The sequence below is a fragment of the Protomyctophum bolini genome (assembly GCF_963924005.1).
Source record: "Protomyctophum bolini genome assembly, chromosome: 3".
Lineage (NCBI taxonomy): Eukaryota > Metazoa > Chordata > Actinopteri > Myctophiformes > Myctophidae > Protomyctophum > Protomyctophum bolini.
Window position 1 is genome coordinate 47561338 of NC_137864.1, and position 288358 is coordinate 47849695.

General features: G+C 43.0%; 5 protein-coding genes across 11 annotated transcripts; 3 read left to right on the top strand and 2 right to left on the bottom strand.

Annotated features, from left to right (window-relative positions):
• Positions 1-1329: 1329 nt before the first annotated feature.
• On the bottom strand, positions 1330-32029 carry mxi1 (max interactor 1, dimerization protein). 2 transcript variants are annotated; one of them, XM_080759403.1, is made up of 6 exons: positions 31673-32029; positions 28563-28671; positions 24859-24888; positions 6203-6317; positions 3845-4028; positions 1330-3082 (listed from the first exon to the last, which is right to left on the bottom strand). In XM_080759403.1, the coding sequence occupies exons 1-6, from the start codon at positions 31902-31904 to the stop codon at positions 2919-2921; spliced, it is 834 nt and encodes a 277-aa protein (XP_080615529.1). In that variant the 5' UTR covers positions 31905-32029; the 3' UTR covers positions 1330-2918. The 2 variants fall into 2 exon arrangements, with proteins under 2 accessions (XP_080615529.1, XP_080615530.1); XM_080759404.1 differs by lacking the exon at positions 31673-32029 and adding an exon at positions 28873-29339.
• A 36000-nt stretch (positions 32030-68029) lies between these two features.
• Positions 68030-205359, bottom strand: add3a (adducin 3 (gamma) a). 6 transcript variants are annotated; one of them, XM_080760198.1, is made up of 18 exons: positions 205260-205359; positions 190819-190865; positions 177619-177671; positions 118236-118480; positions 106856-106994; positions 103460-103611; positions 102651-102731; positions 94468-94617; positions 93479-93622; positions 92618-92716; positions 88413-88589; positions 84970-85227; positions 82888-82992; positions 82111-82197; positions 78987-79086; positions 74308-74400; positions 72144-72415; positions 68030-72083 (listed from the first exon to the last, which is right to left on the bottom strand). In XM_080760198.1, exons 4-17 carry the CDS (start codon positions 118428-118430, stop codon positions 72162-72164), a joined length of 2034 nt encoding a protein of 677 aa, XP_080616324.1. In that variant the 5' UTR covers positions 118431-118480; positions 177619-177671; positions 190819-190865; positions 205260-205359; the 3' UTR covers positions 68030-72083; positions 72144-72161. The 6 variants fall into 6 exon arrangements, with proteins under 6 accessions (XP_080616324.1, XP_080616323.1, XP_080616321.1 ...); XM_080760197.1 differs by having other exon boundaries at positions 190811-190865; XM_080760195.1 differs by lacking the exons at positions 177619-177671; positions 190819-190865; positions 205260-205359 and adding an exon at positions 157580-157865.
• A 4992-nt stretch (positions 205360-210351) lies between these two features.
• On the top strand, positions 210352-213803 carry LOC308312482 (uncharacterized protein; the record flags this gene model as incomplete). Its single annotated transcript, XM_080759089.1, has 2 exons — positions 210352-210595; positions 211717-213803. Exons 1-2 carry the CDS (start codon positions 210556-210558, stop codon positions 213801-213803), a joined length of 2127 nt encoding a protein of 708 aa, XP_080615215.1. The 5' UTR covers positions 210352-210555.
• Positions 213804-215239: 1436 nt separating this feature from the next.
• On the top strand, positions 215240-229269 carry LOC308312667 (uncharacterized protein). Its single transcript, XM_080759334.1, has 8 exons — positions 215240-215333; positions 217051-217128; positions 217430-217522; positions 217726-217858; positions 218377-218494; positions 219987-220111; positions 226644-226724; positions 227553-229269. Exons 1-8 carry the CDS (start codon positions 215280-215282, stop codon positions 227675-227677), a joined length of 807 nt encoding a protein of 268 aa, XP_080615460.1. The 5' UTR covers positions 215240-215279; the 3' UTR covers positions 227678-229269.
• A 913-nt stretch (positions 229270-230182) lies between these two features.
• Positions 230183-248565, top strand: xpnpep1 (X-prolyl aminopeptidase (aminopeptidase P) 1, soluble). The gene is made up of 20 exons (XM_080759463.1): positions 230183-230287; positions 233875-233999; positions 234676-234739; positions 237065-237169; positions 239140-239232; positions 239467-239610; positions 241110-241205; positions 242146-242227; positions 242791-243001; positions 243368-243457; positions 243611-243661; positions 243762-243820; positions 244307-244384; positions 244469-244540; positions 244790-244850; positions 244945-245014; positions 245725-245898; positions 246411-246487; positions 246948-247046; positions 248259-248565. The coding sequence occupies exons 2-20, from the start codon at positions 233883-233885 to the stop codon at positions 248376-248378; spliced, it is 1863 nt and encodes a 620-aa protein (XP_080615589.1). The 5' UTR covers positions 230183-230287; positions 233875-233882; the 3' UTR covers positions 248379-248565.
• The last annotated feature ends 39793 nt before the right edge of the window (positions 248566-288358 follow it).

Genomic DNA, 288358 nt, shown 5'->3' on the forward strand with positions numbered 1-288358 from the left:
GGACAGATACACATGTGAGCACAACTCCGAAAGATGGGGGTCCGGCCATTTTGATTAAACCGATTATTGTCAAGTGGGCATCTGGACAAGGCTGTTAATTCCAAACAGTCGAGGCTCACCACTAGGAGCAGCTTAGGGGCCCATTACATTTCAAGTGTCTATCAAATAAAACATCAGAAAAACGAAATAAAAAAAACATAACATGGCTACATAACTTTTTTTTTTACCCCCCCCCAAAAAAATGAAAAGAAAAATAATCAAGAAAAAAAAGGAAATCCATCACATATACAATTCTTAAAATTAGGAATGAGGAGATAGAATCAAGGAGAGAAGACGACAAAAATAATATAACTTATCTTTTTTTTTTTTTCATGCTTTACTTTTTCTGAATAGGAATAAATATTTAAAATTAAAATCAATTCAGGGCGGTGTTTATTTTTCATGTGGTGGGGGGGGGGGGTACTCGGGTCGAAGTGCAATTTGAGGGTGACCTCAGTAACGATTGCGGGGAAGGGAGGGGGGGGGGGGGGGGTAGTCAGTGACCTCTTTAACACAGGCAATAATATGCCCTTTTTTTCTCTTTCTTTTTTCAAACCTTAACCACCTGCAGTCTTAATTTTGGACGTTTTTTTATAATTTTCCAAAAAGGTTCGAATATTTTCAAAGATTCTACGATGTGACGCCATGTGAGTTGGTATAGATCGTCTTTTTTCAATATACTTTTAAAATAGGGAATAAGTGGTTAACTCCACAGATCACCAGAGGAATGCCATACAGCGTTTTCATTCATGTAAAATAAAAAAGGAAATCCACAAAAATAAAATAAAGAAACATGTCTAATAAATAATAAAGTGTGCCACGCAGACTCAGCATTCATGAACAAGAAGTCTTTGAGCGTGGCCTGGATACAAAGTTGTTCTGATTTAGTTATCTCTTTTTGTCTTGAAAAGTAACTGTTGTTTTTTTTAGGGCAGCTACAGAGTTATAGTAACTTTTGAACGTTTCAACCAGCAAAATGAACAAAGTAATACTGTTCATGCCACATCCACTGCCACTCTGGAGAAGATAAAATCTGTCCAAAAATATAATTTAAAATGCACAATAAACACAGGTCAAAACAGCAACAGAGGCAAATAGTTCTATCCATGAGCTCTACCATGTTTTCCTCCTTTTCAATTTCCTTTTTTTGTCTTGAATTTCTTAAGCTATTTGTATATATGTACAAAAACAAGCAAGTCGAATTTGCTTTTTGGACGGTTACACACACACACACACACACACACACACACACACACACACACACACACACACACACACACACACACACACACACACACACACACACACACACACACACACACACACACACACACACACACACACACACACACGCACAGCTATGTGTCTTTTGAGAGAGAAAGAAAAAAATAAGTTCAAACTGCGGAGACAAAAACAATGATGAAGAGTTATTGCTTGTTACTGCTGGAAAGAGGATGGACATCTATTCCAAAGTCTATTGAACACATTTGCTTTTTTACTTCTTGGTTTTTGTGCCGTTTGTCTATGGACAGCTCTAAAGTAGGCGAGTGCACGATAGCTTGTTTGTAGCTGCTTGTTGAGAAAGAAAAACAAAACACATTGCAATCTCCACTCTTTCAAAATGCACCGAGCATCCACAGATGATGGGAATGTATGTGGTTAAACCCCCCCCCCCCCCCCACTCCGATCGGATGGAAAGGGAAAGGGTCATGGCAGATTCGGTTGATTGCTCATTGTTTAGTTATTGATCTGCTTTCCCATTGGTTTGTTTCACAATAGCACCAATTCAAGTGTCCAAGTTGCCGCGGTGTCGAGCAGAGGTAACGAAAGACATAAGACAAGGTTTACGATATATTTAAAATAAAATAGGACACGTAAAAAGGGGCCAAACTATTTTGATATGGCAAGTTAACCCACAGTTCGCCATTGTCCAAATTACACTTGTTCTTATTTCTTCAACCACTTAAACCCTATACTTAGTTGACCATATTACCAAGGGCTCTACCCTAGGCCCCCTCTTGTTTTCACTATACACCAAATATCTTCGCAGAAAACAGTCCATCTGCGAGTTCACAACGCGAGTTGTTGTGCGCTTGTAGATCTGCTATTTTCTCAAAAGGTCACATTACGGATGCTAGGGTTCAAGTGGTGAATCCAATTCCAGCAGAAGACAGAGCTGACACGGGATCAGTTCAACACCCTCACACACAAACAGGGACCACAAATTATTACTGCATTATGGGAATCTAAGTATATTTTGGATCAAATCCAGGGGTAGCATGTCAAAGAAATGGTGGATGATTGTGTTGAAGGAAATGTCTGAAGGTAACATTACGTCACCCTACAGAAAAAATATACTACCGTGTGTGTGTGTGTGTGTGTGTGTGTGTGTGTGTGTGTGTAATTCATACCCTTCAATAAAAGATGGGTTTAAAATCGAGATGATGATGATGCTGATCAGAGATTTTCATATCAACCCAGTCTATGATCTGATCTCTCTGTAAAATAAATATCGACTCTAAAAGCACTTTGCCGTCTCGAGTCATGATGTCAGGATCATCAACTGCAATTTTGTTGTCTCTGTCTGGGTGGAGTGCTGGGTCCCTGGAGACAGGGCTGGCCCAGGGCTTCTGCTTGGAGAGGAGGTGGTGGAGATCTGTGGGTGGAGCAGCGTATGGGGGAAAGGCGGAGCAAGGAGTTGGAGATGGGACGGGAAGTTTCCAACGACAGGCTAGAACGACATGGGAAAGCGACAACACCCCAGCTTGGGGCCATCATGGGTGTCATCAGAGGTAACTGGATGGATAGGCGGGGCGGGCGGGCGGGCGTGATCTGGAGTGTGTGCGGTGTGGATGGAGGGGTGGGGACTAGGCGGGCCTCTAGGAGGAGAAGGCAAGTTTGACGCTGCAGGAGGAGTAGCCCTCGTCGCTGGCTACACTCTGCAGGCTGCTGTGGTCGTCTAGGTCGCTGGTGCTGGCCGTGCTCACGCTGTCCATCTCTCCATGGGAGAACTCTGTGCTTTCCACGTCCACCTCGATCTCCTCTGCAGACAACAGGGGAAGGGGGATACACAATTTACCAACGTACAATAAACAAACATTTTACTTTCTTATTGACCTTCTGCGGAGAGAGGTGAAAATGCCGTTCCCTAAGCGGCTACCATTAAGGATAACATTGCTGTTACGCAGAACCCTTACGTCCCCATAGTTCTGTTTATGGTGGGGTGTTTTTTTGTTGTTGTAATGCACAACTTCATCACACAAATAGCCGATCTACAAGCACAAAACACTTTGTTGTGAGTTTGTAGATCTGTTATCTTTGCAAAATCTTTTATATAATTTTATTTGAAATGTAATTCCGTCTGTTGATTTTAAATATAAAAAAGTAAGAAAAGCATTAACAATAGCTTGTGACTAAATAATACTCAAATAACATTGGATCCATTGGAGTACATTTCCTGAAAAGTAATGGGTTTGACATTGGGGGGGGAAAAAAGCTTCCCACCAGTTCCCACCTTTCCAAAAAAAAGACTATTAACCCATTCTGAACGGGAACCCATTTTGGTGTTAGCATCATGTTATGCTTTAGCTATTGAAAAATAGCAGATCTACAAGCTCATAGCGCGCCACCGAGTGGCGCGCTACGAGCTTGTAGGTCTGCTATTTTTGAAAAATCGAAGAACGACTGACATTTTTTTTTAAATCTGATCTCAGGTCAGAATGGGTTCATCAGACCAGTGTGTGTCCAGTGGAAACCTCGTATGAATCTGATCTCAGGTCAGAATGGGTTAACTAGAGCTGCTCACCTTGGTCAGAGTCAGAGGGCTCGGAGCAGAGGGTGGAGCCCACGCTGTCCATGCGTATCCTCTCCCCCTCCACTGGGGCCCCGGGGCCGCCCTTCAGCAGGTCCAGCTGACGCTGGAGGTGACGCTGCTCGCGCTCCAGGGAGTCCAGCTGGTACTGGCTCTTCCTGTCCGCGTCTTCAAGTTTCTGTCCAGAGGAAAGCGTTTGGGCGGGGGGGCAGAAAGCAACACTGTTAGGCCGGGCGGCTGTTAGGCTTTTCAATGTTGATGATATCATGACAAAATGCGCCATGAATCAGGCTCACAAACGCAATTAAGAGGCAGGTGTACTTGGTTGCATAACAGAAAATGAAAATCTACAAGTTTACAACATGCAAGCTTGTTGTAGATCTGCTATATTTGTTTTTGACCATCTTCTTCACCTATAATGACATGCCCAAAATACGGACGGCCGGTTGATAGAGGTTAAAGAGACAGCAGAGAGTCCTATCCATTTCAAAGGCCTGAAACCCCAGCATCAGCATTCAGTCACCAATCCCCCATTGTGTCCTTTCAATCTTTCCAGCAAAAACAATGGCAACTTTCTTTACCTGCATTGTTAACAGCGTGGTAACTTCTATGCCAGACCCCCTTTGTTTACTACTAGTGTCTCTACACAACGGGTAGCAGCTAGAGCGCTGAATGACACAGCCACATGTCAGACCCCTCCTCGCACCGTGTCACGGCCGCCGCCAACAGCGATGAACGCGACTCCCGGCGACCAGATGAAGAAGTCGTCCATAGCTGTTGAGTCATGACTCAAGTTGCAGCAGCAGCAGAAGGGGGAGACACGCGGTAACAATTCAGGCTTTGTGCCTCTCCTGATTCTGTGATGTCAACACAGTCACACACTTGGCTTTCCACGTGCAAGCTGCTCCATCTCACGCAGTCACATGCTTGTGTTTTTGTTTTTTAAATGGATGGGGAGAAGCATGAGGTACTGTAGACATCAGGCTGTCACACAGTGGTGTGTGTGTGCGCCTCAGCATTAGGCTATACCAAGGCAGTCAGTTAACAGTAACTAAGTGCTGTTGACTTTTGTCAATTTCACAGCTACTCCAGAGGTGGAAGGTGTATTCCACTCAATTTGGAGGGTGAAAATGTTTGCCACTCGCCATTCTGGAGGTTTAACCACTTAAAGCCCTATATACCTCATTGCATGACAAATAGGAAAAAAAGGCAGATTTAGGCTAGAGAGATTGTTATGATTCACTTGACACTCTGGCAGCTAGGCCAGACAATACATTTTCCGTTTCTGTTAAACTGAACACAATGTGCTGAACCATTTACTTCCGGTATTAGCACCCAATACCCAAATACCCAAACTATCAATCAAATGTACATAGCTATCTTCTATTTTCAAAACCAAAACAACTGGGCTAGTTAGCTAGCTGAAACTATCAGGGAAGCTAAGCAAATATTCAATTAAAGTTGAATTCCGGATTAACCATTTTCTTACCATGTTATCAATACCCAAAAACGAGTGGTAGAAGTGAAAAATGTATTACATAATTCCATGTAGCATGCACGCTACGGTAGGTCATAGTCTCATTTGCCTTTCTTACAGAAACCCCTTTTGGACAAAACACTGTGCATCGTATTTTGTCATTATGAAAGACGGATGTGTAGGGGGGGGGGAAAGCGCTTTCAAGCGATTAAAATAAGAAATGTAGCGCATGACCCAGCGTGCACGCTCACAGCTCCGGTGGGCTCCGTTTGGAATTATGTAATCAAAGTTTCACCTCTATCACTCGTTATTGGATATAATAACATCAGATTAACCCATTCTGACCTGAGATCAGATTCATACGAGGTTTCCACTGGGACACACACTGGTCTGATTAACCCATTCTGACCTGAGATCAGATTCTAAAAATGTCAGTCGTTCTTCGAGTTTTCAAAAAATAGCAGACCTACAAGCTCGTAGCGCGCCACTCGGTGGCGCGCTATGAGCTTGTAGATCTGCTATTTTTCAATAGCTAAAGCATAACATGATGCTAACACCAAAATGGGTTAAGGTAAGAAGATGGTTAATCCAGAATTGTCCTTTTTTTTTAATGTTTTTTTTGTGTGGCTTTCGCCTTTATTTTATATATTTTTATGGAGGGATAAGACAGTAGGCTGACAGGAAATGGGGAGAGAGATGGTGGGGAGTGACGCAGTAAAGGCCGTCGGGATCGGGAGTCGAACCCGCGGCACACTGCCAGACTGGATTACCAGCCTAGGTGCCTGGACCGCTGAGCCACGGCCCAGGCCCGGAATTGTCCTTTAAGTGTTTACTTTGGTCAGACTTTGATATCATATTTTTGTGCCCCCCGTTACCTTTATGTGATTTTTGGCCTTGTTGAGCAGGCCCAGCGTGGTATGACGGTTGCAGTCTGGTCCCAGTGGTATGAGTGACTTCAATCGCTCCAAACACAGCCTCAGATGAGCTCGTCTGCAAAGAACAGGGGAGACCAAAGATCAGATGATGCAGTCACAACATGAATCAGCTTGCAACGCGTTTTGTGCATTTGGTGTAGACAGGAAAAAAAAGAAGCAGGCCTAGTATAGAGCTGAACTCAATTAAGTATATTACACATTGTGATTTTACTAGGGGGTTCATCATGAAGACATTAGCCCAAAACCTATGCCTTGCTCAAGGGTCAGATTTCACCTTTCAGTCACAAATGTTGTGCTCTAAACTTCAGGATGAGCCTTTTGATTGCACGACCCTAATGGGACACACACAGTTCAAGAGACGTCTGCGGAGACATCACACATTAGTCATGTCATGTTAAACCTTCCACAGATCCATTACCCTTCTAGTCAGTGGTACACATTCCACTCTGTCTACTTATAGTAGCCCGTCTCGTCTACGCTACAAAAATGAAGCCGTTTCAGCTGAGAGAGGGACAGGATAGGTTGCACCGGCATTTCCTGTACCCCCGCCCACCCGGGCTCCCACCCTCCATCATCTTGACAGTCCCCGTTATGTCCGTGACTGCAGACAGGAGCCCGAGTACTATCTTCCCAGCTAATGGCCCAGAGTTGAGAGGTAAAGGGAGATAATTGAGGCCATAACACAATCAGCAGACCATTAGCAGGGCCTACTCTTTCAGCCCGGCCAACACGGCACCCGCAGTCAGGAAGACAGTAGGACTCAAAGCAGTGGCCTGAGACCCAAGGACACTCCCCCATTAACCCATTCTGAACGGGAACCCATTTTGGTGTTAAGCATCATGTTATGCTTTAGCTATTGAAAAATAGCAGATCTACAAGCTCATAGCTTAGAGCTTGTAGGTCTGCTATTTTTAGAAAAATCGAAGAACGACTGACATTTTTTAGAATCTGATCTCAGGTCAGAATGGTGTTCATCAGACCAGTGTGTGTCCCAGTGGAAACCTTGTATGAATCTGATCTCAGGTCAGAATGGGTTAAGGAGGGGGGGGGGGCTCAATGACGGGGTAACAAGAACACTCGGCGGATTTACCCTTTTTGCCGACTTCTCAAGACAAGTCGGCAAACCGTGGAGAATATTCGGCAGACTCTTAAGAAGATTCGCCGCGCGACGACTCTTCTTCAGATTCTGCCGAATATTCTCCACGTTTCGGGGCACTTTCAGCAGCTGCAGCTGCAAGTTTCTGAATGTTAGCTACTGCTAGCTACTGTGCTAACGATGCTAAAGCAACACAACCAATTTTTTTTATTAATCCCGTGATCGGGACGGGACGGGGGGGAGCTGGGTGGACCGCAGTGTTTGTTTACAATAAAGTTTCAATAGTTGTCACTGTACAATACTTTAAAACAGTTGTCATGTTGCACACAATCAATTTGGTCATAGCAGCCGCTGAGCCGCCTGTAGCCTCTCCTCTCCAAGCAGCAGCCCACAGTGCCTGCACCGTGAGACCGCAGTGAGAACGCTATAGCATTGCAAGAAGCTAAGGCTTAGCTGCTAAGCTAACACAACACCAGCCATGGTGGTGGTGATGTTAGCTTAGCGTAGCGTAGCTTGCTGCTGCTTGGCTGTTCAACTTCACTTCATCTCTGCACAGCGCAGCAATAGCTTTGCTTTGCGCTTGCGTTAGTCAAAACTAAAAGCGAGTGACAGTGAGACGAGCATGTCGACCGTAGCAATGAATGGAGACCTATTTGGAATGATTAAATCCATTATTGGCCTGGAGAAAGTTACAGCCGCTCCGCCTCCTCCTCCCTGGCACGGTACAATTAGCCATGTGCTATATGACGTTTTGTTTACCCTGCGACAGGGACTGAGAGACACTTGTGAAAGCTGAATGCTTTTGCATGCTTTTATTGATCTGCTGTCTGATCAGCGTGCATGATCATCATGCAGTAGCTAGATGCGCGCTCCAGTGCCGAGATTTCTTCCCGTTTCGGCGACTCTTCGTCACTTTCCGTCCGAGTTCTCAGACAGAACTCGGACCGGAAAGTGACGAAGAGTCGGCGAAAGGGGAAGAAATCTCGGCAAAGATGAAGAAGAGTCGGCGACCCGAGTTCTCCAGTATTCAATGACGGGCCCCTCCGAGGAACCCACTAGACTAGACTCTCTGCTATGCTCTGCTCCTTTGACTACAGGCTGTCTAGATGTGTATTGGAGACATGTGAGTGCTGGCTGAGCAGGAGTGTGTGTGTGTGTGTGTGTGTGTGTGTGTGTGTGTGTGTGTGTGTGTGTGTGTGTGTGTGTGTGTGTGTGTGTGTGTGTGTGTGTGGAGGAGGGGAGGTTAAAGTTATGCATGGCTAGTCCTGATAAGCACATGAGAGCAAGCTATTACCATCGTGCGTGTGCGTGCGTGTGTGTGTGTGTGTGTGTGTGTGCGTGTGTGTGTGTGTGTGTGTGTGAGTGTGTGTGTGTGTGTGTGTCCTGTTAAACTATGTGGAAAAACAAGTGCCCTATGGGGAGGGTGTGTGTGCATGTACAGTACAGTTTTTTTGTGCCACCAGAAGTATTAAGGGGACAGTCAGGAGATGTGTGTGAGTGTGAGTGTGAGTGTGTGTGTGTGTGTGAGTGTGTGTGTGTGAGTGTGAGTGTGTGTGTGTGTGTGTGTGTGGGGGGGGGGGGTTAACGGTGATAACTATCAGTCTGTCTCTGGTCGTCTGAGTGTGTAATCACTTCTATTCATGGGGCCGAATGGAGCCCACATTCAGTCTTTATCAGCGAGCAGTCCATCTATCTCTCCGCCTCTCTTATCCTAACCCTGCCACCAGCTCCTTATTACTGTGGCCCCGATCGACACGCACGTACGCAGATGACATGCCGCGATTAATCACACACATTGCCTGTTGCATGGACGCAGGCTAGGACGGGGTGAGGTTCAGGACACACAGTAGCAGCAGAGCGGTGAGGCGACAGAACAGCTGACGCAGAACGCACACGTCGTACCCAGGGCTCATAATTGTACAACACACACCTTACTTAACCCATTCTGACCTGAGATCAGATTTAAAAAATGTCTTCTACATCCTGACAGTTTTCTGAAAAAGCTATGTTTCTATGTCAGTCGTTCTTCGACTTTTCAAAAATAGCAGACCTACAAGCTCGTAGCGCGCCACCTGAGCTTGTAGATCTGCTATTTTTCAATAGCTAAAGCATAACATAATGCTAACACCAAAAGGGGTTCCCGCCCAGAATGGATTAAACCTCTTTAAATCTGGTGTCTAGGGCATCTTGAAATTGGATTTAACCACTTAAACCCTCCGGAATTAGTCAACTAGGACTTCACCTGAGTTGGCCCTATACAATCTTTTTTTTTCAGACGATTTTGTAACTCTTTTTTCACCCGGTGCCAATTGCCTAATCCTCAGAGCCCCGAACTGAGCTCATCCTTCAATGCCTGAGGAGTGATCAGGCTGCTTCTTATCATCTGACGGCCACGCTACACCAGGCTTTTCTCGTGCGTTTACTCTAAACGCGCGGACCGTGCGTGAGTAAGCCAAATGCCCTGCATGGCTACATCGATCTGTCAGACGCGCGGCAGGTTTGTGCGGGACCTTCCGGGAGGATATATAGATACGTGCGCATGGGGGCATACGCACGTAATTTTTTTTAACCGATCCTATTTTTAGAGAACGCGTAGGATGGCCCGCGGTATCCGTGCGTCTGGTGTAGCTGGTATCATTGACATATATTGGTCCTATCCAAACGCACTGTATGCGCGCAGTAAAGGCATACGCACGCGCGCAAAATTGCCTGGTGTAGCTTGGCCGTGATAGGGGGGAGTTTCCCCGGTAGGACGTGGCCGTCGTGGCGCGTGGAAGAACAACCAGTTCCTTTCCCCTCCATTAGGCGCCCTGGCTGACTAGTACTTTATCTGACGTCACATCTGCAATTCTGGGCCAATGTTCCTCCAAGCATATGGATGCTGCGGTTAAAGTTGTTAACACAAGCTCAAACCGCGTACAACACACAAACTATCATAACGCCAATCTATCTGAGATACACACACGACGTACACTTTTGACTGACGAGGCAGCTGACTAGGAGGAGGGCACAGCAGGACAGAGAGTCTGCAGACACGTCTGAACATGTCAGTCTGCCTACATTACATGCCTGGGCGTTGAGTGAACAAACTCCAGACCTACTACTCCTCACACACACCACGCCACCACACATACACAACCAACCACCGCCTTCTTCACTCACTACTACTGCTGCTGCTTCACTCCCATGCAGATTAAAACTCTACAACCAGACCTCAGATAACCTCCACCAGGGCTGCAACTATTGATTGTTTCCTTAGTGATTTTCTATTAATTGAGTCTTAGACGCATACGTATATTTTACATATCAACAAATCAATGCAATAATAATTGACTGAATTGATTAGATACATTTTTAGGAGAGTACCGTCCAGTTGATGAGAGAACCCATAACAGTGCTTAGGGTAGACTCAGGCCTTCATTAGTCCATGTGGTGCGGGCCATGAATCATGTCTTTTTCAGCTGAGTAAGCGCGAAAACCACCAACACCCTTCCACGCCCTTGGTGACGACGATGGCAGACAGTGTCGCTACGGTTTCTCCAGTCTGCCGCGTTCTGTTGCCTCCGAGACACAATGTCTGTCCTCCTCCCGTACAAATGCTATAGTTTACTGCGGGATGGTAGCCTTCAAAACTGCCACACACACACACACACACACACACACACACTGTGCTTCTGGCGTGGGCACGGTCGATAGGCAGGCCTAATCTCTTGTCTGCATTACAAGTGGTTCTGCGGAATGTTATGATTTGAGGTAGCGAGGGCACAGCCCAATGGTTGGAGTCAGGCAGGGCTGGAGTGAGAGAGGGAGAATGAATAAGACAGGATGGTACTGTATGTACTGTATGTACTGTGTGTACTGTATGTCCATTACCAAGAACATCAGTCCAACATGGGAGTCTGTGCGAACATCATGACCCACAACAGGTCACGTTGACCAGTTAAATGTCACTGACAACTAAGGCCCTTTTCCAGCTGGTGTTGTTCGCCAGAGAGGTCAAATGTCCCAATGCCTGAACATGCTTATCATTTAGACCACGGGCCAAAGACTTTAAGCTTTTTGCAGCTTACAGTACAAATGGCTTGAGCCTAAATATGCTTAAATATCTGCATTCTGCAGCCAGAACCTCCTTCAGCCAGAACCTCCCTCACAGCAGAGGAGGTACCATCCATGGCCACAGATTCAGGACGGAGGAGGGGTTACCCTTCAAGACTGGAACCCCTTCCTGTCTAGTCTGTTAGAAGCCGCAGGTTAACTCATTCATTGCCTGCCAGAGGTTAGGGACGCTATCTAAGGTACAGACTAAAGACGTGACATCACAGGCCATGGCTACGTCAGAGAGAGGAAGTTAGCATGGCTAGCCTAGCATTTCATTCAGCAAGCTGGGATAAAACAAAGTGTTCCAGCCAGTCACAGCTCATTGTCATTAATAAGGCTTATTGATCAGCCACAAATAGAACGCAGGCTACTGTTAGTCAGCATTAGTCAATTCCCGTTGCTTCTCACTTACCGTGTCCAGAACCAATGAATGGCGTTTAATTAGCATTACTTTAGCGTGAATGGGAGACTCTCTGTGTGTTTGCGAGATTACATAACACATGGCCAGTTGCTACCAGGCAGACCTATGCTCTGAATTGTCACGCACAACAGGGGACCTCAAATCCCCTGCTGCAATAAAGCAACAGAGCAACAAACAGGCCTAAATTTAACTCTTATTTACTAGGGAAGGATCCAGAGATAGAGAGAGAGAGAGAAGGGAAAAATAATACCATACTGTTTTCACAGCCGAACGGGGAGAGCATCTGGCAATGAGTGTGTTTATTTTGATGGTCACTGTTGTATTTACAAATGTCGTCACATTCATGGCAAAAAACATGGTGACCGGAACTACGTCATTTTGGGCAAGTCTCCGCCCTTCGCTCGTTCCCTATGCCGCTAGAACAAGATAGCTTAACCGCTTTAACCCTCTATATTTAGAATTAACATGGCGCTATACGTGCTTCACTCTTTTTTCTCCTCTACACCACATCTCTTTGCTGTGTAGATTTTTGCCTAATGCTCCCCTAGAATAGGGATTGCTAGGGTTTTTTTTATAAGTGAATTTATGGAATCTGTTCAACTTTGCAAACATTGTTATTAATTTGCACCTGAACTAGCACGTATTTCACATGTAATAATAGGCTGTGTGTAAACAGCTATGTGATTGCGCTAGAAAATGTTGGACGGAACAGACCGACAAGAGTGGATTATACAAGCAGCGTGGTCACAGCAATGGCTGGCAGGCTCTCCTCACTCACAGCCAGCCTTCCTTTTCCTCCTGAGACAATGTGACGCTTCCACTCCTCGTGTGTGTGTGTGTGTGTGTGTGTGTGTGTGTGTGTGTGTGTGTGTGTACGCATGCGTGTGTTCCTGTGGCCTCTGTGTTCCCGACAGGCCCAGATGGGTACACAGGCGGGCAGCTCTGCTGTGTGAGCAAGCAGCCAGCTATAACCCTGGGTCACTGCGCCAAACCTTTTCTTCCCCACTCCCGATATCCATCTACCCCCCACCGCCATCACATCCACCCCGGATAACCACAGGTGTCTCTCTCTCTCCGTCATACACCAGCTATGCCATGCTAGGATCCGTTCACCCTGCCTGCCATAATATGAAAGTAAAATGGAGCTCTTTTCAAAGCCGCATTTTGAAGCCCACCCCCTTTTTTTTTGTAAGGCAGGCCTGCCTCACCCCAGCTCTTGCGTATATATGCATGCACTTACTCTCTATTCAGTTTATGTGGAGGAGGACACAATCCTGCTCGCCCACCCACTCCCCCTCTCTGCTTTCCATTTGGACGCCCTGTACAGTTTGGAGGTTTAGAGCACTAGAGAGGGAGAGAGATGAATACTGCTGACAATATCCTAAAAGGAAAGCCCAGCTGTATACGTAGCTCAGACAGGTGACAGGTGTACTTGTTCTGATGCGGCCATGGACATGCTTGCCCTGCTACGATACTACGCTGCTGTAGCTGAATGTTTATTTTGTTATAATAGCAGTCTATTGTGTGATGATACTAAAGTGATCCTCACTCACTCACGCATAGTGTGGCCTTTAGTACACTGTAGGCATAAAACCACCCTGTGATTGCTTATGTGCGATAACGACGTTTTAGAATCTTATGACTAAAATCTCATGACTTCCAACTTAACATTGATTTGTGCCTAAAGAGAAATAGGAAGTTAATAGATGAAATACTGCACTGCTCTCAAAAGCCTTGCGTGGATAAAACCTTGCATGGTTTAAGGCAGTGTGCTGAAAAATCTCCACTAGTTTCCGCACAATTTTATTTTATTCAAATTCCCTCGGAACTGACACGGTTAGTCAGTGTGAAAACTGGAAGGAAAAGCTATGGCTTGCCCTAGATACCCAACTTGTGGATAAAGTAAATAATGAATGACTTCTCAGGCCATCCAAGATGTCTGACATAATTACTGGATGGGCTCTTAAAGGTCAGATTTAACTGACCAATACACTTACTCTTCAGCAAAAACCCTGCTTTCTCAAATGCCTTTAACACATGTACACTCGCACAAGCACGCACACGCAATCCCACCCCCCGTTTGACCTACTTTTAATCCACATGAGAGAGAGAGAGAGGGGAAATATGACCCTTCACCCACTTATCACACTAATTACATATCACCAACCACTGTTCCAACCACTGTAAATCTACTAAACTGACATGTAGAAGGAAATTAAGATAGCGTTGCATTAGCAAATTTACCGACCAAGGAAGAAATCACACAGGACTTCTTCTCGGACTTGGCTGAAGGATGAAGCCTCAATTTATGCTCCACCGTATGGCGGCGAAAGTAGCCGATCTATAAGCTTACGGCGCATCACGGAAGAAATGACTTGTGGGCTTATAGATCGGCTATTTTCGTCGGCACGCGACACCATTGTATGACGGAATATATATCAGTGCTTATGAGAGGGTATTACTTTTCTCTTCCCTTCTCCCTACTTTGCAGTGTCAAGGCTCATTTGAGGCAACCGCAAATCATAATTCACAGCAATAACTGGAGCTATTACAGTGTGCCCCATGTAATACAAAGCTCCATTTAAACGAGTCCAAGGCCCCTTCCATCGAGCACGGCGTCCAATCAGCAGTGAATTATCTCACTAAGGAAGAGGAGAGCAGTCCAATCACACAAAAGGTAAATAAACAGAAGGGACGGTTTCCTTTTCCGTGATTTTTGAGTGTATTTGTTTTCAAAAGAGGCTAAGTCCATAATTCTGAAGCTAAAAATAATAGAAGCAAAGCAGTGTTGCCTTAGCTCAGGGGCCTGCGGGGACATCACATGTAGCCACACCCCGAGATCAGAGGGAAGGGAAGTGCACGTGAGCCGCCGTGCCGTGGCGTGGCACACTGATCTATACTAACTCTGCAGATGGTCACATACAATATACATGTAGAGAGAGCCGGGCCCAGCCCACTACTCGCCATACAACTTGTCTTTCATATCAACTACTCAGTGTTGTCATGTACGTGTGCCTTCAATGCATTCATACATACATACTGTACATACATACATACATACATACATACATAGGTGCACTGTACTCCACGCACGCACGCACGCAGCTTGGGAGTATTACACATGCATGCACAGACACATGCACAACATGGACAAGCAACATGCCAAACAACGGTTCTCTGTATTTGCTCACCATCTTTGTTTACTGGTTGGCTAAGTTAACACAAAGGCAAGGGTTGTTTTTTTTTTCCTCGCAAGGATGGACCATGATTCCCTGCTTTTCTCTTTTCTTTCTGTCCCTCTTTTACGCAGGGGCCCTTCTGGCTCCCTCTCGCGCTCTTTCTCTCTCTCACATGACTGCTATGCGTTTGTAGCCTTGGTCACATGGATTTTCATACAGACAGTACAGTGGCACCTGACTGAATAGTGAATAAGGGGTTGTTGTTGTTTGTTTATTTGGATGAGAAGAAAAATGAAAAGAAAACTACCACACTCTCTAGGCTGACTGCTGGAATCGTCGTCAAACAGCTAAAAAATAGCCTGGTTGCAAAGCTGGACTTTACCATATTATGTGCCTCAAAAACAACCATAAATAGGTTACAATTGTATAGGAAAGGACTGCAGTTAGAAACCTATCTAAGAAGATGTCAGAAGAATGGTCCAGCTATGGCTAGCAAAAACAAAATTGGAGAAAGCAACAATCAAACAGTCCTTGAAAAACCACATTGTACGCTGTCCTCTGAAGTGAGTATACATGCACTCATAAACATGCGTCTATGGTTTGACACATGATGACATGCTAGCATAATGTCATCAACAGCCACTGGACAACATGTCCAAGATGTTCTCATTGCTCATGGAAAAATTAAATTCATGCACTGGGCGATGAATTCAAATGACAGTCTGTGTTATCGGGACAAAGGTAAACAAATGAGGACTTGAGAGGCTGTCTTTACAGTGAAGAAAATTGGTCAGAGTCATATGTTGCCCGATGGTGACGTGCTAGCTAATCCGTCACGTTTCTCGGCTCCCAAACATTCTCTTTCTCACACACACACACACACACACACACACACACACACACACACACACACACACACCTCAACTGCTGCTGTGGACTGACTTCTCTCCAATGAAAGACCAATGCATTTCTCTTCTCTTTTATGAAACATGGACAGATGGGATAGACGGAGAGGGAGGACTTCTGTCTGTTCGTAATCTGCCCAGAAACTAGCCTTGGGAGCCGACACAGATGAGTGATCTGGGCTGGGTTACAGTAGGCCAGCCAATGGCCGATGTCCTAGTGATCCTTTTCACCAGCTGATCTCTACAGAAGATTTTCTATTCAAATGAAGGACAAAAAAACTGGACTAACTGAACTAAGCCTGTTTCTCTGCCAGTTTGATGAGTAAAGTCTCTTCAAGCAAATTCAACCACTAAGCGGTGGAACTTTGGGACTGTCACCCCCGGTTGTGTCACCCTTACCGATCAGCCAGGTGGACAAAACACCAAAGGGAGACCTGCAGGAAATGGGAAAGACACCAACAGCCCGCCAGGAGAAACTGAATCTAAACAACCCCACGTGAACGCTGCCTTGGCTTGTGTTTGTATAGCATGGTGCCCCACACCTGCTGCCCCACCAGTACAATCAACCATTGAGCGTACTGATGGCTAATTGGTACATTTGACAAACACAGTTGTGGAATGTGAAGAATGCTCACTTTCTCCTGCCCCCCCCCCCCCAAAGAGAGAGAGTGTGTGTGTGTGTGTGTGTGTGTGTGTGTGTGTGTGTGTGTGTGTGTGTGTGTGTGTGTGTGTGTGTGTGTGTGTGTGTGAGAGAGTGATTCTGAATCTAAACCTTATATACACTTCATTGCAAGTTGAAAAGTAGTCTATGAATCTACAAGTTTGTTAAAAAAAGAAAAAAAACTTTTCAACTATAATGCCATGCCAATGGGGACTAGGTTGGTGGAGGGTGTGTAGAGCCCAGGATCACATTAGAATTAGATGATTGACACAGGGGTGAAAAATGGGTTACAAAATCGTGGGATAAAAAATATATTTAAAAGAATAATGCCATGCCAAAAATAGGTGTGCCAGAATTGTGGTTAATTATTCTCAAAAGCTGCATTTCCTTTTTAGATTCACAATTCACTTGAATTGTTGTGTTCTCAATCTTTTCCAAAGACTCACATGCTGCTAAGAGAGTCCCACCTTCCTGTGACTGGCTATGCGGACGGATGGGAACGCCGCCGGCGGGATTGTTTAGTCTAGGATCGCCACTGGAACTCAGCTTGGAAAAACATCAGCGAGATGCGGGATTTGGAAACCACACTGAAAGTGTAGGAGCTACTATAATAACAGACTAATGGGAGGCTGTAAACCCCCCCAAAAAAGGGAGGAAAAAAATCAAATGTGTGATCATAGGGGAACCCCTCTTGCAGCCAATCCCCATGCGGAAAGGCTGGTAAATAACCCATTCTGAACGGGAACCCATATTGGTGTTAGCATCATGTTATGCTTTATGCTATTGAAAAATAGCAGATCTACAAGCTCATAGCGCGCCACCGAGTGGCGCGCTACGAGCTTGTAGGTCTGCTATTTTTGAAAAATCGAAGAGCGACTGACATTTTTTTTAAATCTGATCTCAGGTCAGAATGGGGTTAATCAGACCAGTGTGTGTCCTAGTGGAAACCTCGTATGAATCTGATCTCAGGTCAGAATGGGATAAAGTGCAGCACGGACGGACGGCAGTCATTACTGGGCAGACCGACACCGCCCGCCGTCACGCCAACACACTGACGCCATGCCAAGCCACCGAGAGGCATCTGCAACGACGCATAGCAACAGTGAAGAAGAGGGAGAGGGATGGGGGGATGCATAGGAAACCAGAAGATCATCAGACAGAGAAGAAGAAAGATGACTGGTTAGCTTGAGAGAGAGAAAAAAAAAGCTGAAAAACCAAGCCACACACCCCCCCACACACACACCAGGCTGACTAGGAGGGGGTGGGGTGGGGGGTCCTGCCAGCTGTGCGGTATGTGTAGCAGAGCCAAGGGAGAATGGGGATGAAACCCATCACTGACACATGGATTAGTTCACACGTGCACACTGCCTTTTAATCTGCTCCACTGACAAAGGCTTCACTCTCGGAGGGAGAAGGGAAGGGGAGCGAGAGAGAGAGAGAGAGAGAAGTGAAAGAGGTAGAGATCACATGCCTTTAGTTGGGTTGTCCAAGACATTGTTTTTCTTTTTCAACGGCGCACGCACGCAGGCACGCAGGCACGCACGCAGGCACGCACGCAGGCACGCACGCACGCAGGCACGCAGGCACGCAGGCAGGCACGCACGCAGGCACGCACGCAGGCACGTACGCACGCAGGCACGTACGCACGCAGGCACGCACGCACGCACGCACGCACGCACGCACGCACGCACGCAGGCACGCAGGCACACGATTCCAATGCCCTTCTATGCTCAAAATCAAGTGTCTCCACTTCCATTCATTCATCCATCCATCCATCCGACCAGCTGCTGACCTGCACCACCCACTTCTCCCCTTTGCTTGGTCCTGGCGACCTGTCCTATAGGTCAGGACGAGAGAAGCTTTGGATTAAACTGCAATATGGCTTCTAAAACAGGCCTGGTGCAAACCGAGGGCCATTCAGCCAGATGTTAGCTGCTCTGTGCGAGGTGTGTGTGGGATGAGGGTGGGGAGGGGGGGGGGGTTCAGTGCCCCTTCAGACCACATCCTCTCCACAGCCATGTAGCTGTGCAGAGAGGCTTTGGTACGTCCAATGGGGATAGTAATCCAAACATAGCCCACACTACATCCTTTTCCCACAAACACACAAATGCAGAGACACTGAGACACTGAGACACACAGTCACACTGAGACACACACACACACACACACACACACACACACACACACACACACACACACACACACACACAGTATGCGTGCAAACTCAACAAGGTTAGGTTAAGTTGATTTACACAATTTTAACAAAAGTTATTCCATGTACTATTCCTCCAAATACATGATACACAGTATACTGTATGTTATGCTTCTACAATATTTTTGTTCGTCGTCCACAGCCTGCATTCAGGGAGAGAAAGACATGAGATAGTCGGGAAGATCTGCACTCTCATTGGTGAGTTGCTAACATCATGGGGCACCAGGATTGGTCAAAAGCGTGTGGTGTTTTCCCCCTTTTCCCCTGGCTGTGAGGCTAAAAATAGACAGTTAGATTTAGCCTAAATGAATATGCCGTGTGTTGTTTTCCACCCAATAAGCATTTTTCTTTTTTTCTTTCTTTCTTTCCTCACTTCTTCTGCCTTTATTTAGGTGTGGATATAGTTCAACGTGGCCACTAAATGACTAAGCAGCATGACTAACTACCAAGCGAAGGAACATAGGAGCATTCCATCCTGGAACGCAATGTAACAACAGCATGTCAGTACACTTATGCTAGCGTGGGCTTATCAACAAGTCTGCCCCGCCACCGCTACCGTTAATGGCAAAAAGGTAGCGTAGGAGGACGGTCCGAAGGGTTGTTATTGCAGGGTGAGAGACCAGAAAGAACACAGGAGGAGTCTTGATATACTTTTCCTCCTCGTGCCTAAACTTCACGGCCTCTCTCTCTCTCATTCAAAACAACACACCGTTGCTATTTTCGGTCCTTCAAATTAAACAAGCCCGTTGAGGCTATAACACCTTGGGCTCCGACCTGCTGACTAAGCCTGTATGCCCGCCGCCCGGCCCTGTTAGTTTGCCAACACGCTGTCCTTTCACGGAATGCGGTGAGGATGCAGTTTACTGTATAAGGGCACAACAAGGAGGTGGCAAGATAACCAGAGTCAAAGGGTCAGAGGATCCGGGGGCAGAGAGACCCATCAGTAAACTCCTCAGTGTTGATTAAAGTCTGAGAGAGTACAAATGAACTCAATGAACTCTGGGGGCTTCGCTGCGTAGTCAGGGGGTTATGGGTGAGCCTGTGTGGGCACCGAAAAAAGGTAAACTAGGATCCTCTGAAGTGTTCCTAAAGCCGTTTTTGGAAGTCGTTTAACCCTGAAATGTGTGCGAGTTGCTGTAAATCAGTTGTTGGAAGAAATGTATCTTGGGTATAAAAGCCAGTGACCTACTTTCACTAACAGCAGCAATTATTACCACAATCACCAGCATTTGAGCGGGGCTCTGGTGTTAATTATATACCACCCTGGTACTGGTTTACCCAATGTAGATCACTGTGTTAATTACAGGTTAGATTGTCCCCTGTGCACCACAAACTGACACACAGGGAGAGCGTATTATTAGGTTTGTGTGCCACTCAAGGCTCTCTTGAGTCTGGTGTGTTCGACCTATCCCTCCTCTCATCCCATCAGCCTGTCAATGACTTCCTCCTGCTCCGTCACCGTCAAAATGAAACACTGGGCAGGCTAGCAGGGGCGTGGGCCGACTGGCACTGGACAACACCATGCAGGGGAGCAGGCTAGCAGGGGCGTGGGCGGACTGGCACTGGACAACACGATGCAGGGCAGGGGCGTGGGTGGACTGGCACTGGACAACACCATGCAGGGGAAACGTGCCCCGAGTAGCACGTGTGTGTATGCTCCATCAGAGCTCTGGCTGGGCTCGCCAGACCAGAGATCAAGTCCCCTAAGCCGCTTTCCCGAGCCAAGAAAAGCTTACAAGTCGTCACGTTGGAGGAGAACAAATGGTGCCGGTTTTAGGCCCTGCAGCGAAGCCTCAGAATAGGCCACACTCACTGGGCAGACAACGGAGAGGCTGCATCAGCAGCAGCACATCCAGAACACATGGAGCTGGGGCTTTATAAAAGTGTGGCTACTCATCCCTGAAGGCCTAAAACAAACGGTGTTAAGTTTATAGGAAGAATGAGGCGAGGTTTACTCTAAAGCAACATACCACTTAAAACTATTGGGACACCTTACTCTTATGAATCGATTACAAAACCTTTTTTTTCCTCCTCAGGGTTTTATTTACTGATAATTAATTAATTTCTTCACTTCCTTTCAGACCCATTACCAAACAGCTGGATATATTGAGCAAAGGAGGATGTAAAAATGTTCATTGTATCATGGATATCAAACTATCTGGTTAACTCATTCATCGCTTTTAAGAAGTGCCAAAAAGTCCCTAAGCGCCAGTCTCTATACATTTTTTTATTTAATTTAAATTTTCATTTTTTTGTTTAAAAAAAAAAAAAAAAAAAAGATTTTTTTTTTTTTTTTTTTTTGGTCCAATGTTATACCCGTCTGAAAAAGACGACAAAGACGTCGTTGGCGCTGTGGGAGTTGCTAAAAAAGAGGTCAATTAGGTCGTTGGCAGACATTGAGTTAACTGAAGGTCATTACAATTGTTGTGAATAACACCTCCAGTTACTCATCTTAAAAACACTCATGACTCTATTGGTCAAGATGGGTCCCCCTGTCCCCCACCACATTTGACAGCACACTTAACAGCTCACGTAATGACAAAGTAGGCTGCATCTATAAGTGGAACGGGTTGCGTGTGTTTTGCACTTTTTGTAAGGGGAAAGAGTTTTTGGAAAGAAAAACAAAAAACTGGCAGGCGAGAACACCCACACACCGATCCAATGTCGAATGTAAATGAGGCGTGACCATCTTCCTTTATCCCAGGCCACCGACACAGAACAAAACAATACTAAGTGGGGCCTCAAGGTTGCTCTTCGCGTGTCACCTTAACCACATAACATAACATAATGCTTTAGTTAAAACACCAAAAGGGGTTCCCGTTCAGAATGGGTTAACTCAGGTGAAACCCTCAGGAGGAAAAAAAGACATTGTAGATTGGCTATTTCGTAAATATGACTTGGAGGTATCCGTGTTAATATTCCACAGAGAGCCCACACTGAAAGGTGTTTGGCACAGTTTACACAAACTCAGCTTTTTAAAGGACAGAGTGGAAAAACTAATATTGCATATGTGACCCTGCCATGGGCAGCTAAATCTGTCACTGTCTTTATTATGGATGATTGATTGACAAACAATATGAAAATGAATAGGTTGATGACCGTTGACTCCTTTGGATTTTATTGTAGGGAGTAAAAAGCCTGTCATATCGATTAACCCTAAATAGACTTTTTTATTATTATTATTATTGTCTCTCCTTTATCTACACCCGTGGTTTCCTGTCTTTCTGCACTGACATACCGGTATCTAAAATAAGACCTAAGAAAAATGGAAAAAGTTATCGGCGCACCAGCGTGTAATTCCCTCATCCTGTGTTATACAACTCAGCCTCAACATGACTAAACCACGACTGGCCTTAGCTGGGGCATAATGTGAGCAAATCCACCATTTGACACGTTTCAAACAACAATGACTTAGTGAGAGGACAAGGTGATGAAAGGGGTTGTTTAGAATAGCAACATTATATATAGTGGCGGCATACAATTCTGTTATATCTGTTCCCACAGTCCAGATTTACGCTCAGAGAGTTAAACTAACAATGAGGACTTTACCGTGTACTGTTAAACCTAACAGTGTAATTTAGTGGTGACATGTGGCAGTAAAATAGTTTGTTATGCGGAGCGTTGATCAAAGTGGCAGGGCCTCGGCGTTATCTTTGGTGGGCTGCATGCACTATGCGAGCATCTGGAATGTGAATTTTTGCAACCAAAAAAAAACCCTTTCATCCGAGTCCTGTGGTCTTGCCCCGTCACGACTCCAGCTCTTTGCAGAGAGGTTATCTGGTCCTGCGGTAGCTGCGGAAGGCGAGGCCTTCACAGCCGCAGCGAGATGTGAGGGTCTGATAAAAGTGTTGCAGTCAGAGGCCCCTGCCAGACTGGGCCGTAAAGGGGCCGCCGCCTCCAATTTACAGCACTAGAGGAGTCTGCTGCGATGGAAAGAAAGACGGGGCTGCCCCACTCCACAATTACACAGCAACATCCTATGGGTTCATTTGGACTCTTAAAGAGTGTACATTTGTACACTCTCAAGAGTTACAAATGGATAAATTAACACTGTGGATTTTACCGTGTATGGCGTAAGCCTCACACACTTGACTGCACAACTATGCCTGACACATATAGCTTACGGTGGGACATGTGCTTAACCCATTTTGACCTGAGATCAGATTCTAAAAACGTCTTCTTCATCCTGACAGTTTTCTGAAAAAGCTATGTTTCTATGTCAGTGGTTCTTCGATTTTTCAAAAATATCAGACTATGAGCTCGTAGATCTGCTATTTTTCAATAGCTAAAGCATAACATAATGCTAACACCAAAAGGGGTTCCCGCCCAAAATGGGTTAAAGGGGAATTGGATTAACTGCTGGCAAGAAAAGAAAAAGTGGGGATTATAAGTGATTTCGACCTAAAGTGTGCCTTTCATTTTTTTATTTTTTTATAAATACAAATAAAAGATGGATTTTCTATTTCTTTCTTTCTTTTGTGATTGGGCTGGAACTGAAATCCCAACAACTAGCGACGAACAGAGCAACCGACAGCAGAACTCTCGACAATTTGGCTGGATAGTCAGCGTCGATACACATAATATACATAACAACACATTTGACAATATAAAGACGGAAGTATGGAAAAATCAGCAAAGCAAGATTAATCAATGCATCCCTACAAACAGCAACTCCAGGCTCAAGGTGTTCAGCTGAACAAACTAAAGGACAAGGACTTGTACCGTACTGTAGGTGCCTCATCATGACTTGTGCAGTGTTGCACAGAACAGCATGTTCCAGGCCAGCGCCTCCGTGAGCACACCAAGCACGGATCACTTTATCTCTGCCACATCCCACACATGGTGGTGTCACATGGGGTGGCATGGAGGAACACTGACGAAGCAACCTGTGTGGGTGATGCTGCACTGTTGCTATCTGTATGGACCAGTTGGGCTTCTGGCTGGCCTCATGGGGGGGGGGGCAAGGCAACGTATACTAGCATCAATCATGACGCATGAACTCTGTGTTGGACTATATTTAACCACAGTAACGCTAGCATCCATATTCTGGGCATGTCACAATAGGCAAACCTTCACAGAGAGCTTGTAGACCTTTTTTTGTGTAGAGGAGAAAAAGGAGAGAACCAAGTATAGACCCCTGCCCTAGGGTACACGGGTCAACAAAGTATATTGATTTTAAGCGATAGTTAACACACTGTACCCACATGCCTGGAGTGGAGATAATGAAATGGAAGGCGGTTGTTGTTTTTTTAATTTACCATAAATCCTGAAAGTCTAGCCGTTCTTATTTATGGTCTGGAAGTGAACCCTCTCACAGCACGATTGTCTTGTGAAACTACAAAGCCAAAACACAGACGACTAGTGCCCAATGTGGGCGGTGGAATCACAATCTGATAAGGGCTTCTACTTAAGAAACCACTATCTTTTGTCTCCACCGAATAAGCAGTGGCTGGCAAACCATCACACGCCATGGCCTACACTTATTTCAATACGGCACATTCCTAATGGTGCACAGATGCTATCTTGTGAAGACTGAAAGAATGAAAAATCCAAGTACTTTGACGAAACCCATGAAAAGCAAGCATCTAGTTGGGGCAGAACCCCCCCCCCCCACACACACACACACACACACACACACACTCACTCCAAAGACATCTTTACATTTCAACAAGCACTGAACTTTGGTCTTCAGTTTCAGCCCTGCCTGTATGCACCCTTGCCTTGTCCATGTAACTCAAAGCCCATAGCAACCACACTGTTGCATAAACCCATGCAGAGCTGTGACTCAGGAGTGTTAGAGAGACAGAAAGAGAAATGCCCTTAGCTGACTGAAACTAGGTCGCCCTTTACTTTTGTTTTTAATGACCTGTTGAAGAGGCAATGCTTGCTTGTGGACACTGGCTAAAACCTAGCAAAGTAAGAGTACGATTTGAGGAAGGAGGTGTGTGTGTGTGTGTGTGTGTGTGTGTGCCGTGCATACAGTGTACTCAAATGAAGTAACGTAAAAGTGGAAGGCCAACTCACCTATTCTTCTCCAGCTCATTATGTGTGGACCTGCAACAATAGAAAGTAGAGAACATGTAAACACTTTTCAGCCTGGCAGTGTAAATGTATCCCAAGTTTTCAAAATGTAGCAACATTTTTCAAAAATAACCGACCTACAAGCCCACACACACATCCCATCGAGATGCATTGTAGATCGACTATTTTCGAATGGACGTGTAAAATAGGGCATAAGTGGTTAATAACCACTAGCCTAGGCTAGACTTGCATTGCATGTTCAGGTCTATTCACTCTTGGAGCCTCATTCTGCACAGTCTGGCTAATATACATATAAGCTGTACAAACAAAGCCCAATAGAGACGCACTGAATTGGCTTTGCCTCGTTTCAATGGATTTATTAATTAATCCCAAATGAGACAAAGTCAGGGCCAAGTGCAGTGCAGCCTTCGCACAAATGCTAACAAACTCCCCAGTCCCACCTTCCCCACATGACTGTCAGGCCTGCAAAGTTGCACTACAAAGCCTTGACTACAACAGATCTGTGTGTGTGTGTGTGTGTGTGTGTGTGTGTGTGTGTGTGTGTGTGTGTGTGTGTGTGTGTGTGTGTGTCAGTCACACGCACACGTGGTGCACTGACATAGTACATACACTGGTGGGTAAGTGTGAGTGCACACACGGTAGCCAGGGTTCAGTGCTCTGTTAATAATGTAAAGTGAATCAGCTGGCCCCTAAGAGCTTCTTTGTGTGGAAACACACTGAAGGGGCACAGGCCCTCCTCCTGATACATAAACGGCTGGGTTCCTTCCTCGCCACATAAAGTGCACTGCACCACGGGGACAGGCTTAGGGGGAGGAACCCATTTCTCCTGGGTCATGTGATCATCAATTCTCCTTATTGGGGATTTATGTCCCTCTCTCACTCTCTCTTTTCTCATCTTGTATTAACATGACAGCCTGTTGTGCTGTTAGCAGGGGCACAGGAAATATAGTGACGGTAGTGGTGCTAGTGGTGGAAGGGGCGTAGGTAGCCCCAAAACAAAAGTAAACTAATTTAAACATTTCTTTGGTTCCTTACAAAATAATAAAAAAAAAAAAAAGCTTGTGAGATTAGTCTACATGGGAGTTGTCACCACATAAGAAAAGGAGGCTTTTTGTGTTCAATTATTTATACCAATAAAAACACCACATGTCTCGGTTAGAATACATTACAGTACTTGTAGTAGGGTATGCAAGACTGGGTATCAACTCAACTGTGACAGTACATTTAATTGAACATGACAAGATCTATGGCCTAAGAGAACTAGCAGCTATCACAAGGAAATCATGTACCTAACTAATAAGCTGGCCTGCGCCATTACCAGAAAACCCACAACTGCCGTTAGCGTTCACGACACGTGCATGTGTTTGACAGGTCGCGACTCACATATTCTACAACTGTGTGGCAGCTCCCCCTGTAATACTTATGCTCTGAATAGGCCAACCACACAAAAGAATCAATGTATCTTATATTAATCTAAATGTGTCACTGTCACACAACCATTTGTCCTTGGAGCCCAACTTCAACACGCCATGTTAAGAGCGTGTAGATAAAAAAGAAACAAGGTCTTTCACTAGTCAGGTTTTCACCTGACACATTTTGTGCAATGTAGGACTACCTCCAAATAGACAGGGCCTCAAGGGGGTCCCGGGCATCAGGTTGGGAACCACTGATCTAAGCTACTTCATCTGTATGACAGCCCCCCCCCCCCCCCCCCACACCTTGCATGCTCTCTCTCTCTCTCGTGAAGCTACCATTACTCTGAATCAGTGGCATCTCTTAGCCCAGCCCCCACTACAGCCAACAGTGAAGCACCACACACAATGTCTTTATACGCTCCAGCAGAACCCACTCCGAAAATTCAATCTAAGTCGCCTTGATTTTATATGCTCTTTTATCATTGTAAATGTAAACCCGTTACCCACCTCCCATATCATCTATCAACACGTCAGAATCTCAATGACAATATAAACAACACTGAGTTGTTCCGCACGCATGCTTGTGTATGGGCATGCGCGCACCAACACTCACACACGCGTGCAACACACAGGCAGCAGGTCAATGAGATAAAGGCGACCCCGCTGTAAACAGTAGGTGAAAGGACAGACTGAGATAAGCCCATCACTTTAAGCCTCGCATGTCACAAAGGAGGTGGCCTCACCTGGAGCAAGCCTGGACCTATATCTGATCGTGACTGTTGCCATGCAGAACTAGGCAACGTGAGTGAGTGAGCGTGCGTGCGTGCTGCGCTGATGAGTAATGCACGGTTCCTGTTTGTGGCTTGCCTGTTCCTCTACATTAATATTAAAAAGCTCTGAGAGACAGAGGAGGCAAGGCTTCCATTTGATACATACTAGTTGTCAATGGGAAGATTCATGTAAGCACCATAGTGTGGCAAGTGAAATCACAATGCATCGCATCAGCTGATTTATGCATGGTCAAGTCGAGAGACGAAAATAGCCAATCTCCCAGATCAGAACGTGTCACACGCCCTCGCATACGAGCTTGTAGATCGGCTATTTCAGCACACAACTCTGGCTTTATCAGAGGAGATTCTTGGCTGCTGTCCCTGTTCCCCGATGCACATGATGTGGCAACATCTGATTTGTTATCACACATGATTACTACATGATTACTTACACACTCAAGCTACATGATAATTAAAGACATATTAAAGCCAATTTATTTTATGTTGACCATGCACCTTATGTATATTTGACACCGTGTCTTCTTGTTATCCAACTTTGTTATTTCAGATATTACACAGTAAAAGACATGCTGGATGCACAATGCAAGAATAATTCAACTACACTTTTTTCAATGTTTCAGAATAATGAAACTGCAAAAAGACCCTATATAGCAAATATATAACCGATTGATTAATAACGTATAATTCCTCAAAGATCTCCAGGTATTTGTGTTGGAGGATTGCAAGCCGAACTTGCCATAAATAGCAGCTTTTCCTTTTTAGGGATGGTGATAAAACTGTCACACGCTCCCACACTGTAGACAACAATGATGTCATGTGAAAATGTGGAAATTCCTCACGTCAAAAATAGACTAACAAAACGCATTATGTACAACAATAAAAAATAAACGCGTTTCAGTCGCTTGTGGAGCAAATGCGGCACATTGTAAAGGATTGTTCGTTCCGTTCTGTGGGTGTAACTTCTACCCTTGTCCCTAGCAGCTGCAGGCAGCTTGACAATCAGCTGATGAATGCTAGCGAGCTGTTGATGCTGCCTGCTACCAGTACCTACCCCCACTAACACACACGTTCACTAAACCTACGATTGGATTTTATTATTATTTTAAAGACAAATATTCCCAATAACGTCGTTTTATGACTGCATACAAACTTAGCTTCGGCTACTAGAAAAATATATTTTCCAAAACATGCTACTAGTACTAAGGAAAAGCATTGATGCTTTATACTGAAACCTAATAAAAAACAGACAGACCTTCAAGCAAACAACACGTCGCTTCAACACGTCGCTTAGCGACGTGTTGTTTGCTTGAAGATCTGCTATTTTTGGTTAAGCGTTACCCTAGCACGAAATTATACATTTTGCGCAGAATTGTTTTATTAAGCATTTAAGACGAATGACTTTGATTGAATATCAAGGGCTGTCACAAACAGGCATATGCTCAAATAGCAGGAAAAGGGAAACTTAATTTAAAAGTCTTACCTGTTGTGGGTATTGTTGAACTTCTTGTTTCGGAATTTCCTTTGCCGCTGGTAATTATTATTTGTGTTTTCATTTGAAGGTAACGTTGAAGCGTATCCGTGTTCACATTCTGTTGGGATGAAAAAAAAAGCAGAACGGTGGTGGTGAGCTTCACGTCTCATCGCAGCAACATGCAACCATGCAGCCAGGGCTGCCACGTAAACACAGACACAGTCGCACACTCGTTTACATGTACAGAAATAAAATAAATGCAGTGTATTTTTTTAACCATTCTTAAGTTCTTATCAGACCATGGGGATTCCACCATTACCTCTATCTCTCCTTTCTAGATATTCCGCAGCTTCCAATAATAGCTGGATGTTTATCACCTGAACAGCCGTCATAGTACTTTGCCTATGGATTAGTGTTGGTTTGTTTTAACGTGATTGTATAGCGTGATCTTTCCAAAACAACTGGTACAACTGATCAATGTTGAAATGTTCGATCAGTTTTTACACACACGATGTTGCTTTGGAAAAAAAATCTTGTTCAATATATTCGCTGGCCCACGAACAGCCTTTGTCGAGAGAGAAAAACAAGCCAGTGTTTTCCACCAGCTTACAAAGCTGCAGCCAAAGCTTCACAGGGCCTATCATTAAAAACGATAAAACCAGTGTATCAAAGTACTAAAAGTGTCTTAGAAACACGATAACAAATTTTACAAAAAAAAAGGTATAAAAACAATATAAAATATCCTAACAGCCCAGAGCCAGCAAAGTCCCTGCTGCTGTTGCTCGTTGCCTTTCCTCCCAGTTTGTTTACCTAGGTTTCTACAGCTGGGGGGCGGGGACCTCCAGAGAGAGGGGGCTTGTCAAACCGCGAGGTACCCTGGGAAACCGAGTCATTGAATGGCCTGGTCCATTTAACACAGGCATACAGGCCAACTCGACACCCTGCAGTTGTGTGTGTGTGCGTGTGCGTGTGCGTGTGCGTGTGCGTGTGTGTGTGTGTGTGTGTGTGTGTGTGTGTGTGTGTGTGTGACTGTGTGTGACTGTGTGTGTGTGTGTGTGTGTGTGTGTGTGTGTGTGTGTGTCACTGTGTACTAACTGTACTTATGTTGTATGTCAGTTTTATTTGTTGCTATTCGGTTAGCAAAATCATATGGGTCAATAGTCAACTATTTTACCTTTGTTTATACAAGTAAAATCCCATCTACAACAGTATGTATGTGGTTCTGAAAGTGGGTTCAGGGGACCTCCCGGGGCATTTGATGGGGTTCCAGGGGTCGACACCTTTATACAGGTCTGTATAATGGAACCATTCTACAATCTCAGTGTTATGATGGGGGTCTGTGGCCTAATGGACGACAAACTGGGGGTCCTTAATATTAAAAAGATTGAGAACCAGTGCCACACCATGTCATACATTACAAGATACAGTAAGCCTAAAGATAAGCCTAAAGCGTATCAATCAATGGAAGCTTATGTTTTGATTAATACTGTGGGTAATGATGATGATGATGGGAGAGTTTTGAAACCGGATGCTACATGTGCAAAAATAAAACATTGTTGGACCCAGGGCCGGTTCTGGGGGGTCCTGCACAGCCAATCAACAGTTATAGGGAATATATATTTTTATCGTTTCTGATTGAGTGGGCAGTATTTTTAAGGGTGCTGATGGAAAAAGGGTGACCTACTGATGGTCAAAGAAGAAGAAGATGGATGGATGGATAGATAAAAAGATATGATGAATTGATGATGCATTTCGGGAGGTTTGGAGATTTTACCCTGCAATTATTATTATTTTGCTATGCAGTGCATGCAGGATTGCCCCCCCCCCCCCCCCTATATTTTTGTGCCGCCCACCCTAGTGGGGCAGTCTAGAACCGGCCCTGATTGGACCTCAGTTTAGCATGGCAAGTGTCCCTGTCACGGTTTCTCTCTCCACAATAATCCCACAAATCCTACAAATCCCATAATTCACCAGTGTGGTAGGGTGCATGTGTCGGCCGAAGCCAGGCCCAGCAACACATGACGTCACTGTCAAGAAGGCACTCGATTGGTAGCAGGCATTGACAGGCGTGAGAAGCGAACTTGCTTTCGGCCAATCATGAAGGCGTTTTGCGCCATGTGGAAGCCATGCGAAAACACCCACAAATATAAAACCAGGAAGCAAACAATCGGTGAAGAGGGGGGTAAAGTACCCAGTATCTGGTGCAACATATGCATGTTACAGTATAACATTTAGCTAAACGGCCACAACGTTAGTGCAATATGCATTAGAGATTAGACAGTATTCAATTATTCATAACAAATATCTTTATAAAGATCATCAACGATGACAAGCAAATCTATTTCACATTACTTGCAACTGATTAGCAGAACCACAATACTAATAAAGTAGACTATAATAATAAATAATAATAATAATAATAATGATGATTATTATTATTATTATTATGATGATGATTTTACAGAGAAGTAATCTGCTACGACATAAAGGCAAGGGCGGTTCAAGCTGCCCAAATGTCAAAATATAAAACCACACAAACTAATTAAAAATGCCGTTTTACAACGAGGTGTCTTCATCTAATTTCATACACTGCCTCACTCAACATTCACTAGTAAGAATGGCTGTATAACTCTATCGATTAAAGTTGTTTTAACCAAAGCCTACGAGGACACAATGACATCATCCTCAACTGGGTTGGAGGGCGCTGCAATGTGGTCAGAATTTATCTCACAACGGAGTGGCTGCCAGCATGCACACCCACACACACCCAATCATTATTATCACTACTCTACTGCAGGGAAATATGATAGATAATTGGTTTGCTTTAGAGTGCAGTTGCAAAGTGCTGCAATGTCCCACATGCATGATGCATCTAACGAAACATAGTTTAAATATAATTACACTAGACCACAAATAGGTTATTTACCCCTCCAAAATGTAATGTTGCAGATGCACTAGTTAAGTGCGCACGGCATAGACATTATAACAGCCTAGGCTATGGTGCTTAGTTGAATGAACTCAGCCCTTTGTTGTCTGAGACTGTGTAGACAATGCAAGTCTTGTTTTCGTAAAATTCAGAAGCAAACGAAAAGGCCAAAATGCAACACAATTAAACTCACTTCCATCCTTCCTTTCGGCGCTCTCAATAAAGCTAGCAGCCTCCAGCAAAACTTGCACATTTTTCAGAAAAGTGTTGATCTGATCCATGGGGGAGTCTTCGGAATTGAAGACGTCATTAAAAGGGCAACTAGACATGTCGAAATCTTGCTGATCCATGGACGTTTCGGAATCAAAAAACACTTCTTCGGTCTTCAGAGACAGACCTCTTCTTTGCCTCTCACTTTTGGCCATTTTCGTCCTGGTTTATGTGAAATCAGACTACTTTCTTAGCGGAATAAACTCTTGAGGCAGCAGCTGCCAGCCAGACCAGTACTGTAGGTAGGTATGGGTTAGTGTGAATGCGGGCTGTAATGTGGAACAGCGGCCAATGCCTGTCTGTTGCGGTGCGTGGGGATTCTGAGCGCCCGGCCTCCCTCTGCCTCAGGAGCTCCGCATGGTCCTTGCGCCTGTAGGCTCATGCCAAGCCTTTTATTTGAGCAGCGTGAGTGATGGAATAAATTATGTACAGTATATATGTACTATTTAGCTTAAAGTTATAATCTCAGACTCTCGCATTCACACTTGGTTTGCCTTTCTCTTGGTTTAGTGTAGTCGTCTTCTTAATATTTGTCTTATAATTCACATTACCGGTATGTTTAGTACTATTTTAAGTAGGCTAAGAAGTATGTCTTTGATAGGCTCAGCTGCCATGATAACCAAATTAATTGTCCTCTTATATTTACATTTTTTAATAGAGAGGAGAACAAGTAATAATTGCTAATAAGTATAGCGACGTCTTTCTCATATGAGTGACAGGACTGGTATAGGACAGGACTGAGCGACTGTGCTAGACCTTAGCCTTGATCTCAGCAGACCTTTGGCTTTTCCACAGTGTCTGTACATTTTGAAAAGCAACATGTAGAGACAGCGGCTGCGGTACCCCCTCCATCACTTCAAAGAGCCACCGGCGGGCCATGATCTGTTTGATGTAAAGTTCACTGACAGAAACTTTCAAGTCCAACGCACACAGAGGGAACCTATGAAGGTCCGTCCCTCTCTCCCCTGCCCCACCTCTCCTCCCTCTGTGAGCAGTAGCAGCAGAGGAAGGAAAGGAAACCTGTCTGAGTGCTGCCCTGTTTGGAGGTTGAAAGGTGCCATTGCTGGTGTATTTACGAGTGGATTTCTAAAAGCACCTGGCTACATCCTCTTTAGAATATTGGGCCCACTTCCTATTTGAGGTTACTGGGTGCTTAAAAATGGCCCTTTGCTACTGTACCGTCCGTCCGTAGCTCTGGAGCGACGGAGCCTGTGCCAAAAAGATGATTAGTGATAGCTTTTTCCACTTCAATAACGGCCACAGTAGGTCACAATCCCTCGTCTGACCAGTACGGCCTTGTTTTCAAAGGTTGCGCAGTGGAATGCTGCAAAGTCGGGGGAGTCACACAGTGGTCACAGTTTGAAAAACTATAGGTCCAGGCTATGTGTCCTGTAGCCACACAGGCACTGTTGGAAGCCCTTAATCAGGTCAAACTCGTCCCTCTCGCCTCTTGGGCTTTGATTCCAATTCAAGGCAGTGCTGTGTTCCTTTAATTAAAAGGTAACTCCCGTGTCAAATCAAGGGTCTAGCCTATTCATAATGGCTCATGACAGCCCAAAGCAGGGAGAAAGGGACAAAGGTCAAATATTCAATAACAGGAGCTCATTCTTCTAACTCCAAGTGGCAACCATAACAACAGGATTGCAATGAGGATAGTCTAATTGACTAAATCTGCCTTCAGTAAACAGTGGAACTGCACTTATTGTGGCACTGAAGAATAGTAATGATGATGATGATGATGATGATGATGATGATGATGTGGTGGTGGTGGTGGTAGTGATGATGCAATGATAATATGATTTGACTATGCTGATAATGATGGCGATGACAATGATGTGAGACAATAATTACCATATTAACAACGTATTCTTTCCAGAATGTGACAAGAGGTAATGTTTTCATCCCTGAGCAAATCACTTTCTTTGCTGGGAGCAACCCGCTGGGTGTTTTTTCAGAACCATTCTGTATTACTCTTGAGTCGTCATCATCATTTATGCACACACAGCCACAGTGGATTGAGGGCATAATAGAAAATCCAGCAACATTGAACTCTGAAATCTTCTGTCTGCTTACGGTGAGGAAGAAGATACGATGACAGAATATAAACAGACAATCATCAAGGGTCGTTACTGCTTCCTGTGAAACTCAGTGACATTATCATAAATGTCACTGATTTACATCATTCCCAGGGAAACACTTTGGTGTGTGTGTGTGTGTGTGTGTGTGTGTGTGTTCATGGGTAATTAGAAAACTTCCACAGGGTGTGGGTGAACTTGGTGAAGGCGAAATACACAGGAAGAGAAACCAGTTGAACACAAAAGTCTTGAAATAGAGCAATAGTAGAGATTGTATGTATCGTCAATAAGTGTCTTTTAGCATTTAGCAGACGCTCTTAATCCAGAGCGATTTACATTAAGCAAGAACAAAAAAGCATGGCAATACATCACATACATAAAAAAGTAGCATTCATGAAACATGTGTAAGCTAAGAACGGTGGAACAGTGGAATCTCTATATAATGAAACTATACACTATATACTATTAAGTGCTATGACTACATAAAATGCAATTCTAGTGCTGTCTACGTAACATGCTATAAGTCTGTATAAAATGCTATCTAAGTCTACGTTAGTGCTTATCTAAGGGGCTAGGGCAAGTGCTACGGACCATGATGGAGTCTGAAAAGATGCGTTTTCAGACAACGGCGGAAGATTGGGAGTGAGGCTGCAGTTCTGATTGTAATGGGAAGTGCATTCCATAGTTTTGGGGCCAGAAGGGAGAAGAGTTTGGGACGTGTGGAGCGTTGTCCCTGCGTTTTTAGTTAAGGTACTTCCAGCTTCCCTGGGTTTGTAGGATTCTATCATACTTGCAAGGTATGGGGGAGCCATACCTTTGGTTGCTTTGAATGCCAGCATCAGAGTTTTGTATTCTGTGTGGGCAGCGACTGGGAGCCAATGGAGGGAGCGGAGAAGGGGGGAGACGTGTGAGAATTTTGGCTGGTTGAAGACCATGTGAGCTGCGGCATTTTGGATATCTGTATAAAATGCTATCGAAGTCTACAAAAGTGCTATCTAAGGGGCTAGGGTATGTGCTACGGGCCAAGATGGAGTCTGAAAAGGTGGGTTTTCAGAGTTCAGACTACGGCGGAAGATTGGGAGTGAGGCAGCGGTTCTGATTGTAATGCATTCCATAGTTTTGGAGCCAGAACATGCAGGCAAGCTCTGTGGAATGACCATTTGTTCTGATTTGAGGCGGCGGAGAATACAATTAACACAGCTGACCTTTTTTATGGCATCCTTCTCCACAAAACGGCGGATCACCTACCTTTCTTCTTAGGATTCACCTACATGACCTTTTGACCAGATACTATTAAGATTATAACCTCTTTGACCTCAGTCCAGTCGAGCAATCTTATGCCAGGTGCAGGCTACTCATCAGAGGTTCAAGTTTGTTTCGGAGAAAAGCATCACTACGGTGCCTAAACATGTCACTGTGAATATGGATATAAACTCAACAGAATATTCTTTTTATATATTTGTTAACCACTTATTCCTTTAAAAGGATCCCTGGCTCATAAGACAAATATGGCTTAAAACATTATATTTTATTTCTTTCATAAATAGAGAATCTTTCACTCAATAGGAACTGCTCCTGTTGAAAGTTGATGATGGCATATGACATCCATACATTCCATATGGTCTAGCCCCTATGGAATGTATGGAATGCTTATGCTAATAAAAAACAACGTAATACTTCCTAAGGTTAATATGAGCATCAAAGCAATATTTTAAATAATTTGTATTAGCACGTGCATTCCATACATTCCATAGGCACACATGGACATATGACATCATCAACTTGCGATGGGAGCAGTTCCTATTGAGTGAAAGAATCTCTTTTTATGAAAGAAATAAAATATTGAAGGTGTTTTTATTATTTTAATTTTAGTTGTAGAGGGCAAGTATACTGTTTTAAAGCATGTTTGTCGTATTAGCCAGGGATCCTTTTAAGTGGTTAACAGATATATAAAACCAATCTTTTCAACAACATCTGCATAATGGATATGGGTGTATATCTCACTATGGAGCGGAAGGTCTACACGCTTGGTTTCTCATTGCCGGGAGGTGGAAGGTTTGAAGATATGCTGTCGTTTCTATTATCTTGTAATCCCCCCCAGATGGTGTCATTGATAGGCAGGTTACTGAACTGTCCACTCCACAGCCCACATCTGAGACGTGAGATGAGAGATTTGAGTATATAAGGTGCCATCTTAAAATGAGCATTAGAGAGGACCAATTATAGGAACACAAGGTTGAAAAGGGGTGTCCCTTAAGTGTCCCATGAAGCCCGATGAAGGGGGATGCCAGGTTTGAAAGTGGTCAAAATGGGCTGTGTTGTATGAGAAGAAGGAAGCTTAATTGGGTGTTTGCACGTGGCGGTGGCTGTGTGCACGTCAGCTGCAGAACTTCCCTGCCGTAAATCAACCTGTAGTGCCTCTCTTTTGTTTGAGTGGTTGTCCACTGGTGTGGTCGACAAGGCTCCTGAAAGGGACCCTCGTCCTGACCTAATACCCCCACTAGCAACCCACCCACCCCCATCATTTGTTCTCCCTGGGGGGTTAAGCTTAAGCACATGACCACTGTAAATGTCTCCCCTCTGCTGTTGTTTGTCTCTGGGGATCAATTACATGATTACTATAATTCCATGGCTTACATGTGAACCAGTCATGGTGGCTCGTTGAACACACACACACACACACACACACACACACACACACACACACCTGGCCTGCAAATCCCATCTTTATTTGTCACAGCCACACAACAAATAGCTGCCACTGTGTTATGCTTATATTTCCTTTGTGCTTTGGAAACTGAGGGCAGGCTTGCACAGGTGTGTGCATGTGCACTCTGTGTTTGTGTGTGTGTGTGTGTGTGTGTGTGTGCGCGTGCGTGTGTGCGTGCGTGCGTGCGCGGGTGCGTGTGTGTGTGCGCGCGTGTGTACGTATGTGTGTGTGTAGCCTACTGTATATATATAATTGCTATCTACAAGGCCTTTACAGACATTTATTGTAAACCCCATCCATCTTGAGGAGTGAATGCTGGCTGTGTGAACAGCGGCGGTGTGATGTGAGAGTGACAAAGTGTTTTTCTGTGGGACCCCTTCGTTCCACTGACCTTGCATTGACACCACTAGCTATACAGTATGCTAGCGTCAGTGTGCTTATTTTCCCAAGGGCCTAAAGAACAGTGTGGGTCTCTGCTTTGGCAGTGTTTTCTATAGTTACACCTGTTGGTGCCTTATATGTCACGTCACACTGAACACTCTTTCTTTCCCACTTACGCAGGTGTTCCGGCTGGGTATATTATGGTCTGACTGAGCCAAGCCTACTTTAGGAGGCCAGGAGCACTCAATTCTCTCAAATCCCAATGTACCTCTGTAAGGCCTAAGCCCTGAACCTTCACAGATGTGATTGATGTCACCTGGCTGGAAGTTGTTCCTTCCATATTATTGCCACTAACCCGGGGGATCCCAGAAGGTTAGTGGCAATAATATGTGTGTGTGTGTGTGTGTGTGTGTGTGTGTGTGTGTGTGTGTGTGTGTGTGTGTGTGTGTGTGTGTGTGTGTGTGCGTGCATGTGTGCGTGCGTGTGTTCCATGTTTTGCTTCGGCAATGTAAACGTATGTTTTCTCAAGCCAATAAAGCCCTTTGAATTGAAAATTGAAAATTGTGTGAGGTGTCACTGTTTTACTGTGTGTTTTGTTTCTCTGTATGTGATCTGGACCGAGAGTCTGTAATAAAGATTGAATATCTGTCCTGGAGTCAAGCACAGTTGTTAAGCACGAGGGTTGTAATGGCCCCTCGTGCGACACCAACCAGCATGCTGCAGCGGTCAATATGTCGTACTCGGACATGAGGACCTAATACATACAGACCTACACACATAGCTGTTCATTGGAGATGGTGTGCGCCGCTCAAAAAGGAGCAGGCCAAGTATATAAACCCCTGGGGGACACTTGTCAACAATGTATAGGCCCGGTTTAAGTGGTTAACAACGAGCCGTTTCAGCGGGGTTCTAACACTGGTCAAGATGCTAATCTGTCTTCCATCAAGATAACAGTCAGGCTTTTTTGCTTTTGTTATAGGCTGGAGCTGCGTGGCCCCTGGGAAAGGCTTCCTGGGTATTATCTGTGCTCCAGGATATTCTCAGCCCTTCCTTGTGATACAGTATCAAAACAACACATTATATGGCAAGACCGCACCCAGTTCCTCAAATCAGCGCCGCCGCCGTGTTGTGTGTGTACTATAGGACTCATTCTCAAATTCTGAGAATTCTCATTCTCAAATTCTCCCACGATCTCTCTAGGGATTTAGGCCTACATTTTTGAGGGGCGCTATATAGCCCCTGTACAGGTTTAATGTTTGTCTTTAGTTCAATGTTTGTTTTGTAAATGCCATTGATGACAATGAAGGGAAACTTTACGTCATAATGTGCCTTATTATGTCATATTGTCTCTTTATTGTTAATGGCGTTCAATTTTTGTGTTGGCACCGTTTGTTTTACATCACCATTACATCACCTAATCAACATGAGGTAGACTTTATATTAGCGCCCCTCACTTCACACGGGTGTGATTTTCCAAGCCCATATGGAGCAATAAATTATAGACAGATTATTGTTTCTTCACATTTATCCCTGGAAATGTATATGCAGGTTGACACTGTTTATGTGACGAAGAAGGGCTACAAATCAGGCATCAGAGACCTTAGAGGACCTCAAACATGCACAGCACACATTCTGTTGTAGTTGGACAGAAACCTGTTAGATGAGAGAGTGACATTGCCCCTCCCTTGGCGATTGCCCTTTGGCTCATGGTGACCATTGTTCCAGTCTGTTCCCAGGCACTGACATCTGGTGACAATGGCCACGGCGGGAAAGAGGAAGGGGAACGTACAAGTGTGCGCACATGTCACGCACACACACACATACACACAGACACGCACGCACGCACTCCAGCCCCCCCCCCCCCCCCCCCCACACACACACACACACGCACGCTGGCGCGCTAGGGCTTTCACTTTTAGTGATTTTTACTAGTTGACTAGTTGACTAGTTGCCTAGTTTACTAGTCGACTAGTTGTTTAACTACCTATTATGTAAAAACCAAAGAATAAAATAAATAAAATATATATTAAAAAAAATATATATTTGTACATTTAAAGCTGATAATATAATAATATAATATTAATATAATAGTAAGCAATAATATCTAAAAATTGTAATGACCCTTTTATTTTTTTGGTATTCAGACAGCCAGCAATGGGTAGAACGATCCCCCCCAAAAATGTGTCTCTGTGACACATCTAGGAGACGCAATCTGCATTCAAAGATGTTCCCAGAAGCTTTGTCATTGGTCGACAAAAACCCGGTTGCAATGACTAACCAATCAGGAAGCAGACAGGCAAATCGACCAATGACAAAGCTTCTAGGAAAATATTTGAATGCACGCACACGCACGCACACACACACACACACACACACACACACACACACACACACACACACACACACACACACACACACACACACACACACACACACACACACACACACACACACACACACACACACACACACACACACACACACACACACACACACACACACACACACACACACACACACACACACACACACACACACACACACACACACACACACACACGCCAATATACAACCAATCAATCATGAACACAGAAATAAACAAACCCTATGCACTCAACAACAATGTAAGTGAAAACACACTAAAACAATCTCTCACACTCTTGGAACCAGATGAAAGGCATGAGAGGTCGACGTACGCATGCGCAGCCGGGTTGTGTCCCCCGATTTGTCTGTGGGGTGCCGTGGTACGTGTGTGTGTGTGTGTGTCTCTGTGAAGAATATTACAATATTGGTGTCCCAAAAAACAAGTGCAGAGCTTGTTGTGAACTTGTGACATCACAGACATGTGTAACCACTTGTATATGTTACGTTACGGGGACATCTCACAGGCCTCTCCTTCCTATTGTATAGTCTCTAGAGGGAGGGACAGTATAGAGGTCTGAGGTAATGCATTCACACAAACAAATATTCAATAACAACTTTGTTGTTGCCAGACTGGGAAAATATTCGGGGAGTGTCCATCATGGCCTACTGGCAGCGTACACCGTACACAAAAAAGTTTGGCGCAATGGTTTGCAAAAAAATTACCCCGAACACGCAGACACAAACAAGACACAGACAAGCACACAAGGGAGAAAACCTAATCCCTCGCCCCGCCTTTGGCTGGCAGAGATGGTAAACAGCACTGTACGTTAAAGGTGTTATTTAGTAGGAGTAATTAGTAAGGCGTAATTAAGTAATCCTCTGTTGTGGTCCTGTAAGAGTTTCCTCTAGTAAGGGTGGCGTTACAGTTGAATCGCTTCACTGTAAAATACATTTTCAGGCCGCGACCCCCTAAAATAATCATATTTAAATGGGGTTTTTTTTTGTGTGTGGCTTTCGCCTTTATTTTATATTTTTTATAGAGGGATAGACAGTAGGCTGACAGGAAACGGGGAGAGAGATGAGGGGGGGGGGGGGTGACATGCAGTAAAGGCAGTCGGGATCGGGAGTCAAACCCCTGGCACACTGCAAGACTGGACCGCTGAGCCACAGCCCAGGCCTAAAATAATCATATTTGAACTGGGGAGCCCCACCCTGACAAGCACATGGAGTTGAGGTGAGGCATTACATTATAGGACTCGGTTCCACATATTGCGAAAATAGCCGATCTACAAGCTCGCAGCGCCTCGCTTTCTTTCCAAATCATGTGGGGATGTCTGTCCCTGGAGGTCCCGACCCACAGGTTGAGAACCACTGACATAAGCAGCTGTCCCAGAGAACAGGGCACCATGCAGTATCACACGCCATGTTCTGGAGTTTTGTAAACACACAGATAGAGAATAACAAGTGACATTATGTGACCAGAAGATCTGTGAGTCATAACAGATAAAGAAAGAAGCAGAGTGGAATATTCAATAAGTATACACACAAGACAACATAATGTTCTAAAAGGCACATTACAACAGCCCAACAGCGAGGACATCTTAATGAGAGCCAATCAGTACAGATATTGGGAGTGCCTCATGCCAAGTCTACAATATAATGGGATTCCGGTCATCTTCAATCAAAACAAACAATCAAAACAAGCACATGCACACACACACACACACACACACACACACACACACACACACACACACACACACACACACACACACACACACGCACAGTTTCTCAAAAACTGGCATTAACCAGGAACAGCGCGACAGAGAACACGAGTGGGGGAGACACACGCTCAGCACGCCTCCACTTAGTTGTCCATGTAACTATGGAAGGCACACATACCAGTCTGGGTGTTGTTTGCTGCTGGTCCCAGTCTAACCTGTCATTTACCCACGGGGGCCCGCAGACTGTTGTCTCTGGGGCTCCACTGGAGGAGTGGCACCACACTCCCCCTAAGGCGTCGTACACACATAAAGAACAACTGTGCTGTGCTCTGCCTGTGTTTCATGGCCTGTGTTTCTTTCCAATGGAAGTCACGTGGTTTGACCAAACAGTTGTGTGTGATGGGGGCAATCAAAGTTGTTCTTTATGTGTGTACGAAGCCTCAAACAACACACACACAGCACACACACACACACACACACACACACACCTACCTCCTAACCTACTCCTCTGATGTGGGATGGTGCCCGGAGGGCCCTGGGCAATGTGTCTCCCCTGCAAATTAGAGAGGAGGAGAAGATGATGATGAGAGAGACAGAAAGCGACTGAGACTGAAAGGCAGAGAAGAAAGAAAGAGACAGACAGACAGACAGACAGACAGACAGACAGACAGACAGAGAGCAGGTTGAGAGAGCTAATGATGTGACATGGGAGAGATGCTGTGGGAGGAAGGTGATATGACATCATTCAGTTTACTTGGTTACGGCTCAATCTCACTGCCTTTGATTTTCACACAGTCTGTTGATCTCTCGCACACACACACACACACACACACACACACACGCACACATGGTGTCGCGTCCTTCTTTGCCACTCTGGAATGGTGGCCTGTGAGCCCTGGGGAGACAGCAGGGCTATAGCTGTAAAGTGCACACTGGAGAAGAGCTGGAGGAGAGAGAGGAGAGGAGAGGAGAGGAGAGGAGAGAATGAAGGAGAAAATGAAGGTAGAGAATAGACTGCTGTGGGAATCGTGCTGCTGTCATTTCCTGTTGTCACCGCTCCCATTTCCTGTCCCCAAGGATCTCCCTGGCTCCTCCAGGCACACAGTACCACAATACCCCCCTTTGTTTTGTGTTTATGTCCCCCGTTGGGTTTGTTAAATAATTCATTTTCGTCATTATAAGCGCTTCCTTCAATGCTCTGGTGCTTTGCGAAAAAAAACCCGTTATATTTTCAGTTGCAGGCATAAACAACTGTAAAAGGATTGTGGCCTAACTCCAAGGAGCCATGGCACGCTTGTTGATGAATGGATGTCCGACCTTTACACGGATGAAATGCATTGGGCCAATGGTGGTTTAACACAGTGGTTCCCAAACCTTTTCATGTCAAGGACCCCCAAAAGGATACTCATTAGCCCGCGGACCCCATTTTAAAATATATGCCAAGGACCCCCATAAGAGAAGGTTCTTACGGCAGTGATTTTCAACCATTTTCATTTCAAGAGCCCCCGGTTTGACATGAAATACGCTACGGTCCCCTATTTAATGGCATTTCTATCTCTGGGACCCCAATGTATATTGTAAAATCAAGTAATCAAGTAAAATCTGAGTTTAACAATCACTGAGTTACAGACCCATAAGGGTCCATTTGGTTCCTAATTATCATTTAGCTGGGGACTCCCTGGAACTCTCTCCCCGGACCCCACTTTGGGAACCACTGGTTTAACAGTTAACACATACTGCATGCATGTTCCCCATTCCTCCATCATCTTTCCCTATTCTGTGTCTGTTTATCTCTCATGTGCTGTTTTATCTCGTCCTCGTCCACCTCTATTCCTTCTTTCTCGCCTACATGTGTTTTTTCTCCCCGTTATCCGAGGCAGGAGGAACACTTGTGTACTATAGGTTGTACGACAGAGTATACAACGACTGGAGATACAGCTTGCATGACGAGCAGCAACCTTTCGTTGGGGGCTCTCTGATTTCATTATTTCCATTATGGGGAGACTTCCACCGTGGCAATCCCATTAGGATAAGACGGGGCCCAGCGGGAGAGGGCGTGCTGCCTAGGGGTGAAGTGTGTGTGTGTGTGTGTGTGTGTGTGTGTGTGTGTGTTCGTGCGTGCGTGTGACAGAGGATAACGTAAACAAATTAAAAAGTGGCTTCACTTTACCGGGATTTGTTGAGAAAGGTTGAATTGCAAATGTTTGGGTTGATACTTTGCTGAAGGCTGTTCAGCTTCTGTTCCACCGCCCGGAAAAGAAAGACAACATTATTCATTAGTCATCAAAACATGCAGGAAAACATTTGACGAACATGTGATGCCTGTGAGGGTGCAGGAGGTACACTGGTGTCTTTTGTACACTGCTATCTTTTCATTTATAAATCCATCCTTGGACTGCTGCCCAGATCCACTTACATGTTACATAAACAGTGCAGCTGTAGCCGACGCTCCCAGGCTTCAGCGTTCTCTCCTGTCTTCTCCTCCATACTGAACATGCCTTTTATCAGGAGGTCCCTATAACAGAATTAGTTATAGCAATCGCCAACATTTTGACCACTTTATCCGTATTTTATATTTGGGCTATTTTTTTTATTTTTTTTAATGTTTTTAATCTTGAAAATGTTTTGAAGATTTTGAATTTGCCATAGATTTTCTTTTACACAAATCTTCTCTTCCGGGGGTCCCTCCCTGGCACAAAACACTTTCAGATGGGAGTCTGCAGCCAAATACAGTACAATTCGTCCTACTCTACATCAACCTGGAAAAACCTGGCAGGAACTGAAGCTGAAGCTGGACCCTCATGATAAACATTTTTCTTATTTTATAAAAGCAGGAGGTGTGCACTTGCACATTTGTTATAATTTTTCTAGTACTTTTTGTCTGTCTGTGTGTCTGTCTGTGTGTCTGTGTGTCTGTGTGTCTGTCTGTCTGTCTGTCTGTCTGTCTTTGCATGGATTACGGCTGCTGTCTGACCAGGTCTCTCTTGATAATGACGGAGACACAATGAGATTGCCTTTTAAGAGATAAAGGAAAATAAGAGTTGTATCGCAATTTTAGAATGTAAGCAAATTATGCTGATACAACACCAACTTTGATGAGGCTGTATGCTTTGTTTGACATTTCCTGGAAAATATATACAGTATAATAAGCATCATAGCTCCGTATCAACAACATCAACTGAGCTGATCTAGAAACTGTTTTATGATGATGCAAAGGTCATGTTTGAGCGAGTCAAACACATGATCACTTGCACAAATAAAGATGACGTGATAAGAGCGTTTTGATGATGGAAGGTAGAAAGGTGTTTCTCGTTAACACCAGAGATACCATATTATTCATTTATCCACATGGCTATCGTCTTTTTTTGCGTTAAACAAATTACAGAATGCACAGTAATAATCGCTTGGTGAGCTTGTGGCGATGGAGATTCCGCCTCCTACAAAAACCAATGTGTCGATCAACTAAACTAAACTACACTTATAGGCTCTCTAAACATATACAGTCAAATCCTCAGCATTAATTACTATACATTAACTCAGAGAGTAACCAAATGGTTACATTTGTACACTCTCATAGTTAAATGAACTGTATTTAGCATACCGTTTAATGCCGGCACCCCCGTTCATGTAATGGTGTTTCTCTGCTAACTTCTGTGTGGGAGGGAGAGAGAGCTGGGTTAGAGTGATAGATAGCCCATGAATCATTGTTTACGACATCATCATCTGGAGGCTGGGCTGGCTCCCACCCCAGTACTCATCACACTGACAGTTTAAACATCCCATTTAGCGCCCCCTTTTTAATGTATATATGTATGCCAATGCAAAGGGGGGGGGGGGGGGGGTAGGTCAGAGGGGCCCCCATTTGGTCTGAGAACACAGCAGACAAAATGTACTGACCTAGACACTGTGATGACCGCTTCTGTTCTGCTCGTACGTGGTCCTCTGTGTTTGTGTTTGGAGGACGAGGTGGTCAGCCCTGGCAGTATGTATGGGGATTGGGGAATGAAGCACACCTGCCTCCAATCATCCCGTGTTTGGCCGGCCTCAAGGAGGCCTACGTGTCATATTGTGGTGTGGTGTGTACCGTTTGTTGTGAGTTAAATCAATGTATTTGATTATTTTAAGTACTGGCGTGGCCTCCCATGCTTGTTAATCGTAGTCGGGTTAATGACAAAATGGAATCTCGTCCGCTTTGGAAAAAAATGGGGTCATGGAAGGGGTCATTGCAACAACAGTATATGTCTACACACACAACACACACACACACACACACACACACACACACACACACACACACACACACACACACACACACACACACACACACACACACACACACGCGCACACACCAGCGTGCCCAGATTTGCTGCGGTTATTCTGCTGATGCTGTTGATCCGCATGTTCAGGTTTTGGTGGCCAGCCAGCATACTGAAGGCCGGCCGGGTTATCGGGTTGTGGGTGAAGTGGGCTCTCTCTCACAATCTTCTCACCTAAATCCTCATAAGTCTAATGTGTCCGTCAGCTAAATAGATGTCCTTCCTGCCTGACATGATACATATGTGACAGCATGTATGGCATATACAAACTATACAACATGACAAACATGAAAACAATAAAGAAATCACAGTCACGCTGTCAATTCCACACTGCGCGTCATCGTCTATCTTCTTAAGTTTCACATTGCAGGCACACAGCATGTGCACACAAACACACGCACGCACGCACGCGGGTCGCACGCACACACGCACACACACACACTTTTCTTAGGGCCGCGTCAAATGTTATTTGAGCGCAATGTTTATCATTTGTGTTTACAGCACCAAGGTCAATCATCTAATGTTATGTTACGTAATGAAAGCAGTAAATCAGTGTGCTCACTGGGTTAGAGTGCTTCAGTCTGCTTAGGAAGAGGATCCTCTCTTTTGGCAGAAAGACAGTAGAAAGAGGATGCCCTTATAGAGCTCTGATGTTTGTGGATAAGTAGGTCTCCGATGGGCCCTCAGGCTGAGGCCCCGGCAGAGACAATAGGGACCACAGCGAGGTGGAGGAGAGGGATCTCAAACAGCTAGGACCAAAACTAGGTCTTCCATTCACTGAAACTTAGGGACGCCCTTCTTACACACAGACAAAGAGGTAGGGTGGGGGTGGGTGACTGACTGACTGACTGAGTGTGAATGAGTTTATATGGACGCGGAGAGAGTGTGTCTGTGTGCATTAATGCTTAATGTATGTGCACACGCATTGGGGACTGCACAGATTTAACACGCGTGCGCACATACACGTGTACACACTCACGCACGCACACACACACACGCACATCGAGTGAAAGAGTCGTTAGATAGTATACGCTTCACAAGTGAACTATGGGTGCCCCTCTTTCTAAATATGTCTCCCCATTGAACATCTGTGCTTTATCAAAAGCAAATTCGTTCTCTTCTATTCATCTGGCACTCGCATAGCCCCTGAATGGAGATTCCATGTGCATTGTTAGGCTGATCTTTAGCCCTCTGGTCATGAACCCTGCTCGTGATATTTTACTCCTGGGGAGCTTCTAAAATAAAAAAGTGGAATGGGCTTTAGTGTCTCGTTTCCATGGATGATTACGCTTCAGATGTGGCTGAGGTTTTTCTTTCTTTTCATTTAATTTCATCCATTTTATTCTCTGTGGGGGGCGTCTGGCAAGCAAGAAGCATTTCTCTTTCTTTTTATCCCCAATATCACAATTGATATTCATAAATCTGTATTAAACATGTATACGCTTGTTGTATGAATAGCAAAAACAGCTAAGTTTTGTCTTTTTTTCCCACCTATAATCACCGAAAATATAGGGGTGTGAGGATTACTGTAATGTGGCTAATGTGCGTTAGTTGAAAACACCTTTGCCAAAGTGTTATTGATGCCTTGAACAATATTCAAACATTTTCTTTTGAGAGGGCAGGACAATGAGCTATGTGAACAATCTCACTGAGTCAATTGACAAGTCAGACACACACAGAGACCTCATTGTACACGATGTGATGAGAGAAACTGAGGACAAGAAAGCAGAAGAGAGAAATGTTGATATTTCATACTGAGAGATGAACACCAGCTGCACAAAAAACACAAAGGACTGCTTCAAACTGAACCCACATTCTCCTTCCTTCCTTCCTTCCTTCCTTCCTTCCTTCCTTCCTTCCTTCCTTCCTTCCTTCCTTCCTTCCTTCCTTCCTTCCTTCCTTCCTTCCTTCCTTCCTTCCTTCCTTCCTTCCTTCCTTCCTTCCTTCCTTCCTTCCTTCCTTCCTTCCTTCCTTCCTTCCTTCCTTCCTTCCTTCCTTCCTTCCTTCCTTCCTTCCTTCCTTCCTTCCTTCCTTCAGAACGGAAAGTGAAATAGATGCAATGATTGAGCGAAAATGAAAGAGAGAGCAAGACAGAGAGGTGGGGGGGGGGGCAGCTAGACCTCTCCTTTATTTCCCACAAAAACCTTTCCTCACTTTTAGACTCAGTCATGCTGGTGTGTGTGTGTGTGTGTGTGTGTGTGTGTGTGTGTTGGAGAGAGCATACGTGCGTGGCAGACGTCTGTGTTGTATGCCTGTCTGCGGACGGGTGTGCGGAGGAGAAGAAAAGGGGGTAGCTCTCCCCGCAGACAAAGGGCGCAGATGGTTGACCCCTCCTCAGCTTTGGGGCGGGGCCGCGGGGTGCGAGGGCGACGCCTGCAACAGAGCCTGCCCTCCCATGGAGTTCATTTCAGCTCCCCACAGAAAGACACGGCAGAGAGGAGAGGAGAGGGGGGGGCCCTGCTTATAACAAGAAGGGCTTAGAGACGCTCTCCACCACCACCCCCACAACGCCCCCTCACCCACTGGCCCGCGACCCTGCGCGCCGACTAGCCAGATCACATGGGCACCAATGAAGGTGGGAGCAATGAAGTACAGGGGGGGAGAGAGAGAGAGAGAGAGAGAGAGAGAGAGAGAGAGAGAGAGAAGGGAGGGAGGGAGGGAGGGAGATCAAGGGAGAGAATGTGTGCGTGCGTGCGTGCGTGCGTGCGTGCACGGGTGTGATAACACTTTATTTGTCGTGCATGTGCCACATGCACATCAGTACGTGGTACCGTAAGACATTAAAGCTAATAGGATGACACCCTGGAGACTTGTTTCCATTCTAGTCCTATATGTATTAAATTCATCAACATAGCATACAAAATGTACACAATAATACATGTCCTCAACAAATACAAACACTATGTACAGTTTGCATTAATTTTTTTGTATTTATATTAATGTTTGTATTCATACAGTAATACCTTTGGGTATCAGATCAAGGTTGCTCCCTAGTGTTGTGACTGTGGGTGCCACTGACTTTGGAGAAGCAGTTATAGCTATGAGGGTATTGAGGTCAATGTCCCTTTGACCATTTATCTCCTACCCCGAGCCATCCCAAACTATCAAATTGTGTTGGAATTAGGTGGGGGGGCTTAAGGCAGAGAAGTAGTCGGATCCGTTTGTTTTGGGAGGTCCGAAGCTTCGTTTTGAAATGACATGGAGATGTTGGAGAACCAAGAGGTGCAAGCATCATCAAAATGGCATTGAATGAGGGATTCAGCCAAACTCAACACTGAGAGCACCTTGGTTTACAAAAGAGGACATATCCTGCAAACACATTTTGTTCTTTGATTGCCATTCTTTCGCCCGTCAGTTTGTTGTCATGAATATACAGCCCAAATAGGTAGTCTCTACTTTGCCTGAGATGATTGTAATGACTGCAATGATGATGGAATGGAAGGAATGGTGAGAAGAAAGAGAAAGAGAGAATAGAGTGACAATCAGTCTAGCCTTCATTCTCCCACCGTCTCCAGAGAGAAATGGAGAGAGAGAGAGAGAGAGAGAGAGAGAGAGAGAGAGATCAGGGAGACAGAGAGAGAGAGATAGAGAGGTCAATCAAAGCTTTATCTCAAAGATTGTTTTCGCCCTTGACAAAGACTGTTTTATTGAGCCATTGGCACCAGCAGCCAGTGATGTCAGCATCCCTCCCCCTTGACCTGCTATAGAATGCAGCCACATGGTTTTGTTATATTAACTTGACCTCCTGCGAGGAAAGAAGAAACTAATCAGATGGTTAGATACCAGTTTCATGACCACAGCCGCGACAACAGAGGACGTACCATTTCTCTGATAAGTGATAGCAACGCGTTAGCCGTTAATCGCCGTTCACCCACCGCGACGTTTACTCACCCAACCCGGCATGTCTACAACCAAGGTCGACGTTGGCCTGAGTGGACATGGATTTGATTGAGGGCACCATTCGATAAGGGATAATCTGAGGGTGATAATCTGTGGTACATATGGAGAGATATACTTGTGGCGGGGGTTTGGGGAGGGGGGTGAGCCGGGCATACACACACACATTACACAAATACTGTACAGTAATTCCTATGTAGTACACAGCAGTTAGTCGCCTATAACCCATTGACCCATATTCAATCTTGTAGAAGAGGGAGCCTATATTGTGACACTGAAAGGCTTACAATGGCTTATCTCAAGGGACCCCGGGCACAGTGAACCGCCTGTCAGGCCATTCTGTATCCCGAGGATTTGGCCACAATGTGCGTATTATGAACGGGCAGTGGGATGGACGCAGGCTCTTTGGCAGCTGCACCACGCAGCGTGCACAATGTAAAGAGTTTTGTTTTGTGTATATTAGCATTAGATTTACGACGGTGTCGCGGACCGAAAATGTAAACTCACCACGCGTCGCAAGACGAAGCATAAAGTAGGCATCAGAGAAAAAACAAGGGAGGGGGGGGGGGATTGTTTGCATTTTTAAGCGTGCACTGTTATGTGTGTATCATGTGCATGCGTGTTTTGCGAGCGTGGGAGACCACTGTACAATGTAAAATAATAGTTTTGAAACAGCATTTATTTTACAACTAAAATCTTATTATTATTCAGCAAAGCGTTTCGAGTACAGGAACTCTTCCTCAGGCAGCAATGGTTAGCGTGCAAAATCATGTCAACATGTCTAATGCCTATGGGAAGGGGCAAGGGAGGGAGGTCACGTCATAATCACTTCAATACACGCAGGTGTGGTATGGGTGGGGTCTGTGATAAATACGTCAGTCAAGGCTGAAAGCCAAAACTAATCAGGGGGGTTGTGAGAGTCAATAAACACGTTAACACTAAGTGCAAATGCCACCTCTCACCTCCTCTTATCTCCTCTATTCCAACTTTCAGTTCACACTCTTCCTTTCCCTTTCCGCTGTTACATCCCCCAAATCGTCTAGGGAATGAGGGGAGTAACAGTAAAGATTAATCAGGGAAAAGGGAATCAAGAACGACAAGATGACAAAAACGCATAAATGTTCAATGTATCCACTGTGACACAGTTCTGAATGATGAACTAAAATATCCTGTCTAGTTGATACAAGGACAACACATCAACAAACAGACTTCCTTCAAAAGGGAGAGGTCACTGCACACCAGTTCAGCGCACCCACGCACGCACGCACGCACGCACGCACGCACACACGCACGCACGCACGCACGCACTCAACACTTGATCACTAGGTCAGTTGTGTAAGAGAGACAATACACAACAACATAAACACGCTCTCTTGAAAAGAGAGTACATAGTGTAGCTATCCAACACCGGTGCACATGCACACACAACTAGAGCAGCAGCACATTAGCTCAGTTGTGTAATTAAGACGCAGCCTCCACACTGTGCTGAACGCCCCACTGGCCCCAGATCAGATCTGAACCCTAACCCTAATGCTGCATATATTTTGTTAACCGGGGTTCCCGACTCTGGGTACTGTACTTGAGCCCACGTTTTCCCCCTCTACACCAAATTGCTTTGTCAAAAATAGCCAATGTACAACAAGCTATATCAGCTCGTCCATCTGCTATTTTAGTCTAATAATCACCTATCTGGAGTCGGAACATGTGCAGAATAAGGACGCTATAGGGTTCATTTAGTTTAATCAACTGGTGAGTTGTGTTCAGTCACTCAGTCACAGGAGCGAACAAGCAAGACGAACGCATGCAAACCACTACAGCCACTGGTCCCCTGGTTTACAGTTAACTAACAGTCCACAGACCTGCTCTTTTTGTGAGCGTGAGGACCTGGGTTTGAATCCAAACCCCCCTGTCTCTCCTCATTCTCCTTTAAAAATCACAGCCGTGTGAACTGAGTGGTTCACACCCCCCATCCTCCTCCTTCTCTCTCTCTCTCTCTCTCTCTCTCATTAGCAGGCAACAGTGCAGCACTCTCTGGCACACTCTGGCACAACAGCGCCCCTACTGGTACTAATAGTCATACTGGTGCTCATTAACGTCACATGACCAACGGACACGGACATTGCTGTTCCTTGGAGTGGTTGCACCACTCAAAAACTAAACAAACAAATGTAAAACAATTAGGTCCTGAAATGAGCATGGAAACACACTCCCTGTATGAAGCTTGAAAAGGTTTAACCTTCAATGTGAGTTGAATGTACAGTAAACGTCATAGACTTACTCACAGACCTCAAGTATGGCCTTTCTTGTTGTCGTAGGTTGGCCTTCTTCGTCATCTGAGCAGGCTCTGTCTTCACAGTAAACTGTATGTCTGTCCCTTCAAAGTAGTAGACAGAACACAAAACAGAACCCCATAAATAAACAAGAACAGCATCAACAGATCTGCTCCAGATTTAAATGTCAAACTCAACTAGACGGAGAAAATTCGATAACAGTTGCTTATTTATGCGTGTCAAAATATCTTAGATACTCTGTTCTGTTCAGCAGTTTCTACACTGTATTCGTAGGCTATACACAAGGTGAAGTAAAGGTCCGTATTTCCACCTGGCCAAATGAGATGTAGACCGCGTCACCAGACTAGTCTAGTCTCGCACCTTCCTACCTACATGACTGCCTGCCTAAATATGTCCCAAACCGCCCCCTAAGGTCTTCCACTGCTGGCCTGCTCGCTTTGCCAAAAAAAATGGCAACTAAAAAATACGGGGAAGCAGCTTTTTGCTTCTACGGGCCGTCGGCATGGAACAAGCTCCCACTGTACCTTCGTCAGGCAGCCTCTGTAGACATTTTTAAAGCTCAGCTCAAGACCCACTTCTACAACATTGCTTTTAATTGATCTTTTATTTTTTATTTTTGTTATTCATGTCCTCACTGTATTGCATTACTGCTTGTTTTTAATGTTGTTGCCTTGCTTTTCTTTTATCCTCCATTTCTCTGTAAAGCACTTTGAGCTGCATTTCATGTCATGAAAGGTGCTATACAAATAAAGTTTTATTATTATTATTATTATTAGTCAACATGCCCATAAATAAACAGCTGCCTATGGAAAATGCCATTGTGATTTGTGCGGCTTTGTTCATAAACTGCACACATAGGCTATAACTTACTACCAATATTTAATGGACAGGGATGCCACACATAATTCATCTCTATATGATATAGACTATATATTCTCTCAAATTAGTCGTTAGTTGAGAATTGCATCACTTATATTTTGTCTGAATAGCAAAGAACAATGGGGGAAGGGCATCCTAACTATGCATTCATGCATGCATTCACTGCTGGCTGAGGTAGAATTCTATATTGTTGTAGCACAGTATATGGTTAGCCTTCCCTTCCTGTGTTCCTATATTGCTATTAAGTGCACTACTTGATAGTGCCATTAAACGTTAAAGTTCTTCTGAATGTGGATGAGTAATAATATGAAACACTTAATCTTCATAGTTGCAGACAGTCACTCCTTCACTTTTCACTTTCTTTACATTTTCCCTTTGTTTACTTGCCCTCCGCCCTACAACACAACCCCATTACCCTGCATGTCACACCCTGGTAATGGAATGGTCACGGAGGAGCAGTGCTGTGAAGTATCTAAGTACATTTACTAAAGTACTGCACTGAAGTACAAGCTGACGGTTATTTTTTTCTTCCCATTTTAAATAATTTTTACTTCTACTCCACTACATCTCAGAGGCAAATATTGCACTTTTACTCCACTACAATAGAGGGTATATTATGTGCGTAATGCCATCATTATCATACCCAGGAGTTATGCGGGAACAAGTAACTGTGTGGCAGAAAATCACTTTCTGGCCTTGACAGCCCATACATCCCACACAGAAAAGTTGCATCTGATTGCATTAAACAATGTTATAAACTCACTTTGCACTTTACTGCCGTTGCATTGAGGCTATGTGTGACCGTTCTATTCCCTGGCTCTCATGCAACGTGGACCAACCTCTCCTCTGTTACGAAAATAAAAATAACGTTTCACCTACTCACCAATACAAAGGCGGGTTGTGTCATTAGAAAGCCTACTTTCCTTAGTGGACGCACTCTGAGCCCCCCCCACCACAAGCCTTTGTATTGGTGAATAGGTAAAACGTTCTTTTTATTAAAGGGACACTTGAGATCAGATTCTAAAAATGTCAGTCGTTCTTCGATAAATAAAAAAAATAGCAGACCTACAAGCTCGTAGCGCGCCACTCGGTGGCGCGCTATGAGCTTGTAGATCTGCTATTTTTCAATAGCTAAAGCACAACATGACGCTAGCACCAAAATGGGTTCCCGTTCAGAATGGGTTAAAGGGACACTTCACCCTTTTTGCAAAAAAATATATGTTAATGACGTTTAGAAGCTTTAGATCACTTTCCCTGGGGGTCTTTATGTGTGTAATGTGTGGTTTTAGATATTTTAGATTGTAGCAGTGAGCCTGTTGTCTCTGATGTCATGGACACTGGTCTCACTACCTTCCTGGACTACAATTCCCATAATTATTTGGTGCACTGCTCCTCCTTGTGGATAGGGGGGAGAGCTGTCTTACTGAGACAACATGTAGTCCAGGAAGGAAGTGAGCCCAGTGTCCATGACATCAGAGACAACAGGCTCACTGCTACAATCTAAAATATCTAAAACCACATATTACACACATAAATACCCCCAGGAAAGTGATCTAAAGCATCTAAACGTCATTAACATATATGTTTTTGCAAAAAGGGTGAAGTGTCCCTTTAACAGAGGAGAGGTTGGTCCGCGTTTCACGCGAGCCAGGAAATAGTAGCCTCAATGCAGGCAGTAAAGTGCAGGAGGCTATGGACCAGAGCTATACTATAGCTATGTACAGCTCACAAAGCACGTTGTGAGCTTGTAGATTTGCTATTTTTTTTTTACATTTTGAACACTTTTTGCATAATGAGTACTTTTACTTTTGGTATACAAGTATATTTTGATGCGAATACTTTTGTACTTTTACTCAAGTAAATGTTGAATACCGGACGGCGGGGACCTATACTTGTAACAGAGTATTCCTACATTGTGGTATTCCTACTTTTACTTAAGTAAAAAAAAAAAAGTGTACTTTGTCCACAACTGCTGAGGAGGCAAGTCTGTCTCTCCACCACTTCACCAGCCTCACCACATTCCACACAGCTGTTCTCGTCGCCCTTCAAAAGTCCACTGGCCGGCTGGAGGAAGAGAGAGATGGACAGAGAAAGTAGGTTGAGAGCAACCAATGACCTCTTGGAGGAGACATGACACAGAGGAACAGACATGGCAGAGAGGGAGACAGAAATAGCGAGGGAAGGACAGAGAGAGAGAGAGAGAGAGAGAGAGAGAGAGAGAGAGAGAGAGAGAGAGAGGGATGAAAGTCTTCTCAACAGGGGGAGAGTTCTCAGGACGGCAGGAAATAACCCATGGTGTTTTGATTTTCAGTAATCCTTTTTTAATATCGGGTTTTAGGATAGGGGAGTGGGGGGGGGGGGGGGACATGGGAAGGCAGAAGGGCAAAATAAATAGACAGAGAGAGACAAAAGAGGGATCCAGGCCAGACAAAACGATGGTGGCTCCCGGTGGGATGAGTTGGTGTCTGTGTACATAACACACATCTCAGGCGGTGAAAATGAACCGTATTAAGAGAACAAGGGTCCATATGCTCTGTGTCGCTAAATAAACACTGTTGGCCTTCACGGAAATGTAATGACTTGTTGCCTACTATATACTGTAGGTGCTTTCTGCATTTGCTAACATAATTAATGTCATGCCAATTCCAAGAAATACTGCGGTTTCAAGAAAGAAAGCCACTTTCATTGAATGAAACCTATAACCAATACATAATGTCTTTATGCTTTCTGTTCAAACTAACCAACAAGGAACAATAATGACACTAAAAGAATCCATTTTTAGAGTTGGACTCCTTGAACCTTGTAACTTGCAATGAGATAAATTGTCTAGTGAAGGAAAAAAAAAAACCTATAAATTAAAAATGTCAAAGCATCCTTGTAAAGTTTTAACCCAGGCCTTGGCCTTGCAGGGTTGGTGATACCAGAGGAAGGGATCAGCATTACATTCCCAGCCATTTATCAGTGTCACTTAGGGAAATCCAAACCTCCCATTAGCGTTCCATTGTAAATATAGTGACTGAACACAAAAGAGGATTACCCCACGAGACACGACTCACAGTAGCCCAGTTGTACCTTATTGACCCCCGTTACGGTCGACGCACCCCTTTTGTTGGCAGAAGTTGCAGGGTTGAGGTTGAGGGGGCTGGTGGAAACAAGACAGAAGAAAACAGAGGGGGGAGAGAGAGAGAGAGAGAGAGAGAGAGAGAGAGACATTGTGCTGTCTCCATTAAATGCATTGTGAATGCATTGTGAGGAAACACAAACATCCTCCTGCTTTCATGGCGAGGCGGGTGACCCCCTTTCTCAGTGCTGGTGGTGAAATACGTCTCCCGTCCCCGTCCGTCCGTCCCCCCCCCGCAAACACACACTTCAGGCATATATTTTGTTGTATGACGTGTCGTGCACGTGCAAAATTATTTTGGTGCATCGTTTGATGAAGTTATAGCTAGGCCTCAAGGGATAATTGCATTTCCTGGAGGTCAGAAAAGAAGGAAGAAGGGCAGGAACAGGGGTAGTCAGTCAAGCAGAACATACCATGGGTGCCATCTGCTCCTCTGGCTCAGCTTAACTCGGCACAGTGTAAAGTCAGTACAGGCCAAGGAAATCAACCCCCATGTACCCAATATTCTAGTCCAGCTAGAATAGACCAAACAAAACCCAGTCCCGTACCGACTGAACAGACTGGTCCGAGAGACCAATACCCCTCTAGTACAGACAGTGTGGTGGTCCAGTTCAGTTCAACAAAATCTGACTCAGCATATAATCCTCCTGAACGGAGAGAGAAACGTACCGTAGCAGAGATGACCTTGCAGTGGATCCAATCCCACCACTCCTCAGCCTCATCCTCCTGCATCCTTGCTGAGCCTAGCATAGCCACGTCAAGCCTCCAGCTCAGCACATTTCAGGGACTTCATCTCTTCCTTCCTGGTTCCCATTCCCTGGTGTAGAGATAGAGATAAGTAGGGCAAAGGGCAGGGCTTGTTTTCTGCAAGCGACTCTGTTGTACAACAAAGTACTGTATAAACTGGAAAAGGTGCCATGAGGTCAGGTAGGTTATTATTATGGCCTGAGTAGCCTCCTGGTGGCGCTATAATATAGGCCAATGTGAAAAGGGTGCCATTTCGTCTTAGGCTTTTCACTACAATCGGACACTGCATTCTTGATTTGAATTCTAAAAATGTGTTTTGCAAAAATCGACTTGCTGATGGTGGCGCTATAACAGGCTAATGTGAAAAGGGTGGCATATCTTCCTCAGCCTGATATGCGTGCAAACTTTAATGCTGCGTTCATGATTTGATTAATCTTGATCAGTTATGTTATTGTGTAGCGTATTTGCATGATTTGGAACAGAATCTGAAGGACTAATATAAAAAACAATAAATGGTGACATTTGTCAGGTGAAACAAGCGGCAGCATGAGGTCAGACTCCCATTGGCTTAGGCAGCATGAGGTCAGACTCCCATTGGCTTAGGCAGCATGAGGTCAGACTCCCATTGATGACTAGGTCACTTAAAATTCAGGTTTCACCTGACAAAAAAGTGTTTAAGAAAAGGCGGCCTCCTGTGGCGCTATAAAAAGCTGATGCAGGGCAGAGGTTCTGCTCTGTGTGTGTGCACACTGTAATATAAGTCTAAAATACTGATTACACATCAGATCTGATTAGGTCAGAACTGATTAGGTTAGATCTGATTAGGTCAGACCTAACCCATGGTAAATGTTCATATTAACCAATGAGGAGCATCCCAGTCTATTGGTTCACAGCGATTCATATTTATATTTTTACACTGTCTCTTACGTATATCTTGGAGGATAGGGTTTTACTAATTTAATCTTCCAAACTATAGAGTGGTGAGAAGATCAACTTTAGCCAGAGATGATGATGTTTCAGTAACTCTGGTAGCTTCAGTATTGAGTTAAAATCTGATGGTTAAAACAAAGGTTGAAGCACTATAGTAAACATATACTGTAGTTTTTGTTTGTCTCTGCAGCTCTTTAATAAACAGGGAAAAAAAATTGCATGTGGGTTGGCAATTTCAGCTAATCAGGAGAAAGTACCCATTTAATTATCAGTTTAACTTTTATAGTGTTCTATTTCAAAATGTGTCTGTCTGCACAATTCTTTGTTTTATCACGTAGTTATAATTTAACTTGTTCATCTTGTAATCTGTGAGTTTGATTGGTATCCCCATAGATACCAATCAAAGGTATCCTTCAGCTCTCTGGGGGCGTGTGTATCTCGAGAGGAGGCAAGCTCTTGTGGGGAAGCATATAGTGCAGGGGTGGGCAACTTTGACGATGGAGAGGGCCACTATATTTCCACACTCACTCCCTAGGGCCATATATTACTGTCGTAGCAAAAATAGCCGATCTACAAGCTTTAAAAATATATATTTTTGCTATATTCGAATTGGAATCCTGAAAATTTACATTTTTATGTAATTTAAAATGCCTTTAATTATACGTGTGTTGAGCATAGAGCTACTAATTTAGACTGAAGTACAGTAATTAAAGCAGGTCATGTTTGCATGTTGTGGAATTGTAAACAGCTGGAATCAATACTATATCAGTGTTCTGATATTAACCTGAGGGCCACAATAAGTGAAGGTGGGGGCCGCCAGTTGCCCACCCCTGATATAGTGCAAGCATGGCAAGCTTCTGCATGCGTCACAGCTAGGAGGAGACTTTCGGTATAGGCCAATCAGACAGGCAATGTAAACGTTTGTTTTCTCATGCTAATAAAGCTCCTTTGGATTGAGTTGATAGGTCCCGGAAAAGACACACTGTGATTGGCCAGGAGTGGCCGCGACGCAGCACGCCTTCCGCACTTCCGCTTGTCTTCCGCAGTGCGGCCAATGAGGCATCTATTGGTATCCCGACCTGACAATGTATTTTCTGTTTACCGAACAAACACTCTATACACACTTTAGTTGTTATGTCAATTTATTCCTACCCAGTACCCACATACATTTCTGTGTTGTCACTGCTGTTGTATCCTACTAACTCACCTAGCAGTAAGAAGCCCCGACTGGGAGGATGGAGGACGTCGTAGACCAGAGCATTCGTCCTACTCCTTTTGCCTCACACTCCCTGCGGACTGCAGGTGCCACCCCAGTCTGTAAGATTATACACGTAGTGACAATTATCACCCTTCCCGTCCAGCTTCCTTCCCGCGAACACGGGACAGTTGTGTTTGTGTGGACGGACGCTCGACAACTCCAAATGCACCACGGTTGGATTCAAACCCACTATAACCTCCACGGTGGAGGGCAGGCACTTTGCCACTGCGCCACCCAAGCACCTTTTTAACACTTGCTTTAACACCTATAATATAACACCTATTGTTGTGGCTCTTTTGTTGGTTCTAAACACAAAGCCAACAAACCCACTGATTCACGTTTACTTCCATTAAAGTGCAGTGACATTACATTACATTACAAACAGCTCCTCCTGGCATTGCCTCTTCTGTGTTGTCTGTCTGTTTGTCCACCAGGTGCATGCCGCTCCCCAATCACCCAGGCCTACTTCTGCTCTCCATCAATCAATTAGCCCTGGGAGTGGGGAGGCGTACCCAAACAGTAAATAACAGAACAGTGAGGATGGCTTCTACACCTATACGATGCTATAAAATGATCAAATGATCAAACATTTACATCAAAATCTCCTAAAATAATGAATTCAGACAAACAACGAACAGTATACAAATATACATTTAGTGGATTCTGAAGGGGATGTTGGAGGGAGGACTACAGATCAATTGCCAAACGATGTTCAGTGGTGGAAGTTTTTTTTACTTAAGTAAAAGTATCATTATCAATACTGAAATGTAGAACTACTCCGTTACAAGTAGAGTAAAAATACAAAGATATTGGCATCAAAATGTACTTCAAGTACCAAAAGTTAAAAGTACTCATTATACAGAATGTCCCATATTTCAGGTTTTCAAATAAAAATCTTTTGATGCAATGCATTGTGAGCTTATAGATTGGCTATTTTCAAATGGCCAAAATAGGGGTGAACTGTATGTTTTGTAAATTTTCTAATAATTAAGTAAAAGTACAATATTTGCCTCTGAGATGTAGTGGAGTAGAAAAAAATGGAAATACTCAAGTAGAGTAAAAATTCCTTAGAATTTTACTTATGTATTTGAGTACATGTACTTAGTTACTTTAGTTTACACCACTGCAAATGTTTATTATAATGAAGGCTCGTCTAAACAAAAAGAGAGATCTTGACAAACCAGGCCGAAATGGGATGCTATTGATTGGCTATACGCAGGATTAGATTTCCAAACAGCAATAGGATACAGGGTGATTGTTCTGGTTCTACAATGGGAGGAGTTAGTGACAGAGTGGCCTATAAATAACCCATGGCAAGCTTGTTTGGATGAAGAAGTCAATAGCTATGGGGGAACAAATGATACTGGCTAAAGGCAATCTAATCGACTGATTCAATCAGGCAGACACTGTATTTGTACTGTATATCTCTTATTACACCCGCCGCGCACACACAGGGCACACAGTAATTGCTAGCATATGTCTGTCCGTTTGTTTATTTGCTTTTGTTTGTCCCCCCCCGTGATGAATGAGTTTTAATCTGATTATGATCAGACCTGGCAGATGAGCTGGGGGCAGGGTCACGACGTGCATGCAAGCATGTGCAATTGATATTTCAGTAGTTAATACTGTAGGTCAAAGTTGAGCCGTACATGCTTATACATACATACAGTGCAGTGCATGCAACTTCCTTGGGAGCACATGTCTTGTCATGGCAAATGCCTACAGTTCTTTAGATCCTTCAACAAATAATGCTTCCAACCAAGTAGACATGCAGGACTTACTGGTGTTATTCATTACACACAGTGTGCTTACAAGGGCCAGAGGGGCACCTCTCCACCCCCCAGCATGCATACGTCTGTTACTAAGCAGAACACTATAGCCTACAGTGTGTGTGTGTGTGTGTGTGTGTGTGTGTGTGTCATAGGCGGATCTAGAAATGATGGGCCCCTGGGCCACCGTCATGCAAAAGGGCCCCCCCACCCCCCCGGAGCTTTTTTTTCTCCTTCTCGACGTGCCGCATACTGTCTGCACACGTGTACGCAATACGCATATGCAACAATTATGACATATAGGCTTGCGATATTCAGAATTTACAGCAAGGGATTGCTTAAAAAACAGCCACAACAAACTAAGCCAAATAAATGCAAACTGAGGGTTTAAACATTTGCAGTAATGTACCGTATCATGATGGTGTAGGACTTTTGGGGTTATTTTAATGACACAAATGAATAACATTGTTAATAACAGTGACAAGTACTTTGTGTGTCACTGTTATTCACTGTTACCCCTTTTTGGGGGGCCCCTGAGCTTGAGCCTCTTTGCGGTCACCCGGATGCTCAAACTCAGGGGACCCCCTAGCTCAGGGGCCCCAACAGACCCGTTGGATAATCCTCCCCTGTGTGTGTGTGTGTGTGTGTGTGTGTGTGTGTGTGTGTGTGTGTGTGTGTGTGTATGTGTGTGTGACACGCACCTGTCCCCTCCATATGGCATTGTGGGGCTGGGTTTGCATCCAAACGGGAGATAATCTGAGATCTTTGATTTTTTATTATTAGCTGCTTCTGTTTATTACTAGCCAAGTAGTAATCTTGTATCCAGATATCATTAACACTTGGTTTAATAACAAACATTATTTCATTCCATTTCAATGAAACAAACATAAAATGACATTAATTGTGAGTTAAACCTAAAACTCACCACAAACAGTGTATGAGGAATGGCCAACTCACACACTGAGCAAACACTGGTCTCCCAAGATTCACCCCTTTCCACTGAGAAACACATTACATTCACAACATTATAGTAACCTCTATAAAGAGATCAACCTTACAACTTGCTTAATGTAGAATTAGAAATAGAAATACAAAGAAGCAGTACTTACAGTACAAAGACACAAAAACCCATATCAACCAAGTTGATAATAGCTAGTTCAGCTTTCACCTCTTGTTTACAATCAGCAAGATCTTCTCAAAGAATCCCCACAAATACAGGTTGCTTCTTATTATTCAAGACGTTTTTCAGTGTAACCCTTGACCCCCAGAACATGGCACTCTTAAAGTGACAGTGTTCCTGGTGGATTTACATAGAACTACAGGCATATATGCCACTGGGCTACAAGAGTATTATACTAAAAACACTCTTACTCAACTCCAGGAGCTACTTAATATAACCACAGACATGCACTGTTGCCTGCACCCCAAGCAATTTCTTCAAACCTCTCAGGGTTAAGTGCTCAGGGACACATCAATGTTGTTAGAGGTGTGTTTTACTAGTGCTGCTTTTCCCCCCCAACAGTCTAGACGGATTCAAGTAAACAACGTGTCAGCTCTAAGCTCAATTGCCTCTAGACCTTAAAATCTACCATTGAAAGGTTTCACATTTATCCCAGAGACAGACAGTATAACAGAGACTTTGTTTATATTTGTCTTTCACACCATAGCAACCACCCAGATAAAAACCTGTGTTTGCTGTTGTTGTTGTTGTTGTTGTGAATATGTCAATGTGGATTATCTGACCCGGGTCGCTGTCATATGAAAGGGGGAACATGGGTTCCTCTACACAGGCTTCGATCAGGATACCTCACTGGCCATGAATCATGATCGGAGGCACACTAAGACCAAGAATACGATGGCAGGTGTTTGAGCAGGGCAAAAAGGATTATGAAGGACAAACACCACCCCAGTAACGGACTGTTGTGACAATGTGCACTGGCTTTATTTTTAACATGAGGCTATCAGAGCCCTAAACAAAGATAAGCCCTGTCACATACCTGTCACATGATACTGACATGACACTGACCATGATACTGACATGACACTGATATGATACTCATCATGACACTGACATGATACTGACCATCATACTGACCACCATGAATGACACTGACCATAATACTGACATGACACTGACCATGTTGCTGACCATGATACTGACGTTATACTGACCATATACTGACCATGTATACTGACCATAATACTGACCATGATAACCATGATACTGACGTTATACTGACCATATACTGACCATGTATACTGACCATAATACTGACCATGATAACCATGATACTGACCATGACACTGACCATAATACTGACCATGATAACCATGATACTGACCATGACACTGAACATAATACTGACCATGATACTAACCATGACACTGACCATGATACTGACCATATACTGACCATGATAACCATGATACTGACCATGATACTGACCATATACTGACCATGACACTGAACATAATACTGACCATGATACTAACCATGACACTGACCATGATACTGACCATATACTGACCATGATAACATGACACTGACCATGATACTGACCATATACTGACCATGATAACATGACACTGACCATGATACTGACCATATACTGACCATGATAACATGACACTGACCATGATACTGACCATATACTGACCATGATAACATGACACTGACCATGATACTGAACATAATACTGACCATGATACTAACCATGACACTGACCATGATACTGACCATATACTGACCATGATAACATGACACTGACCATGATACTGACCATATACTGACCATGATAACATGACACTGACCATGATACTGACCATATACTGACCATGATAACATGACACTGACCATGATACTGACCATATACTGACCATGATAACATGACACTGACCATGATACTGACCATATACTGACCATGATAACATGACACTGACCATGATACTGACCATATACTGACCATGATAACATGACACTGACCATGATACTGACCATATACTGACCATGATAACATGACACTGACCATGATACTGACCATATACTGACCATGATAACATGACACTGACCATGATACTGACCATATACTGACCATGATAACATGACACTGACCATGATACTGACCATATACTGACCATGATAACATGACACTGACCATGATACTGACATGACACTGACCATGTTGCTGACCATGATACTGACGTTATACTGACCATATACTGACCATGTATACTGACCATAATACTGACCATGATAACCATGATACTGACCATGACACTGACCATAATACTGACCATGATAACCATGATACTGACCATGACACTGAACATAATACTGACCATGATACTAACCATGACACTGACCATGATACTGACCATATACTGACCATGATAACCATGATACTGACCATGATACTGACCATATACTGACCATGACACTGAACATAATACTGACCATGATACTAACCATGACACTGACCATGATACTGACCATATACTGACCATGATAACATGACACTGACCATGATACTGACCATATACTGACCATGATAACATGACACTGACCATGATACTGACCATATACTGACCATGATAACATGACACTGACCATGATACTGACCATATACTGACCATGATAACATGACACTGACCATGATACTGAACATAATACTGACCATGATACTAACCATGACACTGACCATGATACTGACCATATACTGACCATGATAACATGACACTGACCATGATACTGACCATATACTGACCATGATAACATGACACTGACCATGATACTGACCATATACTGACCATGATAACATGACACTGACCATGATACTGACCATATACTGACCATGATAACATGACACTGACCATGATACTGACCATATACTGACCATGATAACATGACACTGACCATGATACTGACCATATACTGACCATGATAACATGACACTGACCATGATACTGACCATATACTGACCATGATAACATGACACTGACCATGATACTGACCATATACTGACCATGATAACATGACACTGACCATGATACTGACCATATACTGACCATGATAACATGACACTGACCATGATACTGACCATATACTGACCATGATAACATGACACTGACCATGATACTGACATGACACTGACCATGTTGCTGACCATGATACTGACGTTATACTGACCATATACTGACCATGTATACTGACCATATACTGACCATGATAACCATGATACTGACCATGACACTGACCATGATACTGATCATGATAACCATGATACTGACTATACCCATGTCAGTATCATGAGTACCCAAGAGCACCCCCCAAGCCCCCATACTTCTGTGTACATGCACCCTGTGGGCTGTACCACCCCGTTGAGAAAGACTACTTTAAATAGACCAAAGATTAATTTAGAACTGTAGCTCAATAGCACAAACAGTGGGATTAGGGGTTTCGGACTATGCCCTAAAACTCATGGTAGTTAGTAGTTTAAAGCGCTTTGCATAAAAAGCATCCACTTATGCTTTTGCGAAACAGAGCTTGACACAGAATCAGGGCGATCAGTCACAATCTGTCACTGGGGAGTGGGGACAGATTGTGACTGAACTGAACATTTAACTGATGCTTTAACAGCGGAGTATAACAGTGGAGGTGTCGCCAACATGTTGTTTACTCCTCGTCTCACACATCAAATTATACCTCACACATAATGGCAGGCATCTGGGGAAATAACCCACTGTACTCCCACACTAAATGAGTACATCACATTGCGTGTCCGTTTCCGTTTATATTTAAAAACATCTTAGAGTGTGTTGATGGTATATATATAATGCCTGGACAAAACGTTGTTTACCAGCTAGTTTACCAGTCCCTTGTTGTTTAATTCACTGATGATTCTCACACTGGGGCATTCGTCTGAGACGTGGGTTGTACTCCCCCCCCCCCCCCCCACCCCCCCAAAACGGACAGATCATGATTTCTCCTCATCCCAGCAGGGCATCCATCTGGATTTGAGTAGGCTCATTGTTTTGACACTCACAGCAGGACTCCGTCTGGAGAGGGGAGAGCTGACCAGGTTGTAATTGCATTTAGATTTCACTTTGGTTGACTACAGCCGTTTAAAAGTGTGCTATATATATATAAATGTTAAATAATGTTTGATCTGAGTTTGATTATATTTGATAGATTTCATTACATTTGCATTAGATTTCAAAGTACAAGAATGGGGTAGGATGCCATTTTAGAAACATTGAATTGATAAAAAATAAATTAAATTATATGTTGAAACAATACCTTCAAGAATATTTGCATTAAGTATTTCTCTTGGTTTGGGTTCATGTTCTTTTTTTTTCTTCTTCCCTCCATCTGACGGTTGCTGGTTCAATCTGTGCCTCAAGTGAAACACAGCTGTAGGTAACGCACAGGAGCATTATTGCAGTGCAGGAAGGTACATCTACAGTGCCTACCAACTCTGCCAAAGTGTCCATGAGCAAGGCATTGAGCTCCCAAAGTTCTCCAGGGGTGCTGCATTACACTGAACCTGTGCTCTGACCACGTAATTGTGACAGTAGGTCGCAGATTACGATGAAAACCTGCAAAACCTGTCAGTCAGTCAGTCAGTCCCCCCATGCACCAGCACTCGTCCAACAGTCTGCCGTCACCCAGGCGGCTGCATGCACACAACCTCGCCCTTTCTGTGTTCATGAGTGTATTTAGGAGGGTTGAGCAAAAGGCAAGCAAGTAATATTCTTATTTTGCTTTTGTAGTGAACACGTGCTTAGTTTGGACATTGATCTATCTTTGGCAAATAAAAACCCTCATGGTTGTCATGAGACACAAAATTACAAAGAGCCAAAAGAATCATGTACCATTTATTGTTCATAGCAGAAAACTTACCAAATAAAGTGCCACATATTGATATCACATTCCTTGATGCCAGGACAAGAGTTAAACATAGTATTGCCATTAATAGACCTATTTGGAAGCGTCACTAGCAATATGCAAAATATGATATTAAGAAAGATACAGAGTGCAGAAAACTAAAAATGTGAATGTGTTATCTCTCTCCATTCCATAGTGTTTTCACTGTTTTCTCTCCTATTGGTCAAACCAGTGCTTGCTGTTTTTGTCAGTGCACAGCGGCACTAGAGCTGAATCCAAGGCTACAGACTGTCTGAGACAATCAGAAAACACTATTTTGGTTGGAATAAGAATACCGGCACAAGCCATGGGTAGCTACTCAACCACCTAATACCCGTACAAGCCATGGGCAATTTCCAATTTTCGCAATTTCCAATTTCCGCAATTTCCAACATCCTACAATTTAGAACTGTAGCTCAGTAGCACAAACAGTGGGATTATAGGGGTTTCGGACTATGCCCTAAAACTCATGGTAGTTAGTAGTTTAAAGCGCTTTGCATAAAAAGCATCCACTTATGCTTTTGCGAAACAGAGCTTGACACAGAATCAGGGGCGATCAGTCACAATCTGTCACTGGGGAGTGGGGACAGATTGTGACTGAACTGAACATTTAACTGATGCTTTAACAGCGGCGTATAACAGTGGAGGTGTCGCCAACATGTTGTTTACTCCTCGTCTCACACATCAAATTATACCTCACACATGATGGCAGGCATCTGGGGAAATAACCCACTGTACTCCCACACTAAATGAGTACATCACATTGCGTGTCCGTTTCCGTTTACCGGTACAAGCCATATGGGCAGCTAGCTACTCAACCACCTACCGGTACAAGCCATATGGGCAGCTAGCTACTCAACCACCTACCGGTACAAGCCATGGGCAGCTAGCTACTCAACCACCTACCGGTACAAGCCATATGGGCAGCTAGCTACTCAACCACCTATAAGACAGTGGTCCCCAAACCTTCCTGGATCAGGGCCCACTTGAAACCAGCATCGCTGAACTAAGACATACTAGAGTCCTGATATTATGCTTGCATATTTTCTCTTTCACATCGGAGGATGAATGTAGTCAAGGCACATTGGCTGTGCAAACACAAATATTCCCCCAGTTGCCTGGATATAGTTTATGAACAGTCTATGTTCATTGTTCCATGTGCAATATAAATGCCATTTTGTGTCAAAGGCCTGTAACTGGTTTGCACCAGCATGGAATATAAAACTCTAGAGCCCCCTGTTGTTCTGGGAGAGCCTGCAGTCTCAGATTGATTCGGTTCTCGACTAGAGTGAAGCAGACTCACTTTTAGACCAGACTCTTTGGTGGCCAAAAAATGAACATGTTGGCATTTCTAAACTGGAGTCATAGCGGTCATTATCAAATTATTGACATTACATTCTTTCGAAACTTTCCACTACGTCATCACTTCCCTACCTATCGTGTGGCACTTCCCATCAATATCTTCATTTAACACATTCACTCTCTCATTTACACATAGGATCCTCTGTCACTGTGCCATCAACTTTAGATTGATATGGTTCATCGAACCGTTCTCCAGATCCATAATTCATTATCTTTTAACATCAATGAGAAAGGCACCACTACTGTTTCTGCTTGGTCACGGAGCCACTATAGAGCATAGGGCTTTTTTAAATAGATCATTGTCCTGTAGCATCATTACAATGTCATGGCTTGAGAAGCAGCATTACATTTGTCACAACTGAATCATGTTACCTGATGTGTACGCCAATATACTGATTGGTTTATGATATGAGTTTAAATTAAAATGAGTGTGCAATGGGTTATGCTCAACTTAAAAAAACAGGGTGGGTTGTTCATGGATGTTCAATGTGAATGCCCCTCTGGTTTTCACAAACATGGAGAATGAGCTTCCATTTCTTAAAATACAGTTTTATTTGTGAATTTACACTGATTAGCAGTACATCTAAAAAGCAACTCCATTAGATAACCATTTATATAGGATTTTCACAGGTCACAAAGTAGCTTGGCTCATTCTGTCATGCCAAAGAAAATGTATTATTATTCTTACAAACAGAGAACAAAATGGTGGACAGAGAGGCATTAGTAAAACAAGGTGCAAACTGTTGGAAATCAGAACAAAAATAAAAGAATGCAAATGCACATTCAGTTAATCCGGGAGCAATTTACGCTCATAAAATGGTTAAAAAAATGAACAGAAAGGAGACTAGTGCTGTCTGTAAACTAAAAAGGGAAAAATAAAAGCATACTGTGATACAAATGGAGGATGAGAAGGGGAGAAAAAAGGTTTCCAGGAAGAGAAATGAGTTTAAAGAAAAGGACAGTTTGAGCAATAAAAATATGGTGCATTAATGTCAGGTTCTCTTTACCCTTTTCCACACGATATACACTTCCACTTCCCAACTGGCTCACACCTTCTCCCTCTGTCGCATGCCTGTAATACCAAGCTAAGCTCTGCTCAGAGCTAAAACAAACTGTTCTTGTTTAACACAGTTAAAGATGTACACTTTAGCTCTGTGACCTTCCCTTCCCGTGATCTAAATTCCAATAATTTCACATTGCTCGCTGGGATATTGGTGCATCTGGTACAAAACGGCTTAATTATATTTCAGAGGGAAGGATGTGTGACAACCAGTTCTTTTTTTTTTTTTTTACAAGTTCAGCTATGGGTCATCCGATGGTTACGTCATGCACACTTTTGTTTTTGTGAAGTTACACGAGGGATTGAAATTGAATTGATTGAAATGACAGGGCTCACTGAGAAATCAAATTAAAATAAAAACAAACAATATTTCCTCTTCATAGCGTTGCCTCAAACTGGTTTCGGGTAAATTGGGATGCTTCAGTTCACGATGCAAACAAATACAAAATTGAGTGAGTGTACAGTAGAAGTATATATCCTCAGTTATTTTATCAGTTTGTAACTAATACAAAGAGAGTATACTAAATGTAACATGTTACATTTATACAGTATACTCTCTAAAGTTAAATTAACACTGAGGATTTTACTGTGTGTTACTGTGTACACAAATGCAGACTGTTTGAGAGACTGCAGGGGGGCGTTTGAATGCAGTCATTGGGGTAATTGAAGAGCTCTCCACAGCACGGTCCCTTTGATGCCAAAGTGGACTCATAGAATATTGGAGAGAGAAAAAAAACAATATGGCTTAAAAAAAACACACACACACACACAAAACACACCAAACAACAATGCTGTTTCATGCTCATGGCCAATAACTCAGGTTCCAGCTAATGGCGGATAGTCTTACGTTGCATTTCAGCACCAGCTTTCTTATGCTTGTTGAGTACATTACAATCTTCCAAGTGTAAAGACCAATGAATTCCTAAAACCGTTCCCTGTATTTCACAACTAGCTTGTTGCTTGTTCCAGCAAAAACCCTTACCAATATCAAACACTCTGATTCACCGGTGCAGAGACCACCTGCAACTACATGGTGTTATATATATATACCACAAGAAAAGTGCAGCACAATAAAATAAAAATATATAGTTTAAAAAAATCTATAGCCAACACATCCAGTTTTCATATATCTGTTATATAGTAATATTTTAGTTATCTGATGTCTACAAGATAATTTGAGAAACCAGGCATCACTACAGAAGAACATGGTCAGCCATATAAATTCAGATTTCTTGCAAAATAAACATGCTTAACATTTTGTATTCTCTGTAAAAGTATAGAAATGAGTACAAAATAGAGTTGACTAATACCAAATTTCTGTGTTCAATTAAAAAACAAAAAACATTTCATGAGATGACAGGGGGTAGTATTCTGCTCCAAAGAAAACCAAAACAATGATGCTTCACTAAAACGTGATTTTTGTTGTTTTATCTCCGGCAGACGGAGAGCTGTCTGTGTGTCTGTCTGCAGTTCATCTTACAAACGTCTAGGCCGATTAATCAGCGAGCATCTCTCTAGTTTACGCTGGCAGCTGGCCAAGGAGGACCTCACCTCAATTCTGAAATACGTTTCAAATCCAACAACAACAACTATGTAATTTTTTTTGGGGGGGAATTTATAATCGCAGTGCAAGTGTCCCTCCAGGCTGTGGGACGGGAACTGGCCGATCACAGCAGGCGATTGGATTGGATAAGTGTCCCGCCAGGCTACAGACCTGGCACTATAGAGACAATCGCAGACATGCAAGATGTGATGGCTGTGTGTTGTTGCTGTATGAGCAAAAACATACCCCAATTAAATGATTATCGCAACCGACGTATAAACAGATAATGCTTGTTGCAGTACATGCCCGACTCTTCCACAGAGTGCCTAATGACGCATACACACAGAGAGGAGAGAGAGAGAGAGACATAGCTTCCCGTCACTCTGTCAAACAATACGAGGCTGCTTTCATGTGGGGTTAATTGGTTTTCTTCGACTGAGGAATTGGCAAAGTAACCCACGGGGCTTTTTTCAGATTCCTATGTGAGGAAGAAGTTAGGAGACGTATAAGAGACTCATCAGGCTTCTGTCTGAGTCATTTCCAGCGCACCGGCACATGCTCCGTTTTGAACCAAGGGCCACGCTGTGAACCAAGGGCCACGTTGTGAACCAAGTCACACCATGTCACAAATCCAGTGGCACGGCGTCCTCCTGGTGGGAAACCACATACAAATCACAGCACTATGTGTTCAACTATTAGAGAGAAATGCAGTTTGGCGTCGTTTTGTCAGACAGTATCAGTATTATTATAAGGGCATGATGCCTCCTGGTGAAGATGTGTGCTCTATCGAGTGCACCTGTCTATTATTATTCTTTTTTTCTTTCTTTTCAGCGAGGCGACGTTGAGATGACGAGGCTAGCACATTAACGTACGACATAAACGTGAGATGGTGCGAGTCGTCGTGTCTCCCACGACATGCGAGAGCTCCGTTGTCCACAGTACCGTACGTACACGCAGCAGCACTCCGCGTCACGTAACCATGGCATTATCGCGCTACAGCGCAGGTAGCAGGAAGAGTGGATGGCAACAGTTGCATACAGAGAAGCCCGCTTGGGGGCGAATAGAGACAAGCTGTGTTGAAGAGAGACTGAAGAGAGAGAGAGAGCAAGGAAGAACATGGTTAAAGAGAAAAGACAGGAAATCAACGCAGCAATGGCTGCATTTCCATGACCAGTGTTCCAGTGTGACCATCATTTCATGTATAGTCTTTATGGTCAGTGGGGTTCACTATCCAGAGTCAAGTGACTGAAGAGCACGTAAAATGGAAAGAAAAAAGGTCATTTCTGTACGCCGAGACTCCACATGTGCAGTTTCTAGATCACTGACAGTGCCTTTATGGACTTGTAAAATTTATACACAGCGGTTTAAAAATTCCATTATCAGCCCAGGAACACACAACACACACACAGGATGAGCCAGTTACTCAGGATGAACGGGGGGTTGTCAGCCAGAAGAGTCCATATTACTTCTGACTGGAGCCCTAGTAGGAGATAACGTATGATTTAGACAGGCTATGTACCTTGGGATGTGCTGGAGCTTTTGTAACCCCCCTTTCCTATTCCCTATCAAACAGTCCAGCACTTTTGCAGGAGCCAAGACTCTTTTTTTAGTTTTTTGAATACAACCAATTCATATATATTTTTTTAAATCTTTTCTCCACGCCCCAAAAAATACATTTTGTACATAAAAAGAACCATTTGTTAAAAACAAAAAGAAACAAATACAATTAAAAACAAATGATGATACAAAATAAAATAAAAACAGACACTGAAACAGACAAAAAAAACGAAACAAAAAAAAGATGCTGAATAAAACCCAGTTTATACTTCATTATATGACGTGTCACGTTTTCTTTGCTTAAAAAATCAGTTATTTTTTGGGCGAGCAACAGTGTCGTGCAATGAAGTATGAATCAGGCCCAAGCCGTAGGGGTTTCCCCCCTACTGCTACACTGCCCTGCCCTCCCCCTGCCCTGCCCTCTGCCCTCCCCTGCCCTCCCCTGCCCTCCCCCGGCCCTCCCCCGCCCTCCCCCGGCCCTGCCCACCTCCCACCTGTTTCCCTTTCAGGCCTCCGTCTTCTCCTTCTTCTTGTTCTTCTTCAGGAAGGACGGGGTGCGGAACTTCTTCTTCTTCTTGGTGTTGGGCGACTTGGAGGGCGAGCTCTCCAGGGAGAGGCACTCCTCGATCTTTTCGCCGGGGGAGCGCACCGTGATCTCCACGCTCTCCACGCTGGTGGTGAGCGCGCTGACGCGCTTGGACAGCTCCTCGTCCACGTGGGCGTGGCCGTCCTTGCCGTTCATCAGGCCTGTGTGGTTATCTGAGTGAGGAAGGGAGGACAGGTTAGAACGAGGACGAGGAGGCCCTTCCTTCCTACTCCTACCAACGGCCGACGCTGAAGGAGGCCACGCTTGCTACCAAAAACACTATACTGGAAGCCTCCAATGTCTTAACTATAAATGCACCAAGTCTCTGTGTGTACGTCTGCAATCTACGTAACTCGATAACCGTTCGCCCCACCGACTTCAAATTCGACACGCGCGTTCCACACCACCACAGGTGTTGAGTCGGTCGGTTGTCGGTCCAAGGCAGGTGGGGGGGGGGGGGGTCTTTACGCAACCTGACCGTCGTCTTAAATCACGCTTCAAGAAGCGGCTTGACGAGATCCTCTCCGTCGCCAAGACAGAAGCCAAATCCCCCAAAATGTGGAAGCCATTCCTGGCACTGCTGGACAATATTTGAATAGGTGTCCTGGATGCCTGGCTGCTATGGTGCATCCTTCACGTATGGACTCTAACTATGCCTGCTTATTTATGGTCATCATTCCCACCCGTGTGTCTAGTTAATTAGTCTTTGTTCAAGCATGTGTTGTTTTTATTTTTCTGTCATTTCGTGTCCTGCATTATCCAACCAATTAAATATATTAAAACAATCAAATAATCAAATAATCGAGAAGCACATACAAATAATCAATATATATATTATTTTTAATAAATATCCGTAAAAAATATTGTAATTGATTTTCCATCCCAGCACATCTGAAACAAAATGCAGTGCAGCCACCAGGAAGCAGCTCTGTTAAGGAATGTTTGATGTCAATAATTAATAGAAAGTAACTGCCCTTCTGCTTTTATCCATACATACAAAAATCAGGGCATTCTGATGTTCTTGTATCTGGATATTTAATGTGGAGAAGAGGCATGGCTAGCGGTTTTAGTGATACTGTGGTGAGTAGCATGCCCAGACGTGGGACCAGACTGTGTTCCTCTGGGTGTTTTGTATTTTGTCTCAATACTCGTACACAGGCCAGCAGTCCGCCCTCTTTGACCCCAACGCCGTCCCCGTGCTCTACATATTTGGTAAACCCCCAGTGATCCGATAGCCCTAGTGAATGTGACCGCGCTGGCTCCACCCCACTCCATTAATGATTATTCATGTCAACAGTCCATTCCTCTGTGATGTAAGCCCATAGTAAGAGAATGGAGGCCACAGGCATCCTGTTACTACACTAAATAACACTCCTTTCAGGACCTGCTCGGGCTATTTTCATCTGGGACAATGGACACAGTGTGACATCAAAAGCGCCTTGCACAACAATTGACCCATTTCTGGCCACAGAATGACATCAACCCGTTGACCTTGTGATCGGTGGCGTCTTCTCATGTGGTTTTGTCTGTGAGCATGTGTGAGCATGTGTGCATGTGAACTGCCAGGAAGTCAATCAGAGGCCGTTTTATGTTTTAAGATATTTTTAGGACCTTTTTGAAGACTTTTTGTTTTTGTACAAGAGATAGTTGAGACACAGGAACAAGGGCATTGAACCAGGGCGTCGTTTGTCAGGGCACATTGCACCCACGTGGTATGTGCCCTGACCACTTGGCCACTTGATTGATATTGCTCATGGCTGTTGTTGTCGTTATAGTTGTGGTGTGTACCCTGCCACTTGAGTTATGGTTTTTTTAATAGACACCTTTATAGTTATCGTTCTTGGTGTGGACTGCGGATGTCCACACTTGGCTCTTAAAGAAGAGTACAGTAACGGCAACACTGTCTCTGCTTAACACATCTATATATATACACAGTACACTGTAGCTATAATGCCGTTGTCCATGTAGCGTGCATTGCGTGGTTTAGTACGGTTACTGTGTTGTAGAGGCAAAAAAAGAAAACAACAACACATTGTGAGGAAAGTGTCTTGGACGTGGGCGATACCTTCTTTAGCTGGAGTGCTTTGTGGGGACTGGGTGAGAGACAGAGACTGAGACAGTGTGGAACCGTCGTCGGAGGTTAGTTCGTGCTCGCCATCTGCAGGGGGGTTGGTGAGAGGGGGGTGCGAGGAGGAGGGTAAGGTGAGGGGGTTTGTTGGGTGTGGTATAAGTAGAGGATAGATGGAGGGTGAGGTGAGGGGGGTTGTTGGGTGTGGTATAAGTAGAGGATAGAAATTGTGGAGGTATAGGTTTGAGGGTGAGAGATTAGTGAGAAGAACACACGTTAGAAACAGGCCATGCACAGATTCTTCTTTCTCTTACTTTTTCAACCACTTTCAAACTGCCAACCACTTTCAAACTTTGGGCATGTCATTATAGGCGGAATATCGTTTTTAAATGAAAGAAATGAGAAATTCCCTAAAATAGCACAAGTGGCAGATAAAGTGGCTCTTTCCATTATTCATTGCACGACGAAGTATGATAAGCCAGTATGCTAAGGAGTAGTTCCCCCCCCCCCCCCCCCCCCCCAAGAAATGACTTATTTTCTATCAATTAAGCCCTGAATTCATGGAGATCATCTTTGTCGCATTCCTTTTTTTTTATTGGCTTTCGCCTCTATTTTATATATATATCTTTTTTTTCTGGAGGGACAGACAGTAGGCGGACAGGAAATGGGGAGAGAAATTGGGGGGGGTGACATGCAGTGAAGGCCGTCTGGGTCGGGAGTCGAACGCACGGCACACTGCCAGACTTGGACTATACCGGCCAAGGTGCCTGGACCGCTGAGCCACGGCCCAGGCCGTCTTTGTCGCATTCCTGAGCTGTCATTTTAGCGAAAAACTAAATAAACCTCCATGCATTCAAGGCTTCATGGGGTGTGAAACTGATAGAAAATAAGTCATTTTTTTTGGGGTGAACTAACTCCTTCGGAATGCTTGTCTGTCGGTCAGTTGGGGTTTCCAGGACATTCTCAGTTCCCAGAGAGCTATAGCCTCTCCTGACAGCTCAGCATGCACCGACACCGTGGTGTATTATTGCGTGGCTGACAGCTCAGAATGCACCATAGAGTATTGCGTGGCAGGGTAGGTTTTTTTGCTCCTACAAATTTGTGTAGTTCAGCATCAGCCAATGTTCAAGGGCTCTCGTTAATCACGGCTGAACTCATGATGAAGCATAACGTGTGGGCTGCGACGCTGCGTCCACAATTAAATACGTGGTCATTATGTTTACAGCCCAGCTATGCTTTGGAGGCTTCATGAACCACTTTACATCCCAGTTATCGATGTCGGTGGAAAGGAAACCGACAAAACCCTTCTTTTTAATTGTTACATTTTTTTGTTAGTAGTTCAAATAGCCAAACTGCAAAAGCTCACAACGCATCGTGGCGCATTGTGAGCTTAATGTGCATAGTATGCTATTTTCACTACTTTCGTCCGACACTTTTGTATGAAGGGCATTAATTGACAAGGTTTTTGCCCGACAGCAACAAAACGATACATCGTCATACGATGGATATCCAAAGTAACCGATCTGCAAGCTCACAACGCGCAGTGGGTCTGGTAGATCTGCCATTTGTGAACATTTTGAATTTTCTTCCTCCTACAATGACGTGCCCAGAATAGGGACACTCTTACACTGTATGGTCCTTAGCATTTCTTATGCACAATATTCCCATTCCCACTTATACAGTATTATCATGTTGTTAATAGTTAGCATGCAGAGAGTCATACTCATTCGTATATTACAGCATACACACAGTACAGCTCTGTACTCTGTGAGCTCTGTAAAACAAGCAGGAAAATATTTCATGTTATACATTCTGTGCATCTCATATTATTTGCATCAACAAATACAAATCTCACTGATTATCTGCCATGTGATCCCAACAAGTGGGACGATCATGTTTATCTCAGAGAGTGACACACACTCCCAACAAAGACATGCTTAGTGAAAGCTGGCCTTTGGTTGATTGTTGAATAGCTATGAATACAAATAAGTAGTTTTATTTTTATGGTTAAAAGAAACAATAAATCTTATTGAGTGTAGGTTCTTTACATTGTGAAAGGTTTTCTGGTTTTCTACCGGGATGTGTTCTCATATGTACTCTAGCAATAAAATAAAAGTTAAAGTTAATAAAAATTAAATTACTACGTTTAGTTTGCTTGCCTTTTTGATTAAAAAAATCATTTTTTTTAAAGGGCACCCATACTGAACGTACAGAACTCAACCGGATGTCCTTATTTTGGCCATATCGTCATCACCGAAAAATGACAAAAAACTTTAAAGATTTCCGAAAATAACAGAATGACAAGCTCGCAAACGTGTTGGCACTGTAGATCTGCTACTTTCACTATTCGTCATACGACAAAGGCCTCCTTCATAATCTTTATGATGACAGAAACCTCTAATAACTTATTTTTTTCACATTTTCATCATAAAAAAGAAGCCGTTTTGGACTTGCAAGGTTTCCACCCAACAGCAACGTATATATATACTTTATGTGTGTGTGTGTGTGTGTGTGTGTGTGTGTGTGTGTGTGTGTGTGTGTGTGTGTGTGTGTGTAGGCTAGCCATGCGTCAGGCCGCTCCAGACGGTCTCCAGCCTGTGTTATGATTGGCCACCGGGGAGGCCTGCATGGAGCTGCGGGGGTGACAGTGTCATAGCAACCGGCTCCACTCATGTGGCGGTGGTGTGTGAGGACCTGCTGTCAGGCCATCTTTAGTCACACACACACACATACACACCCGCTCAAACACGCATACATACGTATGGAAACGCACATTCATATACATGCTGCACACGATCACATCTATGAGCAGACGGACGCTCACTCACTCTCGCTCAAACACACGCGCGCAGCCGCGCACACACACACACACACACACACACACACACGCGCGCACACACTTGTGGTACTATGCTTGTGAGGACATTAACATTTGAGCATTGTGATTTTCTTTTCGTCCCAGACGTTAAGTCGAAGATAGCCGATCTAAAAGTTCACAACACGTTGATCAGCTATTTTATTTTCATTGTGTATAACTCTAACCCCAACATGAATATTTAACTAATTGTAAGCCTAAACCGTATTCATCCGCCAGTGAGGACCAGGAAGGAACAGTTGTCCTCTCCTCACAATGTCCATTTCTCAGATTCTACTATACTTGCAGGGACATTTGGGACCTCACAAATATGGTAATACGAGTACACACATGATTGACTAACTGCAGCAATACATGGCCTGCAGTGTAGTGGACGACCCCCCTCAGCATCCATTCATTATTGATTTTTCCTTTGCTTCAATGAAAGACATTGGAACAGAGGGCTAATATAATTAGCATCGACCGCTCTCCACAACCCTGTGCGCGTGCGTGTGTGCATGTGTGTGTGTGTGCGTGTGCGTGCAGGTTTAAGTGTACATGTGCGTGCTTAGAAATGCAAGGCAGCGTGTTAGAATATATAGAGGTTGTCCACTGGGAATGTTGCTAAGGAGACGTTTTACGGTAAGATGGTGCTGCTTGGCTGGGCCCTTGTTTGTTATTGAGACAATAGGGACGGGCTGCCTCATGTACATGTACGTGTGTGTGTGTGTGTGTGTGTGTGTGTGTGTGTGTGTGTGTGTGTGTGTGTGTGTGTGTGTGTGAGAGAGAGAGAGAGAGTACAGTAGGCGTGTTCATGCATGCATTAACCCATTCTGAACGGGAACCCGTTTTGGTGTTTAGCATCACGTTATGCTTTAGCTATTGAAAAATAGCAGATCTACAAGCTCATAGCGCGCCACCGAGTGGCGCGCTACGAGCTTGTAGGTCTGCTATTTTTGAAAAATCGAAGAACGACTGACATTTTTTTAGAATCTGATCTCAGGTCAGAATGGGTTCATCAGACCAGTGTGTGTGTCCAGTGGAAACCTCGTATGAATCTGATCTCAGGTCAGAATGGGTTAACATATAATTGCTGTCAGGCAGAAACCTTGCATCTCCATATTTATACTTCTTATGGGCGTTTCTTTTGGTAAATGACTTCACTTCATTGTATCGAAGTGTGTCGAGGAAAAGTAGCAAAAAATGGCCAATCTACAACAAGCTCACAACAGGCCGCATTACGGAGATCTATTTTCGATACTTTTGATTGTGATTGTGAAATGTGAAGGTGGTTAACCCATTCTGACCTGAGATATAGCGCCACTCGGTGGCGCGCTATGAGCTTGTAGATCTGCTATTTTTAAATAGCTAAAGCATAACATGATGCTAACACCAATATGGGTTCCCGTTCAGAATGGGTTAAGTCTGTCTGTGGGTTTTATACACGTATATTTAACCAATGAGTATGAACAAGACCTTGACTGAATAATAATAATAATAATAATAATAATAACTACGTTAGATCTATCAGAACGCGCCAACACAGGTTCCTTTTTCTTTTGAATTTCCTGAATACTAACGTTTCTTTTTTTGTTTTCCGGCTCGGAAAACAATTATAATACGATCCTCCTGCAATCGTTTATGGGCTTTGGGTTCCTGTGCATGGTGTTTGTGTGTGTGTGTGTGTGTGTGTGCGTCCACTTGGTTTATGTGCAAGCATGGTGTGTGTGTTGGGTTTATGTGCATGGTGTGTGTGCGTGTGTGTGTGCGTGTGTGTGTGTGTGTGTGTGTGTGTGTGTGTGTTAGTGCGTGCGCGTTGTACCGTTGGGGCCCAGACTCCTGCTCTCGCCGCTCTTCCGGTACTCGGCGAAGGGGTTGGGAGGCAGGGGGACCATCTGCTCCTCCTCTGTGGGCACGTATGGCTGGGGAGGAGGAGGTGGCAGGGACAGGAGTTAGCAAGGGAGCAGGATCATGCACACACACACACACACACACACACACACACACACACACACACACACACACACACACACACACACACACACACACACACACACACACACACACACACACACACACACACACACACACACACACACACACACACACACACACACACACACACACACACACACACGCACACACGCACACGTGCACATACACTCACACTCAAGTGTTTCCGGACAGATATCTCGTGTAACAGGATTTCATTACCTACAATTATACAATGGACAATTTATTTATTGTCAGGCAAGTGGGCATGACCTTTGGTCAAGTAGAACATGGCCTATACTCAAAGTGCCTCTGAGACCTTATAGTGTCAACTGTCCACCGCCGAAGGCCTATTCATACTCCAGCTTTAGGTGACAAGGTGACCACCGAAAACTACAACATGACGTCACGCCGCGGTGGTAAGAGACTCACCGCTCACCCAAACGCATCTCTGTTTTTACTAAAACTACAACATGACGTCACGCCGCGGTGGTAAGAGACTCACCGCTCACCCAAACGCATCTCTGTTTTTACTAAAACTACAACATGACGTCACGCCGCGGTGGTAAGAGACTCACCGCTCACCCAAACGCATCTCTGTTTTTACTAAAACTACAACATGACGTCACGCCGCGGTGGTAAGAGACTCACCGCTCACCCAAACACATCTCTGCTTTTACTAACCACCGTTTTGGTGGTCACCTTATCACCTAAAACTGGAGTGTGAATTAGGCTTTTAGTCTGCCTTTTTCTCTCACACACACACACACACACACACACACACACACACACACACACACACACACACACACACACACACACAATATTGAGCACACATATTGCACATGCACTCATGCATACACGCCCCCACACACACACACACACACTTTGAGAGACAAACATATAATCAAACACATAACGCACGCACACACACGTCTCTCTCTCTCTCTCACACACACACACACACACACACACACACACACACACACACACACACACACACACACACACACACACACACACACACACACACACACACACACAAACAGACAGAATTAGGCTGTCACACATGCCCACTTAATTACAGGGCATGCAAGCAGTCACACAATGAAACAAGAGAGCGTCGACCACATTACACACACTCAGTACTTATTTAAAGACGTCTACATCTACTATACGCATTCACATGAAGTGACGTGAAATGCAATGTACAGACTCTCATGTTCAATATTAAAGAATGACCATAAAATGGGCTCCCCTGAGAAGAGAACCAGACAGTTCACTGGGTTTTAAATGAGGGGGAGTGGTGTCACATCACAGTGAACATGAAAACACACACATGCCCACAGAAAACGCCTGTGGAGTGACAGGCCTGTTTAGCTCAAGCATGATTTATATACGTTGGTGTTCGGAAATAGCAGATCTAGCTGTGAGCTTGTAGCTCGGCTATTTCTGGCGCACGACACTGTGCGTGTTGAAGTATGATTCACACCTTTGCTGTGTACAAAACACACAAACAGTCATGCTCTGAGACTTTATCTCACAAAAGAAAAAACACAAAGTATAATAATGTATATAATAATAATAATAATAAAAAGAATGTCATTCCATGTTACTAAAGGAACACACAAGCAGGCATCTTTTTTAACCCCCCAAATGTTCAACTAAACCCATCAGATGCAAACTGAAAAATACATTAACACCTGTAGATATTTACCATTATATTTATTCTCACTGGGTCCTTCAATGCAAAACACACACAAAACCAGGCATGAAAACGTTAGAATCCAAATTTGTTAAATATCCCAAAATGTTTTATGTTCTAAAACCTAGAGTCCAGACTCCAGGTTTTATCTGTATGTTATTAACCCTTGTTGCAGAATGCATGCAATGACTCCATCTACTGGTGATATGTGGTAATACAACATTAGGTGAATTATAGTTCTCTCTTTGAGAAGATTCAGATCAGAATAGAAATTATCAAAGTTACTTGTTCAATCTCCATGTCATCTACAGTAGATTCTACTCGGCACAGAATAGCCATTTGTTACTCTTTTTAACAAATGCCAAATGCTTTAGCACATTCATGAAACTACATTTATTTATTTTTGTAAAGGAATGCCCTACTTCGTCTTACTACAGTGTCACACAAAAGTAATTAAAACAACATTGCGTGAAAGCCAAAGTGGTTGAATCTCTATGGGTTTTATATTGAACGCATTTTTTTTGATCCATTGGAACACAGGTACCTTTCCCCTGAAAATAACAGTTTTTTGGATATAGAAGCCCAACAGCAACCATACCATATTCGTTGTGATGTGGATGACTGCCAAAACTGGTCCGAAAAAGCATCTATTCTATCAGGAAACTACAAGTGGAGTTGGATATTAATTGAGGGGTCATGTATACACTGCTGCCGCTATTCTTTTTTCTCCTCTGAACATATAGCTATTTTTCTACTCTGTTGATGAATTGAATATATAGGATCACAATCCCCAGAACCTTTTGTGTTATCCTTTTGGCCTAAATGTTTCACTGTACCTCCGTGCTGTTTACATGTTGTGACTAATAAAGTATTCAATCCAACAACTCACATGTTCATTGACAGATATTTACATTTGAGAGATGAAGGATTTAGACCAAGTTACCAGCAGCTTTTGCAAGTAATACATTGTGTAGGGCTGTTCGATTTGTTTCGAGAAATTAAATTAGTGCTTTGCAAATGTTAAGTTTGATTCAAGAAATGTACCTACGTGACAAACTGTAATGAACTAGGTTAGCATTAGTAATTGTTACATACATTTGGTGTCTTTCTATTATATTAATCAAATATAGGTCGAGAGAACGGACTATTCCATTGGTTTATATTTATTGTGGACTGATGGTATTGCTGCAGTGTCTTATAAAGAGATGTAGCACAGTAGCACAGCATGCTACGTCGTCCCAACTCTCACCTGTCGTGGGGGATCAATGGGGATGCCAGCCAGGTGTTGGGAACGTGGTCCTGACGTCATCATGTCATACCTGTTCTGGTCTCTGATCTGCGACAGAGAAAAAACAACACAGTCGATGGCGTCAAGACTTGTGTCATAGAGCCAGCAAAGACGCAAAGGGCGGGAACCCCTTTTGGTGTTAGCATTATGTTATGCTTTAGCTATTTAAAAATAGCACGCCACCGAGTGGCGCGCTACGAGCTTGTAAGTCTGCTATTTTCTTTTTATCGAAGAACGACTGACATAGAAACATTTTCAAACAGACATTTTTAGAATGGGTTAACAGTTAACGCATAGGTTCTCAGAGTGGGGTCCGGCTGTCCCCGGACCCCACCCCAGGGGTCCTTGGGGTGGTACCAGGGGGGTCCCCAGAAAGAAAATAGAATAATATAGAGTCACAATCATTTTAACCACTTTAACCCAGTCTCAGGGCGGACACTCTAACCGCCAGGCCACTGAGCTGGTGTACTGTAGTGTGTACTTTACTTAGCTAAAATACAATTATAAGTGCTGCTCACGGTGGAAAGCAGCCAAGCAGACAAAGGAAAAAGAAAAGTAAAGTCCTATTGACATCATCATCGACCAGGTCAATACAATAAGTATTATGTGAGCTTAAAATAAACCAGACCCATCCACATTTTTCTAGGCCCAGTCATTACACACCTTCGCCACCTGTCTTTGGCTACAGTGTTGTATGACGGTACAGTGACCTCAGAGGAGTGTTCAGTTCAGACTCACTTTGTTTCTCTTCTGCTGCACTTCACTGGGGTCTGTGTTGAGAGGGACAAACTGATTGGGGTCTTCAATCCTGATCGGGGTGCCCGTCTCCTCCGCTTTCATCCACTGCAGAAGAACAAAGAAGAAGAAGGAAGATCAAGTTCAATCTATCTTCTCTAACATTATTACGCATTGGGAATCAAGAGTGTCTCTCACTGTCCATCAAAGACCAACTAGTGTTTTCCCCAAAACTCTAGCTAGACTAGACAATGTCCAACTTTGCTTCCCTCAAAAAGAGCCACTTCACCCCTTTTGCAACCAGATCTTATTATTATTATTTTTTTTTACAGCAAGGAAATATTTTATTCATCAATTTTGACTTCACAACACACATAAGAGAAGCATAGGGTAAACAAAGTATCACCATCAGATTGAATAAAGCACCGATGTGGGATATCTCTGTGCCTCATACGTGTGCACCATACTTTAGGTGAATTTTTGTACTTTGTTACACAGACTTTTCCAAAAGTTAATAACATCACCTAACCAAGGATTCATGTTGCTATATACATGTCATTAGATTGTACTGATGTTTGCCTATGTCTCTTGATTAAAACAGTGGTTTTCACATGACCTACTGTACCTAAAGAACTTAAGAAAATGTTGTATGACAAAAGGTTGCAGCTTCCTCAGAACCCTGACTTTAGAAATACTAGGAGAAATTGGGGGAAAACGGCTGCATGGGCTTTCTGATTGATGTATGATTTCAATTTCAGCAGCCATGTGTAACAGAAGTGGAGTGTTTGTTTTGTGATGAATTGCTTTTACAGCTTCACCCAACTGATGCATGATACATTCCCATTCCCAGGCGCCACAAACCACTTGGCTATTGCCACCTATGTCAAGGGGGTGTAATAAAACAAGGTAAATACATTTCGAATATTACTATAACTTAAACTCAATTTTTGTCTCTAGCATCTTAATGATGTTTGGGAGACAAGAAACACTTTCCATGTGGATGATTTGTGTTTTTAGATATTTTTGTATTTCAAAGTGTCTGTGATGTCATGGACACTGGTCTCACTGCTGGATTACTACACTGACCAGAATGCTTTGCTGCACTCACCTTACTGAGACAACGTGTAGTCCAGGAAGGAAGTGAGATTAGTGTCCATGGCACTTTGAAATACTAAAATATATAAAAAAAAAACCAGGAAAGTGTTTCTTATATAATATTATGCAAATCATATTGACTTGATTTGATGCTACATTCGTACATGCTTGATGAGGGCCAATAAGATAGTATGACATGCAATTCTACATTTGACCAATAGAGGGCAGTCTAATACAAGATCTAAAACAAGGGGAGTTCAGGTCCAAATCAACATGACTTTCTGAGCAGAAACACCATTATAATCCACACAAGCTGGCCATTGATATAATACATACAATCTGTGTCATATTAATGTTGAAATGACATCCCCATTTCACACTTTGCACATTTACTGAGGGGGTATAAATGTAACCATGGGTGGCCATAGCTCAGGTTACAGGTTCGAGAAAGAGGGGCGGGGCGAACCGAGCACCCAAAAAAAGGAGGGCGGATCTAAAATCAGGTTTCGACTCAAACGAGTCTTCATCAGGGCAAGTAGTCAAAGTCCCAGGTTCGGTTCCAGGCCTCGGCAATGTGTTGAAGTGTCCCTGAGCAAGACACTTAACCCATAACAGCCCGCTGCTGTTGATACTTGGATGAGGATGTGTTAAATGCAGATACCTCATTTCACTGTGTATGCAAGTATAGAACAAACCCTTACTGCTTAGTTACATTTGTTAACCCATTTTGGTGTTAGCATTATGTTATGTTTTAGCTATTGAAAAATAGCAGATCTACAAGCTCAAAAATAGCAGAGGCGCGCTACGAGCTTGTAGTTCTGCTACTTTCGAAAAATCGAAGAACGACTGACATAGAAACATAGCTTTTTCAGAAAACTGTCAGGATGTAGAAGACATTTTTTAAATCTGATCTCAGGTCAAAATGGGTTAAACTACGCATGGTCTCACACACACACACACACACACACACACACACACACACAGACTCACCATGGTGGTGCGGTTGTGGTGATGGCGGTCGTCGCTGGCCTCCACAGCGACCTTGGTGTAGCTGTTTGGGGAGTTGAGCCAGCGCGTCTTCTCCCGCTGCTGCCTCTGCTGGAGGAACTTGAAGGGCAGCCGTGTGGCGCCCTCAGTGTCCTCGTCGAACATGAAGGCCGTGACGGTGGCCGGGATCTCCACCTCGCTCTTGTGCCGCGGCTTGTCCCGCACGATGGGATGCCGGTAGGCGTAGCCCGTCCTGTAGCCCTGGATGGAGAGAGAGAGAGAGAGAGGACCAAATGTTAAAGAGACACTCTGGTACAACAGGCCTGGATGGAGAGAGAGAGAGAGAGAGAGAGGACCAAATGTTCAAGAGACACTCTGGTACAACAGGCCTGGATGGAGAGAGAGAGAGACACTCTGGTACAACAGGCCTGGATGGAGAGAGAGAGAGACACTCTGGTACAACAGGCCTGGATGGAGAGAGAGAGAGACACTCTGGTACAACAGGCCTGGATGGAGAGAGAGAGAGACACTCTGGTACAACAGGCCTGGATGGAGAGAGAGAGAGAGAGAGAGAGAGAGACACTCTGGTACAACAGGCCTGGATGGAGAGAGAGAGAGACACTCTGGTACAACAGGCCTGGATGGAGAGAGAGAGAGAGACACTCTGGTACAACAGGCCTGGATGGAGAGAGAGAGAGACACTCTGGTACAACAGGCCTGGATGGAGAGAGAGAGAGAGAGAGAGAGAGAGACACTCTGGTACAACATAGCCTGGGTAAACCCACTCCCCCTGAGGGGTTTACCCAGGCTAGGTACAACAGGCCTGTGAGAGCTGTGGTGGAACGCTCTGTTCATATTAAATCCTCTTTAAATGATTATGCTGATACGTCTACGATAAGGCTATGTCTGTCTGTTTGTCCCGGTTTAATCACAAAAAGCGCTGTCTAAATGTTTTAGATCGGCGGTACTCAAACCTCTTCATTGTAGGGACCCCTATAACTCTGAGAATGTAACATGTGGACCCGTTATCCACTGTTCCACAGAGTTACAGACCTGTAAGTGTCCATTTGGAACCCCCTCAAGAAACCCTGAAGGTCCCCGGACCCCACTTTGAGATTTTTTTTTTTGTTAATAGGATCAATGGAGGCCGGATCATCCCAACTACGGGGTCATATGTCATAGATACATCATTCATGACTGACTTCACGGACTGGCCACACAAAGTCTGAGATCCACATGAAGCCAAGACGTTGTTATTTTATTATCATCATTACTTCTTTTCAAACTGAAAACCTTTTTTTTAAGTCGATAATATCATCATTACAGACTGAGTTGTCCAGACTACGTATGAGTTGGCCTCAACCGTGCCACTGTCCACCAAAAGCCAAATAATATCATCATTACAGACTGAGTTGTCCAGACTAAGTATGAGTTGGCCTCAACCGTGCCACTGTCCACCAAAACGGCAACAGGATTTACAGACCCGTGGTCCGGAATTAGCACTGTCAAGTTTGTTTTCCAGTTTAATCAATAGAGAGGGGGTCAGGGGCGAGGGAGAGGGTCGGGGGCGCTCCCCATGCCCTCAAAGGGAGAGAGGAAAAACAGTGCTGTGTGACCAGAGGGGTTCCTGGCAACACAGAGGACACAGTCAGCCCAGCCATTTCCTGTCTCTCACCCACTACATCCCCTCCCTCTGTCCTCATGTGTCCAGTCCTCTCACACTCCCATCTCTCCCTCACATGTCAACGTCCTCCCTCTTGGCCCACATTCTCTCCAGACCATTTTCCACCATAAAAAGGATATTCTATTCAATTCGACCCCGACTTGGCAGACCAGCGTATAGATCCCCCATTTTACGGTGATGTGCAAGATTACACAACTCGGTGCGTATTCGAGCGCCCAACTGCTCTTCCAGAGAAAGGCTCCGTTTATGAGGTATGAGAGACGGCAACGATGGAAGAACACAAGGGGAGAGAGGAGCTGGTCAGCCGCTCAATGGACCAGACGAGCAATGAATCATCGAGGAGGGAATGAGAGGAGAGGAGAGCAAGAGAGGGAGATGGAGAAGGGGGAGGAAGAGCAAAGAGAATGTCAGAGAAGGAGAGAGAAAGAGCCATACAGGCAGAAAGAATAGATTAGAGACCCACTGACACAGACTGACAGAAAGTCAGTCAGCCGGATTAAGACGCGGCGGAGGGTTTGTGTTGTTGAACCCTGCAGACAGACAGCGATGGGATCCGCTGTGTTTCTGTGTTTACTGAAACTCCCACCGTTCTACGTCCCGAACCACAGCCTACAGGGACAGACACAGCTGCACCGCTGGACCAGTGACGCACCTTCATTCCTCTTTAATCATCCACCCGCTTCCCCTCCCCTCCCCTCCCCTCCCCTCTCCCCACTCCTCTTCTCATTCCTGAAACAATACTTCTCCCCCTGTCTTTTCTGGCCCTCTTACTCCCATGACTCAATCTGTCTGCGAACATCCTCCTTGGAAATCATTTTGTGTCTTTGTTACGCCATACGTGCTTCTCCGTCACGTCATATTCCGGTGTCTTGTTTACACGTTGACCCACGTGATTTCCTATTAAGTGCTCTTGGTCTCTGGCAGTGTTAGCTAAACACTGGGTCGTGAGGACTCATGAGTGACCAATGTTTGGTTTGAGGACCCATTCTTCTGGGTCGTGATTAAATAATAAATATCCTATTTTGTTCCACATTTGTGTTTGCATGAATATTTAAGACATTTTATACTTCATCATACCCCCCCCCCCCCCACACACACACACACACACACACACACACACACACACACACACACACACACACACACACACACACACACACACACACACACACACACACACACACACACACACACACACACACACACACACACACACACACACACACACACACACACACACACACACACACACTTATTCTTCCCCCCACCCCCACTTATTCTGGGGAGAACATTCGCCCCAAGATAGAAAATCTACAAGCTCACAACACTTGTTGATCAGCTATTTTGGTGTATAGAGGAAAAATGCGGCCCAAACACAGTTATGAATTTGTAGGTACGGTTTGCTGAGAACGGAGGGCTTACGTTCCCATGCAGCGAGGCTAACAGACTCACCAGGTTATCCCTTACGTTCCCTGCAGCGAGGCTAACAGACTCACCAGGTTATCCCTTACGTTCCCATGCAGCGAGGCTAACAGACTCACCAGGTTATCCCTTACGTTCCCTGCAGCGAGGCTAACAGACTCACCAGGTTATCCCTTACGTTCCCTGCAGCGAGGCTAACAGACTCACCAGGTTATCCCTTACGTTCCCTGCAGCGAGGCTAACAGACTCACCAGGTTATCCCTTACGTTCCCATGCAGCGAGGCTAACAGACTCACCAGGTTATCCCTTACGTTCCCTGCAGCGAGGCTAACAGACTCACCAGGTTATCCAGCATTCTCATCATGGACTCAAACTCCAGCTCGCCGAGCTTCCACTTGTGCTGGCTGCCCATGTTCACGGCCGCGGCGCTGGCTACGTCAAACACTCGGGTCTTGTACTGTTCTCTGTCCAACACGATCAGGTTGTCTAGGGTGCCGGCACATGAGATGGCATTCACCTGGAACCACAGGGTATAGGGTAGATAGGAGAGAAAGAAATGGAGAGTTATAAAAATGCTGTATGAAGTGTGTAGGAGCCGTAATATGTTGCATTCTTTTTTTTTAATATATTTTTTATCCCACGATTTTGTAACCCATTTTTCACCCCTGTGTCAATCATCTAATGTGATCCTGGGCTCTACACACCCTCCGCCAACCTGGGGAGAGCAACAGACTTAACTCACGCTTCCTTCATGCTTGAGTGTCCAAGTTGCTCCTTTACACCTGACAGGGGGGAGTTTCCCTGGTTGGACGTAGCACGTGGAAGGAACACGTTATTCCAACCAGTTCCTTTCCCCTCCATCAGGCGCCCCGGCTGGCCAGGGGGAGGCAGTTTAGAGACCAGGATTACTGCATGTTTTTGTGAGGGTATCTACCCTAGGGGACACGGGGAGAACATGCAAACTCCACACAGAAAGGCCCTTTCGCCAACCCCGCCTTCGGGTATGGGCACTGATGATATAACTGTAATATGTTGCATTCTAATGTGATATTATGATTGACGTAAGGTATGTCACTTTAATGAGCACTGCTTCTTAGGTAGTGGGTGTGTCACGGGGGCTGGGGCGCTGCCACTCTAGTTTTCATGGCGTTTACCTGTCACTTGAGGGTGAGGGAAGTTGGATAGAGAGAGGAGGTGAGCGTGGGAGAAGACATTTCTGTTGACCGTATCAATCGCACCTATTATTCACCTTAACAACCACGTTCAGTTATAGCTAAAGCCTGGGAACTGTTGTGACTTACGTGTGGTGACAAGAATAAACGGTAAAACCTATACAGCTGGAATGGACCTGAATTCATTGCGTGCGCGTCATACAAGCGTCTCTTTACTCTCATGTTTAGCTCCTCGCGGCGGCCTATAAACGGCCTAAATCTAAGGGTATGCGGTCACACGCACACATGTTGGAGGGGGAGTAGCTAACGCTAGTAAAGGCCGTCAACCACATCAACATACACACACCACAACATATGGCAGTTTACACACCGGTTTTGTGTGTTGAAAAAGTGAAATGCTGGCCAAGTGGGGACAACTACCCTGTCCTATTGTTTGAGGCCCAGTCAAAGTTGAACGTCATGCTTCAGACATGTTGAAAGCGACACACATCAATGCCATCAACACGGGAAGCTCAACCCCTTTGCTACCATAGACGGGAAGTGAATGGGATGCTAACGATTTTGATGTGGATGTGTGACCAGTGCCAACACACCCATTAGCCATTAATAATTCCATTAGCCGTGTTGCCGACATTGCGGCGTACTATATAAGGTCATTTAAGTTCCATGCCCCTTTACATGAGCTTAGCATTAGAGAGAGTAAATATGCAGTAAATATGCATTGATTGACAGCCGTTGGATATTTGGCACGCAGACAAACAAAAGCATTTCTTGGGGCTGTAGAGCTTCGTAACCACAACACTAAGTCTGGGCACATGTACAGGAACATCGCACAGGAACATCCTCAGTGCTAACGTAACTCTGAGAGTGAGGTCAAACAAAACACCAGACCACCTCAAAGAACCTCTGGTCTCTCTGTTTACTCTGCCTCCTCCATTTAAGGAAGACAAAAGGCCCGTGTTTGACAACAAAGAGGGTCCACTCCACATGCGGGAGGAAAGTGTGTGTGTGTGTGTGTGTGTGTGTGTGTGTGTGTGTGTGTGTGTGTGTGTGTGTGTGTGTGTGTGCGCGCGCGCGCGTGTTGACTTGTTACCATACTTGTGAAGGCCAAATGCCAACACAAGTAGAGTATTAGTAGAATTTGAGAAATAGACAATGTGAAGCCTAAGAAGATGACTCAAATGGCTAATGGTTGTTTTATGTAAAAAAAATAAGTATTAGACATACATTTAGGAAACAATAAAATGCCACAGACAGACAGTCTATGTCCACACTATTGATCCATAATGTATAAATGATAGATAAGGGTTCAGGACAACGAGGCCTTTTTGTGGAGGGGTCGGAATTAAATTTGTACTTAAGACTGTTTTTCGTCTGTGGTACTTATATTGAGAATTAAGCATTTAGGGCTAGGGGCTTAGAGCTGGAGTTATATGCCCATTTATACTGAAGTTGCACGCATAAGGTTGCACCTACAGTATAAAGTCAGCCTGTCATGTTTATTTCACGCTTCTGTAGATCCTAACCTGTACAGGAAAACAAACTGCCAAATCGGCCTATGGGTTTCATGTCCATTTAAATTAGATTAGCATTAGAGACAGTGAATATAATAGGTTGACAGGCCTTGGACATAATTATGGCAAGGAGAAAAACAGAGAAGCATTCCTTTTTCTTTTTTTTCTTTTTACAGTAAAATGGGCATTTTATTGATTATTTAGAGCGAGAGTACGCCATGTAAGTGCACTTGTGGCTCCAGAGCTACGGTCCTTAACCACTATACACATGCACAGTAAAATCCTCAGTGTTAACCTAACTCTGAGTGAGTGTAAGAATGGAATAGAATGCACCCGTAGGGATGCCTCTCCTTCACCAAGACCACAAACTGGGGCATTTAATAACTAACCACTCTGCCAACATGAATGGTATGTAGATGATTAACAAGACAGACAAAGTCAAACTAAATATCGGTGACTAGAAATGTCTGGGAAACACTTTTAGAACAGTGGTTCTGTGGTTTGTTTTCAACCCTTTTCATATCAGCGACCCATTCTTTATTCTGCATTTGAGCCACAGACCACCATTTGATGGATTTTAGCCTCTCGGAACCAAGACTTATAGACTTATAGAATATTTTGTTATCGTTGGATCGATTCGTTAGACAATTCCATGGTGTATTGATGTGGTACCACTAAGAGAGATAACAGGCAAACGATCAAAATAACAATTCTTCCACATTCTATTAATGTGTAGACTTCTTGTAAATTAAGTAATGCAGATGTTTAACAATAATTGAACTCTTTGAGAGCTTATACAATGAAACCAAATGGACCCATATTAAGGGTCCATTCGGTTTCATTCTACGCTTGAAGAGTTAAAGACCTATATAAGGTCCATTTGGTTACCCATCATTTAGCTGGGGACCACCAGCCTGGAACCCCTTCAAGGACCACTGGTGGTCCCTGGGCCACTGGTTGAGAACCACTGCTTTATAAAGACTGACTCAAATATACAGGAATACACAGTTATGAGACCAACGTGTTTACAAAAATTACATACATAATTCCTATGCCTATAAATCACGTCAATCATAGCCGGAGGGTTTATTTTTAGAAGCTAAGCTGGGCTTTAGTGTGGATTAAGCTTTTCTTTCCGATTCAAACAGGGGATTTGGTGTCCCTATTACAGCAGGGGCAACAACCACTGCTCTAATATCTACCATATTTACAACGCCGCGCGAATAAATCCATGCAATAATGTGCACACACAGTCGCGCGCGCACGCGTCCCTTGTTAAATTCCAGATCACCACAGTTATAGTCTAACCTGTAGTTTACACTTTGTCGTACGAGGTCACTCACAACACGTGGCAAAGTCTCACGGTGCAACATGTTGTGAGCTTGTAGATCTGCCATGTTCTGCCGTTGGTGGAAGCCCATTAGTATCAGAGTAATCAGACCTCCTGTGTCTCTTTTAACGTGATTCTCTCATCCGTCCTACCACCTCGATTCCCAATATTTGCCTTGGACGTGGGACTCCTGTGGCAGTGTGCAGTGTAACATCATTGCAAAGAAATGCTCTCTCTGTCATATGATTAACAGCCTTGCTTTTGATGTTTTTCCATAAAAGGGAAAAGAGATGATGTTTTGTGTTAAAAATGTAGCTAGTAAGTATGAATGTGGAAAAAGCGACTGAGGAGATCAGAATGCCTTTCATAATAAACAAAAGACATGGATTCATTGATGTTGGTTTATTGAACCACTCAAGTCACTTTGTTTTTGAAAATATATGCCTGGTTAGTGTTATGGTTCTAACTCATAAGTGTGTGTCTGTGTGTGTGTGTGTGTGTGTGTGTGAGTGTGTGTGCGTGCACGCACCTGGATCTCGCAGGCATAATGGACGTTGTAGATGTAGTGAAAGGCCTCTTCAATGGTCTCCCCGAGGGCTACGACACCATGGTTCCTCAGCACCAGTACCTATGAAACACACACACACACACACACACACACACACACACACACACACACACACACACACACACACACACACACACACACACACACACACACACTTATGAGTTAGAATGTCAGCGAACATACTGCATAGGCAAACAGTTGAAAACGATCTCTGCTCTGACATTGAAGCTCGTTTTCCACGAGTCCTAGAACCGCACAAAGATGGTCCTTCCTGGGTCAGATGGCATGGATGTGGGGTCGGTGTGGGTGTCAGGAAAGGTTCTGTCACTCTGTGTGGGTGTCAGAAAGCCTCACGAGCCCAGATACAGTCACGGAATCGCTGAAAATGATCCGGGGGTCAAGCGGATTGCCTGCTTCCGTCTCGTAAATCAAATTATTCCAAGCATAGGCGATATAAGTTGTGGCCCTTTGGGCGCCTGGCGTAGCCGTCTGGGCACCTATAGGCTGGTAATCCAGCCTAACAGCGTGTTGTGGGTTCGACTCCCGATCCTGACGACCTTTGCTGTGTGTCACCCCCCCTCCCTCCCTCTCCATCCCCATTTCCTATCAGCCTACTTTCAATCTATTAATAAAGTCAGAAAAAGCCCCCAAAGATATCTTAAATATATATAATTTTAAAGACATTTAAAAATATTTTTTCGTGAACGTGAATGACAAACAGGTGACAGCTTCCTACCTCAGCTTTAGGGACGTCCCAGACTCTATATAGCATTCAGTGATTGTGTAATAGTGGTCTGGCTGTGCGGGACTAGAGTCTCATACCTTGGTTGAAGGTCCGAGGGCCTTCTGGAGCTCCAGGCGTTCCTCCTGGTCATCTAAGCTGCCCTGGTAGTTGTAGTAGGCGATGTCTCCCAGGATCAACGACTCCTGGGAAATGGGCAAGATACCGCACTTCATAGACGACACCTGGGAGAAAGGGGGAAAAAAGTATTCTCATTCTGTTCTTTTCAAAAAGCACTTGTTTATTTACTACTTCTACTGTATCATCCATAATAATTCACAGGAATATATTAAATGAATCTGGTGACTGTAGCATTAAATGTAATTCAGACGACGGCAAAACTAAGTAGGACTTAAGGGATTTAAGCCATTGCTTCAGAACCTCTAAATGTCTTACATGTAAACATAGTTCGCTGTTGGTCAGTGTGCACTGATTCACTGAATAGATAATACATGCATACCCTGTGCTTCAGGGCACGCTTGTTTACTCTCCAATTAAAGTTAATTACATCATTGCACTGTAGAGTGTTTCATTCAGTGTTTTCATCCAAAAACATTTATTGTGTCAGTGTCTATTTAAAGACAACCGTGCTGCTGTTTTGCTCATCAAAATCTCCCTGAAACACTTTAAGGACGTCCTCAGCCGCACTCATCACCGACTGTGATGTCAAGATGTTTTAAGCTTAATTTAATTTGTCTTTAATCACAGGCCTGCATGTTACGACTGCAACTAATGAGATTAATAGTGGGTACATCCCGCTATGACACATCCATGAAAAGCTGTACATTAACAGCTGTCATGTCTAATTGTGAGTAATCAGCTTCTTCTTTGCCCAATCTAAACCAATGATTTGTATTATCATTAATACTTATTAAGTTATTATTGGGTAATATTTGAACGCTATAATTTTTTGTATGCAAGGCAGGCATCTGGAAACAGATAATGTAGTAACGATCGTCCGGGCCTTGCTTGAAAACCGTCGAGTCATTTCTGAGCTCGTCACAAGAAGGGTCCCGTCACTCAGACTCACGGCGGCCGTGGCAGGAGTGTGCACGTGGATGATGCAGCGGACGTCGGGGCGCATGGAGTAGATGGCGGCGTGGGGGCTGAACGCGGCGTGGTCGATCCTCAGGTTGGTGGAACCCTGTTCAATCACATCCCCGATTATGTTCACCTTCACCTGGAGAATGGCAACGAATAGACACGGGGTGAGCATGAGGGACACGGGACTACACAGAACTATCACTAACTCAAATGGATGACATGAACGCATGAGATCCCATTACGAGTGATTCTTCCTCCCAGTCGACTCCAGTCCTCAGTGCCAGGGAAATGATTTGGAACACTAGCAAGAATCCTGGGCTGGCCGGGCCAAAGTGGACATGATGTTCTTACTATGACAGTTCAATTACCAACCAATTAGCAGTTAATACAGTTTACAGATTACTGTGCAGGAAGGGAGCCACAGAGAGAAAGATGAGCACAGACAAACAGGAGAGATGGGGAGGGAGATTAGGTTAGGAGCTGTGGTGGTGGACAAGAGAAAACACAAACAAAGAAAGGGAATAAGCCAATATCTGGTCCCTGGGTGAGGGACTTTCAATGCTTCACCCAGCAGATGGCTGCTTAAAAAGGAGGGCATCTGTCAAGGTGTTTAGTGTCTTGATCTCTGACATGGAGACTGGGACAGTCAAAACGGCCTCTCCCTAGGCGAGAGAGAGATGGATATCTCTCTCATCTTAAACATGTTAGGATGAGCACTTACAGTAGAAAGTACATGTGACATGATGATGTGGTCTGGTTAGTCCGCCTGTCAGCAGCAGTGAGTACAGTCACTACTCCCAGTGTAATTACTGGACTGGACGACGGTGTACGGTCGTGACACACTCCAGGACCTACACGCTGACACGTTTTGAACAACGTGAAGAGCATCTGCCTGTCCGGACTCAACCAAACAACAAACAGATTGATGGAGTCCTCTCTCTCTGCTTAATGACCTTATGATCAGCACCATGGGGACCTTTCTGGAGGCCACATTGGAGAGGGATGATTGATGGCTGCGTATCGATCGTTTACACCCCTCAGGGGGAAATGAATGCCAGTAGGAGGAGGAGTGTAAATAACGACCTGTCTGGCTGTACAGTCACACACATGCATGCGCTCACTAACACATACACACACAGCTGTCAGTTGGTTACTGTACCACTCCACTGCCTGGTATATACAGTATACACCATCGTACGATGGTATGCTACGCCGAAAATAACAGGCCTACAAGCTCACAACACGCCACGATGCGACACAACTTTGAACTTTGTAGATTGGCTATTTTTGGTATGGGACATCACCTTACAACGTGTTAAACAGTTTAAAAGTCCTTTAAATTGCAGGCCTGCATTTGCTAACCAATTGATCGTTCCAAACATCAGAGACGTCTATCCTACTGCACAAACACGAACACTAAATATAAAATAATTCATAAGAAGTGTTGTGAAGGAGAGTTGGACACGTGATGCGAGTTAAACATGCGATAACATGGGGTGCAGCTGATATCGGAGTGCAATGAGGCCCTAAGATAGACTAAGGAGGACTCGTTGAGCTGTTGGAACACGGAATACGATATCCCGGAATTCCTCTGTGAGCACCCTCCTAGTTGAACAAATACGACAGCTTGGCTTTGACTGTGTGGGACCCGATACAAAGTTGATCACTGTAGTGACAAGATGGCAGAAGTTGCCTTTAGGCTTTGATCTAGGATCAGCCAAATGCACTCACATTTCACCATCTGACACACGGGCAACTGCCATAGATATACAGTAGTATACTATCTCATTTCAATGAAACTTCGTCGCCCATACTCCCCCTCTACTGGGAGGGAAAGAGAATAGATATTCCTCTCCTCTCATGGTAGAATCTCCCTCTTTCCGAGGTTTGACGACCTTATGGGCCCATAAACATTTATGCGTCTGCGTCACAAACTACCTGCATTATACACATGCCTGTTCAGCTCATGGGTTGAGCTGGACTCCACAGTAAGCAGAATGCAGTTCTGCCAGCAAACAAATTAATTACATTCACAATGAAATTAAGACTCCTGGGTCTAATTTTATTTAGGGCACCTGGTGAATGTATACAATGTCCTTGACATCTAATTCAATGGCTTCAAATCGTACCAGGACTACAGCATACAGAGATACGGTTAAATACATTTTAATCAACCCTCAACGTCGCTATTTTGTGGATGTCATTATAGGCAAACTTATAACTTTATTATTTATGAAATAAATTAAAATTAAATGTGATGAAATCACATGAACTAGGGCTTAAGTCGTTCAATGGATTAAGTGGTTAACTGTCCACAATATTTGGAAGGGAACCATTCATCACTTGCATAGAGCATGCAGTGTTCTTTGGGCAAAACATTTCAGTCCAGTCTATGGACTGTGTGTCCCATCCCATTCTCTAGAGGGATACAAGATAACAATGAAACTGTTCATTTGCAAATGTGTTTACAGTATGTAACTAACTATATGTATATGACAATGTATTGCGCTAATATCAGTAATATTATGTATCGGTCTTCAACCCCAAAAAAAACTGTATTCATTCAGATTCCCACACTGAGCGAGCTAGAGAGTTTCTGAGTTTCTCTGGGAATAGAACTCCTTGCAGATTACCTCTCTCTCAGAGACAGAGAGATTGAGAAAGACAGATCCAGGTCTACGGGGTAATTCTTGAACGCTGCTATTTTCCTCTACAACGCCAAACGCGTTCTGAGGGAATATATGCGGTGAAAATAGCCAATCTACAAGCTGGTAGAGCAGCCAATTTTTCTCCAAAGATATTTAGAGCAATCCATGAGAATACACTACAGTTAGCTCTGATTCATATCCTTCTACTGCTTCTACGATTCTGCCCTGCAGTACAAGGCTGTGGGACTTCCCATTTTAAATCTCAAATCGAAATCAGACCAGCCTCTCCTCTTTGGCGTAAATAAAAAGAACGTTTTTGCTATATTCACCAAAACAAAGGCGGGTTGTGTCAATAGAAAGACTACTTTCCTTAGTGGACGCACTCTGAGCCCCCCACCACACGTATAAACGGTACTTTTTGGCCAAAAAGGGATTTTTTTTCACCGGAGGAAAAATATTCTCTATGAGGCAGTTCTCTCGGCAATATCAGTAGAGGGCGCAGCGGAGTAACTAAAAATGTTTTTTTTTCGGTGGAAACAAAATCCCTTTTTGGCCAAAAAGTACAGTTTATACGTGTGGTGGGGGGCTCAGAGTGCTTCCACTAAGGAAAGTAGTCTTTCTATTGACACAACCCGCCTTTGTTTTGGTGAGTAGCAAAAACGTTCTTTTTATTTACACTAAAGAGTAGAGGCTGGTCTGCATTCATGCGAGCGGCGGAAGTTGATAGTAACATAGCTCTAATGCACGCATTAGAGCTATGGACCAGAGCTACACTACAGTCAACTTTGTATATGTGCCCTTGGGAATACGATCAACATCAAGTATAGGGGTTAAGACAGCCAGGCCTTCCTCAGTCACCATAGCGTCCTCTCCCTGACCCCGGCACAACCTCTCACACTACTCCACTACAGGCCAGACCATTTCCTAATTCTCTCTCTCTGGAGCTTAAATGAACTCTCTGAATGCTCTCTCTGTGAGTTCAGACTCATAATCATGATAAACGATAAGCGATGAAGAGCAGACAAAATGAAAAAAAAAAAGAATGAGATTAAAGCCAAGAGAAAAACAGAAAACAGATAACAGAGTCATGGAAAACAGGAGAGCAATATGGAGACTGATAAAGACAGAGAGAGAAACAGATGGGCAGACACACACACGCCAGACCAGAGTCATAAGACCTCTGGTATTATAGTCTACTGAAGTATTTCTCTTCACCAAGCGACATGAAGGGACTTTTTCCAAATAAGTAGTGCATGTTAACAATCACTTTATAAAGATTATTCTAAAGTTACAAATCTCACTTCTTACCGTACTTTCACTTTCCATTATTTTCTCTCATTGGTCCGAACACACACACACGCACGCACACAGTAGTACAGTACGGATGTTTTGTACATTCACAAAGAGGAGAAATGGAAGAGAAGGAAGCAGTTTGAGGCAGAAAGTTCATGGAACTTAAACATCACACACGGTCCCACTCAAACAGACATAGATTTGGCTCTGTGACTGCCGCCGACGCTGCTGGCTCCACGGTAGCACAACAACGCACGCCAATTCCAGGCTCGCACCTTTAATACAGACCAGCGGGGCATATTAGCCGTGAAAGATTCCTACATTGAACAAACAGGCGGTGTGTTAATAATAAGGTGGCTAAAGACCGAGCTGGCACGGCAGTCAAAGAGAAAGCGAAACACAAGGCTCTGTCCTTCAACAGCTGCAACGTTGTGGTCTTATAACTATAGTACCCACAGACAGAACTATCCCTGCTCACAGAACCACACCAGCCACAGTAAAGACCCTGCTTGGATCTGTCCCAGACACACAAACTAAAAATATTCTAATCTAGTTGTTGATCATGTGACCTTATATTTCCCTGGGCCAGCCTATACGTCTCCGCTGTTTCTCGCCGTTTGACATTACGTGCAAACTGGGGGAAATAATAATAATAATAATAATTATTATTTTGTACTGAAACTTTCAAAGCAGTTACAAATTGCTTAAAAGACAATTAAATACTAATAAAGAATTTCCCTTAAGATACAATTTCAGGAATAAGTTAAGTAAAAATCACACACGTGTCAACTGTCAAGTGAGGGAAGCTCTTATCATCATACATTATTATTATTATTATTATTATTATTATTATCATCATACATCATCTCATTTATCCTCAACACCTACGTACTTTGCTCAGCCAATCAAATCATGGCTACACACAAACAGACAATGCTGGGCATAGGAGGGGCTAGCGACACTCAAAAATATAATTATATGACATTAATGGTTCCCATACTGTACCTACTAACTGTATGTCATTCCAGAATGACAATACAGTTCGACAATAATCATTTCAACCCCAACACTGGAGACCATTCAGCAAATAGCAGATCTACGAGCTCCCAATGCGATGCGTGCGCTGTGAGCATGTACGTATACATCTGCTATTTTCAGCAAAGATAAATGGTAAATGGTGCATATATATATAGTGCTTTTATTCAAGGCGCTTCACCCAGACACACTGGAGCCGGAGGAAACCATGCAAGGCTGCCACCGGTGCACATCGGGAGCAATTAGGGGTTCAGAGTCTTGCTCAAGGACACAACTCTGGGGGAGCCCGGGTTTGAACTGGGAACCTTGCGGTTCCTATCCGGTCACTCTACCCCAAGATATTTAGTGCACACTGAAAAGAGGATGGCGTATAGTACAATTATAGAGCTCTGGGTGACTCCGGTCAACTAAGTATACATAGGGTTTAAGTGGATAAAATAGCTTTGAGGAGACAAACATTGATAGCGACTTCCTTCAAGGTTCATTTCCCCCTCTGTTCAGTCATAACTAAGACACAGGAACAACATGTCAGCTGTGTATGAACTTCAGCCTAGTTCATTGCTGCTGCTGACAGGCCTAACAGGTCAAACAGTCAAGGAAGGAAGGATGCCAGTCAGTGTTACAGCTCATCCATCCAGGTGTCACTAACTCATAATGTTTGACACCTGTACACAGACTGCGATTACATTCAACAGGTGTGTGACAGACATAGAGAGCAGAGAGAGAGAGAGAGAGAGTGTGTGTGTGTGTGTGTGTGTGTGTGTGTGTGTGTGTGTGTGTGTGTGTGTGCGTGTGTGCGTGAAAGAGGGAGTTTCCACAAAGAAAAATGTGTGTGAGGGAGTGTGTGCGTGTGTATGACTATGTGTGTGTTTCCAGATAGAGAGAGTATGACAGAGTATGAGAGAGAGAGAGAGAGAGAGAGAGACAGAGTGTGTGTTTCCACAGGTGTTTCAGATAAGCAGAGGAAGGACGCCATGATAAAGATAGACAGATCATGGGACCAATGCCAATGTCCACCCTATGGCCTGAGCACTGAACCGTCACACACTTTAATTAACATCACCTGTGTGTGCGCAGCGAAAATGTGCGCCTGCAAGAGGAGCTCCGAATGTGATAAATGAGGAACTGCCACATTCCCCAAGACAACTGTCGTTGTCATTACATGGTAATGTGCCAGGTCCTTCCATGTTTTGTTTAGTTATTTATACTAAGGCCTACTCTGGGACCATGTAAGTGGCGAACGTGCAAATTGGGAAAGCATTACCCACCTGGTTATGCAATACCCATACCCAATATCCATTGACGGGTAACCCTCTTGCGGACTTAATCGGAACACTCACTACCATCTGCGAGTGTGTAAGTATCATTTGAGATTGGGCCAGAGAGAATTACTTGGACATACCAAACCTCTCCGCACCAAACATCTGTTGTTCTATGTGGCTGTTCCATGTGGTTCTGGTCCAGAGTTTTGACTAGTGAACCTCATACTTTGTTGAGCAACAAATAGTAAAAATAGCAAATAGCGCCAGGTTGAAAAGTGTGCAAAACATTTTTTGTTGCTAGTGATCTTGACCTTTTCTACCTAATATTTGATCATCTCTTTGGAGGCAGCCTACTGATCATTCCAACCAATTTGATGAATAATAATTAGGTGGATCTAACCTCAAAATGATGTTGCTATGTATGTTATGTGTTCATTTAATCCTTTAGGGTTTAAAAATGGACCAATGACACTACTATGTTATGGGAGTGTTTTGCATGCAGGGTAAAGATAAAACACAAAGAAGGAGCAGAGGAAGAAAGCAGTAACAACTTGTTACGAACAAGACTGAAACTCTGAGTCACTTTTTTCTTCATTCAGTCACACAACTACTGTCTTGGCATGCTCCCCCACCTCCTGCCAGCCTATAGGAGCGTCCCTCTGCTCTGAAACTAGACCGAGACAAACAGCCTGAAATGAAATATAAATATTTGCTGGCATTTAAGAGGAGACGGGGAGGCAGAGACAGAGGTGTAGCAAGCGCTCTGTCAATAGTATACAGGAGATAATAACATGCTAGGCAAGTCTTTGATAAACAAGGACCGTTGGCCACTGACACACGCACGCCACGCACGCTAGCTATGACGGGAAGGTGCATCCCCACTCACAACAACCTCAGGCACTAGAATTCCCACTCATGCGTTATGAGCTCATTTTCGACATTACTTCACATATTCATGTGTTTCGACACGTCCTTTTGATAAGTTCCTCTCAAATACACTCAGCCATTGTATCGTACTGTATGCCAGCTGATCCTGGCCTTGAAGATATCATCATCATCATAAGATAGACTGGCAAGCAGAGAGTATAATAACCTTTTATCATCTACAATCATCTTGGTTTGGAGTCCATGTGGAGGACAATCTTATTTTAGCCACATGTTCTCAAGCTCAAGCACACACACACACACACACACACACAGACGGAATGAATTTGTAGACAAACTAATGTCATGAACGCACATGAACAAAAACACGCACGCACGCACGTAAACACAGTCGTGCCAGCGTAACATATGAGGTTATGCCGCGCCAAACCACTGAAATGTGGTTACACAAACATATCAATATTACTGGAGGAACTAGCAAATATCTGATTGAGCAGAGGGGAACCACACAGTTCTGACCAGTTTTCTCAGCTATGGCCACAACTTCTTTAATACTGTGGTGAAATGTTGGCAAACACACACACACACCCTGAGCATGCTATGTCTGATATTAAGCAAGGGATTACACAAGACAACTGGTTGAAAGGAAATTGCATAATATTTCTCTTTGTTGAAATAGAGTAAAAAGGGTCAGGCTTTATTACATATAAATTGCCCATGAGTTTCTGTTATTTGGCTACATGGATATAACAGAAATGTCCATATTAAGAGGTGTTTTGATGTTGTTTTGAAATAAGCTGCTAATGGCGTAAATATAATTAAAGTCATACTGAGTAATATCTTTTTTCCATAGTAGTCCTTTTGGCGACACCGCTTGTAGCTCCGTTGCCTGTTTGATTGATTGTGTGAAAAGTTGAAAATGTTCATGAAGAAAGCATGTGACGATCACTCCTTTGAAACTCGGGTTGTGAACACAGCGCTCCGTGTCCAACCACTTATTAATTTGAAACAATTAAGAGACTGTTCCAGCTCCGGTTGGTTCTTACCAGATTTGCTGCAGATGCCTCTGCGAATGACAGTCCTCTGGGGAGGATGAGAATGTGGTCCTGCTCTTTACTGACACGACCCTGGAAGAAAGCGAAAATTAGCTAAAATAATCCTCGCCGATTCTAAACAGATGCTTTGACTTGGAAAAATAAGCCCCATCAGAATATCGTCACTGCCAATACATCTGGAATGAACATTAGGAAAGAGTAGAGAAAAAAAATGACCACTCTCTCATTACATTGTGGCCAATTCTGTCACATAAAGTCAGATTACAGATGCATCAGTATATGGGATATTCTGGGCCAACACTGGTACCAATGCCCTTCACCTGTTTTTATTGGTTTTATTCTTATTTTACTCGTTGTTTTCTAATAAAGTTGTCATTTTATTATGTTCCCTCCCGTCCCCCACACATGTAAAGCGTCTTTGGGTATTAAGAAAAGCGCTATATAAGTCCCAGATATTATAATTATTATTACCTCACTATCTTGGATGGGAACCCCTTTTGGTGTTTTAAACATTATGTTATAATTTAGCTATTGAAAAATAGCAGATCTACAAGCTCATAGCGCGCCACCGAGTGGCGCGCTACGAGCTTGTAGGTCTGCTATTTTAGAAAAATCGTAAAAATGTGGCGCAGATCTTTGAATATATATTCTTTCAAAGTGACTGTTTTTAACTCAGATCTAAATGGGTTAATGAGAACAAATTCAATCATTTAGAATATGAACAGATAAACATGCATCTATTTCTAATACATTTTAAAGTACATTTCTCCCAATGGAGTGGTAGTTTAGTGGGGCCTTACTGTGATGTAGGAATTGGCAAAATGGGCCCAGCTGAACAGGTCCACCAGTCTGTAGAGGCTGGCCAGTTTACAGCGGGTCTGCTTCTCCCCCTTCACCATGGCGGTAGATTCCACCCCATACATGTCATTGATGGGAGTGACACTTCCAAGACCTTGAGGGGGAGAGAGAGAATGAAACTTGGATCAACACAAAATGTATGTCTTAACCCATTTTGGACTGACGTCGATTAAAAAAAAAGGCTTCAAAATCCTACATTTTCTGAAAAACCCATGTTTCTAATCTATGTCAGTGGTGCTCAACCTTTTTCATGTCACGGATCCCCAAAATTATCTCTATTGGGCCACGGACCCCCATCTCAAAATATGTAGTTCCAGGGACAACCCAGAAGCCAATATTTTAGTTAAAAATGTTCGCTCGGAAATTTATATTCAAAGATTTGCACGCTATGAGCTTGTAGATCTGCTATAAACACCAAGAGGGGTTACCGCCCAAAATGGGTTAAGGTGACAAATTTGTTAAAATATTGTACTGTTCTAGGTGGGGTTTCCTCAGTGTCAGTTTCCTTGACATCTAGAGACACCTATATACTGTATATACCCACATATGGACATATTGATCGGATTGACTTTCTGGGCAACCGCATATCATCAACAACTCTGCGACGGGAACTGAACCCCCTGGAGTCCTTGGCGATATGCATGCCTGATGCCTCCCATATAAGCACACGACCATATGTGCATAGCGGACGGTTATGACTCAGTCATAGTGCACTTGTGTTAGTTATATCGCACTAACATGCTCAACTATTTATTAAACGGTTATGGTTTCTTTATTTTCACACACATTTTGTAACCCATTTTTCACCCGGTGCCAATGTAATCCTGGGCGCTACTCTCCCTCTGCACGGGATCTTCTAGCTGTGAGGCGACAGCATTACCGACTCAGGTCAAAATGGGTTAATAAATTGCAGTTAGCCGGTGTCGCTAAGTGTTTCCCCCTTACTTGCCTCATGACTCCAACCAGTGACAATCTTTCTCATTTATATGGCGTTGCACGGCCCCAAGTAGTACACCTACATGCTCACAATATGTCGCATCCATGGCACTTCGTGAGCTTTGAAGATCTGCTATTTTAAGCACGCGACACAGTCATGTAACAGAGTATGAATGGGGCTTTTCATATTTTTACCATCCACTGTTACCCTCGAAATACTACACAGCACAGTATACAATAATATTTGTTTTGTTTTATCATCCTGGTAATTTAAACCACACTGGACAGGGATGTATCGCAAAGCTTTTTCCTCCCAAAGCTATACCTGCATGAATGACTTATTCTTCATCATAAACAACTGCAGTAAATTAGTAAGCAGCTGAGCTAATAGCATTCTAATTACATTTTGCCCTTTCATATATTATCCATGAGTGTAGCAAATGGCCTTCTAGACACGAGATAACCAGTACCATTGAGATAACATTAAATTACATTTTTATCCAATCACATACGGTACTAGCCAGTGCCTTTGACTGTCAAAATGGTATTACATTCTATCCTATGCTACCTGTGCAGTTTACACATTAGATGACTCTCATGCTACTCAATGCTGCTCAGATATCATCAGGCCCTCTTCACAATAAACGTTCCTAAATTCAATAATCAAATAAACATCCCATGTTACTGTGTAATACATTACTTTTATAAAACGCTGTCCTGACATGTTCATTAGACAGGAGAGTGGCTCTTCATTGAACATATTGCAGAGGATCTAAATGAAATGGTCATATAGCTCTCAACGTGGAAATTCAATATTAGTGCCGCATTCCGAGGCCCAGATTGGAAGCAGACTTCACATGTGGAAACCTGGACTGGACCCGAGGATCAAAAACCTAGGAAATATGCATGACTCTTCCGGAGTCTGTGTGCTGGGACATCTGTGTGGTGTGTAGGTGTGTGTGTGTGTGTGTGTGTGTGTGTGGGTGTGTGTGTGGGTGTGTAGGTGTCTGTGTGCGTGCGTGCTCGCGTGTGTGTGTGTGGGTGTGTGTGTGGGTGTGTAGGTGTCTGTGTGCGTGCGTGCTCGTGTGTGTGTGTGTGTGCATTGTGTAAGGCTAGTTGTATATTCATGTGCACGCAGCTCACGTGAACCTGAGGGCTAAATTGATGGTTCTCAAACTCAAACTCTTTGGGGGGGGGGGGGGGGTCCCCATCTAAATCTGTTAGTATAGCATCACAATACTTATAAGCACTTTATTATATGTTATGCGTTGGATATTTTAAAAATATACAAGCTCATGTACATATGCTATGTTTTATTTTTATTTTTATGTGATTTTGTTTCCCTCAACACAAATCTTCTATTATGAGGGTCCCTAGAACAACATATTGTACCACTATGGACTACTCACTGAGGGGGGGTGATGGGGCGTACCACTATGGACTACTCACTGAGGGGGGGTGATGGGGCGTACCACTATGGACTACTCACTGAGGGGGGGTGATGGGGCGTACCACTATGGACTACTCACTGAGGGGGGGTGATGGGGCGTACCACTATGGACTACTCACTGAGGGGGGGTGATGGGGCGTACCACTATGGACTACTCACTGAGGGGGGGTGATGGGGCGTACCACTATGGACTACTCACTGAGGGGGGGTGATGGGGCGTACCACTATGGACTACTCACTGAGGGGGGGTGATGGGGCGTACCACTATGGACTACTCACTGAGGGGGGGTGATGGGGCGTACCACTATGGACTACTCACTGAGGGGGGGTGATGGGGCGTACCACTATGGACTACTCACTGAGGGGGGGTGATGGGGCGTACCACTATGGACTACTCACTGAGGGGGGGTGATGGGGCGTACCACTATGGACTACTCACTGAGGGGGGGTGATGGGGCGTACCACTATGGACTACTCACTGAGGGGGGCCTTTTGTGGTTGCTGAACTGGAGAAAGTCCTGCAGGGCCTGAAAAGTGGAAAGGCAGCAGGATATGACAACATCTCTCCAGAGTTCATGATACATCTTGGCCCCCGAGCCCTAACCTGGCTGACACAACTCTACACCAGAATCATACAGACAAACTTGATCTCAAAGAAATGGCGGACAGCTAAAGTAATTGCCATACCAAAACCTGGCAAGGACCACAAATTACCAGCAAGCTACCGCCCAATCTCCCTACTCAGCGTCCCCTTCAAAATCCTGGAACGCCTAATACTACAACGTATTTCTCCAAGAGTAGAGGACATTCTCTGTGTGGATCAGGCAGGTTTCCGCAAGAACCGCAGCACAGGAGAACAAGTACTGGCCCTAACCACCTTCATCGAAAATGGTTTTGAGAACAGACTAAAGACAGGTACTGTGTTTCTTGACCTCACAGCAGCACTACTCACTGAGGGGGGCGGTGCTGAAGCCAGCCACTGAACTGGCCATGAAGAAGTCTGCGATCTGTCTGAGAGCCAGGAGGCCAGTGGGGTTGTTCCCCTTATTCATCTGCTCCTGGATCAGCCCCTCCAACTCATCTTTAAAGGCCTGCGAGAAAGACAAGAGAGAGAGAGATTGATTTACTGACAGAAATGCATATTATATAGACGAACATATCTGTCAAAAGAATAAAACACACAAAAAATCTGAGTGCCCTGTGTTGTGGGGGTGGGGCGGTTGTGGCAGAGACATACAGAAAAGTAGACGAAATAATAAGTACATTCATACAATTTCCAACAAAAGCAGCTAAGAACTACTGTACTGCACTGTATTGACTGTATTGACCCTGTTATAACTCTACAACTTATCATTTTAATTAGGTCCATAGTCTCTTTGGACTCCATAGAGGGAGAAAGAGAAGAGACAGACAGACAGACAGACAGACAGACAGACAGACAGAAAGACGTGTTAATCAGAGATTAGAAGGGTGTTGCCTGACAGCACGCTGGCTCAGGATTGGCTGGGTGTCTAACAGGTTGGGTCAGGATTGGCCAACTAGAGTTCTCGGTTTATAATCCTTGTGTCCTAAAGTCCCCTCTCTAACGACAGTGGTCGCCACAACAACTGAGCACGTGCAGACATAATATGCATATCTGTCTCTCACGCAAAGACAGAAACCAAGGGAGGCACACACAGTGCTCTTCACAATGTTCACATGATAGCATGCCCCTTGGGACTTAGAAACATGTTTACCTGCTAATAATCACAATAAGACAATAAAACCTTTCAGACATGCTCTCGCACCTTTGTCTACCTGCTATGACTGCAACAGGTTCAGAGGATGATCCACACACGCACACGCACACACACACACACACACACACACACACACACACACACACACACACACACACACACACACACACACACACACACACACACACACACACACACACACACACACACACACACACACACACACACACACAGTCCATCCATAGAAAGGAATACCAGCAACCAACCAGCACTCACTTTGTATCCAATAGAATTAATTCTTGTTTATTTAGGTTTTTTCCCCGAGCAGCAAACCGGGAGGCCTTCCTCAGCGTGATTTACGCTCAGGAAGTGAGGAACTGACTGTCTCTACCGTAACCGTGCACCCGATACATTATTCCCGATACATCATAACGTTGAACTACTGAACTGAGTCCTTGCTTTCTCCTTTTCTTTCACACACACACACACACACACACACACACAGTTTAATATTAAGCCACTGGGCTCACAATGTGATCTAACAGAACCATTACTGTCACATGACTTATGGGGGAACACATGATACCATGAAACAAATTGCTATTGGAAGAGATGAACTGTAATCATGCACCATCATATCATATACCATACCATACCATACCATGGGTCATTTCAACAAATTAACTGCAGTGATTTAATGCAAATGTAAAACTTGGAGATGGGCCAATGGGTTCAGAAGTAGACTTTAGCAGAAGAGCTCATGTGGATGGAGAGAACAGTGTGCGATTCAGAATGAAACTAAAGCCGTTGGGCTACTTTTGTTTCCCGGATGAAAAGAAAGAAAGAAAAGAATAATGGATAGCAGTTCTGAGTCAGGAATGAGCAAGCCAGGTTAATTCAGACAGGCCGAGAACCCTGTGTGAACTGTCTGGGTTCTGTTATTCCCAACCGTCACTGATTAGACGGAAATTATTTTAACGGATTTGTCAAATTGGGAGTTTGTTTTAACCTGGTCGCAAGGGGGAGGTGAAATTACTTTTCTGCATCGACTCAGTCAGCAGATGGCTGCTCAGATGGACTGTGGAGCTGTTTAGGGGTGTAGCTTGTAGATCTTTTTTTTAACCAAATATTTGAATATATAACATTTTAACTCAAATCATTGCTTCAGGAGGTCCCTGGCCTGCACAACGTTTTTTGGAGATGAGGGTCTGCGGCCAAATACATACATATCATTGACATGAAAAGGTTTGAGAACCACTGTCCTAGACCCAAGGCACAATTTGACACAATTTAGACCTGGCGAAACTGAGGGTCGAACGGCAACCTTCCCATTTCCAGATGGCATCTGTAACCACTCAGCTGCAGCCACCACCACCAACTTCAGTTTACAAGTGATTTGGGGTCCATAAAATAACACGGTGATAAGAGCTGAGATGGAAACTTCAGTGGCGAGTTCAGTGGAGTGAAAATAGGACTTGGCAGCATTTTCTCGAATATCACTTTCCAAAAGAAGCACATCCAATATTCCTCCGTTTGATTCATCTGTGGGACTTAAAGTCGTAAACCTAATTTATTCTTCCTGAAATGCAATACATTGCGTGACAAAAAAAAGGCCAATGCGTCACTTTAGGTTTTTCAGTTGGCATTTTTTTTTAAATCTCTGCTGATTTAGTACTAGTACCAATCATAGCAATTAAGAGCAGGGGGTCGACTATTTTTAAAAGCAACAGGGGAGCAGTTAGGGGGGGTCAAGGGTCTTCTTGTTCGGGGACACTTCGACCTGGCGAGCCACGGGTCGAACCGCCGACCTTCTGAACCCCAGACGGCCTCTCTAGCCACTCAGCCATGGCCGCTAAATTAGCCATTACCCCCCCCCGACTCTTCTTGCACTGCTGATGGAGTGGTCTCACTATACATAAAAGAACTGCATCCCCGACACTCACTTCCTCATCTGATTGCACCCCCCCCCCCCCCCCCCCACACACACACACACACACACACACACACACACACACAGAGCCTGGAACAGTCCATTAGTGTGGTTATGTGGAGGGGAGTCTAGGACACTGATTGTATGCTTTTTTTTGTTAAAAAACTGGGAGCCCCCCCCCCCCCCCCCCCCTCTTCCTCCTGTCAGAACACATACAGTCCCAGAGCGCTGCGGGTTCTGAACCCGAGCCAAACATTCCTGTGTCGCTAACGGAGAGGTTGCCGTAGCGACCGGACCCGTCCCGGACCCTGCAGTGCTGTGGATGTGTGACAGGTTTTTGGCTTTGTCAATTTACTTCATTATTTTTTCATTCCGGTCGTTTCTGCACGGGAGACCGTTGTCTGTTGCCACCGCGGCCGCAGTGCAGACGCAGCGTTCAGTGGATTCTTGCACACGCAAACGCTGCCTGCAGTCTATTCGTCGGACCTATACCGTCCGGGATCCTGTGTATCTGACTTGACTATAGAAATGTCTTTGTGTTCTGTTTGAGGACACTCTCCACATACACCAATGCTCTGAATGGCAGAGATGCTGGAAAAAGGCAGGCACGTGTGGACAGCTGTACGCTTAAACATGTACAGTACATACTGCAGCAGGCAATTATATTAGAAGTGTGTAAGTGTGTGTGTGTGTGTGTGTGTGTGTGTGTGTGTGTGTGTGTGTGTGTGTGTGTGTGTGTGTGTGTGTGTGTGTGTGACTGTGTGTGCAGATTATTCCTCCACACAGATTTCAATCCCATCTAAAAAGGTTAATCCTATCTCATTAACTGATGGTTAATATTCCAGTGAAACATTTAACAACATATCACACCTTTTCATTCATTCATTTTACACCATGGCGGTGTGCCCGTTTCCCCCGTCTGGCACCTGCATTCTAACCAGGAGAACAAAGCTCACACCTAACCTCACAACCTCAAAGGCCGTTCAAATTGCATTACATTCCCCTCTCCTACTAAATCTGACACAAATAGCTGTCTAGCAAATTGCCTACCAGATAATTCCCCATTTCCAAAAGATTAAACAGATCTAGTCTCCTGTGGCGGGAAACCACAATCCACTTAGATAAGGAGATAAGGAAACGGTTTTCATGACTTCTTTGAAATGACACACAATGTTACATCAGAAGTCAAAGACTTAAGTTTGAGGGGGGAAACCCAGCCAGAACCATTCTCGTGAAATGATTGAAACAGGAGAAGATATCCGTTTTTTATGAACCCGGTGTGCTTACAGGAAAAAAGGCCAGGTCACTCTGACACGGAACAAAAGAGGTGAACTATAGATGATTGTGATGGAGCCAGCAGCAACACCCACTATACTTAGGGTGTCCATTGCATCTTCAGATAGTGTCAGTAATATGGAGACAGGAATGGGGTTAAAAAATGGTATGCCGTAAATTCCGTAATCATTCCTTTGGGGATACGCATTTCATTCTCTGTATATATATACAGTCCTGATCCCAACATCACCTGTTTTGGTGTTAGCATCATGTTATGCTTTAGCTATTGAAAAATAGCAGATCTACAAGCTCATAGCGCGCCACCGAGTGGCGCGCTACGAGCTTGTAGGTCTGCTGTTTTTGAAAAATCGAAGAACGACTGACATAGAAACATGGCTTTTTCAGAAAACTGTCAGGATGTAGAAGACATTTTTAGAATCTGATCTCAGGTCAAAATGGGTTAATTTCATCACAAGATTTTCATCATTAGGTGCATTAGTATTGGTCAGAAGGGTAAGCACCAGAAATACAGCACATTAACCCAATTAATAGTGTATAAATGAACATCACAGCTCTTTTTCCTGTTTGCTGTGTGCTATTGTTTATGAGACAGACGACACCACTGTAGTGCACTGCAGTCAAGCGTGGGAACGGAAAAGCCGGCTTCGTATGACTTCATTGGAACATAAGGTCGATTTGACAAGTCACCACTTGTACGCACGAGTCAAACTGGTCCCCAACTCCAGCTGTGACGTCCTCGTAACTTGAATAAACTCTACTATTGTTTTTTACTTTAAGCCTGCTCAGCGCTCACATTCACATCAACAGAAAAGCATTGTCTTGTATAAACATTAATCCTTCATTATGCTTTTAAATATGGCATCTGTTCTGCAGGGTATGTCCACAATCTTTTAACCAACTTTCAACCTGGCATTCCTATTTTGGGCATTTGTCCAAAATGTTGAAAGATATTTGTAATCTTTTGAACATAGTGAATTATTTATTTTGATTATTAGTACCAGTCATTGTCAGTAATGTCTTGATATATCTGCCCTGTGCAATTTTTTGTTCCTATGTTCGATGCCAAAAACAATGAAATCATCCATCAATTTTACAGACATAATTCTTATTTATGTTCCGATGTTAAAATGCCAAAAACACAATTAGATCATTAATCACAATTTCTGTGACAATTAATCCTCAGCAGAAATGCCACGGTGACAGCCATAGGCAGAGAGACACAAAATAAATCTTCACATGAGGTGTGTGTATTCCTCTGGGTTGGGCTACAGGCCACTAACTTACATCATACATCATATTACCGTTGTCAGGCAGATAAACCTCTTATCTCCATATCCTGACTTTGTGTTTTTATCGTAAATGAACGCCCCTATACTTGATCATACGACAGCGTCACACACAAAAGTATCAAAAGTAACACATCCACAAGCTTGAAAGGCGGCGTGAAGCGACATGTTTTGAGCTTGTCGATCCGCTGCTATTGAATCTGAAATGCTGCAAAGTGAGGCCTCTTTTAGACGGCGACCATCTCCATATAACACGTCAAAGTCCCGTTGCGTTCTCATTTTTTTGGACCATTTACATGAGAACGCACACTTGAATGAACACGCTACAAAGTGCATGCATATATATGCCAGGTCGCTAGGTGGCGCGTGTCCTTGTGGGGTCCGTGTGACGCAGCGCATATATACCATAGACATAAGTCACGCATGCGTAGAACTACTTCCGTTCTTCTTCTACACAGAAAGTAAACAAACGTCGCGTCGTCATCACACCTCCAGCAAACCGGACTATCCGACATGGTTGTTGTTGTTCGTTTCCCCTAGCAACTGACGCATGCCTATGACACCATGTAAAAACGTAGGACACGGGGCGAGCCGACCAGAGCTGACGTAAGCCATGATGTCACAAGTTTTGCGGATCCACTGTTTTGCCTGTTTATATGGAGACCATAGGAAACGGCGTTCTAAAAGATTTCCACTCTGGGAGGTGGTTTCACTTCGTTGCGTTTTCACCTCCTGTGAACACGGTTCTCGTCTAAATGACAGCAGCAAACGATACTTTATTTTGCCGTTTTTTATGAACACCATCCTCGTGTAAAGAGCACCTAAGTTTTCATTTGGACATACACGGTTCCCACCCGACAGAGTAATCCTGAAAGTGCTGCAGCTCCGCTGCTGCGGGAGGCTCTGCTGTGTGCTCACTCAGTGCCCAGGAGGAGATGTAGTAAAATGCCAAACCAAAACATAGAGAGACCCGCCAAGTCACGGCGCTGACATGAAAGATGAGGGTTTTTAAAGCCTGGTCCCTGGAGGATGCTCAACCGCTAATGTTCCACAGAATGAGACCTTCCGGACCCGAGAGAGGGGGAAAAAAAGGTGGAAGAAAGCATAACAGTGCAAGCCGTGACATTTGACTCACGCGAGGGGGTTCTCAGCAACACCCACCGTGGTGTCATAAATCACCCGATGGGCTCAAAGGGTATAACTAGACTTGAGAAAAATAAAATAAAAAAACCTAAAATAAATCACCTTCAGGAATCCAAAGGTGTGGCGTGTCAATTTACCACTTGGAATCACTACAATTACTCCCAGCGTAAAGGGGTAAACCACTCATTTTTAACATTGAAATATGTCATTAATATACCTTAGACTTCTGTTAAGCCTAGAACTGGACTTGGGGACATGTGATCAGTGTCACACCCAAAGATGTACTATGCAAGCCAAAACGTACATCTTTGTGATGTCACTGATCACATGACATCACCTAGTTCTAGGCTAAACAGAAGGCAGGGACTTTTTTTTATTACTTCTACAGAACAACTCTAAGGTATATTAATGACATAGTTGAAAATGAGTGGTTTTCCCCTTTAACCACTCAAACCCTATATAAATCACTGTACACCAAATCTCTTCGCCAGAAACAGCTGATGATTTTCATGTTGTGCCCAGAATAGGGACGTTAGGGGTTCATGTGGTTAAATCAACAAAAGCTCTGGCCACGGAGAGGACAGGAGAGAACTGAAGCAAAAAGATGAGCAGAGTCTTAGAATAGAATCGGCATGTATAGAACTACAAGTCAAATTCCATCTGATTTAAATGTCACGTTTCTAAATGCAATAATGTGAATGATTGAGACAGAGAGGTCACGAATAGTCCCAAGGGCCATGAGGAAGCCTATAGATATAATGTTCTAGAGAGGTTTGAATTTGCAGGCAGTAACGACAATCGAACATTGAAATGCAATGAAAAGCCACAACAAATCTCCAATTCTCCAATAAATTGTAATTAACTGTGTCATGACTTTCCTTTGAATTGCCCCTCAGAATGTGGACAGCAGGATGTTGGCCGTTTGCTCCGCCTTAGGCCCTCCTCTTCCGGCGGCGAGCCTATGTTTTCATTCCCACTAACAACAATGTATGTACGTTCTGAATGCCCCTGCCGACAGATTCAGTATAGCGTAGCTCGGAATCTGTTCTTGACAGATCAGCCATCAACTAAGCAACATTGACTTCAATCATAGTTCCACAGCAATTGTAACTTAATTGCCACCAATCATTTCATAAAAGCAGGTTATCGCCTAATGGTGGATTTCTCATTCTTCTGCATTGTCACCTTTCCAAAGGAAAGCACAAGTTAAAAACAGTCCGTCTGCCAGTGACGGACGCAGCGCCACAACACATGAATCACGTGTGTTGTTGGTCCAGACCTGCCCCGTCTACACTATACACACTATATTCTATTCCAGTCTTTAAATATAGGCTTAGAAACCTGTAATCTGGGACTGCTGCTGCTGCTGCTATAGCCCCAGAACACTGGATACAAAACAAACCAAAAGACAGGAGGAGAGAGACAGAGAGATCCTTTGTAGTCTCTTCTCCGTCATGCAAGAGTATGTTATGACGAAAATAGCCAATCTTCAAGCTCACAACGTGTCGCCTCCGCGTCGACTTGTGAGCTTGTATATCGGCTATATGTCCGATGTGCGACGACGCGTGAACAGGTTAAAGAGGAGTGGCTGGAAGACGAGAGAAGAGCGCACGTGTGCTGTGCACATCCCAGTGATGACACATCATCTGTTTTATTGTTGTTGTTGTGGTTCCATATGAGAGGGCACAGGCCTGTCCTCGTGGGAGGGTCTGGGGAGGGGAACCTGTTACTGCTTTCGTTCAGGGCATCTGAACAAGGGCTGGCTGCCTGGCTCCCACTCAAAACCACATCAACCAAGGAAGAGATCGTGTTACACAACCACCACATGTACTCACAGTCACACACACACACAATCCCAATCTCTAATTGGCAACACTGATCAATACCTTTAAGACACACATATTACACACTGTACACGCACGCACACGCATGCACGCACACAGTGCACACAGCGCGCACGCCGCACACACACACGCGCGCGCACACACACACACACACACACACACACACACACACACACACACACACACGCCCCATCATGTTTGCCAGCCTCTTGCCTCTCCAGACAGCTGGCAAAGAACAGAAAAGCCCGCCGAGCACAAACCACAGTGGGCATGTGTAGAATGTGGATCGTATTTAGGGCTTTAAAAAGAACAAGCCAAACCACCACGGCCATGCCATATCAATCATGTACACATGCATCCTGTATTACTGTACTTTGGGAGGATAATCAACTACATCCATTCTCTAAAAGCCTTCTCCCTCAATAACACAGGCCTATAACCTTCACCTTTAGCCCAATTATGACGCTGAAACCGAACCTCCGACGTTACGTTACAATACACCCCCTTTTCAATTGGAGCTCTGTCCGTATACTGTCCAATCTTCAAACGTACAAAAAAAAGAGCAAAGTGATGTGCAACATTTTCAAACTTGAGGTCCCGTCGTAAAATTCTGTTAATGTGCACTTCAGCTATACTAGACCCACCTTGAGTCAATACCGCTGAGCAAATACTTCTGATAGCATAAAGGAGTTTAAGGGGTTGGTAGGCATAAAACAGAGACTAAATGGTGATGTAACAGTCCAAAGGGCGGCATAGTATAAGAGCACTTGGCTTCAGATTTGCCCTGACATCACTGTGCATCTCTTTCTTTATGCCTATATTTATTAAAGTGGAGTGAGTTAAAGGTAGAGTCAGTGATTTCACTCAATTCAAATATCACTTATTTTTTGGTTTGTTGTGATAATCCTCTCTACTATAGTGTGCTGACCATATAAGGAGTTCCTCCCTGTCCCCAGTTAACCCCTGGGGGTCAAAAAAACCGTAGGTTTAGTTTTTGTTCTCTATCCTGATTGGATGAAAACTTCACTGACACCCCCTTTAAAGTGAGGACAGGAAATGGGAGAGAGAGATGCAGGGAATGACACGCAGCAAAGGCTGTCAGGACTGGGACTCGAACCTGCGACGCACTGTCAGGCTACATTGCCAGCACTCCCCGGGCCAGCACTGTACATCTCTGTACAGCTGGGTTGATGAAGCATGAGATGAGTTATAATATGCATTAGAACTCTGAGTTTAAAAAAAAAATGAAAATCATAATTCTGTAATTTTATGTTTTGAATGATGATGTTTGCATTATCATTAAATAAATCTTTTTTTAAAAGGGAAAAAAATAAAGTGCATTTTTGCACTTTCCGGAACTCTCATCTCAATTGAATGCTGTTTTTTTGTTTGGTTGGTTAAAATGACAAGTAATAAAGGTCTGTGATTATGTATTGTTTGTGTGTTTTGTTCTACAACATACCTGTAAAACACATCAGTGAAATGAGTGAATGCAGAAGTTTGAAGCATCTAAAAAAAAGCTTGCTTACAAGTGCTCTAAATGAGACTTCAGAGGTTGTTGGGGACATCACACGTCATCGTGATGGTGATGCTGAAGTCGTGACCGTGGTGCAGTTTGTTTATAGCCTAACATTAACTTTTCACGTCTGGCAATTGTAAGATTTTCAAACGGAACAAAACATCTGCCAGAGAGCTTAGTTTCAGCAATATTGCACACTTGCACACACAGTCCAACGCAAACATCCACAGAGCATGGATTTAATTCTGCCAGGGTTAAGAGTTAAGTCCCATCAGAGCCATGCATGCTAAAACATTGCATTCAACAGTATACTGTAATGTAAGACAGTAAGACACTAATATGGGACAGACAAATCTACTGTAAAACTCTGCGGGTTGAGAATTGCATTTCAAAGACATGGAAAAGACCATCACCGCATTAGAAACAGCCCGTTCACCATGTAACACTAAAGCTATTGGTAAAATAGACGTCATACGATCGGTTGCCTTTGATCAACATGAACTGAGACCAATAACAGCTACATTTCAAACATAATCGTCTCTGTCGGGTGGAAACCTCATATGTCTCAAATTGTTACTTTTCAGGATTCAAATTCTAAAGTAGCAAAAGCTTCGGATCAGCTTGCAGATGTGCTACTTTGATGTTTTTGCGTGGCGTTCGGCTGTAGTATGATCAAGTAGGTCGTTAATTGATTTTGACCTGAGATCAGATTCTAAAAATGTCTTCTACATCCTGACAGTTTTCTGGAAAAAAAAGCTATGTTTCTATGTCAGTCGTTCTTCAATTATTCAAAAATAGCAGACCTACAAGCTCGTAGCGCGCCACTCGGTGGCGCGCTATGAGCTTGTAGATCTGCTATTTTTCAATAGCTAAAGCATAACATAATGCTATAACACCAAAAGGGGTTCCCGCCAACAATGGGTTAATTCACGGAAACACAAAAGGTTACGGAGATGGGTTTCTGCCCAACAGCAACGATATAAGAAACACAATCCGGGCTCAACGCAGGAACTTATTTCTATTACCAAGAAAATATCTCCTGCTAGCCCATTGAGCTATTTGCTTCAGCAGAGCAGAGGACACTCAATCTGACCCAGGGTGTGGTACGCTGCGGTTATATTAGGGTTCACTTCTAGACCGCTGACATCCAGCCATGCCTCTCCGAACATTCTCTGCAGACCCACATGCACGCAAATTGTTAGAGCCAGACCTATTTTTCTCTTTTTTCTTATGTTAAATCTTCTACACGCTCTAAAGTTGAGAGCGTGTAGCTCGTTGCGAAGCGTTGTTTAGAGTCTAAATAACGCTTCGCAAAGAGCTTATGCATGTTTTGTCACACTGTGTTTCAATTGTATTTAGTGTTGTAAGTCAAATCAATACAAATGCTTCAAATTGATCAGAACTTTTTGCACTTTTTGACTAAAATCAGTGAAAACATCAGTAATTGGTGGTCTAGGATTCACCAAAGTCGAAAAATGAAATGAAAATCCGTCATTGTTTGGCTTCGGGCTCCAACATATATAGACTCATGCTAGTAGACATAACATGATCGCTTTCATCAGTTAATTTACTCACAGGGCTCTGTAGGATCTGTGTGACACGTTTCTTCTGCTCCAGGACGTTGAAGTCCTGCCGGAGGTCGGGCGACATGTTCCGGGACCGGATGTACTCCGGGTCGTTGACGTCCACGCGGTCAAAGTAGCGCTCCTTGGTGCCTCCGCTGGGCGGGGGAGGGGTGGTCACCACCTCCTGACTGCCGTCCACACTCATGCTGGGTCTACCGCGCTGTGCTTCCTCCTCGCTGGCGCTCCTCTTCTCACCTGTAGCAGGAGGAGGAACAGGGAAAGGTTAGGACAGGTTATATCGGTTTCCCCTGAAGACATGGGGGAAACAGTGTTCCTTTTATGACTGGGCATAAAACTAAATTGAGCACTTATTTCAATAACTTTTGACAACCTATGGCCCGTTTGAGGCGTGGGCGTTCAGAACGGGCCAACTGCTATACCGCCACGGCATGGCCACATCCTACTACCAGAATCAGAACAGGGTCGACGTGGTGTCGGTTGGATCTTAGCTTACCAGAACTCCACTTGCCTCCAAACTTGGCCCACACTATTCATAAGTACTCTGCCTTGGGTCTAAGGCTCATTATCCCGCCCTCAACGTCTGCACATATTGTACAGTTAATATGAAACGCATTATTCAGGCACATTCAGCCACCTCTTTTTCCCATTAGGACAACTAGTCTGCGCAACGTCATTAAACAGCAACACGCACCTATGGTAACATCCCTCTACACGCCACAGGTTTCTGCGTTACACCTTTTCTTCTTTTTTTTCATGGCGCTAGAGTGAGAGCTTCTAGTGCAGGGTTATTGAGAATAATAATAATAATAATAGTGCAGGGTTATTGAGAAGCGCTCATCCGATTCACTTCACGCTTTGAGGCTGATTGGATGAATGCTATTTGAGATATGCAAAAAGTCCGTCAGACGGTGAGACAGACAGACAGACAGACAGACAGACATAGAAGATAGATTACTATCACATTACATCTGTCACATAAAAAGTGTAGAAAAGTATGCTGGCGCCTGTCCAAACTATTCATGCAAAATTATACAATTTGTCTATCTCTTTGAGTTGACTGCAGATGGCAGCTGGGCAGCCATCAATCACCACAGTCATCCAGTTCAGATGAGTGCTGAGAGGGAGGGTGTGTATGTGTGTTCCATGCAGTCTAGTGCCAACAGAACCACATACATATGCTCAATTTGCACATTTTCTCAGTTACAAGATGGTTAGAATGCGCACATGTGCACGCACGCACACCACATGCACGCGTGCACACACACACACACACACACACACACACACACACACACACACACACACACACACACACACACACACACACACACACACACACACACACACACACACACACACACACACACACACACACACACACACACACACACACACACACACACACACACACACACACACACACACACACACACACACACACACACACAAAATAAAGCCACACCGGCAGGTTCATGATCTCCTGATGAAGCATTCAGCTCTGCCTACAAATCACCTGCAAAGATACGAGAAACTCGGAGCAGAGAAAGCAGAGAGCTTGTCTGTCACAGTCGTAGCAAAGCATTTTTGTTGTTAGGCCAAGGATAGAAGAGACCAATAAAGTTATGAAGGAAAAAACCTGCAGTCCTGCACTTGCCAGCGTTGTTTGCAAGTAGTAGGATAAAGTGTTGAGAAGTGGTGGGGCTAATGGTATGGACTGGCCTATAACAGATGGTGGACATGGGAGAGAGACAGAGAGAGAAGACAAGAGAGGATGATACAGTCTCTGTTTGGGCTTTCCAGCGGTGACTGCTTTCATAACCCCGCTGACCGTGTGACAAGAAGTTTAAGGTTACTGTGGCAGGAGGGAGCATATCTGGTTTCTTTCTTTGATTCTCTGTTCCTTTCTTACTATTTCTTACTATCCACTTCTGTGGGCGAGCTGGTTGGGCTTTGCCGTTGCAATGCTAAGCTGCTCATTCAGGTCAAATGCCACTTAAAAAAAGATGGTTGGGATTAGGAGACTGAAACACACAACTTTGTGGATTGGATTGGGGAGCCTAGCCATAGATACTATTATATTATGCATGAGCCATTAGGTCCCTTGCTAGGCTGCAACAGCTGCAGCTAGTAGGCAATACTGTTAGCAGTCTTATTGAAACGGCTTGTAAGACCCATACAGAGTGGCACTGGAAACTGTATCTCAAGCAACAGTGCTGTTTAAATCTGAAAGTGCACTGAATACAGGATTATCCAGATTTACATGAAAGATTTAGTTCCTTCCGTGATTGACTAGAGGTGTATATCTATCCCATCTGTGCAAACTATATACAAATTAGGCTCGCGTGGGCTATTACACTTGAAAAGTGAAAGCTCCCGGAAGCCACATCCAATTGACTCCATACATGTTGGGCTTTGAAATGAAAACCCGATTTAGAAAATCTATGAAAACCAGGGCATACTTTCCCAATGTCCAGCTACTCTTGTCTTGAGCAAGGCACTTAACAGCCACCTGATCTAAAACACTGTTTCCTAAATAGTGTGGATACATGTTGTGGGTACTTTTAGTTTTTTTATTGTTATTTCAAAAGATTTTCAAAACATGTTCAACAATTCACAATTTTTCATGAATAAAAAAAACCCCATTTCAAGCATTTTTGAAAAGAATCTCATAAATAATACCTTAAATTCGGGGGGGGGGGGGGAAATACATTAAGAGGTTTAGCATCGCGAAACCTTGCGAGCTCAATCTGCTGGAGAGACACCAAATGTATCTTTTGGGTCTTGAGCTAAAACGTTTGGGTCCCACTGATCTAAAAGAGCTACTTAGAGGGCCAACGTGTCTGGCTGCACTAGATGGCTCAGAAGAAAAGAATCCTGCACACCATCTTGTTCACTCACAGCACATATATACACGTAATGGGAATCAATGTTTTGTTCCGGAGACCGTCATCAGGTTGTCTTGATCAGATAACCGGATGTGAAACGATTCCCATGACATAGTTTTTGTGTAAGTGAGCAAAGACAGTCGGCGGGAATCCTTCCTGCTACGGCGGTCGGCCCTCGGTCTCCTCCGTCACACCAGTGACTTTCACTCCTTCATAATAATATATGATGTCTATCTGAATGCAGTGTGTGGAAAAACAGCATTCATGCTTAACCCATTCTGACCCGAGATCAGATTCATACGAGGTTTCCACTGGACACACACTGGTCTGATTAACCCATTCTGACCTCATGAGATCAGATTCTAAAAATGTCAGTCGTTCTTCGACTTTTCAAAAATAGCAGACCTACAAGCTCGTAGCGCGCCACTCGGTGGCGCGCTATGAGCTTGTAGATCTGCTATTTTTCAATAGCTAAAGCATAACATGATGCTAACACCAAAATGGGTTCCCGTTCAGAATGGGTTAGAAAATACTCTTCACAAGAATTGAATATTCTACCAATGCATGATCGATTTAATAATAAAGTATACGATTTAAAAAAATAATATTAAGTAATTATAATTTAAATCAACCAATCGATTAAACCACTATTTTATACTTCATCGCATGGCGGTGTCCTACAAAGATGATGAAGATGGCCAATCTACAACATTATAGATAAATTGTAGATCAGATGTGCAGGAACTGACAATGTACAAAATAGTTATGTTGCTCATGCCCCCTTCAAGCCAAAGCCTGGTGACCAATAGGACGGTCCCTCTGAACCCGAGATGGAAGGAGAAGACAATCCTACAATCTATATGTTCTCTTAAATCACTAGATCCATACAGGAATACTCTATTTATCTCTCTATGTATGGTGTCCCTGCTATAGCTGAGATTTACATGGAAACGCAATAAGCCCAAAGACTCTCTGTAAAGTGCAGACAGCTGGGTGGTGCTGCTGCATGTTACATAACCTGATATTGAATTCATGGCCCTGCCAGATCTGTTCTGCATACTGAGTGGGCCCTGCATAGTGCAGGCAAATGAACACTGACAAAGATATATAGATACAACATTCGCGTTAATGGGGCAGCTGATGCCAAATTTCATCACTATTTGTAGCCACTCATTTCAGGTATGTATTATGCAAGTCCTCAAAAGCCCTATAGTCAGCTCTGAGGTGATATAATGCATGAAAGCCTATCCTTTAGCAGCTGGGCTGTTTTTGGGCTCGGTGCCCTCCTCTACTCTCCTGCACCAAAGCAATAATGCACATGACTTTTATGGTGTGGCCGTAGGCCAAGCCATCCTCACAGTGGGGTCCGGAGACCGCCAGGGGTCCTTCAGATGGGTCCAGGGGGTCCCCATGCAAAATTAATCATGTCATTAAACTATTGTTTACACCAGCAAAAAGGTAGCCCAATGTAAGAATGTATTATTCAGATCATCATAGGTCTCACTCTCTCCACCGTTACCTACAGTGGCCAGGTGGTCACTGTATGAGGGTCCACGGTCTAATACATATCAATGTGGGGGTCCTAACATGACAAGTGTTGTCTTGCACTGTATGTGTACACTACAGTATGTCCACTCAACAGTAGACCAATCACAACTCATGCCGCTATACGTGCATGACAGTGCAGAACAGCAGCATCTCTGGCCATGAAAGCCTTAAGCCTTAAGTGAAGTGAAACTGACAACAGGCTATCAATCAATCACACACACCTTTTGTTGTGTGGAGAAAAATCCCTGTTGGAATCACAATGGTATTAATAAAGATGATCAGGTGGGAATGCAGGGTGTGACACAGAGTGTGTTGAATAAAGCTAACCACGTGACCACGAGGGTCCATATTCTGGTGAGAACATTCGGCTAAAACAACTGATCTACAAGCCCATGAAGGGTCATGTTGTCTATGTTCGCCAGAGAGAAAGGAACAGAAAATAACATAACTCCCCCCCCCACACAATTGTATAGACCCGTTGGGGACTGTGATCACAACTGTGATCTGGGACTGTGTATACAACAAGATGGATGATGGTTCAAAAGGTAAAGAAAAGGAGACACCGCTATGCTACACTTGATTAGTGTATTACGCATTAATGGCTGCCATTATTAATCAACCAAACTCTATGCAGATACACGATGACTCAGCAAGAGAGACTGTATCAAAGTGTGCTGGACAGGTAGAACAGTCGTGTCGGGATGAAACAGCTGCAGCATCTCCGAAATAAAAAGTTACAACACACGCACAGCTACACACGGCGCCCACACATTTAGAAAACACGCGTGACGCACACAGTGTTTATACACCGCAAGCCAGGCCTGCATTACGGCTCTTTCTCATGTCTCATGCCAAATGTGGAGTGACAAGATGACCCGACCACAGACAGACACTGTCGCACGCCCCAAACCGCTGCTCCTCCAGACCTCCAGTCCTCCAGTCCCTGTTCACTCACATCAGCAAAACAGGGCCTTGGCACGTGCCATAATTTATCTCTAGTTAACCCATTCTGACCTGAGATCAGATTCGTAAGAGGTTTCCACTGGACACACACTGGTCTGATGAACCCATTCTGACCCGAGATCAGATTCTAAAAATGTCAGTCGCTCTTCGATTTTTCAAAAATAGCAGACCTACAAGCTCGTAGCGCACCACTCGGTGGCGCGCTATGAGCTTGTAGATCTGCTATTTTTCAATAGCTAAAGCATAACATGATGCTAATACCAAAAGGGGTTCCCGCCCAGAATGGGTTCAGAGGTTAATACAATAAACTATTACTATTACTGTCACTACAATGTCTGAGGAACAATAATGAACACATCTTTATGTACTGTACACAAGATGTAACAATAAAGAAATCTGGGCTTCAACCCTCTGCCAATTCTGTCTCTATCTATACTTCCAGGAAGATGTCTTCCACAGCTGTGTTTCCTCTCACACCCTGGGTCAGGTCCAGATGGATCCATTAGGGGCCAAAAGTCACAGTTCAACCCTAGGGCTGTATACGATTAATCTAAATACTTAATCAAAAATCACAATTTTAGGTTTTACAATTATGTAATCGTCGTGAGACTAATTTGAACGTCTTATTTGGTCAGCTGTTGCACTCTCCTCCTCATCGTTACACAAAGGGGAAACATCGGCAAAGATTGTAAACATTTTTCAAAAATAGCAGATTTACAAGCTCACAACACAAGCATTACGAACTTGTAGATTTCATTAGACACTTTTCAACCTATCTTTATTTAATTGGTCCTCACTAATTATCATGGTAAAATGGCAACAATTATTTCTACTCGGTCTGTATCTCATAGGGGGAAACCTGTCGGCCAGTGACATCATCGATGGGGAATCCAAGCTAAAAGAAACGGCGGCTTTTTATTTTTTTAAACCTTGTTTAAAAAAAGAAATCTGCCTAACGATGATGTCACATGTGGACGCCGGGTTTCTGAAGCTTTCCCGTTTTTCCTCCCGGGTATTTTTCTGAACTGCCCACAGCCCTCCCATGACACAGACAGAGTAGTAAAAAAATTGTGGTATTTGGTTGAAAAGTGGTGAAGCGGTCCTTTAAGTGATTAATAATCCTGTCAGTATACAACCCATTTGTCAACATCGGATACTCCAAGGAGCAGTTCTCATTCTCAAGTACTTGGCGGCAAACTACTTCTCCAGAGTAGGAGATGCCCAATGTACTCCACCAAAGGGAGTTCCTCTGACCCCCCTCCCCCCAAGTTCAAGTCACTCAAGGTTAAGAATGCATTCTACTACGCAGCCACAACACAGTGTAATGCTCTACCAACAGCCCTGACAAGTTATATAGTCCCTCTGAAAGTTTAAAAAATGACATAAAATCATCACTTACATCACCTACATTATTTTGGTAAGCTTTTCAGTGGCATCCTCCATGTGTCGTATCCCCTGCTTCTATGTTATATCATGAACTGCTTAAAAAAGTTTATTTTCTTTTGTATCGTCTGTTGTACTGTTGTTTTTGTCCAGTTGCTTGAGTGTCGAATGTTTAATGGAACCCAATGGAGACACGCCTTTTTTTTTTTTTTTGTGTCTCATACATTTGCCATCTTTTTCTAATATTTTTTATCCCACGATTTTGTAACCCATTTTTCACCCCTGTGTCAATCATCTAATGTGATCCTGGGCTCTACACACCCTCCACCAACCTAGTCCCCATATATGGGGGACAAGGGGAGAGCAACGGACTTGAACTCATGCTTCCTTCATGCTTGAGTGTCCAAGTTGCTCCTTTACACCTGACAGGGGGGAGTTTCCCTGGTTGGACGTATAGCGCGTGGAAGGAACACGTTATTCCAACCAGTTCATTTGCCATCTTTTTAATGCTTCCAAGTCGGCCAGGACACCCATGGCCCAGGAGCACTGGACCCATTCAAATGGCATTATAAAACTAAATGAGAGACGCCAGTCACCAGAGGCATTGTACTGCTGTAAATGTGTCAGTAAAATATTCAATAAATCAATCAATGTCATCATGATGCACAGCAATACCACCACATTCACCATTACGTACCATTAGCACTGTCAGTCATAAGCACAATGAGAAACAATGTTCAGCACTGCAATCAATGATGGTTCATCAATAAACATGAGTAATGCATTCAGCAAAAACTAATCAGGATAATATAAATCGCCCCTAGTTCACTTCAAACTCAATCAGGCACTGACTGACATTGTCTTTCAACACCAAATCAAATCCAAATGTCATGGACAAATATTCTTTAAGGAGTTAACATGCACCACAAGCACATTTTAAGAAGTCCGCCAAGACAGGAATATAAATAAATGACGCAGGACCAGCTGGCCATTTCACAAAGGTTAATGAAATAGAGCAGTAAATAGTAAACACAAGCGTAATTGATATAGACTCCAGTGATTTGTGCCGGCTAGACGGCTCAGCCTGTGTTTGCTGAAGAGCTGTAGAAACTGTGACCGCAGCCTGAGGCAAAGGTGACCACAACAACCTCTCACCCTGTGACCTATAGTGACCCTGGTTTGCTACCCCCCCCCCCCCCCCCACACACACACACACACACACACTGCACACACACACACACACACACACACACACACACATCTGTCTGATCTGTCCCTCCAGGCAAAAGGTGGCTGTCTCTCTGAATATTCATCACAAGTGTTTGCGGGGCGCTGCTGCTGTGAACCAGTTCTCAACACAACAACTCTTTGTTTACAAGGTGTCGCGTCAGACTAGCGTGCTAGTGGTTGCACAGCTAAAACACAAAGCGAAGCCGTTTCTCACAAACAAAGTAGTATTGACTAAATCAACTAAATGTGTCGCTATATTCGAGTTATCACTGTAAAGAGGTGAGCTTATGGACACCTCGACATCACAGCCGGGGCCGTGAATCCAACCTGATACCTTCCTTTTCCCAGGCCGCCTTTCCATTCAGCTATGGCTACCTCATACTAGTATAGGTTAACCACCATTTTCTATACTTTGCCGTACGACAGTGTTGCGTGGCCTAAATAGCTAATGCTAATGTTTGTGTGATACTTTCAGAACGTGAATGAAGCAGGCGGTACCAGTAACGGCATCCATGGGGCACACATGGTACCTGTACATCATTCGCGGCAATGTCAACAAGAAGGAGGCTACACATACACACCTGCACGTTCATGAAAGATTCACTCTCTCTTTCTGTCTGGCTCTCTCTGTCCCACGTCTTACACACCGTATGACACCTGACACACAAACACAAACACTCACTCACCCACACGTCCATTTCCCCGGCTCATAGTATCCCTATCATGCCTGGGGGACGCTTCAAAGCCTCGGCCTGTGTCCCTCTGCTAGTTGCCACTTCTAAAAATAGACAGGGCGCCTTTTTGGCTCATCTTTCGGACCCAACAGTAACAATACCAGGAAAGATTCTGTACATTGGCTAATTATATCCCCCCCCACACACACACACAAGCAAGCATACACACCCACACAAGGAGGCGTGTTCCCTGTCCAACAAGCAAGCCAGAGACAGGGAGTGAACAGTGAAACTTACAGTGAAACTAGAGAGCGCAGGCTGAAAGTGTAGCTTCAAAATATACTGTACCAGACAGAGGATTTACTGTGACATGTTATACTTTTACATTGATGTGTCGGTGTGTAAACAGCTGGTGGGTAGACGAGGTCTCCTGTCACTTCTCCCATTTAGATTCTCTGGCTAGCCTGCAGCACCAGAACTGTTATTATGACCGTTTAAAAAACGACAAAGCGGTTTTCGTCTAATCGGTACGACTGCACGTATTTGTGCTTTGGGTGGGGATATGAAGCTAACCTCTAATATAAAATGTTTAATTATTGGTCACATGCACTTTATAAGCACTGTTGTTGTTGTTGTTGTTGTTGTACAGGGCTAATGACTAAATCCCATGCATGCACCTCCTCTGTGGTCTACTCTGAGTACATAGAGCCAAGCCTTTGGCCCAGTCTGAGTCTGTGGACCAGCATGTGTTTGTGTGTGTAATATGTGAAAGTGTGTGTATGAGGTACGTGTGCCCAGGGACCCACACAAGGATGGAATTCCCCTACAATACAAGATGTTATTGGGATCATATCTCTGTCTCTGACACACAGATGCAACAATCAGGTATATGAATAAAGCAGGAAAATAATAGTGATCTCCCATTCAAAAAGAAGCTGGTCTTTGTATGTCAAGTGAAAACATGAAGGGGAGGAAAAGAAAAAAGATCACTTCCCTTCCAGCTGCCAAACCAACCACCCAACAAAAAATCTGATAACCAGCCGCAAATAACATAACAAGCATTCCCATATGCAATCAAATAATTGGAGACCAACCAACCTTGTAGTTCCTCGTCAGTCAGTGACAGAGCAGGCAGTAGCAGGCAGCAGAGTCAAAACACATGTCTCTCTCTCTCTCTCTCTCTCTCTCTGAGTCCCTCACTCAAATTCCGCCACAGTCGGTCAGTCTCCCATACAGAAACAGAAAGCCGGGAAGCGAGAGAGAAGGTGGCAAACGACTATGAAAGAGCCACACGACAATAAAGAAAACCAGTTGGTCCACTTCTCCCTTCAGCTCTGTGCGAATAGATTTGGACTTTGGAGAGTATATCCTCTTTGGTTCTGTGTAGCAGACTCACTGCCGGTAGAAAACAAGACCTTCTTTCTCCCCCGACTGTGTGTGTGTGCACTGCTCCTTGGCTGCCCCAGCCGATCACCACTGATAGATATCAACAGCTGTGAGTGTCTGTGTTCTCAGAAAACGTGGGCGTGTGTGTGTGTGTGTGTGTGTGTCACTGTGTGTGTGCGTGCCGTGTGTGTGTGTTTGTGAGGAAAAGGAGCTAAAGCGACCACGCGACATGGGTTTAATCCCGCCCCGCCCACTGGAAGTAAGCACACACACACACACACACACACACACACACACACACACACACACACACACACACACGGCTAGACCAATCAGAGCTCAGGCTCACACACACACACACACACACAGAGACTCACCAACACCCCTCCTCCTCCTCCTCCATATCCTACAGTCTCACTCTCTCTTTCATGTGCTTCCCTTCCACCGTTTTCAACTCTCTTCTTTTATCCCGCTCACTTTCTTTTTGTCTCTCTCCCACATTCCACACCTCTCTGCTCCCCCTCTCTTTCATTACATCCCCCCATTCACATCCCTCCCCCCGGGCCCCCCCTACCCCCAGGCGACTGTATTAAAGGTCAGGGTTTATATAATGGGCGGGGCGTGCTGTATAGTGCACTCACTGCACTCATGTACACAACACAGCAACGCAACGGGCAGCAGCGGCTCCGTCTAGAAAGATGTCCTCCTCAGTCCTGTGACTCCTGTCCACAATCTTTAATTAAATCAATTAAAAGATTCTGTTTATCTCACATACAGGTACACAAGAGTGCACATTCTTCGTTGGTGTCACTGTCATCCCCTCGACATTGTAGGGAAAAAAAGAAAAAGCTAATTAGGCGGTGTTTGGTGCAAAGACAGAGCAACCTAACAACCAAAACCAGAGAAGCAAGAGTCTAATAATAGAAATATTGTGTCACATCTTCTGGTGCCTGGCAGAGCTCCCATCAGCAGGTTCATACTTCATGCAGTCAGCCAGCGTACTGTCAACAACCACGTCACGAAAGATGCTGTTCGTCTGCGTCTTCCTGTAAGCATATTTAAATGTGGATCTCTTTACAAACATATCCGATAAAGTTCTGTCTGTCTATCAAAATGAGTATGTATCGCATGCGCAATGCTTGCTTATGTGACAGTTTTCCGTTATACGACTATTATTATATTATATTGGCTTTACCGTTGCATGATTGTGTTCGACTAGACGAGACGTACACGACTACATGGCAGGTTTCTATATACCGTACACAAATAATAAATACACTACACCACACAGGAGGGTCACAAACACAACCATGACAGCCTGACTCTTGCTGTGCCTCGTCTCTCAACTCTCACGGACACTTCAATCACGGCCAATAACTCTGGCTAATAAATCTGACAACAAACAAAACAACCAAGAATGACTCGCTGACAACAGTTGACCAACAATACAGAAGACAAATAAAAAGCATGCAAAAAAATACCACATCTGGGCAAACCCTGCATGACCAGAGAGATGAGATCAGTGATCACGCGCCATAGAGTTGAGAGCGGGTGAGCAAAACGATACATGTGGATAGAATGTATAGAATCGCATAACAAAGCTTTACATGTGTGTGTGTGTGTGACTGTGTGTGTGTGTGTGTGTCGCCTTAGGACCACTGTGTCGGTATGTGACACATGCCTTTTAGAGGCACGTAACACATGTAACACCTTTGGTTCAAAGGAAGTGGCCTCCATGATTGAGACATTGACGCGTCGTTAACACCTCAGTGAGAGGTGAACCTACAGCGGGCCAAAGGCTAAGGTCAAATGCGGGGAGGTTCACCTTCAACTTGATGATCACACCACAGGCTCACAGGTGTGAAGGAGTGGTATGGGTGAAACCCTTTATACCGTACAACCTTTCAATGTTTTGCAGTTACGTAAAGAATTGTCATAAGAATAGAGAAAGAAACAAAGGAACAGGACAACAATGAGGTATGTGTGCCACTGTGCCCCCCCATCCCCCTAAAAAGGGGGGGGGAGGCAGAATATCAGTATCTTGTGCAAGACTTGTGGGAGCCTTGAGGATAATATAGAATTACATTCTAATGTAATACTATTAAGTGAATGTCATTTTGTTTTTTTACCATTCACAAACAAAAAAATTGATGTGATGAGTAGGGACATGACAATAGGAAACATATCACTATGGTACTTCATGAAAACCCATCTACATCCTAGTCTGAGTCAGTATGGGTTGTGTTTTGTTTGTGTGTGTGTGTGTGTGCGCGCGCATATGCGTGTGTTGCTGATAGCGGCATTACATTATGAGGAGTATTGTACATTTTAAATAATGTAATTGTAATGTAATAACATGTAACATCAGCTGTACAGTCACTAGCATTTAATCACATACACTAACGTGATTCCCATTTACTGCGAGGGAGCGTGCACATGCACACACACTTGTCTGTGCATGCACATACACAGTTGGTTGGTACCTTATCTTAATGGCACAGGATGGACTAGTGATCAGGTTAAATAGACAAATGCATGTGTGTGTGTGTGTGCGTGTGTGCACGCACGCATGCACGTGCACACACACACACACACACACACACACACACACACACACACACACACACACACACACACACACACACACACACACACACACACACACACACACACACACACACACACACACACACACACACACACACACACACACACACACACACACACACACACACACACACAGCCCCTAGCTAGCTACATCAAGGAGGCCATGTGTCTGTCTAAATTGCCATCACATGTAAATGTGTATATTATTGCCAGATGTCATGGCTTACCCATCACATGCATTGCACTGTACTCTTATGCAACATATAATGTTAAGATAGTGTGCTCCTCTCATGAAATGGCTTGTTTTTCATGCCTTCAAAGCTATATTACTATATAAAAAAATAGAACTATAGAACTCCACTGTACTGGTCTGGTTATAAATCCTCAGAATCATAACAGATTTCTCGACCTCACAAGTCACTCGGCTTGCACAGCACACGTGACAGGACACGTAACCCGACAGCTTTACCCCCGCATGCCACTCATTGAAGCCATCTGAGTAGCCATCATCTGGGTGAAGGCGTAAGAACAGCTCAGAGGCCTAACCCACTCCACATCTACAATACATTTAACTGCTCAGTCTCAATGTGTATTCAGGCTGCAAGGCAGTACGGTAGAATCTCTGCATGCACGGTTTTGCAATACAGTACCTTTTCTCATTTCTGCAGACAGCCTTCGTATCGGCATCTGCAGTGCAGAAAATCTACCCAGTAAGGAGTGGCAGAGAGAGGGAGACACAGAGAGAAGCAGGGGGGGGGGGGATCTCTCCTCATGGTGATTCAGACTGAGAGGTCAGTATATCACTCAGCACTTTCGTCCCCCTCCATCACAAACCCAAGCTGGCATTGCTAGGCCTGAGTCAGGGGAAAAATGCACCCAATGCCCCTCCACACACAATGCCCACTGCTCAAAGTGCTGAACAAGCCACAACTCTACTATAGAATCTTAACAGCGGTGGTGAGTATTTGTACTAATCCTAACTGTACTATGATTGTATAATACAACACACAACCATAATAGTGTTCTTAATTCAAGTTGTACCTATTGTCTCATTTATCGATTGCATACGGTAGGTCTAAATCCATATTGAAAGTTGATCTACATTGCAGAACTAAACAAGATGTAACCACTCAAACCCTATGCTTATTTGACCAGAGTCGACCAGGTCTCTATACTCGACCCTCTCCTGTTTTCGCTTTACACTAAATATCTTTGCAGAACAGACAAGGCAATCTACAAGCTCACAATGCATTAGCGAGCTTGCAGATCAAAATGTCACTGTATGTTCGCCCGTCCTGGTGGGGTTAAATTCACGACCACCCCGCCGGCGCTCTTTCAAACCCAATTCATGCCACAGTCGCCCCCTCACAGCATCGTTTCTAAGAAACCAGGCGTTAGTGTATCATTATGCTAAGTGTATCTCCTAAATGATAACTAATCACGCTCTTCTTTAAAACAATAACTTCTGTGATTGCTCATCCTCCTCTGTGCGCCTGTGTGACACAACTCAAGACTAAAAAGTCTAAACTAAAAAAACTAAACAGAAACATCTGAATGCGTGTTTTGTAATCTGTGGTCTCCAAGCAACTGTTTTTCAAAGCCTGGTGAATAATGACTCTTTTGCACACCACGCTGCAAGCGAGCCCATCCCTCTGTTTTAAGTGAGCCTCTTACTGACCTGACCCGTATGATAATACAGTCAGTTAACAAAAACACAGTACGGAGGAAGAGCTGGGCGCCCTGCTTCTGGGATCCATTTAGTGAAAGCCCTGCTATCAGCGTTCACTCAGTGTTTCCCATCAGACGCCAAGCTGTAACAGCAGCGGACGGAGTGGAGTATGTCAGCCGATACTAACCGTTCAGGAATGCAAACACTTGACCTCATCACTGGGACCGGTGTCCCTTTAGCAAGAACAACAAAATGGCCTCCTCGGGTGGTAGAGACGTCACAGGGGAATGTGACAGATGTGGTAATGCCTAAGATAATAAAAAACATTCTGGATTAAATGTTTTTAAGGCCACGCCACTGGAATAATAAAAAAAAGGTTCCACAGTTTTTTTGTTGTTTTGGAGTCGACCTCTCCCACATCAGATATGAGATAACAGCTTCAGTCTGAATGGTCTAGGGGCAAAACACCATTTTGATCTTGTGATTTCATCATGCACCATCCTGACCGTTCTTTATGAAATATAACGATAATGAACATAGAGAAGCAGCGTTCAGTTATTCTGAGAACTCCTAGAAAACAGCAGGTCTGCTACAACTATCAGTTGTTTTAAAACCCGGGCCGCCACCGGTCAGCCTGACAGCGCGCCGTGGGTTCGAATCCTGATCCCGACGACCTTTGCTCCGTGTCACTCCCCATCTCTCGCCCCATTTCCTGTCAGTCTATTGTCCGATCAATAAAGGCATAAAAAGCCCCAGAATAAATCTTAAAATTATAATAATTTAAAAAATATATATATAATAATAATAATAATACTATTGCGTTTTTTCGCCGCTTTTAGTTTTCAGTCAATTTTTTTTGATTATTCAGTTTCACTGTAATTTTAATCACTTACATTATCTTATCCTGTTTCATCCTAATTTAAAGGATTTTGGAACTGGTGTCGAAATGTGCTTTACAAATAAACTCGCCATGCCTTACAAAATTGGGTCAAGTTTATGTGGGGGCTGTGGATGGAAGGGCCTTCCAAATAAGTTCAAGGGTCAAGGTCTCTTTATCTAAGTATGTGAGAGTAACATTATTTTCTTCTGGCTCCTCGTAGTCGTAGCAATAGAAAATAAGTAATAATAATATTAAGAAACAAAGTAACAGCTCATGCAGGCATTTGCACTACTCTTGCTTATGTATACGCGGTATAGGCCTGCTTATAATTCACAAAGATTTAGGACACCAAAGTTGGCAATGGGATAGTCCAGTGGTTAGACACTAATAGACAGACAATTCTGTATAGCAGGAAGCCTGTACCAAATTCAAGTTCAGTCTACCACGAACACAATATTCCACCCACTGAATCCCGCGAATAAAAAAATTAAAGACAAAAATAGTCTTTAGGATAATGCTTTTTACAGCCTGGTTTTGCGGTGCCCTTGGTGTCTTGTCAACAGTCAGTTACCATGACAACAATGCATGCCATGCTATTACATAAACATGGCAACAAATTGAACCTCCATTGGCCTTAAAGGTTAACTTCTGTAAGTTCACCTTTAGGTATGTCGCCTACTGTTCAAACACAGAAATGTGCACTGCACACAGATTACGCACACCTAATTCTGTCACTCCCATGTATATTTGGTCGTTTTATTATTGTAGGGGTTGAACCATAAGTAGCCATTAATCCATGTTTGAGTTGTAAAGAGGTCTTTAGAGTGGTTCTAATGACTAACGAGCGTAGGTTCACTTCTACAGGGATCTGAACAAAGCTGTCAATGTTTGAGCAAATGGACTCATTATCTGAAAGAACACAAACACAAGCAGATGCATGCATGCATGCATGCACACACGACACGCAGTCGCGCACACGCACGCACACACACGCGCACGCACACACACACACACACACACACACACACCACCCATAAATCTGCACACAGACGTAGGCTATACATCCAGACAGACACAGTCATTACATTGCACTCAAGCATGACCAGGGTAGTCTGTCTCTGCCAGGTAGAGAGACAGCGGTGTAAACCTGAGGCTGTGGAGAGCGAGGCACCAAAGGAAAGTTTGTTCAGGAGCCATCATTACTGTTTCCCTTCCTCTGCTCAGAAGGATGAAATGAGCCTTGCGGCAAGTGCAGATGACCCACAACAAAGAGAAGTTATTACCCTAAGATACTAGAGTGAAATGTACTACTGCAGGTCAAGTTCAATGGTGTTTACACAGCTCTCCTGTACCTTGAAAAGAAAACCAAGTTTGGATTCAGGAAAATTTTAAAGATTTTATGGCTAGTTAGTTATTATAAAAGATAAAAGCCTGGCAACAGTTAATTCTGATTGACCCAGTTTTCAGGGTATAACTGCCTATAAGCAATAATAATTTGAATGACCTTTTTATTTTTTTGGTATTCAGACACATCTAGGGGCCGCAATCTGCATTCAAAGATTTTCCTAGAAGCTTTGTCATTGGTCGATTTGCCTGTCTGCTTCCTGATTGGTTAGTCACTGCGACCGGGTTTTTTTTCGACCAATGACAAAGCTTCTAGGAACATCTTTGAATGCAGATTGCGGCCCCTAGATGTGTCACAGAGACTACATTAATTTTGGGAGCGTTCTACCCATTGCTGGCTGTCTGAATACCAACAAAATAAAAAATAAAAAAGGTAATTAATATTTTGATATATTATTGCTTATAGCAGCTTTAAGTTAAAGATAATTTAGAACATAAATAATAATAAAAAACATGTTTTCAGGCTTGTTCCATTTGTAATTTTCAGAATGGGTCTGACATCATGTCCCTCAAAGGCACATCACACAGAGCTGTAGCCTATAGGATCACACCTCAAAGGCACATCACACAGAGCTGTAGCCTATAGGATCACAAGCTTTCACATCACACAGAGCTGTAGCCTATAGGATCACAAGCTTTCTATTAACAACCGACATGAACTATAGGGGTGTTAAAGACGCGATCATTTTGCAAGTAACCCAATGAAACGTCTCAGTTGGCACAGCTGAAGTGATGCCAGTCAGTGTTGAAAGTGGTAAGTGGACAAGACTATAAGTACAGTTAGAGGATGAACCAACGTCATTTTGGTGTGCTGCATATGGGAGCATTGTGGATTTAGCGTTACATTATGATGGTGAAAACCAACAGTGGTAGATAAAATGGCGACTGGTACAGTCAAGCACTGCAATACATTTAACTTACAGTACTAGCAACAATACTTCCATGATGACACATTTATGAAGAGATCACCTTACTATGTCCGTGAGAGGAGGAGAGAGTAGGTTAGGAAATACGTAGCATTTAAAACAGCATGCAGACAGGGCGAACTCCATTTTGTAACTATAGCATTTTGGGGTTTAGAGCGAAAGCAGGACTACGCAGCTGTGGAGGAAGGATGCAGGATTTCAGTATATGATGATTAACACAATATCATCCCTTCTTGCAGACACTTCAGCTACACAGTAATTATAACTTTATGAACAGACACGACTAGGAATTGGCAAAGAACTGTCCAATAATGTTCACACTCACGCTTACCACAGACAGATGGGCCTCATTAAAACACATACGCAGTGTACATGTGTGCTTGTCAATAGGTTTGAGCAACTATTCTCATGTCATCACAATAAAAATAGACACCTCCGTTATCCATTTTCAACATTTCTGAAAGAAAGACAAATCAATGAATTATATCAAAAGAAACATCTCGCCAAAGAATTCCCAGACGCTGTTGCGGAAGCTACTGTGTGTGTGATCGGTGGCATTATTATCAACAAGGCCTCTGATGAAGTCTCGGGGTTTACTCTTTTCTGATAGCTGCTGTACGTTGTTTGCATGGCGTCTCTTTGTGTAACTGAGCCCTGGGGCTGTTCTCAACAAAGCATTATATTATGCAGTCTGCACATTGCCGCAGCTCTGATAGCAATCAGAGCATTTTGACTACGTAGCATGCATATCAAATCTCTTCACTGCATGCAGAAAAGCACAGATACACAACTATCACACACACACACACACACACACACACACACACACACACACACACACTTTCCACACTGTTGGCAACAGGATGCCAAACACACCTCAGGTCAACACAACAAGTAGGACAAAAAAAGAAACAATACTATCACTTGAACTAGTTTCCATTGACCCTTCAGTCACAAACAGACAAAAAATTGGCAGAATGAACTGTCAGGCAAGTTGGAAATGTATGCCAAATCAAATGATCAAGCATATTCAAATCATATATGCTTTATATTACATTATGAAACATGAATCACTGAAAAACACAACATTAAAGTGGTGTTACCCAGCCAGCACACACACACTCACACAGCACCACTAACAACTGTTTCACTACAACATTCAGTGTGGAATGTTAGCAACCGGAACAACCGTGGCTTATCAAGATCTTGGCTTATTTAAATGTCAGGTCTGGCCATCTGCCCTCTACACTATACACGCAGCTTCCTGGTTATGTCACCCACATTATAGCTGATTATAATCACACCGACACAGACAAACATTATCTGTTGATGTCCTAAAGGCCACCAAGAGGGTACACTTTTTCTAATATGGTGTGACACATTGCTCGATTGCAACATTGACATAAAATCCATTGGCCTATACTTAATGTAATAGAGTGTTGTTTACATCATGTCTAGATATGTCACAACACGAGTCACGACTCACTAGTCATGAGCTTTATACGCGAAGGTCATATTGTCCTTGATCAAAGGGTGCCAGCACGCCATTATTCAATATTCATACATCTACACCAATGGTTCTCAAACCTTTTCATGTTAAGGACCCCTAAATTGACACTAATTATCCCGCGGACCCCCATTTGAAAAGACATGCCAGCTGACGCACCCCCCGCACCCCCCCGCCTCTAATTCTCGTTGCATTTGGCCGTAAGATGACACATTTGTTAATATGATTATGGCAAATAATCACAGAATGTCACTGCACTGAGAGACAGCAGCTGCTGTATACTCCCACAGCTGCACTATACATCTCCTTACAACAGTGGTTTACAGGATTGTGCCGTTTGTGCTAAATAACACCATAAAACCACCATTACCCTTTTCATGTCACGCACCACCTCAGGGGCGTTGGCGCACCACAAGAGGTGCACGCACCACAGTTTGGGATCTACACCAATGTAATTGAGATGCAGTCCTCCACATTACTTAGCTAATAAAACCATTTAGAAGAATGGTGAAAGTCCTACAAGAAATGTAACACAAAGAAACCAAACAAACCCTGTAGACGCACAGCCCAGCACACGGCACACACCCACACACACTCCCAGACGCTAATCACACTATAATTACGGCTGTTAATGACAGACCCATCGAGTCGGGGTTTAACAAACCCCTGTTGCTTCAACCACGCAAAACAAAAACAATCCCTTGCCGGTCCCATTTACTTTAAGTGCTACCGTATGGACTCACCACCGAACACTGAGGAAGGCCAGACATACCCGTGGTCATATAGCTGCTCCATGGCTTCCCATCACCACAAACGTTCATCATGAGAGAGATGAAAATGTTCTCAAATCTCCAACTGACATCGATTCTTCGTTGAAAAGGAGGGTGGTGACACACGCAGTCACAACAAGGTCAAGGGCCATTCTTGATCATCTTCAGCCTCAGACGGTCAGACCTGTCTGTGTCGGCATATTCATCGCAGAGGAGTGGCACGCCCAAATGCCTTGCTCAGTTGTACTAGTTGCCAGAGTGCTAAATGTGATTTTCCAAGTCATTTAGGGAATTCTAAATATTAATCATGCTGCCAGTTCCCACGACTGTAAGCGTTCTTAACCATGTGCATCCTTTAATACCCGTTCTGAATATATGAACACCAAATGATGTACAGTGTGGGTATTGTGATGTAATAGATCACATGACTGATAGGGATGGAATTGTTAACAGATGATCTTGGGAAGTTGGTTTGGGCACAAAGGTAGGCCAATGTAATTATGTAAGATGGACGGATGGATGGATGGATGGATGGATGGATGGAAGGATGGATGGATGGCACGGGATCTGTGTTCCCCCTCTGTCAAGTGGTGGATTATATTATTGATATGTTCTGATCCAACAGCTATAAAAGTACACAGTAATGTAACTTGGGATTTTAACCAAATCATCCAAATGGACCCGCTCATTACGAAACACAAACACCTTTAGGCTACTGGGAAAGTACGTGTGCATCACAGACTAGTGCATGTGTGGAGGACGGTCTGGTCGATGACGCACGGTGGAGGAGCGGGGCGGACAGTGTGGTAGCGAAACAGCACATGTGTTCACGTTAGTTCAACGTTGTGGCTGCTAAATCCTCCGTCTCGGGCGGATTGGGTGTCGAAAAACCCCTGTTTGTGTTTGTCTGGCAGTGGATGAGGAGGCGGGGATGCACACAGTACACGGTTTAAAGTAAAAAAATAATACTGTGTGTGTGTGTGTGTGTTTATTACATATACATATATATATATATATTTCTTAACTTAAAACCGTAATGGCGTGGTTTCGACATGCCACAAAGAAAGCCAGTGTAACAGAAAATGAAGATAACCCGTGGCTTGAATTTGCTTGTAAAGGCAACAGCTGTTGTGTATAACAGCCTTTAATAAATGAGACCCCTGGAGATGTTGTGCCTGCATCTCAAACCTCAGCTGATCGAGGCTCTGCAGTACAAGATAACACAGCTTTATTGTCCTGTAGTTTTCCACAGTTTGTGGTAGTGGTCGAAAATCACTGTGCGTTTGTGCGTGCGTGTGTGTGTGTGTGTGTGCGTGCATGTGCATGCATGTGTGTGCTTGCGTGCGTGCTTGCGTGTGTGCGACTGTGCGTGCGTGCGTATCAAGTAATTGTGTCAATTTCAAAAATCATGATTAACTGCAATAACATTTAACCCACTTTGGGCGGGAACCCCTTCAATAGCTAAAGCATCATGTCATGCTTTAGCTATTGAAAAATAGCAGATCTACAAGCTCGTGGCGCGCCACCGAGTGGCGCGCTACGAGCTTGTAGATCTGCTATTTTTAAGAACGGCTGACATAGAAACATAGCTTTTTCAGAAAACTGTCAGGATGTAGAAGACATCACATTTTTAGAATCTGATCTCAGGTCAAAATGGGGCATGAAAGCATCTGCTGATTTTGTTGTTTGTTATCGTGTACACATGAGGGTAAAGAAAATACAGAAGGGTAAAAAGAACATGGCGGACTGACCTTACATACTGTAGTACACTGTGATGTAAGCATGAATGTAGCTGCAGCTACTGACTTCTGTCAGTGCTTGTGCACGTTGGCACACCTAACACACCCATTATTTATTTTACTAGCTACAGCTGCGTTGCTCACATCACAGTGTAAAATAAGGACATCCTGCCCTGCCATGTTCTTCTGTACTCTTTAAACTGTAAAAGGAAAACAAAATTGGTTCCCAAACTGTGGTGTGTGCACCCTGCACTGTGATGCACGAGCGCCCAGGGGGTGCGTGACATGAAAAGGCTAATGGTGGTGCTATGGTGTTATTTTAAATATATGAACATATACGCCAATATAATATGGCAAACCCCTATAGGCCCAAGGGTTTCATGCAGGCAAAAATTCAATGCGATTACGGTATGTCAGCAGTTCATTTCCGATGCAAATGCCAGTGGGAGGAACTCTGACCTCATGAGGGTGACGCTCATGTCACCATGACTCAGCCATAACCATATAAGGAGTTCCTAAAGCAGCAGCTACGCTCAAATATGGAGTGTTGTGTGTTGTTGTGTATGTGTCGTCATGACATCAGGCGCAAACAAATAGCCAGCTCCATATATGGGCACAGACTTGACTGACAGACACAGATCTATGGGCAATTGGGCATATCAGCATGCTTGGACTTACTTCCTTGAACTAAAAGGTTTGGCATGTGATTAGTGCAGCAATTTGCAAGAATAGCCATGGACGACTGGAAGAATGAACATGAATTAAAAACCACTCAATTGCACCCATCTATTTTACTCCCATAGACATCATTCCAACTGTCTGTAGCATGCACTGCCTCAGTGTGTTTGAACGTACCCATTTCACAAAGACGGGTGTTTTTAGTGGAAAACCAAAATCACATGGCACATCCATAATTAGGGCTTTAATAAATAAATATGCCCTTTAACGCTTCGCGTCAGAGTCCATCTACCAGAAAACCTTTTGATATGTACCATTACATTTCCCTCAAGGAAAAGTAGGCAGGATTTCCTTACACTTGAATGTATTTTTACTATTAAAAAGACAAGGATACCAGTAGATTCATCCTGTTTGTGTGTTTTAAAACCTCTGCACATAATCCCAGATTGTAATCTGTTTAGTGTCAAGTGGTCCTTTGGTGATAACAGGGGAGTGGGAACCATTTGCAATAGCATGAAAATGCAGAAACAAACACCTGATGTGCAGAGAATAACAGGACATGGGGTCAATGTCCGGCCAATGTCAACTCATCTTCCTCATTTCAAAGCCAACACAAATGACCGATTGACACCAGCAGCCGACTCAAACATATCTCATTTCATGCTCATGCTGTACATGAAATCAACTTATTTAGTTACATTTTTCTCATTCTCAGATAAGGATGCACTTGTACTCTGTTGTCACTCAGCCATTGGCCCTTGTGACTAGCCTGTGGTCGGCCTGTAGGGGTTTCAGGGAGAGATCTGGTGTGGTGAGTATTTGGGAACTATACTCTCCATTACACAATCCAAGGAAACAGGCAAACTCAATATGTTGGGGTGTGTGTGTGTGTGTGTGTCTGGATGAGCTCATTCTGCATGGAGCAGAACTCATTCTCACACACACACACTCACAACCCACCCCTCCAGCACACACGCACACATGCTTATCGGTACACTACACACACTGCAGAGTGCAGACACACGTCCGAGTCACCCCCACACCACAGTTTCCATGGAAACCTCAAACAAACAGTCCCGTCATGCACGCTGTGACCCCTCCCTCCCGGGGCGGGCGGGGAGGGAACGGAGACAGCAGAACAACAGAGAGAGAGAGAGAGAGAGATTGAGACAGAGAGAGAGAGGGAGAGCAGCAGTGAGAGAGATCACAAGGGGATTCCAGAGCGGCATATGGTTCACTTTATACACGCTCCAGATTTCATTCATAGCGGAGACATTTAAAAAGATAACACACACACACACACACACACACACACACACACACACACACACACACACACACACACACACACACACACACACACACACACACACACACACACACACACACACACACACACACACACACACACACACACACACACACACACACACACACACACACACACACACACACACACACAACACTGGAACCCTGCTCCATATGCAAACGTTTAACTGCCGCCCATATATAGGTCCTAAACTGATTTGTGGCTCGACTGTGTTGAACCCTGTACCATGTCCATGACTGAAGCATGCGATCATGCTGTTCCACTACTAAACCCTTCTCAAATTGGGATGAACGTTTAAGCACAACATCAACCACTTCAACCCAAGCGTTCCTTTTCTGAGCATTGGTGAAAATAGCCGAGCTATAAGATCACAAAATGTAACTCCAAGCGTAAATAAATTCAATAAGGACGCTCTCTGTTGTCATTCACAGCTTTAGAGGTGAGCACTATCACTGCCCCCGACACTTGTCATTCTATTTTCAGCATGCAACAAGCAAACCACCTCCGTCCCCAAAGCCAAATTCCAATACCCAAAATCTCGGCCACTCGCTCACTCACACTCGATGACTCCAGCAGCATGGGCGTGTTATGGTGAAATTGGTGTCCTGCCGAAATATGTGACCATCTTGTGGACTTCACACAACTTTATACGTGGCCTAAATACAGCTAAATTTAACTCTGCTAATAACGAACTACAACGATTTACATTCAGACACTGTGATTACGTGATTGTACGATTGTCACATATTTCAGCAGGTCACCAATTTCACCGTAACACCACCATGCTGGAGTGACCGAGTGTGAGTGAAGGAGTGGCAGAGGAGATTTTGGGTATTGGAATTTGGCTCAACTCTCCACCTTGTCTCAATCGTTTAGTGTAGGAAGGAGGTTCATCTGCACTGCCACCGTTTACTGTTACTTTATTGTTACATCTTGTGTACAGGTACTGTATACAATAGTAAAACTTATTTTTGTTTCAGACAATGCAGCAGCATAGATAGAAGGTATAGAATAAAGTGTGCAAGAAAGAGCAAACAACGAGTAAAAAAAGAGTATCATAATAGGATACTCTTTTTTTAAACGCTAGCCGCTAGCTAGCTACAACAGGGAAATCATGCACATGTACACATACACATATTATGTGTACATGTGCATGATTTCCCTGTTGTAGCTAGCTAGCGGCTAGCGTTTTCCTTTGACCTGTTGGCTGTTTCGCTCTGGTTCAATGGGGAAGGGGATTCTCACTATTAAAAGTTAATCATGTACATTAAATGTAAATGGAGTCTAATCACCAAAACGTTATCTTTTATTCAATAAAGCTTATCATTTGCAACAACCCTTTATTGAATTATAAGCTTGTATATCGGCTAGCCCAGGGGTGTCCCCATGGGCTAGATGGAAAAAAGGAGGCCAAGTATAGAGCCCTGGGAGACCCTGGTCTCCAAAGTATATAAGGTTTAAGTAGTTAAAAGTCGATTTTCCACCCAAACTCTAAAGAGACCACCTCCACTGTGAACTTGACCATGACCTCTTGTTTGGTGTCCCACTTGAAAGGACACGATTTCTAAAAGAGTGAGAGGAGTTGTGAAAGAAACTCCTCCAACTGCAATCCCACAGGCCCTTTGTGTCTTCTGCCGGAGCCTCGACGAGTCGACGCAGCGACCACACAGAGCCCAGGGGCCCCAAAGGGCCAATTCATCCATCGGCCGGCCTCAGAAACGGTTAAAGAACAAGCCAACAATAAACCTGCGGCTTCCCATCAAAGAGAAGGCTCCTTATTGAGGTTCGGGAAAACGTTCAAGGTCAATCAAGGTTGAAGACGCCCACATTCAAAGAACAAAAGGACATTGGCATTTGGCTGTTTAGTCCACCGTGGGCTCTGGGCATAAACCCTGACCGCTTGACACTGTGGCATTTTCCAGCGTAAAGTTTCCAAAGACATTCATCCTGCCGAGATGGAAATGTGTTACTCTACTGACACTGGAGAGGGGTTAGAGGCCAAATTCCAGTCAACCAGAAGAAGGGGACAAACCTTTTTTTCTTTTTCATTGTCCACCGTGGTGATAGACTAGGCAATGTTGTTGTCAAAATAAGCCGACAAGACTGATAGCAATGGGAAGCTAAACAGAGGGAAGGGAAAAAAATGTTTACTGTAATGGAATCTGTGTAATCAGTGCAAAAATGTTGAGGAAACTTATTTGGCTTTCCCCGTCAGAGTTGCTGCATTTATCACCGTGCTAATGTTAGCAGTAGCAGCAGCTAAGCAGTTAAGTACTCTTTCTGAGGAGCTTGTACCCGATCCAAAACAATGGCATTCGTGTTCCAAGTGCCAAGAGGATCTCGCTGGGCGAGTTCTGAACAAAAATATACCCATGATGCAGCAGCGCATGGATCACAGGCTGGATTCCAAATGATTGGAGTGTAACCACGGTTTGAAAGGGCATTTCTTCCCTTTTGAGAGGGCATCGCACAGCACCACTCCACCAAGCAGGACGGGGAAGAAGCACAGCGTCCGTCTCAATGAGTCACTATGCTGTGACCCCCTCTCTCTCTCACCCCACTACTCAATGCCATACTGTCAGAAAACAGAGAGAAGGGGCCTCAGGAACCGGTGTGTGTGTGTGTGTGTGTGTGTGTGTGTGTGGCCTTGGGGGCTGACACGTTTTTCAATACAAATCATCCATCATGGAAGGATACGTGTTGGATGGACGCAGACACACTGATGACAACCACAGGGTCAGACATCTTGCTGGATACTAGCGCCTCAGGGTCCTCCTATGTCCTTCCAACAGAACATTTACTAGCAACATTGCTAGATTTAAACTGAGATGGCAGTGTGAGAAAAGTCTGGCAGACTGGCAATTTATACAGTATAACGGAAGACATGGCTGAAGTGAACTTAGCGGATTGTGTGGCGTCATCTGGGTCGTGATATCACTTTACCACCCAAATGACCCTATAGGCAAGCGCTTGTGTGCATATAGATTCTAAAGACATATTTATAATTATTCAGTATAGTTACACTAAGTTGACTGGGGGTTGGCTTCATCCTATAGTTGCTTGATAATATCTTCCTCGCTTGATGAACAAATGACTAATAATGTTGTTGAGAAGCCTGGCTAAATTCAAGATTAGATCTTTATATTAGAGGCCCTATAGTGTAGTTTAAACTTAATGAACTCGATTTGTGATCTAGGAATCTGCTTCCACTTGTCTCTGATCCTTTTAGTCTCTCTATGTCACTGCCCTATCTTTAACAGCCTAGTGAGCCTACAGCATTTCAGTGATGTGTGTGCGTGTGTGTGTGTGTGTCTGTCTGTGTGAGTCGGAGAGAAAGCGGAGAGAGAGAGAGCACGTAAGTTTCCTGTGAGGATGTGAGAGGTCACAACTTTCTGCTGAGACTGTGCATGTGGTCGTTGCCCTCGTGTATCTCTGGACGGTAAGACCATGAAGCCGTCGTACGTCTTTCAGAGGAGGGGATTCAATAAGCGTGAGAAAATCCCATCCCATCCGACAGCAGCGAGGTTATTGACCGCTTAGTACAGAGGGACCACTTTCATCTCTCAACAGATGAACCCCAGTAAGGTCAAACTATCAGCGCATCTCTCAGAACCAAGATTACGGCAGAAGGCTTCACTGAGCTACACATAAGATTAAGAACCCTGGGTAATTAGACCACCAAAGAGGAGAGTGCTGAATAACAGTACACCCAACCCCCTGAATAACAGTACACCCAACCCCCTGAATAACAGTACACCCAACCCCCTGCCTAGGATGTAATATTTGTGGGAGTGACCACACATTGTACTGCCCAAGGATATGAATGGATGCTCATTCATTGTCAACTAACTCTGAGTGTGTGTGTGTGTGTGTGTGTGTGTGTGTGTGTGTGTGTGTGTGTGTGCGTGTTTGTACAACTGAGGAAAAGTGGCGTGGCCAGCTGTTTCCTTACACACCCTCTCATTCTCTCTGTAACACACGTAAATCTCCATCCTCTCCAATCAGGAAGGACTTAAGGGATGTCCAAAGGGCAGTCAGCGTATCGTTGTGGGCAGCTTATTGTTCTTACCTACCAATGTATGGGTCTCAGCGGAAACTTGGACCTAGTGATGCAATCGGGCAGGAAAAGCTTGTGACCCAGAAGAACCTTCTATAAACTGACCCAGAGCTGAGGTAACATCCCACAACAGAATAGATTTCTTTGAACTGTTCTCTTTAGGGCGGGCTGTAGCAGAGGGTGTAGAGAGGCCGTCTGGGAACCGGAAGGTCAGACTTTCGACCGTCGAACAAGACACTTAATCCCCAACAGCTCCCCTGTGTGTGTGCTCATCAGAGCCATCTGAGCAGCCATGTGCTGGGTGAAGCATGAAAACGTTTCATCAAGTGTCTGCTATGTTCAGAGACGTCGGTTTCTAAGAAAGCTGCTTATGGGAAAAGCAGAGTGCTAATTATTAGTCACGATGTTCCACTTGTTTGATTTGTCTGGAATGCTGGATTCAGACATTCTTGACTTGCAGCATGCCAGTCAGTGTCACTGTAGCACGCGCCATTGTCAAGTCAGGAGCATACCAAGGGATCTGATGACAAGGATCTTAAAGGCACTTCAAGGCAAGGCTCTGCAACCTTTTAAGCAGCAGAGAGAGGCCAAAGCAAAAGGGTAGAAAAAGGCTTGCCGGGCCGATGAAGGACCATAAAAGCAGGGGGGGGGGGGGGGGGGATTATCTTTTCAACTTTCAGGATTAGATGTCTGATCAGTCTCTCGCGGTGCTAAAGATCACTCAGACATTTATTCAAGGAAAACTCCTGCGGGCTAATGGTAACTCAGAACTGCGCTGCGTCAGTGTACATTAGCATCAGGAGATTGCTGGGCTCACTGGTCTACATCTGGGCTTCAGAGTGGTTTACATTTTTGGTATAAAATGCCATGTGTGACACTGTTGCCTTGTCAGAGTGATTTACAATGACGGAACAGGTATGTGACTTGCTAAAGAAGACAGTTGATGTGACACATTGGCTGCTCTAAAGGTGAAATCTTTGTTCTTTCCGTCTCCATATTTCATTTAAAATGAATTATAGGATCATCTGTGTCAACTGGAGCTCTGTAATATCAAAGTACTAAACTTGTATCATGAGATATGTAAGCAGACCCTTGGATCTGTGGCAAAGGTCGCTGCCGCCTTGTTGAGGGAGAATGAGCATTAATGCTGGAATGGAGATGTAGTTTCTCATGTTACGCGTCAATTAGCCGGCAATCTGTAGACTAGACAGGGCAGGTGAATGCAGCCATCAGCCCCGGGGTTTCCATTGTCGGTTTCAATTTAGACTGATCAAACGCAGAGAGGGAGAAAAGGGGAGAGATACACATTGAATTAGACACACAAGAGAGAATGACCTCATTGGAGGCCTGTTGGTGAAATCTGTCTTCTCGCTCGAGCAAAGGAGTCTATAGTTGGTGAGAATCCATCTTGATTGGAGTCAATAATGGTCTGATATATCCATTGGCCGTTATATGGACCATAATTTGACTTTTTGGATGACACCGGTATCTGCAGTTATGTAGATATGTGACAAAAAAAGGCCCATTAAAACACTTAAAAAAATAGCCGATATACAATCTCTCAAGTGTTGTGATCTTGTAGATTATTACTATTAGTATTTTCGCCCGATGACAAGTCCAACATTGTGATGCCAGATTCAAAGTGATTAACCCATTCTGAACGGGAACCCATTTTGGTGTTAGCATCATGTCGTGCTTTAGCTATTGAAAAATAGCAGATCTACAAGCTCATAGCGCGCCACCGAGTGGCGCGCTACGAGCTTGTAGGTCTGCTATTTTTGAAAGATCGAAGAACGACTGACATTTTTTTAGAATCTGATCTCAGGTCAGAATGGGTTCATCAGACCAGTGTGTGTCCAGTGGAAACCTCGTATGAATCTGATCTCAGGTCAGAATGGGTTAATAAAACTTTCAACTGGATTAGAAAATTGGAGGGCTTCGGATAGGACTTTTGGGATCGACGCCGGACCCAAAACGGGCATCGGTCGGGCTCTAGTCTTGAGGAAATTCTTCGGCTGTTCAAGGCAACACCGCAGCTATGTGCCGGGAAATTCACCCAAAAACACCCATCGCTTTTCCTCTTTTGTCTCCTCAGACTGAAAGCACACACCACACACCCACGCCTTGCCCTGTCCATCCACACTATGATGTCCATTCCCCCCATTGCTCATCCATTATCAGTGGTTGTCAGATAAACTGGAGGGGGAGTAGAGGAGGATTGGATTGATGGGAAGCAGAGAACAGAGCTACAAGTCACTGTAGTCCCATGAAGCTCTATACAGCGCTTGGCCATACATTTTCTCTATAATCAGCATAACCTGAGATGGGAGCTGTGTGTGTGTATGCACTGTGCAGTTGTGAAAAGGCTCCGTTTACAAGGTGTCTGGTGGAACGATAGAAGCCAACCTCCAAGTAACTCACTCTCACACGCACACGCACACACACACACACACACACACACACACACACACGCACACGCACACACACACACACAGGTCTGTGTGGTGAGTGGTGATACTCTCCAACAAAGCCTCTTTCATGTCCTCCTCTCTGTTTAACTAATCTGAAAAAACACCCACTGTCCCACGCAGCAGGGAGTTCTGGGACGTGTCTGGAGAGACCAGCATGATGGGATATTTCCACATTTCAGACGGGGGGACTGGGAAGATTTATGGATGGTTGGTGTGGGTGATGTAAAGTATGACCATGTATCGCATATAGCAGAAGTGACCCTTTAAAAGGAAAATAAAATACCGTCTGAGGACTCTTGGTATTGTCGGGGCCACTGTACGACTTTAACAGAGGGGATGAGGGGGGAAAAGAAGACATGTGATGATTTAATTATTTCATTAAGTGACATCAACTGCTCTGTAAAATACTTAAGAAAAAGAAAACCAGCCTCAGACTTAAAGGAGCATTCAGTGATTTGGTAACACTACACCAAGGTCCGATCATGATTGGCGGAAGGCCCTTCTCTATCCTGATTGGATGAAGGCTGGGCCACCTAGCCAAAAACGAAACCTAAGGCTTTTTGACCCCAGGGGTAAACTGGGAACAGGGAGGAACTGGTCAACAACACACTAGTAGGGAGGATTATCACAACAAAACTAAAAAGAAGTGATATTTGAATTAAGTGAAATCACTGAATATACCTTTAAATGCAAAAGCAAAAGGTGCTCGGTGGATTACAGACCTCCACCCAGGTTGAAGTTATGGTGCCACGTCCTACTATTAGCCTTCAGAACTTCAGAAGTTATGAGTTATGGTGCCACGTCCTACTATTAGACATCAGAAGTTATGGTGCCACGTCCTACTATTAGACATCAGAAGTTATGGTGCCACATCCTACTATTAGACTTCAGAAGTTATGGTGCCACGTCCTACTATTAGACATCAGAAGTTATGGTGCCACATCCTACTATTAGACTTCAGAAGTTATGGTGCCACGTCCTACTATTAGCCTTCAGAAGTTATGGTGCCACGTCCTACTAGTAGCCTTCAGAACTTCAGAAGTTATGGCATATGGCCTACACACCCACACCCACTACCATGCAAAGGTTTGTGTAAACCTGTTCATGACAGTCGGACATAGCTACAGACAGAAGGGGTGAAAACTTCGTATTGGCTGGCGGAGGTAATGAGTGAAACACGGTTGAGGGAGTCAAGTGTGTGTTCTCGAGTATACTTGATTTTTCCTGCGTAATAACAATAAAGTAAATTATTCCATTTCTCCCTTTCTTACGCTGCTTTTCCTTGTTTTCACTCTCATTCACTCTCTCTCTCCTCCAGGCTGTGTGTCAATCCATCCGTCGCTAATCCTCTTCCTGCATGGCTCACTGAATCCTCAGTGTTCATTTGTCTGCCTCCTTTGTTTGTCTTTTCAGTGGTGTCCGCCTCGCTCTTCTCCCTTTCCAGATATCCTCCGATCCTCTCATTTTATCCCCCTTCCATCACATCCGTTCCATCCACCTCTATCCATCCACCTTCATCCTTGCCCATCACCATGACTCCACCCCTCTCCCTCCATTCATTCATCCTTCATTCCCCTCCTCAGGTCCTCCTGCACAGACACTCCTGTGTAAGGACAGTGCAGCATTCCACGGACTCCGCCCCTTCCAACCCATGCAGAAAAATAAATAATTGTCCACATGTTGTGCTGGAATTTTAATGACTTCCATAGCTCTACTTTGTCTCCCTTCCAGAAATCCAGGCAGATTCCAAAGAAGAAGAAGAAGAAGCTGGGGGAAAAAAATCTGGTAATGACGTTGCAAAAACTGCAGACTGTGCCAAGTGGTGACTTTTGATCCGATGCTGGGTGGCTGTCTTCAAAAGAAGACAGCACCAAAGGCAGTCCTGAATGCAAAGCAAAACAAGAACATTTTGGGACAATGTTTGTTAGCCCCCCCCCCCCCCAGTCTGATTCGAACTAGGGTTCATCTCACAAGGAGCATGTGGTCCAGGCACTAACCATTCAGAAAGATATCTGCCTTAAAGGAATGGAAATGTCCTTATCTACACATCCTCATACCAGTTGAAACAATTCTTAGTCCCAACAACTCACAAAGACTTTGCCGGCAACGTATTGTCCAAAAGAACCAAATTCAATGGTGAGGCCTTTATAAGTACAAAACAGGTCCAAAATTGACCCTAACCGTAGTCTATACAGCATACAGGTATATGCAGTATATTGCAAGTCTTCTGATGCCAAACAAGCAGATGTTTTCAAAAGCATTCACGCTCTTTCCATGTGTGTGCAATGTAGAAAGTAGACCTCTGCGTAGGAGTGTAAACATATGGGGGATATGTTGCCTTCTCAATGAGCAGAGGATGAACACATCAGTGTTTGGCTTCAGAAGAGTTGGATTGGGTTGCATGAGAGCTGCAGAGTCATTTCTGGGTGACCTACTCCTTTAATTAAAAAATAAAAGTATTTTGTCAGGGGGAGTAGCATGAAAGAAAGTCAACAATTTTCATATATTTTTGACTTGCTGTCGCATGTAGACAGACTCTGGCAGAAACTCATGCCAGCCAAGTACTATATTATAAAAGAGAAAACAAAACATTCATGTGTAAATCCACACATATGTCTGTGCTAAAATAACTATTATTAGGCTATGTGTAAAATCTCCAGCTAACAAGGAATTAGGGCCCTGGAGAGGTTTCCTGACAAATTCCTCAGGAGTGTCTTGTTAATGGTACTGTTAAGTACAGGTACACAGTAGAATTCTGTGTTAATGCACCCATTGACTCTTGAGATAGTATAATATAAACCAATCTACAGTTTTTCGCAGTGCATGTATGTACTCCTTGTGACAATATGAAATGGAACAAAACAGACTTGTACACTCTCAGAGCTAAAATTGAGTGACTAATAAGTCAATTCATGTCTAATCAAGACACAAAACTAAGGAGAGATCCATGTGCATTGGCGAATAAATGAAATGTTTGTATGCTATCCCACTTTCAGCATGGCCTGGACTGAGGAACCCTTCTCAGTGACGTGTTCAGAGTAACACACAAGAGCAGGAAACTGATGGGATTTCCAGGAAAATAATAATCCCCACTAGAAATGACACAACAGTGTCTGAAGGCCACCCCTCCCTTCCAAAAAGTGGAAATTACTTCACATCTACACGCTTTAGTCTTCCGCATCATTAACGTCAATAATCCATATGAATACATTCTCCATCGGTATCGGGAACACCCAGGACCAACGTTTACATTACAGAACCCTTTCGGCCATGTTGGTTTTTCATTCTCAACCCAAGACCAGCTGTGGAGGAAATGACAATACAAGGGGAAAACAAAAAAGATTAATAACCCCCCCCCCCCCCCCCTTAGTCCCACCGACATCTCACCAGCTATCCCCAGCCGGTCTTTTCTCTCAGCGTTACTCCGTCACCTCCGGTGATCTTACTGCTCCCTCGTTTCAACTGCGGGGCTGTGGCCCTTGAATCTTGAAACGGATACATTGCACTCTCTCTTATACACGCTATGTGCTACGGACTGCACACAAAATCAAATGTGCACATGCACTGGAACTTGTCTCACACACCAGGAATCCAGGCAACATCCTCTGAGCTGCAGCCCACAACGAGAAGCAGGCCTTGGGATGTGGGCCCATCGGAACTCCCCATATATACTCCCATGCTGTGGCCCTAGAGAGCATGGTCTGGCTCAGGGCCAGGGCTTTGTCAATCACACTCCTCTTTTGTCTATTTGTTCAGCGTCAAGCCAGGAGCACAGGGCTTTGGTCCTTACGTTGTGTGTCTCACAATGGCTTTTAGGCTTTCATAACCCGGCCCGAACCATCGTATTCCAACTGTGTTGAATGAAAAAGAGCCCGCTGTCGTCTTCCGCTGTGTCAGGAACGAGAACAGGAAGCCGACGGCGGGATGCTGCCATTGAGTTTGTCTCTTTCTGATTCTTTCCATCAACTGTAGATTAGGAAAATATGTTATCTTCGATTAGTGTCTTTGTCACAGACTTCAGATTCTGTCCCAGCTTTATCTCTGCTGTCTCTCTCTCACTCTCTTTCTGAGCAGTGCATTCTTTTTAAGAGGTGCCAACCACTCCAACATGTGACTCTGTCTGCCTGTTTGTCCCCCCCCCCCCCCCAAACTGACATGAACAGCATATTGGAACTCTTATTTGGATTGTGTACCATTAGAAACACAACAATTCTTACTTGATAATAACTTACTATGAGTATGCAGTACAATCCAATGTCCTTATCAAGAGTTAAATGAACAGGATTGCAGTGTTGCTACACATACTTTTTTACACATACTTCCACTCTTCATCACTTCATGAGATTTAAAACCAAACATACATTTTAGTCTCAGTGAAATCATAGCTAGTTTTACATGTAGCTCTACTCTGATGTAATTCCCCTGATTGGAGGAGTGGAACATCAAACTCACTCCCTTCTCCAAGTCCAACGCACTAAATTACTTCCAGGCTTAAGGAAGGAAGGAAGGAAGGAAGGAAAATTAAAAATACAAAGTAACAAAGAAAGACAACATAAGCAACACAAACAAAGAACAGCCAGTTTGTAATGTGAGTTCTTGGTGATGAAACCAACGCGAGAGCAGGGAGATGGGGAGAGGAAACCAGAGGTCTGCAGACCAATATGTACGCTTGATCCACAGCACCAAAGTCAATATTTGCAAGGACAGAGAAGCTCCCTGTAAGTTGACGAAGTCATTGTTTTTGGCGTTCGAAAAGCCAGTGTGTGAGTGAGAGAAAATGGACTAACTATTGTTAGGTTGGAAGCAAAGAAGCAATATCCTTCCTCCTGGATGTTCCATACTCTCTCGATCCTCTACCATTTCCCTGTACACTGCACCATAGAAACGACCATGATCCCTAGACACCACTACCATCCATAGAAACCACGGCTACCTCTACCATACATACATACATACATACATACATACCACTGGCACTACCATCCATTGGTAAACAATGCCATATTTACACGGGTTCAGTGTTGGCGGCGTGCAAAACCTCCCTGCATCTTCCTGGGTCTCATTTTGTTCCCAGAACCATGCTTTTAACGTCATTTAATTTGTTGGGAGGCAGATAATATTCCCCGTCACTCAACCCCAGGCTCGGCACAACGATGTTATCTGTGCCAGGACAGGGAGGGACGTTGTCCTCTACAAAAGGCTGATTGAACTGAGACTGCATGAGACACAGCAGTGACATCATTGGGCTCTATATCTATATAAAAGGGAAGAGAAAAGCAACTTCAGGTCATAGCAAAGAAAGCAAAATTACAGGCAACAGGCCAATGAGGTCACACACATGACCTTTATCAGAAATGGGGTGAACTAGAGAATAGAAGGTTGGATGTGATGATCTACATTGCATCACAACATAATAATGGCTTATACAAATTCTATGCATTTTCCTATACGAGGTCAAGGGGATCGGTTACCGCAAGGCAAGCTTGCTTACCACAAACAAAATAAAATAAATCTTTGCAACAGATGTCACATTTTGGTGAGGGCAGGCTTGGCAAAGCACTCCCACGCCCAGTCCCAGGAACCTTGACCTGACAAATAGTGATGTATATTAAGACTTTACTGGCGTAGCAGTCCGGGCACCTATAGGCTGACAGCATGTCGAGGCTGATTTGCAGAGGTGGAAGAGAGAGAACACCAGACATGCCCTTGTATTGTGCCAATTGCCTATCCTATCTTTTCCTCCATTATATGGTCCATCTTTCTCTTTCTGTATTTCTCTTTCTGCCCTTCTCCTTTATAGAGAACACACATTCAGTTCAACACCAACAGCACGACAACCACTGATCCTCAGCCAGTCATAAAAGCGTGAGGCAAAAGGGGAATGGGGATCGATGTTTACTGTTCCCTCAGGAATCTAAGAACCTAAGTATTAATATAAAATGACTAGACCATTTGTGAGAAACAACACAGCACCGGATCTTAATCCAGTGCAGGGGGAAATTGAAGATTAGCTCACTGCTCTCCCTATGAATATCAAGCCTCACCAAACTACTCAAAGCTCAGTAACGAAAACTACCATGGCCAGTTCAACAGTGTGAGTGAGTATGATGGAGGATGCATAGTTATGCTATTCCCTTTTCTGGGAGGAAATGTGATATACAGAAGTTACAGTTTGGATCAGGTGTGTACGCACTAGGCACGCACGCAGTCACGCACGCACACGCACATGCGCGCGCGCGCGCACACACACACACACACACACACACGCACACACACACACACACACACACACACACACACGCACACACACACACACACACACACACACACACACACACACACACACACACACACACACACACACACACACACAGTACAGGCTGAGCTATGTACAAGCCTATTGTCATACTGTAGCTCATATTTAAGGCATTCTAGGGGCCCTGCCCAAATACATTTGGTTCAGCTTAGCACTGCTGTCCTGCACTATTCAATCATACTGAAATCACCACAAGAAAAAAAAGAAAATACAAAGAAGAAAAACAAGTCTTGGAAAGCTTCAGCATGGCCGAACTCTGGCAGGAACCGTTCTTCTTCTTCGACGCAACATCTCAGCAAACGTAACTCCCCCCCCCCCCCCAAAATACACAGTTTTGGAGAGTGTAGATATATAGTTGTATACGGATACATTTACCCGAATCTGCTACAATAACACATAATAAACAACTCTCACATACACCTTAATGCTCGGGGAAGCCTTTTCCTTTCCTTTCTCGAGAGCAGAATTAAGTGCAGCTGACTCAAGACAGCTGGAAACCATGCTGTATGACATAATCTGAGGAGAACTAGCCAAGATATCACACACACACACACACACACACACACACACACACACACACACCACACGCACGCACGCGCACGCACATACACGCACACTCTCTCTCTCTCTCTCTCTCTCTCTCTCCCCCCACCCCCTTTGGGACCTGCATTTCACTTGTACATGTAGTACTATTAGTGACAAATAACCCCTCTAAATTCTTGAGGGTCATTTGTGCTGTCACACTGGGGCTATACCTCACTATCAGAGAACACTATTATGTCCACGGCCTCAGACTCAGTATGGGGTAACGGAATAGCTCAAAACATTCCACCGATTTGTCATTTAAAGTATCTCATAACCTTGACCCACGGTTCAGGCATAGAGCGCTGCATTCCCTTGGAGGTACAACAAATGCTGCTGGAGAGGAAGTAAAGTCAGGGAGGATCGCAAATCATTCTACCTCGAGCACTAAATATTTTCTTCAACGTCTGATGAAAAACGAAATGGGGAATATAATTTCTCGAACTATGAGAAAACTGCTAAGAATGTGAAAAGCGGAAAAATGAACAATTTCTATGATAATGTTGCATTTTATTACTTCTTTCAAGGGGGTTGAAACAAATATTTGACTGCTAAAATAAGACTTTGTTGGGGCAATGAACCCATGCACCGCAGTAATATGTGGACCAATATGAGTTATTGGACCAATAGTTATGCAGCATATTACTAGGCTCAATACGTACAAGCAAATGTTGCACTGACAGTTCAAATCTAGCTCAAAAGAAAGAGCTTTTGTCTTTGTGTTATTGAGTGTGCCTATGTCACAATTTATTGTATGCTCAAACCTGCATGTTTTTTCATTGCCCACACAGTTAGGACCAGCTCAGTGGCCTTGTGGTTAGAGTTTCCGCCCTGAGACTGGGAGGTCGGGGTTCAATCCCCGGCTGGGTCATACCAAAGACTCTAAAAATGGGCGTGGCACTCAGCATCAAGGGTTGGAGTCCCTGCGACATACTAGCGTCATGTCCAGGGTGTGTACTTGTACATCAAGCTGCCTCACGCTACAGAAACAGGAGATTATAGGCGCCCGATATGGGCCTCATGGCTCGACAAGGCTACACAGATAGGCTAATACACAATACCTAATCATACAAACACAGTTGCTTCCAGTGCTCTAAGACTTGGTTGGTACCACGTATAAAAAACGATCAAAAACGACAAAAACAAGGTCCCTGGCACCCTCTAATCCAATTTGAGAGCCAGATCGTGGTCACAGTCTGCTGTCAGCTAAAGCGCAACAACGGATTTACATCAGAATGAATTCCTCGCCGAGTCACATTGAGGCACGTCGTTGATGCAAAATGCCAAACACCTCGAGCTATATGAATGACTCCTACTGTACGCACAGCAGGGTAACATGGGATCTGAGCAGAGGCCATTAGACCACCCTATTTCCCATCATTATTCAGTTACCCAACGATGAAAGAAAGCCATTCATAAGAGCACCCAGAAAACAACACCCAGAAATAGAACCCGATTTCTTTAATGGCGTCCTCCTATCGCCACTTAGGCAACGGTAAGTAAAGAGACACCTATGAAAAGATTAACTAAACCACTTGACTGCACAACTCCTCCCCTTTCTTTTTTTGGGGGGGGGGGGGGGGGGGGGGGGTGAGAGACATAATTATGACAAGCAGGACCACTCGAGTTCCTGAACATGCTTTGCAGGAGCAACACTATTTTTAATTTTTGTCAATGCATATATATTATACACCAGTGATACGTTACTGAGTGAAAGACAAAAGTACAAGTAACCTGTTGCGTATGCATGGCCCACATGACATGCAACAAAACAGCCCCCTCAGCACACTGCATTATGGTGCCCCTCCCCCCCCCCCCCCAAGGCATGCTGACACTTGAGAGCATGGCTCCCTTTATGCGTGCAGAGAGCCATCCAAGGCCCATTCACAGCTCACAGCTCAATGCTTTTTTCACTTTCACACACAAAAAAAAAGAACTTTCAAGTTTCAAAGTGAAAAAGGAAGGGCGAAGGGGGGTTAAGTTTCTGGCATCCATGCATTAGCATGCTATAGGACCAACGGAAAGAAACTTTCACGGGGAAATTCTGAATCTTCTTTATTACCATACCGGAAAAATATGGTAGATTGAGTCTTGTGAACAGTCAAGTTTAGTACTAATCAACATTTCTGCAGGATTTGAACCGCAGCAGTGCGATAAGGCGTGCTGGCAAGAGAATGCACAGTAAAATCCTCATGAGTTGTAACTCCAAGAGTGTTACAAATGGAGTTAACAGAGAGAACACTGAGGATTACTACTACTGTTTTAATCTCAGCATGCACCATTGCACCAGTACTAAACAGATGCTGTACAGCAAAAAGCATGACTCACCTGTTGTGACACAGCCCAGCAGCTAAACGTTTAATGGAGTCTTCAATGATCAATCCCTTCACTTCAGCACACAGACAGCACAGATCCACCTGCAGTGCAGTGACTAGTACCACCGTTTTTCACTCTCTCTCCCACTCTCTCTCTCTCTAACACGCCTCTCCCATTGTAACAGAGCACAGCACAGTGGGGAAACCCTCCCGCTTCCTTCACGCTCCTCCTATCTCCCAGTTTGTTTCTCTCTTCTTCCACGCTCTCTTTCAAGCCAAGGCAGGGGCTGGTCTGTCTTCTTTATCTGTTCTCCGTGCAAATCGCACCACTGATAGAGAAGCATTTATCTGCTGCAGCTGAGGAGGACTGGCTGGCAGACTGTGTGTGTGTGTGTGTGTGTGTGTGTGACGTGTGTGTGTGTGTGTGTGTGTGTGTGTGTGTGTGTGTGTGTGTGAGAAGCTCTAAATTGATGGGGGCTGCTGCATGTGTTGGGGAGGGGTGGGTGAAGAGAGGGGTGTGGGGGAGGGGCAGTCATGATTAGAATTCTCCTGGACTAGTGGACACAACACACAAAACCTGCACGCACGCACACACACACATGCAACGCACACGGCTTACAGATGAAATGACACAGGCTCCATGCCCCCCACCCACCCATGCAGAGTCCTTTGGCTGTCTGTCGTTTAAACTTCTCTGGGACCTTGAGAAGGATTTCACAGCCCTTCCTTCCAAATGTTTGTGTTACTTGGCTAAGTTGGCTCAGACTTGATAGAGAGAGAGGCGCAGAAAGAGCACAGAGAGGTGGCTAGTAATGAAACTAAACCAACTGCTCTGGAAAAGCTTTTCTGGTTCTTTCTCACTCTCTAGCTTGCATATACACCACACGTTGTACATGCTTGGTTTATGGAACCACTATGCAGCACAACTGGAACATGCGTGTGGCTTGCATGGAAATCAAATCTTAACTCTGGAACTGGAAGTACCTACTCTCTCTCTCTCTCTCTAACCTCTCTCCCTACTCTCTCCTTCTCTCCTTTCCTTCTTTTCTTCACTCTTTCATACAATCATCATCATTGGCAAGTGTCAACAAAGGGCCAAAGCCAGCCATACCCCACTGCTTTCAGCGAGCTCTGACAATAAAGGCAAGGGAATGTCCCATCCCCCCCCCCCCCCACACCAGGGCCCCCACTGACCTCCTCAGGACTTCCACTTAATCCACTACTTTCCTAACAACGAGGAATATCCAAAAAGATCTTGAAGGAGGACTATACATCTAAACAAAGTGGGCGAGGGGTTGTTGTTGTTAGAAAACAATTCATTCTTAGAGAACCCTTAACTATATTGGTACGCTTGCAAGTTGCAACATATGTTAGAGTTCAAACACTATCACTGCAACAGTGACACCAATAATAGGATACAACAGCATTGACAACACAGAAATGTGTGCGGGGAGGAATTCATTGACATAATGACTTAATGGAGAAAGAATATTTGGCTACTCAAAATAATAGGGATACACCCGATGTATCGGCCACATATCGGTATCGATATGTGGCCGATATCGATATCGATATCGGTATATATATATAAAACTGACATTTACCGATGGCAGTAGCCGATCTTTATGAGCTGTTGTTAACCCATTTAGACCCGAGATCAGATTCTAAAAATGTCTTCTAAATACTGACAGTTTTCTGAAAAATCTATGTTTCTATGTCAGTAGTTCTTAGATTTTAAACATCGGCATCGGCCAAGAATTTCCATATCGGCGGATCCCTACTAAATAACAATAAAAAAGTGACACCAAAAAAAAACGACAAGTCAGTAAAAAAAAGTACCCCGATTTACAACCCAATTAAGACGGTTTCTCATACAATGTTTTTGAGTTTGAGGCCGAGAGTTGAACATGACATCATTGACATGGCTGGTTAATGGATTTTTAGTGTTGTCACATCGTTGTGGTTAGGTCAATTTGTTAACTCAGGAGGTACAAAAAGAGGCCAGGGGAATGACATTAAATTAGCATGTGAATGACTTCTGAACTCCACACAGGGTACACACGCTGTCCACATAAAGTTCAGAACAAGTCTTTATCACATGGAGGAGCTTTGCTTCAATCCTACTCATCTTTTGACTCTCTTTTCCTTCACTCTGATTATTACTGACTATTTATTTGCACGATAACCAACCAAAGGAAATAATAGTGAATGCCAGCTGCCTCCATGACATCATTTCATTGCTGGATTTTCAACTTTCAACTTTTCAAGTGTGAGCTCTGAAAAAGCCCTTTGAGGAGGGCCCTCCTGTAGATTTCGTTGCAGTAGAGTAGACCATTCATATGAATTCAAAAGGGCACTGCTCTGGGCCATGGCTCAGTGGTCCAGGCACCTTGGCTGGCAGTCCAGTCTGGCAGTGTGCCGTGGGTTCGACTCCCGATCCCCGACGGCCTTTACTGCATGTCTTCCCCCCATCTGTCAGCCTACTGTCTGTCCCTCCATAAAAAATATAAAATAAAGGCGAAACCCTAAAACATTAAAAGAAAAGGGCACTGCTTGGCATTTAACTCTTAACGCAATCCACCCATGCTCATTAAGCCTCCATTTCCAAACCATTCCTCTGGTGGAATGAGGTAACTGACGTTCGGTGCACTGTAAAGGCGGGCCATGTGTTAGAATGATTTGCAGTCGATCATCACTGCAGAAAACAATCTTCCCACCGTCTGTGGTATCGAATGCACTTTTAATTGCCACTTCCTCCTTCAGACGTGCATCCATTTGGCGCTTGGCTTTACTGCCGACGTGAGCAGAAAAGACACATAATCACAGGCAAAGAAAATAAATGCTTTTCCGCTATATAGTCCACAGCCAACTGTCGTCAGAAAGCAAGCAAGCAAGCAAGCAGGCAGTTCTTAGATGACCCTAAATCAATTTCTAATCAATTATTCAAGTTGAGAGAAGGGGATTGGGGTGGATGCTGTCCAGGCCAAGCTACTGTATATATATCCAGCTGTCAGACTCTAAGTGGCAGGGATTCCCTGCTTGCTGTGTCAGTGTGGTTTAGTGTGGTTTTATGTTAGTCAAATCTGTCAAGGAGGAGAGGATCAATCCCTCGTTGGGGATGAAAGCTACCAATCTGCCACATTGGAAACTATTTACTGGTAATGCCATCATGTTGCGCTGGGGAGGACAACATATTGTCGTCTTGTCTAAAGTAATTTACAGCTAAAACAGCTAAAAGACCTGTATTCACCACGCAGATGTTTCAATCGTCCTTCTACCCCACTCAAATCAAGGCTGTGAAATGTCTAACTGTGACATAACGGTAAGTACGTTTGCAGGTGAATCAAAACATGCTAATCAGACAATGCTATCGAGTTCTACTTCTTACTTACACCCAACTAAAAGTTCTAAATAATTTCAACATCTACTCCTAGCAAAGACTCGGCATACCTGTCCCAAAATAAACCTGTCTTTGCTCTGCAGTCCCCGCTTGCATACGGGCTGGAGATGCCTGGTCTAACATTAGTGCATAGCTGAGTGGAGTGGAGTGCAGATTGCTCTCGCCCACAGCATTCTCCACCAGTTAAAAAGGGATACAACTTTGGATTATTTATGAGCAGGGATTACTGGTTGTGACTCTCCATGCCGAGTCCTTCAGCAAGAAGTCAGAGGAAAATGAAGTACTGTAGCCAGGCAGAGGGTGGCTGGTGTGTGTGTGTGTGTGTGTGTGTGTGTGTGTAATGCACGTTAATAAGCACCTATCATTATAGGAAATTACAGTGCAAGTTGAACAGTGTAAGCTTTATAGTCAGTGGAGATGTAACTCTGTGCTGGATAACAATTATGTCACACCACATAGTATACTGCAACTGCATGTACTAGAATACCCAAGGCGGATTTCACACAGTGCGTAAATCAACAAATTGCAAAGCACTTGCCCGTCGAAGTGCTTCCATTAATACACACACCGACATATACTTTTGTGCAGATTGTGCACTGCAGCCACAGTAACCTGAATGGACAGGCCTCTTCCCATCAACGTGGGATACGGGCACCGCCAGCGATCCTAGCCCATTCTGACCTGAGATCAGATTCATACGAGGTTTCCACTGGACACACACACTGGTCTGATTAACCCATTCTGACCTGAGATCAGATTCTAAAAATGTCAGTCGTTCTTCGATTTTTCAAAAATAGCAGACCTACAAGCTCGTAGCGCGCCACTCGGTGGCGCGCTATGAGCTTGTAGATCTGCTATTTTTCAATAGCTAAAGCATAACATGATGCTAACACCAACATGGGTTCCCGTTCAGAATGGGCTAGAGGAGGTTCCAGGTGGTCCCCAGCAGGGCTCAGTGACTGAAAATGTTATCAAATTGTGTTCCGTGGCCTAATTCATATCAAACTGGGTCAGTGCTATACATGCATCATAGTGTTACTGTACCCCACTCCACTGCTCAGCCATGTGTGCAGAAAATAGAAATTCCTGGCTCTCACATGTCTCACACACACACACACACACACACACACACACGCGCACACACACGCACACATGCCACACACACAGGCTCCATTTTCGTCACCGCTAAACTCCTTATCCCTAAACTTCTTATCCTTTTTTTACTATTTTGCAAAAACATTTTTGAATAGTTAAAATGGCCCAGTCTACAAGCTCATGTGTCAATGTTGTAGATTGGCTATAGTTGAACTATTCAAAGTTTAGGGATAAGGGGTTTAGCGGTGACGAAAATGGAGCCCATAGTAGTATAGTATGCAATTGCAAATCAGTAAAATGTAAATCATTAACATATCACGTGGATTGGAGAAACTATAGACCTTTATGTTCACTACAGATAACATTTAATATTAATAATTCATGTGTAAATACATTTCTAATAACTGGAAAAAACACGTGCAAATGGCCACAAGCACTAGACTACATTGGTTGTTCAAATAATATATTTCCTAAGCTAATGAATATGGCTGATTCATGCCCTGGGGGTATCTCTTGCCCCAATTTGGGATGTGGAATTGTGGATCGTGGGGGTTTAGGCAGTGAACTCGCTTGACCTCCCCGTTATGAATATAACGCCATGTGACAGAGGTACGCGCTGTAATGTATTTTTCATCAGATCAAGAGCTGCCCTTTGTGAAATTCACAATATAGCAAGGAATTCATAAAAGTAGGAGAACAAGAGAAAACTGGCTGCAGGTACTGTTATGTAGCCCCAAAAGTATTCATCATAGCCATTAAAGGAGAATATTTCAAATTCAATTCACTTCATTTAAAGTCTTGACAGTCAGTCAATCATTTGTACTGTATGCAAAAATTATAGTTGCATTAAGACCTTAGAATAGGTCTTAATAGGACCTTAGAATGCATGCTGGTCACAAGTAACAACATAGGCTAATAATATACATCTGTTTTAGGTAAAACAATAAAGACAAAAATATCTCCTAGTATGTGACCTACAGACCTAGTCCTCCTAGGATCGCTCAAACATTTCAGCTGGAGACCCAATAGAGAAATGTAGTGTTTCTCAGGGACATACAAAACGCATTAAAATCACGTACATTCACATACCCCATTATTTAAAAAAATATTATAGTAAAGGTAACAAATAAAAATAAAAAGCAGGATATACTTGCAACCCTGAGCAACTCAAAATGGGTCGTGACCATAATGTTATGGAACCAGTGGACTAGTGAGGGCCAATAAGACATGAAATAAATCTGACGTTTGGAAGAGGAGACCCACTGGGTTTAACATGGAGACAGAAAGGGAGGAACCCAGACAAACATATCTTATTGCCAACTAGTTAGTTACGACACCCATTCCACTCAACAGCACAGATTATTTCCACGCCACGTGCCAGAGATTCAGGAATGATGACATGAGATAAAAAACAAGCATCGTTTCCACTCCTGCCGGTCAAAATAAAATAAATGTGAGATGAGGTATTGGAGAGAAAAGCATTTCTAGGAAATGTGTGCAATAAGAACACATGATTTTTATCCTCTGCAAAAAACAACAACAACAACAACAATGTTTTTTCAGTTGTGGATTCCATCGTAAAAACAATTGATGTAGGAAAGGTTACTGAGATACGATCAGTGCCTGGTACACAGCAGGTTGTTATAACAGCCCATGGGTGAATTATCTGGAATGCTGCCATCTCTTGGGGAAAGAAAAACTGGTTGGAGCCTTAGCCATTATTCATAACTAGAGGTTCACATGTAGAGTTCGTGCCACTACACAGCCCTCACACCTACGTACATCGCACAGCCGATCCAACCAATATGTCTGAATCATAGTGACAGGGGGGCTTGTTAAGGCATTGTCTGGATTTTCGGTGGTGGGGTGACCACCGAACTACAACATGACGTCACGAGCCGCGGTGAAGAGCAAACCACCGCCACCGCTCCAGCCCTTCTCTCTGTTTTTACTCACCACTGCTCAACGTTATTTCAGCTCCGGTGGTCAGCTCACCACCGGAGTGGTGGTCACCTCACCACCAAAAATCCAAACTATGACAAGTAAGACGGGCAAACGCGTGAAGCGAACGCAGCTCGTGTGTGTGCATGTCCGTCTGTCTGTCTGTCCCGCTGTTACTGTATATGTGGACCTGGCCCCTTTTGTGCCCATATATGGAGCTGAGTGATTCACAAATCACTCAGCTCCATATATGGGCACAAAGGGGACACACACACACACACACAGACATGATCTGCTAGGCCTCATTGCGAACGCAGTGATTGCGAACGCAGTGAGCACTTACTATGAGACCTAGCAGATCATGTCTGTGCGTGTGTCCGTGTGTCCCCCCTTTGTGCCCATATATGGAGCGATGGAGTGATTTGTTTGTGATTTATGCAACACACTCCATATTTGGACGTATAGCTGCTCTGGGGACTCCTTATATGGTTATGGCTAAGTTAAAAACTTAACTTAAAAATAACTTAACTTAAATAAATAATAACTTAAAAATAAATCTTAAAAAACCCCCAAATATGTACGAGCTGCATTCGCTTCCCGCGTTTGCGCGTCTTACTGGTAGTAAGTGCTCACTGCGTTCGCAAATAGGCCTTTAGAATACCAGTCTTTCTGCGTCCCTTTTTTGCCCATATATGGAGATCTCTGTATCTGTCGTTCTCGGTCTATCTGTGTCCCTTATCTCCATATGGCGATCTCTGTAACTGTCCCTTTGAAGCCTCCACAAACGTACAAAGGTCCAAGTAGTTTCTGATGTGGTCGGCTCATGTTACATCAAGTGCCATTCGTGGCATTCTTGTGTAGATGCCATCCAGGGCCATAGATATCCTACTATAAATGCACCACGTCTCTGTGTGTATGTACGTGAGTACGTCTGGAATCCTCGTCACTCGAGAAATGTTTGCCAAGTTTGACACACACACACACACACACACACGTGTGGGAGTGCACACACTGCACTCCCACAACAGGGAGTGCAGTGCCCGGTGCCGAGTCCGTCAGATGTCGCCGGTTGTCCAGAACCAGCACTAAAGCCTCTCTGCCCATGCTCCGGACAGATCAACAAATCAAGATCACCCCTAGATCTCCATATATGGAGCTGGCCTGTTCTGAGATCACACCTGATCACTCCCCCCTCAACGGGCACTGTTCACCCATAGATCTCCATATATGGAGCTGGCCTGTTCTGACATCACAATGATGCGCGACCTCACCATTAATTAGCCAATTGATCACACCTGATCACCCCCCAACGGGCACTTGTTCTAGTTTAAAAAGCGATGCCTCATTGGCTGCTGCAGTGCATTGGAGTGTTGAGTCTCCCAACGAAGGCGGAAGTCAAAAGGAAGTGCAGAAGTCGCACTGCGTGCGTCGCTGCCACTCAAGTGACTACTGGCCAATCACAGTGCGTCTTTTCCGGGACTTCAATCCAAGGAAGCTTTATTGGCATGAGGAAACATCATCATTTATTTAACCCATTCTGACCTGAGATCAGATTCATACGAGGTTTCCACTGGACACACACAGGTCTGATTAACCCATTCTGACCTGAGATCAGATTCTAAAAAATGTCAGTCGTTCTTCGATTTTTCAAAAATAGCAGACCTACAAGCTCGTAGCGCGCTACTCGGTGGCGCGCTACGAGCTTGTAGATCTGCTATTTTTCAATAGATAAAGCATAACATGATGCTAACACCAAAATGGGTTCCCGTTCAGAATGGGTTAACTCACGACCATGTTCACATGGTATGGAGCACAGATTCATATAAATACTATACAATACAGACATGGCAAAAGGCAGTCATTATTTGAAAACAGTGGAAGAACATTTTTCAGAAAAGCACCCGCTTTGTAGGTTTCTTTAGATTTTAATTTTAGTAATTTTTGTCTGAAGTTCATAATGCTAGTATTCTTACATTCCAACATAACATGATACTCATCTCCGACTCCGTTTTCATTACATAGATTACAAATCCTCTTTCCAGTGCTTTATATCGGCCAGTGACCTTTGGGAGTCTTGTGTTGTTTAACCTAAAGTTACGAATGGTCTGTCTATACTTACTACTTATGGTTTTCACATAACAGGTATTTTTCTAATTTAAACTCTTGTTTGTACTCAACGTAAACTTTACATGATGTCATATTATTAAGTTCACTTTGGCCACTTTTGCAAAAACTGATCTTTCAACTTTTCGCTTCAACCAGTGAATGTTTGGGCCAACCAAACGTAAGACATACCACAGTCGTCCAATATTTGCTTTACCTGTGCAACCCGAGGTGACAACATTTACACCTGTGTTAAACAGGTTAAGCAGACAAGCTTACATTATTCGGCTCAGTTTACTCTCTCATGTCAAACAAATGTTTACATTGCTAAAGCAAGTGCCGCTAGGAGTCGTGCCTCTGATTGGACTACTGAACGTCCCCTTGCGTGATGCTTCCGCGATATGCTTCGCAAGGAATCTCGGAAAAGCTGGCCTCCAATGCCTCCAAGAGAGACACGCCCGAGCCGAAGGAGGCGTCTACCTTTTTATGTCGACGTCCAATTGAGCAGTATCGATTCCACTGTAGCCACGTACACATACAGCCACCTCTTGAGGTCATCTCCCAAGTCCCATGTCACATTTCCACACTCTCCTCATCCCATACAAGGCATTCCAGGCAGGTCGCCAGTGGACTACTTTCAGATGCAGTTCTCTCAAGGAAATTGAAGTTCATGTTGAATATTACTCAATAAAAACTCTGTGTCCAGCAGCATTATCAACCGTACATGGAGCACCGGTACTTAAAAAGATAGCATGCCATGCAGCAGACTTTTACTATCCCAGTGACAAGGGAAGACTACTACTGCATTTGGACAATTCTGAAAAGACGTTTAAATCATAATTCGACAAGTCTGAAAAGCCAACATCTTCATGGGACCAGACAACATCAAAACACTTGAGTACACGGCCCAAAATGAAGGATCTTGTCATTAACTTCTACCAAACACAGTATGCTACAATGCTTGAGAGCAACAACATTGAAGTAAAACAACCCTAAGATAAGGCCACGCCGCCACAGACTACATCAACATATCTTATGTTGTGACTAGTCTACTGTTGCATGGAAGGTTTTAACTAGAGTTGTCCCGATCACGTTTTTTTGCTCCCGATCCGATCCCGATCATTTGAGTTTGAGGATCTGCCGATCCCGATATTTCCCGATCCGATCACTTTTTTTTGCTCCCGATACAATTCCGATCATTTCCGATAATTCTTCCCAATCAGATACATTTTGGCAATACAGTAAGAAAAAAAAAGGGACTAAAACGGTTCCGAACTGCCGCCCCGTGTCCGAAACGGTTGAGAAATGACAGAGTTACTGTGTGCCGGTCCCTCTACTGTACCCTCTACTGTACTGTACTGGCACACACGAAATCATCATATACAGTTAATATGGGCATGTGTTTGTGTGCGTGTGTTAGGTTGCACACAGGTGGTGAAAAACAACCATGCTGTTTTCATGCTCATACCCAGCCAGCCAGGCAGGCACCCACACACATAAGTCCAAGGGACTGGCTTGCACCACTCAAAAAGTTTATTTATAGCATTATCTTTTATTCTTTTTTTAGCATATATTATTTTATTAGACATTTCTGCCTTTTCATTATTTAAAGGGGGAAAAAAAAACATATATTGCTATTTTAATGTGCCTCATCATTATGTTCAAGGGAAAAAGAATGCACCTATGCGCTCACACGTGGTGCAGAGTCGCAGCACATGCAGGGAGGAGAGGAGAGCTCACTGGGGAGAGGAGGGATTCCGTGTTGCACAGAAACATTTACAAAAGTTTACAATAAAGATCTCTGCATGAGATATTATGCTTATATTATTAGAAGAAGGGTTTCTATCTACAGTCATGGATTGGACATAGAGTATTTTGTTGGGACTTTTCAGACGGAATGTTCTTCTCCTGCTCCGGGTGGACAGAGCAACAACAACGAGTTGTTTTTGCTCTCTCTCTCCCTTTTTAGCACTCAAACAGCGAGTGCAGATGCAGAAGCAGATCTGAACAAGACGGTGCTTAGAAGCCTGTTGATTCGAGGTTACTCCGCTGTGTGTGTCTCTGTGTATGACGATCAATAATTATTCCACCGAGTGGTCTTTGCGAGGGCTGGATTCTCCTCATCTCTCTCTCTCTCTCTCTCTGTGGTTCCTTCTTTTTAAAAGTCGCTTTAAGCGTCGGTTGTTTCAGTGCAGCCGCTGCCGCTTGTTGTCGTTAGCTTTCTGCTATTAGCCTACTAGCCACGCAAGTTACACGAACGTCGCCATTCGTCGCCAAATAGCAAATCTACAAGATCACAGCGCGTTGCGAAAGCAACTCTTTGTGAGCTTGCAGATCTGCTGTTTAGGGCCAACGTCACTGTCGTGCGCTAAGTTTTCCTAGGAGCAGCAGCAAGAGGCTGCTTCGAGAGGAGGATGTTTTGTTGTTATTAATTATGAACCAATCTGTATTAAAAAACATAACTAAAGACTCGGGAGGATGACTTTAAGACTTATAGATGGTCACGTTTCTTCTGTAACGTTAAATACAATTAAGAAAAGATTTAATAAAAAAAAAATATATTATATTTAATAAATAATTTTTTCCCGATATTTTTTTCCCGATCCCGATCTTTTGAAAATGACGTGATCGGGCCCGATCGATCGGGAGGCCGATCGATCGGGACATCCCTAGTTTTAACGTCTGTCAATTGTCAAATGTGATATGCGCTTTCAGGCGGATAGCATGGACGAAGATTACCCCTCTGCTAAAACACTTACAACAGCATCCACTTACAGTCCAAGGAGGCTCCCTGGCTGTTCCTCTCATTATTTAGTACATGCGATGCGAGCCATAAAGCAAAGAATGCATATCATATCTCATATCAAGAGATGAGGGATTTATAATGGTATACTATATGGTAAAAAATCACTAAAGGCTGATGGTGGGACTGCAAAAAAGTACGAACTCCCAAACTGTCTTTGTTGTTAACATTTTCATCCATCCATCCATCTTCAACCGTTTATCTGAAGTCGTGTCACAGGGGCAGCAGTTCCTGCAGTGGAGCCCAGACTACCCTTTACCTCGCCACACCAGCCAGCTCTGACTGAGTCGTTCCCAGGGGCCAGCAGGGAGATACAATGCCCCGTGGCTTCCTCCCAGCTGGGCATGCCACTGATGCCAGGAACATCTCCCCGGGGAGGCGACCAGGAGGCATCCTTATACTACCGCCCCAAAACCACCTCAACTGTCTCCTTGCTAAGCAAAGGAGCAAAGGCGCAACTAATCTCTCATGGATGCCTGAGGGAGATATCAGTCACCCTCTTGAGAAAACCCATGTCAGCCCCATGCACCCACTGAATATTGAATACTCACCCCTTGTAGTTTATGACAAATCCAGCTTGACTCGACTCCTACCAGGTCGTGTAAGCTCTGACGACAGAACGCCAACTCTATAAAAAGCATCCTATCCACACCTTTACCATTCCCCTCTATTTTTCTGCCCTCCCCCTTTCACCACTCATGTCATGAGGAAGTTCTAATGAATCAGCCTATTGAGACAAATGGAGCCATGAACTGGCCTGACACAAACAAAGTGTGTGTGTGTGTGTGTGTGTGTGTGTGTGTGTGTGTGTGTGAGGTGCAGTTCAACTTTCCCGGCCAAGGACAAAGCTGTCGTTTGTGGGCATTCGCCGCTTCAAAGTCCTCACATGCCACCAGAGCTGAAATGACTGCCTAATACTGTATATGCATTTGTGCATATTTTATGAGTTACGATTGCATATAATGCTTATGGGTCAATATTTGTATATATATATATATATATATATATATATATATATATATGTGTGTGTGCATATTAGTGGTGTCAAAAATTATCAATTCAGCAATGCATTTAGTTTAGGCTATCTTTTGTTGGGCGCCTAAGGACACATGATGACACACAGAATGGAGTCCACCCTAAACTCACACGGGCAGACACAAAGACACTGTGACCACCCTAAACTCCACCACTAAACCATCGCCCAGACACACTTGTACAAACAACTGGTGATAAACCTGGAGTGATATGACTGCTGGCTGGTTATGACCACTTCAACCAGACCAGAACTCCACTTTGGTCAATAATATCTTGACGGTTCATATTCAAAACTGCTGTGAAACACACACACACACACACCGCCCACTACTGGCAGCTGTTGCGCATCAGAGAAACACCCCTTCTTATTAACACTCAATCACGGGTAACCACAAATCATGGAATGTTTGTGCTTATTCTGTATGTTGTGTGTGTGTGTGTGCGCATGCACACGTGTGTGTGTGTGTGTGTGTGTGTGTGTGTGTGTGTGTGTGTTGTCTGCCTTAGAGTGAGATAGGGAGTGTCTGTGTGTATTATGTCCGTTTCAAAAATCTAAACTGTTAACTTAACTGTATGTCTCTATTTTCTGTGTGTGTCTCCATCTGGGTCTGAGTTTTCCTCTGAGCTTATAATGGTGCGTTCACACGGGCAGATGCAAAGACGCAAAGATGCATGGGAGTATCATTTGGAGCAGCGCTACATGCATCATTGCGTCTCTGCATCGTCATGTCGCTGGCTTCCATTGACAATGAATAGTAGACCACAGTGTCTTTGTGTCTGCCCGTGTGAACGCAACATAAGCTTACATAACGCGACCTTGATAATTAATCTAGCACCGTGGTGAAAAGTATTGTGCAATGTTATCTTCCAGGTCAAGGTTGCCCTGCTTCCTATGATTGATATCCAAAAATAAAACGCTCACATACTCTGAGGGCTTCATTCCGTCACGCTGAGGGCTTGGTTCCGTCACTCTGTCTATCATCATTCATTCCGTCACGCTGAGGGCTTGGTTCCGTCACTCTGTCTATCATCATTCATTCCGTCACGCTGAGGGCTTGGTTCCGTCACTCTGTCTATCATCACCATCACCTTTGAGGTGCCTTAAGTTCCCACATCATCAGCCCCCCTCGTGGAAGTTGTGAAAAACCAAACCTCACATCAGCAATCATCTCATCTCATTGCAGGTTAAGTAGGTTTGGCTGTGAATGTCTGTCTATTTGAATGAGACACAGACAGATCTGGCATTTGCACACATAAAGCGGCTGATCAAACAGATCTGTCTGTGTGTGTGTGTGTGTGTGTGTGTGTGTGTGTTCAGAGACACAGACAGAGAGTTATGCCGACATGCGGTGCGCCATGCAGCGTGCAGTGTTCGGGCCGATGGGAGATAAGGGCAGTCGTGATGCCATGTAAATGATTAGAGCAATGAGAGCAGACAGACAGACAGGAACACTATGCTATTGTCATGCCAGCTCCCTCTCTGCCACTGCCACGTCAAACGTGGCCTCGGAGGACACCGCTGAATTTATGCACACATCAAAGTATCACAGTCGCCTCCCCCTGGCCAGCCGGGGCGCCTGATGGAGGGGAAAGGAACTGTTTGGAATAACGTGTTCCTTCCACACGCTATACGTCCAACCAGGGAAACTCCCCCCCTGTCAGGTGTAAAGGAGCAACTTGGACACTCAGGCATGAAGGAAGCATGAGTTCAAGTCCGTTGCTCTCCCCAGGTTGGCGGAGGGTGTGTAGAGCCCAGGATCACATTAGATGATTGACACAGGGGTGAAAAATGGGTTACAAAATCGTGGGATAATAAATATACTCCGGGAGGGAGTGGACGGTGACTGGAGTGCATGAGTGCTGCCTTGTAGATGTGACATCTACTGGAACTTACACTGCACGGTAAATACGATGCATCATGCCTCGTTTTCTTATCATGTTTAAATTATTTTATTTCTTCATTCATTTTTATCAGTTTTATTTAAACCACATAGTAACTTTGTTTAGAGCTACAGTATACCAAAAAAAAGAGTATAATCATGAAGTTGATTACGTCTCTCTAGACTGCCAGAGAAAATATGGGTGTGGAGAAACAATGGTCTTCCCCTCCCTCGCTAACAAGCACTGAGGTCACCTTGAGCACCTTCCCAAAAGCCCCCGTTGTTCCTGACAAGCTGCCCAGTGGCCAAATGTAGAAGGATGAGATATACTGGAGCTGCTCTTGAATGTCAATGTCAAGCAGAAGCAGGGTGCTGATGAGAAAAGCACTATTAGTGTAACTCTGAGTGTGCAAAGCATGGTGGGAGAGAGGAGAGAGAATAAAAATGTACACTTGGGAAGGATGGTTGGAAAGAAGACACAGAAATAACAAAACAAAAAGTGCTCCTCCAGGTCAGACATCTGGTGACTGGCCGCCCTGTTATACTACAAGCAGCACTTATGCTTGCACGTTTGGTGGGTTTCTGGCTTCTTCATAATGTCATTTGTTGAACAAAGTTGCGCTGCAAAAATAGCCCGCAAAAAAAGCCGATCAGCCGATCGAATGGCATACAACAAAGTATATATATCTGGCTTTACAATCCAACATGTCAGCTGTGAGCAAAAGCATTTTAACCTGGGTTTACAGGACACTAATTCAATCTTAGTTCACCTTCAGCATTTCATCCTGGTGCAACACTGACACACCATACAAAACTATCCCACACAACTAATGAAATCAGGCCAGAAAAAGCATTGATTCACCCAAAAGTAACCCCCTGTCTGAAGAGTGTACACACCCAGTCAGTGATCAGGGAAGCCAATCTGATCAAGTACATTAAGTCCCCTGCTCTCACCCCTCCACCAACCCTTGCAGTTACTGCCATCAGGTTGATCACAAATATACTTGTGACAGACAATAAAGTCAAGTTGAATCTAGCCTTTGCAGCAGGTTTCAGGCATGATTCAGTGTAGACCTCACAACCCTGGAGAATGTCTGGTTTGTTTGTTCCGCCTCCCTTCCCTCTCTTCTCTCCTGGATATTAGTCACATTAGACTGCCTTACAGGAATGGAATACATTAACGAGAGAGAGAGAGAGAGAGAGAGAGAGAGACACAGAGAGAGAGACAGGGAGGGAGAGAGAGAGAGAGAGAGAGAGAGAGAGACAGAGAGAGAGAGAGACAGAGAGAGAGAGAGGGAAAAGAGGGAGGAGAAAAGGCCATCGATATCTTGTTGGACGGACTACTATTTGTTGGTCTAGTCAATATGCCAATAGATGTATTGACGGACATCAACACTAAAGCCCCGTTATACAGTTAGTCCTACATACAGTAGCTGCGTGCCGACTGTGAGCTTGTAGATCTGCTTGTAGGTTTTAGGTGTACGACACCAGTGTGCAACAAGTATAAATCAGGCATTTAATAGATCCCTTCTGCTAACGGGGGCTAGAAATCCAAACTTACAAACCACAGAGAAATGGAGCTGTTGTGGATGTTGTACTTATCTGACCATAGTTAACTTGCATTAATCGCAGCAATACTTTACTATGACACAAAGGAATGAGAACGGTCACAAAACCAACAATCAGGGCAGGATATAGTAAATCACACAGTGAACTATGTATGCGACTCATTAACTGGATTATGACATCAGTCATTAATCCACTTTCCGTTGCTGTTCAATTTATAAATGGAGCTTAGCCAGATGGCTTAGTTGTCATTTTCCCTCTAAAATTGCATGTACATGAATAAATCACAAAAGCACATAACGTCATTAGCGACCAATGAGACGGACATTATTATGAAACACAAGAGAGTCTGACACTAATCAACAGAATGCGGTTGGCAGTTCTTCAAACAAGATCATATTAGATTAGAGAACTTTAATATCCTCAGCGAGGACATTTCAGACTACAGACATAGAGTATAAATACATATACACGAAACAAATTAACTTGAACACAATTCAAGTAAAGTTGTAAATGGCGGACACGCATTCAGGAACATCCGTTTTACGTGCAGTCTACGCCAAATATATTTCAAATGCTCCGGCCTTCTCCAGCCCAACAACATCATACATCACTGACCACAGCGGTGTATGTCTGGTCAGCGGGGCTGGAAGTGACCGTTTGCTAGGGCTGGGCAATAGGCCTATGTGACAACACGATAAATAATACAGTGATGCATTCTGCATCCTTAACAGCACGCAACCATGTCACCCTCCCTCCGGGGGTCCTGGGATGCAATACTGTACTCAGTACTGTACTCTAACGTCGTTGAAGTAGGACTTACTTGCTTGTAGATTGGCTATTTTTGCTACATTTTGTCACTGCTATATCACAATATTATTGACATTATTGCCCAGCCGTACTGTTTGCTATAGGCCTTAAATCTCTATAGATGAAGATTATTTATTAATGTTCAAAATAACAAAAATGGTTTTCCATACTGTTTCCAGGCCTGTGTCAGAATCCTGACAAGTCAGAGAGAACAAAGTGTCCAGTGGAGGGTGTATTGCACACAGACCACAGTATAACCGACTCGTATGTACAGTATACGTATACAGTATACCATTACCTGCATCAGCCAAAGATACAGTGCACAATATGTACAGTATGTCCGAGTGATAATCTTTCAGTAGTACATTCATTCAGCCACACTAACCTTGGTAAGTCGCGCATGGGGACACAGTGCAGCGATAGGGGGAACGCCAGCTGTGGCCTGGCTTACTTTGCAACACCATCCCCAGAGCTATTCCACATAATAAGACACGTCAGCAAGTGTCTCTGTATTGTTCCCTGGCCCAGCGGCCTCCTGTCCTGGGCAGCAGGCCAACCTGGGCTGGGACTAGTGGGTAGACAAGAGCGATGCTCTAAAAAACTATCCCAACCGAACCGAGAGACACATTATGGAAAGAAAGAGACAATGACAATGGCAGATAGAGGGGCCAGTCCTATACACTGTAAACCCCTCTGTGTTCATTTAAAGCTGTAATCCTGAACAGATTCCAATGAGTATAACTTTTATTTTGACCAATCCTGTTCCTGTATGAAGTATTTATAAAGTGTAGACTTTTTTTCTTCTTCTCGTGTACAAAAATAGCCCTCTAAAAGATCACAATGCTCTGCTACTTCTGGCTGACATTCCCTCCAGAATAATCCAATTTAACTAGGACATCTGCAGTGGTTGGAGATGGTCTCTCTGTCTATTCTTTGAGAGTATGCCACCGACTGGCTGACAAGTAGTACAGCCTGAAGCATAAATGTAAAGAGGGGATTGCATCTTGGATGAGTGGTAGATGTATAGTCTTCCACGCAGGAGAGGAATATAGAATTTAAGGACTGCAGCTATGAAATGATCACTGAAGAGTTGACTGTGTATAAAAAACCCATTTTGGGCGGGAACCCCTTTTGGTGTTTTAAACATTATGTTATAATTTAGCTATTGAAAAATAGCAGATCTACAAGCTCACAGTGCGCCACCGAGTGGCGCGCTATGAACTTGTATGTCTGCTATTTTTGAAAAATTGTGAAAATATTTATTTCAGAAAACTGGAGGATTTAGAAGATTTCTATTTAATTTCGAGGTCAGGCCGTGAGGAAAGGAAAAGAAAGGGAGAGTGTTTGAGAGAAGGAATGAAGGGGAGAGTGGAACACCACCACCGACTGCTCTGGTGTGACTATGAACAGTCTAACTCTAACAGGTATGAAGGGATTATCACAGCACTGTAAACGTTAGTACACTGCAGCAAGCAAGTGGGACTTTGCAGGCTTCGAGTACAGTTGACAAAAGAGTAAGCGAAGGGAAGTGTTTCAGGAGGCAGCTGTGGTCGGTGGCGTGTCCGCGTGCAGGAAAGGCAATTAAACGTCTCATGTCCCGGTAGGGCTGGCGGTGAAATAAGCAGGTGTTTTCTCACTATCTTACTGTTATGTGGACGGGATAACAACAGCCTCCACTGAATTGGACAAAAAAACATCAGCTTGAGGATTTAGTAGCGGCTAAAGCAGATTTTTTAAATGCAAGTGTAGGAAGGGTGTTGTAGCGGTTAGAAAAAGACAGCGGTTGGAAATGTGAGCGTTTAGAAAAAGGAGCACTGGTAGAGTTAGGCTAAAGCTAAAGGTTCTGCTGCTGAAGCCACAGCAGGCAGTGCCACCGTCATTCCTTGACATGCGGTGACACTTGACCCTGCATACCTTCCTTTGAATCAGGAGCGGGGCGGCACGGCAACAGAAAACTATGCTGAATGACATTAAGGGAAAGTGAGGGTTTAGTTTCTGGTGCCTATGGGGGAGGGGACGTTGCTTTTACCGCTTCAGCCAGCAGATGGATGCTCATGCTCAACAGACTGAAGGACAGTTTCTACCCCAGAGCAGTCATAGCTCTAAACACTGACACTTGAACTCTGACACTCGACACTTTATGAACTAAAAGGACTTACTGTGCAATATGCGTTAAATGTTTGTATTTTGTGTTTTATATAGAGTATTATGTCTTTTGTTTTAAATGCACTGATCTGGTTTGCAATTCAATTTCGTTGTCTCGTACAATGACAATAAAGATATTCTGATTCTGATTCTGATACCAGTGACACAGCTATGGTTGCACCCTCTAGCTTTAGGAGTTCAAGTGAAGACCCGACCCTTTAGGGTTAATTTTTTTACACTCAGCCAGAGTGAAATGAAAACTGATAATTGTAACTGTGCTTTCATCCATCATGCTGTGTGTTCTTAATAAACTGAGGACAGTAAGTCATCGTATGATGAATGTGAACGATCCTTTGGTCACTTCTCCCGACCACAACGGAGAGGGGGGGGGAGAGACGAGCAGCATAAGCCTGTCACCGTTTCCCCTACGGAATTACTTCCAGACCAGTAAAACGTCTGGCCAGGACAGAGCCATTAGGTTACCGCCGACTAAATCCATGTCATTTGTTCAAGGTTTTCCAAAAAGCGGTCAGTCTCAAGACTCCTCATTTATTTTACTTAAGTTGTCCTTGAAAGGAGCACGGAGGCGCAGAGAGAGAGACTGACGGGAACTCTCCACTCCACCTCAAAGCGTAGAGGCTACATTTGACATAAACTGTGGAATGCACTTCCCATTGCAGTCAGAACTGCAGCATCACTCACAATCTTCCGCCGTAGTCTGAAAACCCACCTTTTCAGACTACATCATGGCCCATAGCACTTACCCTATACCCCCTTAGATAGCATTTCTGTAGACTTAGATAGCATTTGATACAGACTTATATAGCATGTTATGTAGACAGCACTAGAATTGCATTGTATATAGTCATAGCACGCCATAGTACATATGTATAGCATAGTAGTGTATATGTATAGTTTATATGTATAGTTTCATTATATAGATATTCCACTGTTCTTTCTTTCTTAGCTTACGCATGTTTCATGATAAATGCTTTTATGTGATGTATTCCCATGCTTTTGTTCTTGCTTAATGTAATTAATGTACTTAATGTAAGTCGCTCTGGATTAAGAGCGTCTGCTAAATGCCTAAATTGTAAATTGTAATTGTAAATTGACATACCACTGACTCTAGTGTATGAATGCTAATGGTGTAAAATAACCCTCAGGTCAGTTGACGTGTCAACTGAGTCAGTTTGACGTGTCGACCCAATATCAGGTGTTTTACTAGTTTTAAGTCGTTAAAAAATGTAGTTTGTTGATGTTGTAATCCTTACCTCTCAGGGGATGGATGCCCGATCCGGTCCTACAGTTAATGCCGTCTCAGCAGCTAGGATGAAAACAGACAAAACACATGATTACTCTCTCTCTGCGTCCTGGTCTTCCGAGGCATGCTCTGTGGGGCTGGATACTGCAATCCAATAAAACACATCATATTTTCTGTCTGAGGCTCAGCACTTTGAAAACAGACAGTGTAACAATTAGATGCAGACTGTATGTTGTTTGGTTTAAATATCTGTATTTGAAGTCTTTCGCACAGACGGAAAACACAAATTAGACCTGAAGATGCAAAATGAAAGGGGAGTCTTCTCCCTGTAGTCTCGCCAAAGGGCAGCGTGAAACCTTTTCATTTGCTTTGAAAATATATATAGTTTGTGTGCAACACAGACTAATCAAAATGTAAAGAACTAGAATGATACTACAGTTGTGTCAAAGTTTGATGCTTGCATTTGACTTGTGAAAAGTGTGGGAGAAAAAAAATAAACATTTCCCTTTTACCCTAATCAACTAGCTGATGGAGATGTATAAACATTGGTCTTATGAAACCCACACATTATTTCCAGGAGGAGATTCTGTTGGAAATGGTCTTAATTCATTCTCTCTCTCCAAGGGTTACTGTATCCATTTGTAACTCTGAGAGGGTACATAATGTAACCGAATGATCCTCTGGCCCATCGGGTTATATTGGTACCCTCTCAGAGTCACATTAAGCTGACGCTGAGGATTTCACTGTGTATATGAGCCCCAGAGGTGTGTGTGTGTGAGTGCTATACTGCTCACGTGTAATGCATGGAGGTTCCTCTACGTGTGTGTTCTCCTCTACAGTTTCCACTGTGGGAGTGGGCCCGGGTCTCAGATTGTACAGCAGGCCTGTAGGCAGGCAGCCTGAGGGACTTGACCTGCCCTTGATAGCCATCTCTGTCCTCCGCACAAACACCAACTGTGTCAACACACAGTATGGAAGACGGCTCCCAATAGGAGCCCACAACGGGCTGTACACGAGGGCTACGGGCCGGCGGCACGTCACATGTGTTATGACTAACTAACGGTGCTAACGCCCACATTCCAACGTAATGATAATTGGCTATTAGGAAATATGGAATTTCAAAGAGACGTGCCATTGGCCACGGCTGCCTCAGATGTATTTTAACATATAGCATGCCACTTAGTGGAGACTATTTGCAAGATGCGGGAGGGGTTTCCCCCCCCCCTCCCTCTCCATACCAAGATTCTAATAAAAACAATGTAAACTATTTTGTTCATTGGGGTTTCATCAAGCATAATAGTCATTTTTGTTAATCTAACAATCATAAATGACAGGAAAATACATAGATTTCTGTCAGGTAAGGTAACAACAGCCTTTACTCTCGCACGTCTTCCGGCGTGTACAGATCATGACACTGTCAAGTCAACCTCCAAGTCAACCCTGCATGCATGCGCCGCCATATTCTATATGACCACATGTACAAATTGTATCTGAATGCACAGTCTGCAGGGGAGTCAATAGAGTTCAAGCCCTTAGCATTGATCTAAAGTGACGTGCTGATCATGACTCGTACAGAGAGAGACATTGTGTTTGTGCCTCATATCACATTTGCATTCTGTGGCTTCGGCTTCATTTGCCCCGAGTGAACGACTACACTGCAGGCGGACAACAAAGGAGACAGACCAGCACACTTACATAACATGTCCTGCTCACAGTGTGTTGTCTGTGTTCCCAGACTGATGCTTTAGATCGGCGACATTATTGCACCAATTATATAAACCCACACAGCCCAATTCATCCCAAAGTCCAAAACCAATTAGGCTACTGTTGAAAAATCCTGTTTGTGAGTGAGTGTGTGTGTGTGTGTGTGTGTGTGTGTGAGTGTGAGTGTGAGTGTGAGTGTGAGTGTGAGTGTGAGTGTGAGTGTGTGTGTGTGTGTGTGTGTGTGTGTGTGTGTGACTGATAATCTGTCAAACAGGGAGCACTTCCAGGTCGTCAACTTTTGAGCTTGGAATTCAAGACTGGCAATAAGGCACACTGCTTCATTAAAAACGGAAAGACGGGTGATGTTAATTCGCTTCTCCGCACGCACCCATTAATTGGATTTGTTCAGGGGGGCTCAGAGATACGCTGTGACAGCAACGCCACCCCGGGTCACGGATGGAGGAGACACAGTCTCCACAGATGTGAAGCGGTTGGTGGACATCACGTACATTCCCCATGACACTGGCCTTTTTCTGCTGACTGTTGAAGTGTTACATAATCTCAGGATTTGTCCCGTTAGTGCTAATGAGGATAATTAGAAGATGAAGGGAGGAAGGCATATAGAATAGGGAGAGAAAGGGGAAGAGGGAAATGGAGATAGAGAGTTGGATGAATGAAAGAGATCAAGACAGACGATGGTGAGCAGAGTCTAAATGAAGCTTCAATAAAAAAGGGGTCAAAGTATGTTCCTCAGTAACCTGCCCAGTTTGTGTATTGGATGTCATTCTCTGCGACACAAAAGACAGACCCAAGGACAAGCCTGTCAGGAGCGTGTTCACTGAGCAGGAAACGTCAGCAGACAACTGTCTCTGCAAGAGTGACAACTGGTTAAGTTAAATCATTGTCAACTGCATTTACTGAAGACAACATGGAGGGGTACAACCCTGGTGGAGAGCTTTGTAGAATGGAAGGAAAACTACCACCTACCAGCTCAATTTATAGCTGGTGGTCTGGTGGACCACCGACAGAGAAGAGGCCTTCAGCTCCCATCATCACCATCCAAGAGGAGGAGGTGGAGATGGTGGACCCCTTCCACCACAAGTTCCTGGAGTACACATGAACAATAAACTAGAGGGAGGGCCTCTACCGTAACATGAACAACACAAGCTGAGCAAGCTGGTGAGGAAGGCTATCTCTGTGGTTAGTTAAACTGGATAATCTGGAGGTGGTTGTAGTCTGTAGAGGGGAGGATAAGGAGGAAGATGAACTCTACTCGAATTAACCCCTCTCACGCCTTATATCATGGGTTTTAAACCTTTTTCATATCAATGTCCATTATTTATTCCACATTTCACTATTTGATGAGATTTAGCCCCAACATTTAAAGAATATTTTGTTCTCATTGGATAAGATTTTGTCCACAATTCCATGCTGTATTGATGTTGGTACCATAGGAGAGACAATAACAATTCTTCTACATTCTCTAATTGTGTAAACAGTGCAGATGTTTCGCAATAATGTAACTCTTGAGAGCGTAAAATGAAACCAAATGGACCCATAAGGGTCCATGATGGAGAGTTACCAACTCTCCATCGTGTATCTGGGGACCACCTGGAACCCCCTCAAGGACCACTGGTGGTCCCTGGACCCTGGGCCACTGGTTGGAAGCCACTGCCTTATTATTATTATGATGAGCTAGTGTGGTGGAGGGGCGTCTTCTTCAGCCACAGACTCATCCATCGTGCCTCTGCACAAGACTGAACCACTCGGTCAGTACGTTTGTCCCGTACGGTAGCCCTTAAGCTATACATGTCCCCATGCATTCTGTTCTGTCATTGGACTAATGACTCTGCTTACTCTGGCACTTACTCTGGCACTCTCTTTTCATATGTTACTTTTTGAACCCAGCACCTCCACGAAGTGATGTGCGTATTTTACTATAGGTGCTGCTATAACACCTTAATTTCCCCATGGGGATACATAAATGTACTACAGCAGTAACAGTACTATGTACAAACAATAATCCTCAACTAATGCAGAATCTTGCCGTGATCCATCAATGCAAAATAACTACAAATAATGGCATCCATAGTTGTTGTACTTGTATTTGAACATTGATTCAAATATACAGTGGCTGAATGAAAGTGTTTTGGAGGGCTGCGTGAGCTCACTCTCAATTCAATGTTTAGGTTGTCCCTGTGCTGCAGCCTATGGCCCACTCGTCAGAAAAGCAAATGGGGGTCATGATAAAAGGTAGATTATTTTCCCCTGATAGCAGCAGTTTTGCAATGGTGTGATTCTGTCTGTGCTGCAGTCCACTCTAAAAGGTCCCTAATCCCTCAGATAGTCTGTCTGCAGCCCTCCACCATCACACAAACCTCATCCATCACACATACAGGCAGTGATGTAGACCAGTGGATTTCATCACCCTTTTCATATCAAGTAGGGAAAGAGCGATTATCTATCGGCCACGATATTGTGGCCGATATGGACCGATGTTTTCCTCTCTATGTAACGAGGCATAAATTAGGGCATACAGTATGTTTCTCCCCCGAGTCGATAAATATTCTTAAATGCATTTAAAGAATGCCGTTTTGTGTTACTGTAAATTGAAATGAAATGAAAAATATATAATTTTTAATATCGGCTATCGGTCTCTTTGATCACTACTAATCAGTATCGGCCATGAAAAGCCCATATCGGTCGATCCCTAATATCAAGGCCCATTATTGTCTCCACCAGGCCGAAGGCATGGGGAGAGAGTATGTTTTGCACTCCGTTCGTGTGTGTGTGTGTGTGTGTGTGTGTGTGTGTGTGTGTGCGCTTGTGTCCGTCCGTCCGTCTGTCCGTCTGTGTACAGCTAATCTCCGGTACAGTTAATGATGCATGTAGACCAATGGTTCTCAACATGGGGTGCAGGGAACCCCAGGGTTCATTGGGGAGGGGGTCCCAGCTAAGTTACTGATAGTTACTAGGAAGAACGCAAATGGACACGTATGGGCCCTAACGCATAATCAAACTGGGGGTATTTCAAATTAAAAAGGTTGATAACCAGTATACTGGTCCAAAGACAAAGTCAAAGTTTTAAAATTGAAGGTATTAGGTCACTACTTAAAATGTGTTTTTATAAAAGATGTGAATCGAGATTCATTGTCTAGCACAGTGGTTCCCAAACCTGTTCATGTCAAGGACCCCCAAATTGACACTAAATAGCCCGCAGACCCCCCATTTGAAAATATATGCCAGGGACCCCCATGAGAGAAGACTTTTATGGATCTAGCAGTGATTTTCAACCCGTTTAATTTCAAGGACCCCCAATTTGACATGCATTAGTTTACGGATCCCCATTTGATAGCATTTCTATCTCTGGGACCCCCACTTTATATTGTAAGATCAATGCTAATTTAACTCTGAGAGCATACAAATGGAACCAAATGGACCCGTTAGGGTCCATTTGGTTCCATTTGTATACTCTCAGAGTTACAAACCCATAAGGGTCCATTTGGTTCCAAACTATCATTTTGCTGGGTACCCCCTGGAACTCCCTCAAGTACCCCTGGGGGTCCCCGGACCCCACTTTGGGAACCACTGGTCTAGCATTCTGAACAGGTCACAGACTCTATGAATGCAGTGAGTGCAGTGCATGCTGAACGGATGTATATACCCTAGCTGAGGGGAGAGAGAGAGAGGGCACATCAGTGTAATCTGGATGGCTAGAATAGCATTGCAGGCATGGAGTGGAGACAGGCACTGGGTCACAAAGACAGCTGCTCTTAAATCTGGAGTGCTGCATGCAGGCACACCACACACAGATGCATGTATACGCCATGCACTGTACACAAACAGGACATGCATAATGCCAACATGTTTATGAACGTGTTGGCATTATAAAGACAAATTCTCCTAGATATTCACCCCATGTCAAGAAAGACAAATGTCTCTACCAGTTTAAAAAAACGTGACAAAAAGAATTAGTATTTAGCCATTTCTATTTTAAGTTGATTAGTTCACTTGCCCATCATTTTGGCTGCATTCATGCATTTGCCATGAGAACGGCAAATTCATTAACATTAATTTTCAAACCATGTCAGATAATGATTTGGAAGTCAAAATATGTTCTTGGTGTCACACTGAAAGCAGGACAGAGGTAAATTAAGGTAATAAGACAAGATACAACGTTGGTACCCTACAGCTTCATGGTCGGGAATAACAATTGTGGAAGATACAGCAGACGATTTTGATTCACTTGCTCTCATCAATCAACCTGTCCATCTGTTACTCGATCCAACCCCACCCATACACATGATTTTACCCATACAAAGTCAAAGTCATAGGATTTGTCACACGTTAGTAGTTACCGCAGTGAAATTTGTTCGCCGCATTTGACCCATCTCTTGGAGCGGTGAGCCGCAGCCAAGGAGCGGTGAGCTGCAGCCGTGCCGCGCTCGGGAATCATTTGATTAGTAGATTTGACCCCCCAATCGAACACTTTGAGTGCCAAGCAGGGAGGCATTTTGTCCCATTTTTACAGTCTTTGGTATGACCTGGCCGGGGATCGAACCCCGACCTCCCATTTTCAGGGCGGACCCTTTAACCACAAGGCTACTGTCTCAACTTTTTTAAACCATTTAATCCCTATATATGACATTGACCAGTGTACCCCAGGGGTCTACACTTGGTTTCATCTTTTTATCACTCACAGAACACTCGCCTATTACAACATGCCAAGAACAGGGACCCCAGGGTTCATGTCTGTCTCCTTCCATCCACCCTTGCATCTCCTTCCTCTATTACTGTACAAATAAATGAATCCTCTCTTTCCATGTCCCTTCATCTCTAATCTACCTTCGTTCAACCAGAGCATGACGTGCAGAAAAGGCTTCCAATGCAAGGCAGGGTCAGCTTAGGAGGGGAATCCCACCCAGCCGCCACACCTACCAAAAGCCCCTGAACACACACACACACACACACACACACACACACACACACACACACACACACACACACACACACACACACACACACACACACACACACACACACACACACACACACACACACACACACACACACACACACACACACACACACACACACACACACACACACACACACACACACACACACACACACACACACACACACACACACACACACACACACACACACACACACACACACACACACACACACACACACACACACACACACACACACACACACACACACACACACACACACACACACACACACACACACACACACACACACACACACACACACACACACACACACACACACACACACACACACACACACACACACACACACACACACACACACACACACACACACACACAGAAGACGCCCCGTGAACCCAAAGCCCAAGTTCATGATAATCCATTTAGCCATTTTATACAAGAAGAGTCTTTGTTTGTTTGACGAAACACCACCAACCGGATGGTTCTAAAGACAGGGCCGTTTCCTTTGAGCGTTTTCCCCAAATCTCCAAGAGGAAGGCAAAGAATTAATCTTCTAATATCTCAAATTTGCAGTTGAGATTATCATCTGAGACGTTAGATCACACTCAGTCATTACACAATGGAGCTGGGTGATATGGACAAAATCAAATATCTTTTGACAAAATACCTCGTTCCCAAATAGCAACAAAAAAAAATCTTCTAGCTCAAGGTGTGAGCTTGTAGATCGGATAACATTTTGACAATTTTATAAAATAAAAATCACACTTGTGTGAACTGAAGATCATCATAGATCACCACATTCCGGCCAATCACTTTTGGCGTCCTCACTGTTTAAGCCCTCAGCCAATCAAATCATCGCTACGGGGTACACACAGAGTAGACACACAAAGCTGGAAGACAAGACGAGACTTGCCATGTAGTTCTTTCAAAATTTGGCGGTCAAAGATGAGAGCAGTCCTCTGTCTCTGCCTCTTTCCTGTGGGTGGATGAAGTCTATCTTAGCAGATCACCCACATAGCTGTATAAAGCGGAAGGACTGTGGGCTGGCACCAGTTCATAAGAGGTAGCATATACTAAGTACTAGCCTGGACCTGATCCTATGAATCAGTCTGTTTGTGCTAGTTACGTCACGTGAGGACTTGAATTTCACAAGTTGCCTCGTTGGCGCAGCTGTCTTTGGGGGCTGTTTTGCTAAATGTGTGGATTGCGTTAGCGGTTAGCGCCTGCAGCAGTCATTATTTCAATCTTCACCGTAGATTGTTCCAGACCAATCACAGCGGTAGTCGTGTTGCTTGAGGGCATACATGTAAATACGGGGTAACGGCATCAGTCCACAAACTCACGAGTCCAAGCAGAGGACAATATAGCTCTCATGGATATATACGGTTTGACCATTCTCGTCACAGTTCAGTATGTGTTTTGTCCTGTCGTGTTTACTGTATGTATATCCTCTTTCTGTGGTGCTGCATGACAACCACATTTTTCTCCAGGGATCAATAAAGCACAGTATCTACCACCCATTTACCTGCCATGTAGTATCCTGGACTAGCACAGTATCTACCCATTTACCTGCCATGTAGCAGCCTGGACTAGCACAGTATCTACCACCCATTTACCTGCCATGTAGTATCCTGGACTAGCACAGTATCTACCACCCATTTACCTGCCATGTAGTATCCTGGTCTGGACTAGCACAGTATCTACCACCCATTTACCTGCCATGTAGCAGCCTGGACTAGCACAGTATCTACACATCTACCTGCCATGTAGCAGTCTGGACTAGCACAGTATCTACACATCTACCTGCCATGTAGCAGCCTGGACTAGCACAGTATCTACCCATCTACCTGCCATGTAGCAGTCTGGACTAGCACAGTATCTACACATCTACCTGCCATGTAGCAGCCTGGACTAGCACAGTATCTACACATCTACCTGCCATGTAGCAGCCTGGACTAGCACAGTATCTACACATCTACCTGCCATGTAGCAGCCTGGACTAGCACAGCCTTCCAAGTATCACTGCATCACTGCTACAGCTGTGCCAATGAAAATATTGCTCAGACTTGGCATGGCGGACACAATGACATAAGCTATGATGATTGCCTGTGTTGATTCAATCTGGACAGAGTTATAAACGGTAAAAAAAGGGGGGAAAGCCGAAGATTAATAAGATTTTCTTGTGATAAATCACAAGAAAATGTTCTTGTGATTATTTTTCTCTTAAAAAGAAAACTGCCTTCGCAAACACTAACGTGTTTTCTGTGCCTGATCCTCAGTTAATATAGAGTGCTTCTAATTACATAATTGCTTTTTGGGGGTTTTCTGTGTTAGCCAACCCACATGCACATTTGAAGAAAATACTGCAGGCTTATTTGTCACCCCCCCCCCGTCGTCGTCATGGAGTAGATTTTTCCAGCACAGAGCGACTTCACACAGCCCTATGGTGACATCATCTTTAGTTGCATCGCCACTTCCTTTAGCTGCAAAAAAGGATGACATCACCGAAGGTGAAGATGATAATAGTGAAACACTAGAGTATATGACATCACCCGGATGAAAGACGCAACAACAATGGTATTCAGCTGTCTTGAAATGGGGCATTAAATGGACTCCCCCTACCTTTATAAAAAAACACGTTATCTATTTTCTAACTTCACTATCAGTGTCCATCCTGAAGGACAGAACAAAAGATCTGTCCCATCTTGTCATTTCCTCCACAGAGGAAAGGGAAATGGGAGTCCTTCGTTACTTCCTGATCATGTGACGTGACAGGGGCCTGGGACATGTGACATGACACGAGAGACATGTAAACAGGTTATCTATCCCATGTCCCCATCCAGATACATCCTTTAGTGGAAACTCTCTCTCTCTGTGTGTGTGTGTGTGTGTGTGTGTGTGTGTGTGTGTGTGTGTGTGTGTGTGTGTGTGTGTGTGTGTGTGTGTGTGTACGGCCGTCCTTCAGGAGGAACTGACAATAAAGTGTGATTGACATGGGTATCTGTCTCCTGGCGCGAGGAGCTACACAGTAAAATCCTCATTCATCTGTTTATAAGTTTGCGAATGTAACCAAATGGACCCTTACTTACTGGGTCTCACAGTTAAAGGAACACCTTTTAAACACAGTTTACATGAAAGCATGTAGTGTTAGCCCCATCTGTGCCCCTCCCCCTTCGTTGCTACAGCTTGTAGCTTGTCACCTAGCTAGCGCTGACATCCAGGACTGAGGGGAGGGCGTGGTGTATTCTCATGGGGGAGAGAGTTGCACAGGGGATACCGATGCTCAAATAACCCATGATTGCAGAATCAAAGGATCAGACAAGAGACATAACAAAAGCTTCAGGACTGAAAGGACAACTAGAAGCAGGTGCTGCTGTCAAATTCTCCCCGTCGTCAAGCCAGAGAGATGCAACAACAACATGGTTTTGAGCGGGTTTCTTCTAGCATGAGGATATAGTTTGAATTATTAAGTGCTTTCCACAGGGAGAGCCGCCCTACACCCACGTATACTGACACAGCTCGCAGAAAGAGGTTCAACACGACGCGAGCTGGAGCGCGTGCGTGCGTGTGTGAGAGAGAGGCATGAACGTGACAATTTCACAGCATTGTGCCTATACACCTCTGCGCCTGTCAGATTGCCCGTGCCCCGCAATCTGACCGCTCGGCTCTCATTAAAGATGTATTACTAGACGTGTCAGTTGCTTCCCGTGTGAAACAGCCTTTACAATCGCATGCACAAAGCAGGCATAATGATTTAAGCCATTTAGGCCTGACGTCATTTTTCTTTTACAGTTTTCTGTTTGTGTAGTTTCTGTATCAGTAGGTGCTCAATATTTCATGTCAAGGACCCCCAAAAATGATATGTAATTGGCTGCCGACCCCCATCTGAAAATATGTCTAGAGTTAAAAACGTTTGCTCTGAAAGAATATATTATATTCAAACTTTTGTGCATGCACATTTTCGCGATTTCTGAAAAATAGCAGACCTACAAGTTCATAGCGGCACTCGGTGCTGCGCTGTGAGCTTGTAGATCTGCTATTTTTCAATAGCTAAAGTATAACAAAATGCTAAAAACACCAACAGGGGTTCCCGCCCTGCAGAATGGGTTAAGCCACTGAGCCAGTGCTTCTCAGCTGTGTTTACAGTAAGCCTACAGTGGTTTAATTTTGGCTTTCGATTCATACCTCTGATTTCTGATTATTTTTTATCTTTTTTACCCATTGGGCTTTTCGAGCTAAGGGAAGCTCAAAGTTGTTTTAGGTGGAACGGGAGGATTTGATAATGGCAGACACATGTCTAGTTAAGAAACGTCTGGATATATTTTGGTGTACAAAAAAAGAGACCATCTGTGTGGTCTCATCTGTAGTAAGGCCTCCTTGTAAGAACAGCTGACATTCAGATACCAAGATTTGTTTATCTTGACTTGAACCCATCAAAGAGCACCTTGTTCAGTCTACACTGAGGACGCCAACTTGGCTTCTTCTTAGGTACATTTTAGCGTAGGTGGGATAGGCAAATAATGGTTTATCTATAGTCATAAACTTCATATTTGGCTGGGCCACAGGCACAGAGCAGGTCCAGCCCTATAAAACTCAATGTGGGTGACTGAATTTCTGATGAAGTTAAGATGTGCTGATTAAATCGCAATACTGGAAAGGAAGGTGATATAACTACAAATTGACGTCATTCCGAGCTTCAGGAAAAGGAGGTACCAGAACTTCTCTTCGGAACCCATGCACCTCCAGATGTCCTAACTCGCCAAACTATAATTAGGGAAGCCTTTCCAAACCACAAGATTTTATTGCGCTTAAGTCAAACCATTGGTCGCCGGTCGGCCGGTTGGCCTAACAACGCACAAACTAAAGGCAGAGTAATTGTCCCTCCAGTCCAGTCTGTGATGTAGACCTGCTGCCATCCAACTTTCAAACTCACTTAAAAAACATTTCCTAAGTCGTTCCTCGCTAACGCAATGCCAAAAATACGTAAGTGATTGTGTAAAAAAGCAATTTTATTCTATTATTAGTACAGAGATTAGCATTGATGTTGTGCCCTGTTCCAAACATCTAGTGCTTCCCTCGTTCTGTGCATATACAGTGGAAATGCTGTGGAAACTTTCTGGATACCCGTTTGTCACACGTGTATCTTAATCCTGGGCCAATTGCTGAAGACGTAGGTAGATCGGCATCATTCTGTGCCACTCACAAAGAATGTGCATCACATTCCTGTCTTGGCTGATGTCCAAAATACACTGGGGTAGGAGTTACTGCTATCAACGGCAAATTACCCAACAATGAAGCCAACCAGATTAGGTGCAGAGCTCTCAGCTGACTCAATAGGTATAACACAACCAGTGAGCTTGCCAAGTGCTATGCCATTACATTGTGAAACGTGATACACAAAAGATAAACTCTGCATCATTAAATGTTTCAAATTGTTTCCAATCGAAAATACACCATTTTTGTGACATCATAATCCTACCCCCCAATCATACAACAACAGCTGTGAGTGATGCTTAAGTTCAGGTGGGTGGTGCTAAGTTGAAAACTAGGTATACTTAATGAACAATTTTAACACTTTCTGTACACTTTTAAAAATGCATCTTCCTCCTAGTATATTCGTAGTATGATGAACATGTTTTAGGAGGGAACTCCTCACGGCACTCCATCTTTAACGCGTATATACTGTAAAAGGCATGGTGGTGGGTTACAGTACACACAGAGCCATCTAATATTGAGGGGGCAGAAAACAGCCCGGTCACGTGGTTCATGTACCGTACTCGCGCGAGCCCATAGACTCCAATGCATTCTGTGAACTTCCGGTTGTCCCCATTCGTTGTCCCCATTCAACAGAAGTTGAATGGAGCCAGTTTCTGTTTTCCTCCCAGAATTTTCCCCAGAGAGGCTGGACAGCAGACGGCTGGACTTTGAATTTCTCTAACTATAAACTTTCATGACAGCAGAACAGCCCAAGTAACAAATATAATTTATGAAAAGCTACTACATTGAAGTCTGTTCACAGAAGTTGTTGTAGGCTATGTGGGGATTATCTGACGAGGTACCATTTGAGTGGGCAAAACCTTACATATACTAAATAATACTAAATTGTTTATAGGGTCAATATAAGTAAAATAATATAGCCTTTCTACAGGAGTATCTTTTTATATTTTTCCAAAAAGAATACAAACAGCCAATAGCATATTGCAAAGTTATCCCCCTCACTGGTGACAATTCCGGGAGGAAAAACGGGCAAGCACCGGGGCGATGAAGTGAACATGAAGTGAACGGAATTTGCGTAACTCTGTCTTACTCTATGGCTCCGAGTACACATAGCCAGTGTCTATCGGCGGTGGTGCTGAAGTAGTACAGAGTGACATGTTCTGTCCTTTGTTTGTCATTATTGTATCCAACTGGCAATTGTGTAATTTAAAAGACGCTCGTCTTGCGGCCTGCTTGGCTCAGTATGTCATTGTGCTCATGATGTCAGCTATATTACAGTGACGGTCATATTATCCATACCTAGAGACTGCTTCTCGCCTTCTCCCACTCTGTGCTGCTGAGTGTAGCTCTGCACCTGCAAGAAAGACATCACTTAGCCTTGTTTTATGCTACAAACATAAAATGGCATATCGTTCAAATAAAAGGTTAAAAGAGTGATTTAAGACGTTTAATCCATGTCTATGAACTTGCCACAATATCATTTTTATCGTATTTTATATTGTTAAATACATCTTCACAATAGAAATAAGCTGAGATCAATCCGTATTAACGTGTTATTATATGCTCTGTTGATTAATTTAATTCACACAATAGGAACACAATGGAACAGGTACCCACTCCCCAGCATTTGTTTACTGTACTTCCGTGCTGTTTACCGTACATTTTTTACTAATAAAGTATGCAATCAAATCATCTGTTTGCATTCCCAGCAGTTCACAGTAAGGCCAAATTTATATTTAGCCGCTCACTTAAAATTGTAGATCTACAAGCTGCATCGCTTTGCCGTTTGCATGCTTGTAGATCTGCCATTTCAGGAGCACACAACTACTAAGTATATGTGGAGCTTAACTTGTTGTTGCCTGTCACAATTCATGTACTTTTTTTTTTACTATGCCTAAAAGGCAAACAGACATTTCTATTCCAATAGTTAATACCAAAAACACAATTTAATTGTTGTAGTTTTGTATTGTAATGTCATAATCGTGACAGCCCGAGCTTAAGAGTTAAGTGTATCTCACTGGGCTTGCCAGAAACACCTTAGGGTTACGGAGCACAACGAAACAGTGTGGCCTGTTTTGTCTGTTGGACTGTTGGTATGTGCACAAGCCCACGCACACAAGAGACATACTGGCACACTTGGCAATGTCACTGCAGAAAATTAGAACCTATCTCACCTCCTGACTGCCATCAATTAAACTCTGAATAAGCCAATTTCACACATCATATGACAGTAATTGCTACTGTATACAAACATCTGTCTACATTCTACAAAGCAGTCTTTTTTTCCTGTTGCGATGCGTCACTAAGCAATGCTGTCATGTTGTGTTGGCTTGTTATTTTTGGCGAGCGCCACCGCTGTGTGTGACAACGTATAAACGAGGCTTTAGCCTTCAGACATTGATAAGATAAGGACAGGACAGCTTCCCTTCAGGAGCCAGCTCAATCAAAAAATATATAGGCCTATAAATATCTCATTTGTAACTACAGACTGGGGAGTGGGGATGGTAGATAGGTTGGGTTTTCTTTACCAGTCGAAGGCTAAGTTTATGCTTATTATTTGTATTTGCTTTATTTTTTTCACCCCAATTTTGCCAAATGATTCCTCCCCACACACATTGCTGTGGATTGTCACTGCTGTTGTATCCCACTGGCTCACATGCCAGTGAGGCGCCCCCACCGGGAGGACGTAATGAGAAAAAGAAGAAAGTGTGCAGGTGTTTTTGATTCTTTGATTTGTATGCATATCCACTTTTAGGTGTGCAAGAAACGTTTAATGACCATTAATTAACCTGCCTTAATCGAGGTGAGAGCAGCATATTTCTGTGTGCATGTAAACAACACACTCATGTAGTCTCAGTCTTGACTAGCACACTTTTCTGTGACAGACACTTTTAAGAATTATTACCAAATGATATTGCAGCCAGAACTGTTCTTGGGACATGCATGTACTGATCTGCAGATTTCTAAGGGAGGGGTTGACAGATGTACACTGATTCGTTTCGCCATCAACGGGATATAACGCAACAATCTACCGACAGTAACTGACAGTAGAAATATGAAGGAATGGGTGGGGTGGTGGTGTTTCCTATTTTATATCTAATTAGCAGCCTGTCCTCATGCTTACACTCGATATGGTCACCTCTATAATGAGTGGAACATGGAGACTGAGCAGGCTGAGTGACAGACAGGAGGACAGGAGACAGATGGAGGGCCGGGGCATGAATGGCCCTCATGGCAGTGCACCTGTGGTGCAACACAGTGCGCAAACTAAGCACAAAAACAACTACGAATTTGAATGGTCAAAGACAGAAAACAACAACAACATCATCAACAAACACCACCGCCCAAGAAACACTGCTGTTAAAGGAGAATTCCATGCTAGAATGCTTTCTTATCTTTCTTTGTAGTTGTTACGTCCCCACCAAAGGGGTCCAGGTGTTTTTTTGTGCAAAAACTCCTTATTGGCTATTTCCCCTACCATAAGCCCTCAATGAATTGCATTGCATTGAATGGGAATTGAATGGGGCTATGGGGTGTTATGCTAGTTCGCTTATTTCCATCGAAAGAAGTAGTAAAGTGTGCGGCTTGGGATATTATTTACATTATGAAGAGAGGATATATACAAAGAAATTATAATTTTGAGCAATGGAAATAAGCGAATTAGCACAACACCCCATAGCCCCATTCAATTCCCATTCAATTCAATGCAATTAATTTAGGGCCTATGATAGGGGAAATAGCCAATAAGGAGCTTTTGCACAAAATAACACCTGGACCTCTTTGGTGGGGACGTAACAACTACAAAGAAAGGTAAGAGAGCCTTTTAGTATGGAATTCTCCTTTAACACAAACAACACAACTGCTCTAGTAGACTAGTATGTATGTATGGCATGTACACAAACAAATAAACATGCCCCCAATTTCCCAAAACACACAGGCATCCGACAGTGCTGTGGTGCCTGAGGAGCTATTCAGCAAAACACGACATGCGTCACTAATGACAGGATTGTTACTGCGGAGGGGAAAGGCACAACAACAGCACGAAACTGTATCTATAGTATCTGTACAGTGAGGTGCTTTGGCAAGCTGAAACGCTGACCTTAATGAAAGAGAACACAACAGACCTAGGCGAATAGACCTAGATGTAATCCCCATGGGACTTCAGACTGCCTATCTTCAGCATATGGAACTACAATGTGAATTATGTATGAATAAATGACTAAGTTTTAACCTTTATTTAACCACAAAAGAAAACACATTGAGACAGAAGTCAAATAATGTTATAAAACTCTAACTACCAACAAATGGCCCATAGCACTTACCCCACCCCCTTAGATGGCAATTCTGTAGACTTAGATAGCATTTGATACAGACTTATAGCATGTTATGTAAACAGCATAAGTGCATTGTATGTAGTCATAGCACGTCATAGTACATAATGTATATCATAGTAGTATAGATGTATAGCTTATATGTATAGTTTCATTATAGATATTCCACTGTTACTTTCTTAGCTTACGCATGTTTCATGATAAATGTTTTTATGTGATGTATTCCCCATGCTTTTTGTTCTTGCTTAATGTAAATCGCTCTGGATTAAGAGCGTCTGCTAAATGCCTAAATTGTAAATTGTAAATTGTAAATACAAGGCACAACATTTAGGACAGACAAATAACATTTGTAAACACAGTACCCACTACCTAGGAAGCTCAAGAAAAGAACAGGAAGATAAAATGAGTTGACCAATAAAAACTAATGTAAAGAAAGTAACAAAGTTTGCAACTAAACTAATATAAGACTAGAGCAACAACATATCCTATACGTCGAAGCAGGAGGAGCAGTGTCTGGGAAATGTGCCCGGTCCCATACCAATCCTTTTAAAACTCACTAGGGGAATCACAGAAGCCAGTTTGAGTCTGGTTTGTAGGTCATTCCAAGACCAGGACCACTTTTTCAGCTTGCGCCAACTTGGTGGCGCAAGCAGAAAAAGTGGCCCTTGGCTTTAGCTTCCCTGTGTTATTACAAAACACTGCAAAGTATTTGATTAGTCTGGAATCTGGATACTATACACACCTTAAATGTATTCTGTTCACACTACCATAAGATCGACACAAACCTCCACAGTGTTAATATTTGTGATTCAGTCTCTGGACAATTGACATAGAAATGACAGGTGTCTGCAATTGTAACGCAATAAACGCACAATTCTATTTATGTTCAGGTTTTTTTTTTTAAACCTGTAAACCAATGAACGAGCAGGGTGGGTTCATGATCCAAGTATCTGATGTTGCAGCCACACAGTAAAATCCTGTGTTAATTTAAGAATGGACCCATGGAGCCATTTTACTGTGCATACAAATAGTTGAGACTATACAGTTTTGCCTGACACTGTATATACTTTAAATATGTCCCGTCTCTAGGGCTGACTCCACTACGTGCTAAAAACAGAGAAGTGACGCACAATCATCTGCCAGCGCTCCCATTATAGCACATTGTTTAGTAACATCACATTAGGCTCCAATGTCAGCTCTGGATATTTCAAATTGGAGAACAGCATCCTGTTAATGCTAACAACAATACTGTCTATGTCAATAGTATACATCAGGGTGCATTTTGCAAAATATTGTGTTTGTTGTCATGATTTGTCACGACAAGAGTTGGCTCTGTACGACGCTTATAAGGTCTTTAAATAAATACGTTTTGAAATGTCTATGGGAAAAATGCATTGGAAACTATTTCCTGGGCCTGGTGTCGTCATGAAAGGGGGCGGGACTGCAACGCTCTATAGGCCTAGGGCAGTGGTTCCCAAACCTTTTAGCCCGTGACCCAAAAGAGAAATTAGACCTTTGCCTAAACATTTATTTTCTAATTTATGGAATTTCTTAGATTTTTATTTATTCACGATTTATTCACACATTTTTCTCTCAAATAATATTTATAAAACAATTGTAGAAATCAAAAAATAAACGGACCCAATTTGGTAACCCAGGTAACTCCAAATGAACCTCAACGTCTAATGGAGGGTCCAATGAGGGTCCATTGGACCCTCTCAGGGTCCCTGGACACCACTTTGAGAACCATGGATCTCATAACTAAAGCCACTTTGCTGCCTACCAGACAGTGTTGAATGTAGGCCAAAAGACAAGCTAGTGGTTTATAGAAATACTGTCACCTATTTGATCAATTCTCTTCCAATGAGAACTTACTATTTTATTCAGACACCATAGCAATTATTAATAACTACTCACCAACACAGCTTATTTATTTTTATTTTTTTGCTAAGTGGTAGTGGTGAGGTAAAGAGGATAAATTAGTATGCAAGCTGACCTAGTTAAGAGACACGACAACAGTACATACCCACAGAACCAGCAGGAGTCTCACCAACATTGATTTGTCACTGGGTGGGTGCACGATGTGACAAATATGATGGTGTGCATGCGAGTGTGTGTGTGTGTGTGTGTGTGTGTGTGTGTGTGTGCGCGCAACTGTGCATGCGTTCGTGTCCCACAAAACAGGAACTTAGCATGGGCGTGCCTGATGAAAACAGTGGCAAATGATGTGGTAAGTTTAGATGTTTGGTAAGGGAGGCAATAAAGCATGTTTCCTGCACAGTGCACACAAGAGTTCATGTGCAACAGTTTACATACAGAGGGTCAACATGGCTTAGTGACAGTTAAGGACACACAAAAACAATCAACCACGTGGTCCGTCTGTCTAACGTAACAGGACACACACACACACACACACACACACACACACACACACACACAAGATTACCACTTACCAGTGGCTAACATGTGTGCATACTTTCAAACAAGCCGCTCGACACAATTAAATGGCCCAAGAATCCAAGATGCCAAGAACTATTATCACAAAGTATGAGCACCTCAGCACCACATCTTTATTGCTTATCCATTCAGCAATGAATGCACAATGCCAACTGGCATGCTGCGCATTAAACAGAAGGTCAGTTACAGGATGAGATGATCAATGCATGCATGCTGGTGATAGAACAGCCATATCCTGCCTGCACACTTTTACTGTCTACTGCCTGAAGATTCTGTGCTGAATGTTAATGTGCGATTCATGGCACAAGATTGATGCATGTGTGTGTGTGTGTGTGTGTGTGTGTGTGTGTGTGTGTGTGTGTGTGTGTGTGTGCGTGCGTGCGTGCGTGCGTGCGTGCGTGCGTGCGACGTGCATGTGTGCTTGCTTGCACTCTTGTGTACAAGATTTATGTTGTGCAGTGTATAGTGACGCTTTTATAAGAGGGTAACAAAACAGCAGATAAATGTGACTCAATAAACTACATGCAGCACCACACCAGAACAAAGATGGCTGGGCTGATCACATACCACAGAGTTCAGTAGGGAGCACCATAGAGCTGGAGTCTGGAGATGGTTCAAATTACGTAAAATACACAAACACATGACAGAACACACAAACAGACAGACAGTCAGTGGTATCTACATAACACACCCGGCATACACACACAAAAATAGCTCCATTTGGGCATCCGGGTGGGTGGTGTAGAGGTTAAAGTTCAGTTCCTGGCCAGTGGCCACCACCAGCAGAGATACCTCCATGGTGCCTCCGGCTTAAGTTGGCCGGCCACTCCAATTAACACAAACTCGGGTCCTTGAGTGTGAAGCCAAGCCGGCAGGGGGACGGCGATCTCTGTCGCTGCACTAGTGACTCCTACAGGTTGGTCAGGCACCTGTTCAACAGGGAGTGGATCTGGGAGAGATATAGCGTGTTCCACCCGCAACGTGTTACGCCCTCCCAGTGCAAACTCCTCACTATCAGCAGCTTTGTGTGTATCGCAGGAGGCATGTGCACATGTGGTTGTCTAGTACACTAGTACAGTAGTACACCCTCTCGTAGATCAACAGTAGGGCTTGGCAGTGACAGGGCCATGGTAAATACTAAATGCTCTCCAGAGATCCCTTGATAACAGAGGAATCAACACCTATAAAAGGTCTAATCTGTGGTGGCTGAGTGGCTCACACAGCTGAACACATGTACAGTATGTCTGCTTTACAATATGCAGAGACCCTTTCTTCAAATGGACACACTGTGAGAAAAACTAACTAAACCAGTTTGGTCACGGTATAACTAGTACAACTTCAACCAGGACAAACATGGTGCACATGTACACTACTAGTACATACACAATCATGCACACAACCATGCACACACACACACACACACACACACACACACACACACACACACACACACACACACACACACACACACACACACACACACACACACACACACACACACACACACACACACACACACACACACGTGTGCTGAAATCTGTCTGCCTTTGCCTATGAAGAGATGCAAGATGACAGTGACTCCGTTGGTTTAAACCATGTGACCTGGAAACCAACCATCTAATTAAATTTTCATATTAATGTAAGCCCTGAGGGGCATCTCTGCACCCGACTGGCAACATCCTCACTGTAAACAAAGCTGGGCCAAAACCTGCATACCACTCACTAGTCACTACTCACTACCAATGGGAGATAAAATCAAGTAATACGAGTCTGATGATATTATGAGACTACGGTATGTTAACGTTGGAATACGCTATTGTACACCAGTAAATTAATTACAATGAATTGTAACTTGGGCTGACATACTGTATAAGCCTATTCCTTACTGATGGGATAAATAGTGCAGTGGACTAAACATTCCCAAGTATAGGATAGCTTAACAAACACCGGTCCAGAATTCATTATCTCTACAGTCTGACCTTCAGAGACACTTTAATAAAGCGACTGGCCTGGGGATCAAACAGGCCGCTTTCGGCTACAAAAGCTAATTTGGACCAAAACTTGGCACCTCTCGCTCTCCCATGGTCAGAGGCTGACCCCATTGCCATCATGGCACTGCAGTATCTATGCGAACGCCTTTTCATGGCTTAGGAATCCCACTTCTGGCCTGTGAAGCTGCACCAGACAGACAGTGTTGCCTTGTCAAGCACTCTGCCTCCATGCACAAAGGCGTATGCAATATGCAATTATGCATAGCCTTTATTAGCCTACATATGCAACACACAGAATATGTAACGCATAAAATCAATACGCAAGTGAAGCATGTGTGTAACATAGTATGCATGTGACCCTCCCCCAGCGCACGCACGCACACACTTTTTTTGATGAATTAACACTCCAGACTTTGCTGTGCGGGTGGGTTAAAACTAAGTAAGTCAGATGTCGTCTAAGTCCAATTGGAATCCTTTCAGTCCACCCACATCTGTATAAAGAGGTTATTCTAACCCCACCCCCTGGCTCTGGCAACCAAACAACAGTGAACTATAAACAGTACACACTCAGCCCACACATAACAACACATCAAACAACTCCCTGGCTATGGATACACAGAAATACACAGAAAGAAAGAAAGATAAGGAAGAAACAAAAATCTAGACTTTAGAACGTTTACAAGGTGTTTAATTCACCTCATGTACAATCTGCTTGCCTCCACCTCTGCCATTAAATGCATGCCAAAGTGGCCAGTAAAAGTCACAATGTTAAAATGTGTTGTGTTACAAAGTTGCCCCTTGAGTTTTAAGTCTTTCTGTGTATCATGGATTCTTTGTGGCTTCACTGCCCTCGACCTATCTGATCTGGGGCGGGGGTGATCCAAGTCCTACAACCACAGGTCTGTCTGCTGGCTGTTCATTCATTCATATTCATACACAGATGGTGGAGGAAACCAAGGCACCCCAACCTGCACATCGGGGTTCAGCAGCGTCTTGCCAAGGACACTTGGAAAGCAACTCTGTGGAAGCCCGGGAACTGTTCCCAACTGTTCCCACTGTTCCCAGGTTCCCCGGGAACTGGGAACCTTGTGGTATGAACCTTCTGGTTCCCATCCGGCCGCTCTGCCGGCCACTCTACCCCTGAGCCACTGCTGTCCAAGCAACTACGGTCAACGATAGTCCACAGTGTTCCCCCTGTTTGAGTTAAGTGAAAATGTCCTGTATAATTTACAGCCGCAGTACGGTACTACAACCTGAGCAATGGGCATGTAATCATTATATGCTAATATTTCAATAAAAAAGGCAAACGGAGAGGAGAGAGCCCCCCGTATAGAGCCCCTTGTGTGGACCCCAGTGAGGGTTTAAGTGGTTAAGCCTCATATCTCCATCTCACATTCAATATCAAAATAAATCTGTTTAGTGCTTAGCTTTGAATTTGCATTCATGCAGTGTATAAAAAATAGTTGTTTCACTGGGCGTTACGCACACATACTCAAGCACTCAGGTATGATGTGCGAGCCTGACCAATGGAGAGGGCCCTCAGACCTGGCTGACCAATGGAGAGGGCCCTCTCAGACCTGGCTGACCAATGGAGAGGGCCCTCAGACCTGGCTGACCAAACGCAAAGCTGCAGGCTGAAGGAAACGAGCCAAATGAATGACAGATGAAGTCAAAGCCCCGGAGAGAAAGAACAACGCCAAAATAATAAAAACAAAGCCCGCCGACACTTACATACACAGGCATTTATGCGCGCGCGCGCACACGCACACACGCGCACACACACACACACACACACACACACACACACACACACACACACACTTCTAACAAAGAAAAAAAAAAGTCCAAGACTCAATCAATTTGCAGTGTGTGGAGAAAGCGAAGCCACATGTTTTTCATAAGTTCTCTAACAGAGCGGGGTGAGGTAATGATGATGTCATCTCTGTCCTCTGGACAGCTTCAAATTAATATAACTGGGCTGCATTCACTTTAAACACTTTTACACACACACACACACACACACACACACAACACACTCAAAGAGTAACAGTGTACATTTACACACATGTCGTGGATGTACTATAGGCATGTATCTAAATATGCAATTATGAATTTACGCATGCATAGTGCATACACACATACATACTGTACATAAACACATGCATACCTACATGGTAACGCTGTGCATAATGGGCCCCCATGTCTACTATGATACATTATAAACATACCGGTACTTATAATGTAGAATAACATGGTTTATTATACACTGTAATTAGTTATAAGATCTCATAACTGCATTTTACAATGTATTTATGAGAATGAGTGCTTATTACTTTACAATTGTGTTATAAATCATATAACAAGTATTTATGAGTGCTTGTAACTATAATAATATAGTTATAGTTACGAGTAAGACGCGCAAACGCGGGAAGCGAACGCACTCAGCTCCATATATGGGCACAAAAGGGGCCAGGTCCACAACAAACAAATCACTGGCCCCTTTTGTGCCCATATATGGAGCTGAGTGATTGCTGATGCAACACACTCCATATTTGGATAGCGGGACAGACACACGGACAGACAGACAGACGCACGCACAGACATGATCTGCTAGGTCTCATAGTAAGTGCTCACTGCGTTCGCAATAAGCCATTTACAATGCATTACAGACATGGGAATGGAATACATAGCTAGTATAAATGTTGCTGTTGCCTATAGCCTTTTCTACGTCGTTATTATGATTATCAGAGCTTCTCTACTCTAAGCCCTTTAACCGCCTTTTTATTATTCATTCTCTGGGTCAAATGGACCACACTGGACATCCTACTTCCTGCCTCTTTGCATGTACCGTAGAATTGACCAGGCTCAACAGCATCTTGCATGGCTGCAAAGGCATTCGTCAGAGAAGAGAAAATAAACAAGAAAGAGTTCAATGTTCAAACAGGCCAAGCATCCATTACAATGTCCAACTTGGAAATGTGTTTTATTTTCTATGTGTGCATGGATTTTTTTTTAAATATCTTAACACTAGGATAACGTGTAAGGTTATCAGAACGAATGCACTTGAGTTTGTTTAGGCCTATGTTTTTCAATATGTTAAAATTGAAATAAATAATAAATACAGCATCACTGAGGCGTGACTTCGGGGAAGTATTCACCTTCCCCGGGACATAGAAACATTCCTCTTTTCCCAGCCAAGGCTGGCAATAAAAGCATCTAGCCTCCCAACATTCCCTTAGCAACTGCAATATTCATGAGTACGCAAAACCCCAAAGTAAAAGAGGAGGTTAGATCAATGTGGAGGTGGAATAATAAATATATGGAATATGGATCATGTTTGCATTTTCTATCTGCACAGTCATTGGCTTGGAGATAAAACAACAACAAAAACAACTCATATGATGTCCCACAAGCAGTTCAAATTAGACCCTCAAATCTTGAGGGAAGGCTTTGGATATCAGGTCCTCCATAATATGGTGAACAATCACCAGACTTTAAGCACTGGGAACCAGAGAGGGGAAGGCATCTTGGAGCACTGGCCCTCCAGACAATTATCATATTTGTCTTGGCCTTTTTGACATCAAAAGGCCTAGCCCTGGTATGAAACTGATATCCAAAGAGTCATTAGAAGTTGAGAAATATCAAAGTACCAGAGCAGAGGTGGTGTTGTGCTCTTGAGTGTAATATATGAGCCAAGATCGAGGGGGAATAGTTCGGAGAATAGTCTGGAGAATAAGCGTGAAACAGAGGGAGAGAGAAATAAATAGTAAATGAATCTGCGCCTATCTGTTTAGAACAGTGGCTTTCAACCCTTTTCATATCAAGGTCCATTATTTATTCAGCATTTGAGCCACGGACCACCAGATTTGATGAGATTCTCATCAAGAGATGCTCACCGCTCCTTGGCTGCGGCTCACCGCTCCAAGAGATGGGCCAAATGCGGAGAACAAATATCACTGCGGTAACGTGTGACAAATCATCACGACTTTGACTTTGTCCACAATATGCTGTTGGACTGTTGGCACTATAGGAGATGTAACAGGCAAACGACAAAATCAAAATAACAATTCTACGTTTTCCAATTGTGTAGAATTCTTGTAAATTAAGTAATACAGATGTTTAACAGTAATTTAACTCTTGAGAGCATAAAATGGACCCATACGGGTCCCAAACCATTTTACGCTCTCAAGAGTTAACAATCAATAAGGGCCCATTTGGTTACCAACTCTGCATAATTTAGCTGGGGACCACCTGGAACCCCGTCAAGGACCACTGGTGGTCTGGTGGTCCCCGGACCACTGGTTGAAAACCACTGGTTGAGGACTTTAGGCCTATTTTTTGTAGTGCTAGAGTGATAGACCTGATAGTTTGCCATTATACTTTCCACTGTATGTGAGGTCCCTTCGTTATTTATTTTTTAAGTTTTAGTTTTTCGTTTAGCCTCGATAGTCAGTAGACAGTGGAGAGAGACAGGAAACACAGAGAGAGTTGTGGAGTGACATGCAGCAAATGGTCCGGCCAGCCGGGAATCAAACTAGGGACTCGCTGACAAGCATCTGAGCCCATGTGGTACGCGCTCTGACCACTCGGCGTGGCTGTCAGGTTGTTGCACACAGGTCCCTTCATCCTCAAACCTTGTAGTTGTATTGGTTAACCTATAGGTGGCGCTGTCACCATGTGTCTGGACCCAATCACAAATGACCCTACAGTACACCAGTGTTTCACCAAACCTTTTAGCTCAAGACACAGAAGAGAAATTAGACATTTGCCTGACCCAAACTAGTGAAAAAAGCATATCGACCAGCGCACAACGTTTCGCTTTAGTGCCATGTTGTGTCACTACTTCTTAAATGTTATTTTAATTTAAGGAAATGCATTTGATTTGATTTTGGGGTTTTTTATGTTGGAATTGACCCATAACAATTTGGCCGAGTGCTCTATGCTAACCATATATACACAATGTTCACAGAAGTAACAAAAGCAAGACATTGTGTGTGAGGTGAATGTGTATGTACATTGACTACTATATCGCTCAGCCCTACCCACATTTAGTTTTAGGTTATTTTATCGGCCCCACCTGACCTGATCTAGGAACACCTGGCTGCCTCCTCTGCACTCCCAAACTTAGGACATGTATAGTCACTCAGGAATGCAAATTCATAATTACAGCGTGCATGATGACAAATGAACTGGGCCTAACATTCCTCAACTGCAACTTAGCCACATTCCTTTCACAATTTGTGATGATTGGCCTAAACAGTTGTTGAATTTGACCTATTTAATAAATAGGTCAAAATTCAAATAAATTGTATTTATGTGTGGAGCCACTGACCAATATCTTGGAACCTAAATAGGTGATCAATAAGCTAAGCTACATGTGTCCGTTTTCATAAGCTTGGCCCAATAATGATCTACAAAGAAATGTGGTATTAACAACTGGACTTACAGTATATACAGGAGATGAAAATAAATGATGTCTGTCCTCTAGTCAGATGGACTTTATTAGTAGTTCTTTAGGCAAATCTTTTCAAATTCTCAAAATGTTACCTTTAATTACAGCTCCACCATCAGGCTGATTTAGGTCATATTTGTTGTGCAACTTTCAGTTAATGTTGAAAATATACATTTTCAACCATTGAATAGTCAAATAGACCATGGCAGATAGAGAAAAATAAAATGTGTCATCAGTTCCCTCCCATAGAATGAAAAGCAGCAAGTACTGTCAAAATATGATTTTCAAAAACCTGTGCAGCATGATAGATTGATAGACTGATGATTGATCAGCTGATTGGTGAGTTTGCACAGGCACAGGCAGATTTTGTTTAGTAGTTAGCCGCGGTCGTCGTCTTTGCTCATTAATGCTGGTAGAGAACACACGAAATTAGCCCCATATGTGCCCTCTCCCTACGCTCATTCTGTAGCTCCGAGATGAGGTCACACACTAGCCCCCTCCCACGCGTTTCAGGAACGGCCTTCAACGGCGCAAGCTTCCGCAGTGTACATTTCTTATCCTTACCACACCATTAATCCAAAACGTGTATGGACAATGCAACTTTACACTAATTCATACATAGGAGCGGCGCAGAAAATCCCGCCGCTCCTATGTATGAAAGCCTTTACGTCCCGTCTTTTGTCAGTCGCTTCCATGTTTATCAAGGAAGTGTGCGTGTGCGCGTGCATGTCGAGTGAACTGAAGTCAGTTGGAAATTTCGACCAGGGGAGGCGCCGGGGAGGCGCTAAAGCTTTTCAACTTCCTTGATAAACATGGAAGCGACTGACAAAAGACGGGACGTAAAGGCTTTCATACATAGGAGCGGCGGGATTTTCTGCGCCGCTCCTATGTATGAATTAGTGTAAAGTTGCATTGTCCATACACGTTTTGGATTAATGGTGTGGTAAGGATAAGAAATGTACACTGCGGAAGCTTGCGCCGTTGAAGGCCGTTCCTGAAACGCGTGGGAGGGGGCTAGTGTGTGACCTCATCTCGGAGCTACAGAATGAGCGTAGGGAGAGGGCACATATGGGGCTAACACGAAATATGAAACCACACACAGGTAACGTACTGTCTACTACTAACCATGAATTCATTCTTGAGAAGTTGTAAAGCATATTGCGCATGATTGCACAGCCCACTAAAATAATTAATTTAACTTTTGGCAGCCTTATTATTTAATGCTGCTTCTTTCATTGTCATGTCACGCTTGGATAATTTAATGAAGTAGCCCCATGAAGTTGAACCTGCCAGCCCACATACATAACTCCAGATTAGCTGCCATATTATTTATTATCATGTAGCCTACAGTTTGACACGGGCACGGAATTATGGATACACCAAACCAAGCAATTTCTTTTCAGCGAGTCTGAGCAGTGAGCAAAAGGGTATAACATCAAATACACACTCAAATTGACAACATTCACTATTTATGAATATCTAGAATAATAAATATAATACTTAAAATGAAACCATACCTGTTCTGGTGTTTAAGTGAGCAAAAGGAGATGGAAATGTGGAATCAAAAGTGCGTCCACAATACCGCAAGCAAGTGTTCCCACTGTCCCGAGAGATTCCCGAACCTTGAGTTGATTCTGATTCAGGATTTGAATTCGATGAGCACGTTGTTGTGCGTGCGCCGCGTCAATACTGGGTTTTCACAGACATATAAATGACCTGGATTGTTGCAAGAGTTCTCATGTAGACGACGACTCGCCCAGCCACATGGTCTATATATCTAGTAAACCGGCTTATACAGGAAGTCGGGTTCACTATGTGACAGGAAGTCATTGTGTCCTCTGTTTGGGTTATTTGAATTAGAGGCACGTTTTTAGCAACCACCTACTCTTGAACACATGCGTTGCAAACCGGACTGTTGTTTACATTACATTGTTTTGATTATGATTTCACTAGAAGAAGAGTATATTACAATGAGTTATTTTAATGGTTCTATTTTAATAGTAGCCTATAATCTAATAGCTATTTTCAGCACAATGTAAGCATGTTCATTGAATTTTATGCAGTGTATTTCAAATACTTTATAAACGTTATTGTTAAATGCACACTTGCATCCTTTGCTTCGAAAGCCAATTTAATTTATATTTTACTTAGAATAATGTAAAAAATAAATAATGTACTATATAATGACAATTACAACAATAAAACCTAAAATCAACCAAACTACACAGTACACTGTCTATGTAGAGTTTGCACGCCATCTAGTGGACAACAAGGCTAAATTGTTCATATACCAACTGCTGCTTAAATACTACTGGTTGGTTGGTTGGTTGGTTGGTTGGTTGGTTGGTTGATTGATTTGGAAATTGTTTGTTGAACTCCTCTGGTGTTGTGATTGTGGACTTCGTTGACAGAAGTATTTAGACAGGTACATGGGTATCGTAGTGGTGTAGCGAATCTTGTAGACCAGGCCCATTGCAGTAGTGGGTAGACTCAGTGAGGTCTGCAGGTGCTGCATGTTGCCTGCAGTGTGAAGGCTGGAGACTGAGCGAGGACTAGTGTGGGGTGAGTTGCTGGTTATATGTGGCACAGCTAGACTGTGATTGGCTAATGAGTTGAGTGGTGTGATGGCAAACACATGTGTGATTGTGGATGCAGAGGCTGCCAGTCAGACAGCATGCAGATAATTCACAACAGTCGTCAACCCTAGCCTATCAAAATGGGCAGGGGTGAGGTGGGTTCTGGGAGTAAGGCCTGCTGCCTGACCAGTTTGCTTTGGGATGTCTGTAGCCTTGTTTTAAGGGCCTTTGAGGTGCTGTGGTATGATGAGGCGCATGCATAGTCGAAGAAACCTTGTACGAGGGCTCCTAGGGTCTTCAAGGTGTTTTTGTTGACCAATGACCAGTGAGGAGATCCTGTACAGGAATCTTGTTCTTTGGTTGACTTTTTTTTTATTACATTGGTGGCCATTATATCACTTGAAAGATTAGCCTCCAGGATGAAACCTAGGTAGGTAATTTCATGTTTTCGTGTGATAATATTGTCACCCACTAACTAGGGTTTCTGAAAGTAGGAGCCATGACTGTTTAAACAAAAAATGTTAACACTTACCCCACCTTTAAAATGACATACATTTAAGGTGCTGTAAAATAAGGATGTAACTCCTGAAACATGAAATAGTTTAAAAAAGCTAAAAAAAAAAAAAAGCTTAAAAAAGCTAATCTGGACAAAACGAAGTTACTAAAAGCAACAATTTATTGATGGCGACACTAGTATGACAGATTGTACTTCCTTGTTTTACTTTGTTATCAAATGTGACGTCATTATAGCACCATCACCCTGCATGCTGCACCCATGCTGTGGGAGCTCGGACTTCAGAGGAACGGTTTCAAGACAACTTCCTCATGTTTAGAAATCTTTTCAAGCACATGATGTGATCAGGTAAGATACATTTAACCCATTTAGGCCTAAGGCCGATTCTAAAAACGCCTCTAAATCCTGACCTAAGGTTTCTGAAAAACTTCAAATATTTATATAGCAGCATCAAAAAATTTACATTTTTGAATACTGTACATACTGTACAGAACCCAAATATGGGTGCCCGGCCTGAGGGGGTAAGATACCAATAGGGGTTCCCGCCCAGAATCCAATGTGTGATCATTCTCAAAAGCCAAGATATGCACTATGCAGGTGTAACATCTCAAGGTATGTACAAGTGATAACAGAAACATAACAGACACACACAATAGGTTTATAGATATCGAGGACTAAAACGTTTGGATAACCTAAATGGAAACAAGCAAAGGACTTTATTCTGTGATATCCTTTCGGTCTAAGTGTTTGACTGTACTCTATTTATTTATTTATTTAACAGGGACAATGCACATTAATCAACACGTCGTTTAATCCACGTAAATGGGCCAGAGTTAGCCATAAACTCATTTTCATCTGTAGTCCCTGAGCAGGCTCTTAAAAGTGGTAAAAGGGTATCCGTACAAAAACATACAATACAAAAGACGTCCAACCAGGGAAACTCCCCCCTGTCAGGTGTAAAGGAGCAACTTGGACACTCAGGCATGAAGGAAGCATGAGTTCAAGTCCGTTGCTCTCCCCTTGTCCCCCATATATGGGGACTAGGTTGGTGGAGGGTGTGTAGAGCCCAGGATCACATTAGATGATTGACACAGGGGTGAAAAATGGGTTACAAAATCGTGGGATAAGGAAAAGGAAATTCCGTTTGATTGTTCCTGCCTGATGACTACAAAACAATACTACAACATGACGTAATGATATCATCCGCTCCCGATCGGATCATACAGCACTTTTGAAACAGAGACCAGGCTTTCCTCCGAGGTGGAAAGCCTGGTGAGGCGAGGTTACCTCTGTAGGGAGACTGTTCCGATGATGGGAGGCTCTAACAAAGAAGACTGTTTTACCAAACACACTACATCTGTTTGGAACTTCGCAGTAGTTGCCCTGGTTGTTCTGGCACCACTGTCCCTTCCATCTATAAATGTTTCAGTGGTGAGTGGAGGTGCAAGTCCGTTAAAAATCTGTGTGACAATTTAGCATCTGCAAAATGTTTAAAGCTATCTAAATTCTAGATTCTGTACGGTTTACATTTCTGCCAATAAAGTATTCAATCAATCAATATAAACTATATCTTAACAGCTTATAGCCTTTTTGGAATGCTGTCCTACAGTATATGAGCTGTCCCTTATTGAGTGATTGATTTAAGGCAAGACGGTATTATGGCCACTGTCTAGTCTATTAGTTAGGGAACAACTGCAACAACTGTTGCAACAACTTGCAACAACTGTTATTCCTTTTTTGCATAGGTGCATTGGATTTGTCATGATTCAATCACAAAAGCTACATTACGTTATTTACCAGTTGTCTGCTTGACCTCTAATTGTACGTTTGTTAGTTGCATCCTGTTGCTTTGGAAACTCACATAAATGCTGCAATGTCTTTTAAGGTTGAGAAATATTGCTGATTGACTTTATAATATATGTGTAGCAGCCTTTTTCATTTTGATTTCATGTAATTATCCTTGTTAGTTTAGCATACACTTCCCAAGTACATTTACTGTATTGACATGGAAAATGAGACTTGGTGGGACTTTTATTTAGCTTTATTTAGTATTATTACGGTAAAGATCATCAACACTTCTGTAGGCCGATCAGAAAAACAAACCAAAGTATTCCATATTTATTTATGAGTGAACCAATACAAATAAAACAGACAGTATGTCTGTGGTGCTTATACTATTCTGTTTAAGTTCAACCCAGCTACCTTGTTATTCCCCGCCTGTTAATTTAACATTGTTAGGTAACAGGTAAAAAGAGTACACCAAGAATGCGGTTTACTAAGTAGGCTATAGAGGGTTTAAGTGGTTAACAATGAAGAGTGTACAAATGGAACAAAATGGTCCTGTGAGGTACACTCTTCAGTTAGATCAACACTGAGGATTTTACAGTGTATATGTCCCTCTCAGAATGTACGTCAGAGTATAAATACATGCCTACTGGTACTGTATGTGCCCTGAATTGTGATTCTTGCTTCTAGTGCAATCAGTGGTCTAAATGAGCCAAGTGGAAGACCTCCACTATGCCACCTGCCCTCCAAAGTGTGTAAATGTAACGTCACATTGTCATTAGAATGTTTTTGTTTTGACAATATTTGGGGGCCCAAATACAATATCCTCATGTCGCACAGGTTGATAATCACTGACCTACCTGAGTCTTACAGGACTGCTATTTTTAGAGCACACGTGCACCGTGATTACATAACGTGATAGAAGGAACTTGGAAGAGGGCAAGGACCTATATGTGTGCCGGTTTGACTCAGAAAAGAAAATGAAGGGAGGGGAATTCAGTCAGTTTTCATAGCAATTCAATGTGGGAAAAAATAATAATGTGTTTCCACTAATTGTGAGCAAATATCTTTATTACAGGTCAAAGGCGTTTGGCCCGGAACAGCTAGGTTCTGTTCCTTGGTCATGGCTCTGCTAACCTGAGGGTGGGGACCTTGTGACATGTGATATATTTAACTGGCCACAGTGACAGTATTCCAAATTCAGCAAAGGAGTGAAAGCAATTATAGGAACAAACTACCGGTACTACTACGAAACCAAATGAGTAACCATATAGTGACAGCTGTTAGTTTCGAGTTCTGCTATGTGATTGAAGAACATCAGCATTAGTTTCTCATTTATTCACTGCACAAAAGGTTACCTGTCATATAAGAATGCATGGAGTGCTGGGTAGGGCTAGGGTAGTAGGGTACACTGTAATTTATCAATTTGTAAGAGTATATAAATATAAACAATTGGGCCGTTAATCACATTTATATTCTCTCAGATAAAAAAAAATCCTTGGTATTGCATGAACACAAACCTGAGGGACATGCTACCTGGAACTAGCAGCATGTTGATTGCCTCCCTCCCGTTCTTATTTTCTAGGAAGTCAACGATAAGGGGACAATGTTGTTCCTGGCTCCACCAATCACAGCCTAAGGTGGTCAATGAGGTCGGTCTGCGGGCTGAGAAATGGAGAAGCTCAAAGGCACACATAAGGCAGCTGCACACCTCACTGATGATGAATACACCCTCACAAACTGGCACACACTCTGAAGAGCACACACCACTTTTGCATTTGTGGCACTGAATATTCTGTCACACCCCTTTTTTTTATTATTTCCCTCCATTTAGATTTAGATGGCTGGAAAGAATATCTTTCTACATATAGAAAGGATAACTACATAGGACAACGCAATATTCTTCCCTCTTGTTCTGCACTCTACACTTCTGCCAGAATGTGCCTTTCAGCATTAACCCTGTTGTCTGCTTTACTTGGTAAGTATTTTTTTCAAAACCTGTCTGATGTGATGTGAGCATGTGAGAATAGCACTAGCAGAGAAAGTTTTATTTTTGTATTCAGCTTTTTCCTAGATTTTCTTTTTTTTTTTCTTTTTGGACTTTTTACTTACATGTGTGTATCAGATTGTTGTTGGTTTAAAGGGGTTTTTATGTTAACAGAGAAGGGATTATTCTAGAATCTAGAGCCTTACAACTTCCGACCAAAGCAGGTTCCATTATCTGATCTTCATAGGATGCCAACATTCTGCTATACCGATGCCAACATTCTGCTATGTGTTAGAGTCACATAATAGTATGGAATTTTAAATATCTTTTACCTGCTTTTTTGCTGGGATATAATGTTACCTACCTTTCAGGTTAATCCTCCTGCTGCAGTAAGTAATCATTAGTGGGTTTTGCTTTGCATGGCTTCATTGGCACAATTAGGGTTAGGGTAGTGTCACATAAATGGAAATCACAATACATTGGCTCATGGTGGTGTTGGCATCTTCAAACAGTTGGATAGATACCAACTGGAGGTTACAGGTGGGATAAAACAACACAAAAAGCTGTGTGATTTAGATCTAAATTGTAGACTTGTTGATAGAAAAGGGTATAGGGTAAGTGATCATTTTTGGTTTTATTTTTGTTCAAAGGTTAAAGCACTATATATTCCAAGGCATTTCGGATAATAACATCATATCCTGTGTTTGTAAAACGTATAGTAATCATTGCTAGAGTGATTGTTCAGATGGGGTCTGTAAATGTCTGTAACATGTAAATATTGAATATTGACAATTTGGCAGGAATTGAGCCACACTTGAACAGTGCTCGTCTAGTCTACAGCAGTCAGCATATAGACTCTTATTTTAATAGAAAATATTACCCTACCTTCATACATAGCCTAACAGCGTATATGTCAAGTCACAGCAAAACGCTTGCTGTGTGTGTGTGTGTGTGTGTGTGTGTGTGTGTGTGTGTGTGTGTGTGTGTGTGTGTGTGTGTGTGTGTGTGTGTGTGTGTGTGTGTGTGTGTGTGTGTGTGTGTGTGTGTGTGTGTGTGTGTGTGTGTGTGTGAAGCAAAACAATCTCTAAAAATAATCTCTTGGTTTTTTTCAGCTTCTATCTCCTGCACTCTGTTTGAGGCTCATCTGAACATGGGTGCAGTCACAGGGCAGGTGAGGTTGGACTCCACCTCCAAGATAGCCACTGTGAATGTGTCTGGTGTCGGAACCTGTGTGTCTCTCAAGTTGTCCCTTAGTGAATTTCCAGTCATGTATGGCCATTTTGTTGAGCCTTGTTCTGAAGCTAACATTGGATCTAGTATCTTCACCTTCACCACTGATTCTGCCTCAGGTTCGACAGTCAACGTGCGCAGCCTGTTTGAGCAGAGGTCAAACTTGGATGACCTCTCACTGACCTTGGAAACCTGTAATGGCACTAAAGTCTGCACAGTTGTAGGTAGCGGTCGCACATTCAAAACGCTTCAGGCCAGATTTTTCCGCCCCATCGCTGGTGATGTCTACATCAGGCTAAACAAAGGAGCGACCCGTGTCAGGCTCCTGGCAGATCTAGCTACGATTGGTCAAGTCAATGCCTCAAAGACTAACATAACTCTCTTTGGATCAGTGAGCTCTGCTGCTAATTGCGACGTCATTCTTGGAAGCCTTGACCCCTCAGCATTGACCCAGTTGGGTGTCCTGAACGTTGGAACCCCTCTACAACTTGTGAAGTCCCGTTTAGACCTGACTACCTTCAGTACCAACACTGCCTTCCTTCTCATGCAAACGGAGAAGGAAGGTTTCACGTGTGCTCAGATCCATGAAGTGCAGAACAAGGAGGTGAGTGCAGTGGTTGATATGAGAGGGATCAAAGGCTATTTCAAATTCCGACAGGCTTCACCATTCGATGTGACAGAGTTCAGTGTCAACCTGACTAACTTACAGGGCAGAACATCAAAATACCATGTCCACTTGTTCCCCATGCCTTCAATGAGGGCCCCACCTGAAAGCCGGTGTAGTAACGACAACGTAGGCGATCATTTAAAGCCCTTTGGAGTCATCCGAACCCGTCCGTCATACCCCAAGGTGCCTGGGAAGACGCACGATAAGTATGAAGTTGGCGACATCAGTGGTAAACACGTGTTACTGGACGGCAAAAATGAGTTGGATATGGTGTTTAGAGACTTCAACCTTCCCCTTTTTGGGCAGAACAGCATTTTGGGCCGATCAATTGTGATCCACACGCCAGAGGGTACCAGGTTTGCGTGCACTAACATTGGTTACCCAGGGGAAGTGATTGTAGCAAGGGCCAGGTTTCGGAGTCCGGTGGTCGGCGAGGTCCAGTTTACCCAGCTGAAGAACAACCCATTGTCTGATCTATCAATCTTCTTCGATGTGAATTATGGGAGACCAGATACAAGCACCACCAACAACCACCAATGGCACATTCACTTAGATCCAATCAGCTCAGAGAGGGACAATGATGACGGACACTGTGGTCTCACACAGACCCACTGGAACCCCTTTTCTATTGACATAACAGACAGCAGCTACCCTCTCCACTGTGGTCCCCACCACCCACTGAGCTGTGAGGTGGGGGACCTCGAATTGAAATTCAGCCCCATCCAACTGGGCACCAGAGTTGGCGGGGTGGAGGGAAAATACTTCTTCACCGATACCACTGCCTGGCTGCAAGGTTCGGACTCTATGATGGGGCGGTCGGTGGTCATTCATGACGCGGGTAGGAGCCTACGCAGGATAGCTTGTGCCAATCTCACTCTGGTCCGTCTCCCTGTAGCAAGCACTGGCAAGTGGTTTGGTGATGGGCCCGGCAAGGGCCAGGTGCAGTTCTCTGAGCATTTCCCTCTGGGCCCAACGGTGATGAACATGTCCATGACAAACCTAAAGTCCATGGCAGGGGCCTACTATGTTCACCCGGTGCCGATCAAGAGTGGCACTGCACAGCCCTGCTCTGACGCCATAGCTCTCTTCAACCCATTTCACATGAACACGTCAGACTCTCCTGCCCCTGGGACTGGTACTGTAGATGAGTATAAGACAGGAGACCTCGCTGGGAAGTTTGGGATGATGACGGGTCTCGATGAAATGCATCATCTGGATGTGGACAGCAGCCTGCCGCTAACTCTAACTAACAGCATCGTCGGGAGATCGCTGGTGATTCAACATATCGATCAAAGCAGGTGACACAGTATGTGTGAATGTGTGTGTGTGTGTGTGTGTGTGTGTGTGTGTGTGTGTGTGTGTGTGTGTGTGTGTGTGCGTGCGTGCGCCCGTGCATGTACAAGTTACATGTGCAGCACTTGACCACTTAGACCCTATAATTCTTTTCCCTATGTTCCCCCTGTTCGCTCCCTTTCATGACGACACCAGGCCCAGGAAATGATTCCCAATGCATTTTTCCCATAGACATTTCAAAACGTATTTATTTAAAGACCTTTTAAGCGTTGTACAAAGCCAACTGGAGTCGTGACAAATCATGACAACAAACTGGACCAAACAAATAATTACAAAGAAGAAAAACAAGGAAAAAAGTGTTGTATAACCTGCCTTTTTCTTCTTCTTTCTAATTATTTGTTCGGCCCGAAAAGTTGTGTTTGTTGTCATGATTTGTCACGACAAGAGTTGGCTTAATTTGTACGAGGCTTAAAAGGTCTTTAAATAAATACTTTTTGAAATGTCTATGAGGAAAATGAACGGAGAATCATTTCCTGGGCCCTGGTAGGGGGCGGGACTGCGACGCTCTATAGGCCCTCTCCTTTAGACCTCCACACCAAAAAATAGCAGATCTACAAGCTATATCTTCTATCTATCTATATACGAGTAAGACGCGCAAACGCGGGAAGCGAACGCAGCTCGTACATATTTGGGTTTTGGACGTATAGCTGCTTTGGGGACTCCTTATATGGTGCCCCCATTAGGTATGGAAACATACCTGAGATTCAAAACAGATAATTAAGTACTGTTTAAGGAATGTTTCACTGTTCACTGTTTCACTGTGTTGTTGTGGAGCATTTGCTATAACAAAGTAGATAGACTAGACCCCATGCAGTAGTGTCATTGCTGTAACTTGGTATCTGTAATGTGTTCTGTTGCTGCAGGGTGAACTACTGTATGGGTAGCATTATAGTATAATCGATGCCTTACAGCCCCCCCCCCCCCCCCCCCCCCCTGTCTGTTTTGGAATGAGGGAACATAGGGCTGAGGGAACATATAGGGCTGAGGGAACATATAGGGCTGAGGGAACATATAGGGCTGAGGGAACATAGGCCTGAGGGAACATAGGCCTGAGGGAACATAGGGCTGAGGGAACTTGGGTACGGTCCCGGGAACATTATCAAATAGATACAGTCCTCTAAATATCTAAATATTGAATCAAGAAACTTAGAAACAGCCTGGGGTGTACACAAAAGCATGACATGTAAAAATGACTCCCATAAGTGTTTAAAAGTGAAATTGTAAGCCCATATACAGTAGCCTCTATTGGAGAAGGATCATGTCTTAAGTCAAATTAAAATGATTAAATTAGTAGCTTAATCAGTTGTTTTCAGCAAGCGGCAATCCATTATTACACATGCTTACACTCTCAGTGTTAAATTAACCGTGATAATTATTTTCAGATTATGTTCGAACATCATTGATGTCCATGAAGCAGACGGACACATGGTGTTTGCCAAGGCTGAGTTCAGCGGTGCAGTGTCTGGGACAGTGAAACTGGTAAGAACATGCATGAATGCATCTTTACTGAAAGATGCTGTAAAATAAGGATGTAACTCAGGGGTGCCATGGATGAAATAGTTGGGGTAACTTAAGTTAATCCATTTTTTGAGTACCTGTACTTTACTTATTATTTTTTATTTTTCAGTTGTGGAAAAAGTACTTACATGTTTTACTGAAAAACAACTGAAAAATAAAAAATAATAAGTAAAGTACAGGTACTCAAAAAATGGATTAACTTAAGTTACCACAACTATTTCATCCATGTTTATGGATTGCGTTGGGTAAGGGCAATGGCAGAAATGGTATCGATTTTGCCACAAGTCTTAACGTTTCCAGCTAATTGCACCTGGCTCAGGTCAATAATCTTCTGACTGAGCTTTGTTTTTTATTTCACAAGCTGAAGTTGCCAAACCAGGTGATGAAACTGATTCACTTAACCAATGTGGTCATTTTCTGTTGACAAAAGAAAAACCCACATGGCGACTGGTATGTGTCTATATTTATGTCTCTGTAACTAAGTCAACTGAAATTGAATACTTATTTCAAGAGACAAAAAATATGTACAATCAAAATGCATACCATAATACCCTAACTTTAATAGAGATCATTGGCAAGAGTCTGAGAGCATATAGTGTTTTATTAACACCAGCTGGCAGAGTTTTTTTTTCATGGTAACCTTTTGGAACTGAAGCTGCCACCAAAACATGACAGGCCAATTCTGCTGTGCTGGACAGATGGTGAATTCATTAGGGCTCTGGAGAGTAGTGCTAGAGAGCAATGGGATGCAGTGAATTACTGTATCTTTGCATCAGTCTATACTTGCTGCTGGAGTCCAGTGGTCTTCCAAACTATAGACAACTGCTCAGGGGAACAGCTGTGTCTGTCAGCCCACTCCAGAAGCCCCACACTGAGCTCCGATGGGAGAGCACTCAGAGTGCTATATTTCAGTGGTTCCCAAAGGATGTGCTGAGGCACAGTGACAGTGGTGTGCCTTGGGATACTGTGACAACGCACATTATTATTGTAATATACAACTAGACAGAAGGTAATTATATGAACCTCTTGTTATTTCCTATATCAGTACTCATTTCCCAATACAGAGGCAAATTCTATCATATATTTATTTGGAAGGGACAGCATATATTAATGAACACCACACAATGCTGTGTAAATTTGCTAATGTATCCATTTATTCCATCCATAGTCCTCATACAATTTGAAAATACTTGTCACATGGCATCCTAACTGACACTGTGGGAGTCATCTCAAGCCAAAAGCTAGGAAGGGAAAGAGCACACTACGTCACTATGGCGTGAAAGCAGAGCTCCAGTCTGGACCCATGCAGGGATGCTATAAAGGGGGGCGTGGAGGCCATAGTCCAGGAGTCCCAAGTTGGTGTCGGCTAGTCCACCACTCTCGCATCGAATTACATGGATATCAATATGTTATGCAGAATATGATCAGATGTATTGGATATCAATATATTAGGCAGAATATGATCAGATGTATGGATATCAATATATAGGTAGAAGATGATCAGATTTATGGATATAGCCTGCTGTAAATATCTTAGGCAGAAGATGATCAAATCTATGGATATGTGTAACCTGCTGAGGGTTAGGGTTTTTATTGAAAAATGTAGTGTTGAGATCAGGAAATTCTCACTGACTTTGCTATAACGCCAGTTCGATGTACTTTTAATTGTGTATTGCAGTCTCAGCTGACATTTGATGATGGGAGCAGCAGTGATGTTCAACTGGAAGTAGACCTCCAATCATCAGCCAGAGAAGCTGTAAGCACAGACACACGGCTACATGCTACAGTGCAAGGACTACAAGACATAGTGACACATAGATGCAGATACCATACTGTATGATACTGTAACGATGCACAAATGCATATACCATACTCGCACGCACACACACACACACGCACGCACGCACACACACACACACACACACACACACACACACACACACACACACACACACACACACACACACACACACACACACACACACACACACACACAGTACCTAAGAATATGCTTCAAAGTAAAAAATCCATATCTTAACTCTGTTTGACAACATCAGATCACCTCTGCTTCCTGGTTCATCATGGAAAACCGCATCAGCAACGGCCAGTGCAACGATGTAACCTATAATCCTTTCAATATGATGTCTGTGGTAAGAACAACTTTACAGTATATTTCCTCTGAATGAACCAGCTCTATAATACCTACCTGATACTAGAAAGCAGATCATTTTGTCCAAACAAAAACAGGATGTGTCTTACGGGATGTGATGACTTATTATGCCTCATGCTACTAGCGGACTAGCGGAGTATGTACACTGTATAACGGCTATAATTCCACTATTCTCCTCCTTAGAGCGCCAGCTGTTCACCTGACACCCCGTTGGGATGTATGACGGGGGCCATGACCGACAGACATGGCAATGTCAGCTTGACAGAGAGACAACTCTACACTGATGTGAACATCCTGCTGGCTTGGGACTTCACAGGTACAACACTGTTTACTCTCATATGACTGTTTACATGTCATACAACTGTGTTACAGACCGAATATATCAACCTACAAGCTTATAGATCAGATATTTTCACATGCATCACCATTGTAAGACAAAGTTAGTACAAATTGGGCTTAAGGGTCAACATTTAAACTGATTATATAAAATGTAGAAAGAAAAAAAAAGAAAAATCTTGTGGGTTTCTCAACACTACACCACTTTACTTTGTAATGTTACATTTAATCTAAACACATGGATTGATTTCCATACAGTCTTTAGAGAGACATTGTTTTAGTGAAGTGAAAGCGTTTAACTGACAAATCAGGCTCTTTGACTCCACTGAGTATAAGTGTTTATACAGCTGAAGATAAATGCTTAAAAGCATGCAGGCTGCTGCCTCTGTATGAAGCTAACATAAGATCATAAATTAACAAGTAACAATTTATTATTATGAGAAGATGGAGTATCAATCACACAAATTAAACTCAGAATGTTGTTGTTTTTTTTTTTAGTTATTCACAGGTCCATGCTTCTTAAAAATGATGGAGACAATATTTTGGCATGTGCTGATATCCTGCCAGAATCCCCTTCTGCAACACAGATGTTCCCTATGGTTAAATCCTTCAGCAGGTTAGTATAAACATCCTACTTTGCATTATTGACTGACCTTTCCGAGCAATCTTCGTTTCTACTGTACTCTCACCTATGGTCATGACCGAAATAATAAGGTTGCGGATACAAGTGGATAGAACCGAAATATCTCCCTTAGAGATAGAGTGAGAAGTTCAGTCACGCGAGAGAGACTCAGAGTAATGAGCCAGCTTAGGTGGTTCGGGCATCTAGTACAGTTGCATCCACGAGCGTCTTCCTAGGGAGGTCCTCGCTACATGTTCCAATGGGAGGAGACCCCGGGGCAGACCAAGGACCAGATGGAGGGATTAGATCTCCACACTGGCCTGGGAACACCTATGTAGCCCCCAGGAGGAGGTTGCTAATGTTGCTCTAGTCCAGAGAGGGAAGTCTGGGGGTCTCTGCTGGAACTGCTAGACCCGACTCTGGATAAGCGGTTGAAGATGGATGGATGGATGGAAGGAAGGATGGATGGATGGATAGATAGATATTGCCATTTCCATGATCCCTCTGCATCTCCAGGGGTGAAAACATAATTTCTACCCTTGGCCTTTGGCCTCACAGAGCTAATTGCGAACGCAGTGATTGCGAATGCAGTGAGCACTTACTATGAGACCTAGCAGATCATGTCTGTGTGTGTGTCCGTGTGTCCGTCCCCCCTTTGTGCCCATATATGGAGCTGAGTGATTTGTTTGTGATTGACGCAACACACTCCATATTTGGACGTATAGCTGCTTTGGGGACTCCTTATATGGTTATGGCTAAGTTAAAAACTTAACTTAAAAATAACTTAACTTAAAAAAATTACTTAAAAATAAATCTTAAAAAAACCCAAATATGTACGAGCTGCGTTCGCTTCCCGCGTTTGCGCGTCTTACTGGTTATGAATCATAATAATAGGTCAGTAGCGTTACTAGCGTACATAAAAATGTAGTAGTAAGTAGTACCCGGGAGCAGTATGGGTTGTCTTCTGTGAGGAAGAAGCCCAACAAACCCACGGTGAAGCCTTTAGGAGGGCCATTCAAGCCTCAAGCGGAGCCTGCGGCACCACCAAGGGCAAGGTGGAGCCTGCAGAACCATTGCAGCTCGAGAATCCACCATTCCTGGACCTGGTGAGAGCAGGAGTGGACCTGGTAAGACGTAGGAGGGGCCCGGACAGGAGTCAACCCACAGAGCCTAGTCCTTAGAATGGTACCTCCCAGTCCCGGCAGAGTAGTTCAGGAGGAACGGATTGTGTGGACCTGGTTTTTCCCTAATGGGACTGATCGAGGGTAGCTACTTGGACGTAAGTCGGGACTTGATCACCCCGGCTGGGTATGGGCATGGGTATGGGCACTCACCTGAGTATGATATGATGTTGGGAGACCCGAAACCCCCGATGACACGCTCGCGGCACGTGTCTAGATCTGATACATAGATCTACATGAAGGACACCGCGAGTATTGCGATCAAAGGTCATTATTGGTTTTTGGTTATTGGTTTCCTTTTCCAGATTTGACTTCCGTTCGAGGGTGGCTGATGTCCTTGGGATGCACAGATCAAGAGTCACCATCATATCTGGGTCCCCTCTTCCTGCAGCCGGTGGCACGTGCCAGAAAGTGACCTATTTCATATCAGGTATAGGGCTGACTGCTGTTCCACATACACAACAACACACATTTTACAAAATGTATGTCCTTTTCAATTAAATCCCCAGGTTCAATTATCTTTAAGGCCCCCCCCCCGGGCCTATGCTACATGCACAGAACAGGAAGTTGGGTGCTCGAGGCATTGGTGTGTGTAAAGAAATCAAGATACAGTAGCACCTTTTATTATGCAGGATTTATAATCTATACCCGTAACCCTACAGTATTTACATGATATGTCAAAAATCTCTCTTTTAGTCAAACGGCCAAATTATAGCATGGGCCTTGTACTATAGGCTGAGGTGCTTCCATATTTGAGCGTCTACTATATACTGTACATTTTAATAAAATGCCAAAGAGCCCTTCAAGGGCCCCTGGTAGTCAAGGGCCTCTGAGCACTGGCCCCTTTTGCCCCGTCCATGAAGCCTAATTGATACGGTGTGAGCCAAGCCATGGCTCAATGGCTTCTGGCTCCAGTAGTATCTACCAGTAAGACGCGCAAACGCGGGAAGCGAACTCAGCTCGTACATATTCACCATGACTCATGCGTTCGTGTGTCTGTGCCCTTTGTGCCCATATATGGAGCCGAGTGATTTGTTTGTGATTGATGCAACACACTCCATATTTGGACGTAGCTCCATATATGGGCACAAAGGGGGGACACACGCACACACAGACATGATCTGCTAGGTCTCATAGTAAGTGCTCACTGAGTTCACAATAACAGAGGTATGTCATGATCCATGAGCCGTGGCTTTGCTGTAATAATTTAGGCTTAATATTTTATACCATAACTGAATGAACTTGAATGTGTTGAAATTCAATAGCACATTGCCAGTAAGACGCCCTGAGGGCGAGAAAACAACAGAGCTTCTTAATACGGCACAGCAGGAGTTAAACTATTATTCTGGTGCCAGTGAGGTCAGATGTAGAGTTGCTGGCCGGCTCCATATATGCAGATGTAGGTTATGGAGTTTCCTCATGCAACGATCCCACCACATGCTCAACACACAGGAACGGGCCAGCCTCAAGCCTCAGTCAAGCCAGATGAAGCCGGGGGCGTGGCCAACATCTTGGCCAACACGTGGCGAGTCATGCTCTGCCAAAATATTGACCTGAGTACACCTTAGCGAAGGATAATAAGCTAGCTGCTATTGCTAAGAGCATGAATAACAATGCTACAGTACATACACATCTAAGGGTATTCAAAATGAAATAATTGCAACATTAGCCAGCATGGTTCTTTGCAGAGATCCAGACAAAATATTAAAAAGCTGACTCTGCAGGATTCTTTGTATACTATTGTACTTATACTCACAATATTAATTTGAAAACTTTAGTTACTAGTTACTTTGTAGATTTTGATTATTATTACAAAACATACATTACCCACTTCAGCCCTACATACATTTTGGGTATTTGAAAATAGCCAATCTACAACCTCACCATGTGTCACGATGCGACGGATTGTGAGTTTGTAGATTTGCTATTTTCAAAAGATTATTATCGACAGGGCCATTTCAGAAATGGAAAACAGATTCTCAAAGAAGAATTTAGACCTAATGACAGCCATATCAAGCCTTGTACCCTATTCTTAGAGATTTCTAGACTCCACCTTGTTGGAGCCTTTGCATGCTCTTACTAGAACTGGAACAGACTACGCAACTCTGAAAAGGGAACTCTCATTGTTGCAAAGCCAATGTTGGTCAAGTTATGTTGTCCAAACGAAACAGACCTGGCCACTGTGTCTAAACACATGAAGACATACGAGAAAGCATTTCCTGTGTTGCACAAGTTGTCCCAAGCCCGGGTAAATGCAGAGGGCAGTGTCAGGAAGGGCAATTGCGTTAGCATACTGTTGGTCAAAGAAGGAGAAGATAGATGAACTGATATGATCTGCCCACCTTAGTGGGGCTGGCTAAATCCGGCCCTGTTGACCTCCATATATGGATATATCTCCATGTATGGCTATGCAGGTTTTGATGAGTTCAACGTCGTGATCTTCATATATGGAGACGGCCATATATGGAGCATGTCACGAGGTGTGACTGACGGACAGACTGACTGACTGACTGACTGACTGTTTTGCAGGTTTTGCAGACCTATGGTCGCAATTATTTCTTAGAGAGAATCTCCAAGATTAGGTTTAGGTTTATTTTGAAAAGCAGTTTTATTTTGTGGGTTGTTTGGTGAATTGTTCTCGTAAAATTAAAATCAACCTACTATTGTCCTGTCAGTAGGTTCATGCCAGTATATTCCAGTGTAGATGGAAATAACCAGTATACTGAAAGCCAACGATAGCAATGGCAGAAGAATAACAAGGATCAAGGAACACACAATCACCAGGAACCAGGTGAACCGTGTGAATTATATAAATAGCATGGTAATATATTAGTAATGTGTGTGTCAGCAAAGCATCACACCCCTATGACTGTTATGTACTGTATGCAGACATTTGGCTAGCTTACCGGTTATTATTCTTTTGCAATGATGCAGAAAGAAATTCAGACCCATCACTATAAGCACGGGCATCTAGCACCCTTATTACGGGCTTAAGCTAAGTAAGTTAAGTTATGAAGGATATAGTGTTGACTCACCTGTTTAACATAAGAGCAACCTTAGTAGTGTTTCAACAAAAAACACAGCCAGCACAAACTGTAAGACTGACACGTATACTTTGATGCACGATGGTGTCGCTCTCCAAAAATCTGTTGTTTTCGCCAAGCCAGTGTTGTTTTCGTCGACTAAAACTAAGACGAAAAATGTTCGTCGACTACCTTTTTCCACTGAAGAAAACTAAATGGAAACTAAATTAAAACTATGCTATGGTGACTAAAACTAAGACTAAATATACTGACAATTTCGTCAACAAATAAAAACTACACTAAAATGTTAGGAAGGGACTAGTGGACAAGAGATCCAGTATAAGTCATTTTACACTTGGTTGAATGCTGAAAATAGCTGATCTACAAGCTCACAACGCGTCGCAACGCGACGGGTTGTGAGCTTGTAGATCGGCTATTTTCAGCAAGTGTAAAAACACTCATTACGACGGCATCAAAACCCGCCAAAATACATTTTAGTCGACTAAATCAACTGTAGATTTAGTAGACTAAAATCTTATGACATTTAGTCGACTAAAACTAGACTAACACTAAGACATTCTAGGTGACTAAAATGTGACTAAAACTAAATGAAGTTTCAGTCCAAAGACTATGACTAAACTAAAATAGAAAATTGCTGCCAAAAACAACACTGCGCCAAGCAATACCATCACGAGACAAAGTATGAAGCCTAAAGCCTAATTCATAATGTGACAGCCAAGCCATGGCTCATGGCTGTAACATTGTACATCAGTGTTCATTATTGTACATCAGAGTTTTCAGTTAAATTAAATGAATTGCACCAGGTAGGGCATGTCTGGTGGTGCGGCCAGGCAGGACCTGAGTTGTCTCGCATTTCTGCCCTTGGGATCCTGTCTCTCAACGCCATCGAAACACCTTCTAAATAATGCCATGGGAAAGAAACGTAGTAGGCTACTGTACTGTAATGCATACCACAGTAGTACAGTGAAAAGTGCAAAACAACATAATGTAGTCCAAGATATTATAATATCAGTCAAAAATGAAGAGCAAAAGGTTCTTTGTCCAAATTAACACAATGGCTTTATGTTTTTGTGTGTGAGATCAATTTAATCCATGGGAGTATCTGTAAGTCTATACGCCTGGGCTGTATAGTCAACCTCAAAGTGTTGTTTCCATTTTCTATGGAGCTTTTTGTTCACTCTGCCCTTCCAAAAGAGGCTTGGGTCTGTCCTGACAATGGACAATTGAAAAGCTTTCTAGGAAAAAATAAAAAGATTGTTGGGAAACCTGATGCTATAGTGTGTGTATGTGTGTGTGTGTGTGTGTGTGTGTGTGTGTGTGTGTGTGTGTGTGTGTGTGTGTCATTTTCATAGTTCACACAAGATTGTACACAATAGCTCTTCATCCTCATTAAGGGTCTCATGTAAAATTACCTGTAGGTGTTTCATTATAAAATGATGACTGATTTATGTTTACGTTTATTAAAGGATTCCCATTACAGACAGTCTAGTCTTCCTGGGGTCCTGAACAAAGCAAATACAATACAGATGTTATACAACTAAAAATACAAATGAAAGGAAAACAAACAATAAAATGGTCAGTCCTCTGCTAAGAAAAACTTAACCTAGACCCCTCCACCCTGAATAAATATAGACCTGTTCCTAAACTCCCCTTTCCTTTCCATTTCACCTGACACTCATTAACCGACTGGAGGGGGTTGTGGGCATCTCTGGTGTTGCCCTTCAATGGTTTGAATCCTATCTGAGCGGCAGACAGTTTTCGGTCGGCTTCCCTCGCCCCGTTACACTCAGGGATCCCCCAGGGATCAATCCTAGGCCCTATCTTTTTCTCCCTCTACCTGCTTCCCCTAAGCGAGATTATCCGTAGACACAATATAACATTTTATTTCTATATGCCAACGACACCCAGCTTTATCTTCCCATTGATCTTCACAATAAAGACAACTTGGCCACCCTCCTCAAGTGCCTTGCTGATGCTAACATTTTTCCTAGAGCTTAATGACGCTAGGGCCCAAATAGAAAAAGACCTAAGGGGCTGTATTTTGCGTGTCTTAAGTACCAGGTCTTATTACTTAACTGGAGGCGTGGTTAATGCTCTTTGGCCACTCAGAATAGCCAAATGGCATTGATCACGCCTCCAGGTCTTAAGTAATGAGGAGACACATTCTCCTCATTTACAGTCGACATGTTTGCAACTCAATCTTGTTGCAGGGTTCTTTGACAATTAACCTTTTGGTTGTGCGTACTGATGACCGCCCATAACTATTAGTGTGGTTACAGCTAATGCCGTACATTCGCTTTTTGGATTTCCATGAAATCAAAGGACTACTTTAGACTTTGGACACAATAGTCACGCAGTACAACATACTGCGTGTTAAATCAGCTGCCCAGTCTGCATCACTGTATGCCTGTAACTCTTCACTGTTGCATTACCTGTAATACAACTCTCTGTCAACTGTACCTTTTTACAGTGACACATTGTTCTTCTGTTGGCTTAGCGAAATACTGTTATTATGTTTACTTCTGTTCTTGGACAGATACATTTAACTACTATGAACCTCTCTGTACCTTTTGGCATAATTTCTTTAGCGTCAGTAAAGGATGTTCACTGTACACTGTACTAGTTTTGTCTCAACATCTCAAGTATCATTTTCACTCTGTTGTAAATCTTAACACGGCTGTCCTCATTGATCATAATCAATATAATTTTATGTCATTTAAAGGTAGGGTAAGTGATATGTTCTTGTTACAATGAAGCGTTAAATAGTTCTATATTCTGATTGCTATAGAGTTTTTGTTCAGTTACAGGAGTCTCCCATCTCTTCAGCTTTTTAGAAAACAGAAAATGTATTTTCAGGTTAGTGTATACCAATTTTATCCAATCAGGAGAGAGGACTCAAACAGCTAAAGGATAAACAGGTAAAATTAGCAGAAAGAAAGATTAGCAGAAATTTGGTCACCCATCTGAAATCTATTTTCTGTTTATTAAAGAGACTATAGAATGCCAAAATATATAACTTTCCCTACCTTCTTTGTTGACTTGGCCAAATTGGAAATCTTTATATTTAGTCTACTAGGTTCAAAGCTATATATTGGTTTATATACATTAAATTCCATATATTGTATGTATTCTATACATGTATTTTCACAGGCAACCACTCTCACACTGTGATCGAAAAAACTAAAGATTGACGTATTCCAGCTATACATCGCACATGCGCAAACACACACAAACACGCACGCGCGCACACACACACACACACACACACACACACACACACACACACACACACACACACACATACGCCCAATTCATGGTGCAACAGCCAACATTTGCAGGAATCACAAGGCAACCTTGACATGAAACAATAATACAAGAATAGAAAAGGAATGGATGATACAACCCACAGTAATCATTGGGGAGGATTTCAGCCCCAATATCTTTTGTATTACAACGCTTTTGTGTTTTGATTAACTTTTGTCCATTTTTAAGCCTATTGTTGATGGTTGAACATATAACTTCCGCACCATTGTCAGATCTGATACGTTTGACCTTAAGGGCCTTTGTCGGCAAGACATTATTTTGTCAACAATGTCAACAATGTTCACCATTTGGAGAATTAAACCAACATGGACAACGTATTATTCATATGAAAATGAAACTAAATATGGAATATTGCTGAAGCTATTACATATAATAGACATTTGGGTATATGCTAAACCTGTGTTTTTTATTGAACCGTGAATTTACAGTCTTACGTTTCCTCAAAATCGATAGGTACAGTAGCTTTAGAAATTAACTTATTCAATGTTGGTATAATCATATACTGTTCATACTGTAACTTTCTTTCCCCATTGGGCTTAACTTGCTGGTCTGATTGTTTGGCATTGCTTTTCATGTATTGTGTGTGTCCTATAGGGGATGTCAGCAAGGAAAAACTGGACTCCGTCAAAAACAGTGAGAAGATGGGTGCGTTCCAGGAATCTGAATTGTGCACAAGTAAGTACAGTATGATCTGTGGCTAACAGCCATTGCCAAACATAAAGACATCCACATCAACAAGTTAAACAACTTATTTTAGGCAACGGTTGACATCAGTGACAATTGCCATTGTTACTCATCTCATACCAAAAGCAAAACAACAAAGCGACAGCCATCCATTTCTATCCATTTTGGCGCATGGCAATAACGTCATGCCAAAGCACAACCTGAATTTAAGCAGAGGCAGTACAAACTTAGATCACAGAAGGTCTACAATATATTTATATTGTTTATTTTATGGGCTCTCTCCAAAAAAAAGAAAATCCCCCCAAATATATATATATTTTATACCGTGACATTTTGTTTGATACCGTACCATACCATACAATCTCATACCGCTACATGCCTGATGTGTGTATACTGTACATCGGGGTCAACCTAACACTTATGTATAATTAGATGCCGTACTTCCATACTGCATGCTGCAGTATATCAAACTGATAAGATAAGACATTGACGCTAAGCCCTAAGGGGCTGTATTTTGCGTGTCTTAAGTACCAGGTCTTATTACTTAACTGGAGGCGTGGTTAATGCTCTTTGGCCACTCAGAATAGCCAAATGGCATTGATCACGCCTCCAGGTCTTAAGTAATGAGGATAAGACATTTATTAGTATTAATCAATTATCAACCAATTATTAATCAAATTATTATTTGATTATTGATCCAGCTGGGAAAATGCAGGCACCAAACAGATAACAGGGCAAGAAAAATGTACACAGCATGATATGACGAAAGTATTTTATTTTGCTAAATAACTTGACTAATTTTAAATCTTTATGATTTAGCATCCCCTGGGAGTCCTGTAGAACCTGCAAGTGCTGGTCTGTTGCTCACACCTGGAAGATATCTTATGGCTGTTGTGATAGCTGTGGCCTTGATTCTGTCATACTCATCTTGGACTCAGCTGTAGCCTGTAGCTGCACACAGATTCAATTATATCATGCACAACCATTGAGGATACTCAACATTCTACAAACTGTGAATGCATTAATGGCTGTCATGATGATTGCGACAAAATATGCATTATTGTCAATCAAATGAAAATTGTGTCTAGCGATATATTTCTGAGAGCAAATTATTGTCCTTTTGCCGTTGAATATTTGTGACCAGTTTTGACTGAGAGACTGCCATCGTGCAAATTCCAGCTTTTCACCATAGGAGGAAAAACTTTTTTTAAATTATTTTTTCCCCAAAATGAGTTAATAGCACAGGCAGACTCTTCACATACTAGAGCATTTATGAAATAAATGTGAGAGCTGAAATCGACATGTAAATATGAAATAAACATGTAGCTAGGTGTAATGTTAGAGTCCACAGAAGTGAACCTTTCAAGCCTGTTTTCTCAACTCGCTGTTTCTCTGCAAGACATTACTCTATAAGCCATATCTTCAAAACTGGTGGGTCAAACTGAACAACCAATATGTCAAATTGAAGATTTACATTTTGTTTGATGATTCTCTGCTTTCATATGACATGAAAAAAACGAAAATTCAAAAGAAATCCAATGGCAGTCTCCCATTCACGGTGGGTCACATTTGTTTCCCTATTTGCACATTGTACATATGGCTTCTTGGATGTTCTGTGTGACCTGATATGATGAATGTAGCTGGAAAAGTCTTTATTTACCCCCACTGTTGTGTTGTCTGAACAACCCGTTGTAATGCAATGCATGGTGAGCTTGTAGATCTTCTCTATTATGAACATTTTCCTATAGGGAATACAAATTTATTTTCTCCAATCTGTATGGTTAAGTATGTTAATACATTTAAATATATGGTTGTATTTGGTCTCCCTTCTATTTAAAGCGCGTGTTGGACACAACCTTTGACACGATCCTTTTTCTGGTTTGACACAATTAAGGTCCCTGCACACAATTGTTCGGATTCTTTGTGGCGTTTCTCCATCGGTTTTCCGAAAAACGTGTCCAGTGTGCAACCACCTTTACTCTCCAGAGCCAGCAGGCAGGCTCTATTAGCTCAGTGGTAAAATTGTAAGTACTTGCACAGGAGACTGGGGTTCAAAACTGTGGTAGAATAAGAAAGTTATATACTGTAGTGTAGCTTTAACATTTTTGCCTGTATGACCATAGACTGCCAAAAATAGGGATGTCAGACAACGTGGTAAAAAAGCAAGGTTATAGAATTTGCCTGTGTGTTGGGAAATTAATGTGCACAATTGATTGCTATGGTAAATAAAACATTTTGTATATTTGTACATATTGCAATAATAATTCATAATTGTCTCAAAGTCCCAAGGCCCACCTGGACTTGTTTCAGGGAACCACTTGTGTACCACTGCTGTACTGTAGTTCAGTTCATTGCTCTAGGCATGTGCACACTCACTGAACCATCCATAAATTAATATCCATTTTGTTTAAATCCACGGGAATTATGTGAATAGAAATATTGTAGTGATTGTATGGGGACTTTATTCATAATTCAAGTGATTCAATCTGATGGACATTATCTCAGAGTTCGTCTGCGGTGATGTCATATTGCTTGCTGTGCCTCTAAGCAGTCGTGGGAAAAAAATAAACAAGTTGCACGGTTTGTGCACTCAAAGAGAGAAGTTGTACTCATATTATTCCTGCAGGAAGCAAACCATAGTTCTAGAGACCTCTCAGTGCCTGCAATCCCCCAAGAACACACAAGGCAGACAGAGCCTCCTGTTGGCTCTGGCATAAGAGAAAGGACCTTATGCACACCGCCACTACAAAAAGCTTGAATTATCCTCTTTCTGCAAAGTGTTGGCTAATAACACTGATTTATGCAAAAAAAAAAACTCAACATTTTAGTTAACGATATGAAGGTATTCCTGTGGAAATTAGAAATTTTATACAGAGTAGCCTATGTAGAATGGGTACATTTCAACAAAAGTACATTAATACAAAAACTACTACGTAAGTTAAAACCAGAAAAAGCACTAATTAAGGCAAAGACTAGTTTACATCAGGGTCCTCCATTTTCAATTCATCACAATTTAAATGTAGACAGTTTATGATTGGATTTGGAGACCATATATTAAACATTTATGTGGATAATTTGTGAGAGTTGAACAGTTGAAATTGTTTCTGTTTTTGGGTATTGGATGGATCATAATGGACTGTATTATTACCCTCAATCTCTATGACATTTTGATCCAACTTGAACATCGCATTGTTATGGATGGATGGCTCTCGATCTGCACTCGCTCCAGCCTCCAGCAACATCTTTTGTGCAGCTAACACTTATTTTAACAATGAAATATCACTTAAACGTAGGCCCCTTTACTGTGGTTATTACATGTTATGTCTGCATCATACACACGAGACGGAAAACAAAACAATACAGAAAACAACACTTCCCTACTGGAATATTCAATGAAAAGAGAGGCGAGTCTGGATCCCACCAAGCCTACTGGCAGAAACCACGGTCACGTGACCAGAAACGTCAACGATTAAATGGCAGCCTCCTGTTTTCTAAATGAACACAGGGTACCATTGGTAAAAGAGTGTTTTTAACGAAACAATTGCATTTCTAAGGTAATATTGGTTACTTTGTTTGTATAATGTTACAGCCACTGCATGTAAGGTAACTCGTTTAGTTTGGTAAATTTTGCGCGTCGCGTGGCTCCGCGAGCGAGCAACGGGATGTTGTTGACAAACGGGGGAACGAACATTCAGTCCACGCCTGTCTCTGCACTCCATTGATGCTATTATTATTATGATACAACAAGGCTTATGAAACTCATACGAGAAATCTACCAAAAACAATCATACTCATTTTAAAGATCGGTAAATCGTATATGAACACATCCACAAATAAAATAAACAGCGACCCAATTTAATTCCTTACATCAATTCGCCCAAAACTGCAGGGACCGATATTTTGGTTGAAAACTAGCGATCGTTTACATGACGACGCTCGTCCTTCACGAGCGTCATGGCGGAACCTGTACGCTGTTTTGCGCACCTTGATACATTAACAAAGCAAACGTGTACACAAACGTTCAGATTTCAAATATAAAGGGCTCACCTCCGGGGCCACGGATGTTAGAATTCTTCACGGGTGGGTATTAGCACCCCTGCATTCAGTTTTCTTCAATAAAAAGCATTTTAATCCGATCGGTGGCCATTTTCTCAAAACGTTACATTGTATCAGCGTGCAATACACCATCCAACCGATAGGGGGGCGTAGATGAAGCTTATGGCGAAAACACTGAGAAACTGGCCGGCGGTCGGATAAAAATGCATTTTATTGAACAATATGGAATACATGGGTGCTAATACCCGCCCGTGCAAAATTCTAACATCCGTGGCCCCGGGGTGAGCACTTTATATTTGAAATGTGAACGTTTATGTAGATTTAACGTTGTATGTAAATGTAGCAAGGTGCGCAAAACAGGGTGAAGTACAATCATGACGGTTTCATAGTTGAAAACCGTGAACGTCAACAGTGTGCGGCCTATCTCATTATAACTTAATGTTGGCTACATATTCTTCATAATGTAAATAAGCAGCTCTGAATGCAGACATTCATCCATTAACACAGCCAAGCTGGTAACTTGTAAACAATAATAGCATCAGCATGCCGAGAGCCAACCAATGGGCTCATCGAGGTGACGGTCACGTGACGGGGGGCCTGTGATATTTATTTATTAACTCTATGGTTAATTATTGATTATTATTTTAACTATGGTTATTTATTATGATTATTAATTTAACTATGGTTATTTCTTTATTTAACTGGTTATTTATTTATTAACTATGATTATTTATATGACACATACAGTCAGTGTCTCACTTGAAGCTTTATTGGCATTAGAGAACATACATTTACTGCCAAAGCAAGTGTCAAAATATAATAAAACATAAGTGTCAAAATATAATAAAAAAAACAGTTTAAGAAAACGGTGAAAGTATACAGTGAGTGTACAGCAACACACTGGGCTATGTCACATTGTGTTATGTTATAGAGGCCAGGCCAGGGTATATCTTTTCGAAACAAATAGCAGCAAGGTTTTGCAGTCACTTTGGGACAATTAATTAACAGCATTTTCTTCCTCAAAACTATTAAATATTATACTATTAAATAGTATACCTCCCCCTCCCCTCCTCAGAAGCTCTGTTTATATGTGCGTGGTTGTATTCCATTGGCTAAACTTATTTTATCGCAACAGTTCGCAAATCTTGCTGTTGTGTTCGCACATTGTTGTAATTTCTCCCAGTAATTATGGGAGTTTCTAGTTATCTTCATTATTACAAGAAAATACAATTAAGGAACCATCACTGATGTGGCCCCAGGGTAGGGATGAACATTTTATCAAATGGGGATCCTTGTAGAGTGGCCGAAAGCATATCAAATATTAAAATATATATATATATGAAAAAGGTGAAAAAATGAGTGGGTCTATGGATAACTTCATAAATAATGTGTATTAATATTTAAGATTTGTAGCTATTTTACTACAACCTAGATTTACCTATGGACAGGGACACACAATTTACTTTGAAGCAATTCTTTAATGTTTAACCACAGATCTTCTCTCAGACTTGGTGTAATCAGCCTATTGACTTTGAGACAGGTTAAAGATCCACTATTCTAGGGTGTGACTTTGAACTCTACTTTAAGACAAGTAGGCATTCTAATCCCCCAGTCACTTGAAGTCAACATGGGCTCCCTACAGACGGGTAATCTTATAATAATTGTTTATTTTTTTAGAATCATAGTGATGAGATTATGTCTGAAGTGCATTTTGCTCAATATGGGGACTATAGTTGGTTGAAATTGGTGTTTGGATGTCGGACGTTATTGCCAGATTGCAATGTGTCTTACTGCTGTGAACCACACAAGTCTGAACAAGTTTACATTTTAGACTCATCCGCTATTTAAGTATACCAGTATTGTAGTATTGTCTACTAACACTTAAAGCTACAATTTGTAACTTATTTTAATGAATATAACTTTTTAATTTTAACCAATGCAGTTTAGATTAAATTCATTGATACAATTTAGTATATCTGCAGTGGTTGGGGGTGGTCTCTGTCTCCCTGCTCTTCCATAGAGGGTGTCCTACCATAGAGTAGGACACCCCTTATCCCTAAACTACTGTCTTTTTCTTCTTCTTTTTTTACTATTTTGAAAAACATTTTTGAATAGTTAAAACTGCCAATCTACATCGACACATTCTGAGCTTGTAGATAGGCTATTTTAACTATTCAAAAATGTTTTTCAAAATAGTAAAAACAAAGGCAAAGTAGTTTAAGGATTGTCGTCATTGCAATTACCTTTCTCCATCAGGAGAGTCATAAAGCTTGGAATCTCTAGCTATAAACTCTTAACAATGTAACAGGTGATCTTGGGATCAGCATGCAGATAAATAATTCTCACTTGTGCTCAGTGTGCACACTTGAGCGAGCACACTCACTTCAGCGAGCACACTCGTGCCCTCACTATTTATTATATAGTATAGCCTTCAGTGGCAGATTTAGGAGGCAAACCCTAGTATGAGGCCGTCGGCGGCCGTCAGGTGTGGCTTATGCACGGCTTGAGGAGGTAGATTTTGTTATTTAAGTCGGTGGTTCTCAAAATCAGTGACTCAAGGATCCTCAGGGGTCCTTTGTCTTTTATCTCATACAATCAATCAATGAAGTAATCAGTCAATAAATATTACAGATGCTTCGATCAATCGGCCACCGATCGGTGATCGGCCGATATTCACTCCAAATGACTCGATCGGTGGTCGGCAATTTCCCCTATCTGGAGAAACCGATCTTTTATATAAAGTGGTATAAAAGTCATATATATAGTATAATATCATTTTGCATCTTTGTGACATGCCTAAACATTCTCCCCTTCCTCCCCACACACACAGGAACAGTTTTGACATATAATAATTTTGGAAATATTCAACATTTTCCCTTACGCACAAGATCGGTATCGTCCGATCATGAGAAAAACAATCGGTGATCGGGATCGGTCCCAAAAAACCTGATGGGAGCATCCCTAAATATAATATTGAGTGTGCATGTGCACACTGCACTCACCACTACAGTATACACTTCGCATTGCACCCAATCACCCTCCCCAAGTAATATAACAGAATGAAACGTTGTCTTTCTTCATCCAGACGAGATCATGTCTCCAAAGATCACAGTGGAGCTGCTCAGACGGCTTCGTCAGGTGATGAAGAATGGAAAATACTACACTGAGCCCATCCAGGCCTACATTGTTCCATCTGGGGATGCACATCAGGTTTAGTAACATGTCTCTCACACACACACACACACATCCACACGTCAGGGTGGGAGAGAATTTTGAAAGTTGCATGTTTGTACAATTCTACCTTCTTTTTATGCTGAGAAAATGGGGGGGATTTGTGCAATGTACATTTTGCTTCCATAACAACATTTCTCACGCAATTTAGAGAGATCATCAGGTCAGACTATTGCAGACAAGGCAAGACCTTGTATTTTGCCTAATGCTTTGCTCATATCGTCATGGCCATGTCAACTAACATGAGGTGAAAAATTGCACAAGCTTTGGCTGTTTTGAAAGCCAGGCTAGATAAAGGCAGACGCCTTTTGCAATACAGTTGCAGGTAAAAAGGTGGACAGTGTTATTGTGCTTAGGCTATTTTCCAGCTTATCTTCTGCAGCATATAGTTTATTATATTGCTGCTTGTGCATATCCTCAGTCACCTCTGTCCTCTGATCAGCAAACACTACTGAAGTGTTTGTCTGAACTTTAGAATAAATTATACCCTTTACAGATGATCATTTATCGCATTTCCCCTCCTCTTCATCTACAAACCGTGATGTGTGAAGAGCAGCAGATGAAGTAATTAAGAACCAATCAAGCTTTGACCACTCAAAGCTGATTATTAATGACAATTTTTTTTCTCCCTCTCTATCCCATCTCCCTCTCTCAGAGTGAATACATTGCACCATGTGACTGCAGACGTGAATTCATCTGTGGATTCAATGGATCTGCAGGTGTGTGTGTGTGTGTGTGTGTGTGTGTGTGTGTGTGTGTGTGTGTGTGTGTGTGTGTGTACAAACATGTTTGCTTGTTTGGGTGTGTGTGCATGTACAAAACTGTGGGCTCAAGTAAGCTAAGAGAGACCCTGCGAGTGTTCTGTAATAATATTACAGCACACTCTAATCTATTCTAGTACAATTCTAGTAGCAAGGATCACATTTGAACACATTGGCCCTCATTTATCAAAGTGGTGTAGACTAAACAAATACGGCGAGATCACTGCAATTGTCAGCATTTATCATTCCATTGTGCCCAGGGCATCGCTCCACAGATTTGTTTATAGGATAAAACCTGACGCTCCAAACCTGTGCCCAGCGCATGTGATCTTCATGCTGTGGATTTATTTGGGCCACCAGGAGATCGGATATACAGTATATAGCCATCCCAGCACATACCAGCCTTCATCCATACTGTATGTTTATGCAAGAAACTCCTTCCTATTGGCTTTCCAGACGTTGTTTGGTCATATTCTGGTTGTTCATGCCGTAAAATCGGGGCGTTTCGAGAATATTTTAGGGCATGTTGTTATTAACCCATTCTGACCTGAGATCAGATTCATACGAGGTTTCCACTGGACACACACAAGGTCTGATTAACCCATTCTGACCTGAGATCAGATTCTAAAAATGTCAGTCGTTCTTCGATTTTTCAAAAATAGCAGACCTACAAGCTCGTAGCGCGCCACTCGGTGGCGCGCTATGAGCTTGTAGATCTGCTATTTTTCAATAGCTAAAGCATGACATGATGCTAACACCAAAACGGGTTCCCGGTCAGAATGGCTTAATGACGGTCGGTTTCAGCCATGAGATATATCAAAGCACAGACCAAATGTACGCTAGGATTGACTATACGATCGCTTACTAAATGTGGACTTTGGTGTAAACTCATTATTGTGTTAAAATTTAAGATTTGTTGTACACTCCATTTGATAAATGTGGGCCAGTATCTACTACTCTTAAAGGATTCTGACCTAAAGCAGTCATCGTGAATCAGCACTTTTAACAAGGTTGTGGAGAATACTGGATGTGTGGGATAGCATGGGACGAGGGCGGGCGATGTTGTTTCATTGAGTGGGTAGCCCTTTATTTGGGCAAACAATGGGCAATTCTTCACACCACTGTAGTTCTGAATAGAAATAATGATCGGAGCAAGTTTTACCATTGTTGTTGAAGGAATATCCCGTTACTGGCAGGGAACCTGATAGACTTCTGCCAAATGTTGTACCTGGTTGCTTGGAGTCTTGTCCCTGTACAACGTGCTATCCCTATTGTGGGCGTGTCATCATGAGCAAATGTTTCCAAAATCTTCAAAAACGTCAGAAGGTCGTAGATCTACAAGCTGTGTCGCATTGTGTGCTTGTGTAGCTGTATCAGCTATTTTACACATTTCTGGAATAGGTTTTAAGTGGTCAACCCACACTTCATTCACCTGTAATGGTGGCTTTTGCAGCGATCCGTATCCGAGTATACTTAAATTGGTCCCGGGAACAGTATGCAGCATTCACACTACCACGACATCTGCCAAGTGGTCCACAGTGCACCCCCGGGACCATAGTGTGAATCTGCCTTAACCCATTCTGACCTGAGATCAGATTCATACGAGGTTTCCACTGGACACACACTGGTCTGATGAACCCATTCTGACCTGAGATCAGATTCTAAAAATGTCAGTCTTTCTTCGATTTTTCAAAAAATAGCAGACCTACAAGCTCGCAGCGCGCCACTCGGTGGCGCGCTATGAGCTTGTAGATCTGCTATTTTTCAATAGCTAAAGCATAACATAATGCTAACACCAAAATGGGTTCCCGTTCAGAATGGGTTAAAACAGTTATATCGTTGAACAAAAGTGCTGGAAATAATAATAATAATAATTTCACTGAATTGACCCAAGGAAGGCAGTGGTCTGATTTTGAAATGGAGTACATACAGACGGAGCATGCTGCCATGCCTAGCTCTGTGTTAGCAAATGGAACCTTGAGGATCAGGAAGACACTCGAATGGGTCTGATCATAGGATAGGGTCTGATCCAACATAGAGCAAATGTAAGGGGTTCCATTCCTGAGATGGCTTTGAAAATGAACAGATACCAGTGGTTCCAATGGTGGATCATGAGTTTGGAGTGCTACTGTATATGGAGACATTGGTGGAATACCTCTCAAACAATTACAGTGCAAGTTCAGAACTGACTGGTGTATCGGAACTTTCTAACTCCAAGCAATTTGGATAGTTTGCTGTAAAAAGTGAGTTTCCTGCAGTAGTTGTGTGTGCTCTGTGTGACAGGCACGGCCATTGTGACAGAGCAGCATGCAGCCATGTGGACAGATGGACGCTACTTTCTGCAGGCCAGTCAGCAGATGGACAACAACTGGACCGTCATGAAGATGGGTAAAGTTCAACTCTGTTCACCTCATAACCATATGAACCTCGGCATGCCTTTTCTGTGCATGTCATAATCGAACAGTATGGGACATTTTTTTTAACCTGGGCATTTCACAGAGTATAATATTGTAGCGGTTTGTTGGGGCGAGCTCGCGTCGGGGTGCCAGTCAGAGACCCAGTCTGACAAAAAAGGTTAAATAATAACAGCCCCAACAACCGTACAAGGGATAGATAAATAATAATAATAATAATATATCAACCCCTGAACAAACAGTAGACACACAAGAATACCATAAACAAGCATAAAGGAAAGACGCACACACAGAGGACTTCATTCAAGTGAGCAGTGTATTGTAAACAGTGAACCCAAACCCCAAATCAAATAATAAATGTTCACGGTTCAATGTTCCATGTTCAATGTTCCAGCACGCAAGCATCAGTATCACAGTTTGAGAATGTCCCCCCCCCCCCCCCAAACAAAATAAAAGAACGAAACAAAGTCAGTCCGACGTCAGATAGTCACGGTCAGAGCGCTGTGTGTGAGATCGCTTACTGACAGGTGATGACGCGTTCCGTACGTTTCCTCATCATACGATCCAGAGGACACCGTGTTGTCAGCGACGCCAGCGCCAACCGGGCGTCGGACGAGCAGCCACGCTCCGTCGGGGAAATTCCTTCTGGGTTGATGCTGATTAATCCCACTGTTCACGAGGCCCCGTCTGTCTCTCACCAGCCAGAGGTAGGCTGCACACAGACACTATCTGCGGGCGTCCGAGGTGACAGCTGTCAGAGACGCCAGCTCACTTCCTCAAGCTCGCTCCCGTGCCATTCATCCATTTTCGTAGGACCTGACGTGACGTGCGTGCGTGGGCGTGTGCGTGCGTGCATGTGCGTAGGAGAGCGTTAAAGGCGCAGAGCGCCACAATATGTCAGTGTTACTTGTTCATTGTATTTTCTTTTTTTATCGTGCTCGTCTGGTTACAATATATGAAAAGTAGTTACACTTTTTGTTCACAGCACACACTGACCATTGATATTAAATCTTGATGAAAGGCTAGGCACTATATAAGCTACACTTTTTTCGGTCCAAACATGTCCTGTAAAATGCTTTTGCGGCTGTAATAATCATGTACATTGTTGTTTTAAGACCGAAATAAAACTATTCATTCAAATATTGATGACGATAGTTAAATAGAAACGTTTAAATCCGAAGGTACATTATGTAGTTGGTCCTTGGGTGTTTTAATACTTTCTAATATGGCCCCCTTTGCAAAAGGTTTGGACACCCCTGCTTTAAGGGTATGGCTTGCAGATAACGCTAGCAAACTATACTGCACTAAATTCCCCTGCTACTGCCCCAGCTCTTCTCCAGTCCACGGATGATCCGCTCATAGTACCTACCAGGCTGCTCTGTATCTAGTGGCTCCTTTTAAAACCCCAACAAACGTGTCCAGCAGAGTTGATCCCTGCTCAACGAACAAACTCATCCTCTTTTTACACCTTGATCTCCAATAACCATCAAAATGCAAGAAATACAAGAACCATTGAGCTCTCAAAAACTTTACTATACTACATTTTATTTGATCAAATCACATGGCCAATACCCAATATTCTCTAACTAACTAGTAAAGATAGCCTTGAGCTTCCCCAATGAATTGCTCCTCTTCCTGCTTCAAGTAAATGTCTTTAGAAACCCTTCCAACATGAAGTCCTCTTGCAATTAGTTCAGAATGCTCCGGTTTGCCTTTTAACTGGGTCCAAAACATTTGATGATTTTAACTTCCCTACACTGGCTGCTGATCACTTTAAACATTTTGCTCATGGCATACAAGGCCAGGTCGGGTCTTGCTCCGTCTTACATTTCTGATTTGCTCTCTCCTTATGTGCAAACATGTAGTTTGAGATCTATTTTTTTCCAACACATTTGTCGCAGAAGTATAAATTAGGCATTACTGTATAATGTTTGTCACATCTAGGATTGAAGGAGACTCCAACTCAGGAGGACTGGCTGATCAGTATCCTGCCTGAGAACTCCAAAGTTGGCGTGGACCCATGGATCATTGCTGCTGGTGGGTAGCAAACCCCCAAACCCTCCCCGAACTGATATTCAGTCATCATTCCTATTATACCATTATTCATACATTTACAGCTCTGAAGACTAACACCACAAATATTAATGTACACACTACACAGCCTAATGTACAATACACATTTACATTGCAAACATATACTGTATTAGACTGAACAGAGATCAGTCAAGTGGTCACTTCTTTTCACTTTATTGTAATGTATGCTTATTTCAGACCAGTGGAAGAACATGTCCAAGGCTCTGAGCAGTGCAGGGCACTCTCTGGTTGCAATGCAGGATAACCTGATAGATGTTGTATGGGAGGACCGCCCTGCTAGACCCAGCACACAGCTCATCACCTTGGGATTGGAGTATACCGGTTAGTGTGCATCTTTGCACATTTATGGTACATATTTGGATGGATATAGATTTGTTGTCGTGTCCCCTCACCTGTGAATTCTACCACACCATCTGCAGCAACTGTGATGGCAACAAACAAATTGTAATAAAAAAAGGTATAAAAAATAAGGAATAACCAGGTGCTCACCGGAGATACAAAAGTGACATGGTTAAAGGAGAATTCCATGCTAGAATGCTTTCTTATCTTTCTTACCTTTCTTTGTAGTTGTTACGTCCCCACCAAAGAGGTCCAGGTGTTTTTTTGTGCAAAAACTCCTTATTGGCTATTTTCCCTACCATAAGACCTCAATGAATTGCATTGCATTGAATGGGAATTGAATGGGGCTATGGGGTGTTATGCTAGTTTGCTTATTTCCATCGGAATAAGTAGTGAAGTGTGCCGCTTGGGATATTATTACATTATGAAGAGAGGATATATACAAAGAAATTATAATTTTGAGCGATGGAAATAAGTGAATTAGCACAACACCCCATAGCCCCATTCAATTCCCATTCCATTCAATGCAATTCATTTAGGGCTTATGGTAGGGGAAATAGCCAATAAGGAGCTTTTGCACAAAATAACACCTGGACCTCTTTGGTGGGGACGTAACAACTACAAAGAAAGGTAAGAAAGCCTTTTAGTATGGAATTCTCCTTTAAAGGTGCTCACGCGGATCAAATGGGACCACGGCATAGAAAGAATGAGAGCCGATCCGGGCATTCAAAGATAAAAGGAGGAATAACCGCTATTTACCGTTATCAGAGCGCCCTGATGAAGACATGTTATGGTCCAAACATGTTGGCAGTTGCCTTTTAATTAAATAAAGGCTATTCCTCCTTTTGTCTTTGAGTGCCCGGATTGTCTCTTTTTTTCTAAATTGTAGTCCAAGTTTGACATTTGTTTCCTTATTTGCTCACAGAGACATTTCAGCTTCAAGGGTTGACACTAATGGTTGCCTGACTGCCCAGGGCAAGTGGTGTTTCCTTTCAGGTTGCAAGTGCATTCCGTCTTCACTCTTCATTAAAACTAGCAGTTGCTAGTTGTATTTTTACATATTTTATAATGGACGTCATTGTACGATTTACTTTCGGGCAAGTGGGCATGACCTTTGGGCAAGTCGAACATGACCTGTACTTGCCCGACAGGCAAGTGCCTCTGAGACCTTAGTGTCGACCCCTGACCTGCTTGCTGTGCTGATGACATTAACGAAATCTCTCTTACTTTCTGTTGTCCCTGCAGGGGATAACAGAACCTGACACAGTTCGTTATGAAATGCTGAGTTGTTTTCTATGTGAATAACAGTAACTTACAAATGTAGGCGCTAATGGAACCAAGGTTGAGCATTTGAGTCCAGTTGAGCTTGCGACTCCAGTTGAGCTTGTTTGATATGAATGCTCTCAGGGCATCTCAGGTGCTTTGGATAAAGACACCCACATTACATAATACATTGCAAATACTGTGACTTTTTTCCACAGGTATGTCTTGGCAAGACAAGATTACAGCCCTCCGAGCCAAGATGACAGAAAGGAAAATCACCTGGTTTGTTGCCACAGCCCTGGATGACATTGCATGTACGGTTACCTGCACATACTGATCTTTGCCATTTCTGTTGGTGAATTCGTGAAAAATATGCAAAGAAAGTTAGTTGAGACCACTGGCTTTGGTTTTAAGACTTTTAACGTAATTCGTATGGGGGAAAAAAAAACAATGGACTCATCAGCGTCAAATTTCTCATGCATGCAAATGATGAAATATCTCGCGCATTGTTGTTCTTCCTATAGGCCTATTGTGATTACATTTTAAATGTTTAACTTACTTTTATGATGGAAGTCGCTGGTGGTCAGATAGGGCTGAAACCTTCCCAAACATGGAGCCATTATGTCACAGATGAACCATAGGTGACGTCATAGACTGTCTGAAATCCACATGAGAGCCACACTGTTATTAGACCCCATATTGTATACGTCAATGTTGATATCTTATCACGATCCAAGGACCCCAGGGTGCAAGGGTGTCTCTCCAAATGCCCGTCTAAGCACCTCATTAACATGGATTAATGAGCACTTGTGCCTGATTGGTTAGCTTGAGTGTTAGCGTGTTTTTGTGATTTTTGATTGCCATCAGGTCGCATTTGCACAAGAGGGTTCCATTTTGGGTTTACCTTGAGGGGGACCCATGTATGATTAGTGGGTGGTTGGTGGTCTATTAATAGCGGTGATATCCTACTCCTACATACCCATGAGTTTGTTTTCAGGTTTGACAGGAATACATTTGTAAATAGAATGGTTTTCACAAGACCTTTTAATACAATACATTTGTAAATAGAATGGTTTTCACAAGACCTTTCCACTCCACCAAAAATAAATGTAAAGATTTCATAGCAAATTGAGTCCTAACGCAAACATTTTGTATCATAATGAAGGCATAATCAAAGCACGTGGACCCTTAAATCACCATTAACGCCATTTAAAAATGCACAAAAATGAAATCTTGCTTTTTTCCTTTCCCCAGGGCTTTTCAACCTCCGTGGGTCAGACATTGAGTATAACCCTGTGTTCTTTGCATACGCTATTGTGGGGTTGAGCACAATAAGGTAAGCTAATATAATGTAGCATTCTTATAGCATTGTCAAAATAGTTTAGCTGTTTACCATTCTGTTTTCCTCTTTCTTTTTTCTTTCTTTTTTGATTGATTGTATTTTATGTGTAAAAAAATAATTAGATTGGTTAGATGACATGATGATGACAGACAGTATTAATCTTTGGAAATTCAGTTGTCATAGCAGCACCGCAGTATGGATGAAACAAAGATACAGGTAATGGTAGAGTAAAGCACAGAACTGTAACAATATAAGAGAAGATGACTTGCCATCGGTCCTGGGTTATAGATTGGTGCCTGATGCTAATACGCTGCTGTATTCTTTTTTTATTATAGTGTCAAAGTGGGTAGTCGAATGTCCTGCTCAAGGGCACCTCGTTGTCAGTTGTATAGTCTGACCGAGGCCAGATTTTTGGGTCCGACCAAAGTAAAATCGCCATTTTATTTTTTTTTGTATCCATTTGTAACTATGGGAGTGTAGAAACATAGACTGAGTTCAATGAACACTGAGGATGTTACTGTGTACATTCTGAAATGGGGAACCCCTTTGATGTGCAGACTGTTTGTGGACCTGAAGAGGCTGGCTGATCCAACGGCGAGGCTCCACTTGCAGTTGGACTCCCCCAGCAAGCCTGAGCTGAGCGTCAAGACGCACCCGTATGAATCGGTCTACGCTGAGCTCCAGGCCATCTGCGCCTCCCTGGGCCCCAAGGACAAAGTGTGGATCTGTGACAAAGCCAGTTGTGCCCTCACGCAAGTTATCCCCAAGGTGAGAGAGAGCCGCTATACAAGCACGTTGCATGTGATGTTTGACATAATCGCATGTACTTTAATTTTTCACTGTACCTTGTTGTATGTAATGTTATTTCACTATTAGTATTTGTTTGTTTTCACTGCTCTGGTTTCTGGGTCATGAGTTTTTCAATAGGTTCTCAAAACATTCTGCACATAAATCATATTAAATTAAATAGTGCTATTCTTTGTTATTGATTGACTGTGCAGTGTTGGCCCCATTTAGTTTGTTACTTGTCTAACATTGTCATACAGAAATTCAAGAGCTTATCTAAAATGCTCTAGACAATGTTGCTTTCTGAAGTCTTAACAGATGGAAATGTTTTCTCCTAATCTTTTCTAGATTCACCGTGCTCCTATCCCCTACACTCCACTCTGCCTGGCCAAGGCAGTCAAGAATGCCACTGAGATTCAAGGCATGAGAAATGCCCATGTAAGAACCTTTGTACCGCCTTAAAATCCCAGTCACACAGCAGACCTGATATCTAATCATTTTTGTTGTGAAATCTCTGTAAACTCATCTGTTATATACATGTATAGTGTGACATGTACTGTGTTGACAGTTCCTTATTTATCTCCCCACCAGATCAAGGATGCGGTCGCCCTTTGTGAACTATTTGCTTGGCTCGAAAAAGAGGTTATTTGGTTTCCAATACTCTGTTACTCCCATAAACCTGTACAGCTGTATCATTATGGGACAGTGGCATCATATAATATCTGTTTCTTTTGGTTCATAGATACCAAAAGGCACAGTGACTGAGATCTCCGCTGCCGATAAGGCTGAGGAATTCCGCAGGTTGGGTTTCCATTTTCACCACATTCATTTCAGTTTAACTGGTTCAATGAATCTATTTGAGTTCATCTGAGGTGAATATAACATGATTTTCCATGTTACTGTATAATTCTAATCGGAAATAACTACTTTGTCAGATTTTAGAATGTTGAATTAGTCACAGAGGTTACAACACATGGGCTGAGGAATACACAGTAAAAAGTAGTAAAAAATAAAAGCACCTGTGTGCTTCCTCTGGATGCCTTTTTAGTTTAGGCAGTGGGTGCTCCGCTATATGAATTAAATACTGATATGTGCATTCAAAATACACGATACACAATTAACTCTGCAAGTTTGAATGATATATAGTAGTATTGTATGGGTTTGTCTACCATGTTTTAGCAGGGGCTAAAACAAACATTGATTGTCTTTTGAAGTCATGCCGCCATCTATTGGTCACGTAAATGCACTGCTGCCTTGAAACATTTTCTGAAAGGATGTCTTTTTTAGTCAGCAGAAAGACTTTGTCGGCCTCAGTTTCCCTACCATCTCCAGTGTTGGTCCAAATGGAGCCATCATACATTACAGGTCAGTCACTTTATCACAACGTATAATTTAATGAGTGCCTTGGCTGGCTCTGCTTTGAATATCTGCTTGTTTTCTCTTCTGTAGACCCCTGCCTGAAACCAACAGAACACTTTCCTTGAATGAAGTCTATCTGATAGACTCTGGAGCTCAGTACACGTAAGCATTAAATCCGACAGCATTATCGACTGTCCGACTATACGACTGTCATTAGACCGACGACCTACCTCAAACCCTAAAGTCTGCAAGCACGGAGCAGCGCACGTCCGACTGTTGTTTCCGCATGTCGTCCTTTGTTGTGTCTAATCTGTGTACATCATCCCACCGTTATCTTATCGTGTATCAAAGAATGAATGAATGTGGTTTGTTGCAATTTGAACCAGTGTTTATCATCCTTTTTCATCACAGCGATGGAACCACAGATGTCACCCGTACAATGCACTTTGGCATCGCCTCTGCTTTTGAGAAGGTAACTTACTTCCTGCCTGGCAGTGTGCCAACGGATTGTGACTGGCTGCCATCAACAAATGTTTTTAATTGTCCCCTGTGTTTGTGACGTATAGGAATGCTTCACCTATGTGCTGAAGGGACACATAGCTGTCAGTGCTGCGGTTTTCCCCAATGGAACCAAAGGTACAGGTGCACGTACACCCTTTGAAGTACACGTATTGCATTCCATTGTTGGATGCAGTCTCAACCGCATTGCATTGTTTTAATTCGTACAGTAGCATTGCTACTGCGACAAGCTTTCCACTCCCATCAACAGATGAGGCTCTTTTGAAATGCAGCTTGTTTAAATCCACAGCGATGCATGAGTTGTTATCGGCATAGAAAATCTCACTGTGAACACTGTTCAAATTTTTGTACCCAGCATTTGTCGTGTTACTGCATGGGTGGAATAGGCTCTTCCTCTCACTCCCACTGTCCCTCTTCTCACTCTTCCTCTTCCTCCTCCCCCCTCCCTCCATCCCTCCCTTTCTCTGTCCCTCATTCCCTCTCCCCCTTTCCTATCCCTCTCTTCTTCTCTTTTTTTTCTCCCCCTCACTGATCGAGCTCTGGACTACCATCACATACCTCCCTCTTTCTCTCTCTCTCTCTCTCTCGCTGATTTGAGCTCTGGTCTGACATCACACACAACAGCAACCATCCCTAACAAAGACAATTTGTGCTGACGTCAACTATTGTCCAACAAAGCCAATTTGGGAAAAGTCGGTATTGTGATAGTTTTGCCCATAATTGGGCCTGGCCGCCACAGCCACACAACTTGAATTTAGTAGATGAAGTATAATAATAATAATCCCTGTTCTATCTGCCTGTACTTCTCTGTTCACCCATCTCCGCAGGTCACTTGTTGGATTCGTTTGCTCGCGCAGCACTGTGGGAGTCAGGCCTGGACTACCTGCATGGCACAGGACACGGCGTGGGCTGCTTCCTCAACGTACACGAGGGGCCATGCGGGATCAGCTACAAGACGTTTGCTGATGAGCCTCTGGAGGCTGGCATGATCGTCAGCGATGGTATGTCCTAACACACATACTGTAGTGTACAGTACCACATGCTGCACATACCCTACACCAGTACAGTATGGACTGTACAGTACCACATGCTGCACATACCCTACACCAGTGCTTGCCCAATGGTGTGCCATGAAACGGGTGTGCCTTTTAACCCATTCTGACCTGAGATCAGATTCATATGAGGTTTCCACTGGACACACACTGGTCTGATTAACCCATTCTGACCTGAGATCAGATTCTAAAAATGTCAGTCGTTCTTCGATTTTTCAAAAATAGCAGACCTACAAGCTCGTAGCGCGCCACTCGGTGGCGCGCTACGAGCTTGTAGATCTGCTATTTTTAAATAGCTAAAGCATAACATGATGCTGACACCAAAACGTGTTCCAGTTCAGAATGGGTTAATTTCGTGACCTTCACACAGTATTATTGACATACTTATATATATATATAGTATAAAGAGTGAATGTCTACTAAATCTGATAAATGCGGCTGCCTATGTTTTGTTTTTCTAGAACCTGGATACTATGAAGATGGATCTTTTGGCATAAGAATAGAAAATGTGGTCCTTGTTGTGTCATGTAAATCCAAGGTGAGATGTTCAACTAATCTATTTGTCTTTAGGATTTGTGTTTAATTTTCACCAGTTTACCAGGTTTCACTGTGTATTGTTAATGTATTTGTTTATCAACACGTCATTTTTCTAATCCATGTACTGTAAATGGGCCAGAGTTAGCCAAAAGCAAATTTTCATCTGTAGTCCCTGAGCAGGCTCTTAAAAGTGATGATAAAACTATTCATACAAACGCTGCAAGTGTGTATTGCACAAGTGATGGAAAAATAAAAAAGATCCACATTTGTTAATATTATAATACGACTGACGGCTGGCAGAATTTCTAGAAAATATGGCTCCCAGAAAGATGAATAATCGATGAAGCCATGCATTTTTGGATAGTTTATCCTACATAGATACTGCACGTAATTGGAAGCGGCAAGTAAATCGCCTTAGATTGAACAGGGACTTATACTGTTTTCCTTTTTTATGTCTTCAGTACAATTACAGAAACAGAGGCAGTCTGACATTTGATCCTCTTACCCTGGTGCCCATGCAAGTGAAAATGATGAACACAGAGCTGCTCACAAAGAAAGAGGTGAGGCATTTCCAGTATTATTTTGTTAAAAATGTGAAGAGAATAAAGCACCACTCATCTCCGAGGTGCTGGAGTCACAAAAAGATAACGAAGAAAAAATAAAGGGAAGCTCCGCACACTCAAACCTGTGCACAATCAATATATTTATTTGCAAACTTTCGGTCTATACTGACCACCTTCAGTACCGGTAGGTATAATTTATTTAAATTGGTATTTAAACGTAATTCCACATACATCCAGTACTCGACCACGATCATTTATTTACTTATTCAATGCATCAAACAGAATCAGAAGAATACCGCATTCTGTATTGTGAGCATTTGTACATAAAATACTCTGCATTTGACCATTGTCGTTGACAAATACCTTATTACCTTCTATTGCCATCGGACACACATCACAATTCTGTTCATGGTTTGCTGTAGGCGTGCAACAATTCATGAAACTACTCCATTTAATGGAATATACATTTTTGTTTTGAATAAACTCATTGATTGGGGGGGGGGGGGGGGGGCTTAGTCAATCTACAAGCTAGGAACGATTCGCAATGGATTGTGAGTTTGTGTTTTTGCAATCCTCCACAAATAAGTATAAAAAGTGGTTAATCAGACTAATCAATTTAATTGATCATGAAGAAATCTATTAAATCAACAATCTTAGAAATATTCCCGGTGATTCATTGATATACAGTACTGTATTATAGAAAAAAATATTAAAAATAAAAATAAGCCCCACCAACATATATAGTATGTGGGTGGAAAAAATATGGGACATCTACCAGATGGAACAAATTACTTATGCCCTGAGGCTTCAACCAAACATATTTAGTAAAAGGTGGAGTCCTGTACTGCCTCTACTGATGAGGTAGCAGGCTTTCGGAATCTTGAGTAACCAAATGCACTTCTCTTCAGACCTTCTAGTGTACCCATACACCTTCCTCCATCTCCAGTATGTCTGTTCCCAGTATTGTTTACCTCCCATTGTTGCCGTCGCTCTGTCGTTTTTGTCTCGCTGTTTTGTTTTTTTGTTTGTGAATACTTGTAAATGTATGTGAAGTTGTTTGTGTGTATGAGTGCATCATTTATATATCCTGTAAAAGTATAAAAAAAAAAAAATAAGGAATGCACAATAAGTCATCCATAGAATAATCCCTAAAACAAATCATCGATAGTTGCGGCCCTGGCACCTGACGCCCTGCGTTGTGTCCTGCAGTGTGACTGGGTGAACGAGTACCACAGGCAGTGCCGGGAGACGGTGGGAGCAGAGCTGGAGAAGCAGGGTCGCAGAGAGGCCCTCGAGTGGCTGATACGGGAGACCCAGCCAATCGCCTGAAGATAAATCAGTGACTGACTCTTTAGCGAACCAATCATGTTGCCCCTGGAGAACGATCGACAGCTCTGCAGTGATAATCGTTTGTTTTCTGGTCATTTTCTGGTCGTACCTATGCTTCTTTTGTAAAGTGCACCATGCCGCTTTTTGAATATACATTGGATTAAATGAAAAATGGAGAAATACATAACCGTTGATTTTGAATTGAAATGAATGTGTGCATTGTGTAAATTCTATCAGCATCCTCTCAGTGTTCCACTAAAGCTGCATGTAAAATATCGGAGGGTCCAGGACGATGCCGCTGGCAGGGTCTTTGGCGTATTCCTGGAATGACGGTGGCTGCGGAAGTGCAGCCTGCTCCTCCAGGCCACAGGGGGGGTCTCTGGTAGTCTCCTCGTCCTCCAGTCCTATAGGCAGGGGATTACTGTAGATGTAATAGATTTTGGAATTGTCCCAGGCCCGTTCAGACTTTCTGAAGAGGGCAAAGGGGTTCATGAAGCTGGTGGACCTCTTCACCGCTTTGACTGCCACTGGGCTCACCGGGCCATCCCGTGTCACTGCACTCTCATACATGTGAGCTCTCTTCAATTGCCTGAAATGGAGAAGATGACTCGCTTAGCCACTTTCAACCTGGTGTCTCTATTTTGGGGCATGTCATAATCAAAAATCAGATCTACTATACATCCCTAGCCGACCTCGTAGATCTTCACTATTCATCGTACGTATAATCGGGCTTACTGTTAAATTGATCTTTCACTTTCAAAAATGGTTGGGGTCATCTCTGGATACTCTGGATTTTAAGAGCAGTTTTTAAGTTACTTGATTCACATTTGATATTGATCATTTATATTGATATTTATCAGACACGCCCCCCTTCCTATAGAAACACATTGTAACGATGATAGATTCATCAAAAACACCTGTCCTTGGTTCTGGTAATATTGTCCTCCTTATACGTGAGGGCCAAGTGCATCACTTTTTTCATTTATTTTTAAAAGTGTTATAAATATCCCTTTAAATGGTTAATGACATTAATGAACTGAAAAGACTGTACATACCAATGAGTGTACATACATTGTCAGAGCTGTTTATGATCTAAACTGACAATCGAAACTCGTTCTGATGTTTCGTGGTGTCGAGCAAGAATGGCACTTGCTTGCCAACTTAACTTGGCAAGCAATCAATGGCATTAGAAAGGAATTTGAATATAATGCAGACATCGAAGGAAATGCTTACTTGTTGCGATTGTAGCAGACAGTGACACAGTACAGACCAGTAGAGCAGAGGATACACAACGCCAGAGCAGTGATGACAATGTTAAATACCTTGAACTCTGAGAGAAAACAAGACAGGAGTTCCAGTTAGCTGAGTACTATCTGTAAATAATTCAGTTGAAAATAAAAGAGTAAGTAACAACATCTGGCTACTTTGTATTCTATGTAAAGTCAGTAACTTTTCATGGCATTCAAACATGTGTTTAAAAGAACATAGTTTTATCCACTAAAGTGTACTGTAGTAAGATGTTATTCCTTGTTGACCTGTTTGTTAATCTTAGAGCCTGGAGCAAATATGCCAACTTGTTTAAGCATAAGAGAAATAATATAGCAAATCAAACATTTCTTGGTAGATTAAAATCAATCATTTAAAATATGAATTTCTGTAACAGACCAAACAGAGCTCCGTTCATCTGCTGGTCAGTAAATCCTAGACCGTCAGTCCTGTTCATATAATCCTTTGCTACCGCATTGGTTTGGTCCTGTTGATTCCCATTCATGTTGCTGCCATTGGCTTCCAGTTCCAACACCATGAACTGAGACAACTCCAAGCCTCTCTCCCTGATTTCAATAGACCCCAGAACCATGTGATTCAATCAGCTTGACTCAGTCACCGTGGAAACGCTCACCTCCTTTGTCACCGCCTCACTCCTCGTTGGACCCCTCTCTCTCTCTCCTCCACACCCCCTGTTTACTGGTCATTATTCTCTTCATTTTTGAGGGCCCGTTAGGGGACTGAGGGAGATGCTAGTGGGGGTGGAGGCTGGTACTAGGGCCTCTGAGTGTTGTACCAGTTTACCATGAAGGACTACACCATCGCCAAATACTGTACTTGACGTCTAAGAAGTTAAAGTTGAACTGTATGAAAAAGGAAGGGATGTCCGCACACTGAATTGTAGTATGACGAAGACCCACAGTGGTCGAAACGTTGTAACAAAATAAAGAATTTGCCTGGGAGCTACAATTCAGTGTGCGGACATCCCTTCCTTTTTCATTGTATGTATTTTTGACCAGCACCTGTAGAATTTCTGGAGATGTGCGATTGTGCGTGCTTCCTGTCGTATCCTATCTCTAAAGTTGAACTGTATACCAGTTGTTACAGAAGGTGTTTTCTTAACATTTCCACATATATATAAGTATGTATAAAGTTAACCTAAAGTGTATTACCGGTATCACATCACAAGCTTAAACGTGTGAAATAGTGGGTGATTTCTTTTTCATACAAGCTTCCAATGATTTTCACTTACAAAATATTGTCATAAGAATTTAGAGAATTTCTGTAAAATGTCACAATGAAATAAATGTGCATCAAAAAGAAAACTCAATTCAAGCAATGCAATTTGATGACTAATGATGGTATTTTCCTCATTTTGTTCATGATCATGAAAACCTGGATTATGTTTTGGAAAGTAATTTTGCTTGCAGAACAAGCAATCTGAATTTGTACATTGTTGAGCCATCATGCCCAACATTAGATTACATGAGCCTTTCATTTGACCATGAAATTTCACGATGTGTCTGTTTTGACAATTTGACAATGATGCATGTATTGAAACATTGCAGACATGGTAACATATGTACAGAGAGTGTCATTACAACCGTTTCAACTTCAAGTATATTTTCAGCATCACAAGTTTACAGGTGTAAAGGAATGGGTGAAATTATCGTGTATAAGTTTCCACAAATTGCAGTTACAAAATAGATAATGATAAAAGGGAAATGTCAAAGCAGAACCAACACTACAAATCTACATAATGGAGAAAAACTTGGTAACTCAGTCTCTTGTCTTGCACAAGAGACATCACTTTCAAAGTTGTTTTGTGGCTCAACTAATAACCTTAATAGCCTCCCGAGGGCCGTGTCATCCCCCCTTTAAAATTCCTTTTATATGGAATTCTGTTTATAAACATTTTTCAGTCAGAGTATTATTCTCTCCATCCTCGCTTCCAGTCATCCCGGTTCTCCATACATCTGGCCAGTTCGTTGGTACTCTGCGCTCCTGCGTCATTCTTGAGTACATCCACATATGTTAGTGTGGGACGTCCTTGTGATCGATGCCCGTGTGTTTGTTCCCACAGCACTAATTTGCTGCCTGGCAGTTCTTGATGTCTTTGGCAGTGTCCTGCATGCTAGTCTCAGTCTCCTGGCTGCTATTTTCTGGCTCCATAAAACTTGCACTACAGTCACTGTTGATAATGTGCTCAGTGCTCCCCTCCCTGGTGTTTCATAGTTCCACTATCTTCATATCCATCACCGTTTGAGTCATGTGGTTTTGGGACAAGAGTGCAGTAAGGCAAATTACTAAAATAAACCCTAACCAAACCAAGCAAATCTCTATAAATAATTAGACTGAGGCAGACATGGTTCACAGGTCCAGGGTCTAGCTGCCTGTATGTATGGTGACTGCCAAGTACAAATACTGTGACAAAGAGAGCATTCTTCACTGTCATTATGCTTCAGTTCACTCTGGAACATCACTGTAGGTTGTAAACTAATTAGTACTGACACTACAGAGGTAATGACAGCATTCTGTCTCCCATTTGTAAAATTAGTTTAAGTGTGTAACAGTTAAGCTATCAATTATAATTATATAAATCACAATATTAATCAATATTAATCAAATAATTGATTTAGAAAAATATGAGATCTACACACTGTGTGTGAATTTGTAGATTGGGGGTATTTGAGCAATTTTAGCTCAACTGTACAGACCTATACAAAGCATAAATCATTTTGTTGATTATTTAAAGGCAATATTCAATTAAAACTGTAATCATAGAATAATCAAGGAATAAGAGGATAATATTTGTTAACTTGTAGGTAGAGTTGACTGTATTGGACCGGACATTTAAGTGGGGAATATGGGTAGGCTATGGATAGGATATTATGATATAGCCTACTGAGCACAGTGAGTATGACAATTAATTGAAAGTTTAGTTAATTATTGGAAATTATTTGAAAGACAATGTATTATATATTTCTGTAATTGATAACTTACACTACAGGCACCGTCTGAACTGTCCTATAATGTAATAAAGCCTCACCATCAGACACTCCAAATTAGAACAAATTTGGAGACAGTATTCTATACGGGCCACTGAGAGATAAATAGAGAGACAGAGGAATGTTTCATAGACCTCCCCATTGAGGAATGTAATTCTTCACCTCAAGGGAAATAATTTATTTTTTCACTTCATCTAGTGTCCCCGAGTGTTGGGGAAAGGGTTATATTATCTTGATAACCTCCCACTGCTTAATTTGACTGTTTGACTGTCTGCCCCAGTTGGACAGTCACTATCCTGTTTTCACAAGTCATATATTATTACACCCATCAAAACAAAGCATGATAGTATCTCTATACAAAGGATAATAATGACTTGATAAAACAGACAAGTTTAAGTTTAAAATGCTGTGTAACACCCACTAGATGTCAGTGTTCTCCTCTTTATCATTAGATTAGGTCAACTCTCATAAAGGCATGTATTTCTGTTATAGAGACAATAATAATTATATGTACTAAAGATGATGAAGTAAAAGATAGAGGGGAACTAAAGTGACAAGAAATTCATCTGTGATTTTGAGACATCAATATTTTGTTTTTTCTTTTTCTTGCTGTTTAGTTTGAGGGATATATGTGCGTGGCATTAGAATTGTGTATAGTTTATTTGAGTGTGCCAGTATTCCTAAATTTAGCCTGCCTGCTGCTCTGTGGGATTAGATTGGGGGTATTTCTATTTTAACTGTGTATTTTTCAGTTTCCTCTTGGGCTAAAACATTTGTGCTTATATGTTAACACTGCTATAGGATTAGAAGTGTGATTGTCAGTGGGACCACCCATGTTCTAAATGACTAGTAGTGTGGGGCCGATTTATGAACGGGCTCTCCTGGACTGTACCCCATGGGCGAAGGCTGCTATAGGGGCCCCAGGATAAAAAATAATAATAATATCACTTTTAAACCCGATTCATGCTTTGTAGTAAGACGTCATTGTGCACAGGAAATTACCGAGCACGTGACTGTGCGACAAAGTCCAAATCAAGCGATGGAGTTTTTGATGTAAGACCTGGTTGTGTGTGTGTGTGTGTGTGTGTGTGTGTGTGTGTGTGTGTGTGTGTGTGTGTGTGTGTGTGTGTGTGTGTGTGTGTGTGTGTGTGTGTGTGTGTGTGTGTGTGTCACAACGTTGCTTGTAGATAAGCTATTTTCACAATTTGTGCCTCTTTCTAATATTATTTGTCAATTTGGCCAGTTGATTACCTTTAATTCACTAAAGGTCTTTTTACATTTAATTTATTTTCTCTTTTTTTAGGTCTTAAAAGTCCTTAAATTGTCACTTCACTGTCTGGGCAATCAATTGGCCATGGCCAGAGGCCCAGAGCCTTATCTGGCTCCCTTGGGTTATCTGCGAGACTGCGACACATGCCGAATTTGATTCTGTGCATTTATATATGGATTTCTCAAACCTGTGTTGGCTGATAAGCAACAGCAAAGTAGCTAACCTGCAGCACCAGTCACCTCTCCAACTCATTCAGAACAGTATTCACTATACCAAAGTTAAGTATAAGTATAATAGCCACAGACCAAGCGTTGAAGTTCTAATCTACATCCTTCCCCTGAATAATTCCTTCTAAAGTTGGAGAGGATTCCTACAGCAGAGATCCTGCTGCATGCACACTAGTGACGTCATGTCTGAACTAACTGGGCCTGAATCATGCCAAGAACTAATTGTGCGCAACCACTGCTAATCTCCAGGAAAAAGTACCGGTAACATTATATTCTGCTAATTTTACATAGGATCAGCTTAAAGACTTCATGAGCAGTGACGCTATAGCTGCTTCTTCCTCTACTGTATCCAGTCAATTTTAATCACAACATCTTAACCTCTCCCAATGTATGTCTTATAGTTAGACTTAATGTTAGACTGCAGTGAACATAGTAGTAATACGCTAGTTGGCTTCATTGTGTTCACCTTGATGGTTATTTCTGTCAGCCTGTAAGTCTGCTGTCTGTCCATCCAACATTCTGTTCCCAAACACATCTGGAAAAACAGCTGGAAGTTGGATTACCATGAAATTTACTGTGCACCTTTATGCTCCTCTAAATGTTCTGATGAATTGAAAATGGTGGACCCTGTTGTAAACAAGTGTAATCATGGTTATCATGGTGTCGTCCGACTCCACAGTAACAGTTTTTGAATTGAGTAACTTGTGTTTTTGTTTGAAATGTACCCATTCTGCATACTGTTAATAAATACTTCAATGAATCAATCAAAACTCTGAGGATGACCTCTTGATCTTGGTGAGCCCAAGTTCAAATGGCCCTATTATTGCCATGAAAGTGTGCTCAGCAAGGCACACTTGCTGAGCATGGTGGATGGCCCTTAACCATTGAGGAATTCAATGTAGCCTCTAGTGAAGCTAAGGCCTGAGGATCACCATCCTTAGGCCTTAGCTTCACTAGTGGGAACTGGGAACATAGGCCTAAGCTGGGAGGACAGTTTCGGTTGGTTAAAACCGTTTTGTTCTAATGGGGTGTTGCTAGTGCGGGGCTTTTAGACTATTATTAATTGTGTTGAAATAAAAATGGTGTGGTCAATTTTTAAGGTCTCAGTACGGCCGGCATTTCTTAAAGTACGACCAGGTGTCCTTTATGGAGCATCTCCCATCCCACTCCCTCCAATCATCCTTCATTCTACTCAGCCTTCATTCCTCTTCTTCCTCTCTGTATATTTACATAAAGGCTGGTGGGGAATTAGAGTTCTGATGTGATCTATTTGTTCTGATACGGTTCAGGGGGAAAGTTCTCCCTTGATTTATGACACTTGTCAGCAAACATTCTTAAAATACTTTATTTAATACACGCCGTGGCAGTCATATATATGTGGCCATTGTAACTGTCCCAGCAATGGGTATTTTGTACTTTTCTATTTCTATTTTTCTATTTCTAGTTTCTATTCTATTTTATTGCTCACATTTCTGAAAATGTATATGTGAACATTTTGTAGGTTTATTTGGGTACATATAGATGCATGGTGATATAGTGCCATCTACTGTGCTCTGTGTTTGTGGTCTATCTGGTTCCTGGGCAGGTTGAATTGGGCTCACCTGCTCTAAATCACCTCGCTCTAATCACCTCATTTAAAGCACCTGTGGGTCTTGGGCATGTCAGATCAGAACATACAGAGCAGAGCTACAGAGAGGAGCTCTCTCATGTCAGAGTCTGACATGACCTGACAAAGATAAGATAAGAGAAATTAATATAATATGAAAGAACTTAACTGAACTCCTAGATAATCTGTACAGAAGGCGCATACGGTATGTTCCCTGTTTTGCTTGTTTCTGTAAAAGTTTGATTGCCATTGTTTGTTGTTTGTGTACATTTTATTGTGTTTAGATAATAAGGACATTCATATCTCATTGTTTCATGATATTTAAAAGTATATTATGTTTTGTTACATGGGAAAATAAAAAGACCCTTAGAGACATCAGTCGGAGCATTGTCATATTTCTGCCACGGATAAAGATGGTTTGGGAGCAGTTATAGCCATTTTGTATTGTTAGTTGTCCCTGTGACTCCGCATCACGCCTCAGCATCACAGCTGAGATTGTTACCCTTGTTACACTGCCACATAAATGTGTGAAGAAATGTATTTCCTGTCCTGGTATGATTATTGAAAGAAAACGAAACATAACCCAATACTGGGTGATAATACAAGCCAAGGGAATATATTAATAATATGAATGGTTGAATATTTAACCCCGAAACCGAAATGTAATGTAAGGAAAATATGTTTTGTTTTGTGTTTTGGTGTTAAACCATTGTCATTAAATTTCTGCTGGTTACAATATAGCACTCGACACCAGGTATTCCTAAACTTAACCTCAGTCAAACTATGCCTACACCTAACCTTATACCCAAACTTACACTCAGTAAAACTATGCCTAAATCGAACCTTATTCCTAAACGTAACCTCAATAAAACTATGCCTATAGGGCGAACAGGTTGGCAGTGAACTTTCCATTTACAAATAAATGAACGGTGAAACTATATTGCAATGCATACACTGACTATAATAAAGACACAGTTCAGTTGCCATGGAAACGATAGCATTTATCTAACTAACTAACTAACTAAAATAAATACGCCATGTGACGCCGTTTCCTTTTGTGATCCTGGTCTACATTGCTTGGTTGATTGATTGAAATATTTATTAACAGTTTGCAGAATTACAGTACATTTCAAGCACAACTCAATACAAAGACTGTTAACTGTGAGTGGACGACCCAATAAACCATTACACTTGTTTACAAGAGGGTCCACCTTTAGCCTACACATGAAATGAGACAATGGACAGGAAAGTATATACTAGCCTACTATATGTACTCTGTGAACTTGTACACAATAAAAAACCCTCGTTTACAGGCTGACAATGAAGAAAGATCACTGCCCGTTATGGGTTTATTATCACAGATCCAGCACCTGCTGAGGACCCTTGAGTAGACCCCAGTTGAGTCAGAAGCCATGTTTACACATCTGATTTAATGACTCCCGCTGTCATCACCGTTCCATCCAATTAGGTCTGTACAACATGGCGTCAGGGTTCACAGCAGGCCCCGGTGAAACTCCACCATATATATCAGAGCCTCGTTTATGCTGCATGGCCCATAAAACACGTTAATGTGCTTCCTCTGTGAGGCCGTCTGACCTACGCCCTCACCTTACTGTACTGCAGAGGGAATGCAGTCTGTGTTAAGTCCAGTCAAATGTATCTACAGTGCAGCGGACAGGTTTGTCCTTTACCGAGAAACAACAGACTTGTGTGCGCGCGCGTGTGTGTGTGTGTGTGTGTGTGTGTGTGTGTGCGTGTGTGCGTGTGTGCGTGTGTGCGTGTGTGCGTGTGTGCGTGTGTGCGTGTGTGCGTGTGTGTGTGTGCGCGTGTGTGTGGCCCAAACCTCTAATACTATAAGTAAACATATGGACTGTGTGTAGTACTGTAGGTATAGGTATTAGTCTAGACTCTGTATGTTTCCATGTTTTCGTATACTTTGACCTAAACATATCCAGCAGAGATTTCCTCCCCGTACTTTAATTTTCTTAATGAAAATGTTTTCATATACAGTACGGAAGCCTATAGCCCTATTTAATAAAACATGATTTCGAGGATTCTAGAAATATCTATTCCAATCTTTGATTTCCTGTAGCTCAACTAAAGTACCTCCTGCTGCACTGATAGTTCTTGGTGAAAACCTGTAATTCTTCTAGGTAGGTTTTACCAGTAGATGTACGTAAAGTAGGCTATTTATATTAGCACACACACAAGCCCTCAGTTTATTATTATTATTTATTCATAAAAATGTCAAACTTAAAAAAAAAAAGCTATATGTTTAAAAGAAGACAACCCCTATAAATGTGTGTGTGTGTGTGTGTGCGTGTGTGTGTGTGCGTGCGTGCGTGCGTGCGTGCGTGCGTGCGTGCGTGCGTGCGGGCGGTATTGTTTTCTTGCATGTTTTGGTTTGGGGAATTGTCCAATACTGTAAAGGACAGGCCATTTCCTATGATGAGATCAGATTCAGAATGAGTTACACACTACAAAGCTAATGCAGTCTGGTGTCATAAGTAGGCCTAAACGTCTCATTAATTTTATCCATAGAGTATTGTATCAGCTGTAATGTCTTAACAACCTGAAGACTTCCCTCAAGGGTTCTGGTTTTAAAACGTCAATATAATGCTCTTGTAGATGCTACACGTCTGTATGCAATAATATAGTTTTAAGGACATTTGTGATGTCACAACTACTCACAAATCCTAATGTGTAACGACATCTCTGATTGTTGAAGCTCACGTTACCATGGAAATGTTTACCACCTCCCATGAATGTCACGTTTCTATGATCCCATAGCCAGATCATAAACTATAAGACTATAATAAAGACCATTCAAGTCAAAAAGAAGCAAGAACGATGCTTTGGCTGGAAGCAAATTTGGAAGGCTATGCATATGCGCAATTGTTTATGAGAAAAGTAGTGCCTTCAATCTTAAAATACTGTATGTGTCTTGTAATACTTTGTCTTTGTTATGGTTTCCAATTATATTTATGAACAGAATCAAATGTGGTCATAATTGTCAATTATAATTTATCAGGGCGTTGGTTTGATTCCAGGAAGGCTTAAAACTCTTCATATGAGGACTTTCTGAAATGACTATGGAGAAATGAATTGGATTTTTACTACATGGTTTACGAAGAAGTACTATCTTTCTAATAGAATAATGCAGTACTTTAAACCAGGCGTCCCCCAACCTTGGGTCCACCGACCCTTTTGTGGTTTGCAGACCATTCAACTTCCATTAGAGATAGAATTATCCCAGCCCACACAACTGCTATGACAACTGAATGTCCCTTGTGGGTCGGCTTTCGCTTTGTGGGTAAAACGGCCATCTGGTAGGTCACCGGTCACCGGTCCTGATCTACAGTATATGTCCAAGTGTCCCTTAGCAAGACAGTTAACCCCTAACTGCTCCCCCCCGATCGATCATCATAACCATCTGACCAGCCATGAGCTGGTAGAAAACTAAAATCTGAATTTCTCCCACAGGACAATACCGTAATCAAATATTGAATCTAATAAAAGTCTAACTCTAACAAGATACCCATGTACCTGTCTAAATAGTTCACACCCACAATACCAGAGGGAGTTCAACAAACCATGTTCAACCCAGATTCGGCACAAACAAGGGACTACATTCTTTTCGCTCCTATGCCACCAAAATGTGGAACGCCCTACCAACAGCCATTAAGACATGCAAATCCCTTGACTCCTTCAAAACCGCTCTCATAGGGCACCTATGGACGGCTGCAATTCGAAACTGGCCCCTGTAAAATCTTACATGATTTCTTGTTTTTTTAATATATAAGTGTATATTTGTACGTAATAATTTCCACAGCTGTAGCCTACGTGTGCAATGGGCACGCCGACTCACACACACACACACACACACACACACACACACACACACTGTGGCAGAATTTGGTAAACGTGCAGAGTGGCCTGACATGAACATGAGGAATTTAAAAACTGTTAAGACTGCACAAGGGTTAAGATCATTTTATTATTAGTTCCTCAGAGTGTTTGTATGTTTTACAATTATGTTACTTTGTACATCTCTGTTACAAGCTTCTCTGAACTAATTATCCCTCGTGGATAATAAATATATTTGAAGTGGAATCAAAACAACAAACATGTAATATGAAATGCTAAAAGAAAATCTGATTTAAATTGATCAGAGCCTAAAATCAGAGGTCATTTATTTCCAGCAATGTGTCGATAAAGATTATTCATGGCGCCGACAACACGTTGGAACTTGGAACGTGTCATCGCTAGCCAAATCACCAGTTATTTGGAAACAAATGATCTCTATGAACAATTGTAATCCAGTGTCTGCTCCAAACACAGCACAGAGGCTAGCCGCATCAAAGTGACAAATGACCTTCTGCTTTCCTCTGACACTGGCTTTTTCAACATCCTCCTCGACCTCAGTGCTGCCTTTATCATAGTACCGTCCGAAGTCCTGACGTCACTCACGCTACCCCTGGGTCATGAAGTCTTAGTTTTATCTATTGAAAATCCCATGGGGAAATCTTATCGCATACTGTAAGAACTGTTCCAAAAATGTGCCCTTGATTCTGTCAGGTATGTGGCTGTATCATTTATGAAAATGACTTACATTTGATAACATGATTAGAGATTTATTATTATTATTATTATTATTATTGTCTTTGCAGTGTCAGACTTTGATTCTCTATGAACCATTCCACACTCATCTCACGCCATGAATCAAGCTCGGCATAAACAACTGCCAACAATCATTCACAACTCCTGTCTCCCATGGTGTACCCCTTGGCTTGGTTATTGGCTGATATGGTAAGTTGCATCACGGTTCAAGAATTATAGGTAAAAATGCAAAGCGGCTCAGTACAGCACCACCACGAGACCAATTTGAAATGTTTGGAGCGGAGTGTCTTCCTCTGCTGCCCCTAGTGGAATTAATAAAGTTCTTTGAAGTTGAACATTACATTTTCCCTTGCATCGTGAAATAAATTTATAGGCAATATGAAGTGAAAACACATTCCTGGAACTTGTGATTGCTAGCCAAATCATCACATAGGCCTATGTGGAAACAATTGACCTCTATGAACAAATTCAATCTCCAAACAGCACAGATTGTGACAAATGACATGAGTTCACTTTATATCCTCATATCCTCATGCTCTTCAACATCAGTGCAGCATTTGACACGATTAAATAGCCTTTGATACCATTCTTGCCTTGAATCCACCCTTGGCATCACTGACAATTAAAAATATGTTTTTTTAGCTCCCTGCTACCTCTCCAACCGCCTCTATCACCATACCCCCTCTTGCTCCCTCTATCTATGTGATCATCATCATCAATCATTGTAACTGTCCCAGTAATGGATATTTTCTATTTTCTATTTCTATTTTCTATTCTATTTTATTTCTAATGTGAACATTAGAGGTATGTTCATCTGGGTACTTTGTATTGCATGCCGTGTGTGGAGCTGGTTCATATTGTGACGTGTTGAGGGCGTGCAGGAAGAGCCCTGTGAGGAGCATTAATGGGAAACATAATGTGTGTCTTCTAGCATCATTTAAATGCTTAATAATTTGTAGTTTTAATGTGCAAATAAAACTTTTTTTTCATACTCTAGAGGATACTCTTATTTTGAAGAGATCGTCCACCGGAAGTCTTAAATCTGTTCATTAGATCTGTTCACTAGACGCTGCCCATTAAGGGCACCTGTGTGAGCCGGCTCAGGCAAACGAACAGAGTTGCAGGGGTTCACGTTAAAGAAGAGTGTCGTCGAAAAGACAAATAAGAGAATGTATAGTAGCTCCTAAAGAATTGGCAGAAGGCGCACACGGTATGTTATATGTTGTTGGTTTCTTTGTTTGTAAATCTTGTCGTATAGTTCCGTTGATTGTTTGTGTACGTTTCAATTCATCATGTTTGTTTACAATAATAATAATCCGGAAGTCATGATTGACCGACAAACAAGGACATTCACATTGCAATTTCACGGTGTTTAAGAGAATGTATGTATGTTTTTTGTTACAGTTTTCACGTTCAACATGGGAAAATAAAAAGACCCTTAAAGACATCAGTCGGAGCGTTGTCATATTTCTGCTGCGGGAGCCGCTACAATCATCATCATCATCATCATCATCACCACATTTATTTATACTCGGGAATACAGTATACAGTAAGTATTATTAAACATCTGCATTACTTAATTTACAAGAAGTCTACACAATTAGAGAATAATTGTTATTTTGATCATTTGCCTCACATATGGTATAGCCTACCACAAAAATACAGCATGGAATTTTATTGAACGACAACAAAGTATTCTAAGACAAGTTTTGGGTCATCAAAATGGTGGTCCGTACGTGGCTTAAAGATGGAATGCTGTGATAAATTTGCCAATAAAAAATTGCCAATAAAGTAACCATGACATAAACTCATAAAGGATTGAAAACCCCTGCCCCAAATACAGTCCAGTGAATTGGTAGACACTCCCTGAGCAGGCTTTAAAAACCTCCGGTAGCCACGCCCCCTACCCCCTCCACTCACAACATCACCTGCAAACAGACAGACAGGACCTTGGTTTGGAAATAAACAACTTATAATGTAACTTTACACCTTGTGACCTCATGGAAGTTGAGTGGAGTGTTCTGGCTTGTTAGGGAGTGAAAACTGCTCAGTCACAAGTGTGTGACCGTTTGAAGTTGAGAAGTTAATCCATTTTGTTCATAGGCCTACTCCATTTGTTTTTATTGTGCAGGTGAGTTAGCTACCTACAGTATGCTACGCATTAACGTGCGCGTGTGAGAGTGAGGGGAGGAGGGTGAAGCAAAGGTGCTTGAAGTGCTGTGTGTGTGCATGGGTCCTATATATTAGAATAATATACAGAGTACAGACACAGCCATGATTCATGACTCTCGTATTTTGAAGTAACTGCACCCTGTTTTTGGCGAACGCTGCATTTACAAGATTTCCGTATATATAAACATTCAGATTTCAAATATAAAGTACTACAAATTTGTCCCACGGGTGTTAGTTAGTAGCAGCTCCAGCGATTAGAATTTCTGCATCCCGCGTTGTTTAATAAAAAGCATTTTTATCCGAGCTGTTATTTTCCCATTGGCTTTCAACTACGCGCCCCTATCGGTCGGGAGGAGGGTGGCACTCGGTGTGTTCGATATAGGTACTCTGACCGCCCTGCCAATACAGACTAATAGGTGAGTGCGCTCCCGGTGTGCAACTGTGGATTTCCCAAACGAACCCCGTTTGAAAAAAGTAGCCGGGGCGCTCGGACAAAAATGCTTTTTATTAAACAACGCGGGATGCAGCAATTCTAATCGCTGGAGCTGCTACTAACTAACACCCGTGGGACAAATTGTCAGTACTTTATATTTGAAATCTGAATGTTTATATATACGGAAATCTTGTAAATGCAGCGAGCGCCAAAAACAGGGTGCAGTTACTTCATGACTGTCATGATAATCATCATGGCAGTCATGTTTCAGGGCTAATACAGACACAATGTTTTGTTTGGGGTGTCACAGCAAATCCTTGTATGAAACTTCATTCTAAAGTGTTTACCATTACCAAGTGTTTTATTGCGGCCAGATTAAAGCTATAAGCAATAATATGTCAAAAAATGTAGTCTCTGTGACACATCTATAGGGGCCACATTTCCTAGAAGCTTTGTCATTGCCAAGATAGGAAGTAGACAGGCAAATCAACCAATGACAAAGCGTCTAGGAAAATCTTTGAATGCAGACAATGTGTCAGATGTGTCGAGACAAATTCATTTTTTGGAGTGATTTACCCGAAACAATATTGCTTATAGCAGCTTTAAACGATGCACATTGCAGTCTACCATTCATTGTCAATAGAAGCCAGCGACATGACGTTGCAAAGACGCAGTGATGCATGTGGCTGCTCCAAATCAACTCACAACATGTACATCTTTGCATCGTTTCATCTGCCTGTGTGAACACACCATTACAACCTGAATTACACAATTTATTTCAATGCCTACTCTAGTCCAGGGCAGGCAAGTCCCCACATTCCTTCCAAAAAATAATGTATTATTATTTTTAATTATAAAACTAACATTCCGTATATGGACACTATCATGTATACTAGGCTGTGTTGTTGTGATTGTGACACGGGAGTATACAGCAGACTATCTGCTTGCCGGTTGTGGTGGGCTGGTCTGGGCCAAATGTCTGGGCCGAATTCTTGACCCAGTCCAGCCCTGTAGGCTATGTGGCTCTTGGTCAGCTCACTTTCTTTCTTTCTACCTTACTTACCTTACTTACTTAAAGCTTATGGTGGCTCTCTCAACCTGCTCCACAGGTAGTCAGGTACACGAGCCAGGGTGATGACCCCAGACCCCAAGCTCAGCTTCTTCTCAGCCCTGAGTCCATTCAGCCAAGAGAATGAGGGTGGTCAGTGGCAGCCATTGATACTGGGAGGAAAGTACTGGCCAGCTAGCCAGATGTATGGAGGATGGAGATGACTGGAGACGCCGCTGGAGGGCTCATCATGAACTGAAGAGACGGAGGCTCTATCTCTCTATCCATGGCTTCCAAGTTCGACCCTGGCATCACTTACACAACTGATGGAGTCAAGTAGAAGACGGCTCAAGGTAGGAACTTGTTTTTTGCTTCTTTGCTGCTGCTGCTGCTGCTTGTGTTGTATGCTGTGTGTATACTAGTCTGATTCAAGCTGGTGTACTAGTACTGTCATTTTGGGACCCAATGACTGGGTGGCAATGAAACATGTTCAGTAACTGTTTGTGGCTCTGGAATTGAATGCTGATGTGAATCTAGTACAGTTTGTAAGCTGTGTTGTATCTGTCATTGGAGGTATGTGAGTTGTAACAGGGAACAGTAGCCTATGTGTATGTGACTTCAATAATTCGATGAGTGAATTTGCTATTTCCTTTTTGCTAGAGGTTTTGGGCTTTGAAAAAACAGCCATCTACTGTATGTCTCTATGTAGGCCTATTCCTTCGTCTCTTTCTTTCTTTCTTTCTTTCTCAATGTGCCTAAATGCATGTGTATTTTATTACAATACACATGCATTGTGTGGTGGAATGTCAATCAGAACAAGTGAGTGTGTGATTGTCTTGCAGAGAAATGCATACGGCATAGTGAGGTGACATCTTCATTTTCGTTTCTTTTTTTAAGATATTTTTACTTAGACAAACGGGTCATACAAATCTTTTTTCCCCCCACAATGATGCAAAAAACAAAGACAGGACAACAAAAGCAAAAAAACATAAAATACCCCACCCAGTACCCACACAAGTTCTGTATAAATGAAAACACGATGATAGAATGACCCATTTTGTTACCAGGACGCAATGATGGTAATAAAGACAAGGAACCCCATATTTTCTCAAATGTTGCTGGGTTCCTCCTTACATTGTATTATTTGTATACAATCTTTTCAGGCCTACAATGGGAAGTTAACTCGAGAGGGAGAGTTTTCAGATTTACAGTTTTGAAGAATACATTTTTCCAAGCTGCACCAGCCAGCAAAATAAAGTATGACATCTTGATTTTCCGTTGAACTGTCTTCTTCTGGGAATCATTGATTTTGAAGCATCTTTTCCTAACTTATCAGATCACATCGTGTGTGCAGCCACCATCTGTAATTCACATCTGTCAGTAAAACTCTACAGTACCTACAGTACCACCACTCCAGCTGTCATAACTCTGTACAGCCCTGGCAGTTCATCTCAAGCACCTCAGTGGACTGTCTCAGCCCTACTCAGTGCACTTTTGGCTGGGCACCAAGGACCTGTTGCCCCCTTGAGGATATCCAGGCATGTTCTTCTAGCTGCCAGTAGTAAAATACAGTTTGGCAAGTGGGCCTTGGAGACATTGTGTGGGAACCGCCTGCTGGCCAGAGATCAGGGCACTTGCTGTGAGTTTAGACTCTGCCCGACTTGACTTGTACAGAACGATATGGTTTACTTTGGCCTGCGACGGACACATGCCATGTCTTGTTAGCTTGTAAAATACGCAGAGACTGAACATCAAAAAGGAGGAGTGTCTGAATCGAAAGATTCAGAGCATTCATCTCAATTAGTAGCTTGTTGCATACACGAAAGAGACACATAGTCAAGGGGATAGAGAGGGGTCATTCTGTCCCCTCTTCAGTCAATGTGTGTTTTTTAACCAAATTCTAGTATTATACAGTGCTGGAGCTGGAGTGACATTTGAGTGAAAGCCTGTAATGTTTTAGATTAGATGAAAGTGCTTGAGCCACGACGTCCACTCAAAGGAACACACTGGCCACCCTCGTAACAGCCTTGCAGATGTGTGATGCAAGAGGAGGGTCCTGTTGAACTGGCTTGTTTGTTTGTACAGTGTATTTTTTTAGTAGTGCAGTGGAACACTTTGCTCCCTCGTCACATTGTAGCACTTAATGTAATTGGGTCACACTTAATATGAGTGAACACGGAGAAGGCACCAGTAGAACCAGACCACCCACTGTTCTAATTCTCTCTCCCTCATCTGCTCTCTCTCTCTCTCTCTCTCTCCATCTCTCTCCATCTCTCTCTCTCTCCACCAGGCCACCAGGAGGCCGACTTATGTGAAACACAATAGTAAAAAGGAAAATTATCTTTATATTACTCCTACCCATTTTGTCCAAACATCACAAACGTTCTTGACCTGCTCCAAAAAGCAGCTCAGAGGAGCACTTTTTCTAGTTCTCTGACTTCTCTCTCTGTCTTGCTCTCTCTCTGTCACCCTCATGCGTGCTACATATTAAACAAACACACACAAACACAGTGGCAACAACACAAGTAAACCTGTCAGAACAGCACGTTCGTAACATTTGTGAAAGTTCAAGTTCAATCTGTGAATTCCTCATTCATCCTCAATGTGTGTATTTTTAAAGCCTCAGCGGCATCCAGCAGTACTCTTCACTCTCTGGGTCTTTGTGCTTTCACGTTAGTCCAATAACACTTAGTATTGCCACATGTAAACAGTATGGTTTGCTATTTCCTGTAGTGAGACGTCCTGATAATCATTAATATTATCGTATCCTGATTTTTGGGGACCCTAAAGTTATTACTGAGATGTCCTGAGACAAACCTGATACCAAAGAATGTAAACACCTAATCTCATTTACTAACCACTTAAACGACGACTTCATCACTTTTCAACCTATCTTCATATAATAGGTCCTCACTAATAAATAAATAAATACAATGTCAAAAACCAAATCTACTCAGTCTGTCTCATAGGAGGGTTGTGCGCAGTTCAGAAACCCTTGTACCAGTGACATAATCGATGGAGAATCCAAGCTAATAGAAACGGCAGGCTTTCTATTCCTGAAAAGTCACCATGATGTCATCATTCTCGTGATGATAAACGATGATGCCACTGGTAGATGGGTGTCTGAAGTGCCCACCCACAGCCCTCCTATGAGACACAGGCTGAGTAGAAAAAGGGAGGGTGTGTGCACAGTTTCACGTCAATCAGGTCAACAGGGGAGATTAGCTGTTCACAAACAGACACAGACAGGGTGCAAAACATAGTCTGTGGAGTGTGAAATTTGGTTTTTGGTTGTGTATTTGTGATATACAGAGAATCTATATAAACGTTCAGGTTCAGGTTTATTTGTCATTTGTATAGATACAGAGTATACATACAATGAAATTTGTTTTGCTCAGAGCACTCTCAGTCTTACATACACAGGACATAAACAAACATCTATAGTGCAAGAAAAAGCCTGACTGCCTGAGGGTAGAAACTGTTACTGAGACGGGTGGTACGAGATTTGATGCTCTGGTAGCGTTTTTTGGAAGGGAGTAGTTTGAACAGGGTATTTGCGGGGTGGCTGGTGTCTTTACTGTCTTCCATGATGTTATGGGCTTTTTTCATACAGCGAGTGGTGTAGATGTTATGGAGACTGGGTAATTCTGTAGTGCCGATGATTTTAGCTGCTGTTTTAATGGTCCTCTGCAACCTATTGCAATCCTGAGCGGTCGTGTTACCGTACCACACTGTGATACAGCCAGTTAAGACACTTTCAATTATACAGCGATAAAAGTTCACTAGTCCTTTTGTACTTAAGCCAAAAATTTTAAGGCGCCTCAGAAAGTACAGTCGCTGCTGCGCCTTCTTGAGGTGTCCCAAATATAACCTCAATCAGATTGAACTGGTATCTAGATTATTCTGAACATGTTTACATGAAATATACTCATCACTGTCATGACCATCCCAGGACAGAACAGTACTATGCTGTAGGTCCCCTCTCTAATTTCATTCCTGCTGTGGTCTTTTCTTTAGGACAAGGGAGATGGTGTGTGTGTGGGTGAGAGTGACATAGGGGTTAGCAGACAGCCCACACAAACACCATGTTCTCTGTGTATACATGCTGTCATCAGTCACTGAAGCACTTATATTTCTAGTACTAGAAATGTCATGTTTTAGCAGCTGAGTAAAAAGAGAGATGATAATTCCCATCAAATCTCACATTCATTGTCTTTGTGCATGGTGTTAAAAAATCAACAATCAACATGGCTTGTTTATTTCTTGTGATTTGAACTTCCATGTTTAGTGTGTGAGTGTGAGTGGGTGTGTTATAGCTTGGTCCTGTTATCTGAGAAAAGACCATCAGACATCCATTTATCTTTGTATGTATGACAAGCAGAATGGGGAGTCTTGGTCAAACAGTCCCTGACAGCCTTCTCCTGCCATGACTGCTGTTGGCCTTGTTACATTTCAATAAACATGGGTGGACACTGGACAGAATAGTGAAGAGAAGGTCTGCGGCGCTTCAGAAGAAAATACTGTCGAGCCAAACGGAAATACTTTCATACTGTTGTCATCTCCTCTCCTCCTCCTCCTCCTCTGTGTCTGGCATGGTACACTCACTGGCACAGTAGTAGAGTGGTGCAGGCAAACACATTCATCACATTATACAATGGCAGCTTTTATCTCCACAGCCCATGTCGGGGGCAACCTCTGTCTTGATCATATATTTCCATTAATGCTGTATTAACCCCTATACATGATAAGAAGGCTGCTATCTGCTGTACATCAACTCAAACTGGATTAACCTAAGCAGGACAGAGATGAGATAAGGTGTATTTGGAACTTGACAATGTACAGTACGTGATCCAGTAGCCTGTTGAACCCATACTCTAAATAACATTAATGTTGATTATATTGAGATTAACGAGTCATTTATTATGTGGTGAAGGGAGACAAATGAACAGTAACATTTTGAGGTGATCTGTCTACATTTACAGTTAAACTTTGGACATCTGTTTAATGTCTTAAAAAGTAAATCTGTCCAATTGTTGAAGTTAAATTCTCGCCGCATTGAGAAAGAAGGGCATACAACTGTAGACTACAAATCTATAAATATCTGCTTTGTGGTGTGTAGTCGTACCAAAATGACCTTTCACAGAATCATGTGAAATGCAGTAGGCATTTTAACCAAGTATTGTATTTTGATAGCCTTCCTGCCATTCTGAGAACTGGAAGAACTTTGACAGTGACTATTTAATTCAAATGGAAATGTCCTTGTCTTTTATTCAATACAATACTCCATGGACATTCAACACCAGCAGTCTCTAGTTTCTTTGAAGAAGACAACATAAAGTACAAGGAATCATACAAGATACAAGACAAAATAAAAACATTAAAACAAGGCTACACATACAATTGTGTCCAAAAATGTTGGTACCCAAGCATTTTGTTGAAAAATAATGCACTATTTGCCCTGAAAAGTAGTGAAACTAACTGAAGTGATACAAAACATTAATATATGCTTACATTTTGAAACTTGAAAGCTTTAATATCACTACTGGTTTTATATCGTATCATTGTTTTATCGTTATCAGTGTTGGGCATCGTTACTTTCGTAAGTAATGTCGTTAGGTTACTGGATTACTGCCCATAAAAAATGTCAATGCTTGCGCAAGTTGGTTACATACTTATCACATCACAGCCCATATTAATTAACTCTATGGTTAAAAACAAGAATGACATGCACCATACCGACCATAGACAATATCCCCTTTACAGCTCTCTCTTTATTAACGAATATAATTCGCCACAATCGCCAGCCTATACTACACTAGGACTGGACAGAAAATCAAGAGTGCCCCTACAGACAATATGCCATACTAATGAGGCTGTTGTGCTCCAACCAGCCAGTGCGCATGATGCCCTCTCCACGCCGCACACTGCGGCGCGCATGAACAACAGCTCCTCACGACCACATATGAACTAGAAAGTTTATAAGAATACTGTACTGTAGTACTGTAGAATGAGTATCCTCTAACCTGTTCATGTTATTTTGGGGGGGGGGCAGCTGTTGTTGATGATGAATGATACTAGCGTGAAACTTATACAACGCCGCCATGGAGGATCTACCATGTTTAACGTAATTCCAAAGTGTGTAGCCTATATTGTTTAAGTCAAAGACGCATTGTTTTTATGAACTTTGGCTAAAAGCATGTTGTGTTTAATCCATCACCACGACACCACCACCAGTCCACCATGCACTGCTTCTGTCATCATGGTTGGCTACAAACAACCGAAACAGATTTCCTCTTCCTCTTCAAAGTAAAGGCTACTTGTAACAATAGTTTTATTTCTTGAGTGAACTTGCAGGATGTATAGTACATCACGCATTGGAAATTAATTAACACAAAGGAAGGAGAAATAGACTCCGGGCAGTCGGGGCTTTATCATTTTTTAATCTTCCCAACAAAATGAACAGGGACACATTATAGTAACGGGATTACTTTTTTGGAAACGTAACTAAGTAACTAACTACTACATTGCAAAACTAACTCGTTAGGTAATTCCGTTATCAATAAAAGAAGCCCTGTTACATAACGCCGTTATTAATAGCGCTGTTGCACCCAACACTGATCACTATATATTGATGTATTTATACTAGCCTATGAGAGTTCAGTTAAGACGCAGGATTAATGTGTATTATATGATTTTACAGTGAGCTATTCGATGCACACAGGATAAATTAGCCATCCCCCCACACAACTTTTATTCTCAAGTGCAGCAGGGAGCTTGGGACACTCTAGTCCAAGAACATACATCAGCTGCAGATAACAACACTTACACTTACATACAGTCATGTACAGTCAGTCATACAGTATGCAAGGAATATATAGATGAATACAAAGAAAGCCTGACCATGCACATTCCCAAACACAAAGAGGAAAGGATGGAAATTTATATTAATGAAGTGAGAAAGACGGAGGACATCTTAACAGAATTGTGTCCCAGAGCAGGATGCAGGTATCTCTGCTTGTCTGGAAGAAATCACCTAATGGAAATGAAAAGACATGCAGCTCAAGTGGAGTTAGGAGGTTTTTAATACTTTTCAAGGGTTTGAACCAACACACGGATGTAAAACATCTGTCTTCCGGACAGCAACGATATACTAATGAGTAGAAAATAAGTTATATCACTTGGCAAGGTGTTGGTGTGTAATGCCAGGCTTATGCGTATAGAAGACTACATACTGTAGAGAATACAACCAAGAAGCTACAGGAAAGCTCCCAGCATACCTCAGCAGCTGGCTATTTTTCCATCCCATTTTGCCGCCCTGCAGCAGTATACTGTCTGCCAACTACAGCCACTTTAGGCCTTCTGCAGTCTAACTAATCCTAACACTGGCGGAATCAATAACAGCATTCCTCCCCCTTCACTCTACCATGGCATTACAAACAATGATCCACCATACAGGCTACTGTGGCTGTCTGGATTAAATGCACTCTCCAAGACTGCAGTGATTAGAAGAAGGATGGCTCTGTAATTTGACGTATTAAAGGAATCTGGATTATCCAATCGATTCCAATTGTACTGTACAAAGTATTCCTTCTGAAGTGGAGTTTAGGCTACATTACTTACGCACTAGCCCATTATACTTATTATTACGGTAAATTCCAATAATATTATGACCTTCTCACAACCTAACTGGTTTTCTTAATAGTAAAAGCAGCTGATGAGTTATGGTGAAATCCGGCAGCTACCACGATGACTCTTTCCAAATTAGGTGTTTCCAATTAAGGGGATATATCATTTTGGGTATTTGCCCTTTCTAAAATGTGTTTCCTGATATTTATGAAGGAGATCAATATCCGTTCTAATTCATTATATGTTTTTTGAAAATGGAACAAATTTCAAGAAATGGACTTCTAGGGCCCAGTTTGACATCTGAAAATGTGCAGTAAATTGAAAAATTGTTATGTTTGGATTTGGGTAATGGTTTGTTTTAAGATTGTTGTCACACGATAACATTTATAAAACCCAAACTGTACAAACTGCAAAGTACTGCATGATGTTTTAGAATGATAGGAGTCTGGCAACTAATCAATCCTTGTGTGGGTGATAAATATCGGGATTTAAGGTTCTGTTTCTGCCGTTAGGCTTGGCGTTGCTCCTAGTAAAGTGGGAAATGCCCTGAGTCCAAAAAAATGTTGGCATGGTCAGCGAAAATGATCTCTCTCTCTCTCTCTCTCTCTCTCTCTCTCTCTCTCTCTCTCTCTCGGAACAAATATTCCAAGAACAGAGATTTATCAACCAAGCTCTACTCTGAGAAAATGCAGAATCGACCATTAAGGTGAAGCCCTATCATTTTTTTAATAGAAGCATGTATGACACTATCTTACAATTTATGCATTTGGGGTCAGTGTTTCCAGTTTCATGCGCTGTAGCATATACAGCTATCCGTATATCTCTGTGAGAATGCATTGCCATTTTGAAAGTGCTCTTAAAATGGATCCTCTGTGATCTGGTCATGTAGGTTATGTACATGTTGGCTGGAGTGCCGGAGAGATGTGAGTTATCTTGGAACATCCAGAAAGCATATGGCTTTACTCCGGGTCGTGTAAAATTTCACCTCATCATGCATTCAAAAGTACACAGGTTGCTCTATGCCCCAACTACATTAATGTAAATGTATAAGCATTCCACTTTTATCATCATATCATATCTGTATTTGTATATGTCTATAGATATGGCTATGCTATGCAGTGGTATACTCCTTAAACAACCTGTCAGATTCAACTCAAAGTAACCTCTTGATCTGCAAAATGGATAAATTATTACATGGTTAAAGTTAGAAAACCCTATATTATACTTACTGTACTTCGTCATGGTAGGGCTCTATACTATAGTTTTTAATTTTTTATTTACCCAGGACAGTAGATGAGCACAAGTGCTCATTTTCAGCAACGCCCTGCACATACAGTAGAGACACACAGACAGACACACACATTAAAACCTGGGAGCTGACCAGTACAACCACAGTCTTATACTGTTGGCACTAAGCAGCTCCACTGTTGGGGGTTCAGTGCCTTGCTCAAGGGCACTTCAGCGGTGTTGGGTGAGTGATGACAATCACTTCCCAACCCAGATTTTTCCTGCCCGTCCGGGGAATCGAACCGGCAACCTTTCGGCAACAATGGCGCTCCTCTTAACCCTTAGGCCACCACTGCCCCAGGTCCGCTTCTTTCTTCCCTCAAAACTAAGTTGTTTTGCAGAAAATAGTTGATCTATAAGCTCACTACTCATCACAGAACAGCGCTTCGTGAGCTTGTATTGTATTGGCTGTTGTATTGTTACCACTGAGTGTTTGCCCCAGATTGGGATGCCAGAGTCCATGTGGTTAATATGTATAGTGAATAACATCAGATTTCTATGGTAACCGCAACTGACAAGTTGTGGTTTGACATTTTCCATCACCGTACTCTGGAGAGGATGTACAGTGAGAAAACATTTGATAAACAACAGATACAATTTATCCAATATGACATACTCCAAACTGAACCAAGCTTCATCAACCAACTTCATCGATTCTTGATTCTTGAAAGTGTCATAGATGTATTGACAATGGCTAGCACTACCTGGCATCCCTGTTTTGTGCATGTCATTGTAAGCGAATAAATGCATTGCATTCGAGATACCGTAGTATAAAATAATTAAGGGGAGATTCTGACTATTGTGATTATTCCCTGCAGCGTTCTATTGCTGAATTCATGAATATATGGCCTCACAACTCACTGTATCCATGCCTTATCACATCAGAATGCATGCCAATACCGTTCCCTTCCTAAACCACTTTCAACCTGCTGCAAATCTTCGGCCTGCACTAGGCTTTATGCTCCATTCTTCTTACAATCATGCCTGCTCCTGTTGGTCACACCATTCCACTTGTGTCTGGGAACCACAGGGTTGATATGAGAGTGCCCACATGACAAATAAAGATGACCCGGGAGTCCGGGACACATGTATACATAGGACTATGGGAAAAACATGTTGCCAGACACTCCAGAGGGATCATGTATGTGAAGGATGCAGGAGGAGCACCTAAATATAGAAAGAGAACTCGCACATGGAGGCGCTTAAAAGAATTTAGCTCCCTGCTGACTCGTATTCATTTCTCACAAGAAGACAAGATGGATTGTGCTAAGCCATCTTGGCCTTTTATTCCAGAGTTCAGGATACTTTATTGGCATGAATCGATTAGTTGTCAGTGTTGGCAAAGCCTGGAAAATAACAAGCGAGTAGGACAGTATTATTGAGTGGTGCAACCATAGGATGCAGCCACTCCAATGCCCAGCTTTGTCCGTCCCTGGCTGTGTGCCTGTGTCCCTATGTTTAGGGTACCAACAGGGGGCGCTGTTGCACCACTAACTTCAGACAGGTCTGATTTATAATACAAAATTAATTTTCCCAGGATGCTGCCATTTAAGTTTATGCCCTATTTTATACTTAGTTGTATGATGTATCTTTTGGAAATAGTAAATCAAAATCTACAAGCTCACAAAGCATAGCTTGTATATTGTATATCTGTTATTTTTTTTGCTATGTTTGAATGTCTTTTTTTACATTTTGAAGGACATGGCATTGGCAGTGGCACTTCAAAACCTGTGGAAGGCGTATTGAGACGTAGGTCATCAAACAATTTCAAAAACTGAAACGGTAAATGTCTTTTTTAAAGCACCGCTCTGACATTAGCCGAAGTATTTAACGTCATCTGGACAGGAGACCTTACTACGTAAACAGAGATTGGCCATGACCATTGACCACATTTATGAATATGACCTGAAGTTGACTGCATTTAACAGAGTCAAAGGAGCAAAGGAGTGGAATGCGTACAACGGTACAGAATTCTCAGCTCCGTCACAGCAGCCACTAGCAGCCAGGGGACTGTTTCAGATGCCTCTCAGCCTTTTCCTCTGATGCTTATAGCCTTTTCCTTCCACCCGGTAGTCTGTCCTCGAAGACACGGGCAGGTTTAGTCCTGGCTGCCAACCCAAACAGTGAAATTGCATATGCTGTGTCTCACGGTACAGTGAGCACGTCTGTCCAAGCGTGACGAGGGGATACAGGGAGGTATTAGGTTCTCATCCCCGGAGACGAGACACACTGGAGGGCCTGCACTCGTAAATCCTCTGCCAGATGCACTGGACTGTTCTGGTGGCGGTGTGTGTGAGACTGTGTGTGTGTGTGTGTGTGTGTGTGTGTGTGTGTGAGAGAGACTGTGTGTGTGTGTGTGTGTGTGTGTGTGTGTGTGTGTGTGTGTGGTGTGGAGATGCTCCTGTATTTTGACATCTGTAATTTGATTAAAGTTTAGGACCCCGGTTTGATATGCAATTGGCCATGGACCGCTATTTGATAACATTTTTCTCTGGGACCCCCAATCTACAGTACACCGTAAAAAGTGTTAAATTAAGTCCATCTGTACAGTGTACTGTACACACTCTGAGTTACAGACCACAGTCCATTCCTAACTATCAATCATTTAGCTGGAGGTCCCTGAAAGGCATCCCTCAAGGCCCCGGGGGCGTCCCCAGACCCCATGTTGAGAACCAGTGACATAAACCATCAACATCAAGTATGGCTAAATAGGGTTGCCATAGTTACCATTTTGCTCTCTGTGAGCCAGTTAGACCCAAGTTGGAGTCAGACTTCTGAGTGTATTCATATATTCTCTCTCTGCCCTCGGTTTCCTGTTTCTCCACATTCTCCTGCCATATATAAAAAGGAATACAATGACAAAATATAATGTTTTGAAAAAGGATGTCAAAATGAAGTGAGACTAATTTCCACTGCGGTCAAAGGTCAAGTCAGCAAATGCATTCATCATATACTATACTGTGTTCTTTATATGTCACAGGAAAGGATGTAGGTTCAATACTTTTTCATCCCGGGCTTCTGTCATCTCTTTATTATACTGTATAATTTACTGTAATACACAGTGTACTGAATGTTTTCCCAGCATTATACCCATGTTGTTCTCATTATGGAAATGTTAGAACTCACACAGGTTCGAGTCTGCTTAAGTATTATCCCACATGAAAATGCAAGGATATGTAACTTGATGGTCAATTGGTCATGAAGGACAATTATGTTCTCCTCGTTACAGCCCCAGGTGCACATTGTCCCTGTGTGACATGTGCAGTACCTCATGATAACAGATGACACTGTCAACTGGTACAGTTAACAACGTAATGGTTTCACTATTTATTAGTAGGAAACCTCAGAGGTCCTCTACTCGAGACTTGTATTTACATTAACATTTATATCAGAGCAGGAACATATTTTGTTATCAGATTTCTAGCAATTAAAAAAAAAAAGCAAATTTGTACAATTCTATCATTAAAGGGTTGTTAAAAGTTCTATTTTCATCAAAGGATGGGTGCTCAATGCTCATTCATCATGAGTCCGTGAATTCGCTAATGTATCAGAGTAGTGTATTTGGTTGTAGAGGGGAAAAAGGAAGCAGGCCAAGTACAGACCCCTGAGAGATACCGGAACAACGAAGTACATACAGGGTTTAAGTGCATGGTTAAATGCCAAATTTATCATTTTGGCATAGATAGAATACATTTTTGGCATAGATATTTGGTGTACAACTGTACATGGAAAATAATTGTCTAACTAGTAGGGTTTTAAGATTAATGCTTCTAAATAAGCATTGTTGTTATGAAGCTGCTTTCTAAGTGTTTCGTCAGACCACAATCAGTGATGATGAATGACGACAGCCTGAGTACATGTTTGTCTTCATGGAAAATTAAGCGTTCATTTCAGTCTGCGGCAGGAGGAGGATAATGGCCCTTATGAAGCGCGAAGCAGCGTTCACATTGCACTATTAGCATTACAAAGTGTTTTTTTATAGGATAAACACAGGTAGCTGCTGGTGCACTGCTGCAATCCATTTTTGAACATTACAAATTAAATGAAGACTGATTCATCATCTGTATTTGAAGTGTTTCAGGCATCATTGGGTCTCTAATGTGGTGTAATAAGAAGTCATAACGTAGTGTTATGATATCAGTGTAACTCAAGGGAGGTCAATGAGAGTTCCTACCTATTTCATATGCTGTGTATTTCTGCCATCTGGCATGGAGCCATGTTGACATTGTGCACATCATCGTCGAACATAAACAATGTAGACGCCAAACCAGAGAGGAAATGGCAGGAAGTCAGAGACTAAAGCCAGTTTATCCTGCCAAGACATTGTTAACCCATTCTGAACGGGAACCCATTTTGGTGTTGGCATCATGTTATGCTTTAGCTATTGAAAAATAGCAGATCTACAAGCTCATAGCGCGCCACCGAGTGGCGCGCTACGAGCTTGTAGGTCTGCTATTTTTTTTTAAATCGAAGAACGACTGACATTTTTAGAATCTGATCTCAGGTCAGAATGGGTTCATCAGACCAGTGTGTGTCCAGTGGAAACCTCGTATGAATCTGATCTCAGGTCAGAATGGGTTAAGTAGCGAGCTTAATGTTGCGACAGATATGTTTTATGAACAGGTAATGGTTAAGTAAGAGAAATGCTCTATGCGTAGGACCACTTAGGCCTAAATGGCTTCTGTACATTGAATAAATGTATTTGTGGTTGATATAATCAATCATAAATGTGCAGTCTTAGCTGTGGTATGTATGGTGGTTTGGCCACAACTGCTAGTCTTTTCACACTTCACTGAGGCAACATATGTTGGGCTGTTTCAGTTCCAAATGATGACTGACTCCACTTAGAGGATTTGTTTGAAAAAGCCAAGGTCAAACCTTGAGATAAACTGTAGGACCTGAATTCCACCATGGGTTCATAATAATTGGGCTGTGCAAATACCGCATATATGAAGAACCTCTTTCACAATAGAACAGAGGATGGTTCCACCATGTCAATTTTACTGTCAAATGAGCTGAGGAATCTTTCGGAGAGGACTATGAGTCACAAACAAGTGGCTCCGAGATGGACCTGGATAGAGGAGAAGGATGACTAAACATGATTGATTTTGGACAAGCAAGTCAAAGAAGTCCTCTCCCATGCATCCCTGTCTCTCATGGATACAATGAGCTCTACACACCCAAGTCTGGTTGAACATAAAACAGAAATGACCCCACGGCCATAAGGGCCTCGACTCCCACCACATCTCTCAGACACAAACACACCACTTAAAACACACTCAGACTGGGAAAACAAGGGCTTTCATAACAAACCCTCTGAAAGTCCTGTCATGGTACATCTAAGAAGTAGAAAGTGTTACTGCAACATTTTTACAATATTGTGTTGAATGCACACGTTCTACTTGTCATTAGAAGGACCCAGGGCCGTGTTGGCTTTGCTATAATCCCCACACCCCCCACACCCACCCCAATGCAGTCACAGTTGTGAACCTAGAGAGTTTATTATTATTGGAGTTAAACTTGATACTGCAAGTCTTTGGGCCCCATTTTAGCTGAATATGTGCAAATGGATGGAATTCTGGATTTGAGAAAATTGGTCATTAATTATTTCCCTATCAGTGCAATCAACTGTGACGTTAGCGGACAAGTCAACTTCCACTATTGGTGTGCTATTTTGCAAGTTCTCACTGTGGATTGAGTATCAGTGAAGGGACCGCACCCACTAGGTGGCTCACCCTAGTAAAAACAAAAGTAGCATTTCAAACAATTACATCATTCTATCATAATGATGATCAAGAATCGGAATCGGACAAAATTAATCGATTTAGACGTTATTGAGAATCAGGAATTCAGTAAGGTTTTGGGCTTGTCTTATCAATTCTCTTGTCGATTCTAGTGGGACCTGATGAGAGTCATGTCATTGAAATGAAATCAATTACTGGTCCAAATACATGTCGTTTTAATAATTTCTTGCCAACTATACCGGTAATACAAGTAGTATGAATTGAATGGCTTGCATGTGCATATTGCTTCAATGTTGCATATAGGATGAAGAAACATACTCTACCTTTCAATGTATGCGGAAAGTAAATGAAAGTGATATAGTGCCCCTGATTGGAGGAACCAATTTGCCAACAGCTGCCAATATGGAATCGGATTGATAAGCAAAGCAGGATCGAAAAGGGTGTCAACATTGATACAAATCATAATGGTAGTCAACTAGCCATGTTAACCACTTATAAGCCCTATATACTTTGTCATGCAAAAAATAATGTAGATATCCGGAATTAGATGAAAGTGATTCATTTCATTCTAAACAATAAAACAACTTTCCAAACATGTCATGGAGGATACAATCTTTGTACATGTTGAGGCTCTAGTAAAGTGCAGTATTTATAACTACCCATAAGACCTTTCAAAGGTCTGTGTTCATTGTGGTGGGATATCAACAACGCCATTAACCATCATGGAATGTAGTCAGTGAGTATTGATTTCGCCTTGCTCCGTGGCCCACTGCATTTAAATACAAAACTATGATGACAGAATAATGGAAACCAGCTGAGCCCACGCCATGGTTGGCACCTCGCTCACACGTTGGTCTTGACTCATAAAACAAGCAGCTGTGACTATCATAGTGATGCGTCTTTGATCAGAGAGAAAACATAATATAGCTCTATATGCCGATGGCGACCATTGCTATAGAGTCTGTTCAGTAACAGGTAGGCATGTAGCGATATATCGTATACCGTGATATATTGATACAAACAGGCCACAATATAAAAAAAGGGGGGGGGGGCAGGGGTAGTGAATTATAATGTGCAGTAATCCATAATCATATTCAAGGGATTTTTAGTGAAATTAGATTGTGTGTTTAGATTGTGACCAGCTGATGCTCGTTAATGCAATCAAGGAAGGCAATTATGTTTCTGCACTGTCAAATAGGTCTACATCTATTCTAGGATTTTTTTTTTTACATATTAAGGAAGCATGCAAGAGAATAATAATAAAGATGTTTCAGTCATTTGTCTGGAAAAATAATTGGGTTTATATAATTGTGAAAAATTGTATTGTGAACCTAATATCGTGATTTGAATTGCATGGTGAGTTAAGTGAATCGTTACCTACCTATAGTAACAGGGGTCACCCCGTCTCTCCAGCTCATTAGTAAACAAAAAACACATGTTCAGGACGGGATACCATGAATTGTATCCAATCAGGAGAGAGAACTCACAAAGGACATACACAGGATAAACAAGATTGAAATTGGTTGGAGGCAACCCACCTGAAAATGTATTTTCTGTTTATTAAAGAGCATGGAGAGTTACACTTACACTGCCTTTAAGCTTAATTTATGCACCTTTATTTATGCAAAATGACGTGTCACTCGACAAAAACATCCTACTGAAAATAGTGGTATATTTTTTACACTTCTGTGCTTTACTGAGTAATAAATATGAAAGAAAACATACACAGGCTAATTAAAATGGAACACATCCTGAGTGGTGGCGGTTTATAATCTCTTGGAGACGGTTATGAACTGAAGGCAGGTGGTGGTGAACAGACCCAAGGCGCTATATAAATAAATATAAATGCACCATTTATTTACCCATATGGTACCAGATTTGACCTCAAGACTCGGATCATGTTGGCCTATGATAATTAAAGTAGTGATCTGTTTCTGTAAAAAAAATCACACCGGTGTGAAGTGAGGGGCGCTCTTATCATCGTACAACACATTATGACGTAAATTCTCCATTTATTGTCAACAGGAATTTAGGACGAAAATAGCCGATTTGCTCGCTCTTATCATCGTACGTCGTCATGACGTATCACGTAACATCGATTTGCTCAGACACATATGACATAAATTCTCCATTCAGGCATTTAATGTTTATAGCTAGGAGGCCCTCAAAAAAATGCTAAAAAATGCAAAAACAAACAAAAAAAGCTCTATATTCTGATAGTAATCATTGCTAGAGTGTTTGTTCAGTAACAGGGGCCTCCCCATCTTTCCAATCGTATCTGCTCTTTTCCACTCACTTCCAATTTCACTGGTTTATCGTGATCCCGATTAGATCACATTAGTATCTCAACCTGAAATTCTCTTTTTCAGTTTACTAAAGAGATGGAGACATGATGGTGGGAGACATGTTTACTGAACAAACATTAGAGCAATTTCTGTTGGAATAAAGAGCTATGTAACACTCGTTTTGACAAAATAATATTACCCCTTGGACCTTTAAAGATCACTTTTATGAATGTAGCTCTTTAAGGGGCTCCTATGTCCAGTATTCAATTCTCAACTTTCCACCATTATGTGTAGGCTTCCTCAATTAACTCAGTCAGTGTATTATTCTTACTGGCTATACATGGAACAAAGATCGGATCTGACAGATCTCTGCTTTCAGTCAAATAATAAGTGAAGGTGTTGATCGTCCAGTTCATAAATCCGAGCAGGAACGGATAATTGACAGTGAGTTGACATTTATCCAAGGAAATGGAGGCTTGTAGACGTTGTTTGTGCAAGTGGCGAGATGCTAATCTAGTGAACAATGTATACTAGAAGGATATGGGTATGAGGGTGTGATAATAGATTGGCGTCAACTTACTTGAGAATTTGGGACACGTCTGGGGTCATTTTCACAGTTGCTTGATTCAATATGTAGACCATTTCAAACTCCATGTTGGACTCATTTTGAAAACACTTCCATGCATCGCTTGACAGAGTATAGTCCTAATGAATGGGGAGACTGTCATTTCTTAATTAGCTACTTAATTTTAAATGTCTGACATTATAAACAAAGACTTGTACATTGTGGTGTGGGTGATGGCTGATTTAGGTACAGGAAGCGCACCTGTCTGACATTTTGGCAATAACACATTTTAAGAAGGTGACGAAATGCAATTTAGGTGCAGATTGCATGGTCAGTAGGGGTCAGGATAGAGCTGCAATTACCAGCGTCCTTTTTCCTATATCCCCCCCCCCCAACCTCTCTCTCTCTCTCTCTCTCTCTCTCTCTCTCTCTCTCTCTCTCTCTCTCTCTCTCTCTCCCCCCACTGAAAATATTGTTTTGGTCATTTTTAATCAAAGCTGAAATACACATACTGTAGGTTTCTTTGATCAAAATAGGGCCAATCAAATTGGTTGAGACATTGATGAAAGCCACAGAGCTTCTCTTGTTGCCATCGTTAGATTTCCTGCAGAGTAGGAACTATACTGGATAAACTAGACTTCGTTACTAATGTTTGTCTAGAGTAAAACAGCCTCCCTCCTACCTTCTGAAAGTAAACAGGCCACACACACACACACACACACACCGTGTCAGAGGAGCCTTCGTGACAACATTAATGAAATAAAACATTCAGTGAAGCACAGAGGTCCAGTACTATTAATTTGATTGAGTCGGTAAACATTTTTAAGTTCCAAATGAGGACCCTGTGGACCTTGTCTTGGAGAGAGGTCTTTGTACGAGGGCCAGTTGGCTTCCATCTCCCTCTTTTATACCGAGTAACGTATAGGCCTATTTACCATGGAGCAATCACACTGGTGAGTAAGCGGGAATGGAGGAGAAAAATAGCACCCTTTTGTGTTTTTTACTCTTTTAGATGTCAGTGGTTCTGTGAGTGCAACGAAGACCAGAGACCACCTCTTCTGCTGTTGGATATTATTTCATGTTGTCTCTGCCCTCTTGATGAATGGCTGTTTGCAGAAGTCTCTGCAGTTTGTCCTGCTGATTACGACTCCTGCACAGGAGCCAACATATTTATTCTGCATAAAAATCCATATCATTGCTTTACTTTTCTCAAGTTTGTATAACAGAACCGTTCTTATTTTAAAATCATGAGTCTGATTTTAATCACAGCTGCATTTTTCTTTTCCCTTTCTTTTGTGGTGCTGGCCAATACAGAAAAAAGGTCTAAGAGAGACGTCCTTCTTTGACACACACTGTAAAAGGATTGGGTGTACGACTATATGCCTGGCCAAAGGCTAAGACCATCAGTTAGCTATAGTGATAACAGCTTTTTGGCACATTATAACATTGGGATCGAGATATTGTAACATTTTAGCTCTGCAAACACTATTTGCACCTGTTCCTAGCAGAAAGAAAGAAAGATAGAAAGAGAAACATCAAGAGTCACAACTTTTATATACACTTTATTCAAGTCCAATTTGAAACAAAACTAGTAAACAACTACCTCTGAGCAAGCTCAATGGAGGGAGCACATATCTCTGCAGCAGACTATGTCTAGCTCTTGGTAAACAAAACTTGACAGATGACAGCTAACCATGGTGGGGTTCCCCACTACAGCACACTAAATGAATGAAAGTGACATACTGTAGATAAGTGGGTTTAAACCATTTGATTTATTTGCTTTAGGGTCATTGTATAGTTACACTTCAGATTACATGTAATCTTGCTAAAATCTATAGCATTTTTTTGTTTACAAAACTAATTTATTTTAACAAAGGTAAAAGTTTATGAAAGTCACTCAACAAGTAAATGGCCATGTAAACTTTCATTCAGTAAGAAAAGGAAAGACCAGAATTTCAGCAATTCACTCTTGTGTGCGTATCCGCATGTCTCGGATCATTCATCTGACATTTATTTGATTTTATCTGAGAGTAATATCTTGTGGAAGTGCGCCTCCGCCAGTATGCTCTATTATGGTAGAGAGCTAGAGATAGCCTGGAGAAATAAATATCACACTCTTAACGCATTTCCTCTCACTGAGCCTTGTGCTACTGAATTAATTATCATGAGGATGGGAAAGGGCATAACCCAAGGCCTGCCATTCATGTTGGCTCACGTTTAAAACCGTAGTTAGATTTCCTATACTGGATAAACTAGACATTGTGTCTGAGATAAATACATATTTATTTGTTAAAAACACCCCACTGAGCAATAGTCGGCTATTAGAAGTCTGTCTAAAAACGGCCTGTAACTGGTCGTCTAAAATGCTCAGTGAGACATAATATTATGTGCTCTCACTTTTCCAACTGAGCATGCTTTTACAAAAAAGTGGAAAGTTTTCTTCCCTGCTTTACGGTAATATTGTTCTGATTTCCCAGTAATAGCTCAGTATCATCACGCTCAAGAGCAGTGAGAGAGAAACCATAGGCTGGGGTGAACAACGAAAGTGTGACCTTTTTGCTTTCAGCATGTCTCTAACCACAAAGTGACCCTGACATCCATAATTTCCTGGTACACCAGATTCGTAACAATATGATAAGTGTGTGGCTAGGTCAGGGACATCACTTTCAATCCTGGTAATCACCCGTAAAAGAAAATGCATTTTCCTTGTGGGTTAAGCGTCATACTTAAATATTGTGGAATGTAATAATTCACTAAATGCGTCATATTTTCAAAAGGCTCTTAAACACAAAACCATACAACCAAATTCTAGTTAAAGTTATGTCTTAAGTAAAAATATGCCAAAGCTAAACCAACAGGGTAACAAGTTACAATGTGGTTACTTCAAATGTTTAGTTATAGCACAAAATGTATGTCATGGATAATTGGAACGTTTTTGCCATAATCTTCGAAATTGTCATGCAATGGAGTTATGGATTAAGTCTTTTAATGAGGCCCCAAGTTCCAGTGCTACTTCAAGGGAACCAATTCTTAAAGTACAGGTTCTTTACGTTTTTCCTGCCATAAAAACCAGAGGTTACGCTTGGCTCAAAATAACTTTAATAACAACATTATGATGAGTTAGTCACTTCTAAGACCCACATTTTTTCATCCGTTCCATTTTCAAAAGGCTAGACCAACGCTATCTGACATCCATCACAGTCTTTAAATCATGATAAATGGAGATGCTGTGTAAGGGGAAACAGGTTCTCCTCCACATGGCTCAGGCAATCGTTTCCATATGAGATACTGTATGGAACACACATGCACAGGCGCACACACACACACACACACACACACACACACACACACACACACATGCGCACACAGATGCATGTTGAAGCCACACACAGTGGATGTGTGGTATGTTTTCATTCTTGGCTAATCTTCAGACAAACGTCAATGATGCCCAATTGTGTTACGTTGAATGATGGATCAGTCATTATGTCAGAGGTGGCTATTTATTTAGTTATTATCACATGATTATAGTATGCACTGAAAGGTCCTTTTTTGAATTTAGAGTGATTTCTTTGCATGCTGCTCTTGTGTGAGAGAAAACTATTATATAGCAAACACAAAAATACACATCCCTCTGAGTGTTTCGGATGAATCCTGGCTAATGTTAATTTGTTTCTGGATATATTGAAAATGTATCTTGTGCCTGAAGCTGGCACTATACGCAGCCTTGGATTATTCTGTTGATAATAACCCCCTTGGACATTTCACAAAGCCTGGACATTGTTTCAATAAACTATGTAGGCCTATTGTTTCTATAAGAGGCCTGGGTACTGTGAACATAGTATGCAGGTCAGTACTGGACCAGTTTCAGTACTGAATACTGGCCATAATAATAATAATAATGTAATAATAAACATACCAATAATATAGATTTACTGATCATAACAGGTACTGTAATTCTGAAAGACAACAGAAAGACACACCCATGAGAGATTTAATTCACACCCAAACCATAGCTTGGTATCTCAATATTACATCATCATCATTCCATTTCACTCCGGCTTCGATCTGATTGCATCTCTGATGCAGCTGCATTTTCCAATTGGAACTCAAGGGGGGGGGGGACGGGGGGGACAAATGGGACATCTTGTTTGGCTCAGACACAGTTGTGATTGACAGGGTCTTTCATGGGAGCTCTTTCCATTAAGGGGAGCAGAGCTTGACCTTTGACCTCAGTGGTGCGACAAACGGGGATAGAGGGACCCATGAGAGGAAGGCTAGGAGTTTGTTCACTGACCACACCCCTAGAGGTCAGAGGAAATGAGGTTCCGATGCTACATGGTGTGTCCTGTCCTCGGTCTGTTGTGCCGTTGACTTATCATCGCCATGATCTTTGTCATGACGATGAGACGTCATCATCTTAGTAGCGTACGCATCGGCTTAATTGATATGCCGAGCTTTGCTTCGTTTGTGCCACGTAATATGTAACTTAGATAGCATTTTATGTAGACATAGCACTCTATAGTGTATGTATACGTATTGTTTAATAATCTAGATATTCCACAGTTATGTTCTTAGCTTACGTATGAGTCTTGAGGAATATTGTATGTATCTGATGTATTACCATGTTTTTGTTCTTGCTTACTGTAAATCGCTCTGGATTAAGAGTGTCTGCTAGATGCCTAAATTGTAGTTGTCCAATTTAAGTGGCAGTGTGTGCAATGGAACAGAAAGTACCATACATGTGGTAATAGTGAAGGACGTGAATATAAGTGGCGACACAAAGCAAGATATGATCCATGTGGAGCTGACGAGCACGACGAGTTCCAAGAGTATTTCACAATGGGTGAGGCGTTTATTCCTGACTTCCATTGTTCACAACTTGCATAACCTCGAGTAAGCCAGTCTATCTACCTGTACAGACCTATAAGTAATCATCAACAGTGTCCTCTCTCTTACTCCTACGCAGCACAGAGTACTTGATACTTGATTAAAGTAAGTATATACATTATCATAGTACTTACTTAGAGGCCAATCTATGGCGTCAGTCATATACAGTATACAGTATATATTATTTATATAAAATTAATCCCTCCCAACCCACCCCGGCCTGAAAAGAAAAATAAATTACCAAAGATTTCAACAAAGACCCCAAAAAAGGCATTAGATACAAAATATTATAAATTTTATATGTAATGCTAGTTATATAATAGAGGTCCTAACTTGATAAAGAATATGGGCATAAAAGGACACACAGACATACAGATACAGAGATATTTGTAGATTTATAGAAATATTTTTGGAGAACAGCTTATCCGACCGATTTGGGCAATTCCGCATTGGGTCATCAGTGCCGTGATACACATGCTAAGTTTTAAATTGATTGGTTAAACAGTTAACAAGATACATACTCACTCAGTCACGCTCTGTTATGGTAGAGATAGCCTGGAGAAATAAATATCACACTGTAACCCACTTCCTCTCACTGTCAGAGCCTGGTGCTACTGAATTCATTATCTTGGGTCTGGGAAAACCATTTCATTCATAACACAAGGTCTACCATTTACATTTGTTCGGGTTTTAAACTCACTTTGAGATAATTAAATATCTTTGTGAAAACATAGTAATAGTCCAATTACACTTTTTCAGCTGAGGACCTGTATCATTCTGATTTCACAGTAATGGCTCAGTATCACACTCAAGAGAGAGAGAGAGAGAAACCATAGGCTGGTTTTAAGAACAAAACAGTGACCTTTCGCTCTCAGCATGATGTCTCTAACCTGTCCCTGACATCCCTAATTTCCTGGTGAAACAGATTCATAACAATATGAATAAGTGCTTGGCTAGGTCAAGGACATTCAGTACTCACTCGCTCACTCACTCACTCACTCACTCACTCACTCACTCACTCACTCACTCACTCACTCACTCACTCAGTGATTTATATGATTCTGTGCATTTATAGATAGAAGATGCCTGCTCCTCTTTATCATCATCATCATCTTTTGCCTCTTCTGCGGGACTATTAATAATGCTGTCATTTATAGTGTTATTTTTGGCAAAAGGCAATAGTCGTGTTAAATGTTATTTTCAACTGCAGAACACCTCCATAAGCGAAGTCTGATCAAGCCATCCTGAACAGTGAGTGGTGTTTGTTGCTCCTGTCGTCCATTAGCCCATGTGCTGTCTGCTTACATGCTCATGTGGTTTTAACAGCACAATAAACAGCCTGTGGCCAGTCAAGCCCCAGCTCCACTGTCAGAGACACATCAACACCACAGGAGAAGTGATAAAACATCTCATTTTCTCAGATGGTTGCTACATATGGACACATACAAGCAGTGGGAGGATTACTTTTCAAGATGTCAGTCATAACCTCTCAGAGGATGCCAGTCTAGCCTATACTCAGTAATATTAACTGAAATGTAAAAATCTGCTTGTGTTCTGTACATTTGGGATATTGTCTGTCTTGGAGAATTCATATCATGTGAAGAGATCATTTACAACAACACCTGCTCTTCTTATAATGTCTTAAACATAGCAGAATGTCTAAAATGTTTTTTTTTGTCAACCACAGGGAAAGGTTGTCCTTCAAAAAGTGATAAAAGGCAATAAATTTCATCAGGTTTATTACAATTTACACTGCAAGTTTAAATAACAGTACTATCAAGTGTTATGATAGTACATACACTAGTACATACAACTATATAGAACTATTATTTCAAGATGTGTGACATGTTATGGTAATTAGTATTATCTAATGTTTCATGTAAATAACTATTACCTGTATAAGTTTTGTTTTTGTTTAATAGTAGCGCTATCAGCA

Coding starts and splice junctions, on each gene's coding strand:
- mxi1 (XM_080759403.1), bottom strand. CDS start 31,904: ATGGCCAAAAGTGAGAGGCAAAGAAGAGGTCTGTCTCTGAAGACCGAA. Junction 24,889..28,562: donor TTCAACAATACCCACAACAG/GTAAGACTTTTA, acceptor CTATTGTTGCAG/GTCCACACATAATGAGCTGG. Junction 6,318..24,858: donor AATGAGCTGGAGAAGAATAG/GTGAGTTGGCCT, acceptor TGTTCTTTGCAG/ACGAGCTCATCTGAGGCTGT.
- add3a (XM_080760198.1), bottom strand. CDS start 118,430: ATGAGTGTGGACGGCAGTCAGGAGGTGGTGACCACCCCTCCCCCGCCC. Junction 93,623..94,467: donor ACACTCCTGCCACGGCCGCC/GTGAGTCTGAGT, acceptor CCTTTCTCCCAG/GTGTCGTCTATGAAGTGCGG. Junction 82,198..82,887: donor TGCAGCAGAAGAGAAACAAA/GTGAGTCTGAAC, acceptor TCTCTGTCGCAG/ATCAGAGACCAGAACAGGTA.
- LOC308312667 (XM_080759334.1), top strand. CDS start 215,280: ATGGTGTTTGCCAAGGCTGAGTTCAGCGGTGCAGTGTCTGGGACAGTG. Junction 215,334..217,050: donor TGTCTGGGACAGTGAAACTG/GTAAGAACATGC, acceptor TGTGTATTGCAG/TCTCAGCTGACATTTGATGA. Junction 217,129..217,429: donor AATCATCAGCCAGAGAAGCT/GTAAGCACAGAC, acceptor TGACAACATCAG/ATCACCTCTGCTTCCTGGTT.
- xpnpep1 (XM_080759463.1), top strand. CDS start 233,883: ATGTCTCCAAAGATCACAGTGGAGCTGCTCAGACGGCTTCGTCAGGTG. Junction 234,740..237,064: donor TGGATTCAATGGATCTGCAG/GTGTGTGTGTGT, acceptor TCTGTGTGACAG/GCACGGCCATTGTGACAGAG. Junction 243,662..243,761: donor TTGCTTGGCTCGAAAAAGAG/GTTATTTGGTTT, acceptor TTTGGTTCATAG/ATACCAAAAGGCACAGTGAC.